Raw genomic sequence first — 276,114 nt, 5'->3', positions numbered from 1 at the left:
AATTTGAGATAAAATGTCATCAAAATCTTTCAAAAGACGACTTATCTTTATATATAGGGGGCGATAAAAATTACCAAAGGCAATAGAAAAAGATTTAAATTTTATTTTTAGATATATTCAAGTTCTTCAGTTATTAGGAAATCAAATGTAATTAAGTTTACATCTAAATGATCATGGGCTGATGACATGGGCACCTATCCCGCCTCCTCTATCATCTCTGTTTTTTACATAAAAATTATGGCCTGGCATTTAAACAATTTTGAAAACATATACATCCTGACTATTAGAACGAACTACTTTAACAAAAGCCCAGTTTGATAATTCATACATCATCCTGTTTTAGAAGGGGCTTTTTAGCGCAATATAACGAAAAATCATCTATTTATTAAAATTGCGTCATAATTCTTCTGATGCGTTTTTAAAAAAGTCTCTTCTATTTTAAATATTGGTAAGCCGTAAGTACGATAATTAGTTCAGTTAGACGATCAATTTTTGAAGGGTTTGTGCCAACCAACATTGGGTTATAAGCAATAATTCGTCAAGAATTCATTAAACAGGCTATTAAATAAAACAAGGAACAGTTTAAAATAAATTCACCATTTATTACTTAAAAACCTAACTTAAACCCTACATGACAAAATAAAAGAATATCACAGCCTTTTAGCACACACAATATTAATCAATACTTGGTATACTTAAAAAAATCGACTAGATCGAACAAATTAAAAAAGAAAATAAACAACAAAACTCGCGAATGTAAAGAAACTTACCTATATACTCAACAAAATTACATAATAAACAATAAAGTCACTTTAAAAATCAAAACCTTATGGCAATATAGGTATACATAAGTACACATGTCATGCACACATTTATTTGTTTATTATTATTGTTATTATATTGTAAAAAAACCTATATGTACAAATCTGACGCCTCACAACATTTAAATATTAAAAATAATTCGGCGCCAGCACACTGTAAAAATCCGGAAACCAATTTCCGGATTCCTGTACAAGATCCCTCATAAAACTAAGGGAAATAAAAATCACCGTACTAACAGTACCATAACAAAAAAACAAACAAAGCATCCCTTAAGACTCGTTCTCGGATAGTCAAAGGGACGCGGTAGCGGTAAAGTTCTGCCTCCTCCTAATCACCCTGGATTTGTACAAATCCGACTTATGGCACACCACCACGGTACCGCCTTGTTTGGTATCCGGTTGAGATTTCGGATTCACGTTTCCTATAAGGGTGCCGATCATTTTCGAAACGGAAAATTTCCGTGTTTTTTGAGTGGTTTGACGGCATTCGCTCAGGACCATATCGAAGGCTTGGTAGATGGCCGGAGAGTTGTCTGCTACGGATACTTCGTAGAAGGTGCAATTGTTTTGGATGCCAACGGTACGACCTTCGCTTTCCTCGACCTGGAATAAAACAACCGATCGGTTAGAGAAGGTTTTGTGGTTTTATAATGGGAAAGTAAATAAAAGTACTTCATATGCAATAAGGTTATGCTTCTCTTTTTGTCTGAATGCACTGTCTAAAGTTTTACAACCTAAATTTATTATGTATGAAGACCAAAAGTTGTAATTGCCAAAGGAATTACTGTATTGGGGTCAAAATCTCTATTTATATGTATACAATAAATTAAAAGTCATTGTATACATACAAATAATAAGTGCACATTTAAACGAATTTTTGAGGCAAAATGAACTCAAGCCATAAAAGTCCTATTCATTTATCCATGTATGCCTTTTAGGCAGCTTAAGCTGTTTTTTATTATATTTTAGGTTGAAAGTACCTTAAAGGCTTCCTCAAAAAATATAAATGGAAGAGACAAAGATAACGACAAACGCAAAATACTTGAAAACTCAGATCAAAAAATTTAATTTTTTTATGTAAAGTTCCTTGTTTGCCTTCATTCAAAAAAAAAACAACTATAAAGTATATAATTATAATCACGTTAAGGCTAATTTAAATTATTAGTTAAAATAGGATTAACCATCCAAATATATAAGCCTATAAAACTAGCCATATTTACAACCCCCATATCCAGTTCAACGACCCTATTTCCATTTAATTTTCATATTGAAATTCTCCAATTGCTTCTGTATTCATTATCATTAACACGAAATTATGTGAATGTCAATATTGTACTTAATATATAATAATCGCACATAAAAAACATTAATGTAAAAGTCAGCCTCCACTTTAACTTTTAATATAAAATCTGTATAAATTCTAATTTTGTTTACGAATTGTAGGCTTAAATTAGCTTGACACAAGATATTCCTGGATTTATGGATTTTCTTTATAAATTGCTTAAATTTCTTACTTTTGTTTTTCTGTTCTTGGGAGATCTGAATAAAATATTTTAGGAATATTTCATTATTATTTTTTTATCTTTAAGCATATTTTATTTACATAATTTTAAATATTTAGACATTAAATAGAAAAATAGATTTGTGCAGTACAGGCTCTTTTAATAGAAATTATAATTTTCATTTTTTAATATCAGAATTTTTGCGTTTTATTTGAGACTTTGTTAGTGACAAAGAGGGTTTGTTGGTGAAGCGTTTGGGTCATAGAATTCGAATGAAAAAGCATATGAAGGTGGAGAACAATATTTCTTTACTAACTAAGACTACAAAAAACATATGTTGTTGAAATTTGATATTATGCAGTTTAGGAATAAAAATGACTTAGCTAATGCATAATTTAACAAGGCATGGATGTCACTTTTATAGACAAATGGCATGAAAAGGGACGATTATATTCAACTTATATAAAACCAAAACCTAAACTAAAAAGTGAATTTTTTAATAAAAAATTAAAATGTATGTAAAAAAAATGCAAAAAACGTAAAGTAAGTAAGGTAAGTAAAAATAAGGAAATTTTAATTTTAATAAGTTGTTAAAAAAATTGAAAATTAATTTTTTTATTGTAGATTTTATGATAGTAGCTATAAATGCCAGGCGAATCTGGAAATACTCCAATAAAATCTATATTAAAGCTCTTAAAGTTTAGTTTTTAAATACAGATTTAATTACTCCAGATATATTTTACGTGTTGTTGTAATTTATTGTTGTATTTAATTTATTTTCTCTTTTTTCATTTTAAATAATTAAAAAAAAAATAATTTTTATAGCATAGGGGCTTTTTATGAGAATTATAATTTTAATTTTTTTTTAGTATCAGATTTTTTGCATTTAATTTGAAACACTTTTGAGATTTTGTTAGTGACACGAGGCCATTGATTTTTAAAATTCCAATAAATAAGCATAAATGTGCAAGAGTTATTTTTTTACTAAAAAGCTAAAGAGTATGTAAAAGACTTCAGAAAACACACGTAGTTAATATTGGGTAATATGTAGTTTAGGACTAAGAATATAATTTATTTCGTGCATAACCTTATAAGGCATGATTATCATTTTTATAGAAAGTTGTAACTGGCCTGCTTAGCCTAAAGAAATTACATAGGAAGAAGGTGTAAATATTACCAGAATCATTCACAAGACATTCCTGAAATAAGTCATTTATGCATTTTTATTGTAAATTGCTCAAATTTCTTGCGAATTTGTCTAAGAGTTTATTGGAGAAGTCTTTGGGTTTTAGAATTCGAATGAAAAAGCATATGAAGGTGGAAAACAATATTTCTTTACTAACTAAGACTACAAAAAACATATGTTGTTGAAATTTGATATTATGCAGTTTAGGAATAAAAATGACTTAGCTAATGCATAATTTAACAAGGCATGGATGTCACTTTTATAGACAAATGGCATGAAAAGGGACGATTATATTCAACTTATATAAAACCAAAACCTATACTAAAAAGTGAATTTTTTAATAAAAAATTAAAATGTATGTAAAAAATTGCAAAAAACGTCAATTAAGTATTTGTTAAAAAAATTGAAAACTATTTTTTTTTTGTAGATTTTATGATTGTCGCTATAAATGCCAGGCGAATCTGGAAATACTCCAATAAAATCTGAATATTGGAAATACTCCAATAAAATCTACAGTAAAGCTTAAAGTATTTTTTTTAAATACAGCATTAATTACTTCAAATATATTTTACGTGTTTTTTATTTTAAATAATTAAAAAAATAATTTTTATAGCATAGGGGCTTTTTATAAGAATTATAATTTTAATTTTTTTTAGTATCAGATTTTTTGCATATAATTTGAAACACTTTTGAGATTTTGTTAGTGACACGACACGAGACCATTAATTTTTAAAATTCCAATTAATTAGCATAAATCTGCAATAATAATTTTTTACTAAAAAGCTAAAGTTATCTTGTCAAAATGCATATTTTATTAAAAATCTCAAAATAAGGGTCTATTAGGGTTTATTCAAGCAATATTTAAGTGGGACATATTTATTTACTTCTCTTCCGAAAATTCCCTAGATACCCTAAATATGCCGTCTAGGAACATCTTTGCCTTATTAGGGACGCTCTTCCTATACATATATTAAATTAATTGCAAACACGCATTATACTCGGATTTATTGGAAACTCCTTTCATCCAGGTGTGTTTATGCTTAAACTCTATAAAAAAAACCTAAAAATAACCGCTAAGGAACCAACTTGGTATGTTAACCTTCGTCATCGGAATGCCAAATTTTATGGCCGTTCTAACACTGACCCACAATCATTTATAATTACGCAGTGTATACGTGATGTATGCGATGTGGATTCATTACCCTCAACAAATAAACTTATCAGGCTTAGTAAGCGGATGAACAAAAACACCGGTGACTGAAAAACTGATTTTAGTTCATTTCCTTCCTGAGAATTTTATAATTTAATTTTACCTCATCGTCTGGAAAAGAAAACGCTCCCTAATCCAGAGTTTCTTTCATCTCGGAGTGCAATGTTTAGGGAATAAAGCAGCCGCTGAACCGAACCTTTTTGTAAACGTTAAAATGCTTCTTTATACATCCGAGACGAAGAAAAACTGCATATAAACGGTATTCTTTCGCTGGTTCGGATTTATGGCTTTTGGCCTCCGTTTACAAAACAATTGTGACGGAGTCGCCGATTGAAATATGAACAACGATCGTCTAAAATGTTTGTAATAAATGGGCAAATATTTAATGGAACTGACGTGTCAGTTGGTTTTTATTATAGCATTTATGTTTCATATCCCAGGGGTATTTTTCTTAATCTTTAAGTCAACGAAAGGCCTTTTAGTTCTAATAATACACTCGAGGTGGACCAGGAACTTAGAATGTTTGAAATTGCCTGAAAAGTGTGTACAAAAAAGTGAGTTATTAACAAAAATAGTCAGGAGTGACCATTCAACTTACTGGAAGAATTTAAAAAGTTATTTTTTAACAGAATAAAATGCATCAAAAAAATTGACAGTCATAATTAACGCCTTATAAAAAAAAAATGCTTTACAGCCTAGAAGGAACAAAAAGTAAGTTGTACTGTTTAAAGTATATAAAAAAAACTAAAATTTAATTTAATAAAATATAGACAAAAAATATGTGTATAAGTAAATATAAAACAAAAACATAGCTTTTATTACCTAAATTAACTTTATTACATACATTTTGTTAAAAAAAAAAGACGAATTGAAGAAAAATAACAATTAAGCATTCTGAGCCAAAAAACATTTATTTTGGTGCAAGTTTTCACTTGAATGATAATTTTATTGCATTCATAGTTTTTTAAATAAAATATACAGTGTGTCCGATTTCCAATATTTTACCCACGTGGTGTACATCCAATTTTATTAATAAAAACTCATGTAAAAGTTGTCTTATTTTATAAGTTAACTTACAGGCTTTTAAAACTAATTTTACTAAGAAATTACTTGAAATAATAAACGCAAAACTTTGATTTTGATGAAAAATGCGGTAAAATTGTGTGCATTTTTTCAGTAACTAAGATTTAACTTGAAAATTAAGGGTAAGAAAATTTAAAAAAATTCACTGTATGTAGTGGAGTCAACATATCTTTTGTTTCTTCTAGTTTGTACGCAATAAGTTACGCTAACCAATAAACATCAAATTATTATCGCCACTCATGCTAATATTTGAAAAATTAGTTTCAGTGAACTTGTAAAAATTCGAGAAATAAAATTTTGATACGATTCCCATTCAGAGGATTGAAAAGTGCGACAGCCATCAATCAAATTGGATGTACAAGTGGTAAAAGTATCGGAAATCGAACCCCTGTATAGTCAAAAAATTAATTTTAAAGGAATTGACTAAAAATTTAATTTTCGTGATATTCTTTCTTAATTATAATTAATATTTTTACTATTTTTTAAAATTTAATATACTTTTTGAAAGAAACTGCATAAAAATAAAAAAATTATTTTTATTTGTTAAAATTTTTTGTTCATTTTGAATTGGTCAATTAATTTTTTTTTCTATAAATTAATTTATTTAATACATATTTTCAAATTTAAAAGCATTTATTTGCCAATAACTTAGATACAATAATATAAAATTAATAGATGTTTTCTTGACGAAAAGAAAATCTTCTTGATTATAAAAAGCTGCTCCTTATGGTATATATGCGAAGCTCCTCTGTGAATATTGTTAAGTAAATATATTTTTATTTACTTACATTATTAAATAGAAAAAAAAATTGTATAAAAATTACCTAAATAGAGAATAGAGGTTTATAAAAGTAAAAACTGCTCTAGCCAATTATATATTAAAAACTATACAAAACGAACATTCAAAAATATCCCTACTATGTTTGCTGTTCAAATAATTACGAAAATCATAAAACGGTTTCAATTAATAAAAAAAAGATGTTTCTCATATTTTCAGGCACTTAACTATAGTGCATAGCTCTCCACTTCTGCAGTCATATTAATTTGATAATTTTTTTTTCAGAAGTATGTACTTAATGGCTGCTCAAAAAAGCCATAAAAACTTTTAAACCTCCACACTTATATTTCAAAGCCGGTGTAACACCTAAAAAAGTTCACATACCATCAATTTGTCAGAATCCAGATATTTTTCCCATAAAAAAACCCCATTACATCAAAAAAGCGGTTTTCGCTCCTCTCGTATATCATCCTCGCAAATATTCGTATAAGCGTTGTTAAATGGGCGCATAAAATTTCACTTAATCTGATCTCGTGGTCGCATAACACCATTTCTTTTTTGGCAACGCACTGTAGATTTTGTTGTTTTAAAATTAAAATCGGGCGAAATAATAAAACGGACTCGCCCGCGAATAGATAAAACGCCTTTAAAATTATTCTTTCGGCCTAAATTTAGATGTGAGAGCATCACTATACGGTTTTTGCGGGCAGCACGACTGTTTTTGGGCGAAAATTTCTGGAATTCTGGATATTCAATTAAAAAAAAAGATTACTTGCTTTAAAAAAGAATCTGGAAATTTCCTTTTAATTTCGAATAAACCTCTTCTGGAGCAAGACAATAATTAATCCCAGATGATCTCCCTCTAAAAAGGATTTATTGGACGCAAACAATAAGTTAAACTCACATTTTATAGGTCGAGACCCGCTTTTTGTCATCATTTTCGAATTAAATTTCAATTTAATTTCTGGCTTTTGGATACGATTCGTGGCTTTTAAGTTAATTGTTTTGGATCCCTTTTAAGCTCTCGCATCTCGCTTAGGTAACGAATCTATTTCCGTTTTCATTTCCACTTTGTCTTTACCAGATAACCTTTTAATGCATCCAGCATAGAAAAGGGGAGAAGGCGTAAGGGTTTTAAAAATACAAAAAATAAAATGAGAAAAGAATTGGAAAGCGAGAGAAGGAAGGAGCGAATAAGCAAAAATTGGGCAACGCACTTGAGTGGAACAAAATGGAATTCAATCACACCATACCATAATTTATTAATTAGGACAAAAGGAATAAGAAACTGAAGACGAAAAAAATTAGGAGCATGAAAAGACAACTCTTTAGATGCAACAATCATATGAAGGAAATCTTTTGCGTGAGGTTTTGGAAAACTAATTAGATCGATTTCCCTGAAACTCCTGAAGGCCTATAGGAAGACCTGATCCTAAAAGAAGCTTTTTGAGATTAAACCTGCAGAAGTAGGTTTTTCGTATGATTGTGTGTTTGCGAGTATTCTTCTTCCCAAGCAACACATCATATATTATTATCATTAAATTGATATTTATTGCACGATTTTTTAGTAAATTTTGCTATATTTATCAGATGTATGTATATGGTCAAGCTAAATTTATAAAACTGTAGAGTATATATATATCATATACTATTCTGTCTATAAAAGGGAGAATATTTCGGCATTTAAAAAAATTTCGATTACTACACCTCAAATATTTGATGAAGTGACCGCGATATCACATACATATATGCCACTATATAGCATACGATATACTTTTCATACACGTGTATTTTTTATAATGTAATAATGAAATCTCACCCACAGGGAGATTTAAAAAAAAAGTAGGAAATCCACTATGGTGCATGAAACATAATAATTGTACCAAAGAAGCTATAAAAATAAAAGAAACTCAAGAATACAGATTTGCTCAAAACTAAATAAGGACTTAAAAATTGTTTCTTAGCAAAATGCAGTGGTGTACGTTTTTTTTGTTATTAAAAAATATTTACGATAAAGCCCTTATGGACTCCACTGATTAAAATTCGTTTTTTTTTGTACATCAAAAACTGCTCGCTAATGCATAAAACACATCTGCAAAATTTAAAAAATTAGGAGTTTTTTTAAATTTTGTAGCTTAAAAAAATAGTTTTATTACCCTGTAGATTCGAAAGTAAGACGCTTAGAACATTTAAAAAATAAGGAAAATCACCTTGTAAAGTTTGTCGGTAGAGTTCCTGCACACCTGGTAAAATATTCCACAATTTAAGCTTAAAAAGATACCTTTGTTTAAAATTTTATAAAAACAATTATGTAACGATTAAAATAAAACGTTTGTACTGGTTTTCTATAAATAAATATTTAAAGTTTTGTTGATGATAAGTATATTTGTTTAGAAGCTCATTCCGTTAAGCACATTCTGTAAACGTCTTTAAATCGTATACAATATACCATCCTTAAATATTTAACTTTTGTGAAATAATAATTATTAACCTTGTTAAACGTGAATAACATAATATTAAATTCCTCAATGTATATCAGGCAGACCTTTTAATCCAATATTTATAGTTGTTTAACTAAAAATAAACGCTTATTTAACTTTCGGGTGTTTTTTAGGTTAAGTTTATGTTATCTTAGGTTGGTCCTAGATACTTCAAACTTCATATTTTCGTCATTAAGTCATATCGTAAATTAGTACGAGAACATCCAGCATATAAACCGTAGAAGGTATAAGGGTTTAGGAATCGATATGTACAAAAAACAGAATAAGAAAAGAATTGAAAGGAAAGAGAAGAAAGAAGAGAAATAGTATTAACCAAAATACAATTGGGCATCGCACTTGAGTGAAGAAAAATGGATTTCAATCAAACCTGACCACAATGTATTAATTAGAACTAAAGAAGTAAGAAACAGAAGAAGAGGGAAATAAAGAGAGATGAATATTACTAAAGTGAAGACAATAAAGAGGGTTTGAGCTATCAATAGAATGTAAGACGAGGAAGACAAAAACCAAGTTTGCTTGAAAATTATTATGAAGAATTTTTAATAAAATTTGACCAATACCATAAAAATTAAGCTCGTGACGTGAAGTAAAAAATACTCTGAACACTGCAGAAGTGGGTTTTTCGCTTGAGTTTCTGGAAAACTGACCGAACCAATTTTTTTGAAATGATGACAATCTTGAAGATAAGACAATGTCTTAAAATTCAAAACCCTATTTAAAATTGTTTTTTATTTGCAAGGAATGTGTACAAATGAAGTGAAGACAAATCCCTACATTGTATTGCCAAATTGTCTCCATAAAACCATTTAATAATTTGAACTCTTTTAAGTATAAATAGCCATAATAAGTTGAGAAAAAATGCAGCATGTCCGGACAATCTTCAATGCCCCAACCTGTATATACTTTAGTAATGTTATTATCGTTACAATTTACTAATGTTGCTCGCTGGTCTACTTTAGTATATTTTATGCAATATTTAATTAAACTTGAATGACTCTAATTTTTTGATTAAAAAGAAAAGAAAATTTATAATGAAGGTCACATTGAATGAGCGAAATTTTATAATAATTAAAGTAAAATAAAATAATTTATTTTAAACAAAAGAAAACATAAATGATAAATGTATATAATTTTTATATTATAATGATATAAAGACGATCCTGGAGGGAATAAAGTAAACTAATAATAAATAGGGTTATAACTAAGGATGAATTTTCAATAGAATGAATTGAAATTAACGTATTATACGTGATTGGGCAATATTCCTTGTATATTTTATTTAAATTCAGTTGTAGAGTCTTGATCTACATTACTCTGTCTTCTTATTAAAATACAGGGGCTTCCTCAAACGCATTTATTGAAAAACCTCGTATTATTAGTTTAATAAAACTTTAAACGAGAATTGTCTGATAACACACTCTTTTTGTTTGCAAATATTCTTCTTAAGTTCTTATTATCTCACGTAGCCCTTCATATCTTTATTAAAAGTGAGATTGAAAATAGACTAGAACAGTAAAAAAAAGGAAAGCACAAGTGCCACGCCCATTTTTTTTTATAGTGATAAGGCTTCAATATAAAAAAATTGGGCGTGGCACTCTGCTTTTAGGAAATGATTCTGACTAAACCGAAAGAGAAGAAGAAGAATATTTGAGAGCTTTCAATAAAATTAGCTATTCTAGCTAATACTAATTCATTGTGTCTAGTTAATTTTAGAGTAAAAAAAAATAAAGAATTATGAGGGAAAAAGTGAAAGAAATAAATGAAGAGCAAAAGAGAAAAGACAAAGATAATAATTTCTGAAGTGGAAGTAAAACACGACGAAGAGATACAAATAACCCAAAAACCAGTAATAAAATAGTATGAAAAAGCTTTAATAATAAAATTTGACCAATAGCATAAAAATTAACCCCGTGACGTGAAGCAAAAAATATTTTGAACCCCGTAGAAGTCGGTTTTTTACACTCCCTCTCTCCTTCTAATGTAGAAAGAGAGTTTTGTCACAAAGAAGTCAGAAATCCGAGCACAAATTCATTCATTTCTCTCGTTGAACCAGAATGGACAACTTGTTAGATGCAACAACCATTTGAAGGAAATATTCTGCGTGAGTTTGTGAAAAACTGACTGGACCGATTTCTTTGAAATTCATAAGCGTGAAAAGGCTGTAGAAATAGCTGATCCTAAAGGAGCCGTTTTGAAATCAGTCCTGCAGAAGTGGGCTTCTGGCATGATTAAGTGCTTAAAATGCAAACTCTTTTTGATTGTAAATGTTCTTCTTATCTTCCAGTCTCAAGTACTTCAAATTTTATTTATTTGTAAGTGAGATTAGAAATAGACTTGAAGAGTGAAAAAAAAAAAAAAAATTAAAGGAAGAAAAGAAAAAAAATAACAAGAAAAAGCAAGTTTGATTAAATCGAAAGAAGAAAAAAAAGGAGAAAATTGAAGAGGAAGATGAATATAGTAAAAAAGACGACTACAAAGGATACACATATTTAATTTTTTTATTAAAATTGATCCTATAGCATAAATATATTCAAGGCAAAAGGAGATTGAGGTAAAGAATAAACTAGTGATAAGTTTCATAGCATAAAATTAGGCTTCACATCAATTAAAAATCCATGAAGGCAACATAGACAAGAGAGAAAATAATGCGTATAAATAGAGAGTAAGAGAAGAAAGACAAAGAACAAATGGTCTAAAACCGGGAAAAAAATAGTCCTAGCCAAAAATAAAAACATTGGAGGTAACACTGATCTTTTTGGCAATAACTTTACTAATTAGTACTGAAGCAAGAAAAGAGAGAGAGAAGGAGATAAAAAAGCCTTGCAAACCTTGAGAAAGCCTAAAATATGGCTTGAAAGTTTAAGCGTTGACAATAAAAAAGTAAAAGGTAACAAAAATTATTTTCTTAATTAAAGTTTATTCAACAACCCCAATAACAGTTTGCATGCTAGTGAACTCGTAGGCTACTTACTTTATATATTTCATTTCTATAAAATACTCTGAACCCTGTAGAAGTTTTTTGCGTGTCACTTACTTCAAATGAAAAGTTACGTAAAAGACATACATCCAAAAGTGGAGTTGTATCCGTAAGACCTGACCCTGAAGGAGGCTTTTTAAGAACATTCTTGCAGAAGTCGGTTTTTTGCATGATAAATAAATGTTCAAAATTTCAAAGTGCAAACATTAGACATGGCACTGATTTTTTAAGAGTTTTAAATTACTAAATGAACTTAAGGAGAGAAATAAGAAGACGCAAAAAACAAAGGCAAATAATAACTTGTTAAGAATTTAATTGAATAAAGTAGCCCACTATTTTTTTAATTAATTTAATTTTAGAGTAAAAAAAAATAACGAAGGAAAAAATAAAAAAAAATATTAAAGAGTAAAAAAATTTGACATCACGTTCAAACCGAGAAAGTGATACGAATAAATTATTTATATAACAGGTAAGAGAAGAAAAACAAAGAACAAATACGTCGGTTTCAAAAATAAAAACATTCGAGGTGGAATTAATTTTTTTTGCAATAAGTCTCACTAATGTTAGTAACTATGATTGAATAAAAGGAAAAGAAAAAGAGGAATAGTAGAAAAGCCTCTTAAACGCCTAAAAAAAATTATTTGACCATCAACTGTAGAAAAAGTGGAAATTAAAAGAACAAAAACAACAAATTTGCTTAAATCGAGCTTATTCAATAAATCCAATAAGAATTAGGGTGTTACTGAGCTCTAAGGTACTTACTCTACATATTTCTTAAAACAAAAATTTGCATAACCTTTTTACATACGATTCACACCAAACAATCAACTTCAATTGGGCAATTAAACAGAAAAATAAAAACGAACTTACTTGTCTCAGGTGCTCGAGATCAGCCTTATTTCCAAGCAGTACCGTTGGTATCTGTGGTCTCAACTCCAAAACCCTCTGTAGCATATCCGTAGCTTGTTCGAAACTCGTTCTGCAAGTGATATCGTAGGCCACAATGGCGGCATCTGCCCAATAAATCGCTTCTTCTGGAAATGCTTGCAGGTCACAACTGCATACGTCAACGATCTCTACTTCTAGGGAGGTATTGTTTATCGTCAAGGTTTGTCTGTATAGGAGATCTGTAATAAGGAGAAAATTTGTTGAATATTGGAGATCAGAGTTTTAAATGATACATTTTTTAAAATCATAATATTGTACTAAAGTAATTTTTATTAAAGAAAAACATCCTAAAGGATGGGGTTGTTTTTTGTGTTTTCCGCTGACAGATCCTGTAGTTACTCATTGACTTAATGCTCCGATGGTGCATTTCCAATAACAAAGCATTACTTTATTTTCAGCTGTAAGAGAATGATATTTCCAGACGGTATTTACGGTAAGGCGTTCAGTGCCAAAAATGCGCTTCACACGATTTCATATGCCAAAATTTGATTTATAAAAATAAATCGAATCCTACTTGCTACTAAATACCTTTTTGGCTCGCTTGAATCTTGAAAATATCTTTATTCATCCGATAAAAAATCGAATATTTTGAAATTCGTGTGTTTATAGGTTCTCCCCAGAAAAGAAATCATCGGAATTTCGAATATTATTAATGAGTTGGCGCAAATATTTATACGATTTGCCAAATTACTTTTTAATATAAGAAATTTCCTGTTTAATTGTTCTGGACTCGTATGATACGATATTTTACAAATTAAGATCGATTAGTAAATAAATCAAGTTATTTTAGTTCTATGTTTATTGTGTGATTATAATTTTGTTTATTTCAGATAAGGAATTTAATGGAACGAAGCAATAAAAGCCTATAGTTAAATTCAATAAAACACTTTCCACACTAGTGATGTAATATATTACTAAAAATCGACACCCGAATATATTTTCGTCCGTATAATAAAAATAATCCGGTCAGTAAATCCATTTAAACTTTCGGTTTTCCACGGTGATTTATTAGGAATGTATTCTTTGAAATCGAAGCATTCCCTCCCGAAAATGTTTACGCAGACCCGTTCTAAATGTTTCGAGCGAAAAATTGCATTGTGTAATACGGAAGAACACGGAAAAAATATTGTTATTACGACTCCTTCGCTTTTATTTATATATCAAAAGGCGATAAATTGTTGCGAATTTTTAAGGAGCAGGTGCGTTGTTTATCCACGTTGTGACAGCGACGGATTTTATGGCGCCCCGTTAATTTTTTCACTTTGAAAATCGTCCTGGTAATAAAATTAATATAGACCATGTGGGAAGGTATTACCAATACTTTGAAAAGAAATAGTCTAAAAAGCAAAGGGTGGTAGATAAAAAATCAAGTTGATGATGAGCTTTGTCAGTTTATATGAAAGTCATTAAATTTTTAGCACAGTGAAAGAATTTGTGACTCAAAATAATTTAATAGATTAGGAGTAATCTGCGAGAAACCATACATGTTTACCATACGGATATAAGATTTACTAGCACGTTGCCAAACTTTCTCAATTTTATTGGTTTCCAGATGAGTGGTCTGTAAGTGAGTATGCCCCGGTAATTTTATAAATATTGAACTTTTTAATGGGAATATTTTCAATATTAGATCAATACCGGGCAACGAAAAATATTTAGCCCAGATTTCTGTTTTTGAAAACAGACTTAGAGTTATTTATTGACTTTGGAAAATTATAGTTCATATAGCGGAAAGAATTCGTATTTTTTACGAGCCTTTGATTATTTTATTTAAACTTCGCATTATACTTATATGGATAAAAATGTGCATCGTGTTTTAAAAGCTTATGCTTTACTTTATGCTCTAAGCATTACGTTCTGGAAAAAGTTTGCCACACATGTGTGAGTTGAAATTATAGCTAATGATTATGAAATAAATAATTTTTTTTTTAAGACAGTATTTCGTAGACAGTTTTATGTTGTTCCATGGATTTATATTTAATAATGTTTTTATGTGATAACAAAGTGTCCTTCGTATTCTAAAAGATTATGCTTTATAATACAGTAAAACCTTAGACGAATTTTTGCGGTTGAAGCAAAACAAATTAAATTAATTTGATTTTAGGTAGAAATAACTTAATCAAATTTAAAAGGTTTAGGTCTGGTTTTCGAGAGGATCATTTAATTTGTTTTTAGGTATGGAGCGTATTTAAAATCAATTTATAATTTTTTATGCAGTATTAATTCTCATTATAAATATATGGCAAGAAATTATCTTTAAATTATTCCCTTTTTAACAAATTTTCGAAAAAAGTATATAAAAAGTTGTATATTCAGATTTAAAAAAAATAATTTCATATAATCCATTATGGACCATTAAAAAATTGTTCCTATTTAATACGTATTTTAGGTACTTATGCATTTTTATTTATAGCAATTTTTAATTTCCTTTTCAAATGAAATACTTATTATCTTAAGTAAAATTACTACAAAAAATATTTTTTAAATTAAATTTATAAATTTTTTTATTATTTTAGATGTCTGGTTAGAAACTTTATATTAAAATATTAATGACAAGAAGCATTAAGCTCTATAAAATTAGACACGTATTTCTAAATAAATTATTTAGTTTTCTACGACAAAAACAGTAGAATTAATTTAATTAAATAGAAAATTTAAATTTTTTATTGAAAGATTTTTAAATTTTATTAAACACATACAATTGGATAAAAAGTGTACAACAAATAACGCTAGTAATATAAAAAAAATAATTTAAATTATTTTAAATTATTTCGCTAATAAATAGGTTGGAAACACTTGAGAATTAAATAATAAAAATAAAAAATATCCTTAAATAAGAACCCTGTTTTGAGCCTTTGAGAAGCGAATAGTTAGTAATACGCGAATTTACGTTAATTTTAATAATTAATTACAGGCTTATGTTACAAACAATAGGATACCACATATCTATAAAACAAAAAATTCACTTAATTTTTATATCCGTTTTAAATAATTTTTAGTTGATCGAAAGAAAGTAAAAATCTAAGAAAAAAAATAAAATTAAAAGAAAATGTAAATAAAAAACAAAAGTCCAAATCTAATTCTTAAAAAAAGTTGAATTTAAAAAACAATTTAATTTTATGGCAAAATTTGTGCTCCAAAAAGAAATAGAAAAATCTTAATTAAATTGTATAAGATTTTTTGAATTTTTGGCTTTTTCTTGGATATCCCTTACGGTTTTTCGAATATATTTTTATATTGTATCTTTTATTTATATTTAATATTATACTTATATAATAAGAAAGTTTCCCTCGTGCTCTAAAGGATTATGCTTCACTGCACTGTAAAACCTTAGACAATTTTTTTTTGGTTAAACGAATATAAATTACAATTATTTGCTTCTAAGTTTCCGTTTAAAAGGAATTAATTTATTAAATTTAGGTGTCGTTTATAAGGTCTTTTAAATTTGTATTTTTTTAACCCATTGATTATTTTATTTGAATTTCGCTTTATACTTATCTATGAAAATAATGTGCATCGTGTTCTAAAAGATTATGCTTTACTTGAGGCTCTAAATAAAATTAAATAAAGAAAAAATTAAATTAATTTGCTTTAAGGTGTCCCTTTTAAAGGAAATAATTTACAAAAATTAAAAGAGAGAGAGAGAGAGTAAATTGTGAGATATGAAGCGCATTTAAACAAAAATAATAAAAATTGTTTATTTACCACTAATCGTCACTATAAATGTATTAGGAGGGTATATCTCTATATTGTTCTTTCTTAACAAATTTTTGAAAAAAATGGAGAAAAGCGATATATATCAAATAAAAATAAATAATAATAATAGAAAACTAAAAATTTTCAAGCACCAAAATATTTTTTCATTAAAGTGGTTATAATATTAATTTTTGGTGGATATTTACATTTATATTAATTTGTCATTTCTTTGTCAAATTAAATACTTATTATTGATTTAAAAAAAAATAATAGAATTATTAGAACACGTAAATTGTTAATTAAATTTAATGTGTTTTTAGGTCTCTGATTTAAAATTTTATATTTAAATATTAACAAGAAGCATTGAGCTTTATAAAATTAAACACATTTTCCTAAATAAATAATTTAGACTTCTGCGATAAAAACAGTAAAAATAATTTAATTTATTAAGAAATCGATTATACTGTTGTATAATATTTTGGTAATAAATAATTACTTAAAGTAAAAATATACATAAAAAAGAACCCTGTTTTCAGCCTTTGACAAACTAGGGATAAAACGCTAATTTATATTGATTACATTAATTAAGTACAGACTTAGATACAAATAGGGTAAATATTAAAATTCAAAAAACAAAGACGTACTGCATATTTATAAAATAAAAAAAATTACAATATTTTTCAGTAGATCGAGAGGAGGAAATAATCAAAGAAAAAAATTGTATGTAATATAAACAGAGACCAAACTGCATCAATAGTACCCAAATATAGAATTTTTTGAATATCTCTATCGGATTTTTTTTTAAATTTTTCAATCCTCATTTTAATTAATATCAAATTGCTCAGCTTTGCCCTAATTAAAAATTTAATTAACCAAGATATTTTAACAAGCTCTAAAGTCATTAACAATAAGACACATTTAAAAACAAATAAACTGTGATTTTTTTATTAAAAACAATATATAAGATTACACCACACTACATTAACCCAGGCTACTAAAACCGGATAATAATAGCACGGGCGCGAATCGAAAACAAACAATGTTGCACTTAAAAGTAACTAATAAATGCATCCATATATCCCGGGTGCGAAATTTATCAGCCGCATTTTGACAAAGAAATATTAATGCTCCAGATTCGGGTATTTTTAGCATTTAAACGAAAACTAACCGGCGCTGACTCGCTAAATAACTGACCCAGTTGCTTTGTACTATCGATTGGGGAATTTTCTCTTAATTTACCTGTATTTACCTGTGTGCTGGATTCTTCTCGATTATTTATTAACAATTCTGGCGCAACCACGTTATTGGGTTGTAAATCTTTACAGAAAGGAATTTGGCAACAATTAGTGTTGCTTCCTTAAAACAGTTTGCGGATTATATTTAGATCGGGATGGTTGTTTTTAAAGAAGCCCACTTCATATTGAGGTCAATAAATTTTTTATTAGTATTTACAATTTCTTCATTAAAATCCCTTTTTGATTTTTTTTTATATTAATTCATTGTTTTAGATTTAATATTATCCTTATATGGCAAGAAAGTGTTCCAAAGAATTATGCCTCAACAAAATCTCTCTGCCTGTAGTCTTTGGTACACTAAAATCTATATTTTCTTTTTTATTGTAGTAGGATCTTTATAGTAGGGTTTGAATAAATGAAATTTTTGTTATTAATAATATAAATAACAAACTTTTTGCTAAAGGAACAAAATATCAATAGGAGAAAATTGCAGTTGTTTTTTTGTGACCCAAAAATCTTTTATGGTTCTTGCTAAATGAGTTGGATCTGATCTTTGATCATTACATACATTTTTTGTGAATAAAAAGTATAATGTTAATAGACAAAAGGTTTTTACATTTTATTGCCCTGATGATGACCTAATATAGGCCGAAACATCGGCAGTATTATAATCAAGAACCTGAGTTTTGTTCGAAAAAATAAAGAAGAAAGAAATATATCGAAAAAATATTAAAAATTGAAAGATTAATTAGAACAGGTAAGAAAGGTTCTTCTTTTAATATATATGATTCAAATGTTTAAATACATGAATATATAACTTTAGACCTTCTTAAATTAAATATTTAATTAAAAAATATGTCGTACAATTAAAAACGTATTTTTTTATTTTTTTTAATTAGAATTACCTAATTGTTTAAAAATATGAAAACTTTCAAGAATTCAGAAATTTAAAATTTCCAATTATTTTAATTATAAAAATTATTTTATTATAAACAAAGCTGAAGTTCGTTAACATTTCTTAAATATTTAGTAAGAGGATAGAATTAAATGGTTGAATAATGTTAAACTTTAACAAAGAAATTATTAAAAATTATTGCTACTTAAATAACTATTAAACTAAAAACAAAAACCTTTAGAATGATAAAGTTATTTAAAAATTATGAAATATAAGAATCTGATGTACCCAATATATAAAAAATACTCTAAGCATTTTATTAATATTGTTTTTTTTTAATCAAATATTTAGATAAAAAGATAATTAAATCGGAAAAAAATTATAAAAATTCAAGAAACTGATTAACTCATTGTACTAAAAAATAATTCCAATTAATTTTTTTTCGTTTTTTTTTAATTAAAAAAAATATTTTAATTAAAACTAATTAAATTTTAAAATAAGAATATGGGTATGCAATAAAGTTTTACGCTGATTTTTAATTAAAAATAAAATGGTTTAGTAAAAGAAAGATTTTCAAGAGATTTTTATAAAAAAAATTACAAAAATTATTAGTAAAAAATTAGCTGTTAAACTTAAAGTTTTTTAAATAATATATTTATTTAAGAAATTCATAAAATACATAAAAAAAGTAATTAAATAATTAAATAGAGGAAAATTTTATGAAAATTAAAATAATATAAAAAGCTGATAGACCCGTTGTATAAAAATTTATCGAAATATTTTATTACGTTTAAAAAAAGTTTAATTTTCTTAAAATCATATATTTATATATAAAATTCAATAAATAAAATAAAAATTTATATTAAAAAATTGATTGAAGTGAAAAATTCCAATTAAAAATTTTTTAATTATAAAAATTAATTTATACCAGAATAATTAAATTTTAAAATCTTTAATAGTTTCTCTAAATATCTGAAATTAGACTTAAAATTTTTAATAAGAATTTAAAACAGAACAACACTTATTAAGAACTAAGTAATTTGTGAACAAGAATTATTGCTAAATAATAAACCGATAAATTTATGAAAATTTTTAGAAATGCAATATTTACTTAAAAGATTTTCATTAAATATCGCATCTTAAGAAAAATTTTAATTTTTTTTTAAATATGAAAAAATATATAAAAAAAATAAAATAAAAACATGGATAATTTCACATGAAAAATTAAGTGTTTTCGATAAAAAAAACAAATTTTCTTAAGTTTTGATTTTAATAAACTTTTTATTAATTTTTAGCATACAAAGAATCAGAATATTCCCATTTGAATATCAACATTTTTGTAAACAAAATGCAATATTTTATTAGAAGATTTTGATTAAAAATTGAATTTAATTTTTTTTTTTTTTTAATATGGCAAAATATATAAAAAAGCAAAATTAAAACATGGATAATTTTACGTGAAAAATTAAGTGTTTTTGATAAAAAAAAAACAAATTTTCTTAAGTTATTATTTTATTAAACTTTTTAATAATTTTTAGTATAATAAGGATCAGAATATCCCCATTTGGAAAATATCTCATCAATAAAAAATAAGAGACACTTTAAGTCACATTTTTGTCTTAAGATTTCTCATAAGTACCCCAGGACTAGCATTTTCAGGATATAGGTCTTCCTTTATCATTTCTCTCTGTTAGGAAATTTAACTTCAAAGAGTCTATAAAAACAATTTATGCGAACCAAATGATATATGTAATTTCGAACATCCTATCGTCACTCTACATTTAATTCATTTATTATAGCCCAATGTTTTCAATTTACTGCAAGCAATACATTTAAGATTTCATAATCCCCTCCCCGAAAAGCAATAATATAAATCCCGAAAACATGACAAGCCAATTTGTAAAAGGCCGCCACAAATTCCAATAATCGTGGGAAAATAGTTTCCTTGTCCGTTCAAAAATAAATCGGTGAAATATTAGGTTTTATAACAAAATTATAACGTTATAAATAAAATAATTTGGCGATTAATACCGCAAACAAAATGCGGCGCCCGCGGTTTCGCAATCGCGCAACGAAATTAAATTTTAATTGAACAGAAGAGTTTTGAAACTTTCCGTTGGAACCTTGAGGTCTCGCATATTTTGCATCCAGCACTATACCGATGACTCTTGGATATTATTTAAATCGCTAATGTGACAAATTTCCTGGATTTTTTACGAGAAATTAAATGCCGGTAAGTTAACGAGGCGCGTATAATTCTCGTTAAAAGTTAAATAATGAGGTGCGGTCGCCGTTCGGGTTTTTTCTCGAAAAATACCTTCAGAATTTTTCGAAAATTTTAATGGTTTGTTTTGTTATATGAATCATTTCGATAATATTTTCCCTGTCAGCTTAACATTCGTTTTGTTGGTTATAAGAAAATACTATCGGGATGCCAAGTTTGTGAACTATAATCATGAAATTATGGTGGGCCATAGTACTTTTAAAGAAACTGGTTATAAGATCTGTTATCTGTTATCTAATTATATAATTATCTAAGTTCATTTACAGATAATAAGATATTTTTTATTAGAGGTTATTAGATAAGGAGGTACTGGTAAGCAATTTCAAAAAATGGTTTAAAACTTAGAAAAATTGCTTATCTACCCCTTTTCAATAATAGTAATGGCTTCACTATAAAATAATAAAATTAGCGTATTATTTACTTTTCCCAGAAAAAAATTAAGTTGTGTTCTCAAAGGCTCAAAACAGGGGTTTTATCTAATTTTCTTACTTTATTTAATTATTACCAAGTTTTTATTACCAAAATATTTTAAAATTGCTTGCAGTACGCTATTCTTGTTTGAAAATTATTATTTAACCTATTTCTGCCTTAAGTACTTAATGAAAAATAGCTACTTAATATTTTTGATAATTTTTTTGGTAAAAATAATCTCCAAATGACTGACTAAAATATATGAATTTATTAAATTAGGGGGATAATTTTTTGCTTCTTCTTTTATTAAATTATTAATAAGAATTGTTTAATTGTATTTTAAGAGGAATTTTAATTTTAATTATACTTTTTAATTTAATATATATAGATTTTCTCGAAATGCAAATGAGAAAGTAGATTTTGGATTAAAATTTTAAAAATTGTATAGTTTTTAAATTAACACTGTTTCAATCAGAATTTTTTAATAAAACGAAAAGAAAATATTGAATTTTTGAACATTAATAAATCGAATTTAAAGCTTAGAAAACCAAAAAAAAAATTATTTAGTTTTATTTTTTATGACATTTTTAATTATTTTGCAGTATCTTATGTATTGTATAAAATATGTATGTAATTGCGTCAAAAAATAATTAAAAGTCTTTAAAATAAACATAAAAAAACATTTTAAGTATCCCTAGTAGCAATATTTATTTATGGAATATTTACATATTTTCTATAATACTGTTTTCATATGTACTAAATATTATATACATATTTAATTATTGTCAAACTATAAATGCAAGTACTTTAACATTATATAATTTTATATTTAATCTTCAATTTTTTAGACACATTTTTTTAAAGTTGTTTGATACAATGCTTAAGTTGGCATAAGCACTTTATTCTATAATATCAGGTTAAATAATTTCTTGCTATTCACTTTTCAAAAAGTTGTTCTATACTTATTTACTCGCAACTTGTTATGTAACGAACATTATATTTACAGGGCGTTTTCGAATAAAATACACATTTTTTAAAAATATACATTTTTAAATTTTAGGTGATGTAAATATTTATTATATATTCAGTTTAAATATTTACTTAATCTTGAAAAAAATGGAGCGATATATATTTGTCGAATATTCGATTTTTATCTAATATTTTGTTGCTACTAGAGATTATATTTACATATATAAATCTCAAAGTGCTCAAAGGGATATTCTGGAAATATATACTTAGATAGTCCAGGAATATGCTGGAATTGACAAAATTGAGCGAAATGACTTAAGTATTCTAAAAAACTTTCTGTCCTCAAAATGAGAAATATGAAAAAAACTAATAATTTGCTTACAAGAAGAAAAAAATAACTTTATTACTTTTGAATAAATTAAAATCAGTAAAATTTACTATTTCCTCCAAATAAACTCCGAAGGGTCAAAAGCTGTTTTATTTAGCACGTATCGAAAAACCAATAAAAATATATATTTTCTAAATATCAAAAAATAAAATACGTTCCAATTTTTTTAAAGTTCAAAAACCGACCATATTCCATGACATTGTTAAAATAGTACAGGCACATACATACAAACAAATTTAGCCTTCGCATTGACGTATCAACTAGCGTCATCTGCGATTTATTTTTAAGTTTTTACTGAATGGTATGAGAAAAAAGTGTGTTTTCATTGAAGAAACGCGCGATAGTGTTTACAACTTGCCCGAGACACTATATTTGGATAATCCAAGAATCCAACTTAGTCATTTTCATTAATTCATGAATTGTACCCACCGGAAGTGTTAAAAATAATATTTGGCAAAAATCTAGTTATTGATGGTGACGATTTTCCTCGGGAGAAAAAAATTTTCGGCGCAAATTTAAAAACAGATGTCTACTGATAAACACATTGAAGATTTGTAAAATAATAAACTTTCGGCGTGATTTATATGTAAATATTAGGGCGTGAACATGTTATTTAATAATATCGACATAATAGTCATTTAAGTTATGCATCAAGTTAAGGAAAATAAAAATGTAGGAATTCCTATACTTCCTAAAATACATTAAATGCCTTGAAACAATTATTTTTAAAACAACTACTAAAATAATACCAAAGATTTTGTATTAACCTTTAGGATCCAATCTAGTTGCAAAGGCAATTAGGTTAAATATCTGTAATCCAATCAACCCAAAAACGTCTTGATTCACTTGAGGTTTAATGAAAAACTTAGCCTTAGCCTAAATTTCGAGTCTATCGATCTTTTATCTGGCCAAGAAAATTGGCACAGGCTTAAAAAAATCGTAAAATAGTTCAACTGTATTATACAGGATAAAGTTTTCAAACACAGAAATATTTGAACATTTCTCAGTATTCTGCTGACTCAATCACTCAAACAATTAAAATATTTACAAATTCCATTATTAGCATTGATTAAACAGACATTGTTTTCAGACGATATTGTGCACTTTGAAAATGGAAAAGTGATGCATACCGCGTGCAAAAAATTGGCAACGGTCTCACGAGTCGACGTTGCCCGGATAAAATGTCATTTTTTTCGCAGATTTCGTTTAGTTTTAGCACGAAATTAACCCGTCAAGTTTTAGCGGAAATGCACAATCGTTTCAACAGAATCAATATTTAGATAATAGGCAAGGACGCATTTAAATGTGAACGATTTACCTTAAAAGATGCGTGGGTTTGTTTATGGTTAACACCTTAGAACAACATAACAGTGTGCATTTATGTAAGGTGTTTAAAAAATAATAATTTTGAGATATTTTATATTTAAACATAAAATTTACATAGGGTAAAATATGAAAAAAATATCGAATGAATTTGAGTGAATTTCCATTTTTTGTCAAATTGAATTTTTTCTAAATGACGTCATATTGAGTGTTTTACTGTAGGTACTAGAGCACGCTTTCTTCAATACATTTACACTTAAATTTAAACACCCAATCAATTTTTTTAAACATTGTTAATGTAATAATATAAATTTAACAATTAATTTCATTTTTAATAAGCCCTCCTGTATAATATCTTGCACTAATAGATAGTCGCAATTTAATAAAAGGATTGACGCTCTCTAGGACTTTTTATATCCTGCATACTCTAAAAATTTCATTCTTACTTTAAGGATGCATAACTTAAATGGACACGATTGTTATTATAATTTTATACATAATATTTCAGTTTTAGTACATTGATTCCAGAAAAAAAACTTGGATCATTTGAATAGGCATTCTCGAAATTCTGCCTATACATTCCCAGAACAACTATCAGTGACATATTTCACTAGAGTTTACAGTATATATTAGAATAATGTATAATGAATACCTTAATTTATAATAAATAATTTTAACGATGCTCACACTCTAGTCATATATTTTTAATATTTTTTTTTCGAATTAATTGTTGGCTACATTATTTTATTTAAACATTGATTGAAGGCATCCAAAATATCCAATGATCTGTTAGGATTTTATCGTAAATTTCTAAATAAAAAAAGAACATAATTGTAATAAATTTTGAAGCAAAAATCTGCAAGAGTATGTATTAAAAAACGTACTTACGATACATCTTCTTAAAATATTTTTTTTACTATAATTTCAAGTAAAATATGAATGTAATCTTAGAAACCATTATTCTGAGGGTTGTTTTGAAAATATATAGGCAGAACATTCCAAGAATGTCTATTAAAATAATTCAGTTTTTTCCTGGAATTTCTGGACTAAAATTGATATAACATGTGTAAAATTAAAATGACAATCGTGTCCACTTAAGTTATGCATCGAAAGTAACAACAATTTTTTTTGAATAAACTGGGTGAATATAAATAAAAAGTTGAAGAGCGTCGGATTTATTATTTAATTGCGTATATTTACTATTGCAATATATTTTACAGTAAGTTATAAGTTTCAGTAAAATAGAAATGTGAATGAAATGTATTTATTTAATAAGTCTTTTGGCTACAGATAAAATCCAAAAATAGTATCCTGATATAACAATAGTAATTTAAACTTATTAGAAATTAACCAATAAGCAATAACAATTTTTAAGTAATATCTTACTAAATACTTAATTAAATTTAATTTAAATTTAAGTAATTGCTGGTAACAGTATCACAAAACAATTATCTATGACATATTACTAGTCATAATTAATTTTTAATTTGTAACAAATTTGTCCCAAAGAAATCCAGGCTAAGATTATTACAATGCAAATTAACAGCTTTTACCATTCTTAATAAAGGGGAGTTCTGGTGATAATTTGTTGTACAGTACAAAAGTCTACGTGCAAGTACATTAAACATAATTTTAAAGATAATATTTGGAGCAATTGAGAAGTTGTTAATATTCTTAAATAATGCTAAAATGTCTGACATAGTACGTCTTTTTTTCAAGTTCTAAAATATTAAAATAAAATCTAATGTGTAGTCGTGGCCAGTAGAAAACGAGTTTTATAACATGAAAACCTTTAAAATTGATTTTGGATTTTCTCAATTCTCTGGTATCCAGGATTCCGTATTACTGATGCAAATTGTAGCTTACTTAACAGATAGAAATAATAAAGTGTTATGATTCATGATTCATGTCAAGTGTCATTACCTTGAGGGTTATTATGGAAATATTTAAGCAGAACATTCGGAGAATATTTATTTAAATGATTTAGGTTTTTTCCTGAAATTCCTGGGCTACAACTAATATATTCGTAAAATAAGAATCGTGTCCATTTAAGTTATGCATTCTAAAAGTAAGAACAAAATTTTTAGAATCAACGGGATAAATTCAAAAAAAAAATCTAGGAGCATCGATTTTATTATTGAATTATCCATATCTATTACTACAAAATATTATACAACGTGGCTTATTAGTACTTGGTGGTAAAATAACACAATTTATAGCTATAAAAGAGCTGGAAGTCTGATTTTGGATTATTACCTATTTTTGACGCATCCTATTAACAAAAACTCACTAGGATTGCCGTGTCTTATACTAATTCGCCGTATGAATTTTTTATGCAATCCAAATCTGGGTGCAATCAAAATTATAAGTGGACTCCATAGTCATTTTATTTTTCTATGTATTATATAACTAACTGAAATCTTCAATTTCTCCAACTGCCTGTAAGAAATATATATTTTTTCCATATAGTTAAAATTAAAATTTTATTTCTCATTATACTTAATTTTCTATACTTGATTTTTTCCTTCACTAACTAAAATATATTAAAAAAATATAAAAAATAATTAATATTTCCATCCAGGGAGTTAAAAGTGAAATTTAAGTTTAATTTTGGGTTTTTATAATCTTGAGTTTCTATTTATTATAAAAATGTTGTAAGAAAATAGTAAGAAATATTACATTTCTCCTTCTAGGCAGCAGAAAAGGATATGTAGAACTTTTTTAAAATCGATTTTCTGGTCAACTAACTGAAATTCTTAATTTCTTCGACTGTCTGTAAAAAATATATAACTTAAATATTTAATAATGAAATTTTTGATTACTACATCACGTAAAGATAACATAGTAGGAAAAGATACGTAATTAGGGTAGCGTTTTTAAGAAAATAACCTGCCTGTTTTATATTTAATTTTTTACTTAATTTATTTGACTATAAACTGTAAGGTGTCACTTTTAGCCCTGAAGAGGACCTAAATAAAGGTCCAAACGTCGGCATTTCTTCTGAAATAAAAAATCAGATTTATTTAAAGTCCTAAACCTGCGACACTTTCTCTCCATTTCACACTAAGAACGTTAAACTTTATTAATGGCATAACAAACTTATTTTGAATTTCTTCTTTAACTATTTATAAGATTTTTATTAATTACAGGCAACTAAAAAGGATATTTAAAAAAAAAATATCAAGAAAATACTGAAAAATTGCTGTGCCCTAATTTCCATTTGAGTATACATACAGTGAATAATATTGAATCTTAAACATGCATAACTTAAATGGACATTTTAGTTTAATATTTGATAATTAGTTTTAAGTTATTCTGGAGCATTTTGGAGATTCTAAGCACATAATGGCACAATCAATCAGCAAAACCAATTAAAGAAATTTGTTTACTTATTAACAAACCTATGTACATACTAAATAATCTAGTACTTCTACGATCGGTTATATAATTTAGCAGGTTTCAAACGTAAGCGAAGAGCTTTTATGTGCTTGATGCACCTTTCGTTATGACTTTTCTGGCCTGGTAAACTTGATTAGATTTACATCGAAAAACGAAAGACAATTACTTTAAAATTTCTTCTTTAACTTCCTGTAAGAAATATTTCATTATTTTTTATCTTAATTTTAGAATATTTTTGAGGTATATGGAAAAAACGTAAATCTGTGATATCACCGATATTGTAGGAAGATATTGCTAGAATATTTGTATTAACTCTTAACAGTACATTTAATAGGAGAATTAAACCGTTATAAATTTTTTTAAAACTTTTTTTTTTAGTTTTAGGGGTATATATTTTTATTATTTTTCTAATTGATAATTATTAATTTCACATAAAAAAATCCCTATTTTTATATAAATTATCGTGTAGAATTGACGTATTAACAAACTTGGCAAGCTTTATAGACACTACTATTTTCCATTTTTTTCAAAACATCTCAAAAGCCAGAAAATTTTGAAATTTACAATTTTTCTTAAACATTTGTTATTTTTAAAATGGAAACATGAAATTAATTGAACTGTATTAATGTAATTTAAAAAAAAGTTTTCAAGTATATTAAGTATCATTAAAAAAAAACCTGTAAGAAAATTTACCTTCCCATTGTGGATAAATAATAAATAAATAAACAAGGGGATTACCCTATATTATCACGCCATAATAGTATGCACAAAAAACTACCCAATTAATAAACACCACTTCAGATTCACATTTTATCTATTTCAAAAACACCTAAAAAATATTTACCATTATTGGCACGCGTTATCCTATTTACAAAGGAATCATACGAATCTTTATAACCTGATAATACTTGTTGATTCCAGTGAAACTGATTATCTTAACCCACAAAAAAGAACCTAATTAACGCCAAAAACCCTCATTACCGTAATGATTTTTTTTGCAAATCATTTCAGTTGAACATAATGAATAATAAACGTGCCGCAAACTCACCATTAGTCATTTAGAACATTTTGAAAATATGACGGCCTTGGCATCAAAAGTTATTATTTTCTAAATGTTGCTAAAAAAGAAAAACAGGCACGGGTATCGGTTTTTATTGTTTTTCGCTGCATTTTAACATGGCAAATTAATTTCGTCTAATAATAAAATATTATTTAAGGATCGGCGATTATTTTCGGAATATTAGAAAAATGTTGGGGTCGAGATTATTGCGAAAGACATCGTGAATGACATTGAGGCGAATTAGGGAGCTGTTTAAATTTATGATGGCGCCAGTCAAAGATTTTTCATTTTGAAGGATATTGCATAATATTTAAAAAAAAAAATTATATAACAAAGTTATCAATAGATTCAGCGAGAGGTAAATTATTATAGACTTTAAAGAGAGAGTATGTTAGATTTCTTCAAGGTGTCAATCAGTAATTGAAAAAGTATTTAAAAAAATACTAAAAAACTGATCTTCGATTGATTATGCATACACTGGAGTGATATTGAATATGAATTTAATTTAAGGCATGCATAACTTAAATGGACACGATTATTTTAATGTTGTATTTAATACTATTTTAATTTGAAGCTATTCTGGGACATTTTTGGGATTGTTACCTTATGAAGGGCGAAAGGCCACAAACAATCAGCAAAACAAGTTAAAAATCTGCTTAGAAAATAAAATTGTTTAAATAAAAACGCAGAAGTGGTTTGTTGTGAAAACGTTTTCAGTTAAATAGATTTGTTTAAAATAATCTTTAATGACCAAATATAGTCCTAAAACCATTTTAATTCATCATTCTTTATAACTCAAAATAGAGTTCTGCTGTTATGACTTCCTGGCTTATAAACGCTTGCCCACACAAGACACTTATACAATAAATTTACTCTCAGGAAAACTATTGCAGCAAACAAATTTTGCAACTTTCCCAACACATTTTCAAACTCTTTACGATCGGGTTATATAATTTAATGAGTTTGAAACGGCGTGAAGTGGAGGAGAGCTTTGATGTGCTCGTTGCACACTTCGTTATGATTTTCCGACGAAAACATCACATTCTCGATCCGAAAATTTTCTTTTCGTTCTCTCGGGTCGATTTATTAGTTTAGGCCCAGCCGAATGTGTCGTAATACGTAATAAGTTATGTCAACTTTGATTTTCCACGCGTTATGTCACGGATCATTCGCCGCACGACCTTCGCGTTCTAAATGAAAAACACCGGCGCACTTTTTTTGTTTTCGAAGGTCCACGTCGGTGTTAATTAATTTATATAAAATTGCGAAATGATGTAAGAACTTTTCAATGTTTGTATGTTTAAAGTTTAAATAAATATTTACCCGTGTTGCTTCTGTACTCTCCAATATATCTTCTGGTGAGGTAACGGACCGTCAGTGCTGCAAAAGAAAACGGTGATTAAGTAAACGTTATTTTATCATTTGATTGAGAAACAGCGTGAATTGTGAGGTATTTAAGAGTAGTTAGCCTAGTTTTTCAGGAATAAGCGTAAAAAGCAGTAAGCATAAAATGTAAGCGCCCGAAAGTCGATTTTACACCAGGTTATGTAGTAAATATATCTTTTAATATGAATAAAATATTTAATTTTCATTTTTTTTTTGCAATATTCTTTTAAATTTTTGTTACAACTATTTATTATTTATTAAATTCGTTCTCTCTTATAAAATTTATTTCCTTCTTGACTTGAACTAAGCTGGTTTAAATGTTCAGAAAAAAATTATTTATTCCATGCAGTTAAACTCTAGAAGAGTTCAACTCTCTGGATTAGAAATATCACTTTAATTGGTACATTTTGTGCTAAAAAGTGCCATTTTCAAGATTTTTTTTAATGCGAAACGTTTATAAAAGTACTCGAGTCGTATGTACCATTTTAAATGAAATGATAGTTTCTATTTAAATATGAAATTAAAAATCAGGTACGTACTTGTGAAATTATCAAAAAGCCTATTTTGTACAAAAAAAATGACCTCTGTAATTAAAAAGATTAAAATAAATTAAATTAAAATTAAAATATTATTTTGCTTTCATTTGCACCTTCTAGGTGTCAATGTTCTTGTATATCGTAAATAAATAACAATTTGGCATCCGTGTCAAGGCAACTTTATTGATCCCAAAAATGCTCAAATTTATTCAAATTTAATCTTTAGAAAAAAATTAATTGAATTTTGGCATGACAATAAAAAAGTACTCAAGGATGATTTGTTCAAAGTTTTTCCTTAAAGCTTTCAACTAAATACCATATCCATATCAACCGGTTGTCATGTAGCTTCGAGTAAGGCTTTTAATTAGACCCAGTTTATTAAATTTTGCATTCGTGATATTAATTAACAAAACATGTTTCATTCAGCAACTACAACAAACAATTTTACCTTGGGTTGTTTTAAGAACAACTTGGGTCAAATAACTGGTAAAATTACATTAAGGAGCTTAATTTATGAAGCCTTTGGTAGTAGCAGACCATTCCATTTAACCCTTTAATACATAGAGAACATTTTGTTATTGAACAACTACTACATGGCTCTGGAATAAGTAAGATTTGTGATATTGGCTGTATCATAAAGCACGCCTTTTGAAAATCATCATAGACATCCCATTGAGGAAAAATCTGATGTAGAAGTGGCAGGATTGCATAATGGTAGAGGTTGAATAGAATTTGAAATAGAGTTATCTGAATGTTTCTTTGATATCAAGAGGTTCTTCAGTCGCTTAAATAAATGAGGTAGATTATGGTAATGAGTTAGTCATGATGCTCAAATTACGAGACAGTTTTACCAATAATTTTTTATAGATTAAAACTCAGTTTTTATCTTCTTATCTTATTTTTCTCCCGAAGATGCTAACATCGTTAGCGAAACACGTGTCGAGAGCAAAAATAAAGAGTTTTGGTTAGTAGTAAAACTGTCTCGTAATTTATGGTAATGAGGTTTTCTTAGCATTTCTTCCTAAAGCGACCAATTCCAATGTTCAATTATAAAGAAATACTTGTCTAATACTTTCCATTATGTGTCAACCGCTCTGTACAATCCTGCATACTGAAAACTAGAATATGTTAGGTTCATTTCCCCAGGTCTCCTGGACTAACACACTCTATCCAAAATGTTCAACCCATCCAGACACCGTCTCTTTTATGTCTCTATTTATTTCCAACTCATAAACCATGTAATATTCAGAATCCAGACCGTTTTCCAGTGTCCAATTAATATCAGCCTTCTCCCCTCGAGACAACAGACCGTCTTAATTATGCACGAGTTGTGTAAATAAAAATCGTCGTTTTTTCGAAATTTATTCTGGCATAAATTTTTAAAACTCGAGGTTGTTCGCAGCGACCTCAGCCCCAAAACGGAGAGTTTGAAAAATTGGAACGCGTGTCTCACACGAACACCACAACGGCCCAGAAAAAGATTTTCAAACGTGATTCGCGTATTATAGACACCGACCGGCGGTCTGATGGATAAATCCTGGATTAGTCGGACGACGCTATGGAAACCTACATACCAATTAGCTATTTTTGGTCACTGTGCATTTGTTTCATTTACTTTGACGAAAAATTGGGGATTTTGGAACAAAGAATCATTTTGGGTCATTTTATATTTATCTTATGTCACAAATCGGCAGTTTATAAGATCTAGAGTTTCAATAGATTTTAGTACGTCATCTGAATTATTTTATAAGTTTTCTTTATCTCTAGCTCATTTTATTTCCCTGTAGAAATATTTAAATAAAATAATTAACAAGTTGATGCTGATGATGTGAAGACTGAATTAAATGAATGAGTACTAAAACAACCAAAGAAACATAATGAGAAAATGAACATTTCAAGGAGAAATGTTATAAAGATTCCAATATGATGACATGGATGAACTCTTAAATTAAAGTGCAGATAATATTTATGTAAGGAAAATTTACATTGAAAGAGATCGGAGTTATCAGAAAAGCAAGAATTGTAAAGTGTTTAGTGACCAATTGTCCTTAAATTCTTGATAGAACTTAAAAAAGGAAAAAAGTAAGAAACTTTGGTAGCAAAAGGGAAATGAGGAGAACTATTAGATATGACTACAAAAGTAATAATGAGCAAGAGAAGAAGAAAATGTTAAAGAAATAAGCGATTAATGTGAATATGAAGTAAAATTTATTGTAAATGAAATCACTAAGAATAAAGAAGAAAAAGGGAAACAAGAAGTGAAATAATGCAGAAAACGATAAAAAGGTAATTCTTTTAAATGTGACAGTCTCTTTTATCAATATATGCTAATAAAAAGTAAGAAGAATGATAGTAGAGGAATAATGAAAGAGATTATAATAGCAGCTATGTACTAGTAATTTTTGTTTTAATAATTATTGACTAAAAAGAAAAAAATAGTAAACGCCTTAATACAGTGAATTTAAAAAAAAGAATATAAGATATTTTTAAGAAGGACCCTGTGTTGATCTGAAGAATAAGTATAGACAAATTCAAAACCCCAACTGCCTGGAATAGACAAATTCTTATTATGTTTTCAGGAAGTTGAAAGAAAAATACAAAAGAAAAATGTTTTCTATTTTACTCCTTAATTGTTCATCTAACCATCGTAAACTATACATTTACGGATTGTAAAATAACCATATTATACAGGAAAAATAAAATTAAAAAAATAATAATATAACAATCTAATATATTCTTGGGTTAAAATTAAACAGCAGCTATAATTGGAATAAATTAGTCCAGGAGCTTTACAAAAAAAATCTAACATACCCTAATAATTAAAGACTAATATAGGGTAACTTTCTGGAAAAGAAATATTACTTTAATTAACTTGCAAGAGTGACTGTGTACACGTTGATAAATAATAACAATAATAAAATGCGAGAAAATGTAAGAATTTCTACACGTTATACAAATCGCTTCTCGCATTTTATTATTGTCATATTACTTTATTTATTCCAGGCAATTGAGAATAAAGACTGAAAACATTTTTCTTTTTAATTTTGCTTCAACTTCTTGAAAACAGAGTTAGAATTTGCCTATTCCAGGCAGTTGAGGACTAAAACAGGGTAACTTTCTAAAAAAAAATATTACTTTATTTATGCCAAGCAATTGAGGAATAAGACTTTTTTCTTTTGGATTTTGGTTCAACTTCTTGAAAACAGAGTTAAAATTTGTCTATTCGAGGCAGTTGAGGACTAAAAGGGGGTAAATTTCTAGAAAAGAAATATTACTTTATTTATGCCAGGCAATTGAGGAATAAGACTTTTTTCTTTTGGATTTTGGTTCAACTTCTTGAAAACAGAGTTAAAATTTGTCTATTCGAGGCAGTTGAGGACTAAAAGGGGGTAAATTTATAGAAAAGAAATATTACTTTATTTATGCCAGGCAATTGAGTAATAAGGCTGAAAATTTTTTTCTTTTAGATTTTGCTTCAACTTCTTCAAAAAAAAATTTGAATTTGTCTATTCCAGGCAGTTGCGGACTAAAAGGGGGTAAATTTCTAGAAAAGAAATATTACTTTATTTATTCTAGGCAATTGAGGAATAAAACTGAAAATATTTTTCTTTTGGATTTTGGTTCAACTTCTTACAGAGTTAGAATTTGTCTATTCCAGGCAGTTGAGGACTAAAAGGAGGTAAATTTCCAGAAAATAAATATTACTTAATTTATTCCAGGCAATTGAGGAATAAAACTGAAAAACATTTTCTTTTAGATTTTGCTTTAACTTCTTGAAAACAGAATTAGAATTTGTTTATTCCAGGCAGTTGAGGACTAAAACAGGGTAACTTTCTAAAAAAGAAATATTACTTTATTTATTCCAGGCAATTGAGGAATAAAACTGAAAACATTTTTTCTTTTGAATTTTGCTTCAACTTCTTGAAAACAGAATTAGAATTTTTCTATTCCAGGCAGTTAAGGACTAAAAGAGGGTAAATTTCTAGAAAAGAAATATTACTGTATTTATGCCAGGCAATTGAGGAATAAGACTTAAAACATTTATCTTTTGAGTTTTGCTACAACTTCTTAAAAACAGAATTAGAATTTGTCTATTCCAGGCAGTTAAGGACTAAAAGGAAGTAAATTTCCAGAAAAGAAATATTACTGTATTTATTTCAAGTAATTGAGGAATAAAACTGAAAACATTTTTCTTTTAGATTTTGCTTCAACTTCTTGAAAATAGAATTAGAATTTGTCTATTCCAGGCAGTTAAGGACTAAAAGGGGGTAAATTTCTAGAAAAGAAATATTACTTTATTTATTCCAGGCAATTGAGGAATAAAACTGAAAACATTTTTCTTCTAGACTTTGGTTCAACTTCTTGAAAACAAAATTAGAATTTGTCTATTCCAGGCAGTTGAGGACTAAAAGGAGGTAAATTTCTAGAAAAAAAATATTATTGTATTTATTCCAAGTAATTGAGGAATAAAACTGAAAACATTTTTCTTTTAGATTTTGCTTCAACTTCTTGAAAATAGAATTAGAATTTGTCTATTCCAGGCAGTTAAGGACTAAAAGGGGGTAAATTTCTAGAAAAGAAATATTACTGTATTTATTCCAAGTAATTGAGGAATAAAACTAAAAACATTTTTCTTTTAGATTTTGCTTCAACTTCTTGAAAACAGAATTCGAATTTGTCTATTCCAGGCAGTTGAGGACTAAAAGGAGGTAAATTTCCAGAAAAGAAATATTACTGTATTTATTCCAGGCAATTGAGGAATAAGGCTGAAAACATTTTTCTTTTGGATTTTGGTTCAACTTCTTACATAGTTAGAATTTGTCTATTCCAGGCAGTTAAGGACTAAAAGGGAGTAAATTTCTAGAAAAGAAATATTACTTTATTTATGCCAGGCAATTGAGTAATAAGGCTGAAAATTTTTTTTTTGAATTTTGCTACAACTTCTTGAAAACAGAATTAGAATTTGTCTATTCCAGGCAGTTGAGGACTAAAAGGGGGTAAATTTCTAGAAAAGAAATATTACTGTATTTATTCCAAGCAATTGAGGAATAAAACTGAAAACATTTTTCTTTTAGTTTTTGCTTCAACTTCTTGAAAACAGAATTAGAATTTATCTGTTCCAGGCAGTTAAGGACTAAAAGGGGGTGAATTTCTAGAAAAGAAATATTACTTTATTTATTCCAGGCAATTGAGGAATAAAACTGAAAAACATTTTCTTTTAGATTTTGCTTTAACTTCTTGAAAAAAGAATTAGAATTTGTCTATTCCAGGCAGTTGAGGACTAAAACAGGGTAACTTTCTAGAAAATAAATATTACTTTATTTATTCCAGGCAATTGAGGAATAAAACTGAAAACATTTTTCTTTTAGTTTTTGCTTCAACCTCTTGAAAACAGAATTAGAATTTGTCTATTCCAGGTAGTTGAGGACTAAAACAGGGTAACTTTCTAGAAAAGAAATATTACTTTATTTATTCCAGGCAATTGAGGATAAAGACTGAAAACATTTTTCTTTTGGATTTTGGTTTAACTTCTTGAAAACAGAATTCGAATTTGTCTATTCCAGCCAGTTGAGGACTAAAAGGAGGTAAATTTCCAGAAAAGAAATATTACTTTGTTTATTCTAGGCTATTGAGGAATAAGACTGGAATATTTTTTTCTTTTAGATTTTGCTTCAACTTCTTAAAACAGAATTAGAATTTGTTTATTCCAGACAGTTGAAAACTAAAACTGGGTAACTTCCTGGAAAAGAAAGAAAAACTTTATTTATAGGAGAAATAAAATTAAATCTTAGCTTTGAATATAAAGAAAGTTTCATAATGATCGATCCACATATAGATATAGTCCAAGAGCTTTTGATAGTTTTTTAACATAACCTAGTATTTAAAATGTACAAATATTTTGATTAAGTCAGACTTACAACGACAATTCCGAACCAGTCCAGGAGATTTATAAAAAAATTATAAAATTCATTACATCTTCAATTGCAATATACAGTCCAAGGGCTCTACAAAAAAAAATATACATAACCAATTTTTGTTTCATAATTGAATATGTAAAGCTTAATTATAGACCTTTAAAATAAAAATTCTTTTTCCATTAATTGGTATAATAAGAGTACTGACTTTTTTATTAAATAATTTTAAAAAATCATATTAAATAGTTTAATAAAAAATTAAAATTATTTATAACCCTTCATTTAATTTCTTGGAAAAAAATTGGAATAATGGATGGATGGGCTTTCTTAATAACGCCCTCTAGTCAGTGCTACGTAAAGTCAAAAATTAGTTCGTTGGAAGTTTTACCAAACCTTTCTTCCCTAAACCAGACCGACTTTTCGATTATATTTCAAGCCTGACTTATCGACACTTTTAGCAGTAAAGTTTCCCCACAACTTCCTGCCAGTAATTAGGGATTTCAAAAAAAGGTATCAGCAGTTTTCTTCTACAACTCTTGGGCTTAAAAATACTATCCTTATACTCTTTTTGCACGTTCATACCTAATCAAAGTCAATTGAACGTTCAACTTTACTCATAAAATTTCATTGAAAAAAAATTTTAATGTGCACTTTAACCCAGATCAACCATAAAAAATAACAAATTTGACAGATTATTTGGGTCACGAGCACTTTTTTATGTTTTATTTACGTAAAAGACAATAAACTTCGGTATTAAAATAACACTACTCGAGAAAAAAAAACATGCATAGCGCATTGTTTTTAAAGCTTAGAAAAACACACTTTTAAAGGCCATCTTTTGATGTTTTTTATTCTACAAAATTTATGAAGGAAATATTCGTGTGAGGACCAGCTCGCTTACCTGACTTGCCCACATTAGACTTTCCTATTACGGCTATCCGGACTTTCGGAGCGTTGTTCTTCTCTTCCGTTTTCATTTTCTGCAATAAAAAATAATTTTAGTTACTACCCTTTTAATGCGATTACTTAATAATAAATGAGTACAGCAATATAAGAAACTTTATTGCGGAAATGTTTCTTATAAAACCGCTTTTTGATCATACCGTTCGAGGGGGACTTTATTATAATTTATTATAATGGCAATACGGAAGAAGTGTCACTAAATTCACATTTTTTCCAGAAATATATATTTATTGCTTGCACGTGGAATTTTTTTATAACATCCCGTTATATGACGCGGGTTTTTATATTGAAGATGTTAGATTTCTGAAGCGGCTGTAAGAATCTTTTTTCGAGAACTTATTGCTTTTAAAGTTCACTTTATTAGGATCTAAAGATTCGGCTCGAAGGACCAAGTAATAGATACTGTGTTTTATATTGCGAATATAACATAACTGATAAATTTAACTTTAAGGTCCTAACAATAGGAAAAACTTGATGAATATTTAATATATAAAACTTCATTAATACTAGACGAAGATGACATGAACTAAAGTAGAATTAAATTTAATGGTGTAATTTAATATGATCTGATAAATCAATAATTTAAAAGAGTAACAATAAGGCATCCATTTAAGTTATGCATAATAATGCAAATATTTCTTGTCAGTCTTGACTTCGACAGACATTATATTGAAATAATTTTAATAGTTGAGTACTATAGCCATTTAAGTTATGCATAACAATTTATATATTTCTTAATTTCTTGTCATGAGTTTTATTATTAAGCCAAATATTCTGGACAGTAAGTCATATTACTCAGTTTTAAAATTAAACCTAAAAGAAGTAGCAGATGAAAAAAAAATCCAATGAATATGGGTATTTAAAAATTAAAATCCTGACTCGATGTTTAATATATTTTTTAATAATATTACAAAAACATGACATAAAGAAGAGCTCGTTTCAGTTCAAAATGACTTGGATCCAAGCCTAGTTACAAACATCAAATTTATATTTCCATGTGCTACATCTCAGATAAATCCCCAGCGGTAATCCCGCATCCGGAACCCGGAAATTCAAATCTCGTTGCTTGCATCCCAATTTATATTATTATCATTATTATTATTATTATTATTAAATGAATTACCGTGAACTTTTCGAAAACAAAAAAAATTACGAGGAAACGTTCCACAGATGCTTTTTGTCAGAGGTGAGTTATTGAACTTTCACTTATTTATTTTCGGATTTCCATTAACATTTTTTTTTTAATTTAAATTATTCGGTTTCCTATTTTTACTGATTTAAAATAAATTGAACACGAAAAGAAAATTTATGTCTGGTTCATGTTTGTCTAAGCTCGATATTATATTAACTTTTGACAAAACGCGTGATATAGGAGGCGCCTTTTCAACGGGATCCAGTTCATAATTTAGGAACGGCATGGGATTATTTTTAAAAAATGTCCTGTCATCTTTTTCGGTTGACATCAATTTATTTGAATTCTTTTTGTATTATCGTACAGGATAGAATTAGAAAAAAATAACTTTTAAATTGCTTGAGAGTGTCATTTTTTAATAGAACTCTACAAAAACCTCTATAAAAAATCGTTAATGTATTTCTCAAAAATAATAATCATAAAACAATTTAAAGAGTGAAAAGTCAATATTTTTCATCGAAATCCTATTGGGCATACCCATAAACAAAACAAAGATAAGAACATGAAGTCACGGTCCCATCATATCCATATAATTTTTTTTAAAAGCTACACGTGTTTCGCTTTTATCGGAGCACCATCAGGCCTAAAAAATACATTAAGATATTTTTCACAAAAAGAACGCTTATAAAACTCATTACCTAGACCTACACAGATCACATTACAACTAACAACAAAAGAAAAGCTAGGTTAAGTTAACAATTCTCACCATAGATAAAAATATATGCTTAAAAAAATAAAAAGTAAAAAGCTTTAGTTATTTCCATTCTTTCTAAGTCCAGTTTCTTGCCTTTTGAGCACTCATGCAAAATATCCGCTCCCTGAGTTAAAGAAAAACCATGTGCGGAGGCCAATAAATGATTCGCAAACGCCGATTTAGTTTCGATCATGTCAGTATCCCTATACCTGTCCACCAAACTTGTATGTTCCTTTATTCTGGTGGAAATTATTCTCCCCGATTGCCCTATGTAAATGGCATTACAGTCATTACATCTTAATGAATATACCCCTGATTTTGAAAAGAAATCTGCCTTATCTATTGTACTAACTAGCTGACTTTTTAAACTGTTTGTAGTTTTAAAAGCAATTGTAAGATTTGTAGACTTACCAAAAAATGACATTGATCTAAAAAGATGACTATTTTCATTATTAAGATGGATTAAGTTGTAAGTAAGTTTGTATTTATTATAGAATTTAGAATAAAGGCGATTAATTATATCAAGTGGAAAACCATTATTAAAAGCAATATGCTTAATTATATTTAGTTCGTCAAGGAAAGCTTCTCTAGAAAGGGGGATGTTGAAAAGTCGATAGAAAAGGGAATTAAATAAGGCAAATTTGTAGGAATAAGGGGAGTATTGGATGACATTGTCCGTAGTGGTGGGTTTGCGGTACATTTCAAATTCAAGTTTGTTGGTATTTTTTGAAATAAGAACATCAAGAAAAGGTAACTTTCCATCTCTTTCTTCTTCAATGGTAAACGAGATATTTGCGTGAAGAGAGTTTATAGAAATGAGGAAAACCGCCAATTCCAGATCATTTCCATTCAATACCACAAAAATATCATCCACATATTTCCTATATACAGTGCGAAAAGCACCAAACTTCCCATTGACAATCCTTTTCTCCAAATGGTGCATAAAAATCTCACTGAGAAGAGGACCCATTGCTAGTCCAGTAACTTGTCTAAAAAACCTGTTATTGAAAACGAAAAATTCTGATCAAGTACTAGCTTGAGGAGTGTTAAAAGATCATCAGTAAAGCTTTTAATGTTCACTGCATTAATTAGAAATTAATTAAATTTTTTTTTAATTTAAATTTGAAAAACTTTTTTTTATCACATTAACATTGCATACATATTAAATGACTGAATTTTCCTTTTTTTTACATCCAGTGAATCGAACCGATTTTATCCTAATAGTAGATCCATTATATTAATCTATGGCGAACGTTGACGAATATATAATATATATAACAAGTCATTAAAATTGGATTAACTCTTTGGTCCCTCTCTGGAAAACTCAGTAAAATCTCTGGATTATTTCAAGTAAAAAATTTGTATTAAGATTTTTATTAAAGTTTGATTAACCAGAAACCTCTAACATGTTTTTAGCATCTTCATAGCATGAACTGAAATTTAATGGCATAATTTTATATAATTCAATGCTATCTCCAATTAAATAACAATAAGGGTATTATGTCCATTTAAGTTATGCATAATAATTAAAATAGCTTTTGTCAATCGTGATTTAGGCAGAAATTATTTTGAAATTATTTACTTTCTATAAAATAAGAAAATAAAAAATGGTTAGGGTACCATATTTATTTAAGTTATGCCACATAGCTTGATGTTTTATGATGTGGAATAGTAAAAGCGTGATGAAAGAATAATTTCCTTAAATATGAGCGCTCATCTCAGTTAATTATTTTGTTAAATTTTACATATAATATTTTCATTCAGATAAGGAGTAACATAATTTATATACTGTATATTAAAAAAAACGCATACAAAGGTACGATTAAAGAGTCGCCATAAACAAGTTCTCTATATTCTAGCAGTGACAGTGCAAAGAAGTTGCAATGCATTTATAAATGTAGCTAGCATGAACAAATAATAAGAATAATTTGAAAAATTAACTGTTCCATTAATATTTATTTTGAAATTTATAATGCAGTTTTGCATTGAAAATTACAGCTTTTAGCAAATGAAACAATTTTCTGTAAGTTGAAGTGAATTTTATTATGTAATCATATGTATGTGCGTCTTTTAAAGGAAGTATGAATTTGTGAATCGTCAGCAAATTGTTGTAGCTTGTATGCACAGGTATGAATTAGTCGAGGCTTACGTATTCACGGAAAACTGAAAAATTAGATTTTTGGGTTTTGCAAAACTCCTTTTTTTTCTAAAAAAGTGAAATAGGTATTAATTGTGATATTTGATCAGGCTTTGAAATAATAGTTTTGGTTTTTTAATTTTTTTTTGCTGTTTACATATTACTCCATGTTTATTATTTTTATGCCATTCAGTTTCTTAATTTACTTTGCATTGAAATTAGCTTAACAATTAAATTTCGTCTAATAATTACACTTTTAACTAATTTTTTTCTTTAGAGTAACCCTGTTCCAACGTCTGTACCTTTTACACTCTGTACATAAAATTTAAAAAAAAATAGGAAGCGTAATTTTTTTTATCGATTGAATAATATATTAAATTTTTGTTTTTTTTTTTTTAATTTTCTGAAATTACTGTTTAATTTTTTTTAATTTAAAAATTAGTATTTGTCTATTTGATTTCTTAATTTTTTCTCTAAAACTCCATTTGGTGTGATTTCTTTTTTAGCCTTTAGTCTATAAATATTTAATATTTTTATGCCTTTTATATTTTAGTTTATTGTATTTTATAGAAATATAATAATAATATCTGTGATATGATCACTTTTAATGATTTATTATTTTACTATGTGCTTTTGATTATCTTACTGTTAGATTTGTGCATATTTAAATATTTGCTTAAAATCTTAATTTTTTTATAAATTTTAAATCAATTATTTTGATATATGTGTATATTTTTAATTAGGCCTATATCATAAAACTACATTTTGATAGTGTTCTTTTTACTACCCAGCGTAAAACCCAAGAACTTGCAATGCATTAACTGAAAAAAACTTACAAAAAACTCAATAATTTTTTTTTAATTTAAATTTGTGGTAAAAATTATTAAAGTTATCTAAAATTGGTGAGCTCATATTTATTATTTTAATGCTATTGAAATGTTATTTTGTTTATCCTGTTTTTTTTTAATTAAATTTTGTAAATGGTCATTGGAATTAGTTAAACAATTAAACTTTTAAAAACGTCTTATAATAATTTGTTTTCTTTAAACTAACTCTGTACGTCTATACTCTGTACATGAAATTTTGTTGCTTTTGGCATGAATACGTTTAACTTTTCTTTCTATTTTACTTTTTACCAAATTACCATTTTTTCTTTTATTTTTAATTATTATCTTACTATTAGAAAACATAGAGTCATAAAATCTCAATTTTCTTCAAATTTTAAATAAATTACTTTGACTTATATACAGTGCTTTCATTTCAAAACGATCCACCCTTAATAACTTAAAAAAAAACACGTCAAATTAGATATACAGGGGGACGTTTAATTATGCATTTACTGAAGTTCTGTCAATCACCTCTTCACCTCCAGCTAACCTCACTTTAATATGTCAAATGGGAACCCCTATCGTGTGATACATCATAGTAAGGAGCGTAAAATTCTCTATTTAACGGTATCAAAAAAAATGAAATCGGTGAATGTGTAAGCAAATAGTTAGCGAAAATGTCTAGAAATAATGAATTTTCATTTACGCCAAACTTTGGTATGTCCAATAGCTACCCCATGGTGTGATACATTATTTTAAAGGGCATTCATTATGCTATCAATGGTTGTCAAAAAAAAAAAAAATTGATTGACCAAGAAGCAATTAAAGTGTAAATTGGTAGGGTAGGAAAACAAATTTAATTAGTTTAACAAATTTATTTTATTAAATGTTCGAAATGCGCGCCGTTATTAGCAAGACAATAAAAAAGCCTATTTTCAAACTCCTTACGAACATTAGCAAGGGTCTGCCCGCTAATTTCTGTGCATTCTTGAAATATTCTATTTTTTAAATTCTCAATACTCTCAGGTGAGGTTTTATAAACTTTGCTTTTTAAGTAGCCCCAAAGGAAAAAGTCTAGTGGGGTTAGATTTGGAGACCGCGCAGGCCATTCGATTGCACCACGTCTGCCAATCCACTTTTCTCCAAAATTTTCATCAAGCCACTCTCGAACTACTTGTTGATCTACTTGATTTTCCATAGATTGGATGATGGAAGGGTATATTGCATTTTCTAAAAAATTTAAATAAATTTCGCCAGTCAAATTTTCTTTCAAAAAAAATGGCCCTATTATTACATTCCCATAAATTCCTGCCCAAACATTAATTTTTTGGGGATATTGGGTATGGCCTTCCTGAAAAACATGCGAATATTCATTATCCCAGTATCTACAGTTATGTCTGTTTACCAGGCCATTTAAAAAAAAGGTCGATTCGTCACTGAAGCAAATGTTCTTCAATAAATGGGGATCGTCGTCAATTCGCTGGCACATCACTTCACAAAATTGAATTCTCCTATCAAAATCATCTTCTCCGAGTTCATGAAGAATATGAATTTTATAAGGAAGGAACTTATTTTTTCTTAAAACTTTATGTACGGAATCAGTGGAAATATTTGTTAGTTTTGCGGCCTTTGGTATAACCAAAGTTGGATCCATAGCAAATTGTCCTAGTACTTCAACTTGGCATGTTTCATCGACAGCTCTATTTTCATATTTTTTTTTATTGCAAATCGATCCCGTCTCTTCAAATTTTCGTATAAATTCTAATACGTATTTATGGCTCACGTTTTTATCTTGATACCTTTCATTAAACGCTGTCGCGGTTCTGCGAGCACACCGATCTTAAGCTCCATAAGGCTAGCGTATACACCATTTTATTAACTCACTGTTTTAACTAAAATTGAAAAATTGCACGCGTCAAACTGACAGTTTTAACAACAATAAATCGCCTGCTTTTTAAACGCCTTAAGAATGTAAGGTATTGCAGTATTCTTTTGTACCCACTAGGTAGGTTTCGCAAAAAATATAAGTGAAATAAATACACATACAAAGTTATAAGACTGCAAAGATTTTTGTAAAAAATTTGAAGACACTCTTTTTTCTCGCAAATAACGGTACACATTCTTTACTTAAAAAAATAAATAATTTGCTTCAACTAAAAGTGAGGTTAGCTGGAGGTGAGGAGGTGATTGACAGAACTTCAGTAAATGCATAATTAAACGTCCCCCTGTATATCTAATTTGACGTGTTTTTTTTTTTAAGAAAGTTATTAAGGGTGGATCGTTTTGAAATGAAAGCACTGTATATCTTTTTAATCGGGTCTACGTCCAAGATCAATTTTTAAATACCAATTAATTTTTTTTTTGGAATAACGCTGTTCTAATCGTTTGCAGTCGAATTAAATATGTCAAAATCGAATGTCTCCAACCAAATAAATGTACTGAATAGCAATTAGTGTTTTTTGAACATAAAGGATAGTATAATAATTCTAGTAGAGACTGAACCCTGTGAACTTAATATTGAGGGATATAAGCTAGAACGATGGATGACAAATAATAATAGAAACGAATGAGCAATGGCTTTAGTAAGAAATGACTTTCAGTACAGGCAAAAACGTGCAATGTATTGAAAATTCTGTTGGGTTTTTGTCCCTGGACGTGTCCTTGTCTGGTTCTATATCATGCTCCACAAAAACAAGATGCTGCCTTTATTCAGTTTTTTGAAGACAATCTGGACCATATGAGTGATTTTAATGGTACTAATATTTACTAGACGAATTTTTTTTATATAAAATATTTTACAATTGGTGTTCAAATACATACAAAGAGAAGATTGTTATTTATAATAATAAAGCCCCTATTAATTAAATCAATATTTACAAGCAATAATCGCCTTTTTACGCCATTATTGCAAACCACCGTATACTAAACAACACCGAAAACCTTGAGTAAGGCCCTTATAACCGCAATTTCGATTCGATATCACGAACTGGATAAAGTTTGCGACCTGCCCTAAGATCGGCATAATTAGAAATCATTTTTAACCCGAATAAAAAACCGTGTTTTCCACAAATTTAATTAAAATTCTGGCAAACAGCGAGGGAGAGAGCTTTTTCTGTCTGTTGTTTGCTTCGTTGGCGTCGCGATTATGATTTTTTTTTCAAATTCTATTTTTACCGGTCGGGTTCTATTAATGTTTTTTCTTTATAAAATTAAAGTAAGAAAAAAATGTCACATATTTGTCACCTGTTAGGCAAACCTATAGAGAGCGTTCCGTTTTAAAATAGCATTGTCACGTTATTTAACTGGTTGTTGTTAAAATTCAAAAGCTGTTTGATGTAGAGCGTTTTTGCGGGTTTTCGCTTTTTTTTCAAAAGTCTGCAAAAGGGGAATTAATTGGCACGAGTCAGGCACGTGAATAACCGCGTCAAGCAGCTTTCGAACCACCACTTTTACGTCTATTTATACATCGATAAGATAACTGCAAATTAGAATGTACAATACCTGGATATACTGGTTTCGGTTCATTGAAACTTCCTAGAAAAAATGACACTATTGTGTGAGTTGTTCCAACAAAGTGTTTTCTTTTACATTTCGAGTTCCGAACAAAATTTCACATTTAGATATTTTTAGATTCTCACATTCATTACCTTCCATAAGATCTTTCAATTTTTCAATATTTTTTTTATGAAAAATTTGATTTCTTGAACTTTTTTCTCCCTTTAATTATACTTTGGTTTAGTCCAAAGTATTTGATTATTAATTTTTCCTCCTCCTAACCCTCACCATTTCAATAATTCTTATCAAGTATATTGTTAAATGATTGTTATTTTTTAAATAAATAATCTTGATAATATTCTTTAATTGAGTTTCCAAATTAGCAAAATTGGTTTGATCAATTGTCCCTAATAATGAAAAAGAATTAATGAACAGTGAATTACCCTAGTATAGAGAACCCTATGAAATTCCATTTCAAACATTTAAAAGCTCCGAATACTCCAAATCGTTGCGATCTATCCTCAATTTCAGAAAAATGATTCGAAAACATAAAGTTGATGATGGCTTCGCCCCTAGACGAAACGTCGGATTTGAGATTTTATTAAACTAGTCAATGAAGACAACAAAATGGCTGATAAACTATCGCTGCGCCATCCCATTGATAGAATCCTTAACTAAAATGACAAGTTAATTTTCAAACATGGCCGCCATACAGTATCACTAACTGTCAAAATTTACGTTTCTCAACGGTAGTTTTTAAGTGCTAAGGCGAGTTTCTTATGGTATCTACCTACGTTGTTATATTCTGTATACTTTAAATTACTATGATTGAAGTAAGTGAGTTTGTTTATTATTATTAATCAGTGACATTTAGTGGAAATATGTGCGCATCAACTGTCATGGCGCATAAATAAAAGCCGTCCTAATTTATTTAACATAAATTAATTTATAAAGACTTGTTTTTTTTTACTTTAATATTTGTTAATAAAATAGATAGTTTCACTCTTTCTATATCACGGAATATATTATATAGATAACTCATGTTTTTTATAACATCGCAGCGCCATTACGGTGGTAAAGTTGCTAACTAAACCACTATCCAACATGGCCGCCACAACGCAAAAATACTGCTTTTTAATTACATTTTTCATGTACTTTAACTACGATATTTCTCTATATGATAACATTCCGTAAAGTTTTAATTTATAGTAATTTTTCTTTATAATTCAGTTAAGCTTAATAGAAGTATTGACAAAGGATGGCTCTCTTTATATTGTTGTTTTCCAATATGGCTGCCATAATGTGCTAATAAACGTCACTACCACATATTTTCAACTATAGTTTTCATTAACTAAGATTTGTTCACCACTACATTAAAGCATATCGTTAATATTAACTAAAATATGGGCAAAATGTTACTATGTTTATATTGCTCTTTTATTTAAAGTTCGCAGCGCAGAATGATTAACTAGAATATTTTTCAACATGGCCGCCATGGTGTGCCAATAAACGTCAAAAATGCACGTTTATAAATGACGATTTTTGGTTATTGAACTAGTTACTTATGATATTATTAAGTCTCACAGAAATATTTGTAAAATATATTGAAATTGTCATGGCAAACTGAGAAAAGTAAAACCACCACAATTATTTTGGTCTATAATAACGTCATTTTATTCAGAGAAATAGCAATCGTCTATAAGTATTGTAGCGCCGAGGTGGCCAGAATCTAAACTAAATTGACAACGGTATTTTACAATATGGCCGCCATGGTGTGTCAGTAAACGTCAAAAAAAGGTGCTTTTTAATTACATTTTTCATGTAGTTAAAATAGTTTTCTTATAAATTTCTCTATATTATTACCTTCTGTAAAGTTTCAGTTTTAATTTATAGAAATTATTCTTAATAAATCAATTAAGCGTAATAGAATTATTGGCAAATGATTATTCTCTTTATATGAGCCATCATGGAGCGGAGTGATTAACTAGAATGATTTTCCAATATAGCGGCCATGACGACGTCACAATCACAAATTTGCAACTATAATAGTTTTGAGATACTAGAACTTGTTTACTACTGCATTAAAGCATACCTTCTTAAAATCTGTGGAGCTTAAACTTTAATTTATATTAATTTTTCATAATTAATTTAATTCAATTGAGACAACGAACTTGAACAATATGGCCGCCATGATGTGTCAGTAAACGTCAAAAACACTAATTTTTATTGATCGCTTTTAGGTATTAAAATTTATTGTCTACAGTAGTAGTGCATATTATCTTAATTTGCAGAGTGTAATGTTTCATTTAAGGTAATTCTGTTCATAAATCGTTAACCACTTCCATGAAATCAAATAAATTTCTTTTTATATTTTTTAAAGCCGTAATAATAATTCGTTGCATCGCAATATGGCCGCCACGGTTTTTAAGTAAATGTCAAAAAAACCGTTTTTTAAAGGTGGTTTTAATATATTTAGATAAATTAACCACATTATTAATACACAATGTTGTATTCTGTAAAGCTTTAACTTTGTATTCAAGTTATTTTTTTTATGAATTAGTTAAGCCTTATAGAACTATATACAAATTATTACTGCAGTATCAATAGCCAGTTGGTAATTAAATAGTTAATGAATTCGTATGATAAATTTAATGCCATTGACGAGGAGTATAGTTTGTATGCCTCTGATTTAAATAAATATTCTGTATTTAAAAAGACTTTTATTTATATTATATATATTTGGTTTGTGATAGTTATATCGAGAGAAAATCAAAAAATAGGGTAATTGAATTACCAAAACAAAACCGGCTCCATTATATAAAGCTCTCTAGCTTTAATATGATTTTTTTAATGAATGCTTATGTTACTCCATTATAAAGCTAGGCAGAGAAAATGTTGTAACATATATGAAAGCGTTGTACTATGATACAAACGGAGAAATAAAAGTAAAGCAAGCTTACGCGATAATTGGATACCATTGTAAAGTAACCTAATCTTACAGCAGTCCTCTACCTATCAAAGAAAAAAATTAAAACACCTTTAAGTTTTGAAATCAGCAATATCTCAAGAGAGTCATTTGCTTTAGGATAACTTGCTGTGAAGAAAAATAGACATACCGACAAAAACAGCGAGGGTATAAAAAAAATCAAAATATCAAAAACCGTTGAACTTGCATTAAAAAGTGAACGAACCGTAAAGGAATGAATAACAATTTATATCGAGTCAAGACTTACCTCCATGACCACGAAAGGCATCACCATCACCTTCGTCACCCACTTCCACCGTTTCGAAACCATTAATAAGCAGCAGAGGTAGCAGAAGAAAGAGAGAGAGAGAGCGGGAAAAAAAGACGGGTGAGAAATTCAGGTGTTAATGAATGAACCGCGTTACAGAACAAAAACAAACACTCGAGCCTGAAGTTTACAAAAGTTTCTAAGAAATCCGCGATTTTCCAAGACGGACTGCGTCGCCTCGCGGCCACATATCCAGATTTCGGCGCCTCTAGATCCAGGTTAAAAATAAACCAGCGCGATGGTGTCGTCGGAATGTGGATGCCATTTGGATGTTATAAGCTGACTGGCTACGAGAATATAATTACATTTTTAAAATGGTGATTGATATGGCGTATTAGGTGCTTAATCGAACTTTTTTTTTTAGGATCAGGATCTGGAAACGTGCAATTATCTGATTCAGATTTAAATTTATTGAATTATCCGAAGATCTTAATATAAGCATTGACAAGCTGAAATGATTTTTGAGATTTAGAAAAATTATTTGTTAGTGTGATAGTGATTTTAAAGGGTTGAATCAATTAAATCATTGTTGTGATCAAAGGCACTGGCCTCCTGGCGATTGATATGATTATACTGAGTCATGAATTAAGAATCGATGAAGTACTCATTATAATAATAATAATAATGTCATTTATTATGCAACGATATGAAAGAGTACAAACCATTCGATGGAAGGTAATCATTTACAACGCGTTTTCTGTTACCTAATAGATAACAACAAAAAAACAATTATGAATATATGTTCAGGAGATTTTAAAATTAAAGTCCATAATAATAAAACTATAGTGAGGACAGCATAATTTGTTGTAGAATCTCTGAGTAAAGGTTTTTAAACTCATCAATGGAGTGGTCTGTATTGTTGCATGTTTCGGATAAAAAGGATAATATAATTTTCTGCATTCTCTGGAGCTTTGTTTTGGAGACCCTCCATTTCAAAGTCTAGGTTTGTTCATCTAAATTTCATTCTATTCATTTCAAGTATTGGTAGTCGCTCTAGTTTTCATCATCAAGGACTTGCCAGTTTGTGATTCCAGTTAGTACGTTTTCCAAAGATAATGTGAGGTATACACAAATATCACCCCTTTGCCAGATTAGTTTTGTTTCCTTATTAATACCCACCATATAGGTTAATGAGGAGTACTTGATTTCGAACAAATGCGAAGTTTCGAAAATTCAAAAGAGATATCAGTGGAATGAGAACTTTTACACTGTTGAGTGATCGAGACAGATTATGTTCAATAATCAATAAATCCTCAGGCCTAAATGCAAAGAGAAGTTGAGTGTCGTCAGCATAAAGATGAATGGAGCCAGAGCGAACCTGTGATGGCAGATCTGACGTATAAATAATAAAAAAGAAGTGGACCAAGAATGGAACTCCGTGGAACTCTATGAAGAAGCAAACTACAACCCATCCCTTTCTAAGCCTGAGATATGCCAAAAACTACCTGTAGACACTAGCAGAGAACCCTAAATAATGCAGCCTAATCAACAGCATCTCATGAGTGATGAGATCAATTGCCTTGCTGTAGTCTAGCAATACAAGACTGGAGATGTCACTGGTAACCTTGCTAAGTGCTATGACAAGCTCTGAAACCGGACTAATTGTAGGCAATATTTGTCTAGGTGCAACAAAGTCATTGATTATGCCTGATACAAACAAATCTAGCATTTTTCCAAGGATTGGTAAAATGCTTATGAGCTCATCGGATGAGTTAATTATTGCTGCTTTGAAAAGAGGTTACACCAATGCATTTTTTAAAATGGTTGGGATATTCTCCTGTTTGTGTTACATCCTTTAGATGATAATACTTAAGATCTAGGCAATAATTATTATCTGCCTGAGTAAGTGAGCTTTTTTTGGTATTAAATAGATAGAGGTGTGAATGAAAGACAGTGATGTAAACCAAGCCATGGAATACGTTTTCTATTAAAAACATTTTTGTGAAATTAATGGTTTTTGAGAAAATGGAAAATTTGGGATCCCTATACTCTTAATGCTTGATAACTTTTTTTGCTATTAAACTTAGAGATGTGATTCAAAGACTGCGATGTAAACCAAGCCTCCTCAAGTGAATATCCGCGCCAAGAGATGTGGATCAATCAGGTCAATTTGGGATAAAAATGGTGTTACCTTTACATTATCTTACTCAGTATACGAGATCTAATTGTTTCTAAAGGAGTAATCTGGTCAAAGAGCTGAGTCAGCTTGGGATTAAGATTATCAATGCTCTCGCCAATAAATCCCTGTCCTAATCTGAGTTGAAGTCTACGCAATTTAGAGAAGAATCAAACAGCACCTTATTGAGGTTACAAAAAACTTTAAGCAAAAAGAGTTTAGGTTGTTCAAGTATAACATTTAAATTTAAATAAGCGTAAACAAGTCTCTGGTTAGCAATACCATATACATCCATGGAACTCGATCAAATCAACTCCAAACTACGATCCACACATATGGCGTTAATCAAGCTTACTGAGTCCCGAGTTACTCGAGTTGGTCTGTAAAATCGAAGTGTAAAATGCATCTCTTCACTACAAATAGCCAATAAACTCACCCATTAAAATAACAATGTCATACCTAGGACACAGTGCTGATAGGAATGTATCAATGATACCCAGCTGCTTGTAACTAGAAGAAGAAGGCCTTTGGTTTGAAATTGATTAAATAAATATGATAATTCCAAAGAGTCATCATCGTAGAATCAATCATCAATAGGATCAAAAAGATTTTTCTCTCATGATGTTAATCCTTTTACTTGCTTGGACTTGAAAATATGAAAATCAAAGTGAATCAAGTAATCAACATTTTTAATATCTTCTTGAAATAGACAAAATCATTATTTCCAACATTATTCTATCTTCTCTAAGCCCTTTTTGGTATAAAATTGATAAGATAAGATTAAGATTCACCTTTCAAAAAACCGGGCTTAGGATTAAAATACTTCTTGTTATTCAGACAATAAAATTAAAATAATGATTCATAAAATTAAATTTATCACCTTCTTGATGCATCATCATATTGTTCTCTATTGATCGATGATTAACTAATTAAAATTATGATTTAGAGAAGCACTTATGAGCAGAGTGATTTAAAATGCATATTGGGTTGGAATCATTAAATTCTAAAATCAAAATTAATTAGGGTAATTCCAAAGGGAAATTTTTCCAGAATCAACAACATTATAAACCTTTGCAGAATCAAATTGAGATTTTGATTCATAAAATTAAATTTATCACTTTGTCCATGAATCATAAATAACAAATTTATTGATGATTAACTAATTAATATTATAGTGATATTTTAGTGAATCATCCGAGTGATTTAAAATGGTTTTCGGCTTAGAACTATTAAAATGCAAAATCAATATTATGATTTAAAAAATGAATTATAGTAAATCCGAAGGGCCATCTTTCCAGAATCAATAACACCAATGGAATCCTTTATTTTTTAGAATGAAATTTATCACTTTCTCGATGAACTAATTTGGTTACTACCGATCGATGATTAACTGATTAATATTTTGGCATATGAGCCGATGATTTTAATTAAATTTATTTTAGAAAGTCTAAATCAATATTATGATTTAATGCATGAGTCAAAATTTTTTTGACATTTCTCGACAGAAAACGGTTTTATTCATCCAGTTTAAAATAAAACTTCTAAGTCTACAATACTGGTTAATGTCTTTAATACACACAATATTCACAATAAAAACATTTAATGACTAGTAATATTGAGATTTTTCAAAAAAGTAGATTTAGAGTTTTTATTTTAAGCTGGATTAAAAATGTATATCTTAGAGAACCATGGATGACTTTCTTGAGAAAGTGGGTTTATTCTAAATAATACCCGATTTCCAAAATATTTCATTCCACATATGTAGGCGCACTTTAACCTTTAAAACAGTTGCTATTTTTGGATATTTTAAATTAGCAATATATCTGAGTTTATACCAGTGAAAAATTGCAAAATTTCAAGATCAACCTCCACGAAAAATTAGCAAATATTACCTGCTAATAAAAATCTAAATTTAGATTCAATTTATAGCATGAATTTATTTTAAATATTTAATTAATTATAATTATATAATAATTTTTTTTTTATTAATAAAAGTCTATTAGGTTGGTTTGATGCGATTTACTTCTCAGATTGGGTCCTTGAAAAATGGAAAATGGGGGGCTGGTTCAAAGAATTGCAGGGTTTCAAAGGACAGATTCCCTTTCTTACTAAATGACTTGTCAAAGGCTATTGAGCCTAATGCTGGAAAAAACATACAATCTGGGTTTAGAAAGTGTGGACTTTTTCCACTAGAAAGGGATCAAGTCTTGGGACGCCTTCCGCAGCGAAATCTTCATGAGACAAATGATCAGAATCAGAACATTGAAGGACTTAATAACTCTTTGGTAAACCTTCTAAGAACAATGAGATATGGCGATGGTCAAAATGTGAAGAATCGACGTCGTAAAATTCAAGTCCCTGCTGGCAAGTGCAGATTTTGAAAGCACGTTGGATAAAGACGATCAAGAGGATAAAGATTTAGAAAGACGTATGGAAACCGTAGATGAAGATTCAGATTATGGCTAATGGCTCTTTGGAGTTCTGATTATTACTGAAAATAAATATTCCTTATGATTTATTACTGTCAGATTCATTTTAATAAGTAATGAAATTATAAAAAAATAATTATTTTTTTTAGATTCACATGACAACAGACAATTATAAACAATTAACAATAACTGATATAATTATATTATATTATAATGCAATCACATGTATATCATAGTTATAACTGAAATGAACCAAATTAATAATTTTAAGCATTAAAAGGTAAAAAATTTACTCACTTGGAATTAAATCGTTAATTTCCACTAAGTAAGTAAGTCCAATACTTATTAGAGCTATAAAATATCTTTAAATAATTAAATGAAAACAGTTAAATGAAAGTAGATATTCAGACTGAGTTTATCTTATAACTAGCAGTGAAAGGACTATAAAAAAAGTGGGTCAAAAATAACATTGAATTTTCAAATAGTCCAAGCATGAAATGCATCCGTTATGGACAGCTCTGTCAAAACACGGAATTTTTCTTTGCTTAATTACATATTTCCCCACAAGATGAGCCTGAACATTTGTTAAAGATGACAAGCAAGAATACACTAATTTATCATTTATCCGGTTGAAATTTAGAAGTTTGAGATGAGACGCATTCTTTGGATGTTTCGCAACTGAGAAGAGCTGCTATGTAAACATCGGATAAGTTCCGCATACTAAATGCTAAAACTTTATTAAACAAAACTATATAATATATAAAAAAGTCAGGAATAAATAAATTGAATTAGAAAATAGGAATATGAAAAAAGTAGTAGGCAGATCTGCCTGGAATATATGACTAATAACTCAAAGGCAATAATAACGTTAACGACTCGAGGTTTCAATTGCCTGGAATATTTTAAATTTATTCTTTTGATTTTTCTAAATGATTTTTTAAACACCTTGAAAAGACCCTGCAACATCTAAACTGCCTGGAATAAATTCAATGTAACTCTTTCAACAGCCTGGAATAAAATAATTACAATTTTTGAAATGTTGCAACTGCCTGGAATACATAAAAAATGACTCAAAGGCTATGATGAAGTAAACGACTTAAGGTTTCAATTTGCCTGGAATAAATACTAAATTGTATGAAAATTAAATTAAAGTAGTTTAATTGAAGCTTTAATTGCCTGGATAAAATCCTGCAAAATTTAAACTGACGGAATAATTCAAAAAGTATTTATTTCAACTACCTGGAATAAATTCAAAGTAACTCTTTTAAGAGCCTGAATAAAATAATTACAATTTTTGAAATGTTGCAACTGCCTGGAATACATGAAAAATGGCTCAAAGGCTATGATGAAGTAGACGATTTAAGGTTTCAATTGCCTGGAATAATTAAATTTATTTTTCCAATATTTCCGAATAATTTTTTTCACTCTTCAAGTGCCTGGAATAAATAAAAAATTGAAGGAAAATTAAAGTGGTTTACCTGGAAAAAATCCTGCAGAATCTAAATCCTGGAATAAATTAAAAGTTATTATTTCAACTACCTGAAATAAAATAATTAAAATTTTTTAAACATTGCAACTGCCTGGCTATTGAAATATGACTCAAAGGCAATAATAAAGTGAACGACTCGAGGTTTCAATAGCCTGGAATATTTTAAATTTCTTCTTTTAATTTTTCTAAATGATTCTTCAAATGCCTGGAAAAAACCTTGCAACATCTCGAATACACGAATAAAGTGATTTAATTGCCTAAAAAAACCAAAATTATATTAATTTAAGTCTTGGTGTGTGGAAGTGTCTGGAAAAGTTTAAAAAGATGCCTGCAATTTCTTAACTATCTGGAATAAATTTTAAACAATTCCTTCAACTCTTTGGAATAAATTACAAACGAATCTTCCAATAGTTCAACTATCTGGAATGAATGAAAAAATTAGATTTCCTTCTTAAGTTTCTTTCAGACAGTTTTTTTATTTAATGAAATTCTTTTGTAATTTATTCCAAGCAATTAAGGTAATTTATGACTTTTTGAAAGAAGAGTTTAACTACATTATTCTTATTTAAAATAAAACTGTTCCTAGATTCGATAGAATTTTTTATTAAATTCCTCAAATATCCTCACTAAATCCAAGAGAGCAATAATTTCGATTTTACTGAACAAAGACAAAATACGCTCCAAATTGAAATTAAGGAAACGACGCAGTGACTCACTCACGTTGCGTGAAAAAGTTTGGGCAAAAAACTTATTTTCAGCAACGAAAATGACCGTAAAATCGGCATTTTAGACAATCATCCGAGCGTATAAAAAATAGCGTTTTAACTTAAAATTTGATTCAATGATAATTAATATTCCCGATAATTACATTCCATTTCCCATCATTTCAAAAAGTCATTCAGAAAAGTCCAGTTTACCTTAAAGCAGATTCTAATAAAACTTGAAAAAATGTTTTTTTCTAAGCAGTTAGATGCTACTAACGTCGCATACTAAAATATGGGATGCTCTGGTACCCAATCGTAATATGGACAGGACAGACAATCGAAAAACATGTCAGATGGGAGATTTCGTATATAGTTTAAAAGAATTTGTGGTTAAAACTTAATAATTAAAACTTAAATTCTTAATTATATCTGCTGTTTGTTGAATATCTTAAATAACTTTATAAAACCCAATTTCACCAACTTCTCTAACAGCATACGAAGGTTAACCTAATTGAATGCCTTAAAAAAGTCACGATAGATGACACTTTCGGAATGTCTTATTAGTAGATAATTAAAATTGAAACAGTAAATTAACAGTGTTTTGACCAGTGGAAGAAGACTGATTTTTAAAACAAAATATATTTCCCAGACTATGGCTTGATCTCCTGTCATTAATAAATTTCTAAAAGGATTTGGGATCTTCCTGCGACATTGTGTCAAAACTCCTGATATAGTGGACATCCAAAAGCCCTACACATTCTACTGGCAGATCTGAGAACGTGTTATAATTCATAACTATTTTATAAAATATATTGATTTTCAAATTCAAGACAATACAAGCCAGAAAGTTGTTAATTTCTCTATAGTTGGCATTTCTAAAATCATAGTATATCAAGTTGTCGCTCCTTGTTCCCTCAGCACAAGAGGAAGAGGAAGAAAAAGAAGAAGAAGCAATGGAAGTAATTTTTTGCTTACGAGTAATTTTGGTAAAATCGGAGTAGGTGATATGTTTTGTTTTATTAATTCTTTGGTAGTAGATGCTTAATTTAAAGTGAAATTTTTTTTCTAGGCAGTTAGGATCCTTTAGTTCTGTAAACTAAAATACGCTTTTTTTAGCCTTTTCAAGTAAATGTAATCATTCTTACTTTTTTTCCAGATAGTCGAAGTTATTATTATTCAGGTAAAGAGCAGCTAAATAAGTTTATTTTCATGTTTTAATTAGTCTATCACTAATTTATATTGCATCATGAAAAATAACTGCCTGGAACAAATTTCACTTGTCTTCTATGCCTTTCCAGACCTGTGTGGTAACATTTAACTCTGGCATTTGAAAAAAATGATACTGCTGACACCCACATCATGTAGCACGTCATAGAAAATTAAAAACTCTATATTTCTCTTCCAGAAAAATTCCCGAAACCCGTCTTGACTGTCTGATTTTAGCACCTAAAGCTCAAATTCATTACTAATTAATAGCCTTAATTTTTAAGTGTATGCATCTTGTTAGTCGTCGAGTGAATTTTTCAAAATACACGGCTCACCGCCGAGGAATGCGAACCACTTTAATCCCGAATGTATTTTTGGCTCCATGGGGAGCCCTAAGAATTTCTTCAGGAGGATTTAGACTCTGCCAAGAAAATACATTTTAATCGAGCCTAAAAATACCCTTTATTTAAACATTTAACACAATAAACCTTTCTGATTAAAAAAAGCGATTGATTGATTCAATCGTTTACACGTGTCAGGTCATTTATTGTTGTTGTGCGTTTCCTGTTTTAGGTTTTTCATTGCATAAAAGTGAAAATTCCAAATAGGTTTATGGCTTTTTTCCCTCTGTAATGCTTGGAGTTTAGTCTGAAAGTGATTTGCATATTAAGACATGGGTCAAAATCCTAAACGTAATTATTAATAGGCGTTTGAGGTGAGATAGACGTGCATTTTGTTAATATACCTATTATGCCTCAAAAGCCATAATAATTTTGTTATTTTGGGGCGACGATATCGGTTTAAATTAATTTATTATAGTGGTTAGTTCGATTAGCTCTTATTCCTAATTAGACGTGCATGTGTTTTTTTTTCAAGTACGAAAAAGTGCCATTAGCTGTTCTAAAATACAAAATTACAACTTTGATTTAAGACGAAAAAAAGAAAATAACAAAAAATAAAAGATATAATAACAAGAAAATCAAAAATAGACTTCTAATTAAACCGTTGATAACAAGACATATGTAATCTCAAATATTAATGTTTATTTATACTCATTCCAAATTTTTTCAGGCATTTAAAGTTACTTTTGAGTGATTCTAGAATAAACATAACTAAGTAATTTTGTAGTGTTCTAGGACCCATTTGTTCAAAAGTTACCTCAGTTCTTTAAGATTTTAATATCTTGGAAAAAAAACAAGAAGTTAGGGTCTAAAGTTAATGGAAATTATCTAAAATATATAATTTTATGTCTAAATTCAATAACTTTTTCTTTAATTTTTAGACCCAGATTTAAGTCACTTTTTGACCCATTTCGATTAAGTCGTTTTACATTTTTTATATGTCTATAGAAAATTGTATATTTTGTAATTTTACCTTTATACTGGCCTTAGATCAGGGAATCTGGGAGGCCATCTATTCACTTCCAATTAAAAACACTTCGTATTTTTTCATAATTCCTAAAATTCAATATTAAATTTTGCACAATTAAAATCAATTTAAATTTAATTAGATACATTTTTTTAATCAGTAGTTCCATTTTGATGTTGTACCGCCAAAAATATGTTTTGCCTTAGAGTCGATCTTATGTAAGACAAAAATCAAGATCGAATAAATCTGAATTATTCCTTGGAAATAAATTTGTACCTTCAATTTATGCATAACTTAATAAGGTACGATTCGCAATTTATTAAGGCGTTTACTTAAAAAGAGCTTTAAAGACCCTAAGAGAGTTTAATTTTTTTCCTAAAGCCACCATCATCAATTTCTCCTCAGTAAATATATATTTTTCTTTTAGTTATTTATCCTAAAAAAAAACCGTTTTTAAAATCCGACCCTTCTCAAATTACTCCCTAAGGATAATCGGTTTTTCATTATTAATACCGTATTTTACCCTCCAGTTTCTTTGAAACAAATCGAGTTTGATAATGAACAAAAATAATCATTTGCCAGTTCGTCTTTTACCTTACAACATGCTTTAATTCTTCTATTTAGAAAGCGTTCGCAGAAAAATGTAAAGTTCAAGTTCAACGACAACCGAGGCAGTTAAGGTCAAAGCTGGATTATTTTTAAAGCATTAATGACGTTTTTAAAAAATTGTTTTTTTTTCTATGCACGTTTAAGAATAAATGCGTGAGGTTTATATGAAAGATGCTGTAGGAATCTGTCAATCATGTTAAAGTAATTTAGGAGGAAACAGGTTATTTTTGAACGTGTATTTTTGGGGCCTAAGGAAAAAATCATGTAATTTTTTATTCAAACATGTTTGTTTTATGCATGTTTTAAGATTTAGTCAATTTAACACAAGTTATAGGAATATTTTGGCACCCGGATATGTGCAAAGCTCTCAGTGCATTCTGGTAATATCTTGGAAAGATTTAAATTTAGATATAATTATTTGGTTTCTTCCAGACAGTTGCATTTTTATTTAAAATAAAGGAAAATATTGAGTTTCTAAAAATATGCTGTCTAGAACTTCAACTGCCTGGGAGAGAGTTGTAATTTTAGTAGTTTGTTTTTTCCAAGTACTTAAAATTATTTTTTATCCCTTTTGGTCACTATTATACTCATTTCAATTGTTTTCAGCAATTTGAAATGATGTTCCAGTTATTCCAGATAATTTACCTTCGCATTCCATCGGAAGCATATGAATAAATATAAAGTTAGTTTTTATTATTGGTATTTTTTGCGTTGCAGTAAGAAAATCATAATTTTCGTACCAATATTTTATTTTTTTTTGCTTAAAACTAATACAGTCATAAGCAGAATTAAAAAAAACAAAATTCATAGATTGTTCCTAATACTGCTAAAGTCATTTGGACTTTTGATGAATTATGACAGAAAAGCTACCTCCAATTTTGCATTTTAATTAAATTTCATGTAAAATTGCTACTTTGGTATAAATATACTTAATAAAAACCTTGAAAATGCGCTTTGTTCATCTTACTCTTGATCATTTTTACATATTTTATTCTAACGTATTCAATAAAATTTTCTCTATATAACTTACCTCAATGTTTCTGAAAAATCGCCTTCAATAACCAAAATCAAGTTAAAAATTCAAGAACTCGTTAGTCCAACAAGAAAGCTTCCACAATCAAGTAAATAAAACGAGCGCGAGCGAAAAATCACTTTTCGAATAAATGGACAAAATAAACTCGCGAGTCTCAAAGTTCTCGTGTGAAATGCGGCTGGAGGTGCGGCGCGAAAACAATCCCGAGATCCAGATGCGGTCGAATATATAACATCGAGTCGCTATGGAAACGACGCCGGCGACGCCGCACATCTGGATTACGATAAACGAAAACGGAATTTAACAAAAATAAGAAAAAAAAAATACGACGCCGGTGGAGGCTTGTGTCAAGGATATGTCATCCCTGGTTAATTTCTATGGAAAAGGCACTGCGGTTGAATTATTATTTTTTGAATGGAAGGGTAGTAGTTTTATCTAATCTTATTTAGGCATATTTGGAAAGGTCCAAGCGAATTAAAGAGGTATGGCCAAATTTTGGACGCATCATATAAAAAGTACTAATAATGTCCTATTTAGTTATGCATTAAAGTGCACTGAATCTGAATGAAATATAAGAATTAATTTTAAGGAAATGCATTTGAATTTAAATGTTTTTCAAACCAGCTAGCGATTATATTAAAGTTTTCTCAGCAGTTTGTTTTAGGCCTTGCCATGCTTGATGTAAGTAGAATAATGACTTCATAATTATATATTTAAGAATTTTTTCAACAATTTTCGAATTACTTATACGATTATTGAAGCAGGTTTAAAGTTCCATACTTATATATTGATATGACAGTCCCTATCTTTGGGATATTATGATTGAGACATGAATTATAAATCAGTAACGCTAGAATTCTTTTTTAAAAACAGCTTATTTATTAAAATATAGACATCCTAAAATACATATAAGCTAAAAGTGATCTAAAATGAACAACGTTATGGCTTTGCGGTGACGCTCAGTGTTAACTTTTAGAGTTGTTGACTTATAATTAGCGCAGTCGGTAGCATTTGTCAAAAATCAACATATCGCATATTATAGTAAGTAATTTTTTTTGCTTTTATAATTTACTGGAGAGTAATTCGAGTAAATATTGGAGTATTTCCAAGGACCACAAATTAGTACTGAACTAATTCAATTATATACGAATTAAGTGACTCATTAGTGTGTAATTATAAAGTAAGTGTTTAATTATAGTGTTGTCAATCTGTAATTATCCTACCGACTGCACCAATTATAAACAATTAAGGTGTAAATGTAAATTAAGTGAGAGTTTTGTGTTATTTATTTGCATATCACTATTTACCATGTCTCTCCTTTTTAGACTTGGTCCTGACTTCTTCTTCTGATCTGTCTAATAAATTTTAAATTTTTGCAACCTTGATATTCAACCATAACTTCTTGGTTATTTGGCTATTGGATATATTGCTTAATAATCTTTTAATTTATATCCCTTAGTAGTTTCATATTAACCCAAGATTATTTACCAGTGCTTTTTCTTGTTTTCTTCACTTGATGAGTATTTCTGTCTATAAATAAGTTCATTTACATCATTGGTGTTTACTATATGTAACCAATTTCCTTATTTTAGTTCTTTTATTAGCTGATGATTGCTTATAAACTTTATAATTTTGTACTAGGTATGTGTTATAATTTTGTTTTGATGTTGTAAAAAGCCTACAATGGGAAAATGTCAAATTAAATTCAAATTGCGAATTTATGATTATATATTAGTAGTTTCAATTTAATTATAAATTAATCACGATAATCGGATTCCTTTATTTATTTAAATATAAAATTCGTAAAATGCATATAAACTTAAAGTGATATGAAAAGAACAGTCTTAAATTCTAGTGTTATCGATTTATAATTGGTGCAGTTGGTAGGATTATCAAAGATCAAATATACTTTTAAAATTTATTGACAATTGGTTGTATTCAAGTGAATATTGGACTACTCGCAAAGACCAAGTTAAGAGTGTACTAATTCAATTAAATGCATCGTGAATTAACTGTATAGTGAAACCCAAGAAATTTGTACTGGACTTTGAAGTTGAACGAAATTGCCACTCGCAATCTTTCCTTCTCATATAATAGCATTTAGAATCCTAATGTAAGTAAATGCAACCTTCAACTTCATATAAAACTAATAAAAATGTCCCAAACTGAAGGTTCAGTTGTTTAAATTAACCCTTCAATTTGCTCTGGCCGTGCTTCTCAAAACTTGGAAGTGTTAAATTGTAGTGTCATTGACTTATAATTATCCTACTGACTGCACCAATTTCCACCAACCTGCACCAGGTGTGTTCTTGCTAATTTTAAATGTTTGACCAGAATTTTGTGTTTAACTTAATCTTCCTGACAAAGATCGTGGGCTAAAAATATATTAGTACCTTTCATTTTAAAAAAGTTCTTAAATATTAGTTATATACAGGGTGTCCCATTAGTGCGATAACGGACGATAGCTCCTTATACAGTAATAAAAAAAAAATTATACAAAGTTACTTTACTGTCTAAGGTGCATAACATAAAAATATTTTTGGATATACAGGGTGATTCATAAATGTGATATGATACACAACTTTTTTAATTTTAATAGAACACCCTATATTTTATTGCATTTTTGGATTGCTTTAAAAATTCTGCATACCTTTTATCAAGCATCGTCTATACCAAAACTTACCCGTTTGTGAGATATGTAATATTTTATCAAAAAATCGCCGTTTGCACGTTTCCACAAAAACAAAAATAATTCACTCATTTGAGATGCTACAAGCCAAATCTTTTGTAGGTTGTTAGTGCATACTTACACTTAATTTATGGTTCTATGAGAATTTGATAATATTCTACAGGGTGTTCGCAATACTCTATCCAAAACCAAAAAATGTAAACAACCATATCTTTTTTTTTTCAAATGGAATGACCCATATTTTTTTATCTTAAAATGTTCACAATGTGATAAGCTTTCTTTTTTGTTAAGCATGTCCTATATCTATATGTAATAGTTATCGAGTTTTTTACACTTTTTCCTAATTTCGCCCTTAAAATCCACAATAGTCGCGTTTTAATTTAAAAGAAGTTTACTTAGTTGGCCATAGAAATAACAATTGCACAAAAATCAAGCAATTACTTTGACAGAAGATTAAGTGTTGTTAGTTTATCACTAAAGCGAAACATTTTTGCATTAAAAATGAATTTTTCAAAAGAGGATATGGTGAAAATGATTTACTGTTTGGGTGCAAGTGAGAAAAATTGTTTACTGGCAAGCACAGTTGGATAATTCAAAAATCCACTGTTAACAGAATCACATGTTTTTATATAGGTACCTACAGATTATGCAAGAATTATCTGATAAAGATTTTGCTAAACGTTTAAAGACGTTTGAAAAAAACAATTTATTAATATGTTGATGTTATGCACCTTAGACAGTAAAGTAACTTTGTATAAAAAAAATTTTTTTTGTATCACTGTTTAAGGAGCTATCGTCCGTTATCGCACTAATGGGACACCCTGTATATTCTATTTACAAAGATAGGTAATTTTTTTTTGCATTTTTTATTTGTCGATTTATCGATTTTTTTTTTAAATTCAGCCCTTTTCTTCAACAGTTGCTTATCAACCCAAGGTTTTTACAGGCGTTTTTTCTTATTTTGCCTCCTTTGATGAGTATTGTCTATATAAAGTTTCAGTCTATCAACAAACTGCATAGTAACTGTATCTAGATTATTACTGTTCGCTAAAATGAGGCTTTGCTTTAATTCTCAAAAGCTCTAGTATTATTGATTCATAATTGGCGCAGCCGGTAGGATTGTCAATTGATTTTTGTTGAGAGTAATTCGAGTGAATATTGGACTACTCGCAAAAAATGCAAGTTAAGAATGCATAAATTTAACTATGTAGTGTCACAAACCCAGGATATTGGTACTACGTTGACCAGTTTTGCGAGAAGAATTTGACCTTGGCGTTGAAGGAAATTGCCACTTGAAGTCTTTCCTTCTTTTATAATGGCCTTTTAGAATCCTCATGTATAAATGCAACCATTGTTTTTTAAATGTCCGATGATGGCCAATTAAGTGACTCATTAAGCAATATATTAATTGACCGTTCAAAGGTTAAAAAAGTTAAATTGTAGTGTTATCGATTTATAATTATCCTACCGACTGCGCCAATAATAACCGATTAAGGTGTGAACCTAAATTAAGTAAGAGTTTTTGGCACTACTCTTTTTAAGCTTCATGACATTTCCTGCACTACACTCGAAACTGGACTTGTTTTAGAAGGGGTACTAACTTCTTCTTCTGATCTGTCTGATAACGGTTTTGAGGATTTGGATAGATCTGATGACAATGTTTAGTAATTTGAATTGCTGCGTATTGTTCAATTTAAGGCAGTTGAGGGGAGATTAATTACTTTATTAATTTTATTATATACTAATACATCGTGAATTTAACTGGATAGTGCCCCAAACCCAGGAGATCGAGCAGTTTCGCGAGGAGTTGGACGAAATTGCCACCTGAAGTATTTCCTTCTCATATAATTTAATGCACCTATTTATTTATAAATGTCCGATTTTAACGAATTAAGTGATTCATTAAGCACTTGAGTATTTTTGTCATTATCAATAAACTGCATTATAACTTCATTTACAGCTTTACTGTTTGTTAAAACGAACCGCATTGTGGCCTTGCTCTGACTCTCAAAAGGTAAAAGTGTTAAATTCTTGTGTTTTGATTTATAAATGGCGCAGTCAGTAGGATTGTCAAAGATCTATATTGGTTCTTTGGTTTTTATAATTTATTGGCAAAATTAATTCGAGTGAATATTAAAACTGGTTCTAATTCAGCTAAATGTATCGTGAATTTTACTGGATAGGGTAATAAGTCTAGGATGTTGGTACTTTTGGGAGAGTTGGATGAAGTCACCACCTGCATCTTTCCTTCTCATATGATGTCATTTAGAATCATAATTTCATCATTACAACTTCAATACAATCATTGTTCGATGGTGACGATTTCAATGATTCATTAAATAATTTATTAATTGAAGGAAATGATTGGAAGAAGTTAAGGAGCAACTAATTGTATGTGATTAAGTATAAGAGTGTACTAATTCAGCTAAGCATATCGTGAATTTAACTAGATAGTGTCACAAACCCAAAAAGTTGGTACTTGATTTACCAGTTTTGCGAGAGAAGTTGGACCTTGGAGTTGGACGAAACTGCCATCTAAAGTATTTTCTTCTTATAATATCGCATTTAGAATCATCATGTGCGATGTTGGTGAATTTAGTGACTCATTAAGTAATTTATTAATTGAACCTTAAACTTGCTCTAACATCACTTTTCAAAAGTTGAAAATGTTAAATTCAAGTATTATCGATTAATAATTATCCTACCGACTGCACCACTTATAACCAATTAAGGTGTAAACGTAAATTAATAATTAATAGTTCTTTGGCATTACTATTTACGATGTCTCTCTTGTTTAAACTTGATAAAATTGTCTGCACTGGGTTTCTTTCAGATGTTAGTACTTCTGTTAGTACCCCATTTGACCGTGATCTGTCTGATAAAATGGTCTTGAGTTTTGGGAATTTGGATCAATCAGATGACAATCTTTGGTAGTTTAAATTGCAGCGTCTCTTTCGATGTGAAGCAGTTGAGAGTGATTAACCTTATGTCCTTAACTATAATTTTAGTATTCTTCAATTATTTAGCTGTAAAGCCTTCACGATCGTAGCTAATACATTTTATGTTCGTGCTAAAAGTTGCACAAGAATTTTGTGTTTAGCGTAATCTTAAATATCGTGGGCTAGAAATATATTAGCACTTTATGAAATAATTTAACAAATTAGTAATAGGGATTTGTTTGAGTTTGTACTGGAAATTGTTACTTATACTAGAATATGTTCAAGTAACGAACAAACAAAATACATATATATTTCAATTTTTTTAATCTAAATATAAAAAAACAAGGTTTATATCCCTATATGAAAACGGCATTTATCCCTTATTAAGTTATGCCTGCTTCACTGGGAAATCACAACATAATGGGGGCACTGGGTTGATTTTTTTTGAACTTTAGACCTGCCGTCTAATCTTGTTTACGTATATTCGGAAAGCAAAAAGTAAATTTAACGCGTGGGTATAATCAGCCTGAACAAATCTGAGGGTGTTATTTTACAGTTTAGCCCTTTATGATTTTTTTTGCTATGGAAACTTGAATGAATGACGTCAGCTTGTATATACTTAGTCTTAAAAAAGTTAGTTTTGTAGCCTATTTTTAAATATTTTATGGTTACTGGGAATATTGTTTTATAAGGCATTAAGTTAATGAGTCAACGCGATTTTTATCATGTGAGTATAGTGCTTCTTAATTTTATAAAATTATGAATATTTACTCCTTATAATCATAAAATTCCACTATTTATAACGAATAATAAACAGTTTTTCTAGATATTAATATCGATATTTCACAGCATCCCTGTTGCTATCCCACTGAAACTAGATACTAATTATGCAAATATAGTCCTAAAATGTCATCAGTTCACACATAATTACATTATCATGATATCAGCACATGATGAGATTATGGCTTTAGGTGTTTATTGTATAGAATTTAGTCTAATTATGTCGATAGTCCAATAATTGCTTTAAAATTGTTTTAAAAGGAAATATCAAATAAAAGGGATAAAAGCAGAAAATATAAGACTTTTGATATTGTTGCACTTCTAAAGATGAAAAATTTATTTATTTACAAGCACAATAAACTAAGGAAAAGACTAAACAAAAAATTAAAATACAGAGGTATAAGTAAGTTAACCAATTTGCATACCAAACAAAAAGAAAAAAAAACGATACAGAAAAATAGTTCATTGCTTTGATTATTTCTATACAAAAGTAATTATAATTTAAAAATTACATTTTGTATTCAAATTGCAGACCGCCTTTCTCAATGCAGATATGACACCGCTTATTTACGCTTTTGCAGGTTTTATCAAAGAATTCTGGGTTGTTGCGAAGTGCATCAAATTCCTCTTGAATTCTCATTTCAAGTGTTCAATGTCACGTAATGGGGTGACGAACACTTTGTTTTCGAGTCCTCCCCACAGAGAAAAATCACATGGCGTTAGGTGGGGTGACCGCGCTGGACACTCAATTCTTCCTCTTTTTCCTATCCACATACCAATCTCGGCATTCAGGCAGGTATTCGCGAACTTCAAGTCCGAAGTGCGGCGGAGCGCCGTCTTGTTGAAAATAGCGAAATACGGTGACCCACAAGTAAACTAACAACAAGTAGTGACAAGTACCATACTCCCCACCTCTAATCGCACAAATTCAGTAAGGCAAGCACCGTTGCCAGTGTTGCCAGGTCTGGTGAAATTTCACCAGATCTGGTGATTTTATGATGAACCTGGTGATTGGTGAAACACTTTTTGTAAAATGGCAATTTCTGGCGATTTTAAAAATTTCATCAACTTTGAAACCTGTCCAAAAAGCAAATAGATTCAACCACAAAAAAGCCTGGCACAAGTTCCTCTGCCGGTTCCATCTACTTCCGCTTTGGACTCATCTGATTCTAATTTATTAGACACCAATGATGCAGAAGAGACTCCACAGAAAAAAAAAATGCTATGCTCACAAATATAATTCAACTTGGGAGCAATATAATGATTTAAGGCATTGGATTTAGAAAAGTACTCTAGGTAACACTTATTTTAAATGAAAAGTTTGTAACAAGGATTTTATTGGCGGCATTGGGACAGTAAAAAAACACAACGCCTCAAAAAAAACATGAAACAACCTTCTTAGTTTAAAAAACCAGTCCAATTTGCATAAGAACTTGTTTTTTCAAACTAATGAAAAAATTGTTAAACAAAATGAAATAAGAATAGCGGGCTTTATTACAGAACACAATATTCATATGAATGTAGCGGATCATTTGTCTGAGTTGGTTAAAAGTATATGTAATTCTGGAATTCTTCCCAAGTATCAAGACTATCATGTAGCAGAACCAAGTATACTGCAATAATTAATAATGTAATAGGGAAAATTAACCTTTGAAACTTTAGTAGACACACTGAAAAAAGAAAAATTTTCGTTGTTTGTTGATGAATCTACTGATAATTCCGCGGTAAAAAAAAATAGCAATGGTGGTACGCTTTAATAGTAAAGATTTGAAAATTAAAGATGAATTTTTTGCGTTAATTCCCGTGACCGATGCAGGTGCCGAAGGTTTATATATTACTATTATATATTTTTTTAATAATCACGTAATACCGTACAAAACAAATATGGTTGGTTTTGCTGCAGACGGTGCTAATACCATGATGGGGCAAAAAAATTCTCCATTCCAGACATTCCCCATTTATTCATTATGAAATGTATTTGCCATTCATTAGCACTATGAGTTTCTTATGCATGTGAGAAGTTACCCAATGCATTAGAAAAGTTTGTTAGAAATACTTACTCTTATTTTCAGCATAGTTTTAAAGAGAGTTCTTGTGCAATATGAAGCATTAAAGCTTTACTTTAGAAATGAAGTATTTGAGGCATCATCCCTTGGTGCTACAAAAATTAATGATATGCTAAACGATCCCACCACTAAATTATACTTACAGTTTGGCAATTTTTAATGATTTAAACTTAGAGTTTCAATCAAAAAATCCTTAAATTAATTTTTTATACTCAAAAATTAGTGCTGCCTATAAAATGTTACTGAGCTATTATATAAGACCCGAATATTTAAAAAACACTGATATAATACAAATCCAATATCGGAATCCTGCATACTATCTCCCTCTCGAAAAAGTGTATATGAGACCCAAAATAGCAGTAGAATTTCAGCAAAATATATTAACGGAGCAACAAAAAAAATCTTTCAGATTAAAGTGTTTAGAGTTTATTACTAAGTTGTACACAGACATTAAACCATGCATTTTCTTTGTTTAAATCTAGTAATACAGCTTTAAAAATAAAGTTTTAAAATTTCTGGTGATTTTTTTTAAATCTGGTGATTTTTCATTTTTTTTCTGGTGAATTTAATTTTTTTGACCTGGCAACACTGACCGTTGCCGCGTTCGCACTATTTTTTAAAAGCGCAGTATAGCGTTAACTGACTTATGCCGACCCCTGTATTGAAGAAATTTTCTTAAAAAAGTTCTTTTTTCCCAAAATAATTAATTAAATAAATAACTAAAAAAAGTTTAATTCGTGGATAAAAGACACAGCCAAAATAGACTTCTTCATTAAAAAAAAACAAGAAATACTAACGCTAAACGTAAAATTGGACTTTAAATAAGAAGACAAAATCAAAACCTAGTACTAGAGTTATTCATATAAAATAGAGCTTTAGTTATTTTTAATCTACTCATTGATATTATAACGATAATGGAAATGCCGAGAATGATATTCTAGCTGATTCTATTCCGGAATCATGGTCAGTTGAGTACATAAGCAGCCGTGTCGGGGGGGTCTGTTGACAGTTCAGTCGCGCAGTTCAGTTCGAAATATTGGCGCGAGATTTGAATCGGACATAAATAGTAGTAAATAAATGCGTGATTAGTAATGTAAATAAATTAGTTGACTATTTTTGTGCAATCGAGTATTTAATTCAAACTTAACGAATGCTAAAAACGCTACAGTATCTGAAAGAAATTTTATTCTATTTATAAAATCAAAGCTCCTGTATTTAGTATCATTTACGATAAAACACATAAACATAACTGCCTGATTCTTTATCAAAATTGATACCAGTTAATGTCATTACTACTCTACAGGTCCATAATGTGCTTGGATCATCAAATAAGTTTCTTTCTATTGAGGTCTCACATAAGTTGTATTCATATTTTATTTGACTTATAATTTCAAGTCTAAGGAGCCGATATTCAACACAGTCAATTCCTTTCTACTTATTTGACGATAAGGATCATTTTTCTTTTTAATTGTGTGCTTTAAACCAGAAGAAAACTAGTTAAGAAATTTAGCGGATACATTGGATTCAATTTTAGTTAAATATAGATTTGCTCATAAAATATATCAAAACCCATACAAAAGTTGTTGCACGTTTTAAACGTAAGGTTTAAGGTGAGTAACAACTGAAGGACCAAAAGATCTTGAAACCTTGCAATTTTCCATATGAGTCAGAGAAAGATCTAAAAATCTGCTTATAAAATTAGATATGTTATTTACTTGGCTTAGCTTATATATTAAGAAATTGGTGCAAAATTACAATTATTAAATTACTGCAAATTAAAGTCCATATTTAAATTGTTTAATAGTAGGATATCTTCAAATAGAACATCTGAGTTTGGCTTAAAATAGACAAATAGACAGGAATATTTTTAAAATTTGCTTAAAATGTCAGACGGGCACTATCTCAGTCGGCATTTATAAGTAAAAAAAATGAAAATTCAACGAAAGTTATTTTAAAACATATTTAATTTCAATAATTGTCTGATAATAATTCCTCAGTAAATTAATTAAGTGAATCGCAGAATAAATCCTGGACTGCCTTGAATAAAATCCAAATTTTTTTATTTTTATTTTGCAAATACAAATTTTGATCGTTTCAAAATAGGTTCAATTTTTTTTGCAAAAATTTTATAATATCTCAAAAACAGTTGGATTTAAACGTCGGATATCATATTCAAGAAATAACGAACTTCAAAATTTTAATGTTATTATAATTATAATTTTTCCACAGTCAAGCTACTCTGTACGATCTCTCTAAACAGAAATTAAAAAACACTAATTTGTAGAATTTTTGTTTCTTGAATTGATCAAAACTCCATTATAATTAGGCAAGATTATCTAGAAATTAATTAATGAGAATTCTTATTAAATTTATAATTTCTTATAAAATTAATTTAAGCAATTTTCGTCAAATTTTAAGCGTCGAATTAAAATAGAAAGCTATGTGAAACCCTTGTTTTGTCTCACTTTAATTATGCAGATATAGTTTATGGCCCGTGCCTCAGACAATGTGACAAGTTTCGAATACAAAAAATCCAAAATATGTGTTGCCGTTTAATATTTAATATTGGAAAAGATGATAGCATATCTTATAAAATTAATAAAACTAAATGGTTAAATATGACAAATCGAAGGCTATTACATCTTGGAATCTTTTTTCATGAACTTATAAATAAACGCAAATATATTTCAACGTGCGTCATAGAAAAAATCAAGACCAAAGACAGTGTACACTCTAAAAATACTAGAAATAAAAGTAAAAGTAAAACAAGAATAAAAGTTCGTAATTCCTAAACATAAAACAGCTTTTTTTTCAAAAAACTTCTTTGTATACTTCTGTTCATCTTTATAATTCTTTGCTCGATTATATGAAAGTATTTACAACAAAAAAATTTAAATCTGTGTTAAAGTCTATAATAATGGGTAAGCAAGTACAGGACTATAATTTGACCCACCGCTAGTCTGTCGCCTGCTGCCCGGAGCGTAAAATTTTCTCAGTAAAGTGACTATTTCTTTTTGATGTTATTGTTTATTTTTTTTTTTGTTGGGTATATTACAGAAAAATTTTCAGGTTTCTTTATATTTCCTTTTTTGTAAATTTTTTTTCTTTAATTACTGTTAACTATAAGTTAAGACTACATTATTTAAAGTGCGTTTCAAGTGCATAATTATTTGGCACATGTGTGTTATTTAGCATTTAATGAAATCTGTTAGAGGGTTGAGTTTGAATACCCTTGGCTAGACTTCGCTAACTGATTAGGTTAAAAAACATATTATAATACAAATATTATGTAATGAATTCTTGCAAATAAAAGTCGTTTATTATTATTATTATTATTATTATTATTATTATATTAAGTAAATGATAATTACTACAATTATTATTTATACTATCTGGATCTGGACATGTAAATCAATTTAAAATTAATTTCTAAAAACTCCAATTAATGGTAAGTAAATTTTCTCTTTAACTAATTAAAACTGAATTAGCAAGTTTTTTGCAAATAATCATCTCTTAATAAACTGGACTAGTTTAAGTAATTGAATTTACATGAACTCAATTACTCCAATTTGAAACCAATAATTTTTAGTTAATCGATACTTTGTAAGAGCTTAACTTCAATTTGGCGAGTAAAGTTAGGAAGATATTCTTAAGACATTAAGTAACTAGTTTGTGCTACATCTAGAAAATTTTCGACTTGTTCACATTGACTAAAGAAAAATTTAATTATTTCCTAAATAATTAGTTTGCAAGTGCAATAATATTTTTAATAGGATCGGAGTGCAATTAAACATAGTGCACGCAGGTGAGACGAAATGCTTTTAAACTAAACGATCCCTTAATAAGCCCTAAAATACGGAAACAAAGTGAACAATCGAAAGTTCGAGGGTTCGCTAGCTTCATATAGAGTCGCTGTAGCTTTCAGTCAGCGACCCCCGTAAATGTGATTAGCGGCGAAATTAAGAAAACAGTTTCCGGATTTATACCTCGTTAACCGCTCCACGTGGCCTTTAATGGCTGAAATTGCTCAGTCTGGTGGAGTGAATTGCCGAAATGAATAGAGGACAATTTGCCCCGAAAATAGAGGAGAGACTTTTGAGTCGGAACGTCTGGAATATATCAAATCAAAATAGTCAAAGAAAAAAAAAATGTGGGAGGGACTTTGGTTTTTGTGTACACGAGTTTACTTGAAATTATTTATTGGCTGAATTGCTTGTTTTATTTTTGAGTATCCTAGGTATTAAAATGTTGGGGATGCCGTTATGGTGAAACCGTGACAGGAGCAATTAGGTGCACAAATTGCAGATTTAGCATTTTTAAGTGCTTTTTTAGCTGGTTGTACGATAATTTCAAAGATTTTTTAGTATAAACAACAATAATAACTGTATTACTACCAAATGATTTTTTCTAAGTATTCATGTATGAAAAAAATGAGCCTCTTTGCTATGGAAATGGAAAAATGGAGAAACAGTTTTAATTAAAAATATCAATTTTCCTAAAACCCTAGTAGAAAATTATTTTTTTTATTTTTAAAATAGATACTCTATTATAAGCTGAATCAAAGAGCTCTTTAGCAATTTTCCCTAAAAACAAACATTAAACGAGACATTCGGGGTTCTCCCTTTTGGAATAGTTTTTCGGATTAAATTTCAAAAATCAAAAATAATTTTATTCAAAAAAAGTCAAAATCAGAGAGGATTTTGGTACTTATAAAAGTTTTTTAGAATATTACAAAGCATCCATGTATGGAGAAAAATCGGTCTTATTTGCTATAGAAATGTAGAAAATAGACGAAAAGATTAAATTAAAAATATCAATGTTCCTGAAGCCCTAATGAAAATTTTAAATTTTTTATTTTTGAAATATATACTCCATTACAAGCCTAATTGAAGAGCTCTTTAGAAATTTCTCCGAAAAATGAACATTAGGTGTGTTATTCAAGGTTTTCCCTTTCGGAATAATTTTTTTTAGATACAATTTTTAAAAATCAAAAATAACCTTATTTAAAAATATCAATTTTCCTGAGCCTTACTAGAAAATTATTTTTTTTTTATTTTTGAAATGCATACTCCATTCTAAGCGGAATCAAAGACCTCTTTGGCAACTCTTCCTAAAAGTGAATATTAAGTGAGTTATACAAGGATTTCTCTTTTGGAACCATAGGAAAAAGAAAATAGTGCAAAACTGAGTATTAAAATTTTCCTATAGCAAGATTCACAATTTTTATTTTTAAAATAGATAGAAACTCCATTTCAAACCAATTCTAAGAGGTTTTTATCAATTTTTCCAAAAAACTAACATTAAGCGAGTTATTCAAGATTTTCCTTTGGGTAAAATTTTAAAAAAATTAAAATATTAAGTTAAGAGGATTTTGAATCCTATAAAAGTTTTTTAGTATATCACAAAGAATCCACTTGTGAAGAAAAATCAGTCATATTTGCCACGGAAATTACGAAAATACAAGAAAAATTAAAATTAAAAACATCAATTTTCTTGGATCCCTAATCAAAAATTCGTTGTTTTTATTTTTCAAATGGATACTTCATTTCAGGCCTAATCGAAGAGCTTTTTAACAATGTGTTCGAAAAACGAACATTAAACGAGTTATTCAAGGTACCTCCTTTTCGAACAATTTTTTTTGATCAAATTTTTCAAAAATAATCTTATTTAAAAAAAGTCAAAATCTGAGAGGGTTTTGGTTTTAATAAAAGTTCTTTAGAATATGATAAAGCATCCATGTCGGAAGAAAACTCGATCTTATTTACCATAGAATTGGGGAAAATAGAGTAAAACTTTAAATTAAAAATATCAATTTTCCTAAACTTAATTTTTTTTTATTTTTGAAATAGATACTTGATTATAAGCCAAACCAAAGAGCTTTTTAGCAGTTTTTCCTAAAAACCTACATTAAGCGAGTTATTCAAGGGTTTCCCTTAAAAATAATTTTTTTTTGATCAAATTGTTAAAATTCAAAAATATATTTTTTTAAAAGTCAAAATTTGAAAGTATTTTGATTATAATAAAAGTTCTTTAGAAGTCAATGCATTCGTTAGTGAATGAAGGTCGATCTTGTTCACCATAAAAATTGAGAAAATAGAGACAAATTTTTTAAATAAAAATATCAATTTTAACTCTTAATGAAAAATTCAAAATTGTTATTTTTGGAATAGATACTTCATTACAAGCCTAACTGAAAAACTTTTAAGCATTTTTTTCGAAAAGTTTTCCCTTATGTATACTTCTGGTTTAACCAAAAGTATTATTACCCTTAACGTATGTCTTGCAATATACTATACAATATATTATAATCGATTGACTTAAATCAAGGATTACGACCGACCTTTGGACGAAAATTCCCCCAAGAAAAAGTCCAAATAAACATTCATAAACGAAACCTTCGTATTAATTTATATTCGAAAAATGAAAATTTCCAGGATATTGAATAATTTCAACCGACCGGAAAGATTTATAAGTTTCACCTCAAAAATCGGAATTTTTTCTGGATAACCGAAAATCCAAGGTGACAGAGAGATTATGGGAATTATAAAAACAAACAGGATACGAAATCCCGTAAAATAAATACAATTTTTGTTATAAACTTCTATAATTAAAGTCTCGTAGCGAAATTTAGACTTGGATTACGAGTAAAGTAAATAAGGACACGTGAAGACAACATAGGAATTATTCGCAAGGCCTAAATTTAGTTTTGCACAAATAGAAATTTATTATTCGCACATTAGGTGATCACCAACTTCATTTTAAAATAGGTAAACGACTTTCTTACTTTAACTTGCAAATATCATTCGTTTATTGCAAAATTCTGAAGATGTTTAGAATAAAAGTCGAAACCTTCTTATTTGTCTACCCTATTTTTCCATTAAATCTCTTTTACTAAGCCATCAGCATCAAAATGTTTAACTGCTTCCTAAATGCATAAACTTTTGAAGTTTTTACACCTCCACCGCAACCTTCCGAATAAAACGCCGTTTATTTTTACAGGGAACATAAAAACGCATCCTTCGCATTATGTTCATTGACTTGAAATGCAATAATTACCGTCATTTTATTGCAAACTGCTAAACTGGGGGTCTTAAAATAAACGTGAGTTTAATTTGCTTGTTATATAGAAAATATATAAGGTTAATTAAATAGGAAGGGATTGAAGGTCTCTAGGTCTTTTTTTGTTGCCATTTGTTTACTCAACGGAAAGACTTTTTTTAATTTCAAATAATTTTTTTCTTTAGAATAACCCTATTTTAATTTTTAGCACTTCATTTACTTAGAATATACAAAAAATAAAAGGATTACATTAAAAAGTTTAATTTTTTTATTCCGACTTTCGAAATTAAACAGGTGGATCTGAAAATAAGATTTTTTTTAAACTACCTGTTCTAATTTTGGAACACTTTATCCGATTACTTTCTAAATGTAAAAAACATTATATTTAATCCAATTTTATTTTTCCATATTTCGTGGTTGAATACATATAGGACTTAAATAGAAAAAGTAATGTGTCTAAGTTTTCTTCCAGTTTTTAAACATTTTTCATTTAGCTTTTATAGATATACGTTTTTTGGAATCTTAATTTTGTTTTCTAATTTTTAGGTCAGGACATACGTCTAGGACCTAAGAGTTATTTTTTAATTATTTTTTTCGAAAATTTCTAATATATATTTCTAACCTTTTTTCTGTTTCTAAAAATCATTGGAATAAGATTAATTATTTTATTTGAATAAATCTGTTCTAATTTTTCCAAACTTTGATGTCGAAGCGGCGATAATACTAATAATAATAATAATACTACTAGTTCTAGGAAAAGAATAAAGTTTCAAAATAGTTTATAAACTCAAGCCAAAAAAATCGAGAACTGCTAACGTGCATAACAAATTGTTTCCTACATAAGTTGATTATAACTTGCACAAACTCATTTCCTATTTCCATACAAAATTTGGCCTTATCCTCGACATAAGCAGACGGAATTGTACATTGGCTTATGTAATTTCCTCCATATAACAGAACGCCTACACAAAATACGTCTGCAAACGGAAACACTGCGGGAAATGCAAGGTAAGGTCGTCAAAGCATATTCGTTTAAATTATTTTTCACCTTATATCAGCTCTCTTTAAATGTCAACATATGGGAAAAATCCCGAGCTTATTTAATAGAAATATTTACAGAAAAAAAACAACAGCCTACACCAAATCCTCTTCGTAATTTTTGTGTCCCATTGAGCCCTTCAAGGTCTCGAATTTTCCGGATCTCAACAAGGACAACAAAATGAGGATACGAACGTTAATAGGGCTGTTATAAGGTCAGATTTCCACTTTGGAATTAACACATATGTTTCTGTTATGTGCAATAGTATATTGCTGCATGGGGAGGAAAATGCACATCTTAAGAGTTAACGAAAGTTAAACTTTTATGTTAAAAAAAAACTCTTATTTTACTAGACTGGCTCGAAACCGCAATCTTTAATTGTTTGTTACCCTTTAAACGGCGACAACCCGATCCATATTCATGAAGCAAACAAAACAGCCGCGACTTCGTTTTAATTTTTTGTTTTATTTTACTAATTACCTGATTTTTTTCGGTTAGGGTATTGACTCTAGTTGCCAGATTAAAGATCGTTAAACTCTATGGGTTCGTTAACGGGGCTTTTAAGCGTTTTTGTTATAACGGTTCATTTACTCGCGATAAGAAAAGTTCAAGGTAGGAATATATAAGTTCATTTCACAAATGTATTGCTTGATATTAGATGTGATAATACTCTTTGAAACCTCACTCACATTCAATTTCATGGATATAGTACTGCATTTATCGTCATGGTTAAAGTTTTTTAGTCATTGCTTTTGTACTGCAGGTGCATATAATTTTCTAAATCTCACATGGTCTAATGATAAGTTGCTATGTGTCTGGTCACACAGCATCTGCTTGGAGCATTATTGAGGCATTTCCGCTACTTAACCTTTTTCAAAATAATCATATTTCTAAAGCAAGCGTGTATTCTTGGACCTGATATTCAATGATCCAGAGGATGATTCAATCACTGCAGCCATGGACAGAAAGTCATCATCCAGCTTTGCTGATAAACTTACAAAGTAACTCAAAAACAAAGATTTAAGCTTTAATCTTAAGAAGTGTAATTATGAGGGGACTACGAAGTACCTGCCTTGCACAGCTGTTAAATTCTATTGATAGATTAAGCCATATTAAAATAAACCATTGACTTATATGTTTCTATGGTAAAAATTACATATAATTTTGAATTTCCCTCTTGGAATGGATTTTGAAGACAATCAAAACTTCTGTATTTTAAGACAATATAGAATACTACAATACATTACTACATTCGATGCAAATTTATGATCCGGCAAATTTTCGAATTTACATTACCGACCAATTTCAATTATCCCCAATTTCCAAAAATATTTGAATCTCCAGTAACAGATTACCTAACCTTAGGCTTTATTATTATGATCAATACCAAGCAATACGAGTTCTTAAAAGGCAAATATATTATAACTAATCTTTTCCTTTGGAGAGTGGGCAAGGGGCATATGGTTGATTCGATATACACCGATTTCTCCAAGGCATGCGATAAGGTTGGTACCTTGATGGTTTCAAATATTTGAGAGGACAGACTAGATTTTAATAATATCTTTACTGTAAACAAAGCCTAAAGGAAGAAAAAACTAACGTTAAGTTCCTGAAAAAAAAAACTAAAATTTCATGTATTGCTTGGAATAAGAACAAAATGAAAGAAGAACTGAGCTCAATTGCCTAGAAGAAACTCAATATTTCATTGACCTATTGGAATAAGCACAAAATGGAAAATAAACACTAAAAGAAGAAACACCGACCTCAACTTCCTGGAAAAAGACTAAAATTTCGTCTATTCCTTGGAATAAGAACAAAATGAAAGAAAAACTGAGCTCAATTGCCTAGAAGAAGCTCAATATTTCATTGACCTTTTGGAATAAGCACAAAATGGAAAATAAACACTAAAAGAAGAAACACCGACCTCAACTTCCTGGAAAAAGACTAAAATTTCGTCTATTCCTTGGAATAAGAACAAAATGAAAGAAAAACTGAGCTCAATTGCCTAGAAGAAGCTCAATATTTCATTGACCTTTTGAAATAAGCACAAAATGGAAAATAAACACTAAAAAAAGAAACACTGACCTCAACTTCCTGGAAAAAGACTAAAATTTCATCTACTCAAGAACGAAAAATTCAATAAAATGGTTTCTCTAAAAAAATAAAATTATTCGATATAGAAGACCTTATTTAGATATTTTTTTTCTTTTCTTCATTCAATTCTTATAAACAATTATTTTTCTGATTATATGAAATAAAGAGGCATTGTACATGTATTTATTTTAAAAATATTAAACTTTAAAAAAACATAAAAAAAAATTTTCTCTGCACTTTGTTTCCTTTTAAGTGCTTTCAAACAAAAGAAAGGATTAAACACGTATTTTGTAATAAGCACCCGGACTATTATTTTACCACTTTTTTTATGGCGTCGCCGCTACTGTCCAGGGATATTCGACGTATAGTACGTGATTTTATGTTTAAATTTTCAGTGTTAAAGCGTAATTTTTGTGAAATATCCCTGCTCAGTTTAAATATCAACGCAGCAGGATTATGCAGTTTGTCTGTAGACGAATAGTCATTTTAAAATTTGCTATGAATTTCTTTGATTTTCTTCTTGTAAATAATAGGAAAAATTTAGGTATAGAAACTAATTTGTATCATGCAAAATGTTCTGGCCCAATATACCAAGATTCTGCAGATTTTCTCTCTCAAAACACGTTTTTATATTTTCTTTAAATAAAAATAATGCAGATTCTTCCTACTTAAATAAGAAAGACAGAAAGATACAAATAAATTTTTGTTTAAACAATGTTTAATACTAAAAAGTATTTATGCCCAAATAAAATATTAAATAATAATCCACGATTATGCAGATTATCTGTTACTGTTTTAATAATAATAATAATAATAATAATGTTTCTTTATTTAGCATCATGCTACAAAAAATTACAAAGAAAGAAAATTTTTAGAATATAACTAAAAATAAAAAGGAAAATTTAAATGGCATATAGTAAACTAACAAATAGGTATTATAGGTATAAGTATAAATTATACCAACAAATGACAACAGATAATTTAAAAAATATATATATAAAACTTAAAACTATCATAAATTTGAAACAATAAAATTTAAGACCTTAACTAAAATAAAAATATGTAAATATAAAAAATTTAAAACCTAATCTAGAGCCTAAAAAATTTAAAATTTAAAAATATAAAACCTTAAACTATATTAAAAGAGTAAAGATAAAATAATAAAACACAAAGCAATACAACCAAAATAAAACATTTATACCTTATACCTATACAATATAATATAATTTAATTTCTTGGGATGGAATATATATATCTTTTTAATGTTTTTCTAAATGTGACTAGGCTTTCACTGTTCTTTAAATGTATTGGCAATTCGTTAAAATATTTGAGGCCTTTATGGAGAATGTTACTAAGTTGAATGTTTACTAAGAGCACATATAAGAACATTTGTAATTTTTGTAAATAAAATTAAAAATTGCATACTATCTCTCCCTTAAAAAATTCCCTTTTTAACGCAGATGATTGCATTGGAATTTTTAGTGTACTTTCTTGTAAAAAATATGAAAAATGTAAGTATAGGAATCAATATGTATCATGCAAAATATCCTCGCCCAAATAAAGTATTATAATAAGTTGGGCTATTAATATCCTTATTTTCTTATTAATTCATAACATATTTAACCATTTGTGAAAATGGTTTCATGCAAAATGTGCCGGCCCAATATACCACGATTATGCAGATTTTCTCTATGAAAATACAGAGCCATATGTTATTCTAGGCTCTCCAAGTTGCTCAGATCCCTTGAATAAGACCATCAATTTATTTAGAATTGTCCGATCTAACAGAGACGGATGTAGATTGACTCAGATCAATCTCTGTATAAATTATTAGAACTAAAGAATAATATATAAAAATATAAATTATAGTTGATTTTCTGTAGCCTGATTGAATAAATTATTTTTTTCTTTTAAGGCAATTATTTTATGCAATAAAAACGTTTTTCATCAACACTACCCTTACACCCCCAACCAACCCAAACAACCTACCAGTAAAAAATTCTTCAGCAAAATCCATGTTTTTCGACATGATACACGTCATGGACCAGGGAAGTTGTTATTTTATGTTATATAATATATTTGTTTCATATTATAAATTTTAATGTAATTTTGAGTGAAATTTTAATCGATAGCTAATCTCCTTAAAATAAGCCTATATCAACATTTTGACACCCTGTTTATTAAAAAAAAACTAGTAGTCCAAGGTCTTTCTTGAAAAAATAACATAAAAATCCATTCACAAAAAGTCAAGATAATAGAATTCTTAGTCCAGGAGTACCTATAAGGAACAAAATAATTTTTCTTTTATTTCTAAGCAACACATCATATATTATTTTCGTTAAATATATATTTATTCAACGATTTTTTAATTGAAACTGTAGAATATAAGTAGATCATATACTATTCTGTGCACACAAGGGAGAAAATTTCGGCATTTAAAACAACTGACAAGGGATTTACATAACTAGTAATAAAATATCATGCACAAGATTTGTTTCGAGTATAGGTTTAATATTTTTTTTAAATAATAATAATGCAGATTGTCCCTGTCTAAATAGGAAAGAGAGAAAGGTACAAATAAATTATTGTTTAAACAATATTGAATGCTGAAAAGTATTTATGCCCAAATAAAATATTAAATAATACTCCACGACTATGCAGATTATCTGTAACGGCTTTTTTCAAGGTGCAAAATCCTATTTTGTACTTAGTACCGAGTTTTGCTTATCATAATTTTTGATAATTTTTATGATAAATGTAAAAACGTTTCATGCAGAATTTCCCTTCCCATACAAAATATACACTACGATTGTGCGGATTATCTGTTTTTGTTTTATTAAGAGCACAGGGAACTTTTCTAATTTTTGTAAATAAAATTAAAAATTGCATACTACCTCCCCCTTCAAATATTCCCTTTTTTACGCAGATGACCGCATTATGTCAATATGTATCATGCAAAATATTCTTATTTCCTTATTAATTCATAATATATTCAAGCATCATTTAACGTTGAAATGGTTTCGTGCAAAATGTGCCGGCCCAATATACCACACGACTCGACTGTGCGGATTTTCTCTCTCAATACCCCTATTTCCGACTGTTTTAAATCTGGTTTTTAATATAAAAAAAAATAATTCAGATTGTACCTGCCTAAATAAGAAAGAGAAACCGGTATATTATTATTGTTTAAACAATATTTCATACTGAAAAGTATTTATGCTCAAATAAAATATAAAATTTCTTGATTGTCTCTGATGGCTTTTTCCAAGGTATAGAATCCTTTTTTCTACTTAAAACCGGGTTTTATTTATCATAAATTTTGATAATTTATTCGGTAAATGTAAAAACGTTTCATGCAGAATTTCCTTTTCTAAAGTCCGATTGTGCGGACCATCTGTAACTGCTAACAAACTTTTTCAATTTTTGTTTATAAAATTGAAAATTGCATACTACCTTTTAAAAATTACCTATTCTACGCAAGTCACCGCATAGGGATTTCTAGTGTGCACTTCAACAAAATTCCGGAAACTATCCCTGCATATGCAAATGTTCCCTATTGAATCTAAAAAAATTAAAAATTTCTTTCTCTTACGTTCTTGGAAATTCCTTGTCAATGACATGAATAACCTAATTGTCTCCAAAGCTTTTTGTTCATATAACTCGGGTTTTTATACAATTTTGTAAGCATAAATTTCATAAGCATAATGTTCACGTTACTGTGTCACGTTGTCCCCGTTTTCATTACCCGGCAAGAATAATGTTAATTCACTTTATGTAATGAATGCAACGAAATTTTCCAGGGGAAAACCATCCTGGATCTGCATCTAAATTTTCAAGGTCAACGGCCTTTTGTACCAATTTTCTTATGAAAAAATCCGCATTGGGTCTGAATCACATCAAAAGCGAATCTTTATAGGAAAACGTGTATAAGATGCATCCTTTTAGCGGTGATATTTTAGGAGATTGTTTGGGTAAAATGTTACGTTTCATTTAGGTTATTTAATATACATTTAGGAATTAAATATACAGAGGAAAATGGTTTTTTGATGATAATTGGGGAAAAAAAAGGTGTAAAATTTTGTGCGTATAAAAACTTTTCCAAAAGATTGAAATAAAGCTTAAAATCGCTAAACACACGTGCTAATAGAGTTTTTGGGATGAGTTTTTTTAATTTCGGGAAAATCTAGAGAAATGTGTAAAATAGTTTAAAAACAAACTTTTCAGTATAAGAAAGGACATTGGGACCAAAGCTGCTGATGTTGACTAAATTTATCATAATTAAAATTTAACTATACGTACATAAAAAAGTCATATTTTTGCCCTTTTCAAATTAAACGCAAAATAATTTTTTTTTTTTTAAATAAGATGTAAAATATTGATCGGTTGGTCACAGGATTACTCTCAAGAAGGCGTTGGTGTGTGTATGTAAAAATTGTGTTTTTAATTTAAAATTTGACATCCGTAAAATCAATTTGATATCCATAAAAATATTATAAAAACAAATATGATTGAAAACCTAGCAAATTGTAACCTAATTCAAAGCTGTTTATTTGCTTATATATAGTTTATAATATTTTGTTTTTATTCTCAATATCTAGTTAAGAAGTTTGTTATATTGGATATTTTATGATTTTTCTCTTTAAAGAATAATAGCTGTCTGTTGTAAAATGGAGCATATAGGCCTTTTTTTTTAATGAATTTTATTTTAATTTATATTCGTGTTTTAATTAAAATTTCAGCAAATGATTTTTTTCAATTCATTTAAGATTATAATATACAGTTTTTGAATAAAATAATCTTTTAGACCACATTTTTCTTCTTTCAGAATATTTCTAAGATATTACAGATATATACAGGGTGTCCCGGTTCATGTGAAAAATCTCTCGGATCCAGGTAGAACATCGAAAAATAATACCGAACGTTCCTATAAAAAAAATTCCTACAGGCCTTCTTTACGAAGATACAGCCTCCTAAAGGACGCTGCTGGAAATTGGTTTTTCAGAAATTACTTCTAAACTACCCGGTAGAGTTTAATAAAATATTTAGGTGATGAACACTATTAGGTACCTCTTAAAATTATATCCTTAAAATACACTAACCTTGTTTAAGTTACCAGGGGCGGATTAGGTTGTACACTTTAATGCGTATATTTTTAACATCCTGTATGTTAAAGTCTAAAAAAAATAAATTTGGTTACCCTGAACCCTAGGCTAAAAAAAAGGTACTCTTGTTCATTATCGATAAAATGAACCAGCCTGTAAGAATTTTTTTTATAGGAACGTTCAGTATAATTTTTCGATGTTCTACCTGAATCCGAGAGATTTCCCACATGAACCGGGATACCCTGTATATAATAATTACAGTTACATTGGCATATCATTGTATTATGACTCAAATACAACAGCAGACCTAATAGCAATAGGAAAAAAATTAAATACAATTTAATATTATCGGTAGAAACTTATTTTGATCGTATTTCTGTTTATAATTATATCAAAGAAAAAACTTACAATAGAATAAAATAAAATTTGCTAAGAATTAAAACATCAACATAGCCCAACTTTAAAATCGTAAATTTTATCGATTTTCGTATTATAAATATTTTGCTTCTATGTTTAATTCGAAACTGTTTTTTTCTTTTAGAAATAAATTTATCAAGCTAAAAAAAAAATTAGATATATTATTAAAATGTATATAAAGTAACAATTCCAGTTACAACAAATATATATATACACATTTGGATTTTCAGTTAAATTTTAAACTTTTTATTAATTTTGACAAAGATTTTTAAAATAGTAAATCTTGTGAATATACATATTTTTTCAATTAATTGAGTAACTAAATAACAGTAAAGAGGTTTTAGGAAGTGATAGATTTTTTTTCTTATAAAAGTATTTTGTTAGATTTCAATTATTTTAAATAAAATTTAAAGAAAAAGTTAATTTTTAGGCAACTTATTTCGCATTATCAATATTGTTTTTTTTTTAATAAAATTATAATTATACAAATAAATTATAATTTACCAATTATGTTAAATTATACGAGATAATTTGAAAAACAAGCTCTCTTTTTCCTAACTTTCTTTTACAATTTATAAGTAATAAAAAAATTATTTTTTTTATAGATGTATATAAAATTTGATAAGAAGATCATAAATATTGAATAAAACAGTTATAATACATTTTTTTTAAATGTGATTTTAATTTAGAAATTCTAAATGAATTTAACAAACGCCTTTAAAAATTGTTTTTTAATTAATAGAAAAACTAATAAAAAAAGAATTTAAAAGCAGTTTTTCAGAAATATTTATTTAAAATTTGAATAAAAATTAATTGAGCAAAAAATAAATAAAATTTAAAGCAAATAAAAAAAAAACAAATTTTATAGTGAGATAGGCAGGCAGGTTTTTTTTACAGAAATTCAAGAAAGATTTTAAATATTTCCTTGTCATGTTCAGTTTCATTTAAACGTTTGGATTTTAATATTGCTTAACAATATTTGTTTCTTAAAGTGCAAAAATTAAAAACCTTTTGTTTAAAGTCTTAAATACAGAATATTTTAATTAATAATTACTTTTTTGGTTTATAATTCTTAATTTGAAAAAAAAAATTGATAAATCAGTAACTCAGACTTAATTGTTGTGGTTTACGTAGATAGCATTTTTTTACTAAATAACCATTGTAATTGAAAATAAGAAACAACACCTTAAAAGTTTAAATACTTGTTGACTTTAAAATAAAAAAACGAAAATAAAGTATGGAAAAAAGGACATTCCACGTGCATACAACTAATTGAAAGCCATTTGATCTGGCACGTGCCTAAATCGCATCAACAAAACTGTGATGAATATGGTTCAAAAAAGACACGAGTCTATAGGGAAACTAGATATGGTCACGAGTGAACTTTGTGCCGGTTTTTACAATAAATTTGCCATGCTGACGTGGATAATTTCGCTTTTGAGGGGGCTTATATCGGAGATTTTGGTCTCATTAAAGCGGCGTATTTAGGCGGGCATGTGGCCAATCCAAATGAGAATGTTTGTTTGAGCAAACACGACTAATAATATGTAATAAATTATATAAGTGTAACATAAATGAATGATATCATGATAATTAATTGTTTTTTAAAGTCTATAAGGCTAGGATAAAGTATCAGAAGATATAACATGGAATTTTTGGTTAAAAAGATTAACATTCACGATTTTGGGTCGTTCTAAATTGGTGTTCCATCCAACTTTTATCTCCAAAAAATTATAAATTGACACATGTTAAAATTGTATTTTTATTACCTGATTTAATCAATAAAGTGCACCCTTAAACCTACGTATTTCATGCCTGAAATAAAATAGAAAATATTCCCAAGTATCTGAAAGAGATGAGAATATCTTCAAGATTCCAAGACATGAAAAACGTTTTAATAACCAAGGAGAAATATTAGAAAGAAAAATTAAGAATTTGCGTCAAATCCCTGAAATAAAAAATACCTAAGACATACTTATCTGTAAGAAAAAAAATGTGATTTTAAATTCCTACCACAAGATGGAAGATGACTAGAATATTTTTCCAAAAAAATTCGTGCTTGTCAAAATTCTGGAAAAAAATTATTGAAATACCTGAAATAAATAAAAAATTACTCCATTTAGGAAAAATATTAAAAAAAGACGACGGATTAATTCCAAACACTCGGAATAAAATGGACAATGGCTACAACTATCTGAAATAAAATAAAAAATAACTCCAAGTGTCTGGAATAGAGGAGAAATATATTTCAAATTTTAAAAACGATGCAAATAGCTGAAAAAATTGACCGGTATTTCAAATTCTCGAAATATGTGTAAATTATATTTTGAAAAATACTTGAATTACTTGAGAGACACCAAAATTGATTTCAAATACATGGAATAAAATTAAAATTACCCTACATATGAAAAATATTAAAAAAAAAAAAGAATTAATTGCAAACACCTGGATTAAAATGGACAATGGCTTCAAGTGCCTGGAATAAAATATAAAATAGCTCCAAGTAATTGGAATAGATGATAAATGTATTTCAAATTCTAAAACCATGAAAATCATTTTAATAACCAAGAAGATAGACCTGAAAGAAAAATTTTAAATTGATTTCAATGCCTGAAATAAAATAAAAAAAGAATGTAAAAAATATACTTTATGTAACTGTAAGAATTAAAATATGATATGAAATTCCTGAAATCGATGCAAATAACTCGAAAATTTGACCGGTATTTCAGATTCTGAAAAGATATTTAAAAAAATATTTGAAATACTTGAGAGACACCGAAATTGATTTTAAATACGTGAAATAAAAAAAAAACTCTACATATGAAAAATATATATATAAAAAAAATTACAAAGTATTAATTGCAAACACCTGATATAAAATGAAAAATGGCTTCAAATGCCTGGAATACAATAGAAAATAGCTTCAAATGCCTGGAATAAAATGGAAAATAACTTCAAATGTCTAATATAGATGAGAGAGATCTTTAAAATTCCAAAAACACAAAAAGCGTTTTATCAACCAGGAAGATAAACCTAAGAAAAATTCAAAATTGATATCATCAATGCCTAAAATAAAATAAAAAATTTCTAATATATGCAACAAATTTATTTTAAATATCTGTAAGAATTAAACTGTGACTTTAAATTCCTATAATACGATGAAGAAAAATTATAGAAAAATGACTGGAATATAAAAAAAATTCTAAGTATTTCATTTTCCGGAAAGTTGTATAAACTATATTTTAAAAGATATTTGTATTATCTGGAAGTCATAAAAATTGAATTCAAATACCTGGAATAATAAACAATTACTCTATAAACAAGAAATAGATTAAAAAAAATAAAAAGATTTAATTGCAAACATCAGAAATAAAATAGAAATTAGCTGGAAATGCCAGAAATAAAATAAAAAATATCTGGAAGTATTCCTGAAATACGATGAAAAATTACAGGAATATTTAAAAAAATCACTTCATTTACGAAAACTATACAAAAAATAAAAAGAATAAATTCTAAACATTGGAAATAAAATGAAAGATAACTTCTAAGGGCCTAAATAAATAAAAAATGTGTTTCAAATTCCAAGAATACGAAAAGCGTTTTAACAACCAACAAGATAGACCTGGAAGAAAATTGAAAAATTGATGAAAATGCCTGAAATGAAATAAAATATTTCGAGAAGTATGTAAAAAATATACCTTAAATATCTGTAAGAATTAAACTATGATTTCAAATTCCTAAAATGTGATGGAAAATGATAATAATATTTAAAAAAAATTCAGGTATTTCGAATGTCAAGAAGATGTATAAGCAATATATCAAAAAGTATTTGAAATGCCTGAAGGATACCAAAATTGACTTCAAATACTTGGAATAAAGAAAAAAATGACTTCTTTCATGAAAAATAGATTTAAAAATGGCTGCAAATGCTTGGAATGGCTTCAAATGTCTGGAATGAAAAAGAAAATAACTGCAAGGGTCTTGAATAGATGACGAATGCTTTTAAAGACATGAAAATCATTTTAATAACCAAAAAGATAGACCTGGAAGAAGTAAAATTTCAAATTGATTATAATACCTGAAATATCTAAAAATATGTAAAAAATATACTTTAAATGCCTGTAAGGATTAATCTGAAATACGACGAAAAGTGACTGGAGTTTTTTTTAAAATTTCCTGTATTTGAAATTCTGGGAAAATGTATAACAATATTTTTAAATAAATTTGAAATACTTGAAAGACATCGAAATTGATTTGAATACCTGAAATATTTTAAAAAATATTCCATTTATGAAAAAATAACTAATTTTAAACTCCGCTTGCAAAATGACCATAAATCCCTTGAATAAAATGAAAAATATACTTTTAATATATGTAAGAAGAATTCTGTAATTAAAATATTATTAAAATCGTATATTAAAAATTTACAATTTTATAAAGGCATGGGTATTATCTGTCAAAATCATCGTCGAAAGATAATTCGATTTTTCATACTTTTATATTTATTTTCAGATATATAAACTTAACTCAGTTCCAAGTGCCATAGAGTAATTTAATTGAAAATAAGTCTATAAGAAAATTCTTTTGAAAAAATTAAAACTTTTGTAAAATGACTTGAGAAGCATAATTTGAGTGGATTTTAGAAACTGGTTTCAACTTTGAATGCCTGGAACCTATAAGAAATTATAAATAAAATATACAATAAAAGTGACAAATTTCTAGAAGAATTAAGAAATTGCTTAAAAAGCTGGCTTTAAAAATCAAGAAGAAACTTTAAATGCCTGAAATTAAAATTAAAATTAATCTAAAACCCTTGAACAAAAATTACTTTGAACACCTGAAATAAATAAACCATTAGTTAAAGTACTTTAAAGAAGTGGTTACAAAATGTAAAATGACTTTAAAACAAATACCTGAAATAACAATTACTTTAAATAATGCCTTTAAGCAAAGGCTTTGCCTGAAAAATATTAAAAATTATATAACTTTAAAAAACTAAAAGTATTTAGGAACTACTATAAGAACTGAGAAATAACTGTTTGGAATAACTTAATAAACAACTTCGTATACCTGAAATAAAATTAAAAATTGCTCTAAAAGTCTGAAATAATAATGACTATAAACAGGTGGCAAGATTAAATCAACACTTCATTTGCCTTAATTGCTTATTGGCTTCAAATACCTTAACACTACTTTAGAGTCTGAAGTAAAGGTTTTTTTATAGCATTTAAAATAGCCTTGACTACCTGGAAGATATGAGAAATTGTATAACACTAAAATAAGCTACGAGTGTTACGACCCTAAATAAATTTAAAATTTGATTTTAAAGTCTAGAACAAAAAGACGTGGGAAAAATTAATCAGAATTTCAATTGCCTTTAAGGAATTATTTTTAAAGTCTGGAAGAAACTTAAATGCCTTTAATAAGGTTGATATAATTACCTAAATATTTTATTACTATAATATGTAACATAATTATTTTTTTCATAAAAATATAAATCTTACTGGGCTAATTCGCCTTTTATCTCTGGAATGATAATTAAAAGCTTCATAAAGGAATTTCATCATTGATTCATTTATACTACAAGATTTACCTACGAGTATTATAAGCAATTCTTTTCATACAGATTCATATTTTTACCTTATTTGGTTGCATCTCATCGAAAACCAAACAAAAATCAAACTTCCTAGAACTAACCGAACGTAACTCAATTAAATACCCACTTATGAATCAAAACTATTTATATTTAATACATTTTCAATAACGCGTGTATCATTATGTAGTTATTTCGAGTCGTAACTCTCGGTGCCAAAAATTTAATTTTCGGAACAATAAATAAATAAGCCGGTGGGATTTTTTTAATAAAAACCTCATCGGGACCTTGAAGGTGGATTAAATTTGGTTTATTTTATGGCATTCACTTTTCGGATGCACCCAAAAATATTCTCTGTAAATAATCGTCATAATGTGGTATATAGACAATTCATTTTTTTTTAAGCTGTACTGGTATTATTTATACAGGGTGTCAGTAAAAAGATCCACAAGATCCTCCACGTGTGTTTCGAAATTAGCCGATTTAAATAAACTTATCTTGTTATGCATATCACGCGTATTGATGCGTATTTATATTTTTATGTGAATTATGTATTGTTTTTTTTTTAATTTTACTAGCTTTTAGCAAATTATAATTTTTATTATATTCACCTATTTTTTTAATTAAATTATAAATTGCCTATACTAATTTACCGAAATTTGGTACATTGCAATAGGTTTTTAAGGCAAAAGAACTTATGTCACAATTATGAATAATAGCAGTCCAATCTGGTTGTTTTAATTTAATTAATTAATTTTATTTAATAATTTTCTTAATTTATTATAGGTATTAAATTTTATAAAAGTGCATGAACAAAAATAAATAGGAACATCGTAGCAATTGCGTAAAATATCCACCATTTACATGAATATAAAGAATTACACGTCGAAGGAAATTAAAACACTCTTTGGAGTCCTTAGTCAACACTTTTAATTTAATGGGATAAAACTGTTGTAAAATATATTTTTTTGTAAATTATACATTATGAAAAATATAATTAAATTAAGGAGTTTCCGTTCTATAAAAAGTCTATTTTTTTTAAATTTGATAGAATTGATTTTCAACAATTTTTTATACCACAGCAATGCACTACAGAACTTTTAATTTTATAGTAGGAAAAAATTCAAAGTGAACTCTGTACCATTATAAATGAAGGTTCTAAAGAAAGAAAAAAATTAATATTTATTTATTTGGGACTACAGTATCCACTACTGTATTTGACGTATTAACAAGATAAATTCATAATTTTATCAAGAGGACTCCTTATAATTGCTACAAAATTCAATCTACTATAAACAAATGTATAATAGACAGAAATGATTTCAATGAATGAAACATTTAATTTAGCATTTTTCAAACATCTATATTATCTGGAACTAAGGAATTAACATCTTTATCAAATAAAAATTTATTGTCAACGATTATACCGAGGTCTCTCACTTATATTTAATTATAATTTTTATTTGTTGTAAAAGAAATACAATAGCATTTATATGCATTTGTTAGAAGCCTATTAAATTAATTGAATAGGCTGATCAATGATATTTTAGGTACTCAGTATAAACAAGTTATTATTGGATAAAAATTAATGTTGTTCCTAGTAACTAGATTAAAAATATATTTTCTATAACAATAATATATTTTCAATATATTCTATAACTACATCTGAGAAATGAGCATTTAAGAGTAATTGATTATATTAATATTTGTAATGAATATAGGAGACCTTTGTTTTATACCAAAAAAAGGAGAAACTCCTTCTTAGGATCTAATTCAGGAATAATCACCCAAATCTGTTTAATATCCAATAACATTTAGTAACACCTACTACCAAGAGAACATGAATTTAAAATTTGTGAATTATTTAGCTCCTTATTTTTTTAATGAAATACCCAATGACATTAGATCTATACACTAGATAAAAATAGTTAATAAAAAGAGAAGAATCTTTATAACAAATATTTTAAATAAGCCTCACACCTAATTTTTTTTTTGGTTTGTTGTATAGGTTTGGATGAAGTAGGTTCATACCGGTCGGGTTTCAACTTGTTTCTTTTTTTTAACTTAATGTAAAATTGCAAAAATAGCTAAAAAATCACATAGTGTTGATAATGAATACAAATGTCTTGATACATGGTCTATGGATATGGATATAACTCAAATATTTCTATAGAAATATACGATATATTGTTCATACAATTTAACCAATTCTGGTTAATGTGACAAATTCTGGAAACCCTGTAAAAATAATTTTCTAAACATTTATTGGAAATTCATAATTTATTCATAGTTTAAAAATATTCAACTTTTTTTTTGGACAAAATGGAAAAATATTTCTTAATATTATCCTTCAAGAAAAACAGTAAGAGAAGGTTCAAACATCATCTAAATTAAAATATCATTTCAAATAGAGCTGTTAAAGTAACCTATTATTAATCATTTTCCTGTTCAATTATACCTAAAATACCGAACTTTCTTTCTTCGTCATTATTTCTATTTTTCCAAACGAATAAAGCAAAACTTCCCGATACTAATTGGGTTACGATAGTGCGTTTTCAGTTTATAGAATGATTTTGTTACGAAACAAGAATCGCTTTAGAAACGGGAACAATGAGCACCTTTTAGAGAGTATATACCTATTTCCGTGAAAGAACCCGCACAAAATCAGTCTTTATTTGTCAACAATTTGCTCAACTAGTTGTATAAGTAAAAGGCACAATTGCAGTTTAAGCTAAAACGTGGGTTTTTCGTAGTGTTTATTATCCCCGCACCAATGGCTACATCGGCTATTAATAGAGCGTATTGTGCTTTATTTAGCTTTTTTTTAAACTTTTTTTATTCAGCGAAATATATATTTTTTTAAATAAAGTTACTCAATGTGCTGCTATCTTATTCTTTCCCAAATATACACAAAGAATTTTTTATCATAAATTTTATATAAATTATTTATTAATTTTTAAGGGTTTTTAAACTAAAAAATATTTATAACTAAGTTTAGAATGTACCAAATAAAAATTCTTTCTTTAGATTTAATGAATCATTTTCCAAGGGTCCCTTGAACTTGGAAATCTGATTAATTTCTTCGTGCAAAACCTAAACAACATTACGGAAATTTATTGGAAAAATGCATGCGTTTCGCGTATTTTAAATAAACAGAAAAATGTCGTGGGGGCTTATAAAGGAGGCCTTTTTAATGACCGCCTTCTTTATGGGAAAAACAAAAATGCTTTATTTATATCGGATCGGCTGCGAGGCGCCACGCCAGATTTTTATTATCGCTTAAATCGGATAAAATTTACTTGTGATTGGATTAATAAGGAGGTTACAGTGGCGTGGAAATCCCAAAGAAAACCTCAAAGAAATTTTTAATAAGCAAGATAATGTACTGATAGTACAATGAAGCCTTCCTGACGTACCTAGAAAGTCTTTTTCTATAATAGATCCTCAGTCTCAGTACAGTCTTTTGATCTGGAAACATATTTTCCTACATTCTTTCCAATTTCTGGCCTCCTACCTGGATTATGCCTTCCTCCATAAGCCTTACTGATGTTCATTCTCAGTCCCATTTTTAGAAACTCTTCCTTCAACTCATTTATTATATTCTCAAGTTCAGTAGGATCTTTTACCATTATGATTATGTCATCTGCATAACATAAGTAATCATTCACATTAATGTCAGGTTCTAACTAATCCAGTTTCCTAAACACATCTTCCAAAGCCAGTGTGAGTAGTTCAAGTAATATAGTGTTGCCTTGTCTAACTATTCCGCTTTCATATTTAAGTAGTATGTTGCTGTTGCTTCCTTAGTGGTCTCTTGTATTTTTTTGTGAGTATCTACTATCGATCCTGCAATTTCGTAGTACTCTTTATACGCCAGATTCAAAAAAGAGCACTTCTCAATCAAGAGTTTAATAGTAAGCGAGTCATGCGTAGTCGAGTAATCCTTTAAAAAACCTGCCTGTTCTGTTGACTAATTTTAATATGTGCTATTATAGTAGAGTTATATGTGCTATGGAGACCCTTCCTTTAGAAAGGTACATAATAGTATATAAGACGTTTTAAATATATACATAATACAAGGGTTTTTAATAAAAGGATTATTAAATTAGATACTCTACTTTTTTTAATTGAGTTATTCTTTTACTTAAAAATTATTTTTACAAATTGACGTAATTGATTTAATTTACAATTTAATTATTAGTTCCAATTATTTGTTTTACTTACAGTATCTTTAAAAAAAGTTAAAATATTTGTAAATAAGATCCTAAAATAATTTTTTTAATAAATAAATAAAAAAATTTGACGTGTTTTTTTATTAAAATTTCTGAAGTTCAGAAATACAAAAATTAGTCAAAATATTTATAATTAAATTTCTAAATTAAAATTAGTATTTATTACCAGCCTTATTTAAATTAACAGTTCCAGCATTATTTTTAGATTTTTCAATTTTTTTTTATTATTATACAATATTAATTTTTATTAGTTTTTTTTTGTAATTAAGTTTTATAAGAATATTAATTTTTAATTGACTTTCAATTTTATAAATTTAATATAACAAAAAAAAAGTTTATTATTTGTTACCAATTTGTTTATTATTTATATATATATATAGATATCTTAATTAAGTTCCTAATTTCAAATTGTTTTTGTTTATTAACAACTTTATTTAAACTATAGTTCCTGGATTATTATTCGATTTTTTTAACTAATAAAAAAAATTATTTTTATATAATTTTGTTTAATAAAATTTATAAAAATATATATTTAAATTTTTTGACCACAAACCAAATATATTAAAATATTTATAACTAAGTTCCTATTTTAAGATAATTTTTTTTAACAACTTTATTTAAATTAACAATTCCAGGTTTATTTTTTGATTTTACAAGATTTTTTAAATTAATAAAAAATATGATTTTTTATGTATTTTTTTTTTTAATATAATTTATAAATATATATATATCTATTAATTTATTGACTATGAAATTCATTAATGAAAATATTTATAATTAAGATCTTAACCTAATAATAATTTTAACAACTTTATTTAAATTAACAATTCTAGAATTATTTTTCTATTTTTTATGTTTTTTTAATAAAAAACTCATTTTTTCATGTTCCTCACTTTAAATTGTTTTTGTTTATTAATAACATTATTTAAACTAATAATTCCAGGATTATTTTTTGATTTTTTTAATTAATAAAAAAATTTATTTATATATAATTTTGCTTATTAAAATATATAAAAATAAATATTTAAATTTATTTACAACGAACTTGGTTGTCAACAACTTTATTTAAATTTTCAACCCCAGGACTTCTTTTAGGTTTTTCTAGATTTGTTTAATAAATAAAATAGTTAATTGTTACATATTTTTTTTAATTCTATAAAAATGGTTGTTAAGTTAAAAATATAAAGAAATTAAAATACTTATAATAGTTTCTAAATTAAAATTATCTTTTTTTTGTACTTCATTTAAATTAACAATTTCAAGATTAGTTTTCGATATTTCATGTCTTTGTACTAAAAAAATATTTACATTTACAGTTTTTTTAGTAATGTTTATAAAAAATATATTTTAATTTATTGACAATAAACTTTGTTGTGTTTTTTATATTAATTTACAAAAATATAGAAAAATAATTAAAATATTATAATTACATTCCTAAATTAAAATATATTTTTTTGAACAATTTTATTTATATTAACAGTTCCAGGATGATTTTACAATTTTTTATTTTTTTATTTATTTAAGTTTTTTTATTAAAATTTATAAAAATATAAATTTTAATTTATTTCCAATGAGTTTCGTTATCTTATTTATAAAACTTCTTTAGAAATTTAAAAATACAAAAGAAAATCAAAACATTTAGAAAAAAGTCTCTAAATTGAAATAAATTTTTTTCAATTCGAAATTTTTTTTCGATTTTTGATGATATATTTAATAAATAAAAAAAAATTATTTTTATATATTTTCTTAGATTAAAATTTATAAAAATATCTATTTTAAATTGTTCACAATAAACTTGGTTATCTTTTTTATATTAAACTTGTGAAAATCAGATATACAAAAAATCAAATTGTTTATAATAAAGATCCTAAATAATATTTTTTGTTAACAACTATATTTAAATTAATTTTCAAAATGTTTTTTTTTTTGACAATAATTTTGATTGTCTTATTTATATTAAATTTACGTCACTTAAAATTACAAAAAAATTAAAAAAAATATGATTATAATCTTAGATTAAAATGAATTTTGATCAACGACTTTTCAAAATTCTATTTTTCAAAATTTTACTATTTAAATTTCTTTCACTTTAATTTATCAATTTGTTTTACTTTTCTCCGATAATTTAAACTAGATTATCCAAATTAGTCTTGTTAAAATCACTAAAAAGCCTCAGATTAAAAAAAATTAATGATGAATAGTATATTTCAAAAAACCTCTTCTTAATACAGACCTAATAAATATTTTTAAATATTATTTATAAAAACTGTCAAAATAAGCAACTTTTATATATTTTGACTCTTTTCTAAATTTTTATACTCGAAATGGCAATTATCACCTATTTCCAGGTAAACTACATCCCTGTAAGGCAGTACGACAAATATTGTTATTTTCGCCATATTTACTTTCTCGCTGATAACCGATTTAACAAAAATTTCGAAAATTGGGACGATTCATGCCGAAACAAAATTACTTTCACCTCCCGATGTCGTTGACCTCCCATAAACTTCCTTGAGAACCCAAATTAAATAATGACAAAAGTGAATTTATCAAGCATTAATTATAAATAAATAGTAACGCGATAAGGGTTCGCTTTGTTTAATTTTCGGTTTGGGGTTAGAATTACCCCTGGGAAAATTCCGCTTTCCTTTATTTTCCTACCTTATGGCCTGGCAACGTGAAAATTCCGCGGAAAACGATCACCGGGAATTTATTCATAATCGATAGGTTTTTATTAATTAATAACTCTGGGGGGTGATAAAGTTCGTTTTTATAGGTAATAAACTGAATCTGGATGGAAAATTTTTGGGATTTACGTACTTTGTTGCTTATGTACCGGCAGGATTTATTAAGAAATATATTTTTAAAAAACTATAAAATTTTATTTTAAATAAATATTCGCGAGAGTTTAACAAAGTTGTTATAAAACTTAAGATAAATGTAGTATGTGTTGTTTTTTAGATTATTATGTTTATTAATACTTTGATGTGATGAGATTTTATTATTTGATTTATTTAGTAAAAGAGGTTCTAATCAAAGTTAACAAAAATATGAATTTCAGTAGTTTATAACATTTTTTGACGTGGAAGAGGTCATTCTTATCACATTAATCAAAGTGCAAATTTCACTTTTAAGTACTTTCTTCGAAAACCTTGATAAAATTAACAACACTAAAAATCTTCTTGAATTCTGATTTTTTTTCTTAAAATTTATGTTTATATAAAAAAATAATTATTATTCGAGAAGATTTTGAAAATTAAAACATTAAATTTCAAAATTAAATCATTTTGAAAATTTTTATGTAAGTTGTTACATAAAAGATATATATATTTAAAATAAATTATAGAATGCTACGTGCTGATATTAGAAGCATCGAACCTACAGTCCAATTTAAAAAAGCTGTTTACCACTGGTTGCAGATTAAATGTTTCTATAATTTTACTTTTAGATAATAATTGTAACTTACGTTAGATATTTAGAATATTTATTTTGAATTTTGTTATTTTGCTTATATAGGGCTATGAATTCTAGATAAGCAAAATTAATGAATCATATGGGAGTTAGATCCTCCTTTGCATGACGTTGCTTTGTCGTCCTGTATACGATGGCAAATAAAGGATATTATAAGTATTTTTTTATATTTATTTACTTCTTATAATAAATATTTTAGTTCTTTTGACTTTAAAAATGTATATTTTCTAGTTTTTTTTAATAAATTTATTTCGATCCAAATACTTATTAATTATTTTATAAAAATTTTGAAATTATGTTTTTTTTTCTAATCTAAAATTCTTGTTAGCATCACAACAGAGTTCTTCATTCATATTTAAGATAAAATTCACATTAATAATTTCACTTTTTTAATTAAAAAATATTGGTTTGATTATTTTTTTAATATATAATAATATGCATTTAATAAGCATATAGAAAATCTTGATTTTTTCTGCTGCTCATTAAATTTCTTTAAAAAATCTGCAATTAGATAAACTCTAAATTTGGTTTTTTAAGTGATACATGTATGTATATGTACAGTATGAGTCCGGTAACTTGGAATAATTTTACTAGTTCATTTTTTTTTTCTCAAAAAAACCTTGAGAGTTGGGGAATTTAATTATCTGGATACTATATTTTCAGACAGATAGATTAGTGGAAGAGAATCTTTTGAATGGCCACCAAGATCTCCCGATCTAACTCCTTTAGATTTTTTCAAGCCTGCTTTTTCGAAGATTTTTGAAAGGCTTTTCTATGACAGATTATGAGTTTTCTTGAAAATAAGTCTACAGAAATGGCCCTTTTCGAAGCTCTCATCTACATAAATAAAAGTCTAGACTCGGGTCTGGAAACCTTTGGAATTTTCTACGACTTAAGCAAAGCGTTCGATGTAATTAATGGAGAAATACTAAAACAAAAGCTGGAAGCCTACGGCATTTATGGACCACCTTTAGACTGGCTAATTTCTTATATTTCTGACAATACGTTCAAATCACTAACAAACTAAATGAAATCGAAAACCATCCTTTTAAGTCCTCAACACTTGATGTTAAATCTGGAGTTCCCCAGGAGGAAATTCTGTCTCTCTCTCTGTTATTCTTTCTAATAACATAAATAACCGGGATTCGCATATTTGTCAATTTGCAGATGACACCTCAATCATAGTCCGCAACCAGACATACGCCGATGCAGTTGCAAGCTGCAATGAGGTTTCTATGAACTTCTCAAACTGGTGCAAGCAAAATGGTTTACTATTAAACGCCGAGAAGTCAGTTGTTATGCACTTTAAAAATAACCGTTCAACTATTAAAAACCCTCAAAGTGCCCTCGTAAAAACTGATAGCCAATCAATAAAAAATAAAAAAACTTATAGTATAGTAAGCACGGATGTTGTTCGACTCTTTATTCATGCCCACGTTCAAAGTCGACTTTCTTATGGTATCATCAACTGGGGGGCTTCTTCTGAGCTGGAGCGTTTACTTGTCCTACAAAAATGCATGTTCAGAACGCTAGATGGAGCTGGGTTTTTAGACCATGCTGCACCTTTGTTTAAAAAACACCGTATAATGACAGTATATTCGTTATACTTCTATAAACTTTTGGTTTTTGCTAAAATATACAGCCATTACTTTACAAGGAACGCAGACTTTAATATGGGTATGCCTACAAGATATCACCAAGATCTCAACATTTTGCACCATAATACGGCTCTATTTGAAAAGAGTGCGATTTTCATAGCGCAATTGACAGTATAAACCAGTTCAAATTAAAAATAAAGCAACTCCTTTTAGATCCTTTATACTGTCATAATGACTATTACTGGTTGAACCTAAAAAAATGGAAAATCTGTGCAAGTTTAGTCCCTAGTCTATAGTGTTTTAGCCTTTAAGTCTTCTTTTGCAAGTTCGTTTTAATAAGTATTGTTCGTATATGTATGTCTCTATTTAACTTTTAATTATTAATGACTTTAGTGTATACATTTAGGTAAGGCTTGAAATTGACGGATGCTATGTTCATTGTTAAACCTTTGTAATGAAGAATTTCAAATAATTAAAATCTTGAGGGGTTGAAAATCAAAATAAGGCATGAGTGTAGATTATTGATACAAAAATTATAAGAAACTTCAAAATGAATTTTAAATATGTTTAAGGCATTGCTAAATAATAAATGGCCTACATTTTGAACACTTTTGAGTAAATTATTTTTTTTTCCAGGAAACAAGGTGTTTCAATTATATTGGATATGGTATAAAAAACCTGAAATTCTGTAGTTTTGTATACGCCAATATGCTCTTTAGAAATAAACAATAAAATTTATTGTTAAAAAAAATCATCGATAACATTATAATATATGTTTTAATTTTGGGACACACTGTATATTAATTTCTATATAAATCGTTAAAAATGTTCAAAACGATTTACGTAGGTTTAGGATAATATTAAATAGTCAATAGACTACATTTGAAATATTTCTTTAAAAAAAATTGAGTAAAACAAATTTAATAATTTATATTAATTAAAAAAAAATATTTTAATTATCTTAAAAACGATTAATCACATAAACTTAAAATTTTGCAAATATGTTTAATTTAATACGCTCTTTAAAAATACGCATTAAAAAATTATAGTTGCTATTTAAAAAAATCGTCCATGACGTAAAATCTTTTTTTTTTGAGATATAACTTCGTTTACAACAAAAAAAAACTAAAGATACTAATCGAGGATTTTAATAAAGAAGATTTTAGTTTAGAAAAAAAATATAACCTACTGAAGTTACAAACTCACACTGTATATATACCTTTGTATTCTGAAAATGTTGTAAACATTGATGAAAATAATATAAAAAAAATAATTACATTATTAAATATCATCAATATTATTTATTTTTTAGAACCTAAACAAGGATATTGAACTTTATATGTCACCTTTAATTTATTTAACGTATTTTTTTCCGACAGTCATTAATTAATTAATTAAAAGAAGGAAATCAATCAAAATCTGGGTAAACTTCCACCCTGTCGTATCGAGGAAAGTCGGCAACACTTTTTTGCGGAAAATTCCCGGATTCGTCGAGTGGAAAATTAAGCGACGTTAAAAGCTCAATAAATCGCCATCGACAGGGCGGCGACTTCAAGTACCCCCCTTTTTAAGTATATTACGCTAGTTTTGCCTTTGATCGAACGATTATGAAATAAATTAGCAGACGGTTCACTTCTAATTCCAATTATTTTCTGTTATAGAATCGTCTCCGGCGAAACGTAATACCTTCTCGATTTATTTGTGTATATTTGCCCTTAAAAAGGGATTTTGCACCTATAGAGCACGTAACAGACGAGAAAAGGGGGACGCAGAGAATGGCGTAGTTCGGTTTCTATAAAACGTGTGCATTATGTGTTGTTTAATTATATAAGTTGGAGACATATTTTTATAATGATATTTGTTTACTGGGTTCAGCTACCCTATGCGTGTTTTATTGACCTAACAAAGGCGTGTGATAGAGTTCATTGTCTGATGTTTATAAAAATCAGAGACCTTGAAAGGAGGAACGAATCAAAACCATCGGCATTCATATAAAACTAAAAATCCAAGATATTTAGATTTTCGTAGAGCCTTTGACAGTATCATGAATTTTTCAACGCATTAAAAAAATACTTAATAACTCGACAACTGTTGTATTTATAAGAAAACTTGAACTTTTTGATAAAGAAACTCATTTGCCCTCATATGAAACTATAATCCATAAGATATTTACATGAGTTTTTAAGATATTTAAATGGTTGTAAAGCCTTTGAAAGTATTATGATTTTTTAAAAAACGACATAATGTTAAAGTAACTTTTTATAATTTTAAATTTCTTTTACTGTGAAACTATTATATTTTTGAAATTTTCTATAGATACATTTTTTATTTGGAATTAAAAATTTCATCTAATTAACCAATTTTATTAAATTAAGGGAACTACAACGTTTCTTTATTGAACTCATTCTTTGCTTCTCATACTACATAACTCGAAACGTGTTATATTTACACGGAAACTTGTAAACGTCTTTTTGGTAAAGAAACTCATTATCTTTCATATAAAACTAATATTAAGAAAATTCTTACACGAGCTTTCAAGATATTTGAATTTGTATAAAGCCTTTGAGAGTACCAATTTTTTTTTTAATCCATTAAAAAACTAGCTAATAACCTAATAACTGTTGTTTTTACAAGGAAACTTGTAACGACTTTTTCGATAGAGAAACTCATCAGTTTTCACACAAAACTAAAATTAATACAATCACGATATGAATTTTTTAAATATTTGAATTCGTGTAAAGCCTTTGACAGTATCAATTTTTCTTTCAACTGTTATGATAACTGTTATTTTTATATGAAAATTTGTAAGGATCATTTTAATAAAGAAACCCATCAGCTTTCATATTAAACTAAACTCAATAAAATCCTTATATCAGTTTGTAAAGCCTTTGATAGTATTATGACTCTTTACTCCGATACTCTTGACTTTCTGAAATTTCTCTGTGAATACATTTCTTACGAGTTAATTTTCTAGAAAATCGCTGGAAAATTAAGGAAATCGCACGGAAATTTCCATAAATTCAATTCTATATGATTAAAAATGAATATACTCGTCAATATTTAGTCACTCAACTCCTTATAATGTCTAACTGTGTGGACATCATTTACCCGATTTAAAAATTTTAGAGACCATTAAAATTTAATAACTTATTGAAAAAAAAAATTTTTGGAATATCACATCAGAGCTATGAAATAGTGAGGTACTAAAGATACTACAATTTGAATAGGGAAAAACTGTGATTGGTTATATCACTCTTTTTTGTAAGACCAGCATTAGAAATTTCATTGATATCATTTTGATATTAGACTGAGGGGAAAAAAGAAGCAAATAGATTCACCATTTTACAATTCTTTACTTCTAGGATCACTTTCAATATTATTAATGTAGTTTAGACTTTACCTTTATTCCTCAGAACAACAAAGTGCTGTTAGAAATTTAGATTGCTAATTCTACGTTATTATTTCTGCATATAAAGCCTTTTTCACTAAAAAACCACTTAGGAAAGGTGGATACCTATTAATGGGTACAAACATGTCTTCTTCTTCCAATGCATATCCACTAATGGATGTTTGCAATAACATTTTCCATTGCTTCTCTGTTCCTTGCGATGTATATCAGCGACTGCACATCAGGTATCCTTGTGATATCCTATCTGTGATTCTGTTACTCAATAACTCAAAAACTATTAAATATACAAGGAAACTTGTAGGGATCTTTTTGGTTAAAAAAATCATCAGTTTTCATATAAAAGCTTTGCATGAGGTTCCAAGATATATGGACTTTTGTAATGCCTTTTATTTTATTGTGATTTTTTGCAATCCATTGAAAAACTACATAATGACAAAGTAACTTTTTAAGACTGTTAAATTTCCTTACTCAGAAACTATTGACTTTTTAAAATTTTCTGTAGATATATTCATTTTATTTGGAATTAAAAACCTCAACTGATGAACTAATTTTCATAAAAATCGATGAATAATTAAGGAAACTACAACAATTCATTTAACATCTTCTGTGATTCATATACAAGGTGTTTCATAATTAATTAAACAAACTTGGAAGGGTTTGCGCCATAAACCCAATTAGATTTTGAGATACAGGGTGATAGAATTTTTAGAAAAAATCTTATTTTTAACATTAACAACAGCAAAAATGTACTTTCTGGTACCAAATTCCCCATTAAAAGCAAGTAATTTTTTCCTTATAATAAATACCGTAAATATTATCAAAGGGTTGAAACTAAAAATTTATATTTTAGCAAGAAATTAATTTTCAACAATAGATTTTATTTTTTATAAAAAAAAATTACTCGAAATTAAATGAGGAGTTGAAAAATATTTTTTATTTGAAGAAAAAACAGTGCCGTACCATTTTTTTCTAAAGAGTTCACTAGACGCCCCTGGTAAAATCAAAAATTAAATTATGTATAAAAAAATACTACTAGATGCATAAAAACTACCTACTAATTTTCAGAAAAATATCTACAAGGATGTCAAATTAATTTAAAAAAAAATTAGATTTTTCTTAAAATTTTATGTAAAATTTAAAGTAATATTTTATGTTTTTTATCTTTTGATAGTAATTTCTAAATCGATTTTTAAAAAAAAAGTAACTTATTTAAACTGTATATCAAAATCTAATGATTTTCGAAATTTTAGCACAAACTTGCTTATTTTGAGGCCCTCTACAACCCCACCAAGTTTGTCCCACTAATTATGAAACACCCTGTATAACTCGAAAACTGTTGTATTTACAAGAAAATTTCTAAGGATCTTTTTGGTGTAGAAACTTATTGACTTTCACGTGAAGTTAAAATAATTACAATCCTTATATGAGCTTCTAAGATATTTAGATTTTTGTGAAGCCTTTGATAGTATCATGATTTTTTTAATACATTGAAACACTATTTAATAACTAGAAAACTGTTGTATTTGTGAGGAAACTTGTAGGGACCCCTTTTTGTAAGGAAATTTATTGGCTTTCATACGAAACTAAACTCAATAAAATCCTAACATGAGTTTTCAATATATTTAAATTTTTGAAAAGCATTTGACAGTATCATGATTTTTTCAATGCATTGAAAAGCTTCTTAATAACTCGAAAACTGTTGTACTTACAGGGAAACTTTTAAGGACCTTTTCGGTAAAGAAACTTATCAGCTTTTATACAAAATTAAACTCAGTACAATCCTTACAATCCTTTAACAGCATCATGAATATATTAAATATATCCAATGAACAATTTTCTTTATATTTGAAAAAAATATTGCAGGATATTCTTAAATGAGTTGATAATGCTTCCCTAAATGCACTTTACGCACTTTTTTAATTTTTTAGTTTAAACTTACATTGAAGAGTTACTAAAAAATTATTTCTGATCATAACAAACAACAATTTTTAATAATTCTACTTTCTATACATACATTTAAATACTTTGGTTCTAACACAAACATAACCTGGAAATAAATTAATCTTAATTTTAAAAACAAGATTAAAATCTTTTGTTTAACAGAAAAAAATATTTTAAAACATTTAACATATTTTGTATTGGCGTATATCTATCACGATTCTCATAGCTCTGTTTTGAAACTCTTGAATTTTGTTCAGCAAATTGTATAATAAATTCCAACAGAATTTTGTGTGATGCAGTACCTTATTACTAAGGGTTGCATGAAACCTAAACAAAAGAAACTGTTTTTTTGACCTATTAAAAAAATCGGTTATTTTGACTCGAAGGCATCAAATGAATCCCCATTTGTAAAATTATCACAAAAACCGACGGGAAGTAACCGAAATCTGGATCGTAAACTTCCCGCAAATTTATGTCTACCGCCTCGCAAAATTTAAGGAATTTTTAATCACTCGCGAGACCGATGTTTATGGGTTTTTATTATTTCACACGAAAAAAAATATTTTTTTGAACTTAATGGAGACACGCGTGTCAAAAAAAAAAATTTGAAAAAAAAACCCTCTCCTCCAACTAGATAAGATAAAAACCGATATCGGCTTATTTATATTTTTCTAATTATAACTTTTTTATCCCCGGCATGAGGGAGAAATCTCGTTTCCAGATTGTTTTTTTCATCCAGTTACTGGAAATCGTCCGCGTTATTCAAAATTAGCACGTTTCTAATACTCGCGTCTCGATGAGAAAGGCAATAAAGGAGTTTAAAAAAAAATTGGGGAACGTGATAATTTAAACGTGAATTTTTTTTCCATAATAACTCATTAGGAATGCGTCGGGAACCATTAAAAATGCACGTTTCCTTTTGATGGATTCACGTGAATTATTACAATTAGTAGGCTTGATTAGCATCCAGACTTTTTTTTTCAGTTTGACGAAAATTCCACCATATTAGCACAAAAATGCCATAACGCTCAGATTTAGTAAAATTAATATTATTTAAATTTTAAATGTTAGCTGACAGAAATCGATTTTGACTTTTTTCCTTCTCTTCAACCCTATCACACGCCCTTGTTAGATCAATGAAAGACGCATAGGGCAGCTAAACTTACAATAAATTGTTATAAATTAACCTTAAGACGGCAATAAACTAAAAAGGTTCTTACAAGTTTCCTTGTAAATACAACAGGTTTCGAGTTATTGAGCAGTTTTTCAATAAATTGAAGAAAATTATGGTACTGTTGAAGGTTTTACAAAAAATTAAATATTTGATTTTTTATTCCAAATAAAAAATATTTACAAAATTTACAGAGCTTTCAGAAACTCAATAGTTATAGAATGAAGGAAATTTAAAGGCTTAAAAAGCTACTTTGACATTAGGCTTTACAAAAATCTTAATATCTTGAAAATGCATTTAAGGAATTTTTTTATTTTAGTTTTATATAAGAGCTGATGAGTTTCTTTACTAAAAAGGTTTTTACAAGTTTCCTTATAAATACGACAGTTTTCGAGTTATTAAGTAGTTTTTCAATAAATTTAAAAAATCCTGATACTGCCAAAGGTTTCACAATAATCTAAATATCTTAGAAACGCATATAAGGATTTTATTAATTTTAGTTTCGCATGAAAGCTGATGAGTTTCTTTACCAAAAAGATTATTATAAGTTTTCTTCTAGATACAACAGTTTCTGAATTATTAAGTAGTTTTTCAATCTATTGCAAAATCGCACAAAAATAGAATTTTCTCTGTTTTCAGTATTTTTCTGCCAGCAGCAAAAATTGATGATGAATTAAGCTTAAGCACATTCGGGTTATAACACTTTCAAATACGAACTAAATTGTTTTTAATGTACATACAACTAAAAAATTATCCAAAATAGATTTCTTCTTCTCATTCTGTAGCATTTCTTGCATTCTTATATATTTTTTACAGAAAAATTAAAAAAACCTTATAGTGGATCTTGGTCAAAAAAGTTTTACTATATTTCGGATCGTATCATCAGGATATTCACATTAAAATATTAATTTAAAATAATCAGATTACCAAGGAAACTGTTTATCGTGTATAAATAAATTATGCACAGAATTGTCAAATATTGTTGTGCCTTGCTAATTTCTTCGCTTATTCTTTACGTGACCTTTTAAAAAACCGATGATAGTGAATCAGAGTCATTTTCACTAATTCTTCAATATTCGTATTATTTTCGAGTAAAATATAAAAAAAGTGTGTTAAGTGCTTTTAGGCCAGTATCATCAATTCGCACAAGAATATCTTGCAATGTTTTTTTTTTAAATTCAAAAGAAATTATTTATTGTTACACAGTTCTGATTCTGTAGTATTTCTTCAATTTTTGCATGAATCTTATTTGAAAAGTTTTTTTTCTAGAATGGTTGAGAATTCGAAAAATCTGATTTTTTTATTTAAAAAAATCTACTTGCAATTGCAGCACAAATTATTAATTAGCAGGTTTATAAAACTCAACAGTGATATATATAATGAAAAAACAGCACTGAAAAAATCAGTAATATTTCTCCGTCAAAAATTCAATATAATTTCTCGCATTTTTTTCACTTAATTCACTTAATACGTTTATTTACTGGGACAGTAGAATTGTGTATCATTAGTTGATATTTTGTACTCTTGACATTAAATATTAAAAAGCTGAGTTATGCCCAGCAAGTTTCTGGTGGATCAAGGATGAGACGACAAATATATTTTATTTTTCCAAGTAATCCATCATATATAAGTTATGCACAAAACTAAAAAGCAGACTACGACTCGTTTTGTCGTCCCTTTATCAGGTATTGTTACTGAACGATATTATGGAACAGCTGTCCTTAACAAATTTACGAAGCCCTTATAGGAATCTTGACGAAGAAGTCAATACCACACATCTGTTTCTGATAGATATTACTTCATACTTGTCCTATTTAACAAACATTTGCGAGGATCATGCTTGGAGTTTAATCAATTTTCGTATAATAAAATGATAAAGGAAAATGGGTGCTTTTTTAGGTTTTCTTTTATTATAGGTGCCTTTCCCCTAGTTTTTCTCTTAATGTCATTTCCAGACCCTAAAGCAAAAGAGTGTGAAAGTAGCCTCCTTTTTTTTGCTTGAATTTACAATTTTACAACAGGGTGTTAACCTAGGATTTTTTATCGGTTTTTGAGTTAAATCCCAAATTAACTGCTACTTGCGGCAACTTAATATATATTATAGTAAGGTCATATAACGTGACTATCTGTGAAAAGATCATCCATACATCTAGCGCAGAATACGCGTTAATTAGAAAAACGAATGTTTTGTTTTGGTTTACAATATTTGGACACCTGAGCAATTTCTGAATTGCCTTGTGAGGTATTACTTGGTTACTTTGGATACCTGTATGCCAATATTTGGGTTGTTTTATATTCTCTAAAAATAGAGCCTTAATAGACATTAAAAGTTTTATCAATGTTCCGTTTCATGATTCATACATTTGAATATTCCTCCTTTTTAATATTAATGTTTACTTTTTATAATTTAAAAAAAAACATTGAAATTTTTGAATTCTTATTTTACGAAGGTCGCATAAATATATATATATATATTCTTTATTAAAAATTTATTTTTTTAATATTTAAAACTGTAGAATTACCATTTTAATTGACCAACTTTAGACCTTTTAGCTAATCAATTTTAGTTTTTATTTTGATTGTTAACTAATAATAGGTTCATATATTAATATAGATATTTGAATTTTATAATTGTTGTAGACCCCTGAAGAAGGCTCAATAAAGACCAAAACGTTGGCATAAAGAAGAATTTAAAAAGCCTTTTCCTCAATTTTTCGACACCATAACCCTCCATATTCCTTAATGCTGAAATTCCATACAATAAAACTCAAATTAGGCTTTGCAAAAGAATATTGTATATTGAGATTTGGAATGTGCAAATTATAAATATTTTTTTCCTTAAATACAGCAGTTTAAATATTAATAATAATCCTATAGCATATAACATTACAATGCTGTTTTGAATACTTGATTACACTTTTTCAATCATACAATAAAATAAAAAGTCACTATAATAATATATAAATAAAGCGTATAAAATATCACAACCTAAATAAAGAACATTGAAGACTACATTAACACCCATTTGAGCCCTAATTAATACTGTATAATAATGGATCGAGGCCCTATATGTCATAAAGCCCATTGGTACAAAATGCATGCAACTAGCTACACTTAAACCCAAATTTATTAAGCTAATAAATAGTTAAGTGTATTTTTAAGTCAAAAAGCATCCTAACGGTAAAACTTGACTTCAGTTTCAACGCAATCCTTAAGGAGTTCATCGAATTCCGATAAATCCTCTCCAACGGTGGAAATAACTTGATCCAACTCCTTGACGCAGTTCGACTCCATTTCATGTAGTAAATCTTGCACTCCCTTGTTGGATTCCGATTTTTTATAGAGGATGTAAAGGGTGTGGGGATTCTCTTTATCGGGGCAAATGGTATGTTTTGAAATGGCAACGTTTTTGGTGAAAATGAATGGTTTAAACACCGATCTCGAGGGATCTGGGGTGGCGGTAAACCAATGGACGCTGGGTCTTGTAGAGGTTAAAGTTGAAACCTGAAAGTTATAGTTTGAGGCTTTATGGTGTTTTTTAAAGTAAAAGTATTAATTTGCTTTGGTGCAAGCCGGACTGCAAGAGGGCATTTTGTTTAATGCATTTGCCAAACCAGCATTACATACGTATTTATTTTTTGTTTGTTCCAGGCATTTGATATTATTTCTTTATGTTTTCCCGGGTTTGAAATTAGGTTTTTACGTTTTCCAGGCTTTTGAAGTCATTGTCTATGTCATCAAGACATTTAACGTGACCTTCCAGAAATATGCAATATTTATTGATGTTTTCCAGGATTTAGGACTAATCTTTCATTTTCCATTTAATTCTCTGCGCAAGCTTTCTTTAAAATTAAGAATTACAATAAAAATAAAAAGAATAAGAAAAGTGATTTATTTTGCCCAAGCAGTTGAAACTGATGGCTTTTAGGCAGTTTTGGCTTATGACTTAATAATTTTGCTTTCCTAAGTTTGTTTCCTTGTATTTATGTGCCTGGGCTTGTCTACTAATTTATTTCTCCCAGGCAGTTGAGGCAAATAAGTGCAAGAACCCAAATTTCATGGAAAATTAAGAATTACATTTAAAAGAAGAATAGGAAGAAGAACAATGATTTATTTGGTCCAGGCAGTTGAAACTTTTTGTTTTAGGGAGTTTTGGCTTGTGAGTAAATAATTTTGTGTTATTAAGGTGATTTCCCTATATTTGTACCCTTGAAAGTGTGCCCTGATTTATGCCTTTATAACAGACCTACGTCCACTCCTCATTATTATAATTTAGACCATTGGAAAACAGGTGACATATTAAACGATAAAAATGCCTGCTTAGGGTAACTTATTAAGTAAAAATTTGAAAAAAATCACCAAAAATTGCCTCTAAGATTCTCACTTCCCAAATCCAGATAAGAACTGAAAGTGTCGTCAATTTAACTTAAAAGAATCAATGAAATGACACCAAGGAACGGCCAGAAAAAGAAAAAAATGACTCCTAATGCCTGGAATAAAGAAAAATAGTTTAAGAGCCTGGAAGGCCTGAAATATTACTTCAGATCCCTGGACAACACGAAAAAATACTCCAAATGCCTGGTATAGAAAAGGAAGTTAGCCCAAGATCCTGGAAGACTTGAAATTTGCAAGGGCCAAAAAATAACGTTAAAATTCTGAAATTGAGGACGAATTCTTGGAATAAAACTACAAAACTGATCCCAAGAGCCTGGAAGATGTGAAAAATTATTTCAAGACTCCGGGAGATATGAAGGAATTACTTCAAAAGCCTGATAAAATGAAAAATTGTTTTTAAAATCCTGAAAAGAAAAAAGAATACCGGACTTTAACGGAAAATTACCCTGAAAATTATGGGCAAAATATGAGACAGAAATTTCCCAAAAGATTTAATACGACATTGAAAATTGCTCTAAAAACCTGAAAGAAATGAGACTTCGAGAGCCTGGAAATATTGGTCTAAGTCCCTGGAACACTTAAGGAATAACCGCGCAGGACTGGATGACATAAAAATTGAGCTAAAAGGCCTGAAAACATGAGAAATAACCCCAAAACCTACCTGAAAGATACAGAAAAATAATGCGAAAAAATTGTTTTGAATTTCTGTTTGTTGATTTTTTGGGTCAAGGTCCTACCCTTGACCCAAAGTTGAAGAACCTTTTAATCGGGAAAAAAAAGAAGAACGCTGTTAAGAGGAATAAAAAGCGAAATGATATAATTCGTCCAGGCAGTTGAAACTGTTTCCTCGTATTTATGTGCCTGTGCTTGTCTACTAATTTACTTCGTCCAAGCAATTGAGGCAAACAAGTGTAATAACCCAAATCCCTTTCAAAAATTAATAATCAAATCAAAAAGAAGATAATGAAGAAGAGAATTGATTAAAATTTGTCCAGGCAGTTAAGACTTTTTATTTTAGGGAGTTTTGACTTGAACGAGTCAATAATTTTGTGTTTTTAGGTTTGTGTCCTTGTATTTATGTGCCTGGACTTGTGTTTTCATTTATTTCGTCCATGTATTTTTGATGCGGAGGTGAAAATAATTTTTTACACATATTCAAAGGTTTTGATGCCATTTTCCAAATTTTCCAGAAATTAAAAATGACTTTATACGTTGTTCAGGTTTTTCAAGTATATTCTATATCAACCAGGCATTTGACGTAATTCTTTCACGGAGAGGCACTATTCGTTCGTGTTTTCCAAGACTATAAGATAGTTTTTTGTGTATTCCTGGAATTATTTGTGCATATGCTAAAAGTTATTTTAATGCTTTTAGACGCATGTTTTCTTTTATTCCAGGATCTGGGAAATTTTAAATGCCTGCCTTTTTTTACTTCCTTTTATCTAGGGTCTAATCCAAAATAGCTCCAAAAGTCTGGAAAAATTATTGGAATAAGAATATTATATGGAAAACAAAATAGCTCAAGAAGCTAGAAAAAGTAAAATATAATTTCCTATATAAATAACATTACAATTTTCGTCAAATGCCTGGAACAAAACGAAAATCTATTGCAGATGCCTAAAATATATGAAACTTTATTTCCAGTCTATGGATTATATTAAATGCCTGGAATAAAATACAAAATGTAGTTAAAATACTGGAATAAAAATTACTTTTAAGACTGTAAAAAATACCTAAAAAAAAAAAACAGGGAACTGAAAGTCGTCAATTACCTGAGGCGAAAATAACCCTAAAATTAGTTAAAATCTGTGATCTTTTAAAATAAGTTGAAGTAATGTCAAATTGTGCTTAAAGGTATTGTAGTGAATGGTATAAAAATTTTGTTATTTTCATAAATTCGCCCTTTGGAATACAAAAATGTATTTTTATACAACCAGTAAATATATTATCAGATTTTAAGAAATTATTGTTTTTTTAAATAGCAAGTTTTTTATACAAAGCATTACCAAAGATAAGATAAATAATAATCCAGGTTTCTCTCTAATCTGTCAAAGCTAGAAACTATACAATCTACTGTAACATCCAATATTTCAACACAGTTCCTTAGTTAAACAAAGGACCATTAAAAATTAAGTGAAAACTTGTTAAACTAAAAACACTTTTATTTTTCATTAACTACACATAAAAATTAGCGCTTTAGTGATACCTCATAGTAATATGGAGTATTTAAGAAGTGTCTTATTTATATCTTGGATTTACTGCAATTAAATAACTGTCATATGTATTTTCAATTTTTACCTTTAAGTAAGTACTATTTAGCTATTATGTTTCGCAATTTACATGAGCATTTATATGTCTTAAAATTAATCTGTGATCCCTGTTCCCTGAAAATTCCAAATAGCATATTATGTAAAATATTGCATTTTGAACCATAAATCCTCCTCGCATTTATTTATTGCTTGCTAATAAAATATTTTAACTTTCAGAACATGTTGTATCAATAGTTAATACATTTTAATTTACCTAATGTATTTTATCTTAATATGTTTTAAAAACAAAATTAGGTACAGCAACTTCTCCAATAGAGCGTAGACAAGTTGTGTCAACATTTCCAAATGAGTTTTGATTGTTTTTTTATTGTTCTTTTTATATACTAGGTTTTACATAATTGTTATATGCTCAACTATAATAATAATTATTTCTATTTAACTGAAATGTACTTAAAAAATATTTTTAATTTATGAACAGGTAAAAGTGTTAAAAAAGAGTATTATTTTATTTTGATATACCAATAAACTTTAATTGAAATATGTGTATTATGTATTTTAAGGCTTACCTGACTTCCTGTAGTAGGAAAACCATCATCACAATCCCTACAAATTCCAGACTCTTTATCCCTAAGGATTTTAAACATGTCAGTCTCCCTAAAGCTGTTTGAAGAAGTGAACTTTCCCAGCAACTTCTGACCTGCCAGGTATCTCACTTCTGATTTCCCCTCGGCGGAAAAGGCTTGAGAAAAGTTAAATTCTCCCTAAAAAATTTCAATTTAATTTAAAACTTAACTTTGGTTTTCCTGCATACATTCCCATCCCACAGGCCCTTATTTTTAGCATATTCCTCTAAGCCCTGAGACTTTTTGTCAATTTTCGTTGTAATTGTTAAAAGATTGGAAATGTTCCGAAAACCACCTGTAAAATAGAGTTAAAAACATTTTAATGTTAAAACAGAAAAATCTAACAACCTACTAGTTATTTTTTCAGCTGCCCAATGTTTCCCACAAGTCTCCAAAACCCAAGCACATTCCGAGTCAGCAATTAAAAATGAATTATGATAAGCACAACCTCCCTCAGATTTAGAACATGGGCCTCCTTGCCCGTATTTCTCTAACAGATTTGTTATAACATTTAATGCCTCATCTGCATTAGAACTTCTTTCCAAACCAAGTCTAAAATTTTAGTCTTGATTAGTTACTATTATTTTAGCGATAAATACATCACTCACCTTACAAGATCTGTACCTAACAACCTTTTTACATTAGGGTCACTATCACCATCATTATCATTAGTTTGAATCGCTTGATTTCCTATGGTGACCCCACATTCATTCGCCCCCATTTCAGCACCCCACATCCAGTTTGGTTTACTTAGGATTACTGCTTTTGTTTTTCCTGCAGGGTCTACTTCCATGTAAGTACACTAGAATTATAGATAAATATTAATGAAATCTGCGGATTAGTATATTTATTTTTTGCAGAATAGTGATTAATGGAGATGGTTCAAGACACTTTTTTGTGCTATTTTATATATTTCTCACTGGCATCATATTTTTGCAATATACTGCAAAGATGGGACCCAACTTGTTGGCTCTGTTGAATGTAAATCTAAGTATTGTATAGTAAATATGTCACTAAACAAATTTATATCTTTGGTGTATAATATAATATAATAGTTATCAAATGTGCAAGTCTTTATTTGTGCTAGTCCATATCCACTTTTTGATAGCAACTAATATTTATAACATGTTTTACTGGTGTCTTGTGTGTAATTAAATTGTAATTTATATATTATTTTTTGCTTATTGTGTCTTTCTAAAATTTTAAACTAAACACTTTACACAAATAAAAATAAATCTGTCTGCCTAACCTGAATGGGTCCAGATGGTTCCTTAGAAGGAACATAAATAACTTCTTGTATCTCTCCCCGGGGCCCACCAGAGTTCCTACCGAAAACCACCCCATGATCCGTTAAGGGTGGTAAAACCACAAAGGTGTCACTGGGCAGAGGAGCTTCCATTCTAACTTAAATACTAATGGAATTATGTTAATATCTAGAGAACGGTTCTTCTGAATAGAAAGTAAGTAAGTGTGAATCATACAGTTTTTTTTTGTGCTATGAAAGTGGCTTAAGTAGGGCAGGCTTTACCTTTTTGTATCTGTGTCTGTGGAAGTCCTACAACCTGCTGGTGAGTGGAAGTGCTTTTAAGAGACTTTTATTCAGGATGTCAGTATATTTATTTGGGAAATGAATATGAGCAGGCTTTTTTTCCAAAAAAAAATTGAAAATTATCAAAAACACTGGAGGAACTTTGACATAACCTATTTTGACAACAATCAGCTGATTGTCAAACCAATGCGACGTAGCAACATTTTACTGAGTGGTTGTCAGGGCCAGGATGGTTTTTTTTTTAATAATTTTCACTTTAGTCTTTTCTACTTGGATATCCTAAAATAATGAAAGAACTCGATGAGGGGGGAGTATCATTTAAGAAAAACAACAGATCCACCCTTAAAGTTGGAGATTTTGGACAAAATTTAATGGAAAAAGACGAACCTTAGGAGATAAAAACTCCAAATATTTACTTTAAATTTAAATTTAGCGGGTTTATATTTGACGTATGTCAGTTAGAAACGCTTTGATTGGCTGGGATGTTTCGTCGTCATGGCAACAATTAACTACAACTTATTATTTGTCAGTTTGACGGTGTCTGGCAAAATTGTAACGATCATAAACTACATTCTTTTAATAAGAGACAAAAATTAACTCAAATAAAAGGAAATCTAATTTAAAACGAAACTCTGAGTTTTAAATATTTAATGCTAAGCGTGACAACAGTGTCCAGATATAATCAGCCAAGTTGGGTCGTGCGTAATAAGTGACTTACGAGTGGCAAGATCGAGGATTTCGTTTCGTCCACGTTATTTCGATTCTCGCTTTCCGGCATTCCCGAATTGTGGCCGCGGTGAGCGTTGTTGGCCCTTATTGACGTGAGTGACCCGATTAACAACCCCTTAAAGAAAGAAGCACGAAAAAATGGCGCTATTTAGGGTAACCAACAGACTCCAAGAATCACAGGTACGCTACTTATATAACATTCATACTTATTGACTTTTTTGCCCTCCATCAATTTTTGCTTTAAGGGCTTTTTTAAAGAAGGCCAAGAGCCCTTTTGTTAACAATGTCTGTCCTTAGGCGGAATTTTCTACAACCCTTATGCCACTATAATTTGCGTGACCTTTACGGAATTCGTTCAAGGTTCTTTTGTATTACATAAGGAGGCTTTTAAACTTGTATTAAAGGTTATTAGAGTGCAAATAATTAAATGTTTTCAGGCTTGACCTCAATAGACTTTTTCAGGTGTAGGGTAATTTTTTTTGCATATAAAAGTGCATCTAATTGAAATTGCATTGCTCCTAATAGGTTCAACAGACTGATTTTATTACCCCTTTTGTGGTCAATCACTATAAGCCTATAAGTGTTTTTTTATCAATAATTTTGCATTGTTGAACATTGAACATGTGATGTCAGAAGTACCTATTCAGCCTCAGGTCCTTTACACACCTACTTATGCAGATTATCAACCTTTCACTGACCTCCAATAATTTTTTTTTTTTTGGTCAATTCAGTTTGTAGTAGTATTGTAAGTTTAAGATTTTATAGTAAGGAATTTTGATTGGAAATAAATGGAATTTTAATTTTTTAATTTAAATATCATTATCATTAATTATTACACTAAATGGCTTGCCTAATAGGGGGCAGGTAAAGATGACAGTACTTATGTATTTGGAGTTTTTCTTGACAAAAAATCTATATTCAAGCAAATAAATAAATACAAACAATTTACAAATTTATAAATAGGACCTCATGGAACGATCATGAATATTAAAAATATACCATTTACCTAAATATAGGTGTCACCGAAACAATACATACAGCATTGGTACCAATAACTATATAATTTTAATACATTGCAAGGTATCAATACTAGTTTTTAAGATATCAAGAAAATTTATGACTTGTGTTAACATTTTTGATATGTAAAGGTAAGCAATTGAAAGTGACGCAAGTGTTAGATATAGAATTATGTAGCAATATTTGTTCTAACAAGGGTTTAGATAAATGTTATTACATTGTCGAGTATAAACACTATGAATTTCATTAGCAAGAGAAAAAGTGGTGTTGCATTCTTGTAATTTATTAATTATTTTGCTTTGTTCAATTTTTAATACTTTATTTATAACATTATTTACAAAGACTAAGTATTAGTCCTATAATGTAAATTAAATACACAGTTCTAGAGGAGTATTTGTATTTTATTAAAATTTGTTGCACAGTATATGTATACTCGAGATTGTGATCAAATACCTCATAACTGCTCTGTGATAGGTATAATGTTGCTTTTTATGTATTCAATATGTGGTTTCTAGTTTAAATGTTGCTTTAAGATGAGCCCCAGATATTTAACAGTGGCCCGATTATTGTAATTCATAATTGTCTACTCTGGTTTTATTTTCTTTTCTAAATATCAAATATTTGCATTTATCCACATTAATTACTTTGTGGCAACCATATATAGTACAGATTGAGACCCTCATTTACAATACAACCAAGTATGGTAGAGTTATTTCCAACCTATATAGCAACACTGTGTCATCAGCAAAAGTAAAATATCGACACTTTAAACCTGCCATTTATAGACTTACACAAATAATTTTATTTCTAGTAGTAAAAAATTACAATCTTATAACAATTCTTAAGATACAGTAAACATAAAGAGGCAGTCTTATATCCTACATAAAATTATACTATAAACTGTTATTTAAATATTCTAATAACAAGTCTTCATCATTCTTAACATTAAAAAATAACTAAGTTAGAAAAAACATATTATTCCAAAATTTAACAAAAAAAATCTTTTAAACATTCAGAGGAGAACAGAGTACCTGGAAGAAGATGCATATTACCTAGAATCCTTGAAGGGACTCCTCAGGAAGAGCAGAATGCCTGGAAGAGTAGATGGTTTCTTCTAATACATATCCAGCAACAGTTGAATTCCTGGATAAATAGATCTACTTTTTCAGGCTTGCTGATTTGTTGGGCTTTTCCCGAGGGAAGCACAGAACAGTAAAAGAAGAGCAAACATATATGGTTCCTGAGGGATTCAAAAGGCATTAAGCATTTTTGGTGGAAAACAGAGTGCCTGGAAGAAGATATATATTACTTAGAATCGTTTAAGGGACTAAGGGAACTTTGATTATATCCCAGAAAGAAATTAAAGAAAAACTTGCATAAAATATATACCGAAAAATTTCAACTTGTGAGCATACAAATAATTCACAAGATTGAGAGATTTTATTACTATTAATACATATTACATACAACAGTGAATATAGTACTATATTGGTGTTTTCTTTGATATAGTAAAAGGTCTTAGTGTTCTTAGAATAAAATAGGGCTTCAAAGGTTAGAAGACAATACAATATGGGAAGAACTCGGCAAAGCTCCACTCTTATTGTGCAAAATTGACCTAGAAGTCTTATCTGTTGTAATATATGGCCAATCAAATAAGACTTTTTCAAAGTCCCTACTTATATAGTTATTTCACCTCAAATATGACCTATGTTATTCTGGAATGGGGACGTTCTGGCCAATGTTATCTTTAGTGGCTTACAGAGGAATTGCGTTGGAATTCTGGGATACAGGGATGATTACTGTAAGATTTTTGTTCAGCTGTTCCCTGTCTTTTCATACTATGGAACCAACTATTATGGCATAACATTTTTCAGCCCTCTTCTCCCAAGTGTTAGGAATCTCAGCTACAGAAAGAATTAAAAATCTTATGAATTAAACGTTTTATAACTTTGAAGAATTTGTAAATAGTAATATTTACAAATTCTTCTGACCATGAAGCCATTCTCGCTAGGATTCCATGCAACACTGTATTTCCTTCATCTCATTATATAGGAAGAATTTTCAGCAGAGCAAATTTCAACGCTTTTTCTTCTACTACAGCTTTGGTTGATTGGAATGCAGTTGAAATGGCTCCTGACCCGTTTACTTTGTTATTTCATGTGCTATGTGACAAGATCAATCAGTGTTTTCCTAAAAAGAGGCTTAAAATGAAAAATAGAAAACCATGGGTCACAGCAGGCCTCAGAACTTCAGCTAAAAACCTCCGTTTTTTGGCTTTTACGTTGTGCAAGTTTACAACTAATGCAAACATTATTCTTTATCATCGGAAATATCGTAGTCTATACAGAAAGACGATAAAAACAGCAAAGGTAAAATATTATAGTGACCGCTTGAATATGTCCTCAAATAGGCAGAGAGAATGACTTCAGGCATTCTCACAAGAAAGTTTCAGAACCAGAAGTAAGACCAAATAGTTTAAATGATTATTACTGTAATATTGCTCAAGGATGTGAATACTAATATTGACCCTTTGCATTATATTCAACAAGTGTCAGTTTAAAATTCTTTTATCCTGTTAGCCTTACTGACGTTAGAGATGCAATTAAAAGCTTAAAAAACCATAAATCAGCTGGAGCTGATGGGATATCATCAAAATTACTATACTCCTTTTGCCTGATTCAGCATTGAATGCCTTAGCTTCTGCCATAAACAATTCCTTTCATAATGGCATCTTTCCAGCATGTTTGAAGGAGGCAGTGGTTATCCCTCTTTATAAGAGTTTTTAGGATGCTTGTACACAAGGTTTTGTTGTCTTACGTAATATAGCACATTTTCTTTCTTTCTTTCTTTCTAATAAGGATATCATCCTTGAACATCTTTTATCTATCTTGTTTATAATGTTCCTTTAAAATAAAGGATTGTATTTTATTAGTGTAGTGTCCAATTTTATTTATGATTTTAAGCTTTCTTGACTTACTTTTCACTTGTAAAAATGCTCTGCATATTTCTTACCAATAAACATTTGAACTTGATGCACTTTTAATGGACTTTTCTACCATTTAATCTACACTATTTTTGTATACCATGTATTAGGCGAGGACATATCTACATGATATCTGGCTTTGAAAAGCATTTTTAATATGTTACTCTAAATGTAATAATTTTGAAATATTTATTTGTATTTAAAAGTTAGAGGAGAATCCCTTAATCCTAGTTTCTTTAAGCTAAAGGCAGTGATCCATAGAGTAAATAAGTATTTAGAGGATATCCACATACTTTTAAGCAAAAAAGAATGGTATTTATATTATAATCTCTTAATATCTTTACAATTACTGGTTACAATTTCTGGTTTTATAGCATAGGTAATAAAAACGCATATATTGCATAACACTACTGCATTCTATTGGTATTTTATTTAATCTAAAACGCTTTTGAAATGATTTTTTGCATTTCTTTTCAAGGCGGCATGCTCAGACCAAGATTCATTTGTACTATGAATTACAGTTACAACTGATTGTATAATGAATAATTATTTGTGGTCAGAATTGCTATTCTATTTTAGTTCCTGGAAATATTTATTGTTATTTTTGTTTTTCCCCCAATATGAGTCACAAAACCTGTGACTTTATCTATATCTTATTTGTCATTTTTTTAATCCTAATTAATAATAAAGTTAACAGAGTTCATATTTATCTCTGAATGTGGTTCCCTGTTCAAAGTTCATTTAAAAGCGAGACTCTTTCTGTTATATAATTTGTTTTGCACACCACTTTGTATATAATAATATTGTTAAAACGTAGGAAATAGGATGCCTATCCCTATCGCTGTTTCATCTTTATGAAACAAATTCAATTTATTCACAGAAGATGTCCGAATAGTTTAGGTTAAACGTAGTTATTTTTCAGATAATGCGGAGACCACTAATGGGTATTTTTAGAAACTTATACATTATATAAATGGGATTCTATTTTTATATTGTTCCGTCTTGATAAAAATTTTTTAAAATATCAATTTTATAAGAGGTATTTTAATAATTAAATTGTTACAATTATATTCCAGAAAATTGTACCCCAAATATCAACAATCATCAGACAGCTCACCGACTCTTCAACAGATCTCAAGGCAGTCTTGGCCGCCAAAATACCAAAAGAACAAGAAAGGGTTAAGAATTTCCGTAAAAACTATGGAAGTGCCAAAGTTGGAGAGGTCACAGTTGACATGGTAAGCATATTATATGGCCTATTGTAACATTTATTCTAATAATGACGTCAAGTGAATGTAATACTGTGAATTATCAGGACATGTGATTATTATTTACTTTACCTGATAACGTGATAACTGATACTCAATGAGTGTTTTAAACTTTTCCTTTGAGGTCATATTACAAAAAAAATGCTTTCAATGATTAAAAATTATTGCAAGAAACATCAACGAGCATATGACACCATTTATCGATATTAGCAGTCACGCCACTATCATTTTGTTATAAAAAACGTGAGGATGATTAATTTCGGTAATTTGCGACCTAATTATTTATTTTAAATGGATTAGAATTATCTGAAAAAAAAAAGAAATTTATGCTTATATTTTTGTATTTACTTGTTTACTATGTGAAAACTTGGTAATTTATCAAGCTATTAAATGACTATTGGATACATTCCAAGTATAAATTTTATTCTTGGAAGATTAGATTAACCTTTAAAGTTCCTCTTCTTTTAAAACCAAATTTAGTGATTTCATGTTGATATAGTTCGAAAAAATTTAGTGTCAATATTTTCATAGGCAAATATATACAGTTATTTTATTTTTGTATAAAGTGGTTAATGGTTATCTAAACGCTCCGCCTATTTTATCACTTTTTAGTTTTAACATTCCTTAAGTAACCTTAGATTTAATAAAATGTTTTAATTCCTTTTAAAAAGACAAATCGCTCGAACTTCTCTGTTATGTAGGATAGCAAAAATCTGCAGTAAATATTATAAGAATTTGGATTTTTGTTTTTTTTTCTAATTAAGTTGGGTTACTTGAGTTGGTTCTAAATATAATCTTGAACTATCTGAAACAATTCAGAATGCTAGAAAGCTTTACAAATTTAAATTAAATGAGCATAAAAGGATCAACCTGAGCTGCCATTAAGGCTATCGCGGCCGCAAAGGTAAGCTCCATGCTTGTACTAGAGTGCATAAAAGTCCTGAAAAAACTGGTACAGGTTGGCTGACTAGCGTCTGCCGCCTGGAAATCACTGTGCCTCTGCAGTCAGATGTGTGGTGCTACGTTGCCGCTATTCATATTAAAATACCGGCTGCATATGTTGCGCGCCGGCAGTTCTGAGAGATATTTTTTAAGGTGGTAGTTGGTTACAAATAAAATAGCTTTGTGTTAAATGGAGGATTCTTTTATTAATTATTTTTTTAAAGGTTATATCGCTACGTACAGGGTACAGTAATAGGACATTATGTACCTATTTAAGTACCTATACCTAATTTATATGGATTTTTCAGTTTTGGTTATTAATGTTAAATAGTTGTTCTTCCTTATATACTAAAATGGGTGACGTTTAACATTAGTGTAATCGGAATTACATTACAAAATTAATTAATATGATTAGAATAACCTAATTTAAGTCAATTCCAAAAAGAAAAAATGAGGAATTTTAATTTTTTATTATAATATTAATGATTTCAATCTGGAACTATTTTTCGACGCGTAGTAATAATGTCAGTGTGTTGGGATTTTCTATTGATTATAGTGACATTAGTGACAAGCGAAGCGCAAAAATGTTTTGTTTATTCTAACGGGTTTGAATGAGCAAAATTCGAAAGGGCGCGCCTGGGTTGGAGTGAGACTTGATTTTAGAGTTGGATCTCAAAACGGATATCGACCGTGGGTTGGAGCCTCCCATCGGTTGGGTTAGTGTCTTTTGAGCCGCGTACCGGGAATATTAACTTTATTTATTACTTTTTTTCGTTTTTACGCAAAAAACTTAATTTTTCCGCATTTTTTTCCTTTAAAAAATAAAAATACTATACAATGGCCTCCTCTTTAAATTTTCTTCAAAAAACGTTTACTTTTGATTGCACTAATATTAAATAGACCCCTAAAATGAGTTAAAAATTGATAAAGGTACCTACTACGATTTCAATGAACTCATAATGTAATAAAATTACATGCCATTATTTTATTCAACCATTCATGAGATAAATGTGTTGAAAATTGTGCTTGCTATGAGTAGGAAACTGGGCAGGATTCTAAAAATGGTAAAAACATATTGCACTTTTCTGAATGTAACCATTAACCTTTGAATTGCTAATTTTTAGGATTCATAAACATTTTGATATTTTATTCAATAAATACCTAGGTATTTTTTTATATGCGTAAAAAACGTAAGATAAGAAAATGCGATTTGTTTATTGTTGATCTGCAAATAGATAATAGATTTAGCTGCATATTACAGACTGAAGAGCATTCACGCATTAAAATAGTAATAATATAGGATTTGGAATTTTTAAAATATCGCTTTTGAGAAATATGTTTAAATTAGCAATTATTTCAAAAATATTTCAAATTAGAAAGAAAATAATTTTCTAATGATCTAAACACCATCAGTAGAAGGAATAAAGGCACCAATCCAAAATAAAACCATAGTATAGGTAACTAAATTTTATTATTAAAAAACAAAGAAAAAGATAAACTTATTTATGTAGCGAAGAGTTACCAGAAGTAGGACCCAATAAGGAAATGAAACCAGTTTCTTACAAAAAAATGCCGACGTTTCGACCTTATCCTTATATTTAGAACATCTTCAAATGTGGCTGGAAATAACACAATACATGCATATTGTAAATGGATATACATGTAAACCAATCACTTAGCTAATGATATTTGTTTATATCAAAATAAACAAGTAAATACAAAATTGCTAAACATTGAGCCTGCGAGACTGCGAACGATCACATGCATGCATAACGGCTCACCCAGAATGCGTTTTAATCATAAAATATGATATCTTTGATGAAAACGGCAACATTGACTATGCTCTGCCGCGAGAGTGAGCGCCGGCGGCACAAGGAACGGTGGTTCCGCAGACGCTAGTGGTTGGCTGCAGGGTCCAGCTCGTCTGGGCGTCTGAGCGTTGCGGTCGCGTCAATTAAGGGTCTGCTGGACAAGTGGACCCACCGAAGATGGACACAAGACCTTAAAGAGCAACGGTCACAATTTGATTGACAAGGGGTTATGCGGGCACGATTGCCAAGTTGACTGCAATTAAGGCAGAACTGCGGTATTTTCTCTGGTTTAAAAAATAAGGCTTTTTTTATTCTTAACCGCATGAAGCATTTAATTGGTAGATCTATAAAATATATGACATTAACACGAGTTTTTATGTTCGCATAATTTTAATAGAATTATTAAATGTTTTTAAATTTCTCTTGTAGGTAGGTATGTATACCTACCCTTTATACATATATTATATATAGGATGTATAATATTTGTATAAAGTGGTTAAAGTATATAACTTTATCAATATCAATATACTTAAGGATGTATGCTAAATGGTATGGTCATTAAAAAGAGTCCATCAAGATTTATACCTTCAGTTATTGAATATAAAATGATTAAAATTTTATATAGTAAACACTCACAACAAGAACAGCGTTATTATAGTGATCGCATAATATACAGAATGTAATATACGAAGCTTTTATTTACAATAATATTACGTCTAAATTGAAAAGTTCTTTCCTTAGTGGATGGCTATTTGTTAAGTTGATTTTGCTTTGTAAATTTTTGGTTGGTGCTATAAAGGTTATACCTCCATCAACTCCGATTTTAGAGAGTAAGATTTTTTTTATGAGCATTACATAACATTTTCTTAGTGATTCATGTTTACCTGTTGCTTCACCTCCACCAAAACCGATCCCAAATTCTGGATGAAATAAAACTATTTTTTTGGACTAATATTTATTAATAAATGAGAGCAATATAATTAAGTATCGTGTAAAGAGGAGAATAAATGTGTTTCACAAATTATCTGATCTGAAATTTTTGAACCATACCTAAGCAATGCAGTGACAGTACATAAGGCGATGCGTTAAAAAAAAGTCTATATATTGCTAACCTTTTTGCATCATCATTCTCCCTTTGAGAATTTCCGATAAAACTTAAATTAATAATTCCTATATTTAAAAATAAAAGGGAAAAAACTGATCTAAACAATCTCCATTGTCCCCGCCATTTTAAAAATAATTGAGCTATCATATTCAGTTCAAACATGTTTAAATTTCAATAATCTACTTTCCAAAACCCAAGTTTTGGAGCATTACATGGTCAATACATCCTATTTCATCAGGTGTACCCCAAAAGTCATTACTGGGACCTCTTTTATTTATCCTATACTCAAATGTTTTTTGCCTCGAAATAAATAATGATGATAGATAGATGATAGATGTATCTAATTTGCCGATGACACACCTTATTATAACTCACGTAAGAGCATGCTTAAACCGAGAACCTTGAGTCAAGCATTTTAGCAGGGAGCTGGTTTAACTCAATCTCTAAATTTAAATAAAATTGTAAATATTGAATTCACATTAGGCACATGGAAACTGAATTCTTGGGTATAATACTGGACAAAGAACTGTTTTATGTTTATATTTCAAAACCTTATAATGTATAGTATCTTAGCATATGGAAACACCACAGAGGCATTAACTGCTTTAAAACAACAACATCCTCACTTTAAGAACCTAAAAATACTGCAATATACATCCAACAGGCCCGTATGTATGCTAGAGAGAGCTTAATGGCCTTGACACATCAATTCACTCTTATGATATAAGACATAGAAGTCAATTAATTATACTGAAACGTCTTTAACCCATGGTCTTATCTATCAAGTGGTTTAATTGTCTTGGCAGAAAAGGTGAAGGCCTTACCATCTAACAAGTTTAAATTTGCAATTAAAAATCTATTAAGTCCCTATGAGACTCAAGAGTTCTTAGAGACTGACAATGGAGGTTTTTCGATTTTATACTTATCATTCAACAACAGCCTAACCACTGATTTTAGGCAAGTTTGCTTAAGTATAAGGATTTTACTGTCTTAAACCAAAAGTTCTCTGGAGTAGCGTTGTGCCTTGAGCATAATTATTTTTATTTCAGGCACTTGTAGTCATTTTAGTATTTTTTTCCTTTTTAATCCAATTTATCCATATTTTAACAAATTTCTTAAATTTTGACTCCGTAGAATTTTATTCAATGTTTGAGGGACTAAATAAAGCAAGAAAAGACTAAAAAAGAATAATAGTTTTTCACTCTCTCAGGCATTCCAGTTTTTTCCTTTGAACATTTGGATGCACTAAAAAATTACCTCTTAAATATTTTGAAAAAAAAAAAACAATGTCCGGCATTCTCAATTACGCCTTTGATTCGATATTTTATTTACCTTAGTAGTGATTTTAAGGGTTTTATAGAGTAAAAAAAATGTTTTCACCTTGTTATATTGCTCTGAAAAATATATATCAATAGGAGTTTTAATTAGATCCATTTAAGTTATGCATTGAAATGTAATAAAATATCAGAGCTCTATGTTGGAATATTTTTCTATAAAAACCTAAAAGACATTAAGTTATTTATCTGAACAAAATTTAAAAAGGAAATTTGTCTAAGAGGTTGTCAAGACGAATATCACTGCTTTGAATTTATCTGATCACAAATATTTTTGTTAATTGATAATTAAAATTCATTTGTTACTCTGCATATTAAAAACTGATCACAGATAGTAATTGCAAGCAGTTGAGGTCATTTCTTCTTGTTTCCAAGCATTGAACGAAAGACCAATCATTGTCAGTGACTTAAATTATTGGAGAATTATTTTATTACAGGAATTTGAGAAAATTATTTACTATAAGAATAATAAAACAACTACAACTGCCTAGAGTAAGTTATAGAATTTTCTCTTCCAGGCAGTTGAGGTGATTTCTTCCTCTTTTCAGGCATTCAAGGAAAAGCAAATGATAGTCACAGCCTTAAATTAATAAAAAATGATCCTTTTTCAGAAAAAAAAAGGCATCTCCTTAATATTTTACCTGGCAGAAGTTAAAAATGACCTCAAATAGCTGCATTTGTTTTCTTATTATTTTAGGCACTTGTAGTCATTTTAGTAAATTTTGTCAGAAAAAGTGAAAATTTATCTCAACTGCCTGGAAGAAATTACTTTTTATGCTTGGAAAAAGATTATGTTCCATTCAAGTAGTGACAACCAATTTTCTTGAATAGCTAGATACAGGAAAAAATTCCAATAATATCCCGACATTCCCAATCACTCCTTGTGAAAATAAGAGACTGTACAGACAGACAATAATAACTGTTTAAGAAATTTTAAAAATATGAGGTACATTCTCTTTAACTATTAGTTCTTGCCTGGTATAGTTAAACGTTTAAAAAGTGGATTTTATTTTTTTTAAAGGTTTTTAATTGTGGAATATTATAGGTTTTATACCGAGTTTCATAGTGTAGATTTTGCAAGTTGAATGTTTTTAAGATTATGTGTGTGTATTTTTTTTTAAATCTAGTAATGTTACTTTTGATTTTTTTTAGGTAACTATTTGTTGTTCTATCATTAAGAATGCTTAACTCTTTACCGCATCATGTGCCATATATAACCCAAACTACAAAAATATATAAATATTGTCTAAAATTAAGTTATATTCCTTTACTGCATACTGTATCATATTTGGAACGTACCCCCTTACACAGCAAAATGTACACCTCGATAGTATTGTTCAATTATACGAAAGTTATTTCGCGTCAGAGACTGCTGCGCTGATTGATACGTTTTATGTTTCTTAAAATTATAATATTATCGAAAAAAAATTATTGGCATTACGGGTGAAGTATAAGCTGTCTTATACGGTAAGTTATTTTTCATTTGATGGTAATTTAGGACGTTATGTTTACGATTTTGTGCTTGTGGAACAATATGCAATTATGTTTACATTGGTTGCTTTTATTTTCAGTTATGGACACAAAAATTTTTTATGGTACTCTACAACATGTAGCTAATATAGACTCCGATGATCCAGATTTATCTGGCGACGAAGATGAAAGTTGTGTAAATTAAAAAATACAAACCAACCAAAATCATCCAGATTCAGAATCCGACTATTCATCTGATGACGATATGCCCCTATCAGAAATTCGAAAACGAATATCGAAGAATATTGAATGGCACGAAGGTAATCTATTGAAAAACGATAACGAAATTCAATTTAGAGGTTATCAGGATCTTCCTGATTCGATTCGTACGCTTGCAACTCCAGTAGAATACTTCAAATTCCTTTTCCCAAAAGAGCTCATAAGTTACATTACAGAGGAAAGTAATTTGTATAATATCCAGTGTCAACCACACAAGTCTGTCCATACAAAAAGATTGAACAGTTTGAACAGTTCATCGAAATCTGCATTTTGACTTCTCTAATATGGAATGGTTCATTAGGCCATCCTGCTGTTTCTGAGGTTATGTGATGCAATAGGTTCGAGACGATAAAACGCTTTATTCATTTCAATGACAATAGTCAAATGATCCAAAGAGGTCAACCAGGTCACGATAAGTTATTCAAAATTAGACCTTTTCTTACCCAAATAAGAGAAAGACTAGTATTGGTACCACGTGAGGAACACCTTGCTATAGACGAGCAAATCATTCCTACCAAAGCTAGAAGTCAATTTAAGCAATATAACCCTAAGAAACCTCACAAGTGGGGTTATAAGAACTTCGTTCTTAGCGGAATTTCCGGGTTAAGCTACGATTTCAACCTTTTTTCAAAGCAACCAAGTTCCTAACGGGCGCCCCCAATTTAGGAATGAATTTAGTAATGTTGTAATAAGGTTATCCGAGAATGTTCCAAGAATAACAGCTATAAACTATTTTTTGACAATTGGTTTACTAGCATACCTTTGATGATTTACTTACCTAAATATCCCTTATTGCCTTTAGAGACAGTGAGAGCCAATCGTATACCATGTACATTACCATCTGAAAAAGATATGAAGAAAACTGGTTGTGGCACAATAAAAGAAAAATATCTCGCATAGATAATGTGGATATTGCAACAGTGTCATGGTATGATAATAAAGTCGTGACCACCCTTTCTACCTATGTTGGTCCTGAACCTCGTGGTGAGAAAAAAAGATTTTTCAAAAAAGAAAACACTCATAAAATGATTGAATGCCCTAGAAGTATTTTTATTTACAATAATTATATGGGAGGCGTCGACCTTCTGGATGCCATGTTGGGATTTTATAGGATTAAAATTCGATCAAAGAAATGGTATTTACGCATATTTTTTCACATGTTAGATTTGTGTTGCGTAAATGCTTGGTTATTGTGGAGAAGCAGCAATAAAGAATTTGACCTACCCCTTAAGGACTTCAAGCTGGCCATCGCTGATTTTTTATGCAATGCTAATAAAGAATATAAAAGAAAAGTAGGAAGACCTTCAGCAGATGTTCAGACATTATATGCTATAAAAAAGGAGCGTGGACCTACCAAAGAAATTCCTCTACAAGAGGTGCGTCTTGATGGTATTGACCATTTACCAGAATGGAGTGAACAACAAAGATCAAGATGCAAGTTTCCATTGTGTGAATATAAATCTTTTGTGTCTTGTACGGAATGTAAAGATTTCTTGTGCTTTAATAAAGACCGAAATTGTTTTTTGAGGTTCCACACTGAATAAATGATAATGTTGTTGCATAATGTTCCATATATGTCACTTTCCATTTTTTTTATAAATAAATACAGCAAATATTAAACAAAAATTTTTTTGGTATTTTTTACATAAATAAAGCGTATTCCTCCGTCCCTGGGAATTTTTTCGAAGAAAACAAAAAATTCATGCAGTAAAGGGTTAAGCTAAATTGTATGATTTAGCTCAACTATATTGTACAATTATTGTAATTTTTTGCAGAATAAAGTTCATTCATTTGTTAAATGCTTTTCTATATATATTGCGACCTGAAGTGAAACAACTGCACATGTTTATTTGAATTTAGATTAGTGTTAGTTATGTGGATACCAATTTTGGTTTTTTACCCATTGTATCCCCTATCAGTATAATCACCAATAAATAAAATATGAACATCAATATCCAAACAATTAATGTTATAACAAGCCTACATTAGGGACTACTAAGAAACATGTTATTATGTGTACTGTACTATAATAACAATTCTTTGAACCATGTGTAGCTGATTATTAAATAAATCAATAAATTTTAGATGTACGGTGGTATGAGAGGAATCAAGGGTCTGGTGTGGGAGCCCTCAGTGCTGGACGCTGACGAGGGAATCCGTTTCAGGCAACTTTCCATCCCAGAGTGCCAAAAGGTCCTGCCGAAAGCCCCTGGGGGCACCGAGCCTCTGCCTGAAGGTCTCTTTTGGCTGTTGATTACCGGAGATGTGCCCACAGAGGCCCAGGTGAGTTAACATGAATTTTATATTAATTTTTTTTTTAAATATCTATGGGACAAAATGTTGATTTACCGAGGTTCAATGCAATTTTATAGAGGTGCACTTAAACTAAATGCATTAATGATAACACACTTAACATTTTACACAGACACTTTATTCAGGATGAAAAATGAAGCATAAAATATTCATTAGGTTTTGTAAAGTCAATAGATTTACACCAGGCATATAGAAACGCTTTTCAAGCTTTGTGTCTCTTTAAATTTTATGGCTAATACTAATGAATGAAAGTTGGACAGTCGTGAGCATCTTTTTGGCCCCATTCAATTTAAAAAATGTAAATTATTAATTAATTTAGTCCATAGAGTACAACATGCAGTTAAAAGTTCTATGTAATATCCTACTAGTCAAGAAAATAATTTCCTATTTTTAAATAAATATTTGCACAATTTCAATTACTTGTTTATAGTATATGAAGACCTGTTTTTCAATTTTAGGCCCTTCAAGCTAAATTACAGACTCGTTATTATGGGTGGTTCAATGCAAACCACTTTATAATATCAAAATAAAATTGAAAGCTTGAAATTTTAAAAAAAAATCAATAAATTATCAAACAAAATCTTGATTACTCCCCAATTCCTTCAATCTATAATAGGGTTTGAGTAATTTTGCAGAAATCCTTGTTTCAAGGATAAAAACAAGAATTAAGGAATTTCTAAAGCATTTTTTTCCACATTTTAAGGTCATGTAATATTCAGTTACATTTAGTGCATATATAATCATAAGATCTCATCCAGATCCTTCACTTTAGGCTTTTTTAAAGTCGAATCATTAAATTAATTGAGTGGAATTAATCCCCTCACAAAAAGAAATGTTTCCCAAGATTCATGTAAAAATGTCAATATTATTGGCTTAAAGTCCTATTTTAGAATTTTTTTTCACATATTTAATATTTCATTCATGAAAAGTGAGTGGTATGGTCACAAGTGTAATGATCATCAACTCATGTAATATAATTCCACAAAAACTGACAAGACTTTGACCCACATTTGTTTTTGTTAAAATCTGCTCTAGACTTTGATTTTACGTTATTAAAATGCTAACAACAAAACAAACCAAATATTATATTTTTATTACGTATATAATGTTGCACTTGAAACAGTGGATTCTATTCCCGATATGTAATACTTGGGTTTATTTACAACGACTTCGACGAATCGCAAATAAAATGTGATAAGATAATTGGTTTTGTAGTTGCATACAAGCTGGCAAATTTCGTTTATATTGATCGTTTTTAAGGGGTTTAAGCCGAATAACATTGTATGTTTAAAATGTATAAATTGGAATGGGGGCCAGGCATTGGATTTTAGAGTTGCCATTTATTTCAGAAATCAACAGGAAATATAAGAAAATTTTGGTATGTCGATATGACAGTTAAAAGGACAAAATTAGATTAATTTAAAAAATCAATATTTCTAAAAAAATTGTCTATTAAGTCCATATTGAATTTAAGTTTGAGAACTAACCAGTCTAGAAATGATTCATGTTAATTAATCAATCTAGAAGTGGCCACAGAAATTAAAAAATCAAAATGGTAGTTTAGTAAATTTAATACACTTTACCATCAGACGTTTTAGTAAGAATATTGATATTCTTATTTGTTTTCTAAAAACATACTTCTAAATTTTGTGGATATAATTAGTACTGATTGAGACTTTTCAAATTGATTCCTGAATATCAATTCTTTTATAATGAGGCTAAGTATAATAAAAATTTCTTATATTTTCTATAATAAATCTGCCTTTTTCTAGTGTAACTTTCGTTAGGATATGCTTTGACTTGGCGATGTATCTTTTGGTGTGCATATAAACCTCCATCTATTTCAACATCATTTTTCACTCAGAACCTACAAATTATTGAAAATTAATTTAGTGGTCCTTAATGATCCAAATTATGTTACAATGTTAAATTCCTTGTGATACGAATCTTGCATACATTCGATTACTCGGCGTACATTCATGTCTTGACCATATTTTTGTGCTACTAAAAGAAATACTCATCTGAATTTTAAATCATTCATTTTAGAAGAAGACATTATGGCTCATAGTCCAGTCTTTTCTGGATTTCTCTATGGCTATTTCTGACAGTAAAATCACACAGAAAAATAAAAATTTGACTGTTCTTTGATTATGAATGAAACAGATGTTTTCTTAAATCCTACAATTATTTTATAATGTCGGATTGTACAAAAACTTTATGTTCATTTAGTCATGAAAAAATTAAAAAGTGGGATTTTTAGATTTGGCTAAGGCCATCGATACAGTCCATTCATCTGTTAAGGGGTTTTTAAATAAGAGCAATTTAGTTGCAGTTTATAAATTACTTTATTATTTTAGTTGTGGGAGACTCGAATAATGCTTTATATAAGTTAAATATATTTAAAAAATACATTCTTAAAATTATATGTTAAGAAGGTAGATTGTACCCACCAGAACTCCTTTTCAATTTAATATATATAGAAACATAAGGTCCATGTATGTGTTTCCAATTTGTAATTACGTACATGAACATCCAACTACTTTCTACACTACTAAGACACAATGACAACATGATAAACGGATTCAGCTTCCCCTTAGTAATAATAATTTGAATTTAAAATACAATAATTATATTGGTCCAAAAGCATTTAATATATGCCCTATAAAAAAGTATTATTATAGGTAATTTTCGAAATGACTACCATTATTCTCTAAACACTTATAAAATCGTTTTCTGGTGGATATATTCGTCGCTCATCTAATTTTGTTTTCATTTAGATCTTCAAAACAGGTAATAACTCGATGACGTAGCTCTTCTTTACTGTTTACTGGTATTGCGTACACCCTTTCCTCTATATTACCTCTACAAATAAAAATCATGTGGCGTCAGATCTGGCGATCTCGCCGGCCAATTCCATGGTCCCGTACACCTAAACCATCTATCATCAAACATTCAATCTTGCAATGGCATGTTTTACGAAAAATTACTAACATTTCTAAAAATTTGACTGAATTTAGTGGTTCATCATAAAGCAAAAATTTTATTCAATTATCTTTTAAAAGGCAAAATACATTGAAACCTCTCTGGAACATTTTGCTTCCTCGAGCCAAATTATGTTTCTTAAAAATTCTACTATTCTGTGATAGTCTTGTGATTTCAAAGCCTGATGTATTATAATTTCATTTTATAATTGGCTAATATTTTTTAAATTGAATAATAAGACAAACCTAAACCATCCTTAGCACTTTTAATTGAAGCTTGTGGATATGCAGTAAAATATGTCAATACATTCATATTATTATCTTCTTCATTGGTAACTCGCTTTCTTTTATTTAATTCAGGTTTTAATTTAGAGCCATAATTAACAAAAATTATTTTGTAACCTTACAAACTTTCTCCGATTCATTGATGGTAGATCTGGATACATTTCGTTAAATTTTCTACATGTTCTTGCTATTATTTAATCAAGTTGTCTATGGAAAATCATCAAAACCTCAGTTGACTTTTCGCCATTTTAGTAAATGAAAGATATTAATTTAATTTTCGACGACCCTGTATAATGGCGATTAAAACATGGCTATGGGAAGTAGTTAATCAAGATGGTCTCTTAAATTGATGGTTAAAATTTGAGCTTATAGCTGAGAAATAAATAGTTAGTTGATTTTTGAGGAAAAACGGACAAAAATTTTTTTTTGTCGAAAACCGCTAGAGATAGGTATAGGGAAGTATGATTAAGATAGTCTTAAAATGAAGCAGGGAATCACAATATCTAGAGTGTTCCATTCAAAAAATCAAACATGTTGCCATTTTTGTATATAAGTGAACATATTTTAGACCGATAGAGCATTGTCTGTTACCAAAGTTTCGGAAAGATGCTACGTTCCATTTTCCATATACGGCTAACGTACCATCGGTCATCAATCACCCTGCATAGTTTACTATTAAAAATATTATATAGGTACTGTTAAATACCATATACCAGATGTTCAAAAGATCTAAGGTTAATGAGATTCTATCTAATGTTTAAGTTATTTGTAAGAAATTATTAGTAAATTTTGATATATAAATAAATTTACAAAATATACAATTTAGAGATAGTATTTCAAATTAATTTTCATTTTATTTCAATAATTTAAAAGGGCTATTAAGGGATTTAAGGTCTGGAACTTCAACTAAAACAAAATACATGGTGTGTCCCCTATGAAATGGTCAAAAATTCTAGAGTATATACAGTAAGTAACTAAGTAATTTGTGTAGTCCAGGGACGAATTTGCAGCACATGCACGTTAAATTTTTTATAAAAAAACAGGTTTTACTGTTTTAAAAAAAAAAAAAACAAATTCTGAATATTTTGTTTATTTCTAACAAAACACAGCCCTTGCATTTTTGAGGTCACAGGACACACCGTTTTGGTCCAAAAAAATCAAATCCATACCAGAGTTCTTTATTTTATTATATTTCCCGGAAATTTTAAGCAGTTTTCATAGTAATCTCCATAAAATAAATAATAATAATAATGACAAAGTGTGTACATGTTTTTGTTATGTTTAGTGTCGTATTTTTACGGTATGGGAGTCACTTTTTTTAAAAGATCAGATCGGAAGCCAATTTTTGCAGAAGATCGAGATACCATACTCAATTACAAATAATGTTGTCAGACAGAATATTAAGCATCAGAGAGTACCCCAGCACGATGGCTGTCCAGCGCATTTCGGTCGTACTGTAAGGGGCTTTCTTAGATCAGAACTACACTGAAAAATATAGGGGGAAATATACCAAATAAATTTATTATTAATCACCAATTGTATTCTGTAGAAGCCCAAACTTTAGTAATTTTTTAAAGAATATTGAACTTTACTTTGTAAAGCATACAAAATACAAAATATCATTTGTAAAATTTATTTTGCATGTAATTTTTACAATATACAAAGTAATATTTTAGTTTACACGGTAAAAATACGTAAACAAAACGGGAAAATACATATATTTTGTAAAATTACATAATTCGCTACGTAAATTAACAGACGCCATACCTATACTCAGCTAATTCGGCGTTTGCCGTTTGTTTAGTCACACCTCGCACCAAAATTATTAAGGGAGCGTGAGCTCAGGCTCCTATGGGATAAAGTATTGCGTATTAGTGCATTGGTTAAGTAAATTTTGTAAATCTTGTTTGAGTTTTTGTGATAATACAGGTAAGTAAATATTATAATCATGTTTTTATGTAGTATTTGCTCGATTAAATTCATTAATATTCAAAAGTATAATAATCATTTGTATATACACCGAAATCTTAATGGATTATTCCAAAATAAGGAAATTTCCTAATAATATTCCTATAATCAGGGAAACTAAAGAAGAATGGCCATTACTATTTTCATCACCATCTCTCTTTTGGCATTTCAAGAATTAACAGGTGCTGATATTCACCTACTCAATGGAATAAATGAGAAGGCTGACAAAATCACAAAATGCCTTAAACTCCCCAAAGACGCTGATTTAGAAGAAAATGTATCAACAGAACAGCAACTAATTAAAAATTTAATACAGCACTTCAAGGAAGATATTGAATTTTTGATATCTCAAACAGTGGCAAGTGACATTTTTTATAAATAAAAAAAAACTAAAAACTACATGACTCCAACCTTAATTACAACTGTAATATTATTTTTTATTTTAAATATATTTTTTTTATTCCAGGTCCAAATAAATTTAAACGACAACGATGTTTATCCCGACAGTTTGCCACTAACGCCTATAATTCTAAAGCAAGGTAAATAATTTATGCCTTTGAAGTATCAAACAATAACATATACTTATCTTATTATTTTAGAAAACAAAAATTGCTTTTATGTTTTGGCTGAACGTCAAATAATACAGGCAGATGGCTATACCACTTTTCTGGAGGCCCTAAAAGTTCTTCTTGCGTTGTACGTTGTACTACCTTGGTTTACCCGAAATAACTAGAAACTACCCTCCAAATTGGAATTTCTTCGAAGATATTTTCTAAAACTTCACCCCGATTAGAGAAGTAAAGCCAGGCACGTATCTAATAGCCTAAAGAAGGTTTTTTTGTCTAATCAAATCAATAAAAAATAAAAAAACATAATAAGTACCTATAATATATAATATATCTTTGTTATATTATTATGCTTGTTATATTATCTATATGCTTGTTATGTTATGTTATATTATCTTTATTATATTGTTATATATTACTATATATATTTTTTATGTAGAAAAACATTTTTTTTGTTAACATGTTACATGCCATGTAATGTTATTTATTTTGTTTACGTATAGGTACCTACGACAATAATTTGATGGAAGAAGAAGGTACATATTTCCTATATTTTAGTTAGACAGTGTGATTTTAAAGTCGATTTTTTGTTCTTTTAACAAAAGATTAAGATTAAAGAAAGTTGATTCCTTTTACCGCATTTTTCAAATATTTAACTTAATGGTGCTGGGTATTAAAATGTACAATTAAAAAGTAATCATTTTGTAGAATTAAAATTATTACTCGCAATGGAAAATCACCTTACTTGCCTGTTAAAAGGAAAACATCATAGGGCCCATATATAGTGTATATAGAATGTTAAATTATTATTTTTTTAATATATACTTAATTATATAAAATTTAAAGATTTTGTTGTTTAATTACATACGTACATATATGAAATTTATCCATTTTATTTTATTATATTTTTTAAGTAATATTGAATTACCAAATTTAACAATCATATCCTGTTTGAGTTATATAACATAAGCAGGATCAGATTGGTAAATTATGTAACTCTATATTACTTAAAAGTATAATAATTTAAATTCAGTATAAATCATTCAATTATAGATTTTAAAATTTTATTCATTTAAATATTAAATAATACAATATATATTTTGTAATTCTTACTAATAAAATTGGTAACATCGTTATTTTCTTTAAATTATTATTGATTTTTACAGTATTTGAACGGAAAATTTACAAATTTTAATTGGTAAATTTGCATTACATATTGCTAATGATTATTACATAAAATATTCTGTATTTTCATATTTACAATTGTTTTGTAATTATACGGAATAAAGATTAGTCACAAAATTACCTAAACTAAATACTGAATTTTACGAATCCTTTTTATCAGTGTACAACAGGTGGATTGGTAGAGGTGGTCCAGTCTCTTGGCCAGCAAGGTCGGCTGATCTGACACCTCTAGACTTTTTTGTCTGGGCCGCCATGGAACAGCTTATCTACACAAAACCTGTAACCAACAGAGAAGAACTAGTTGCTAGAGTTGTGGTAGCTGCAAACTTTCTGAGAAACGATCCAGGGGTCTTTGCTCGCGTAAATCTTGGGTCAACAGGTGCAGAAAATGTGTTGAAATGCATGGGGTACACTTTGAAAATTTGGTTTAAATTGTTTTTTATTGTTTATTGCTTAAATTGTTCTTTTTAAGTTGTTTTTTATTTATATTGTTTAGTTAAATTATCAATTTTTTATTGTAATGGTATTAAAATTTTGGTTGCGACAAAAAAAAAGTTTTGAAGGATCCTATTGGATGGATTTTATTTTTTTGCACGAAAACGGTGCGTAGGAGCGCGATAATGCAAGGGATTTTTTAAAATTAAAAATGAACAAAATATTTCGGCAAAAAATTTTTTTTTTCAAAAAAACTGTGGCCTATCTTTTATTTTATAAAAAAAAAAACATAAATGTACTGCAACTCCGTCCCTGGACAGGTCAAATCTCCCGCAATTCCTCAAAAAGTTGCCTCACCACCTATCATTTAAAACCTAAAAGTTTCATTCATTATAAGTGTTTTTAATACAAAGGAAAAAAATCGACTTTTTTTTTAAATTTCAACACCCTGCATTTCGGAAACGGCGCTCTTCCGACCATCGGTGTCCTATCTCAAATTACTTCTTTATGGCTCCTTTATATACTCTAGCATTTTTGACCATTTAAAAACACCCTGTATATGGACTTTTTGATTGAATGTTACATTTTTTACTTCAAAATTTAGGACCAAAGGAAACAAGTTAGCTGCTGTAACTCCAAATTAATTTTAGGACTTTTTTTTACATTTGTCTCTGTATATCGGAATCAAATGAAAAATGTCGTCTTAATAAAAAATAATCAAGGCAATTCAAAACATTCACCAATACCATTTATCCCCTTAGGCCAAAGCGGTGTCAAAAGAATGGGCGGAACGTGCCGAACTTCCACCGCACGTCGTCACCCTCCTCAACAACCTCCCGTCCAACGTTCATCCGATGGCTCAACTATCGGCCGCCATCACAGTCTTAAACAGCGAAAGTAAATTCGCCAAAGCTTACTCCTCCGGAGTGCACAAGTCGAAATACTGGGAGTACACCTACGAGGACGCGATGGACCTTTTGGCACGTTTACCGGTCGTCGCCGCAACCGTCTACAGAAACACTTACCGCGACGGTTCCGGTATCGGTGCCATCGACACCTCCAAGGATTGGGCCTACAATTTCACCCAAATGTTGGGCTATGACAATCCCGAGTTTATCGAACTGATGAGGTTGTACTTGACGATTCACAGCGATCACGAGGGCGGAAACGTATCGGCCCACACCACCCATTTGGTCGCGTCCGCTTTGAGCGACCCCTACTTGTCTTATGCGGCGGGTCTTAACGGATTGGCGGGGCCGTTGCACGGTTTGGCCAATCAGGAGGTGCTCGTTTGGCTTCAGAAGTTACGGCAACAAGTCGGTGACAAATACACCGAGGAGGGTTTGAAGGACTTCATTTGGAAGACTTTGAAGTCTGGACAGGTGGTGCCCGGTTATGGACACGCGGTGTTGAGAAAGACCGATCCGAGGTACATGTGCCAGAGGGAGTTTGCCCTTAAACATTTACCTGAAGATCCACTTTTTAAGGTGAGTTGATGGGTTGTGGTTTTTTTTTTTTTGAGTGAGATGGTAAATGGTTTTTCTTTTGCAGCTCGTGTCTGATGTGTACAAGGTGGTGCCTCCGATCTTGTTGGAGCTCGGCAAGGTCAAGAACCCCTGGCCCAATGTAGATGCTCACTCTGGAGTACTTTTGCAGGTAATTTGTAATAATTTTTTCAATTTGCGTTTTTGCATTTGTTACATCTACAATGTAAGAAATATCCCCATATCCGGTCAAGAGTATCCCCATATCCCCGTGTAACAGCATTGTAATACTGCAGTCCTAGTGAAAAAGACCGTACCTAATATTTTTATCAAAATTTAGATTTTCATATTTTTGAATTTTAGTATGGAAAAAAAACCATCAAAAATAGTAATTTTAATAGTTCTTAATTATATTAAAACTTTCAAAATGATTTTGTGTCTTTCTATTTCATCGTTTAAAGTAATATGATAACCACTGAATTTCCATAATATGGTCTTTATCGCTAGTAAACTGGATTATTAATATACATACTCCAACCGCATGTTCATTTACGGTTTTTCACATACCTGTCATGTTTTTAGAATAACATGAAAAATACACAAGTTATACAGGAAATTTAGTACAGAAAAAAAGGACCTAAGGTTATTTAAAAATATTTATTTACCCATGCAACCTCACTGCCATAAAGCATTCAAAAATACACAGTAACTTTATTTTCAAGTCTAAAATTTCAATCGTCCTTTTTTGGGAGATTGATCTTTTTCATTAACACGTTCACTGCCAATGACTCAACATATGAGTCACGGCGGTACCCCTCCTATGGCCAGTGGCTCAACTGTTGAGTCATGTGCATGACTTTAGTATATGAGTTTAGTATTGTTTCGGCTTCCGCAGGGGATACGTCTCGTTTCACCGGTCGCAAGTGTACTTATAAACACGTGTTTTTTCGAAATCGGTTTTTGTTGGTGATAAGTAGTTTTCCTGACATGGATGAAGAAAATCCAGGTCCTTCTCGGCCTAAACGGAGGCATACAGATTTCAAAATGATGAGACCCCTGACATTATCTGAACAAGAAGAACTTTTGTATTTATCAGAAAGTGAGGAGGACCCGTTCGTCGACAGTGGCAGTGAATACGAGCCTACTGATCATGAGAGTTCAAGCGACGAAGACGAATTGCCCGATGTTGCCGCTTTAGAGGATGCAAGCCTTACCGACATTGAGAATAATGAGACGATTAGTGTTCAAAACAGTAACAGTGATATTCCGACCTGGACTGATGTGCCTAATCAAAATGACTTTTTATTTTCGGGTGTGCCTGGACTTAGAGTAAATTTAACCTCGGACAACCCCATTGATTTTTTTCAATTGTTTATCACAGACGATTTTCTGGAACATATTGCTACCGAAACTAACAACTATGCCGAACAACTCTTTTTAAGTAAAGAAACAAAAGAGAAATCAAGAATCACTGAATGGAAGCCGTTGACAGTGCCAACACTGAAAACTTTTTTGGGTCTGTGGCTTCACATGGGCAATATTCAGCTAAACCGTTTGCAGGACTACTGGAAGACTGATGAATTGTATAATCTGTCTTGTTTCAGAAATAACATGAGTCGAAATCGATTTCTAGTCATTCTAAGATGTTTACATTTTTCTAAAAATGCCGAAAGAGGTGACCCAGATTATGGTGACCGTTTGTGCAGGATAAGATGGCTTCAAAATTTCTTCAATGACAGAATTGACAAGATCTATTACCCAAACAAGGAGCTATCACTAGATGAGTCCATGGTGCTATGGAGAGGAAGACTGGTTTTTCGCCAGTATATTAAAAATAAAAAGCACAAGTTTGGGGTGAAACTGTATATTTTGTCAGAACCTGATGGGCTTGTGTTAAAAGCTAGGATATATACTGGAGACGAAAAAGATATGAAGGGAGAATTAGGGCATGCAGCAAACGTTGTTTTAAGTTTGACAAAGAATTATCTTGATAAGGGCCATTCCTTATACATGGATAATTACTATCTCGATTGCACTATGTAAAGAGCTAATTTTAAAAAAAACCTATGCTACTGGAACCTTAAGGCTGAACAGGAAAGGAAATCCTCCCGAAGTGAGTTCTAAAAAACTTAAAAAAGGTGAATCTATTACAAAGTACTCTAAAGGCATTGCAGTGGGTAAATGGCGTGACAAAAGGGAGGTTTTATTTATATCTACAGAGTTTAGTGGGGAACTGATCAAGCAACCAAATAGACGAAACGAGGAAAAAGAAAAGCCAAATGCTATCATTAATTATAATAAAAACATGTCAGGAATCGACAGGCAAGATCAGATGCTTGCTTATTATGCCAGCGAAAGAAAAACCATCAGATGGTATAAGAAGCTTGCTATTCATCTGATATCAATGATGCTGCTTAATAGTTATCACCTTTATAACAAATATTCTACTCAGCAAAAGTTAAGCTACTATGATTATAGGCATAATATTATAAAGAATTTGTTGTCTGAAGCCAAAGAAAAACCACCTGAGCCTCCTAAAGTCAAACAAAACCAGCCTAGTCATTTGCCTGAAAAATGTGAAATGGATAATAAAGGTCGTCAAATGAGAAAGAGATGCAGGGTTTGTTATACACAGAAAATGCGCAAGAACACGCCATTTTTCTGCCCGGTTTGTCCAGATAAGCCAGGTCTTTGCCTCGGAAATTGCTTTCGAATCTACCACGATGAAAAATAGGTCTTTTTTTTATTTGTTCTTTAAAAAATGTTAATTTTGTTATTATTTTTTGTGATTTACTCCTAAGAAAAATTAATATTTATGTTTTTTTTCGCTACGTTATGTGTTTGCAAAGTTTTAGTGATAAGAATTACACGTGCAATACATAATATAAAATATACCTGTTAAAAGTTCTTTGTTTTTTATTTTAATTCTGACTTTAAAATTTGACTCAAATGTTGAGTCACCGGCATATTCTAGGAGAAATATACCTCAGGGGCCGGTGACTCAGCTATTGAGTCAAAGTAGATTTAGGCCCAAAAAGCAAAAAAAAACACAATATTAATCATACAAAGTATTAAAAATCCTATTTTCGAACTACTTTTTGCAAATAGTCCCGACGGCTTCTGAACAAGGGCACAAAATACTTATAGGCAGTCAACGTGTTAAACTGTAAAATCCCGAACATTTTCGTATTGCAATCCCTAATATACGGTTTAGCCAGAGAAATAATTCCACGAAATATAGCAATACGGGGGGATACACATTTCTAATATTAGATTGAGCAATAAATCTAATAATTTATGTACAAATTTTAAAGGACTTTTTATTAATTTTTTTAGTATTATGGTCTGAAAGAAATGAACTACTACACCGTCCTGTTCGGCGTGTCGAGAGCCCTGGGTGTTATGTCCGCACTGGTGTGGGATCGTGCCCACGGACTCCAAATCGAAAGACCCAAATCGATGTCCACCGACGGTCTCATGAAGGCACTTAAGGCGGCTTAATAATGTACCTTATTTAATGTTTTTTTTTTGTTAACTCTTACTAGGTTGCAAAACCAGTAAGAGTAATTAATAAGTGACTTTTTTGTTTTAACACTCGCAGTTTATGCGCTTATTTCGTGATCATCAGGTGATTTTATTTTAATTTTCATTAGTAAAAGAATCGTTATATTATTTTAATCGATTTTCAAGCAAAAAAAAATTATTCGTGTCATTACTGTTAGTTTTTATTTATTATTTGTAACTTTTGTTTATCGCGGCTCATTCTGTACAGGATTTGTAAATTATTATTAATGTTATAATTTCGAAACTCAATTTGTAAGTAGATCAATAATAAGACAATACATGTTTTACAAGTTTTAATTGTTGAGATACCTCAATTTTATTTTTATTACTTAACTCTTTTCCTCGAAAAATATCTTTAGCACCTTTATTTCTCATTTTTCGTTTGGCACGATGACATTTGTGAGTTTTCTCGCAATTTTTTTATTCATCATTTTATTAAAACATTTTTATTGTTTAATCCTATTTTAATATCTTCGTCACCGGATTCAACGATATAGAGCTCACTATGTTCTTCCTGTGATACAATATTTAGTAAACGATACATTTCCAGATCAGTGAATTGGAAGAAGGGGTCCAATAGAAGAATCGCCCCCAAGATCACCAGATCTAACAGCGCTCAATTTTTTCTCCGGGGTCACTTAAAAACTGTTTAAAACGCAATGATCTTCAGTAAGAGGTCTTCGAAGTTGGGGAGCATGTATCCCAAGGAGACACTCACCTCATAACTTAGATATGGTAGTTTTTTACATTCGCATTAAAAGTTTTTAAATTGATACCTACCCTGTATATTTGACACTTATTAGTTTATGTAATTTTGTTTTTATCAATGTCATTGTGTAAACCTATTTTGCTCTTGTTTAGTTCTCGCTGTTCATACTGTTAGGATAAATAAGTAATCGAGTGAAGTCATTTACAAAAATATATTAATCAACCAACATACAAAAATTTAACAACAGATAAAATTCTCTGCCTTGAGAAGGACATTAGTCAACTTTAAATAGAGCTTTATTTATGTATGTATGGTCCTTATTTATGGTCCTAGTCCACAGTGCTGCCAGGTGAACAAAAATTAATTTTTCCAATTTTAGACAAAAAAGTTCACAGGCCTTTCCCAACTCTATGTTAACAGTTATTATCAAAAATTCTATTAGTTTCTTAGAATATAGACTTAAGGAGTCTGTAGAGGGCCGATTTCTTAAATTAGATAACTATCAGAAAAAATAATAATATCTGGTGAAATTTCCTCAGCCCTGCCAACACTGCTAAGACCAACTATACTGGAACTGTCCATATTAACAAGGAACCCTATGTCTAAACAACATTAAACTCTAAATCACAATGTCTGAACCTTAAATATACTTCAAATCGACCACCAAAGCCAAATGATCCGAAGGATAAACCTCATTGGGCAGCCCCACGTACTGTTCCAACTCCTCTTCCGTAGGCACATGAATGACCCTAGATACAGTCAATTTTAATTTCTCAATAAAAATATAGTCCAAACAGCCCTTGTACTCTTCGGTATAGTTGGTGTATTTGGGGGTGCCACAGGCGCTCGTAAACAAAAACTTATGGAAAATTGTGGCGTCACCGTGGGGAGAAACTGCAATTAAATTAAATAATCAATATTTAGTAGTATACTGGTTATTTGATACAAAAAACATCAAAATTTACGCAACAGATTGCGTCAAGAAGCCAAAATCTGGAAAATGTATGTCCCCCTTTTTCTAGATTAAACAATAAATTTAAAAGTACTTAACAACTTAGTGCCTCAAATTTAATACGTACTGGTTAAGCAATCAGAGTGCTTCGGATCGATGGTTCCCCGTATCATGAATCCATAAAGAGACTTTGAAAAATCACTGTTAAAGTCACCACCTAAAATCACTATTACTTCCTTGCCTCTGTACTCCTGAAAAATGTATTCCAAATTTAGTGGCAAAACTAAATAGCCTCTCCAATCACCTTTTCAATTTTAAATTTCAAATTAAGCAAATGCATCGTGGCCATAAAAGCCTGTAACAGCCTTATGTGGTCCATGTCCGGATGATAGTACAAATGTGTGTTTCCCACTATTAAAAGTTTCCCACTGTGTGTGTCCTCTAAAACGACCGTTTGTACCGAAGTGTTTTGCTTGAGAAAATCCTGTTTGACGGTGCTATTTAGCTCCAGCAGTTCCAGAACTTTCTGAAACTGTTTTCGATCAACTGTGGATTTTAGCACCAAATGTTTATGCTCCAGAAGCCTTAAAAAGAGTGGTTTGTTGTTTAAAAATGGTAATGACATTAAGGGTTCTTTAAGGTACCTAAATCGCTTCGATTTGAAGGCACATACTAGACCCTCGGGGATACAATTGCCTTTTCTGTTAAAATATGACCGGTAACCTAAGTCTTTTAATTGGGTGTGGTAATATGATTCGTAATGGGGTTCGTCTGCTTCTTGGAGGCATATAATATCGGCGTTATAACCTAAAAACAATAAAGAAATAAGCTTTTATGTATCCAGCTGATTGTTCCCGTTAATTGCATGAAATAACCGAAAAATTACTGATGAAAAAACACAAATTTAGATACCGCCTCCATTACCTTATCATGCTTATGTAGTAGACTGTAATTCTGTAAAATATGTGATTAATATGCAGATAGTTTATTTGTCTTGGCAGAAGATTATAACTTGCCTCAGGCTAGCTGGGGTAATGATGATCTTGATCTGTTTATTATGAACATAATGACTCAGTAAATATTATTGCCAACTATTTTAGTTTCATAATTTTTTTTTTCACAAAAAGCAGCTTTACCGACAATGAAATTCCTTTGGGATCTGGTATTTACCAATTTAAGTTCTATTGATGTGAAACCTGCAATAGAAACTATTTTCGAAGATAGCCTTCAACAAATAACTATAGCTTCGACCTTTATTTTGAGATAATGAATTATGAGGAATATTTTTATTGATTAAAAAGTGGTGATTTTTTTGCATTACTAATCATTTGGAAATGGATTGGGAGGCAATAAAACAATTAATGAAATAGTGACTTTATTTTATGACATAATGTACCCATTAACAGAATAATGTTTGGTCTTTCAATTTTCAAGAATTGGGATAATTTCTTTGCTATTCCTGATAGAGACTTGATTCAAAACCTCATATGTAAGCAATTTCATTGCCTGGCTTTTTTATTAGAATAAAAATTTCCTGATAAATTAACGGTTTTTGAGAAAAGTGAAAATTTGTGATTTTTGGTATTTGCTCAAAAATTGGGATAATAGCATTGCAATTCCCGGTAGGGACTTAATTAAAAAACATAAATGTAAGCAATGGCATTGTTTAATTTTTATATAGGAACGAAATTTTCTCAGAAATTAATGATTATTGAGAAAAAAGGGAAATTTGTGTTTTTCGCCAAATTCTTGCCCGAGACAATTTTTAATAATTGGGATAACTTCTTTGCTATTGTTGATAGAGACTTGATTCAAATACTGAAATGTAAGCATTTGCATTTTCTAACTTTTATATAAGAATAAAATTTTCTGAGAAATTAACGGTTTTTGAGAAAAGTGGAAATTTGTGTTTTTTGGCATTTCCTTGCCTAAGACAATTTTCATAAATTGGGATAACTTCTTCGCTATTATTGATAGAGACTTGATTCAAACACTGAAATGTAAGCATTTACATTCTCTAACTTTTATATAAGAATAAAATTTCCTGAGAAATTAACGGTTTTTGAGAAAAGTGGAAATTTGTGTTTTTTGGCATTTCCTTGCCTAAGACAATTTTCAAAAATTGGGATAACTTCTTTGCTATTATCGATAGGGACTTGATTCAAACACTGAAATGTAAGCATTTGCATTCTCTAACTTTTATATAAGAATAAAATTTCCTGAGAAATTAAGGGTTTTTAAGAAAAGCAGAAATTTGTGTTTTTTAGCATTTCCTTGCCTAAGACAGTTTTCATAAATTGGGATAACTTCTTTGCTATTATTGATAGAGACTTGATTCAAACACTGAAATGTAAGCATTTGCATTCTCTAACTTTTATATAAGAATAAAATTTCCTGAGAAATTAACGGTTTTTAAGAAAAGTGGAAATTTGTGTTTTTTGGCATTTCCTTGTCTAAGACAATTTTCATAAATTGGGATAACTTCTTTGCTATTGTTGATAGATACTTGATTCAAACACTGAAATGTAAGCATTTGCATTTTATAACTTTTATATAAAAATAAAATTTCCTGAGAAATTAACGGTTTTTAAGAAAAGTGGAAATTTGTGTTTTTTGGCATTTCCTTGCCTAAGACAATTTTCATAAATTGGGATAACTTCTTCGCTATTATTGATAGAGACTTGATTCAAATACTGAAATGTAAGCATTTGCATTTTCTAACTTTTATATAAGAATAAAATTTTCTGAGAAATTAACGGTTTTTGAGAAAAATATAAATTTGTGTTTTTTGGCATTTTGTTGCCAGAGGCAATTTTCATAAATTGGGATAACTTCTTTGCTATTGTTGATAGAGACTTGATTCAAACACTGAAATGTAAGCATTTGCATTTTCTAACTTTTATATAAAAATAAAATTTCCTGAGAAATTAACGGTTTTTAAGAAAAGTGGAAATTTGTGTTTTTTGGCATTTCCTTGCCTAAGACAATTTTCATAAATTGGGATAACTTCTTCGCTATTATTGATAGAGACTTGATTCAAATACTGAAATGTAAGCATTTGCATTTTCTAACTTTTATATAAGAATAAAATTTTCTGAGAAATTAACGGTTTTTGAGAAAAATAGAAATTTGTGTTTTTTGGCATTTTGTTGCCAGAGGCAAGTTTCAAAAATTGGGATAACTTCTTTGCTATTGTTGATAGAGACTTGATTCAAACACTGAAATGTAAGCATTTGCATTCTCTAACTTTTATATAAGAATAAAATTTCCTGAGAAATTAAGGGTTTTTAAGAAAAGTGAACATTTGCGATTTTTGACATTTGCTTGCCTGAGACAATTTTCAAAAATTGGGATAACTTCTTTGCTATTATTGATAGAGACTTGATTTAAACACTGAAATGTAAGCATTTGCATTCTCTAACTTTTCTATAAGAATAAAATTTCCTGAGAAATTAACGGTTTTTGAGAAAAGTGGAAATTTGTGTTTTTTGGCATTTCCTTGCCTAAGACAATTTTCATAAATTGGGATAACTTCTTTGCTATTATTGATAGAGACTTGATTCAAATACTGAAATGTAAGCATTTGCATTTTCTAACTTTTATATAAGAATAAAATTTCCTGAGAAATTAACGGTTTTTGAGAAAAGTGGAAATTTGTGTTTTTTGGCATTTCCTTGCCTAAGACAATTTTCATAAATTGGGATAACTTCTTTGCTATTATTGATAGAGACTTGATTTAAACACTGAAATGTAAGCATTTGCATTATCTAACTTTTATATAAGAATAAAATTTCCTGAGAAATTAAGGGTTTTTAAGAAAAGTGAACATTTGCGATTTTTGACATTTGCTTGCCTGAGACAATTTTCAAAAATTGGGATAACTTCTTCGCTATTATTGATAGAGACTTGATTCAAATACTGAAATGTAAGCATTTGCATTTTCTAACTTTTATATAAGAATAAAATTTTCTGAGAAATTAACGGTTTTTGAGAAAAATAGAAATTTGTGTTTTTTGGCATTTTGTTGCCAGAGGCAAGTTTCAAAAATTGGGATAACTTCTTTGCTATTGTTGATAGAGACTTGATTCAAACACTGAAATGTAAGCATTTGCATTATCTAACTTTTATATAAGAATAAAATTTCCTGAGAAATTAAGGGTTTTTAAGAAAAGTGAACATTTGCGATTTTTGACATTTGCTTGCCTGAGACAATTTTCAAAAATTGGGATAACTTCTTTGCTATTATTGATAGGGACTTGATTCAAACACTGAAATGTAAGCATTTGCATTCTCTAGTTTTTATATAAGAATAAAATTTCCTGAGAAATTAAGGGTTTTTAAGAAAAGCGGAAATTTGTGTTTTTTAGCATTTCCTTGCCTAAGACAATTTTCATAAATTGGGATAACTTCTTTGCTATTATTGATAGAGACTTGATTCAAACACTGAAATGTAAGCATTTGCATTCTCTAACTTTTATATAAGAATAAAATTTCCTGAGAAATTAACGGTTTTTAAGAAAAGTGGAAATTTGTGTTTTTTGGCATTTCCTTGCCTAAGACAATTTTCATAAATTGGGATAACTTCTTCGCTATTATTGATAGAGACTTGATTCAAATACTGAAATGTAAGCATTTGCATTTTCTAACTTTTATATAAGAATAAAATTTTCTGAGAAATTAACGGTTTTTGAGAAAAATATAAATTTGTGTTTTTTGGCATTTTGTTGCCAGAGGCAAGTTTCAAAAATTGGGATAACTTCTTTGCTATTGTTGATAGAGACTTGATTCAAATACTGAAATGTAAGCATTTGCATTTTTTAACTTTTATATAAGAATAAAATTTTATGAGAAATTAACGGTTTTTGAGAAAAATAGAAATTTGTGTTTTTTGGCATTTTGTTGCCAGAGGCAAGTTTCAAAAATTGGGATAAGTTCTTTGCTATTGTTGATAGAGACTTGATTCAAACACTGAAATGTAAGCATTTGCATTCTCTAACTTTTATATAAGAATAAAATTTCCTGAGAAATTAAGGGTTTTTAAGAAAAGTGAACATTTGCGATTTTTGACATTTGCTTGCCTGAGACAATTTTCAAAAATTGGGATAACTTCTTTGCTATTATTGATAGAGACTTGATTTAAACACTGAAATGTAAGCATTTGCATTCTCTAACTTTTCTATAAGAATAAAATTTCCTGAGAAATTAACGGTTTTTGAGAAAAGTGGAAATTTGTGTTTTTTGGCATTTCCTTGCCTAAGACAATTTTCATAAATTGGGATAACTTCTTTGCTATTATTGATAGAGACTTGATTCAAACACTGAAATGTAAGCATTTGCATTTTCTAACTTTTATATAAAAATAAAATTTCCTGAGAAATTAACGGTTTTTAAGAAAAGTGGAAATTTGTGTTTTTTGGCATTTCCTTGCCTAAGACAATTTTCATAAATTGGGATAACTTCTTTGCTATTATTGATAGAGACTTGATTCAAATACTGAAATGTAAGCATTTGCATTTTCTAACTTTTATATAAGAATAAAATTTCCTGAGAAATTAACGGTTTTTAAGAAAAGTGGAAATTTGTGTTTTTTGTCATTTTGTTGCCAGAGGCAAGTTTCAAAAATTGGGATAACTTCTTTGCTATTCCTTATAGCGACTTGATTTAAAAACTGAAATATAAGCAATCGCATTGTTTAACTTTTATATAAGAATAAAATTTCGTGACAAATTAACGGTCTTTAGGAAAAGTGGAAATTTGTGTTTTTTTGCCTGAAACAACTTTACTAACCCTCGCACCTGCACCAATATATCAAGAACATTATAATTTTGCCTATTATTCTTCCCCTATTTATCCTCTAAAACTAATTTATTTTCAATGCATGCTTATACAATTTATAGTTCAATAAAATAGAAATTAACAAACTCGTACCTGCAAGTTCTTTAATTATAAGTTGTTTTCGGTAATGTATTCCTTGCGCAGAACGTGGACAATACCTAAAACTCTCATTATCGATATACCGGTCGGCCAAAATATTATAAGAAACCATCCTAAACCTGAAAACCATAACATATAGCAACAATTAACCACCCTAAAAAACAGCTTACATTTGTTTACTAAGTACGTCCTTTGTCAGGTTGTGCCTTGCCTCAAAAGGACACCGAGGCAACTCTGGTAGAAATTCCACGGGATTGCTGGATTCCGCCTCAATAACAGGTCCCTTAACCTTAAATTTGCTATATGGAACACAACAGAGCTTCAAAAGGTGCCCCACATCGCTCTCCTTCACATCATACGAAAATCCTTCGCCCACTTTATGCCAGGTTTGTTTGTCTTGCGATTTGTACCATAAAAATTTCGATGCCGGCCTGTAAACTTTATAGCCTTTGAAGATTGATGGCTCCACCGGGTATTTGGCAGTGATAGTTTCAGGCAATTTGAGTCCTTTAACTAGAGGAGCATTGAGGATAATGGTGAAGGTTTGGTCCAAGATCTTTAAGGACTTTTCTTCATTCAAATTATTAAAGGATCTAATCAATATACTTTCTCTTGCAGTATTAGTACCTCTCAGGAATTCAACGGTAACTTCTTTAGGTAAATTCACTGTACAAGAATTTTCTTTATCGGCGGCAAATGATTCGACAATGTTTTGCTTAATGCTTTTTTTCATGTCTGATAAGGTGTTGGATAGTTTGGCATAACCTTTAATCTCTTTGGTTATTTGCTGGCCATTGGTGGAAGTTAAGGTTAAAGTTACTCGAATATCACAGGCTTCAGATTCATATTCTCTAATGAAGGCAATGATTGTTTGATCTGTCATTTTCTTAAATCTAATCTGCAAAAAACATAGTATTGAGTTAATATGTGGAATAACAAAGTTGAATCAAAGAGATGGGATTCACGGGATATTCCAATAGCAGTTAGTAATGTTGACTGATTTATTATTTAATTGTTTTGCCTTAATGTTTACCATGGTACTTTTAACTGTGTCTCATTTTTTCTCAGTTCAAAAGTTTAGTTTCAATTTTTAAAAGTCAGTGAAACTTTGAGTTTCTTCATTACAAAGTAGATGTATATTTACATAAATATAGTTCTCTTACTGAATAAAGTACTGGAATACAAAATATCCTATCAGGTTCCAGTTCCTAATTACAAATATAAGCTATTATTGGTTTTTTGAAAATCCCTGCAGGATTGTATTGTAGTCTCTGTTTTCAATTATTGTTCATTTAATTGTTTTTAATCCTGGTTATTTGTGTAAGAACAAGGATGTAAAATTAACATAATTTCCGTCTTTTTAGCTTGTGTTCTTTAGTGATTTTAATGAATTCTACTTTCATTATCTTAACATTATTTACATCTGATTTTATACTAGTTTTTAAGTTTACATACTCAAAAAGACCTGTTAAAAGAAATGACATAGTTTTCCATTTGTCACATTGTTATATTGTTATTATCGGTATACTGTTTTTTTTTTAATTTTCTCCTAAAACAATTGTTTGTACTAATTCTGACAGTATACGGAAATATCCTTGAATCTAGAGAATTTAGTTTCTAGTTAAGATTTCCAATGAAAATTGGTGTAATATAAAGTCATAAGAACAACCTCTTTTAGAAGGTAGTTTTAATTATAACACATGAAAGATTTTCTATATAAAAATTTCATTAAAAGGCCTGAAAATGTCAAAAATATTGATTCAACTGACTAATTTCAATCTCTAAATGCCTGGAAAAGAATAACAAATTACTCTGGATCATATTATTTTTCAATCTTCATCAACTGGATGTAATAGGCACAGATTTTGCTAAGGTCTTTGCTAAACTTTATAAAATGGTCTTTCATAAACATCTAGTAGAGTTTCTCCTTGTTCACAAATTCAGATCATCCACCTACATTGGCCCGAGAGGTTCCTCCCAGAGGAGCAACTTTGCTCCATTTTTGTTTTTGATTTTTATCAATGACATGAGTATTGACAGTTTAGATGTGATTACATTTCTAAATTTCAAGATCTTGATAGTGTATATTCGAGGTGTGACAGATTTCACTTAATTCCAATAAAGTTAAACTGCCTGGAAGAAGGTTTTAATTTTTAGAAGAAACTAATTATTAATTTTGTCCAGGCAATTGGAGTTTCCTTTTATTTTAAGAAAATTAAGGCTTTAACTGCCTGGAAGAAACTCGTTTTTTTTTCAGGTAGATTCCATTAATTCATATAAAACTTATTGTTTACCTCCCTAGTAAAAACACGCCTAGTGTATGAATCTTTATTATGGTTTCCTAGTTATGCAGTGCATATTAACAGGCTCGAATCAGTTCAACTATAATTCTACAAATATATTAGTTTTACGATGAACGGTGTATACCTTGGGAGAGGAGCAGTCAGAGGTGCATTAATCTTTGCACGTTTTGTTAGGAGTTCAGTGTTTTTATTTATTAAAATATGCAACAATTAAATTGATGCTGCAGATCTCTTATCAGCATTGAACTTTGCTATCTCCTGCATCCAGACAAGAAGACACAATATATTTTATCTTGCACCAACTTGGCCAAGAAAGAGCCCACATATACTGGTTCAATTTGATGTTTACACTTATAGTACCATCTGTCAATATTTCAGTAATAGTCTTATAATTAGGGTTTGTTTCCTTTGACAGGCCTTGACTAGACTTGCACAAAGAATACACCATTATTGTCTATGAAGGTGAAGAATAGCTAAGGCTACTCTTAACTTTCTAACATAATGACAAAGTACACTTAACAAGAACAAATTTATAAAAAAATTTTAATGACATTATACCTTCATCAATACAATTCGACCAAAAGTAAATTCTTAAAGTTTCTTTTAAAATTATAAAAACTATCACTAAAAGCACGCATAAAGGCATTAAAAAGACCGACAGCATTATATGTTTAAGATCTTTCAAAAAGGGCTGTTATGGCAAGTGAATGCATTTGATATCTTGGAATAAGCTTTTCAAATAGACATGCTGGACTATTTTTAGTAAAATAAGTATAAATACAGTAACTTTAACCATTTCAAGAAATGAATAGGCCCAGAAAAATGATCAAAATTCCTTAAATCAAAAATAAATCTACAGCAGTTATTCTGCATGCACTGGAAGCAATATTGTCCATGGATATTTGGACTTGTTTTATATAAATGGTATATTACTCACATTTTTGTATCATCAGAGAGGAACTGGAAGCCTTTATGTTCTGTGATTGCAGGTTTAAGATATGGCTTATAATGTCCTGAGTGATCAATAAATATCACATTACTCTTATCTTACCTAGTCGAAACAAAGGAAAACATAACACATAAAAATAATATGCACACGTTTTTGTTTAAACTATAATGATACTTTATAGATAAAGTCAATTATATTTAATTGCAGTAATCCATAGTTTAATCACTTAGTAAGTAATAGATAATATCAAAAATATTTTCTATTCATATCAATTTTATAAAGGGTTTTAAGATCTACTTAGTATCTTTCACACAGCATTATTAAAAACAGAATTCTTGGCAGATCCTAACAAACTTATCAAATCACATTAAAATATGCTTTATTGTCACAAAAATATAATATTCTATGAAGAAATCTAAATTTTAAGCTACCTTTAAATTGTCAAAAATGTACAAAATTAAGGAAATAATAAAAAAATAAAGACTAGCAAAATATAAGCAACCTGTTGCCTTAGAAAAAATAAAGTTGAATTTCCCCTTTTACCTGTTATGTCATATATTAAAGATGTCAATTTTTTTAAAGAGTAATTGATGATCCACAAAATGAAATGCTTTTGAGTAGTCCCAAACGGCCATGATTCTTAATTATTGAGTTTAGAGTAAAGATTCTCCAGAAAGGCAAAGATGGCATTATTGGTGCCTTTTAATTTTTGAAACTCATATGGCAAGTACTTAAAAGTCTATTATTTTTGAAAATATTTTCTATTATTTTTGATAGAGTAGATAGATAGCAAAGCTATAGGTCTAAAGTTTGATGGTTCTGTATAGGATCCTGTTTTGTGCAATGGGATAAATATTGCAGTCTTCAAAATATCTGGACAGACTCCCAAATCAAAATATCAAAATCGTTTATAGCATAAGACAACCTGATATCTTACAACACAATCTTATTTCTTTTGTAAAGTGGGCTAATATGAATGATCTCTCTTTAAATATAAATAAGTGCTACTCAATTGGATTCTCTAGACTTAAAAATAAAATGAATAATATATGCACTATTGATGACATAGTACTTAGTTCTGTTGACTCAATGAAGGATTTGGGAGTAGTCTTTGATACTCAGCTCAAATTTGGGGAACACTGTGATCTTGTGGAGGGGAAGGCCTCTCGGATGTTAGGTTTTGTTTTACAAACTTGTCGTGACATGTCTATTTCTACTTTGAAGAAACTTTATTGTTCATTAGTTAGAAGTCAGCATTTAAGTTGCAAAAATATGACTAATGCCATAAAACTTTTTAATGAAATACCCGAAACCACAAAACAACTACATTTAAATAGATTTAAGCAAGTAATGAAAAACCTGATTTTGGAGATCTGTCCATACTCATTGGATGAATTCTACAATAATCTTTAACCTAGTCTATCAAAATTTATCAAATACTATACTTTCATACCTGTATAACAAATGTTTCATACATACTTGTGAGCATTTCTGATGCGAACCAAAATTGTATTTTGTTTAATTTTTTTTTTATTTGCTATATCGTGTAAGTAAAACTCTGATAGATTAATGTCTCCCTTTGTGCACTGTATTATTGGCGTTTGACAGTCTATACCTTTTGACGATGCTAAGCTGTTGGATGTATTTGAGCAAATAAAGAAGTCATTTAGAGTATGCCTCGATCATTTGGTCTCCTTTTTATAATTGTCACAGATTGCAACTTGAAAGAGTCCAAAAGAGGTTTACCCGGTACTGTTCCTACAAGTTGAATATGCAGGATAACCTAGTTGACATGGAGGCAATATTGGGACTTCAATCATTGGAATTTAGAAGGATTCACAGTGACCTCAGCTTTATGTATAAGGTTATTCATGGGCTTATTGATTGCCCTGCTCTCATCAACAGCTTTAATTTAAAGGTCCCTGCACGCACCCTAAGGAGACATGAACTGTTTGCTTTACCAATCTGTCACTCCAACTATTCTTTACATTCTCCAATCTGTCGTAGTCTTGCCTATTTAAACTCTTACCCTGAACTTGATCCATTTGCAAGCTCACTCTCTAGATTTATTGGTCAGCTGGGTCAAATATTTTAATTTATTGTTTTCTTATTGTGTTTATTTCTTGTGTATATGTTTTAAAGACTATCTAATTATGTTCGTGAAAGTACTTTTATTATGTTAATTATACTTTTTTTTACTTTATTTAATATTGTAACCAAATCTTTTGTAAAATGGGGTTTCCCGTATATTGATTGAATAAATGAATAAATAAATGAAATCAATTTATTATTTATTTTTCCACGGATAAGACCTTCAGCCATTCATAGCTTTCTAGCAACAGTCTAGCACAGTAAAATTCATGTGGAACTTTTGAATCAATCTATGCCGATAGTTTCTTAAAACATTTTTTCCTCTTAACTTATTTACTATAGCCCAGGCTTCTTTTCTTTACTTTTTATGTTTGTTATTTTAATTATGTAAAATAACTGATTAGCTTTTTTTATTATCCGTTTATAATTTTTTATTAAGGACTTTTTTCAACAAGGAGATGTGGGCTCACATTATTGTAAATGGTACTTTTTCTATCTATGATGACTGTAACAAGAACCTGGCAACTAGAAGACTTACCTACAGCAACACAACGTAAAATCGAGACATTTAATTAAACAATCCAATTTAATACTGATAACAAATCACAATAACTGCACAAAAAAAAAATTAAAAAATCATTTTTTTGTTTATAACAATAGGAAACGTCACTGTTAACGTCAAATTTCCAACCAATCACATTACCCTTGACTACATATGGGTTGTACAAGACAAATTGTACTGTGCCCAATTGTACTAAATGTGACGTATCGATATTTTGGTCGAAATTGTAAACTTGGCCTAAGCGAGTATTTGAATGAGTAGTATTTAAAGAAATTGCAAAAATAATGGAAAATGTGAACTTTTTCGAAAAAAAGCGAGTGCAAGTGGCCCTAGAAACGTTATATGGACACACAGAAGGTATTTGTTAAGTAATATTTAGGAATTTTCAAAACTACGCCTTTGAGGTTATGTTTACTTTAATTTAGGGAGGCCTAATTTAAAGAAACTGCAAAAATAACGGGAACATCTAGCTCAAATAGCCCTAGAAGCTTTATACGAACAGCCGAAAGTATTTTTCTCTCGATATTCAGGCATTCTTAAAGGTTCGATTTTAGGGTTAGGTTTACTTGAAGTTCTGGGGTCAGATATTAAAAGGGACTCTACATTTTCTTATTTTATATCTCAATGTTATTTGTTAACTATTAAGAAATAATACTAAATCCGTTCCTTATCATTGCTATTATAATATTAACATTAACATCCTTGTTTTAAAAACACTTGAATCATTTTATGCACGATATCACAAACAACAACATACGAATGCTTTTGAAAAGACTAATATTAAAATAATATTTCTTAAAAAATTGTAAATTAAATAATGATAAAATAAAAGCAACAAAAAAAAGCTGCAGCCTAAAAAATAACCTTACACACCTTATCATGTTCAATACTCTGATCGACATTTCCGACAAACTTGCACCCCATATTTTTATTCTTACACTCGAGTTTAATTTTATCAGCAATATCTTCCAAGGCAAAACATCTGGAATCACTATAGTTCTTCTGACACTGCGGACACTTCATCACTTTCCACCTGCACTCCTTACAAATTGTGTGTCCTATTTTACAATTATAAATTGGAGCCGACATTAGACCTTTACACACCTGACACTCCAAGTTTGTCATGAATATCAGCAACTGTAAGTCTCGTTTTGACTCTTGTTCCATGCAAGGATCTTCTTGGACCTTTTCCACTATTTTTACTGTGTAATTTACCGAGTCTGATCCTACTGCTTTCACCACATTATCCACTTTAATTTTGGCAGTCATTTTATCAAATATCCTTTCGTTACCTTGATAAATTTGCGAGTATTTGTGGAATTTCAACCGACACTCTTTGTCCAGACAGTTTATACAGTGCTCAGACTCATTGAATGGCACTATGGCCTCATTGTTAATCCCTACAGAGTATTTGCCATTCAAAGATGTAAAAGTTATATCAAAATTAAATCTTTTATTAAGTGGTCCGATGCAATAGACACTAACCCAAAAATGCACATCGTCCCTATAGTTGAACATCAAAAAGGGCTGTCCATGGCTTATCAACAGCCTCATCAGACACCTGTTAGGCAGTTTAATGTTCCTGTTTTGTATATGACACTGGGTCATGCACATGTACTTCTTGTGTTTCTCGTCAAAGTGCACCATAAGTTTGTTTATAGGGTAAGACTCATCGCAACTATAACAAGGACAGCTGATAATCCTAAACCTGCAAATTTGTTCGTGGGCACTTATTTCATCCCATGGAAGTACCTTGGAGCAACCCTGGAAGGTGCATGGATAAGCAAGATATGAGGCGAGCTTTTCAAATCCAAACACTGGCGTGTTCATGTCTGTGGGGATAAAACTGCAGCGGCCACATCTGAACGTCGTCCCATCGTTCGTAGTCACCGGAGGTACGAAAAGGTACTTCTGGCAAACGCTACACTTGAAGTTTCTCGCTATTTGTTCTGGAATGTAAACGTTTTCGCATTCCATCACTGCTAGAGCGTCCTGTGGAGTAAACATGGTTGATTTCTTTTGTTTGTAAACAAATTACTGTGCTAGTGTGTTCACTTACGCTATTGTACATTTTCGCTGGACACTTTTTGAAATTTCAAACTCGACAAATCAGAAATTGTTTTCAGACAGGAACGCGTACCCTATGGACGGCCATTAAGAAAATTGTACATAGATGACTTGGGTCCTGTTGCCAAGTCTTCTAATACAACTTAGACCTGGCAAGTTTTTTAAAATTTTTTTGCAGCAAATCAAAGTTTTTTTTTAAATTATAATCCATAGTGATCCAGTACTGATACTTCAAAAACCTCGATATCTCACATAAATTGATTATAGCTATATAGTTATTGCGAGTAACGCAAATAATTCATGAGTATTCAGAGTTATTCAACATTGTGGCAACATGGCGTAGGTCTGACAATCGAGTATCGACATTCTTTTAATAATATCGACCAAGTAGTTCAAATTACTTATTAGTAGCGAGAGTTTAGGGAGCCACTGTAATTATTCCTCTCGGGATATGAAATGGTTGCTACTTTCAGCTGATTGGTTCCGTTGTTCGAACAGAGACGGACTTATGCGAATGGCGCGCAATTTGAAATTTGTTTATTTTCTTTTATAGCAATTTTGTTAAATATATTCAAATTTTTCAAATTCAAATATGCTTTATTGTTTGAACAAAATATTGTTATAAACAAAGCTTCACCTAATCCTAAAGAGACAGAGTTACAAGGTTAAAATTATATTTAAAAATGCAAGTTACAATGACGAAACAAAGTTAAACAGTTAAAATTTACATTTTTTTTTTTAATTAATAAAATCAACTATATCTAACTTTTCTTAACTAAGTACATTTAGGGATAAAAAAAAAGAAAAACATTTAAAACAACCAGGTTAGGAAAAGAGCTAGGTCTCCCTTAATTAATTAAAATCTGATTGTCGTTGAAATATTCAGCCACAGAGTAATAAGCTGGACCACTCAGAAATCTCCTCAAGAGAAACTTAAATTTGATGAGAGATTTTGTCCCTCTAATGTCCTCTGGACAAACCTGTATTGATGGGAAAAAATAAGGCATGCCACCTCCTGTATGTATAGGCAGTATAGATTGTAAGAATGCCCTCCCTGATAAAATATGGTCGGCATGTTTCCCTAGGTGATATCCCGCATATATAACGCACAGCACGTTTCTGTAGAACAAACAACATCTGTAGAAGATAGTTGCTTGCACTACCCCAAAAGCAGACACCATACCTGAGGTGGGACTCAATCAGGGAAAAGTACACGGCTCTCCCAATCCCCATGCCAAGCTCCCGACAGGCCACCCTAACAGCAAAACAACCCGCAGAAACCCTATAGAAGAGTTTATTAAAGAATTTTTTTTTTCTTTATAACGTACATTATATTATAATATAATAATATTCCTTTAACCAGTGATAGTCACTGGTAACAAGGAAATAGGCTAAAATTAAACAGTGATATTCTGTAAATCCTAAAATATTACAAACTTCAAACCCATTTTTCTTAACTTTGCCATTAGTACATCAAGGCAACTGACCATGTCAAAGGCCTTTGTCAAATCGACAAATACTGCAACTACAATTTTTTATTATCAATATCAACAGGTATTTTTTTTTTTTTTTTTTTTTTTTTTTTTAATAACTTTAATTATGACCCAAAGACAGTTTACAAACTGGCACCAGGGCCTAAAACTTAACAAAAAAAAAATAAAAAAATACAACATAATTAAGAACATAATTCTAAATAAATTTAGTACAATATTACTTGATTAATATAGAGATTATGGCTTACAGCCTTACATATTTAATATATTTATTTAGTTTACCTTAAGGTATTGTTTTAGTCTTTTACACATATTTTTGTAGCTTTTTAGATTCATAATAGTTTCTGGAATTTTATTGAAGACACTTATTGCACTATGTAATGGAGAGTCCTGACATTTTTTTGTTCGCACCAATGCATTTCTCAACATGTTTTTATTTCTTAGCTGATACTTTTGACAGTCTTTAATTTGTAATCATTTTCCCTTTAAACTAGTCTTAATATTATTTAACTGTATACATTTTATAAATTTAATTTGTTCATAGGTTCTTATTCTTATTTTTATAAATTATATCACTTGGTGTGTAATAATCTAAAGAATAAACTAATTTAACTGCTTTATTTTGCACTCGTTGTATTTTATTTAATAAATAATTTGGAACATTTCCCCAACATACTATTAGGTACCTCAAATGTGGTTCAATAAACCTGTTGTAGAGTAATTTTTTTGTTTTAATATTTAACATGTGAGAGCACCTTCTCAAAGCACCAAGCATAGGAGATATTTTGTCACTAATTTTTTGTATATGATTATTCCATGAAAGTTTATTATTTATATTTAAACCTAAATATTTGTAGTCTGTCACTTCTTTAAGTTTATTGCCGCTTACATGTACACTAATATCACATTTTGTTTTATTTTTATTACTTACAATCATGTAGACAGTTTTGGTAGCATTTATACTAAGCCTATTATAACACAGCCACTTATAGTATATATCTAAAGAGTCATTTATTTCCTTTTCAAGGGTTTTAATGTCTTTGGCTGAGAACACTAGAACTGTGTCATCAGCAAACATAAAATACTTAGCCATAAGACCAGCATATTTTAGGCTATGCACATACAATAGGTAAAGCAACGGTCCAAGCACTGACCCCTGCGCTACCCCCACATTTAAAGTTTCTGCCTCACTGTTTTGGTCGTTTACTGTTGTGTAGTGTCTCCTACCTACTGAATATGTCCTTAGTAAGCTCCCACATATGCCTCGAAATCCCATTTTACTAGTTTTACTTAGCAGCAATTCAATATCAACAGTGTCGAAGGATTTTTCAGGTCGACAAAGACAGCTATAACATATTTTTGTTGATCAATTTCATTTGATACATACTCTAATAGGTTCGAGACAGCTCCCAAGGTGTTACTCTTTGTTTGAAATCCATATTGTTGGTCATCGAATTGAAAATTCTGTTCTATAAACCTAGTCATACGTTTCTTAATTATTTTTTCTATTAGTTTGGAGAATGTACTCAGTAGCGAAATAGGCCTATAGTTGTTTAGATCCTCACATTTTCCATTCTTGTGCACTGGTATAATATTTGCTGTTTTTAAGTCTTCTGGAAAAATTCCTGTCTCTAATATTCCATTAACCATTGTCACTACTATATCTTCTATTACATGGGTTAATGTTTCTAAGTCTTAGGTGGTAACTTTGTCCAGGCCTGGAGAGCTGTTTTGTTTCAATTCAGAAATTGTATCTATTATTTCATTTTTGTCTGTAGGTTCTAAGAAAATGGTATTTATTGTTTCCTCCTCTATAAATGTTGTAGTTTGAGTTTTTTCCATTTTAAGGGCAAGTTTTTTTCCTATAGATGTGAAATGGTGATTAAACTCCTGTACAATTTGTTTTTCGTTTGTAATTTTTTGTCCATCTACCTCAATTTGCTTTATTTTAGTATTGTTGTTTTTCTTTTTCTTATAAAGTTCATTAATCACTCTCCATGTCTTTTTAGAATCTCCACTCACTGCCTTAAATCTCATCTCAGCATACTTCTGTTGCAAATTCTTTCGCATATTATTTACTGTATTTCTCATGCTCTTAAATTCTCTTTCTGTAAACTCATTTGGGATCCTCTTCCAGCGAATATATAGTTCATCCCGTATTATTAATTTTCTTATAAACTCCGGAGTAATCCAATCATTAGCAGATATAATCTTTAGTGTATATTTCTTAGAACATTGGTTTTTAGAGTTAACAATAATCTCAGCCAATTCTTGGAAGGATTGTACACCATTATTTTTTCCATGTAGTTTTTCTTGCACCATTTGAATCCACCTTTCTTCATCTAATTTATATTTAATAATTCTTTCTTTCTTGTATTTTTCCACCTTTCTATTAAGAGTTATTTTTATTATTTTATGATCAGAAACCATATGATCATCTAGTTTTATTTTGCACTGTAGGTTCTTATTTGCTATGATATGATCTAGTATTGTTTTACTTGTTTGTGTTGTTCGAGTAGCATTGTCAATAGTTAGCTTATTTTTTATTTCAAAGGCGTTGATTGATATTACATTTTTATATTCATTTACTATGTGAGAATCTATTAATAAGTTTATGTTTATATCACCTATAATTAATTAAGGATTTTTTTTACTTTCCATGATATTGTCCAGTTCACTAATAAATTTTTGTGCATTGCTGCTCGGTGGTCTGTATATACTCCATATAGTACATTTAAGTTTAGTCAAGGTTATTGACAAAAAATTGCACTCTTCCAAGTTTACAAAGGATGTATCTTTTACTGTATAGTCTATATTGTTTTTTAAATAAATACTTGTGCCCCCTCCTCGGGTATTCCTACAATTGTGTACGGAAGAATAGTTTTCAATATTATAAAATTGTATCTCATTTTGAAAGATCCATGTTTCTGTTAAAACCAATATGTGAATGTTTATATAGGTTTGTTGCTTTAAAATTTCCTTTATATCGTCCATTTTGTTTCTTAAGCTACGTATATTTATATACAATATATTTAAGCTATTATTTTGTAGTTCTTTAAACATAAGAGTATTAAATGTTTATTGTTTGTTTTAATCTTCAAGATCTTACTATTTTAAGTCTTCAAGACGTTTAATTCTTACCGGTGGATCAGTCTCATTGTATCTCAGGTATATTTTTCCATTTACACAGTATGAACTCTTGAGATTATGATTTTTCTGTATTCTCGTGCCTTTTTAAGCAATGTCTGGTTATAGTGAGTTAAGTCCTCATTAAAGTATATGTTGTTTCTACCATCCAGTCCACATTCATTTGTTTTTATGCCCTTTTTTTCCCTGACAAACCACCTTTTTTCCCACTCTGTAAGTATCTAATATATCCTGATCAGCCCCAACGTTCATACTTTTCACTACCTTCCTCATAGTGGTGACATCATTTCTTTACAAGGTCCTTATAAAATTTAAGTTATTACTATGTTCACTAAATCCGTATGGAGATTCATCGATTTTTATCTATTTGTGCATAAATAATAATATTCTCATTTTTATTACCTTGATAAAGCTTATTACAATTGGTCTATAATTTTGCATTGATGTTTTAGGACCTGATTTATATAATTCGCTTGCTCCGCCAATTCTTAGTTTATCTGGAAAAATCCCATCTGATAGACTCAGATTGATTAAATGTGTTAAAATATCTACAAGCTCTATTCCTAATTGCTGGATGTTTAGATATTGAATTGAAAATGTTGAAAAATTTGGCAACGTCGATTATTAATGGTAAAAATCTGTATTAAAATTTTTTTTCAGTATTGCGATGTTGTCGCTTTTATTTAAAAAAATCCGTGACACTTATATTTTTCAAAAAGGATTTACACTCTGTATTAAAATTTTACGTACAAAAACTGAAATTAAAAATTTAAAATAACGAAGACGCTGATTTTACCATAGAACTGGCAGCATCGTTAATGGAAATATTTTTCCAAAATAGGCAATTGTCAGAATATTATTCGTGAGTATTCAGATATTTATTCGGCATTATGGCAACATTGAATTTTCCTTATCATCTGATTGGTTGTCATATTTGGACAGACCCGGACTAATGTAAGTGGAGCGTAATTTAAATCGGTAAATTTCTTGTACAGCAATAGTTAAGTATTTTTAAGATCATTTAATAGGATGTAAGAATCCTTAAAGAGATTTCAAAAACCTTTTAGATTTTCTCTATTGCAACACACGTGTGCCAGAAATTCCACATTCGGAACTAACCAAAGGATCCTGGTCGTTCAAATTTTTTAAGGAATACGTCTCCAAAAATAGTCCAGTTCTTATAAAAGGAGGTGCCAACGAGTTACCTGCTATAAAAAAGTGGAATTCCGATTATTTTAGGTACAAAACACCATTGCTTATACATATAAAACGTTGGCATTTTTTAGGGAAAAGTACCCAGATAAACTAGTAACAGTAACTTTAACTCCTAATGGTTACGCCGACGGTATCGCTCGGCACCAAAACGAGGACAATTTCTTTCTACCCGAGGAGGTTCAAATGCCTTTTAGCGATTTTTTAACTATATTAGACGAAAAAAGGTACAAAGCTTCTTACAAACCCATACAGCTCACACAAAGAACAATTTTAGGCCGAATTACGTGAGCTACATTCAACAACAGAACTCAAATTTAACTGAGCATTATCCCGAATTACTTTTAGATGTAAACAGTGAGTTCCAGTGGGCATCCGTTGCCTTCGGTAACAAACCTGATGCAATAAATTTCTGGATGGGAGACCAAAGAGCTGTTACAAGCAGTACGTATCAATAAATTAAAAGACTAACGTATCCCTAATAACACATAGTACACACAGTAACATTTTGTTGAAATATTTGTTAAATATTAACCTTAGTGAAAAACATTGCCTCTAGGTACAAGAAACGTTCTTATATGGGTAATATTAGGTAAGAGTAGCTCTTTTTTTTGCTAAGAATATTTACAAAAAAAAGTTCCAACCAAAATTGCCCTTACTATGCAAATCCCTAACCCAGAATCAAGTTTTTACCCTCAAATCCATCTCAATATTTTAATTGGTTCCTAAGGAACATCCAAAAACGCAACATATATATGCTCCCTAAACAATTTACGCTATTAGGGATTGAATAAAAAAAAACAGATCTAATTCCTCAAAAACCCATTTTAGTGCACAAAGACCCCTACGAAAACATCTATTGCGTCATAGATGGCTTCAAGGATTTTATCCTAATACCACCATGTGACCTCCCGTATGTCCCATATAAGAAATATCCAGTAAAACAGTATCAAAACGTCACCCCGTACGGCTTTGAAGTGACTGATAGGGATCAGAACGAGATTTCTTGGATAGCGGCGGATCCTTTAAACGATGATTTGGTGGAGACGTATCCAGACTTTTACACCACAGCTAGAAGGTTCCAAGTTAGAGTGGAAAAAGGGGATATCTTATATTTGCCCAGTTTGTGGTTCCACCATGTGAGGCAAAGTCATAAATGTATCGCCGTTAATTATTGGTATGATATCGACTATGGTGATCCGAAGTATTGTTATTATAAGATGTTGGCCGCGCTGTGCGGTAAAGAAGCATATTGTTGATTATGTTTAGGTTAAAATTATTTTTATGTACCGTCAAACGGGGTTAAGTGAATCCTAGTGGGTAAAATGAATTAATCGGGTATTTCCGCAAAAAAGTCGATCCCGTCGCAGACCTGCCCCATATAGTGACATTATTGCATCGAGATGACCTCGTTAGTATGTCTTTGTATGTGGTAGGGTGTGTTTCGCTGCTCAAAAAAATACACGTGAGTACCATAACGACATGTTCCGGTTAAACGATTTTTTTGTATTTTACAAAACTTTGGAAACGATTGGTTGCGGAAGTGATCAATATTAATATTTATTTACTTGAATGTAATTAATGTGTTTATTAGACATTAATAAACAAATTTGTGCTTAATTTTTGGTAAATTTTTTAGAACTTTTTTTTTAAATAATTTTTTATATAAGAAATATTTTTTTATTAGTTTTGGTCTTTTTAGCATGCCGAGAATTTACAAAAAAAAATTGGGGCCGCAGGGAAAATGTAACTACGATCAAGAATATGTTCGTCGAGCAGTGGCAGCGGTTAGACGAGGTGATATGTCCATGAGACAAGCATCTGAAAGATTTGGTGTACCTTTCAGTACCATTCAAAGAAGATATCATGGCAAACATTCTTTAAAATATGGTCGACAGCCTGTACTAAGTGGTGAGCAAGAGCTAAGACTAAAGAAGACAATCAAAATTTGCGCCGACTGGGGATTCCCATTAAAAAGTACAGATGTTAGAGCAATTGTGCAACAATATCTAAATAGACTAGGAGTAAGGGATTCCAGATTTAAAGAAAATATGCCAGGGATGGACTGGTTCAAAAGTTTTATGAGCAGAAATAAAGACCTTACCGTTAAGTTGGCTGAAAATACAAAACGCGTTAGAGGTGCATTAACCCGCGAGGTTATTCAAAAATATTTTGAAAACTTGCAGATCACGTTGAAAGACGTCCCTGCTCAAAATATTATCAATTACGACGAGACCAATTTTGTGGATGATCCCGGGTCGGCTAAAGTAATTACAAAAAGAGGTGCAAAGCATGCCCATAGGTTAATAGACTCCTCAAAGACCAGCACAACTGTGATGTTTGCAATAGCCGCTGATGGAACATTACTGCCTCCATATACGGTATACAAGGCAAAACATTCCTATGATGGTTGGACAGAGGGAGGAATTGAAGGAGCAAGATATAACAGAAGCATGAGTGGATGGCTTGACTCTGATATATTTGAGGACTGGTTTAAGACAATTGTCATGCCTTATTTTCGAAAGCTTGCTGAGCGTAAAGTTTTAATAGGCGATAACTTAAATTGCCACATTACCACTAATGTCGTACAGCAATGTGAGAATAATGAAATTGATTTTGTCTTACTCCCTCCCAATTCAACTCATTTGCTTCAACCGCTCGATGTCGCGTATTTTAGGCCTTTAAAAGCTGCATGGAGATCCACCTTGGAACAATGGAAACTAAAACACCGTGGAGTCATTCCTAAAACGGAGTTTCCAAGGCTGCTGAGACAGAGTGTGGAAAAGGTTGGCATAAAGTCGAAAGAAAATTCCATTGCTGGTTTTAAGGCATGTGGAATTTTTCCGCTCGATCCCAACAAAGTTTTAAATAAAATTCCACGAAATTTACACATCGATGAAAATGGTGAGAATAATGATCAGGCCTGGAGTAACACAATAATCAGTCACCTAAAAAATTTAAAAACTACCCCGAATCAATCAACAAAGAGAGGAAAAAAAATTATTATCGAGGCTGGCAAAAGTGTGTCAAGTCAAAGTTTATTATCAACGATAATAGATAAAACACCCACAAAAAAATCATCAAAAAAAAACATGAAAAAACACGAAAGAAGAGCCCTGGAAATATCGGATGATGAGTTAGATCGAGAGTTAGATAAAGAATTTTCCCTAAGTGATTTCGAAAATATTGTTGAAAACTTTGACGAGTTTGATCCAAATCCGTCGACATCGAATGATGATACTTACATGATCGACACAGACTTATCCATGGAGCCAAGGATTGGGGAGTTTATTATTGCAAAGTTTCCATTCGAGAAACGAGATCGATTGTTTGTTGGCAAAATCGAGAATTGTTCAAAGAAAAAAGAATTTACCATAAATGCCATGAGAAAAAAGGGAAACTCGGAAAAGGGGTATTTTGTTTATCCAGAAATACAGGACCTTTGCTTAATAAGCCAAGATCAAATTATTAGAAAACTGCGTCAAAAGTCTTTCAAGAGGGGTAAATTTGTTTTTAACTTAGACAACGACGAATTTAAAAAGTTGAAGTAATTTCTTTTTTGTTAATTTTCCTATGTTTTGTATGTAGACTTAAGTTTTTTTTACCAAGAGTGCCATTTTTGTTTAAAGAAAAGTTCCTAAGTTTGTTGTTTTTATAAAGCCTTAATATTCTGTGATAGAATGTGTTATAGAATAAGACTTTGTTACTTAATCTTACTTTTGTTACCTTTAGAATAAAGAATTTGTTTTTTTTTAAGTGTTTTTTTCCGTTTAAATCTTCTTTTTTTATTTTTTGTTGATTCATTTTACCCACATTATGTTTAAAGTGAATTTTACAGCACTTCTAATACATGATTCACTTTACCCCAAACCGGAGGGTAAAGTGAATCAGACTTTATCAAAAAAAATGGAGGACTTCCCATGCTTAAATGCTTACAAGTTTTAACAAAATCTTTTAAGACGTTTACCAGAATCTACAATATTTTTTACATATTTTTTAATTTAATACTTTGGCAGAAAAACGAAAAAAACCACTTATTTTGATTCACTTAACCCCATTTGACGGTATTTATTTATTTCGTAATATAACATGTTTATAAATGATATAACAGTATATTATTGAGTTTAAAATGACTTTGCAGATCGGATACTGGCACTTTTGTTACTGGTTCGGGTATCAAAGAGTTTGAATTTATATTAAGGACGTGCATCGAAATTCGAGTGAATTGAGTAAGTTTATTGCGTTATAGGCCTTATGTCTAATATTCACCAGAGTGTATGGAATGATTTGCGCATTATATATTAAAATTGCAATTATCCAAAAATTGTATATGGGTCATTCTCATTTAACTTTGATATTTGATGTCTTCAAGACTTTTTTCTTTAGGTTTTGTTTGTTAGTGTCGATTAGATGTTTTAAAATAAAAACTAAACACGGATTAATCACATGTTTAGGAAATAATATATCTTGATTTTATCAATGTAATTTTATTTCATTTTAAAGTCACAAAATGTCAAGGTTCGTCACGGTCTCTTTCTTAGTTGCTTTCATACTATCATGATTTTTCGTTAAGGAATTGTTTTTTACTTAGGCTTTACTTAGATAACTAAAAAATATTGATTTAATTTTTAACTTTTCGCCTATAGGAAACACGTCTTTGCTTTTCGTATTTATTAAATTCTCTCAAAGTATTGTCTCTAAAAAATATGCCAGGTTCGTCACTACTATTAAGAAAGCGTAAAATTCTTATATGGACCAATTTACTATTTCCAGTTAACCACCTGCTTGCTAAATAAAACCATAGTGTCGCTACGCAGTGTAAAGAAAGTGTTTTTTTAGTTAAATACTGTGTTTAAAAAAGTGTTTTCTTGTGACTTTAAGGTGAGTATGTTTATTGCTTGTCAGTTACGTCACGCAAATAACTTTAAATTTCTTTATATTTTCTTAAAACTAATTATTGTATTTTGTTAACCAAAGCAAACTAAAAGTTAGGTTATGTTTACAATAAAATACCGGTCGCCGGTCATAGTCAAATAGTCTTATTTTTAATAAAATGTCAGGTTCGTAACGCAGCTGACAAGTTCGTGACGAACCTGACGTTAAAAGTAGTAAAGTAGACATTATTTTCAGCAATGCCGTTAACACCGGCCGAACGTGCAAGGCGTTATAGAGAAAAACTGAAAGAAAACCCCGAAAAAAGACAAGAATATTTGGAAAAAAGCCGAAAGAGGGCAAAGAAGTCCAAAAAGTCTATAGAAGAACTTTCCGATAGGGAGCAGCGTTACCAAAAAAAAAAATGGAGATTGTACCAACAGAAAAGTCGGCAGATAAAAAAACATGAACGTGAACAGGACCAATTTCTTCAGCAAAATACTCCACCGGGAAGTCCGATACCCCTGCCCGATCATATTCCTATGGAAGATGTTGGAATAGTAAATGAACCTCCAAGAAATCAATCTTACTTAGAGGCTAACAGGTCTTCCGGAAGAAAGAGACTTCGCAAGGACAGAACTGCTGCATACAGGAAAATCAAGCGTTTGGAAAAGGACTTGGAAAAAACAAAGCAGTCTTTACGGAGGTATAAGAAACGTTGCCAGCGATACCAGAAAAAGAATGTTGTGGCAGGGAGTCGGAAAAGTGAAACAGCTAGTCCTTACAGTAAAGCCATCCAAGATACCAAAGGATATAATGTTCCTGAAACTGTAAAAAAAACTCTAGTTTTTCATAATGCACTAGTTGCACAAATAAAAGACAATTACTCAAAAACAAACAACGAAAAAGAAAAGCAAATTATTTCTAGAGCCACTAGTAGAACCATTGTCAAAAAATATAAATTTTTAACAAGAACTAAAAAGGTACTCCAATGTCATTCTTCAACTACAATGTCAAAAAGAAAAGGAAGATGTCGACTTACTTTACATCCACTTCAAAAAAAAATACGAGACTTTTTTAATAGAGATGACATAACTACGTTAACACCGGGAAAAAAACAAACAGTAACACGAGGCAAGATCAAATATCAGAAAAGATTGCTAAAGGAAACCCTTAAAAATTTTTATGAAAAGTTTTGCAAAGAGTTTCCTTGTAGTAAAATTAGTTTTGCGACATTTTGCAGGCATAGACCTTGTTGGGTTGTGAAACCAAAACTTTCCGATAGAGATTCTTGCTTGTGCAAAAAACATTCCAATATACAGCATAAACTGGATACTTTAGTAAAAGAAAAAATATGCACAGAACGCAACATCGAAAACGTATGTAAGCTGGTTACGTGTGATGTAAAATCAAAAGATTGCATGAAAAATATCTGCCCAAAATGCCAAGATCAGGCCGCTATAATCCTCGCGGATATTAAAGATCCAAATAAATTAGTTAATTGGAACTTTTGGAAACTTGAAAAAGAGGAAAGGAGCAAATCAGGCAAAACATTTTTTGTTAATAAAACAAAGCTTATCCGTGAATCTGGAATGCTAAAGAACCTATGCACAAATTTTAATGCAGAACTAAAAACAATGTTCTGTTGGCATGTCTTTAAAAAAAATCATCAAGCCAGTCAAAGGCAAAAATGTATTTCTGAACTAACTTATGAAGAGGCTGCTGTACATATAGATTTTTCTGAAAATTACTCATGCAAAATGAGTTCAGAAATACAGGCAATGCATTTCGGTTCCTCACACAACCAGGCCAGTCTCCATACCGTTGTAGTTTACTATGACAATAAACCTCCTGAAAGTATATGTACCATTTCTTCCTGTACTCGGCATGACCCTCCTGCTATTTGGGCCCACTTACGTCCTGTTTTAGAAGAACTAAAACAAAATGGTGTGCAAACTGTTAACTTCTTTAGTGATGGCCCAACATCACAATACCGCAACAAGGACAATTTTTTTTATTTGAATACATATTTTAGAGATTATGGATTTTCAAATGCTTCATGGAACTTTTCAGAGGCTTCGCATGGTAAGGGTGCTCCGGATGGTGTTGGGGCTGCAGTCAAAAGAGTAGCTGATGGACTTGTCTGTAAAGGGAATGACATTCCAGATGCAGAAGCGTTATTTAGGATTCTTCAAGGAAAAGTAAATGTGAAACTTTATTGGATCGATTTAGAAGATGTCATTAACTTTGATTCCAAAAAAGAAATAAATAATCGTTACAAAATGACTAAAGGCATTATGAAAGTAGGTCAAATTATTTTGAAAGATTCTGAGTCCGATTTATATGGACGCGAATTATCGTGTTTTTGCAAGAAATTGCCTACAACATGTGATTGTCATTCATTGCAACGGATGTATTATCAAGACTGTGAAACTGTAGATTCAGACGATAACCCAGAAGATACCACTCCTCAACAACAGCTTCAACAACAACAATTTTTACCTGTGACCTTTGAAAATGTAAAAATTGATCAATGGCTGCTTGTTAAATATAACAATGTGATATATCCGGGCGTTGTTACTGATACAAATAACGATGAATCCTGTGAAGTTAAAGTTCTGCATTCTGTAGGAGTCAATAAATACATTTGGCCAATCAAGGAAGACAAGATCTGGTATAAATTTGAAGATATAGTGGGTTCTATTGAAGCACCTACTAATGCAACTAAACGAATTTTACAGTTTAAAACGCCGTTTTGGCTTGAAAATGGGGAAGGCATCAACTAATTTAACCTAAGTATTTTATTATTTGTTATGAGTTACTTAAAATTTAGAGTTTATTTTGTTATGTTTGGTTAAATTTAGAATTTACATTTTTGGTTAAACGTTTTTGTAATTGGAGCCATTTAATAAAAAAAAAACAATTATTATTTAAATGTGTTTGTTTTCTGTCAATTTTTAGCATCATTGTCAGGTTTGTTACATCAGTGTCAGGTTCGTCACTATTTAGAAAAACACATAAAATATGGTATTGCTTTTTATAGAAAAATAGAAACTAAAAAAAAATAAATTACCCATCGGCTTCTTGCAATAATTAATGTTTTAAAAAGAATTCTTAACCTGGGTCTAAGGCTAATTTTCTGACTTTTAAGAAGTAGTGACGAACCTGACAAAGTTCAGTAAGCAGAATCACTCAAAAATGGGTAAAATAAAAAAAAATTTGCACTGCTTTTGCCAAATTGTGTTATAAAACATGATTAGAAAATGATTTGTTTGTTTTTTTGCATAATATTAAATATTTTGTAATGAACGATTTTCACTATTGGTTTGACGACTTTAAATGATAATGACCCTTATATGATACTTCCGTCCATTTTTCACACAAAGCTATTTCAGGTCAATTATTTTTCGAAAGATGTTTAATAATATATGTTATATCAGTGGTCGAATAGGACAACCTAAGTTATCTCTACAATGCAATAGATCTTCAAAACATCAACAAGTCGCACAGATATTAGATTACTTCTAGAACAAAGGACTATTGTTCTATATCATAAACATCTTTAATTACTTCAATCATAGAAGAACTAGTAAACAGTAAATAAGGCGTAGTTTCCCACGAAACCCAAGAAGCTTGTTGACGATAATTCCATTTATTTATCCACAACGCCACCAGGACTCTACGTGACCTAAAATGCAGCATCAGCACCACAGAAACTATTTAAGCTTGACCATGTCTCCATTATTATTATTATTATTGTTGTTGTATTGTAGTAATAATCATATCTTTTGTTTAACTCTTAATTGTTTTAAAATCCAAAAGTTATAATTGTATTCTTTTATTATTTTATAATGTAATTAAAGTTTTTTTTAAAAAAGTAAATTCAGTGATTGTGATTTAACATATATATATTTTAACAAACTGATATACTTAAATATTTATAGTGTAACTGACAGCCTCATGATCAGAGACCCTTGGATCCAAAACTCAACAGGATACATTGTCATAAATTTTAATTGTGTTTCTCGAATCAGTCTCTAAGTTATTTGACATTATTGTTATGTCAGAGTCGTATAATGTGTATTCTCTGAATGGTTTTCACATATACCTGGCAGCTCGGTGTTTTTTAATGAAAGTTTATTAAATCGGTATGATAGATGTATTGTTTACAACAAGAGTCCTTTATTGATTGCAAAATAACCTCTCAGAGTGACCTAAAAATCATTAACAATACACTCAAAAAAAAGTGTCTTGATGTTTGAAAAAGATGTTTTGCCTTGTCAACAAGAAATTAGTTGGAGAGCCTAGAGAGATTTTTTCCATACTTTTAACTTGGACTCCAGCTCTATTCATGTGTTTGTTGGTGATATGAATATTGACCTCAGTCAGGAGATCTTGTCTTGACCATTGTTTTGTAAACTGTCAAAATATCCTGTTTGGGAACATAAAATCTGTTATCCTTAAGAATGACCTTTCCGATCATTACCCCTAGTCAACATTCCACTCAGGAAATTTAGGACCAAGGATAATCAAATTAGAAAAAGAGATCATTACAGTCAAGTCAAAATAGACTTTATTTACTAAGTTTACAAATTTGTGCTAAAAGCTTCCTAATCATAGAATTTACAATACTAGTAGTTATTTGGTTAAACTTAAAACAGGATACAGAATCCATTTTGATTGTACATAGGGAGAATATTTTATATCATAAAAGAAAAACTAAAAAGAAAAGAAAAGGCAAGAACTAACATAAAACAAGAATTAAAAAAAATCTGATCAACAGATACATAATTAATTTTAAATATTAAAATGAGTCGTTAAAATACTCTTCAATGCTGTAGTAAGCTTTTGTTAAGATTAATTTCTTTAGTGCCCTCCTAAACTTTTTAAGGTCTGTAACAGTCCTAATCGAAAAAGGAACATGATTAAATATTTTACGACTAATAAATATATAAGAGAGTTTCTCGTAAGTGAACAATTATCTTGAATTTTTTTCAGAAAGGATGGTAATGGTGGACTGGGGTGATGTATTGAGAGAAAATGACGTTCAAATTGCTACTAATATTTTTCTAAACAAGCTCAATGTCATCATATCTGATCTGAATCAACTAGTGTCAAAAGAATAAAAAATCAAAATAAGAGACTGAAACCTTGGATCACTGGTGGTCTTCTGGTATCAATTAGAACTAGAGATCGCTTGAAAAAATGTACATGCAATCAAAACAGTATGTTACTTGTAAACAAATATGATAACTATCGAAAGGTTTAAGTAAATTAATAAAAAATGAAGAAGAGTGAAGAAAATGTGGAATGACAGACAAAAAGGAAATGACTAATGAGTTTAACAAGTATTTTTGTAAAATAGGAAAAAGGATAGCTGAGGAAATTGTTCTGAATGGTCAGGGGGAGGGTAGCATGGAGAAGAGGGAAAATTGTTCATTTTTCTTGACTCCAGTTTCAAACAGACACATTATAAAGGTGGTTTTAGACTTAAAAAGTGGAGTGAAGTGTGTTGAGGATAGTGTTTCCTCTGATATAATAAAAAAATATAATGATGTCTTAGTTGGCCCTATGAAACACATAATTAATCTTATATTTATTAGTTCCGGAATCTTTCCTGATATTTTAAAGGGTACAATACCTACCACTATATAAACAGCATAGTCTAAATAATCTCTAACTACCGACCAATAGTTCTTACAAGTTCTTTCAGCAAAATTATTGAAAAATAAGTTAGACATTTTTTTAGAAAAGAATAATTTACTTCAAAAGAACTAAGTTGCTTTTAGAGAAAACCTAGGTACTAAAAATGCTCTTGTGAAGACCTCCGAAAGAATTATGAAATGCTTAGATGAAGGAAAAAAAGTAATAGCTATATATTTGGATTTACGAAAGGCTTTCAATACTGTTGCACACAAAATTCTTCTAAATCGGCTAGACTGTATTGGAATTAGAGGTATTACTAATGAATTAATTAAATTTTACTTAAGTAACAGGAAATAGAGTACCTATACAAATCTTGGTGTGCCACAGGGAACAGTCGTTTTTCCTTTTCTGTTTGATGTTTATATAAATGGCATTATGAAGCTTCTAGGAGAGAATGATATATTTTGTTTCGCTGATGACACTGCTATTATTATAAATAGAGACGATAGGAATAGTGTAAAAAAACAGACAGAGACCGCAACTCATAAGATTAAAAAATGGTTAGATCTCATAGTCTCTCTTTAAACATTGATAAAACAAAATGTATGGCTTTATCTCTTTCCTCTTGTGCTCTGCCTGATTATCAGGAGCTTAAAATACTAAAAAAACCCAATGCAATTGTGACATTACTTGTAACTGCTCCAAATTCATTGCCAGAGCATCATCACTAAAATACCTAGAAGAACCGTAGGGGTTATATCAACTATGTTACTAAATAAATTAGAAAACAAATTTATAAATTTTATGAACTTAGCAAAATCTTACCCTTTAAAAAACACTAAAGATAATTTATTATGCTCTTGTCGAATCAGTTTTAAATTATGCTATTGATGTTTGGGGTAATGCTGGTTCATCAATACTTTCAACGTTGTAGAATGTAGCATAGAAATGAGTTTAAAAAATTATTCTTTTTAAAAATAGGAGGCATCAACAGGCTTAGTGACACATCAGACTTGAGACTCAAAGAAAGTAATGTCCTCAATCTGGAACAATTGTAGGATTAAATCAGTTAAAGAAGATTTAGCGCATGGATTAAATACTAGATATGTGGGACATGGAAATGTTGCTTTGCAGAACCCCAAACATGAAAGAAAGAAAGAAAATGTGCTATATTAAGTAAGAATAATCTTGTGTACAAGCATCCTACAAGCTAAAAAAACAAAACAAAAATACAATTTCAAAAATTGACAAAACAATGAACAAAATTAACAACAGAAGACAAAATTTGTTGAACATACTTGAATTAAAGATAACTAAATAAAACAATCAATTACTAAATAAAGATAAACTTGTTGACAAAACTAGAGAAGAAAATTATTATGTAAACTAATGAGTTTTTGGCAAGACGTAGGAATAGGTAGGGGGAACATCATTTACACGACGAGTCAAATGGCCAGTGTCAGAGGGTAGTTTGGGAATTTTGTGAATAAGAGCAGCTGTTTCTAAGATAGAGAGTGAAAAAAGAGTTAGGATTTTTTCAGAAATGAAGAGGGGTTTGCAAGAATCTCTTAACTTAGCAGAACACAGGTATCTAACTGCTTTTTTTTGAATAACAAAGACAATGTTAAGTAGCCCCTTATTGGTTAAAACCCAAAAAGGCAAGCCATACCGAATATGAGATTCAATAAGTGAAAAGTACACTGAATGTGCAACCACCCCTCTCAGCTCTTGTTTTGCCATTTTTACTGCAAAACATCAAGAAGATAATTTCCCAGCTAAATGTAAAATATGATCTTCAAACCGAAGGCGACCATCAATGGTAATTCCTAGGAACTTGCAGCACTGTTTATTCTGCAAGAGGGAATTTTCGTCAAACATGAGACCCTGAACATCGCACTTAAACCCCATAATAGACGTCTTTCTTACATTAAACACGAGCCTGTTGGAAGCACACCATCCTGATAAAATCTGAAGGTCCTCAAGGATACAAGTCTTAATATAAACAGAATTTTTATGGCTCCATAGTATGGTGGTATCATCAGCAAATTAAACCACCTTGCCCTGCAGTTTCAATGAACTCAAGTCATCCACATACAGAAAAATAACAGTGGTCCCAACACTGAACCCTGGGGAACGCCGCATTTTAGGGATCTAGAAGCAGACAAACGCCCAGACACTGAAACCTTCTGAGTACGATTTGATAGATAGGACTCAAGCCATCGCAATGCTACGCCCCTAAAACCATATTTATCGAGCTTAGATAACAGTATTCCATGATCCACACAGTCAAGTCCAGAATTCAAGGACACATAGACGCTCTCCAAAAAGCTAAAAACAGCATCATGAGTCCCTTTACCGGCTTGAAATCCAAACTGATTTGCAGACAAAATGCCATTATGATGTAAAAAGGACAAAATTCTGCTTTTTGCAAGTTTTTCATGCGCGATAATGCCAGAATCATATTTATTGTGTTGGCCCTAAAGTATTCAATGACCTGCCTGACAACTTTAAGGTTCAGAGTTACTCTAAAGACAAGTCTAAAATTACTGAGGGGATCTTAAACAGTAATTATAGAATCTCTTACCTGATTTAAGATATGTGAGGAAATTATATGTGAAGATCATTCTGGTATAATTTTTTTTGTCACCATTATTGAAGTGTGACTGTCTATTTGTGACAATGTGTACAGTATATTTGTGGATTAAGTATTACAACCTCTTATTGTAAATTTTCAATCTTGATATAGGTGCACACACAATATATTAAATATATTTGTGCACAAAATAGTTAGCAGATTGGAAAATTATATTGGTTGTGGACCTAATTTAATGTATATTTGGGTGAATTTTGTTTTTCTTACTGGGTATTTTTATGCTCCTGTTGACTTCAAGTAATGGGTAGAGAAATATGATATATTATATAAAAACTGTGTATTATTTATTTTCTGCTAATAAATTATTATTATTATTATAAGTTAAATGTATCTTCATAACATTATTAAAATGTTTTTGCCCATATTAGGATTAATAATTACTCTATATAGTTTTATAAAAAAAAAGTTTATTTTTAATTGTTTAAGTGGGTATCCCCTAATAAAACAAATTTATAATAAAGCATAGCTAACATATATCTTATTGCCTATAAAAAAAGTAAATATATAAAAATTCTTTATTAATTATTTGAAACTATTATTGCACTACTTAAAAATTAATTAACATCTACAGCAAGTTTATAAAATGGCAAAGCTTTAATGGCAAGTACAAATTATTCATAAAACAACTATGATCAGATCTAAAAGCTAGATTTTAAACCTCCCTCTTAAAATATAAAAGTGGTCAAACTCTTGGAAGTTTAGTGTTACAGTTGCCATGTAGCACCATAACAGGATGCTCGCATTGAAAATAATAATCGAAAATCTCCCTGTAACCGTGATCTTTCCACCAAGTACACAATTGCCTGTTAAACCCACAATGTATTGTTTGAATTAAATGAGGAAACTCGTAACCTAACATAGTATAAAAATCTTGATCCCCTAGGTGGCCCCTAAACCTATACTTCTCAGTCATATTGATTATGTTCAGTTTTGAAATGACTTTTGGAAATTCTTTTGAGGTCCTTAACTTCACAAAGTTGATCATCACCACTCCACTGTTGTACCCCTGAAAGCCTTGCGGGTGTGTTTTATACGGGGAGATGGGCCTCTGATGATAAAAGTCCCCAAAGGTCGTTTTGTGTTTTAGTTTGTACATGTGCAGTATGTGTCGGTATACTGGTGAGAGTTCTGGGGCTAGGCCAAATAAGGCTGTAGGCTTAAAGCTAAAAATGATTCATTTTTATGAAGAGTTTTTATTAGTCATGATTTTACCTACCTATTGAATTGTTCAAATAATAAGGCGACATCTTTCTTAAAGAATAAATCACAGTCAAGTAAAATAGCTCTTTTTTGGGACAAAGGAGCTACCCTATACAATCCTAAAGATATATAAAACAAGGCATCACTGTAGTATGTACCTAAAAAGCAATATACTTATAACCAAATAAATGCAACTATTTAAAGTAATCATTACCAGGCTTCGAACTGAAAAATGGGGTCATAACACGAACAATATCCTGTATTTTTGCAGCAGCATTTTGAACATCATAAAATGTGTATACCAAGCTCTTGTTTGATCTATACACAACCTCTGATAGTTTATTCTGTGCTATTCCCTTTGACTTTTCATCAACCAAGATATGAAAGCGCAATGGCACAGAGGTTACATTCAGTAAATTATGCACCAAATTCCCAAACTTGTAAGTCAAAGAAGATTTATTGTTTACCTTTGTAAATATTAGCCAAATATTGAAGTCGTTATTTATAATATTTCGCGGCGTTGTAACTGGTGAAGAATGTATAAAGCTAAGGTTTTGTGCTTCTTGTACTATACTAGTAGCTACAGTGGAGGGAACTTTAAGGCTTAATGTTACAAAGGCAAAATAAAGCACCACAATTAACAATATTGCTAGAAATAGTTGTAACAGTATCAGGTTCTTGGGTCCTTTCATTTTGAGACATTTTCTTGATTATTTAGGGCGGCTTTTCTTTATTGGGAAAAGGTACTGCATTATGATAAAATAAAGTTCGTCGAACCCTGTTTTTTGTTTTGTTTACGTTGGTGACAGTTAGGTATGACGTTGACAGATTTATACGCATTAATCAGGACATACGTCTAGGGATCCGTGATTTTGCACGACCTATCGAAAGGTCTTGCTTGGATCGCCAGTGTTGCCAGGTATTACTAACTGTCACGCGCCAGTTTTGACACTAAAATGCGCCACCAAAGCGCCACCTTTTGACAGGACGCAAAAACTATTAAAAAATTAGCGGGAGTTTCAAATATTGGACAAATGTGGATTTCCTTTTATTCACAGTTTCCTATACCGGGTGATGCATCTCATTACGCACCATAGGAATTACAATGCAAAAATAAAGAAATAGAAATTCCTGCTTCCCTAATTGTTTTAGCTAAAAAGCCTATAGGACCTTTTTTGTAGCAAATTAATTTTGCTATAAGAAGGAATTTTTATAAAACAAGATATTTGAATCGTGGAGGCAAAATCGTCGAAAATATTCTTTCCCTTCCCATCACCTGTTTGCTAATTAAGAAACAAACATTACCTTTTTTGAAACTTCAAAAATCTGTCATATTATGTAATAACAACAATATTTATTTGCAATAAACTACTGTACAAAGTTTAAACTAATAATTACACTATTTCATAACTATTTTATAAATAAAGCACTTATTTTCCGTGTACTAGTTCCAGAATAACAAAGTTTTATCATCTCTACTTTTTCCTGTATAGAATAAATCATTTTAGAAATTTGATACTGTAGTAAGTTTCAAAAAAGGTAATGTTTGTTTCTTAATTAGCAAACAGGTGATGGAAAGAGAAAAGGGAAAGAACATTTTCGACAATTTTGCCTCCACGATTCAAATATCTTGTTTTATAAAAATACTTTCTTATAACAAAATTAATTTGCTACAAAAAAGGTCCTATAAACTTTTTAGCTAAAGCAATTAGGGAAGCAGGACTTTCTATTTCTTTATTTTTGCATTGTAATTCCTATGGTGCGTAATGAGATGCAGCACCCGCTATAGATATACATATTTATTATTTTATTAAATATAAAAGTAATTACCTAATTTTAATTTGTTTTTTTTTTTGTAATCAGAAACAAATGTGTTTAAATACTAATATACTTTAATTTAAAAAAATATAGGAATAAAATAAATGGGAATTCTACAAAATAACTTTTTTCATAAAAATAATGACAACAAAAATATTACATATTTCTAAATTAAATATTCTAAAATATTTAACAAAAAAAAACATCCTATATATGAAGCAAAATCAATCAATATCGATCAATTTCAATTCAAAACACAAACCACAAACAATAATGTTGCCGCTATGTCAACTGTCAACATGACAACTGTCACGGTTTGACGAGCAAAGTTGTCATAAGCATCTGTAGTGCTAAAGTCCAGTTTACGCTCACGCTCATGCAAAGGCGAATGGCAGACGATCCCTTTTGGTAGTTGGATTTGTTTATGAAATTAATAGTATTAAGAACCAACCAAAACCAATGCTTCTTTTGACTAGTTTACAATCAAGGTGCACGATACAAAATACAAAAGCGCCACTTTAGGCGCCCGGCGCATGTACCAAAATTTTACACGCCATATGAAATTTAAAAGCGCCACGCCTGGCAACCCTGCTGATCGCACCTTTACATTTTCCAAGCGGTGACAGTTATGTTTTTCGAAAAGTCATCCATAGGGGGCACTCACTTTGCTTAAGGTCACTGAATCTTAGGCTTGAGTAAGATCAAGATTTGTCTCATCCTTTATTTACTAATGAAGTTTCACACCTTCAAGTTAAATAAAACACCAAAAATCTGAATCCACCTTTTTTCTTATTTCTTAACTAAGATAACATCAAAATTTAAAATGGGTCAACAAACGATAAGAGATGAAATGAAATAATTACACTGATATTCAGGCTTTATCTCCATTTTCATCCAAAAACACATCAATCTCACACTGCTCAATTCAAATAAATTTTACATGATGACAACAAGAATGCCACAATCATACATCATTTTCTTCATCTACTAGTGGCAGTGTAGAATTGTAATGTTCACCCAACCTGTACAAATGCCTATGATATGTTAAAATAAGTTCTGGTCCTTTAAAGGTTTCCCCTTGAACTGTTGGAGGGCCATTTGCTTGTATCACTTTTATAGGGCATCCTATAATGTTTGACAAGGCTTTTAGTTCCAGTTGACCCCCCCATAGTTTCGTTTTTTCCACTTCCTTACAGTAGCTCTCAAACCCTTCTTCACTCATCTCAGAATCATCATCTTCATTGTACATAAATGGTAGAAAATCATCCTTATGTTCCCTCATGTAATTAGCGGTTTTTTTCCTTAGTTCAGTGACACTATAGCTAGGCCTACCACTGACTGTTAGTTGATGTTTAACTGCCAAATACAAACAGTTACCATCGGCAGGGATGTTATGAATTTGAAGATCAATTTCTTTTAAAGAATTTTTGATTGATGTCATTTCAACAAACCGGGGGCCCTCTCTGTTTTTTTCAGCTTGCTCCTGAATGCGTTTCTCCCTCTCCTTCGCCTCGCTTTCTTTTTTATTGCGCCGCTTTTGGGCCCTGGACATTTTCGGAGCTGTTTTATCTATCTGCACTTCATCATCTTCTGGCTCTTCTGCGGTAGGTTCTATACAGTTATCAGCTTCGATTTCTTTAAAGCCGTTTAGCTCTTCATTGTGTCTATTGTCAAGTTCCTTTTCTAGCCGCGAAATTTCTTCGGTAATCTCCTTTTTCTTCTGTTTGTCTCCTTTGGGGATACTTTTTTTCATACCCTGGATTTTGTTTTGTAGTTCTTTTTTTTCTTGCCGTTGTCGTTTTAGGAGATCTTCTTTGTCGAGCAGGACCGGTTCTCCACTGGGATTTTCCATTTTTTTATTCACGATTTAATGAAATTTAGTGAAAATTTGGAAAAAAAAGATATGGAATACAGAAAATTTTGTAGGTTAGGTATTTGTTGACAACGTTGACATTTGAACTAGTTTGACAATTCTAGTAGGAACGTGGAGTGATCGATATTTGAGAAAAGAGCAAAAAATTATAATTATTCATAAATTAATTTAATTAATTATTTCATGATTAAAAGTTTGTAATTGTCAAATATTTGACTAAACGTACATATATTTATTGCCTATTACCGTAACACAATGTTGCCAGAATGCTACTCGGTAGTGTCATTTATGGATGTCACTGTCATGACCCTTTCATAACCTCAAAAAGGCTCATGCTTGTTTTAACCCAAATCGTTTAAAAGTTTTTGTCAATTCCACAACAGCCCCAAAATGTCGTGGATATTCGGTTACGGGAGGAACAAGGATCAGGCTCCCGATTTGTCCCAAATGGGACTCGGAGTACCCGGTGGTGCCGGAGGTACCGGTGATTCCGGTGGGGACGTACCCAAAGACTCGAACCTCACCAGGGCAGAAAGGAGGCAAATGGAGGCCTACAGGTTCGATTCGACCGCTTTGGAACGTGCTGCACAAGCTGCTAAGGAATTGGAGAAGTCTAGTAAGTTTAAAAATGGCAAATCTTTAAGTCCAATAGGTTATGTAACTGTGGGGTAAAGGATGCGTTTTTTGCCCTTGAACCCAATATAATATATCATGTGTGAAGATAAATACATTTCATAGACTATCAAAAAATTTACATAAGCACATTTTTTTATTTTAGAGATTTATTATTAACTGCACTTTACATGATAATAAATAAGTAGGTACTTTAGTATATTGTAATTATCTAACATTTATTATTATTATTACTTAAATTCTCCTAAACTGCACATCAATTGACATGGGCTATTTCCCACAGAACATGCCAAAGAAGCCCTAGAACTCTCAAAACTGCAAGAATCCACCAGACAAGTAGAACAACAAGCAAAAATCAAAGAATATGAAGCGCACATTGCACAAATGCAAATCGAAGGCAAAAGGGCTGAGGCAGAAGAAAAAAGAAAGCTACTGCAGGAGGAAACGAGACAGCACCAAGCCAGGGCCCAATACCAAGACCAACTGGCCAGAAAGAGATACGATGACCAGCTGGCTCAGCAGCAAAGGATGAACGATGAAAGTTTAAGGAGGCAAGAGGAATCTGTGGCTAAACAAGAGGCCATGAGGAAGGCCACTATAGAACATGAAATGGACTTGAGACATAAGAATGAGATGAAGAGGGTGGAGGCTGAACTTAGGGCCAAAGCAAAAGTTGATAGGGAGAATCGGGATCTTACATTGGAGCAAATAAGATTGAAGGCGCAAGAAAATCGAGTTACGGTGTTGGAAAGTATCAAGTAAGTGAATATGGTTGTTTTGAGGGAGTGGTTTTACACTGTAATGATTGAAGCAGTGTGAACCTATCCAATGTTTAAATTGTGTCTTAAATTAAGTTTTTCATCAAATTCCTTACAATTATTCAGGTTTTAATATAGGATATTGGGGTCAAAAAGTAGGTCAAATCAAATAAAAAAATGCTTTATTAATAAAACTTCATAGTTTCAACACTGAAAATAATTAATCTATGAAAAGAGAGTATTATTGAAAAAAAAAACAATTAAGAAGAAAGTTCATATACAAGCCCAACAGAATAATATGCAGATATAGAGCTTATTATTATTAAAATGGTATGGTGTAAATAAAAGAGATATACATAATTAAAATGAGGTAAATCAAAATTAAAATAAAATAAGTTGTGTAGTTAAAATTAGGTACATTTAAAGTGTGTCAATAAAATTAAACAGGTTAATAATTGTATAATTAATCATGTGGAACTTCGAGTTTCTTCTTTCTTCTCACTTTTTCAGTTAGTCTGAAGTCCCTATCACAAGACAGGAACATATGTCCTGTTTGTTGGGAATTTGTGCAGAATTTCATCAAAAACTCCTTTGGCAACAAGAGTAATATAGACTGCTAAGATTCCTTGATTTTTATTTTGACCTCCGCAGTTGTCAGACCATCCAACCAATGACTTTTTGGAAGTCTTTAGTTGATTTGTCAGAAAGTCAAAAATACAAGAACCTATTTCATTGCAACCACGTTTTCCAGTAGTTTCATCCCAAAGGTAAAAGAATCCCATTCCCTTATCTTCATGGTGTATACCAAAGTTCACAGAAGCTAATTGGCGACTGTAATACATCTGTGTGTGTGTTAATGAAGGTATATAGAACTGTTTTTGTAAATCAAAAGAAATGATACAAGGAGACTCTTTCAATTTTGCAATCATTGCTCATCATTTTTTGTGCAGCTTCTGCTTTCTTATGATGTAATTTTTGTTTCAATTCCACTTCCTTTTTTTGTACGGGGTTGGCAGCTTTTCTCAAATCCACTTTATATAGGTCGCACTTGGGACAGGTATCGACCCTTGGAGGGCCAAAGGAAGGATTGAACTGATGTTTGAAGATGTTATTAAACCATTGCCTCGATACAGGTAATGCAGTATTATTTTCGGTATATTTTAAAAGAAAAGCTGCATAAAGTTTCCGGATGCTAAGATCTTCAGACAAATAATTTTTGGAACTTTTCTCTCTTCCATAATGACTTTCTCATGTTGGGATTGAGGATATAAACTCAATGATTTTTGATTTCCATGAATCTCTTCTGCTACGTTTTCCTTCTCGTTTTTCACGCAATATAATGTTGTCACTGCATTTAGCAACCTTTTGACAGATAAGTTTCACTCTTTTTACTCCAATCGAAAAAGTATCACAAAATGTCTTTCTACAAACCTCCAACTTAGAGTTTCCAGGAAGAAGTAAATAATATCTATAGGTACGTTGCCTCCTGCTAGCTTCCCTGGTCTCATAAGTGCCATGTCTTCTGCGCTTTATGTTATCACATTCTATTAAATGCATCAAAAAATTCTGTTGTTCAGGATATTGCCCATGGTCCCAGAACTTTTGAAAAACTTGCTTTCTTGCCTCGAGCGTCAACGCCTTGCAAGCAAAGTTGCACTTACAGGATACCTGGAAATTAAGATAAGATGAGACACAATAAGCTAAAATATTGAAAATTGGCATACCTCAGAAGCATCCTTTTTCCATGGAACGAAGGATTCTTTCTTTTTGAAAGGTTGTCCACTGTTTCTTTTAACTTGGCTATCTTTTCGAACGTCACCGGTTTTGCTCCTTTTTTTCCTTTGAATGTCTATTGGTATGTTATCCATGCTTGTACATGGAGCACTTTCAATATTTTCACTTATTATTTGCAATTTCTCAGTCATTTTTAGACACACAAAATAATAGCAGCGACGAAAAAGCAATTGTTTACAATCTAAAACAAAAAGTAAGGTTAAAATGAACATGTGCATGATGTGCAATATTAAGGGCACTTGGGCCTGTTTGTAAAAGATTCTTAATAATATCAAGATGGCAGCACAGAAACATAAATTATTTAGTGCAAGTTTCTAGTGGCGCATAGACCCCAAAACTTCATTAAAACGCATTTTGAGAAAAATGGCACTTGGACCCTTTTGCATATTTCACTCTTTAAATAATAACATATTCGAACGTTAGTTTGCGTGTTCACTCATCTTTTATATAATAATAATAATAAGCCTTTATTTCCAACAGGCAACTTGCCCAATAACAGGAAACAGTTGCAAAACAATGAAAAATATAGTTAAAAAAAAAACACACAAAAACAAACCTAAAAGAATGAAAAGAAAAGAAAAAGAGTAAAGTCACATTCTCAAAAGTTATCCAAAGAGTTAGAACAAATAACTATTAATATGATATAAAAACCCAATTATAAAAGTTTAACAAGATAATCACATATTCAACAAAATTAAATTAAATTAAAATAACTGCAATATACCTACTAACTATAACTTAAACACATGGGTCTTAATCCCAAGAGTAATGATCCACCAAGATATCGACAATCACATGAACCGGAGAGAAATTTATTTCGCACATGTGACAGATCCAATTAAATATAGCGCATATTGTATATAGTGGCGATTTCAACAGGATGTTAGTATGAGGCCTTGGCAGAAAGAATGTTAGGGGATGTCTAGCATTAAGCCTAGGCACCATGAAACGTACACCGGAAAGAAGTACAGGACTATCAATGAATCCATTCAGTAACCCATGCAGGAATTTTACAGAGAAGATCATTCTTCTGAGTTGTAATGGATGTAGATTGAAGCGTTCCAATAGTTGCCGATGATCAAACCCTCTTACCGGATATATGCCATCCTGCCTGAAGGCCAAAAACTTAGCAAATCTACGCTGAACAGATTCAAGGAGACCAACATGATTCTGATAGAGCGGGTTCCATATAATGCAGCCAAACTCCAGTTTTGATCTCACAAAGCAACAGAAAAGCAGTTTTAATGTAGACTCCAAAGTAAAACTCTGAGAACTTCTAATTATGAACCCAAGCCTTCTCAGGGCTGACTTGACTATGTTATTGAAGTGTGGAACGAATGTAAATTCAGAGTCAAAGGTTATACCAAGATCAGTAATTTGCTCTAATCTACTCAAAATAGTATCATTAATAAAGTAATTAAAATATAAGCTCGTCATAAAAAACTTGGTTCTTCGGCTTTAGATAAGGTACCATATTCTTAATTTCTTTGATTTTTGCAGCAGGCCATGCTTTTTTAGGATTTGAATCAGAAAATTTTACAGCTAGGTCTTTAAAATACTCTATGGTAGTATGTGCCTTAAAAATATTAACTTTGCGGTATGGTGCTAAATCAGAGTAGTTAGTTTTTACTTCAACAGAACCCTCTTGTAACAGATTTGCATCTATTTTAATCATTACAACCTGCGATATTTCAAGATTATCCGTTTGTAGAGTCTCTTTTGCCAATGACATCCAGGCAAAGAAATTTCCCGTGTGCTTGACTGTAAAGAGATTGTTTTGTCTGGCACTCGTAATTATTTTGATTAAATATTGATGTTCTCCCAAAATTATTACTTAGCTATTGTGCTTTTATATCTTTTATGTATCAGTGGCACTGTTTCAAGTATCAGCAAAGATTGTAATGTCAAGTTGGTGTTTGTAATAAAGAGCGGTTTGTAATAAAGTCATGTATACCGCAACTCCCTCAGTTTGGCTTTAGTGATGTATCAAATTGTTGTTTTCTGCAAAATAAATACTATTTGCATCAGCTGTTTAGCACAAGAGCCCCAAAAACATATTCCATAACATAATCCCATTTAGATTTTATTAATGCAAAGTAAGCCTGTCTTGATATTATGTTTTTATCTAATTCTGATTAAATAATTCTTCATGCATAGCTTTTTATGTGATATTCAAATTTGCATCTATCATCAATATGTAACCCCAAAAATTTGCTTACAGGTGTTCCTAATTGTTGTCCATTTAAACTGAACACAGATTACACTTAAAAAGACATAATGTTGCTCTTTGAAATGTTATGCCACAATTTATTTGCATCACACCATTTTTTAATTCAAATTATGCCTTTGTTAATATTCTGGCTTAATTACAGCAATTAATTTAAAACTTCTAGTTATGTCTAGTTTGAAAATGTCATTTACATACAAAAGGAACAAAATCGGTCCCAAAACTCTGGGTTTTAATTCTTACCCCATGACACTATTTTGCATATTTTTCTTCCTATCAGGACTGCTGGAACTGTAATAGGAGCAGGGGCACAAGCAATGTTAACCGACTGGAATAAAGTACTGACAGCCGCCGGGGGGCTCACTTTACTAGCCCTCGGCGTATATTCCGCCAAAGGAGCCACCACCGTCACTGCCAGATATATCGAGTCTCGATTAGGTACTCCTCGACCACTGCCGTATATAAGCCCTTCTATTTACCAATGATTTAACTTAGGAAAACCATCGCTGGTGCGAGAAACTTCCAGATTCTCCTTGCTAGAAGCCGCCAAGCATCCCATCGAAACGTTAAAAAGGCTTAAAAACAAAGAGGGGGATGTTCTTCAGGGTGTCGTTCTGGCCCCAAAGATCGAAGAGAGGCTAAGGGACATCGCTATAGCGACTAAAAACACTAAACAAAACAGGGGAATGTACCGGAATATTTTGATGCACGGCCCTCCCGGTACCGGTAAAACCATGTTTACAAAGGTAAATAATTTTACAAATATAATATTTATAGGGAAGTAGTGAGTAGCTTTATTGGGGTAACGACCCTAGGAGACAATGAATCATTTAAATGTAAAGTCTTTGTTATTTTTGTTATAGCCTGATAAGACAAGCTCAATACTTGGTACCAATTAACTAAGATTTATGGTAAATTTAGACCCTTTTATATGCCTCCCTCCTTTTTCCTATAGATTAATAATGAACAAATTGCTTAATTAAAGTAGTATGTAGAGATTTTTCAAATTTAGAAATTGGCCAAACATTCGGGGATGGATTACGCGATTTTAACGGGCGGTGACATCGCCCCCATGGGTAAAGACGGCGTGACCGCGATCCATAAAGTGTTCGATTGGGCCACGACCACTAGGAAGGGGCTGTTGCTGTTCATCGATGAAGCCGACGCATTTTTAAGGAAAAGATCCTCCGAAAACATTTCTGAAGATCTTAGGGCAACTTTGAACGCCTTTTTGTACAGAACTGGTAAGTTTTACTTAAGATTCTGTTCTTTGGGTACATTATTTACATTCAAAAAGTATAATGTAGTAGTAGTATATTTATAATGTTTTTTACGCATATAATATTCTATAACTCATTTTCAGTTAGCACTGATGATGGCTCATACGCCGAAAGCGCTCTGCTAAGTTTTTAAATACATCTAGTACCCTATTCTTCTTTTATTTTATTGTTCATATCCTCTCCAAATATACCTTAGGTGGATCCATCTTCGCTATGGTATTTAGATGAATTTGCCCTATTATGTCGTAGATTTATATTGTGTCGTCCCTTTTATTTAACATCACTTTTTTCACCGTCACTTGTGCAGGTGTTTGTGAACCTACTCGGCCCACTCTTTCACCGAGATCATCAATACGTCACCCTAATATTACAAGGTTGTAGGTGACAATTATGATAATTTAGGAAAAATCGATTTAAAAAAATGGACTTACCTAAAACGCAAACGATTAAGTACTTTTTTTTTTTATTAAACAAAAAAATTAAATGGACAGTAAAAATAAATTATTTTGATATAAAATTCCAAAAAAAACAACATTTTCTTCAAAAAATTATTTATTAAAAAAAAATCATAGGATTCCGTTATATTAAAAATAAATTTTCGTTTTTCCAGATGTAACATAGAATTTTGTAACACAAAACTAGTATTTAATTTAACATACACAGCAAAGTATATAACTTTTATTTACGGCTAAAAATACTTTAAACCAAATAAAACAATAACAATTTTTTACCTATTAAAATTTGTTTGCAGCTGAACAGAAGATGGATGAGAAGATTTTTTAATCTCAAATTTGCTGTTTACTTTAAATTGCATTGCAGAATTGCATGCTTTATACGAGCTAGTAGAGCAGCCAGGATTGTTTCTATAACAAAACATAAATCTACATTATTGCGTTTTCCTTGACTATACAGAAAATTTAAAGAGGTTAAACGTTGATTGAAGAGGCGAGAAGATATGCATATTTACGGGCAAAAACGTGACCCAAAAAGCGCGCGGCGGGTAGATGGCGCCACGCTTAAACGCGCGCGGAAATCTTTTTGCCGTTTCTCATTATTGTTTAGCGGAGCTCGCCAGCATCGTCTAAGGGAGTTTTTATTTTGTATTATTATTATTTTGAATTATGTCAAATTCAAGCAAAATTAACGAGTGTGCTTATCGGGGATGTACTAATACTAGGAAGAGAAAAAGCAATTCTCTTAATTTTTTTAAAATTTCCGATCTTAAAGCCAGTGACACTTAATGAGTGGATACAAAACACCGGGAACGCTGAAATATTTATTATGGACGAAAGCATGTTAAAAAACAGAGTTGTTTGTGAGAAACATTTTGAAAATAAATACATTGTGTATAACGCTGGCAAAAAGAAAACTTTATTAAAAAATGCAGTTCCCGCTTCATGGAAAGGTAAGATAAACATTTAAATAGGTCTTAAGGTTATAATTGATTTATTTTTTTTTATTGTTGCCATCACACATAGTCTATATTTGTCACCTGTCAAAAAACCTGCTATTAAAAACTATTGTAAATGTGCAGGTTTTCTCTTTCAATTTACTATAAATCTCCAAGCTGTTATTTTTAAGGAATAAGTTATTATTCTCTCTACCTTCAGTATGCACTATTCAGTCGTGGTTAAAAGTATTTAACCTAAAGACTGGACTTGAAAACACGTTAACAAAAAAACTTTTTACGAAAGTAAAATCTATGGAAAACTCAGAACGAGTGTGTGCAGTTCTTTTTGATAAGATTGCATTAAAACCTAAATTAGACTACAATAAGGCACATGATTATATTGAGGGTTTTGAAGATATGGCATTTCTTGGTCGTCATGATTCTATTGAAAATATAGCTCTAGTTTTTTACGCAAGAGGTATTTTTGGAAACTGGAAGATTCCCTTGTATTATTTTACCTCTCAAGGTCCGGTTAAGGCCGATATTAACAGAAATAATAAAATATGTTATAAACAATTGAAAAAAACTAGGGCTTATTCCAGTGACATTAACATGTGACCAGGGAACAAATAATCGAAAAGCTTTTAAAAATTTAGTTGCTTCAGAAGAAAGACCCTTAATAGAGATTGAAAACCTAAAAATATTTACCATTTTTGATGTTTCCCATTTACTAAAATCTTTAAGAAATAATTTTATAAATACGAAATTAAAATTTATAGTTGATGGGCATTCGGTATCTTGGTTTGATATTTTAAAATATATGAAATGGACAAAAAAAGCAAAACTACAAGAACATTACCAAAGTTAACCGACACTCACTTAAAACCAAATACTTTTCAAAAAATGAGAGTGAAATATGCTGCCCAAATCTTTTCAAACTCAGTTGCCGCTGCTGTTAAGTCAGCTGGTCAATTACAGGCGTTAAAAGCACAACTGCTCATAATACATCCGATTTCATAAAAAAACGTTAATTTAATTTTTATTCTCTTTATAGCAATATATTGTCAGATTCCAATCCAAATAAAAAACCTTTATCTATAACTAATTCAATGTCATTGAAAAACCTTCAATTTGGTCTTGAATATTTCAAGATAATTTAAGTACCTGAAGGTGGAAATAGAAGAAATAACATATATTGTATTAGCGAATTTATTTGGACTCTTACATCTATTCTAGGGCTTTGGGAATATTTATTATCTTAATTTAAATACAAATATCTTTTTACAAGTCATCTCAATCAAGATCCTTTGGAAAATGTATTCTCAATTGCTAGAAATAGATGTGGATATAATCCAACTCCCTCTGTTCAACAATTTAGAGTGTCTTTACAGTACATAATAAATATAAGGCTACTAAATTCATTAGAAACGGGAAATTGCAAAGATCTACAAGAATTTTTAAATGTCGATGAGTCAAAGCCAAATCTTGATAAGTCATGTGAAAAAGAAATCCTTATAGATATGGAGAAAAACCCTGTTTCTTCTTACTATATTAAAGAACTTGGTGCCACAAATAATGCCCAAGGAAGCAATCATACTGAGACAAATAATACTATTTGTAATAAGATTACTTTAGAAACTTGTTCCAATGTATACGTTGCTGGTTATTTTGCATATACTATTTTAGAGAGGTTTAAGTGTGAAAATAACTGTGAAGATTTTTTACTTCAAAATGACATCGAAATTAATGACGAAAAATAAATATTTTTATTAAATAAAGATTATGCAAACTTAAATTATATTTCAAGTTTAAAAATTCCATCGGATAATTTTTAAATTTTAAGTCAACGTTTAACATTTTGTTAAATGAAATAGATATACAGTCCATTAATTTATGCCCGCAACATATTGAAGTTTTCATAAAACTATTTATTAAGACAATGTTATATAAGCAATTAAAATGGGAAACTGAAAAATACTAGCAAACGAGAGAAAAACAAACTTCTAAGAAGCCGCACAGAAAAATACGTATTCTATCTAATCAATGACTGAAAATTAAATCTTGCCTCTTCAGTCAATGTTTAAACAAATAAAATAAAATATATTGATAAAGATTGTTTAAATAACCTTTATATGTAAATAATAATAATAATAATAATAATAATAATGTTTATTTCGAAAAAATAATAATACAAAGTAACCAAGAATACAATTCGAAACACAATTAACTACTAAGTTGGTGCGTGTTCCCATTCAAAATACTTATATAGATATATCAAGCTCAGACAAAATAAAATCTAATATTATTTGAACAGTATAGTGATTACAAGCTAGCAACAATTAACATTAACCAAACAATTGCTCAATATTAATATGAATGATCCAAGTTTTTATTATATACTTGATCCTGGCATAAGGTTTATCTCTTAAATCAAGAGGCATCATATTGTAAATTTTTGGAGCTGTATAAATTAACGATCTTTTAGTAAAAGTAAAATTTATTCTAGGAAAGGATAGAGGATTGCTACTTTGAAACCTGGTTGCCAAAGGCAATACTGGTCTACTTTTAGCTATTTTATTATTACAAAGAAGTCTTGTAACTGAATTTACCTAAATGTGATGCAGATATATGCAAAATACTTTTACTACCATTTATTTATGATTATTTCGTTCTATTTTCTGCTAAAAATTTATACTCGTATGTTATGAACAATGTAATTATATGGCGATTATTCATAATGCCCAATGCCCGGGCAATTTAAGAAATATGCTCCTATTTATGAAACCAGAATATTAACCCAAAAATAATCCAAACCTACCATTTTCGTTGGTTGGATATATGGATATATAGTATTGGTAATTGTTAAAACATAAAATTTATCTTGAATAAACATTTAATTTTAATAACGTTTTGGTCTTTTTCATATTCTTGATCTTTATAAAATCTACAATAGACATTTTTAGATTTAAAAAATACATCTAAAACTTTTCAACTAAAGACTTACCCTATAAAACAAAAGTCAATCTAAAGGTGTATAACATATATATGTTTTCAAGGTTAATTTTTTTTCAAGTTATTTTTTTGATTTATAAGCTGTAGGCCCAAAAGCTTAAAACACTTTACTATATGTATATTTTTACACCTTGTATAAAAAATAACAGCCTCCGGTTCTGCCGAAATGAAGGCCAACTCTATAATATACTGTACTATTAAAAAAAGCAAAATTATGTTACTTATATTACTTATTAGATTTTATACTTAAAAATTTAAAAAAAAAACAAAATATGAAACTAAACCTTTCAATATTTTCTCCCAAATTTATACTATGGAATAATGCGAATATGTCCTCAAACAGAAATAGCGCAATGCGAAAACTCCCATTTCTCTGCGATATTATGTCTCGTCATTTTTAATACCGAGCCTGCCAAGCGAGTTTCATCATTCCTACGTATAGGGGCGTCACCTTTTAGCTTCTAAATTGCTAGATAAAGCAAAGAACGGCTGGCTGCCGCGGTCACGAAATTTTATACAGTATTTGCGCATCTTTTCCCTTTTCAATCAACGGGTTAAAGTAATATACATAATATAACATAACAATAAGTTAAGAACCAAAAAGTAATATGATAACTTATATACCTAGTTAAATGGCTTTCTAAGTCTGACTCTTCACATTCGCTTTCACTGCTACTGGATCGGGTTGAAATGTTAATATAACGACCACGAACTTTAATTCTAAAATCAATATTATAAGTATTAAAAATATATTATAATATATTAAAAAAAAAGTGAAAAAGTAGATTAAAAATTAAAAAACCTAAGCTTACATAGCTAAAATAAAAATTTTAAAAATCTTACCTGCATTCTTTTTTCTTTTTTGATTTTTCAGGTAATATATATATTCCTTGTCTTGGTCAGAATCATAACCGTAACTATCACTAATATCAGTCTCATTTAATGCCATATTTTTAAATAAACTTCTCAACAAACACTTGCTCTGCTCCGATAAACGTTTTAAAATGAATTATAAACAAAGCAACATAACCCAACATTTGCAGGGTTCTATGTTAGTATATAAAACCCTGTAATATTTATTATTTTATTAAACATTTATATTCTAAGGTTCTATGTTTAACTTACAACTATGATATATCCATTTGTCATAATTTTAGGTATACACCTTTGGTTTTCCTTATATTACCAGAGTTCTATGTGAGCTTTAAATTTATTTCCAAAATTATAGTGTAGGACCACATGGAACTTTGTGATATTACAAACCAAATTCTCCTAGAAATATTACATACAACCTTGTAATATTAGGGTGACGAATAGTTGGATAACTTTTTAATAAATAAACTTATCAATAAAAGAATTGGTTAAATTGGGACAAGACTCATACCAAGAATTGTAAATGCTCACTTTGCTTGACAATTTAATAAGCCATTATTAATTCAGCGCTATTTTTTTTACGTAGCGTTATAACAAAACCCTTTCAGGTGAACAGAGCAACAAATTCATGCTCGTCCTGGCCTCTAACACCCCGGAACAGTTCGATTGGGCCGTAAACGATCGTCTCGACGAAATGGTGGAATTCCAATTGCCCGGGTTGGCGGAGAGGGAACGACTGATCCGATTGTACTTCCAAAAGTTCGTTTTGGAACCGGCCACGGAGGGCACAAGGTAACTAGGAGTAACTAAAAAGTTAACCGGGGATTGACCGAAGGATTTTAGGCGTTTGAAGGTGGATAACTTCGACTATGGCGCCCTTTGTTCGAAGATGGCTGAAATGACTGACGGCATGTCGGGTAGGGAAATCGCCAAGTTGGGGGTGGCGTGGCAGGCGGCCGCTTACGCCTCCGAAGACGGCGTGCTCACCGAGAAAATGGTTTTGGATATTGTGCAAGATCACGTGAGGCAACACAGACAAAAGGTAAACTCATTTTTTATTCCGTTAATATTCTTGCTATTAGACGAAACTGGCCTCTTAAATATTAAATAGTAATGAAATAAACTCTAAGTCACAGGTCTCAAATTTAATTAAGTTAAAGTCGTGTTTCGCTCATACGAGGCATCATCAGATCCACTTGTGTATTCACTAATAAAAAGAACGAAAAAAAGCAGAGAACACTACATGATACAAGTCAAGGGTAGAAATTAAGTTAAAATGGGTAAAATCGGCCGGAGACGGGTTACTAAGTACTTGTACTAGTTACTATACAAGTAACAAGTTACTAATACAAGTTACTAGTTACTACTAGTAAAAACCAAATATAATTTTAATATGTAGTAACTAGTCTCCGTCCGATTTTACCAATTTTAACTTAATTTGACCCTTGACTTGTATCAAGTAGTGTTGTTCTCTGCTTCTTTTTTCGTTCTTTTTATTAGTGAATATACAAGTGGATCTGATGATGCCTAGTATGGGCGAAACACGTGTAATCCTCTGACTTCAATTTAGTAAATTTGAGACCTGTGACTTTATTTCATTACTATTTAATGTAAGCCGGTCTCTTTGAGAAAAGATGGACTATTTTTTGGAACTCTTAAAAATTGTAAATTCTATTAAAGCATATGCAGTCGGTGATTATGGAATTTCTATGCTTTATATTAAACAATTTTCCATTTTGAACATTAATTAATATTTGTCTCTTAGGAAACGTATACCAATACGTATGCAAATATTATACCCTTACCTGTAAAAGTTAAGGATCTGAGACCAATTATTATTTTAGCCGCATTTTCAGAAATATCAGAAAAACACCCACCTAATTAACCATTATTTTTTTAAATCAATGCTCGTAATTCCTGATTGACAGTATGGTTTACCAAAAAAATGTCAGTGCGACCCTATCTCTTGTACAATTTGTCAATGGTGTTGCAACTAATCTGAATAAAAAGGATGTTAGTTCCGTTTTATTCAGATTAGTTGCGTTGGACTTTTATAGATGTTAGTAAGACTTTTGATTCCATTAGCAATAAAATGGCTTTAGCCAAACCAACATATTTTGGATTATTTAAGGTTGCAATTAGTTTCAATCTATTGGTGCAAGATTATCCCTGGGATTCATATTGGGCCACTTCTTTTCTCTGTATAAGTAACATATATGCACAGTATCCGTACACAAGTGACTTTTAATGATGAAATTAAGATGATTAATCAGTATGCATAAATCATAACTTTATTATTCTTTTTGGTAACAATAAAAATCAACCAACAAGATTGAAAAAAGTTTATGTGCATATTCTTTTTAATGCTAATGTAAGCAGAAAGGGACTTTTTGAAAATATCAAAATGGTTTGAGGCAAACGAATTATCAAATCATCATTCCAGAGACAAGCACCATGAAATATTTAGGTATTCATATTGATCAGCATCTAAAATGGAATACACACAATAACTAAAGTTATTTTTGAAAAAAATCGGTTATTTTCAACTCAGTTACTTTATGAAAAAACAAAAGTAATGGACGTGCGACAGTTATAATCGTTTACTCTTTTAATGAACGTAAAAAAGAATAAAATTAAAATAAGTCTTCTAGCGCATCTCTATACCATCAGAAAAAAGAAAAATAAACGTGCCAAAATTCCAAAAAGCAAAAAAGCTATTGGTCAATGACATTTTAAATATATTGCACCAAAAATCTTTAATATACTACCTAAAATCGTACAAGGTAACTTCAAACATAAGTCTTTTAAAAATGAGCTTAAAAATTGGATACGAAAAACAAAAAGATCAATATTCCATGATTTGTTGAATAACTCTTCAAATTTCCATCGGAGTTATTAAAGTTTTAAATAAAATTTTAAGCCTATTTATTATATTAGTGTTACTAGTAAAAAGTCAAAAGGATGACAAAAACTTGACAAAAAACATTTAAATGTGACTACAATATTGAAAAGTGTCCTATTTGAGTACCCGGTAGTTTATTGCCTTTTTATGTTGATTTACTATTATATATTATTATTCAGAATGATCAAAAGATCCTATAGAAAAATTGAGTGGCATCCTTATAATTTATTTAAAAAATATAAAAACCAATTTTCGGATATTGATGATTTTAAATTAACTTGGCATAGTAGAAAAACACTAGAAATTTTTATGATTTATTTTAGGAATACATAAAATAAATGTTCCCTTAAGACCTTCAACCCACTCACCCTTTTGAAAAATATCTTTTAAATTTATGCATACCATAATAATTCTAATGCATTCATTAAAAACTTTCCACCGTTTCTTTTAACTTATATGATATTTTGGTTACGTTTGACATTGCAAGTCTTTTTACTAGTATCCCAGTACAATTTTAGAACTTTTATCTTATTGTGTAAAAACTACTTATTTCCTATATAATAATGGCTATGGGTTGTCCTTTTTCTCAAATTTTAAGTAATATACAGGGTATCCCGGTTCCCTTATTAACATCCTTTACGGACGACCAGCACTATCATGAAATAAGTCGCTCTTATTGGTTGAATTTGACCTCGTGGGTAACGGCATCACTTCTATCGCTTGCTAAAGCTAGGGCCAGTACAATAAAAAGACTATGGCCATTTATGAAGGCAAATGTATGTGATTTGTTCAGATCAATAAATGAATCTTGCAAAAGTATTTCAAAAATATTTTGACATAATATGTCTATTATTTATAACAAATAATAGATAATGTTTTAGACTATTTTTTGGGTTTAAGCCCTGTGTACAGGGTATTTAATTAAGTAATAAATAATAAAGCTAAAGGTCTCCAAACTCTGTTTTTTTTTTCAAAAATCAAACATTTTGGACGAAAAACTGCTAAAAAAATATTTTATTTTCATTAATAAGTCGAGTTACATACAAAAATACAATAAATGATTATTTTAAAAGAAGTTTGACAAAACACTCTACAGGGTAAACCCAGTTGTCTATATCGCTCATGGTTTTTAAATTGCTCCGAATTTGAACCTTGTTTACGTCTTTGCACAATATAACGTTCTTATATTCCCCTGGCAAAGAACTATCACCAATTGTTTGTACATAGTTATTAATTTTTATTCTAGAATATTATTTCATAAATCCTAAACTTAAAACCAAAACGAAACAATAAACAAATTCAAATATTTATCAGCTGTCAACTGCCGGTTGATGTAATCAAACAACGAACAAAAATAGCATAACATCTAAAATATTCAACCAATAAGAGCGCATTATTTCAAAATAGTGCTGGTCGTCTGTAAAGGATGTTAATATGCTCCCGGTTCATATGGCAAATCTCTCGGATTCAGGTAGCACATCGAAAAATAATACCGAACGTTCCTATAAAAAAATTCCTACGAACACTATTAGGGACCTCTTAAAATTCATTTACCTCGTTTACTTCGTTAACACCTTAAAATAACACTTCGTTAATACCTTTACCTCGTTAACATCCTTAAAATACATTTACCTCGTTTACTTTACCTAGGTTGTACACTTTAATGCGTATATTTTTAACACTCTATATGTTAAAGTCTAAAAAAAGTAAATTTGGATACCTTGAACCCTAGGCTAAAAAAAAGGTACTCTTGTTCATTATCGATAAAATAAACCGTTTTGGAGAAAAAAAATAATAAACGAGCCAATGTATTTTTTTTTTTAATTTTTTTAAATGAGATAAGTACGCCAGTTATTCAAAGACCAGAAAATTTCGATGTAAGTCATTTAATTTTAAAAAAAATACATGTTCCTAAAAATACAGTGGTGTCCTAAAAAATACTTTTACAAAATAATAAAAAAAAAAATCTATGATGAGTGTATATTTTTAAATTAGAAAAAACAACTTACAAAAAAATGCCAAAAACCAAATATGTAAACGTTAAATTCTTCAATAGGAGCAATAAACAATTAATTATGAAAAACTTCATAAGTAAAGTCTGCCCAACCAATCTGTAGCTAAGCGGTATCGGTGCGGGGAACGTGGTTGTAGACTAGACCCGCCTCATTTCATTCATGAAATGGCCAGTGACGTGCGAAACTTTATAAACCGATTACACAGATTTGAATGTATTAAATATTAAAAAATATGGTTTGGTTTTAATTTTAAAATAGGTATTTGTAGGTAAGATATTAATTTGGAAATTAAGGTCTTCTAAAATATTTTATTTGTAAATATGTAATAAAAAAATGACAGACAAGATTAGGGAAGTTTGAGATAAAAGTAAAGTAAAGAAAACACAAAATTTGTAATACACCTACTTAGTTTATTCACTTAAAATAAGAGTGCCGTACTCGATGCCTGGATATCGCGAGGAAAAGAGCACGGCAGATAATCCGAATTATGCTGTTTAAACATTGAATTTACTCCATAATATGTATAATTTAAACTATTATTTAAATAAGTATAATCAATTTGTACCTGTTGAAGAATATATTGCTAACCACTCCAGTAACAGTCTCACTCTGCCAGCATTTTTTAAACATTAGGTCATTGTCTATCCAAGTTTCATCTAAATAGACAATATTGCGACCTTCGGCTCGGTGTTTTTTTATTTCTCTTAGGTATTTATACCTTAAAGATGTTATTTTTGGAAAATTTTTTTCTTCTGGCAATTTTTGCAACAGCTTTCTGCTAGTAGGCACAACTTTAAACCCAAATAAATTCGATTTATTCGGTGTTTAACTATTTGAAAATGAAAGTTGTCGTCTTGTTCCACCTTCGTCATTCGCGGTCTTTTTTTTTGCCGGGACTAGAAAGCATTTTGTTGGGGTCCGTCCGCATTCTTTCTTCATCTTCTTTGTGAATTTTTTTCACCATTGAAATGCTTACGCCAGTATATTGAGATACTCTTTCAAGTTTGCGCTTTACTGGTAGATTAACGAAGTTATTAGTAGCTTCTTCATTGCAAACCCTAAGAATTTGTACAAGAAGTATATAATCCTGATATTCGATATTCAAAATACAAAAATTCGACATTTTATATTCAAAATAACCAACATTAACTTTAAATCTTTTTTGTTTGTAAAACAATCGAGCTTGGTTTTATTTCATTGAATATGATTTTTATTTATTACAACATTAGGTACATAATTTTTGAAATTAGTGTCGCATAAATTATGATTTTATTTTAATGTTTTTTTTTTCATAACTGTGCTTAGGCTTTATAATTCTCTTATTATCATTTTACTTACCTATAAACATTCGCAGTGACTTCCCTTGCCTGGCTATGAATAAAGTTATTCATTTTAACGTAAATAACACAAAAACTGTATCAATTATGAACTTTAACAACAAAGAAACAAATCACACAAAACAACAACAAAACAGCAACAACAATAATAGCAAATAAACTAAACTATGCTACACTACTCAAAAGTAATAGGTCAGAAATTAAGTAGGTACCTAAAAATACAGCAATAAAAACAGTTTAATAGCTCAAAAGTATTAACATACGCCGCCGCCACTGAATCCGCAAGAAATCCATATTATTCCGAAAATTACACAAAACCTGGTAGGATGCGATCCAATAAGATAGAGAAAGACAGAGAGCTGCATAAAAATAATAAATTAATGGCCGCGATGTCATCAACCAATCACCTGTCCCCAAACAGCGAGATGCTTCCGCGAAAGCACGACGTTGCCGGCTTTGTAAGTTTTATTAGGAATTTCGGATAAATGTTAGTCAATATTGGATTTTATAATATGCAAAACATTAGCAAATAGAACTAAAAAATATGGCTTAAACTGCATTACATTATTTATTATCTTTTTTATGATTAAATAGCTTAATTTTACCATTATATTTACTTTTTATTCAATACTATTTCATTTTTGCAGTAAGACGTGACAACGCTTTAAAATTTCGCCCGCATTCTTTTCGTAGACACAGATCCGATGGTCAAACTGTAGGTTAGACGTGGGCTCCGTGAACTCTAACACATTCGCGGGCGATCTCATATTTTTGAAAATGAACCGGGACACCCTGTATTGATGGAAAATTTCAAATCTAAAGTACATTTAATAAAAAACCTGAAATATGTCTAAATCCAGAAGGGCCTTTTGTGCTAAAGTCCTTTTATTTAAGTGTGTTTTATTCAAAAATGCTTTTTCATCCCTAATTATTATTTATAGGTCGAGTGGCAATCGGAACAAGAAAAACGCGAATCAAAGAGCATTTACCACTCGGAAAAAGAAGATTCTTACATCCCAGTAGCTCCGAAGGCGATCGAGTACAAAGAGCCTCTAGCGATAGAATACCCAGAGAAAAAGGAGCAGGAGGACACCACCAAAGTTTCGGACAGTAAAAAAACGAAAAAAAAATTGTAATTTCGTTTAGAAATATATAAGGTGGACTAAATGGTGTTTTCTCGGTCCAAGAGGTTGTTGTTGTATGGAAACCGGAGTGGACTGTTTTCGGTGTGTGGTCTCAACCAAGAGACTTAGAGTTGCATTTGTATGTTTTTGTTTGAATGAACTCTCGTTTTAATGTTTCGTAGTATGAAATACACTTCTACGAAGATTTGCAAACTATTTATAGAATAAACCAGAATAAATTGTGATAATATATGGACGCGAGCCAAGGAAGATGTTGATTTTATTCCGGAAAGCGTTCGATTCTTTTTAAGTACCTTTTTTTGTTAGTACGGTTTTACTCAAAATGGTGTAAATCTTTAAGAGTTTTTAAAATACATTCGTTTAAAATGTTATTTGGCGTTTTATTGACCTTTAAAAAGGGAGATTTTTTTTTAGGTATTTTAATTGCGATCTGCTTTTTGTGTCGTTTGACTTTATTTAACTTTGTGATGAATAACAATATACAGGATGTCCGGAAGAAAAGTGCAATCGTTTAAGGAATGATCGCTGACCCAATTCTAATACTTATACAGGGTGGTCCAGCTTAAACGTCTTTAATTTTAATAAGTGATAGAGAATTTAAAAAGAAATAGAATTTTATTAAGAAAATTTTTCTCAGAAATTTTTAATAACAAAGATATACGGTGTTTTGTTATCTCAATTTCTTCTACTGTGATATTGCTAGTAACCTTGCAGCCAATCTCTCACAAAAAATAGATCCCAGGAGCTATCTCAGCAATGTGGTAGTAGCCGAATCTTTCTTTTTTGCCCCCACAAGTGTAGAAGAGCTTAAACAGTTAATGGTTAATATTAAGAATAAAGCCGGCCGTACACCTAAATTACTTAGTTAATTATTCTTTCGACATTATTTCGTTCAACATTTCGTACATTTGCTACAAATGCGGTACAAGCACGCACATCAGGGCTTACTTCTGTTCCGCATTTGTAGCCATATCGTCGTCTTCTGATGACGATGATTTTATGATATGGCAATTATTAGGTCAAAACCGAAGGAAACGTCGTTACTGGGTTCATCTCTATAATAATGGTTGTTCCAAAAAAGGAAATTTTTAAGTATTAAAGCAGTTATTAAATCATGATGATGAATTTCAAGCTTACTATAGAATGTTACGTGCAAAGTGTGGTCATATAAGATTTCTCTACTTCCTGAATAAATAAAATGGTTTGTGTAATATCGTCCTTCATTTTTATTTCAAAACGTGACAGGACACGCCGCAACAAATATCGAACAGGTTGATTATCCGGGGAGTAAACACAAATGCGGTGTGGCTTCAAATGCATCTTAGGTGTGTGGATCCAAATTAAATAACACGCGCGCGTTAAATACTGTCAGATACATTTGTGGAAAAGCATTTGTGGCGCAACATTTGTATCGTAGATGTGCGGCCTGCTTAAGAGTACATCAGGTTGGGATGGACTTTCTCTTAAAATATTTTCTGCTTTACCTCTTGTTGCTTTGCAAGTCTTGGCCGAGTCAATTAACTTTTCATTTATGTCTAGAGTTTTACCAGAGTGCTTAAAAAGAGCAATGATTATTCCTCTTTACAAGGGTGGCGATCGCGACTCTCCTTCTAACTATAGACCTATAGCGTTATTGCCTACTTTAGCCAAGATAGTGGAACGGCTCGTTAAGGTGAGGATGGTTTCATTTTTAAATAGGTTTGGCCTATTGAGTCTTCAGCAGTTGGGCTTTCGTGAGTCTGTGAGCACAAATGATGCTATCTTTAGCTTTCTAGAGCACCTGTACAATCGACTGAATGTTGGTGAAGTTGCAGCAGCGGTATTCTGTGACTTGGCCAAGGCATTTGACTGCGTGAGTCACAGAGTGCTGCTGATGAAACTGGAGCTCTATGGTTTCAGAGGAACTGCCCTTGAGTGGTTTCGTTCCTACTTATTAAATCGTGTCCAGGCTGTCAAATTTAATGGTGGTATCTCTAAGGAACTTAAGATAAATGTGGGTGTTCCGCAAGGATCAGTACTTGGCCCTTTTTTGGCCCACTCTATATGTAGCCGGTGGGTTGGCCTCCTTTTTCCGGACACCCTGTAGAAAAAAGATTAATTCAAATCCTTTTTGAGCCTTTTTCATTTCTTTAACATTCGACTTTTTAAGTAATTTTCACAAAAAAACTTTAGTTTGTAGAGGTTTATAACCACTATAAATCAATTTACTTATTGATTGTTAATATCTGGACAAAAAAATATTGAAATTCCTTGAGAATTTCAGGAGATACGGCCATTATATCGATTAAATAACAGCGGGCGCGGACTATAAATAGCTTGCTGGCAAACGACATATGCTGCGTTCTAGATTTTGGTTGCTGGCTATCGTTGCTGTGTTATTAGTCAGCAAATAAATTGAACTTTTAAAGAGTACATTTTTACCTATAACAAAGTAAAATACATTAAAAAATATGTAGTTGCTTAAGAAAATTATATTTAATGAAAAATTGGAAAGTTGATTTGACATCATTGTCTGAGAGATGGTGAGCTCAAACAACCTCGCCTATGGTTTGCAGCTAGGCTTATTCTAGGCATTCAATGTTCTAAGGTTCTATTCCTCTTGAGCTGCAATTCTTACCTCCTGAAGGGTCAAAGTTAGGTGTTCCCTATTATGGATCCTTATTGTGAACATAATTCCATACATGTTCGATCGGATTCATATCAGGAGAGTTGGCTAGCCACTCTAATCTCGTAATATTTCCATATTCTAAATCCTCTTGTACCCTTCTGGTGCGATGGGGCCTGACATTGTCATCCATAAATATGAAATTGGTCAACGTTTCCAGTTTCTTCGTAAGTATAAATTTACGATACGAACTACCGAAATTCTAAGAACGATAGAAATTGCGTGATGACAAATATTCTTGGTGCAAAGCCACTATTCTTGGTCTATCAAACAACGAAATTACATTTTCCGGCATTTTCAGACAAAATATACATAGAATGTGAATAAAATGTCTCTGGTCGAGAATACACACTTTCTTAGATACCATTTTTTGTTCTTTGGAACGCAAAAACAACATAATGGTATCTTTTTTGACGATGTGTATTAGACGACAAAGTATTAGGGATGACTTATCACAAACAAAGATAGTTCTGATGGAAAAATCAACTCAAATATAAAAAGACTCCGCAATATCTCAACGCAACAAACTCAAATTAGTAAACTCCTTGATTTTTCCTATATATGCCTTGAAAAAATTAAAAATGGCGAATCAAGAAATATTAGATACTTTGAATTGTGGCCCTATAGAAGAATGTTGGAAATATCATATGTACAATATCATACTGTCAGTTCTTAAATTCAAAATCACCACAAGGCTATCAACCAGAATAAAAACTGCCCATACTATAATACTTTTTCTCATTTATGTGAACGATCTGCCACAACTGCAGGTAACTGGCAAATTTACATTGTTTGCCGATGATACCACCATCCTCTGGCACGACTCTGATGTTTCTCAAATGGAGGCCAATATACGTGCAGATTTGTTAAAAATAAAAGACTGATGTGATGAAAATTTTTTGACATTTATGTTTCCAAAACAAATATCCTTAATTTTAAATGTAATACAAATGATATATGTTTAAATAATGAAGCCATTACCATGCCACCGTTTAGTAAGTTTTTGGGTCTTTCCATAGACAAGTTCCTTAAATTTGAAGATCATATTGTGAATGTATGTAGAAAAGTCTGATCAGGCTGCTACGCCCTAAGGGTTATTGCCACCAGTCTTAATTTCTCCATCGCCAGATCTGCATACTTCGCGATTATCGAGTTGCACCTTCGATATGGAATTTGCTTTTGGGGTTCATGTTTAAATTCACTTTTTAGTTCAGTGATTGTACTCCAGAAAAGGGCCATATCTATGTGGGGCCAAGCCTCGTGACTCATGTCGCCCGCTTTTTGTAAGTCATAATATTTTAACCCTGTGTTGTATTTTTATTTTAGAAACAGTTTGCTTAGTTTTTAGAAAATATAAACAGGAACTTCACTTAGGAAGCCACTATAATACGCGACAAAATTATTTGTTGAGGCTACCCATTCCTCATTTTCAACTTGTCCATAGCTCTATCATATATGGAGGTAGAAAGCTGTTTAATAAACTAGAAATAAGACAACTTAAGACTGAAAAAATCCTACGTAAAGGACGAAAATATTTCTTGCTAGTAAAGCGTACTATAGTTTAGGTGATTTTTTAATGATTAGCATTTAAGTATTTTCAAAGTTTAATATAATTTTATTTTATTTTAAATTAGTTTCTCGTTTTTATTCCTTTAATGTACAGTTTATTGGCTTTGTCTACAACTTCTATATTTATAATGACAATAAAGCATTTTTGAGTTTGAGAGTTTGAGTTTATTTATCATAACTTTTAAACTACCAGTTCAATTTTAATTAAATTTCGCATTCAGGTTATTGTAGTGAATTGCGAATTACCGGTGAAGCCAATTTTTAAAAAAATTGCCAATGGCGTAATATACGGTGGGACTTGTCCTATAAGAAGTCAACTGTTAGATTCTCCATTTAATTTGGAAAAAAAAGTTACTCTTGCAAAATTATGATTTAAGGCACTGTTTTTAAAATATCTTAATTTAATTGTTCAGAAATACCTGCTAAAATGTTGCAAAAATTTATAAAAAAAAGGAATAGAGTATTAAATTTTTGTCTGGAATTATGGGGCTTTATAGATTGATCGCTGGTAAGATGCAACTTGTGCGTTTTACCCAAACATACCCAATTTTTTTTTTTGTAAAACAAAGACAATTAAAAAGTTAACGGCTGCAGCAATTCCATAGCGTAGTAAAAGAATGATACAGTGCTTTAGAAGCTTCAGATCCAAGTTTTTATGCAACAACCCTAACAGTAGCCAGTTTCTGTCTCAATGCTAAAAAGCTCAGCCTCGAATGCTTTAGTACCACTTACCGTATCAATTCAGCACTACGGCCTGAAATTTTCGAAGCCTTTCAAATGATGCTACCTACAATGAAACTTTAAAGAATATTAATATTATACAGAAATATCTTTTAAAAGTTATTTTATTTAAATCCAGACTGTTTCCCTCCAACCCTTTTATTTAAACAATCTGGAATATTTACTCTTACCCAACCTTATATTAAGATTCTCAATTTGTAGTAATCTTTTTAAAAATTTTATTAGTCAGAATGTTAATACTAGAGCAAATACACATTAACATCTAATAATATCCATCCCCCATTTTAGTGTAACTAATGATGTATAACATATGTAGCTCCCAAATTATTAAATATGTGCTGGAACAATTTAAAAACAAAGAATATACTGTAAAAAAAATTGTACTCATGGATTTATTTAAGATAACATACATTCCAGCGTGCCATTAACTTCCATTAGATTATAACTAGCTAGTATTTAGTCAGTTTAATATTTCTGTATTTGATAATATTATTTAAGCAGGTATATGTTACTATTATTAGTCTTAGGTCGAAGTTCATTATGAACTAATTATTGATCAGCTGAATGTACATACACACAGCCACGATATGTTCATTGTATGCATATTATATCATTATCTTATAATAATTCGATGGTGTGTTTCCATATGTAGCTATCTACAAAATGCTTTATATTTAGGAAACACAAAATAAAGTTTAATAGGCTGTATCAAATCAAATCTATAAAAAAACACATTTTAATAAAACTCATCTTTTTATTTATATATTTTTTATTTGAATAAAATAAAAAAAAATTCTTATAATGACCCAGATTTTCGAAAAACATAAATAATAACTAATTTAAACAGGAAAAATGCAGATAGCTATATTTGGCACATAATACTTTCTCAAAGTTGTAGTGATGCGAAAAGCTATAAGCTTAAAGAACTAATTCTAAACATAATAATGAAAGATTAAAATAATTATTAATAACATTATTGTAAGAAAAAGTCCTCGCCCTCAGGGTCATTTACATCTGGAACCACCGTTTCATCCTCATCAATGGTTTCGTCACTACTTAGCAAACTTGTAAAAAAGAGCCGGCAGTCATCTGGGACACTTCCCGAATTGCAAATTTCTTTTAAATGTTTCAGCTTTAATGCTGAAATTTTCCTCTTTTCCTCGTGTAAGGGTTTGAGACATTTTTCCATGGAAGCAACTGTCACTCGTCTTCCTCTGTGTGGAAGAATAATTATATTGCGAAAATCTTCATCAAAATCAAGTTTTAATTTTCATTGTAAAAGGGAATGCCTTTTCATACCTAATCCACTTAATATGATGCCAATTAACCACATTCCCATCTTGATCCTTGTTTCCGTTGATCATAATTAGCTTTGCCAGGGTTTTCCAGTCAACAAAAGCTATGCCTTTTTTTCGAAAAATTTCGTACTTTGCGTGCATTGAATCGCATTCCATTTGGCTGTGTCCTGAAATCAGGAATTTTTGATCAATAACCTCTATCGGTAAAACTTGTACGGCAACAAATTGATTTTTATTTTGGCCTCCACATGTGTCACTAAAGAGCCTTACATTTTGAAAGGATGTAGAAAGACTTTTGAGGTGGTGGAATAAACAAGATGCTATTTCGCATGGGCCACGTGAACCTTCTACTTCAGACCACATGTAGCATTTTCCAGAATTATCTCTACAGTTAAAAATAGTGAAATTATATGTGGCTAACTTCATCTTGTAAAAAATAATGGGGTTAGTGTTGTTGCAATTCAAAGTTGGCGGAATGTATTTCTTTAGGATTTTCCTTTGCTGCATCCTTATTCAAATTTTTTCCTGTCTGGCTCTTTCTTTATTTTTAATGTGATCTTCATAGTTTTGCAGCAAATTTACTTTAATTTCCGTGTTAGCAGATTCATACGCTGTACATGTTGGACATTGATCCTTTCGAGGCTTATGGAATGATAGATTAAAATGAGAATTAAAAATATGGCGATAGAATGACTCCTTTAAATATATTTTCACAGTTCCAAAAGTAGCTACGTGATTTTAAACATATTTGGACCTCATAAAATAATTTACAAATAAAATAAAGACACTTTTCAAATTGTCAATTTTGGCGCCAAATTTAAATTTATCGATATAGCCTCTTTTGGAACTATTAGAAATCCTTATTTTCAACAAGGCTATGTAAATAGCTCAAAAATACAATTTTTGAAGATCGCCACATTTGGAACCAAACCATCGAATTGTAAATTAGTATATAATTAAGTAAATTAAAAAATACTAAATTAAACTCGTGAAAAGTAAAAAAAAAATAATGCAACAAATTTGGTTTTATTTTTATTAAGCGTTAATTTATTTTCTTGGAGTCATTTATTTATTATCACCAGATCTTTCTCTCCTTTGAACTTTAACAACGGCCAGTTAGATGCTGTGTAAAACACAAAAAAAAATCAAAAATTTTTAGATACTAGATAATATTGAAATTGTAAAAATATAATTATTTACACTTTTTTATTCCATCGTTATTTTTAAAAAGTTTGGAAATGTACCAATTGTTATAGAAAAGTTTATTAAATATGTTAAAATTGCAGGCATGCCCTGGGGCTTGGAAATTTCAGCCTCGAATGGCTTATTAGCCCTTGCCATTCTGCCATTCAATTCAGCTTCACGTTCTTTCTACGGTCTGAAATTTTTGAAGCTCTTAATCATTATTAAAAATTATTACAGTTATTTACTTCCAGTTCTTCATTCTGTATATTTTACCTCATCAAACTTAGATGCCAATAATTTTGTTTATTGATATTAGAAGATTAGAATTATACTATTGCTTGACGAGTCTTTGACCAGATATTAGCAATACTAATATATGCTTGCCATGCTTTGTCCATAAAATTTATATTTTTGAATGATAAAGTAGACTTAAGGGTAAGAACTTTTAATACAGGGAAAACTGTGATGGTATACGTGTTCCCTATATAATAAATAATGCAGTTTATAGATATGCTTAACGATTAATAAATTGTTTTATTAGAGATATTCACACACAAACATTTAAAAGTACATAATTCTTAAAAACACTCTTATAAACTTATTTAAAGATAGCAACGGTACACAGAGTTCTATTCCAAAGAATTCCATAATTATCTTTCCAGTTCTAAGCGTAACACATAATAAAGCATCAAAAAGGATTAAAGTTTATAGGCCTGCCTCATCATTAGGTCAAAGTAGCAGTCATTGTCAATAGAGGCACTAATTCCCGCATAATAGTTGAAAAATTCTTCTTTGGTGACCTATAATCGAGCTTATTATAAAAAAATGACTTATCTGGATAATTTTAGCACCTTTCCATCTCTGGTGGCATCCTGCTCAAAATTACCCAAAAACTTCTTCATAATAGTGTCCTCGTCTTGCTCTCCAGAAATGTATAATGGATGAGACTTGACATTGTAAACGTTCTTCAAGTCTTCAATAGTTATTTCACCGTCTCCAGTTTTGTCCATTTTATTAAACGCTTCTTGGATGACTTTATTTCTGGATTCTGATAGTGGCGGCTAAAACGTTACAGTTTATATAAATTTACCTCACCTAAATAAATTAAACTTACCCTTATATGAACTAAAAACTCGTTTAAATTAACACTACCGCTCCCATCAGTGTCGAATTTGGTAAACATCTCATTGATCTCCTCGTCAGTGACTTCCAGACCGATTTCTCGCAACCCCAGTGTGAATTCTTCCTTATTTAGGTTCTTGTTGCCATCTTCGTCCATTCTGCGAAACATTCGTCCTATAAAGGGTTAATATGGTCAAAAGCTTTTCACAAGTCAAATAAAACCTTACCAAGTCCTAATATCCCGTGGGCACCTCTGGACAAACAAAGCAAACGTAAACGTTGCACTGGATCTCCGGAGTTTCCAACCGCTTGAAGCTCCCTTAAGCTTTTTGAAGCCATTTCGGTTTCTTGGCGTGAAGTTGCACTTTGTGGTCTTGGCATTCTAATAAATTGAAAAACAGGATCACTTAATTGATTTATACGTGATGGGTATACGTCAGTGTTTATTGTTGCCTTACCACTTTGTAAATAACGACTAAAAAGGGCTTGCCTTAAAACCTATAATCAACGTTTGGGATCGCCTAAGTACTATTGTTTAAATCTAATAATAAATTAAAATTCGCCTCGTTTTAGATAAGTTAACACGGTAATAACCGACAGATGACTAAGACTGGTGAAATTTTCGTTTTGTGGTTATTCAAGGTAAACGACGATGATCTAGATGTTCTGCTTATATGGCGAAAGTTTGAATTAAATTGAGGTTGCATGTGTTTTTTTTATTAATAAATGGTCAGTGGTGTCATTGTATTTTGAGAAGAGATTGGTAAAATATTAAAGGAGTTTTTTTAACGAATTTTATTTTGGGAGCATGTTACTGAAAATTTCAGACCGTACATAGGTCGTGGTGCTGAATTGAATGGTAGAACGGCAAATGGTACTCAAAGTGGCCTAGAGACCTTATAAATAATTACGATTTAAAAGAGTCTGGACTCTATAGGAAATCACTTAAGTTCCTGGAAGAAGTGATCAACTGCCTTTAAGAGAATGCTTCAATTACTAAGAAGGAATTTAAAATCGTTTAAAGTAACTCAAAATAAATTTAAATTCCTAGAAGATTTTAACTGCCTTAAAGGAATGAGTTGCCATATCTTAAAACAACATTAATTGGCCTCAAATGTCTGAAATAAATTTGACAATTTATCTTAAAGTTTAGATTATAAAGCAAAAGCCTACTTTTAATTCCTTGAAGGATTTAATCATTCAACTTTCTCGAAGGAACTACTTTAAACTCCAGGTTTGTTTCCACGATTTAACATAAATTAGATAATAAAAACCCAGAATCTATGTCTGACTTCAATTGCCATTCCGCGTGGAATTCGACAACAGGTTCCTGACTTCGGTTTTCCTGAACTATTTTGCAAATTCTGTTTTACATTTAAATGAACGGCGAAAAAACTCCCGAATTGTAATTCACACAACCTATGCATAATCAAAGTAATTTAATTACTTAATGTAAACATTTTCAGGATTTTTTTATTGGGATATTTTAATCCGGAAATTAAAATTCGGGAGCTTAAACTTATCATTAAAAATTTCAGTCGGTAGAAAGGGCGAGGTGCTGAATTGAACGGCAGAATGGTAAGTTGAGCTCAAAGGTTTATAAAGTGGCATGGAGATTTCATATACAAATTAGAAAAAAATACTTCAAAAATCTGCACTATATAGAAATTATTTTCCTGGAAGAATTAAGTTAAGAACTGTGTTTAAGATATTGCTTCAATTACTAAGAAAATATTTAAAATGATCTTAAATTTCTGGAAGAAAATCTTAACTGCCTTAATGCCTGAAAACAACATGAATTGACCACAAATGCCTAAAATAAATTTGAATTTTTTTTTTAAGTCTGTATCATGAAGCATTAAATTCCTGTAAGGATTTAACCATTATTTAAATGTTCTTGAAGCAACAACTTCAAATTCCGGGATAAATATAAATTTCCCGAGTTTTTTGCACGACTTAACACAAATTAGATACTAAAGGTCCAGAATTGATGTCGGGAATAAATTGCCATTCTGCCATGGAATTCGGCACCAACTGTTTACCTTATCTATTGAACATTTAGTTCTACGTTTAAATTGACGACAAAAACTGAATTTAAGGCAATGCTTTAATTACTCAGCAGGAATTTGAAATGGCTTAGAATGCTTTGACGTAACTTAAAATTACTTTAAATTCCCGGAAGAAGATCTTAACTGCCTTAAAGGTTAAATATAAGTATCCAAAGTTTTTTCCACGATTTTAACAAATTAGATGCCAAAAGCTCAAAATCGATGTCAGACTTCAATTGCCATTGTATTCTATGTTTAAATTCACGACGGAAAACATTCAAATTATAAATCACCCAACCCTATACATCATCAAAGGAATTTAATTGCTTAATATTTTCAGGAATTTTTCATTAGGCACTTTTTAATCAGGAAATTCAATTTCGGGAGTTTTTCGTCGCGAATTTTGCATTTGTCATTGAAAATCAGTCGGTAGAACGAGCGAGGTGCTGAATTGAATAGCAGAATGGCAAGTGGTACTCAAAGTTTTCTAAAGTGGCCTAGAGACTTCACAAAAAATACTTCAAAAATCTGGACTATATAGGAATGATTTTAAGTTCCTGGAAGAATTAAGCTAAAATTTCAACTGTGTTTAAGATATTGCTTCAATTACTAAAAAGGAATTTAAAATGGCTTTGAATGTATTGATATTTGACGTAACTGAAAATCATTAAACGAATGAGTTGCAGTGAAAGAAACTGGAAAAAATGCCTCGTGGATCATATGATTTTAGATTTGACATCAAAAATGAAATACTAATTGTTAAATGGAATAACAATAAGTGGATTTCAATGGCCACTAATTTTGATCACGTAGAGCCAGTAGCCTCAGTTCCACGCTGGAATAGGAAGGAAAAAGCTCGCATGCCAGTTTCCCAACCTAGACTGATATACAACTACAATAAATACATGGGAGGAGTGGATCACCATGACTGGCTTTTGGAGAAACATAGCATCGCCATCCGAGGCAAAAAGTGGTACTGGTATTTATTCACAAGGATGATAGATATGGCGGTAATAAATTCGTTGCAGCTTTACCGAAGAATCAATGGGAAGAAATCAATAAATTTAAAAGATTTTAGGCGCGAGATTGCAATAACCTACCTCAAGCTTGGTCATGGACGAAGTATTATGAAAGGTAGACCCCTGAGCTTACCATCAACCAAGGGGCATTTTTTGGAAAAGAGAACCAATCAAAGAAGATGCCAATACACTTCTTGTAAAAGTCGCCCACTTACTTACTGTAAAAAATGTAACATTACGCTTTGCACCACTTGTTTTGTAAAATATCACCGCAAGAATTAGATATTGTACAATTTTATAGTAATAAAAAACATATTTTTTTATAAAAAAAAATCAATTATTTGCCCAGCGAAAAAAATTTCTTTAATTTTTTTTTGGCTAAAAATTATCCAAAATAACATGGCAAGACTATTTTTTTAACGATTTTCAAAAAAAAAAAAATAATTTGGGCGTTAATGGGTTAAAGTAACGACTTCACATTCCAAGAAAAGATAAATTTCCAGAGTTTTTTTCCACAATTTAATACAAATTATAGATGCTAAAAGTCCAGAATCGATGTCGGACTTCAATTGCCATGCTGCCATGGAATACGACAACAACGCTTTTCCTGATTTATTCCTATTTTGTTCTACATTTAAATTGACCACGAAAAAACTCTCGAATTATAACTCGCCCAAACCATGCATTATCAAAATAATTTAATTAATTATTATAAATATTTTCAGGAAATTTTCGTTCGGGAATTTTTAATCAGGGAACTAAAATTTGAGAGTTGTCTTGTCGCGAATTTTGAATCGGGATTTAAGCTCTTGTCGAATTCTCGAAAATTTCAGACCTTAGATGTGGTGCTGAATTGGATGGCAGAATGGCAAGTGGCGCTCAAATTAGCTTAATTGCTTCATACGTTAACTTTTGACATGCGAGTATCTTTTAGTCATGACTATGTCAGAATAGACCAATCTGGTCAAGAAGGAAACGACCGGTATACAGGGTGTCTGTGATACCACCCTTATATAAATTAAATTAGGTCGGTTTCTTAAAATTAATGTTGACTTTTTTACAAGGATTTAGAATGAGCCTCGTATAGATTCTTAGGCACGCTATTTTAGACCCTTGTACAATAATTAATTATGTTTAAAATATTTTCAGAGTTCATGAAAAACTAAAGATTCGAACCATATTATATATTAAAAAAAAAAATGAAATATTGTGATGCTCTAGTACATACCTTGCAATAAAATTAATACACTAAAAAAGAACTTTCGCCCCTTTAAACGACAATGTTCGACTGAACAATACGACCGACTATATAATAATTGAACTAAGTTCAAACCTTTTATTTATCGACCGGAAATATACACGACGCGACAAAAACCGCGATAAATATTTAAAAACTCCTCGGGGTGGTTTTATTTATTATTTTTTTTAATTTCCCAAGAGGACCGAAAATAATCATTTAATTAACATAAATGATTATTTTAATTTAATTAAGCCTAATATACGTACAATATAAGCGATGCAAATGGAATTAGGCACGACTGTATAATATGTTCATATGTAGGAAGTGTTTTTTATTAATGGTGCGGAAAATAGATAATGTGGTATCGAAAGTTTTATATGCTATGACGAATTGTGTTGCTAAGCGATCGATTTTTCGATAGGATATAAACAAACAATAATTACATACAGCGTGTGTCAAAGAAAGAAGGACATATAACAACAGTAATGAGAATCTTGCATTTAAAATGTGACAATCATTGTGTTGAAGTTAATGGTGGGTATTTTGAACATTCTTTTTGTTGAAGCACCTTTTTAATATCCCGATATTTATATAATGGTTATTCTTAAACTTAAAGATCCTCTATATCTCAGTATTAAATTGAGACGAGTTGGCCTTAATTGCATTGACTTGGGGAATCGACTGTTGTTCCCTCATTACTATTGAGTCATCCTGTATAGAATATGGGGTTATAATATGGATTTTTTGCTAGAAACGTTTCCCCCAGATCACAGGAATACATATTTAACCAGGATTGCAATTGAACCTTACTGAAAGATTTAAAGCCTTTTTAATTTAATATCCTAGAATACTCGTATGTAGGCTATAAAAAGTAAAACTACCCACAATATTTTCTGTTTCCTTTTTGTTGTGCCAATATCCCGGTATCTACCACAAACATCTAAAAAAAACGTTTAGAGATGTCAATTATATTGTCCGATATTTCATTGTCGTTTGATTTGTTAGTAACAGAGCTGCATTTGCAATATTTAAAGAAATATTCTTATACGGGTTTCTGAATATTCTTATTACAACCATACATCTTTAATTCTTTTGTTAAAGTTCAATTTTAGTTTCTTATACGTCCATCATCTTTTCAACTTCATATAAGACAATTTCTTATCGAAATCCACTTTTGAAGTAGGTAATATTTGCATTTATTCCAGGCATTTAAAATAATTTATAATTTTTTTAGTATTTGAACTTATTTATTTTGAGTTGTGGCTGAAGTTTCTGAATCAATCATTCAGTCATGTCTATAGTAGATTTCAAATACTTCATACCATAATTTTTGATTTTTTTATTATTTTATATATTCCCAAGACATGACTTTACCTATAAGCAGATTAACTAGGCAATTTGTAGAGCAAAACATACAAATCCTATGTATAGGATGAAAATTCAAATTTACTAACGGTCAAAATTGTATTTGAATAAAGATTATTTTAAGGTCAAGCTTGGGGATGAAACATTGATCTTGGGGATACCTTTACCTGTATCTCCCCTAAATTAATTAATATTTGATAACCCTTATTGGGTATGGCGAAGGTCAAATAAAGGAGCAACAACTTCGAACAGAATTTTATCGACATTACCATAATGAAAATTGTCTACTGACCCAAATTGTCTTTTGATGTCCGGTTCTAATGGGAATTAAACACGAACAACGTGTGTGGTGTGTTTATGTAAAAACAAACGTGGCTTTAATAATCATTTATTTGCCTATAATAAGTATTAAATAAAATGGTGAAATGGGCCAGGCAAGCATTTTATTAGGCATCACCTGTAATGTAATTCTAAATGCTAAATATCTCTAATTATCCATAGCATCCTTGATCCAATTGTGACATCTTATTGACATAATATAAACAACAATTAATGGTTTTAATGTCATTTGTCAAATTACGGGAGTTTTAGCAAGAGTAAATTATACACATCAATTTAACTTACATAATTAGCTATAAATAATGAATTTTGTAAATTATGTACTTTAAAAGAAAAAATGAAAATATACCATGCCGCATAAATGCTAAATCTCTCTAATTATCCGCCATCTTTGTTTCTATGACAACAGGGTATTGACATATAACTAAAAGCTTTAACGTCAACTGTCAAAATGTTTATGAACAAGTAATCATAGAGAGGCTTAGCAACATTGAAATTTTTTTTTAATTAATTTATGCAGTAAATAATACTTTAAATAAATGCAAAGTTTCGGTAATTGCGCTAGATAATAAAGTAGTGGCAATTTTAATCCTTGAATTATAAAAAAAGCTAATGTGGTAATAATGTCAATTCGATAAATAGCAAAACCGCGGTACGATATGCTGTTTATAAACCTTACTCTTGCAGCACGAAAATTGACAGGAATGGCAACTGACAGGAAAAACTGATACGTCAGAATATTCTTTATTGAATATCTGTTTATTCATTAAATATATTGCTGCAATTTAAGGAAAAATTACCGTGTCAATAAACATATAAAGTAAGTAATTGGTGAATGCGCAAGGATTCCATATGAGTCCCACAAATTAAATTTCTGATTAAATTTAATAACCTAAAATAGACATAGTGCTGATTTAAATTATGCTTAAAACTGGAAAATTTGTTTTTATTTAAACAAATTAAAACAATAACTTATAATGTACAATATATGTAAAAATGTACAATTCTATTTTCATGTACTCAGCACTTTGACAATGTATCATATATCAATATGGTGAAGGAGTCAGGAAATTCTATTCTGACCATGATCCCTTTTAAAAATAAAAAAGTCACATAAAGCTTTATTGTTTAAACACCGATGTTGTTAACAAAGCTGTTATAAAAAATAACACTACCCATTCATATAATCCAGAGAAAAAGATTGTTTCTAATTGTCCGTACAGTATAACAATGAGATGCCAACCTAGAACAGAGTTGTTCAATGTGAATTTCAAACTTTAATTTACTGTCAATAATGAAACCCTTAGATTTCTGAAGTTGCTGTTACACCATCTTTCAATATCAACCAAATGCTCCTTCACCATTCACCTAAGGATATTTGTATCTTTTCGATACCAAATATCAGTAGTATCATCAGCAAAAGATATGCATTATCTATGCTTTACTGTCTGATTGTAAGTGATTCATATAAATTAAGAATAGTAGCGGACCAACACCAAAGCCACCTACACCTAATGTGACATTTAACTTCTCTGATTCAGAACCAGCAAAACGAATCCCTTGACACCTGACAGACAAAAATTACTTTGACCATTTCAAAATCGGGCCTCACATTTCTAATTTTTGCAGCGGTATTTTATGTGGCACACAGGCGAAGGCCTTTGAGAGATCGCAAAACACCGCTGCGGCTGCATCCCCATTGTTGAGGCCCAGATAAAGCTTCTTCAATAAATGAAGAACAGCATCACTATTCTTGGCACGTATGGAAACCAAATTGAGCCTTTTTACAGCAGCTTTTCTACAATTTTTACGGGTGAAGAAAGTAGAGATATATTGGTCTGACATTAGTAGGAGTATACTCTTCTTACTTAAAAAAGAGCCGGAAAATCACCATCAAAGTTAAAGAGGCATTAATGTATTCAGCCAATGATGATGGAGGCAAATTTGCTAGAATTAAAAACCGTCCCAACCTGAAGAACCTTTAGTTTTAACTTCTCCTAAGATTTCCATGATTTCTTCACCTGTAATAATAAGGAAATAAATATAAAAAAACCATAAAATAACATTTAAAATAATTCCTTTATCACAAAAATATCGCCAATGCAACGTCATCTATTTACAATGATACAAAGTCTCCTCCCTAAAACAATTCTCGCATTTCAACTCGATGACGCCTTCCCGCCACTCGCAGTTACACTTTTCCACCACTTGGCGCGTGCTAGTCACGTGTCCGTTGCCGCAACACAAGGTGGCGCAGTCGTCGATGTTCTGACATCTGCGCCCCCTGGTGGGCAACCACCACGTCCTGTGGGAATCACAGAAATTCGGCGAGGAGTCCAGGAAGATCAGCTGTTTTCGTTTTTTGATTACGCTGATGTCGTGGGCGTTGTTGTCCGGCTCTACTTGGATCGCTGTGTGGTAGAGTTGTTTTAGGTTTTCCGCTACTTTGTCGAAGGGAACCATTACTTTCCAGCAGGTTTTGTGGGTGCAGGCACCTGAAGAGAGAGACGACAAAAGGCATGAAGGTGATGGATAAGGTAGTTTTTCAGATAGGCGAAGCTTATTTGTTAAGTCACTGCCACAGCATAAAGAAACTTTCTTTATGCTGTGTCACTGCGGTGCGATATGCTCTCTACAAATGTTGCTCTCTAGCAGCGTTGAAAATTGACAGAAATGACTATTGACATTGTTGAAATGATAAGTGGATAGTAATTCTTAAAATATTCCAAGAATAATTTAATAAAATTAAATTTTGTTATTAGGATTATATTAAGTTTAAATGATAGTTAAAAGGACAACTTGTAAACGTTTGGTGACTGGCTGATACCTCTTAAATCTCATACTTAAACAAAGATGTGCTTTAAAAAATTTAAAACGTTATATAAGAATATTCGGAACATTTTAATATTTAAACTCACACATCCCAGAAAGTGTTTTTCTAAGTACGTTTTGGTCCTTCGAGTCAGGCAAAATTTCTAGTGTTCTTGAGTAATTGGCATAACTTGTTGGTCCTTTGAGTCGGAAAATCATAAAATTTTTACTGTTTTTCTTTAGATTTTTAGTAGTCGAAATCAATTAATGGGATAAAACGAACTATAGAATGTTTTCCGTGGTACATTATGGTCCTTCGAGCTAGGAAAACTCTCACATTTCTTCTATTTCTCTTTAGATCTCAAGCACTTAATGTAAGTTTTGTTTGATATATTTTGGTCCTTCGAACTCTAAAAATTATTGAATTTTTATTTGGCATTGAGGCAGTTGAAATTAACTTTAAGCAAACCGTGTAGCATTTTGAATAGGTGCTACATTTTTAAGAGTTTAAAAACATAGAGCTAAACAGTTTTATCTGAGAAGCTCTGAACTCTTCAGAATATTTACACGGTGTTATTTTAGATACTAAGTAAGGAATACTCTATAAGGATTATTCCCTGAAGATTTGAATTATTGAAAACATTAAATCTTAATTTATGCCATTGTAAAAATTATGCACATTATTCAAAAAATATTTCTTTACATAATACTCCTTTTTTCTTAAGCCGATTTAGTAACGTATGGAATATTTCTGATTATTAAGCAAAACATGCAGACAGCATACTGCATCGTTGCTTAATATTTAAAATATATAGAGTTATGTAGCTTAGCTATATTTCTGATTTTCAGACAAAATATGCAGACAGCATACTGAACCGTTGCTAAATATTTAAGAGTTCAAAAGCATGGAGTTAAGTAATTTTATCTGGACTAAAATGTATTTTTTTAAAGCACCGACAAGTTTGTTAATTATTTAACAATACCGCAGTATGATATGCTGTATGTAATAATTTCTTTTTGACATTAACGTTGATAATTGACAGAAATGACAGTTAACGTTGTTGACATATTTCAATGGCTTTGACAATTAACCTGAATCATCTTAGGCTGGACTTTCATGCATCTGATTGTCTGACTATAGAACAATACGGAAGCATTCTTAATGGGAAGCTCTAATACCCTAAAGAATATTTAAATGGTGCTATTTTGAATACTAATTAAAGAATATGCTGACAACGACATACAACAACGTTGAAAGTTGACACAAATGATAGCTGGCGTTGTTGACAATTAACCTGAACCATCTTAGGCCGAACTTCCATGCATCTAAAGAAGCATTCTTATTAGTTAAAATATTGGTACAACATTTTTATTAGCTCTAATACTCTAAAGAATATTTACATGGTGTTACTTTAAATACTAATTGCGGAATATTCTGTGGACATTATACCTTGAATATTTGTTATATTATATACAAATTAATATATACTGCTTAATTAAATTTTTTGTGCGCCTTGCTCGTTCTGTAAGTTGACGAAAAACATGAATATTATTCTGTAAATTATAGGGTAGCTATTTGACAAGATTGACAAATGACAGTTACACAAAGCCGACTGAACCGCGACGTTGCTAAATTTTGTAACGCTGAGTTCTACAGATTCAACTTTAGGAAAGTTATTTCAGAGTAGATACGTAATTCGTTCATAAAACTTTCCCTCTATCAGCTTCGACAATTGACAAAAATGGCTATTAATGTTGTTGACAAATAGTTATATTGACTGTTTGGTCGGTATTAGAACCTTATACAAATCATTTTTGTTGATCAAATTATTAACCTTTTATCGGTTTAAATCTTGATTTATATTAGAAATAATATAATATGCTACCCTTTCATAGACGTTCAATTTCATCAGCGTTGACAACAGACATTGACAATTGTCCTAAGATTTCCTTAGTGCAAATGTCCATGCATCCGTATGACCGATATTATAGCGTAAAATTCCAAGTCTGATGTCTACACGTTTTGCCCAATAAGAAGTGGGAAATAGTCTCACTAAGTCGGCTTGACATTGTTTTTAATTGCCTCAAACCTAAACAAAAATTTAAATATTTTTCAATCAAAATGTGCAAAGAAAAATACACTTAAAACACACACATAAAACTTAAAACCAAATAATGCCAGTGATCGATTTCAAGTGCCTTAAATCTAAACAAAACATTATTAATTTTCTTAGTTCGAAGGACCAAAAGGTGTCAAACAAAACACATATTAGGTGTCCGAAATCCAACCAGAAATAGACAAAATGTAAGAATTTTCCTGGCTCGAAGGACCGAAATGTATCAAGGAAAACATTCTATGTTCTATATTAATGACTCTGAGAGTTAAAACATCTAAGACTGGTGCTATTCTCAATACTACTGTAAAAATATTCTATGAAGAAGATGACAATGAATTGAAGATTTGAATTATTCCAAGGATATTTCTTCAAAAAGGCTTGATCAAATTTCTTGTCATACAGTTTGCTCCTTCTGTAGGTCAACTTAAGAAATAAATATTATTCTAACAATATTAGAAATTATACGGCAGTCACTTGACAATAAATACCACGGTGCAGATAGCATAAGTCCACCTGCTTTCCTTCTCATCATCATTGAGAAATGACAATTATATAAGCGCCACTGAACCGCGACGTTACTAAATGCTGTAAGGCTGAGTTCTTTAAATTTAACTCTATTAAAGTTATTTTACTTTAGATACGTAATTCGTTCATGGAACTTTCTCTTTATCAGCTTTGACAGTTGACAGAAATGGCTATTGACGTTGTTGACGAATAAAATCGTATTGACAAGTGTTTGACGTCGTTGACAATTGATACTTTTAAGAAACAGTAATGACACTGACAATTGTCTTAAAATTTCCTAAAGGTAAATGTTCACGCACCCGATGGCAGATATTATTTACGCTATAAATCATTCTCATTGGTTGTTTAGTGCTTACGAAAACTTGGAATATTCTTTGTTAAGTATATTCATAAAATATGTTATTAACCTGATACTCCATGACACTTGCATTCCAACTTAGTCTTATTCTTGACGACCCTCAACCCAACTCTGCTGTTGTACTTCATCACCCTGTCGGGCTTATCACCTGATTTCTTCAATTGCAAAAATTTTTCCACGAACACCGAGGCCTGTTTCGTGTTAACCGAGCAACCTGGAAAATTATAATGATGAAAAATTACTGAAGAATGTCAATATTCACCTCCCCATTCCCACTCGGCCGAGCTGTCACTTTTAGGATGCTCTCCGCATTTACAGTTCGTCATGCTCCCTTCTTGACATGCTCTGGCAACCGCGTATGCCAGAGCTGACGTTGCCAGACTGTACATAAAAGCGGTTTCTCTATAAGTTTTTTTGAAGAATTTTTTCATGTTGCTAGTGGAGCAGTTCCAGTGTTCGAACCTGCAGTAAAGGATAGTGAGTTTAGGTTATTACTAGTGATGATAGTCAAGACTTACTCAAATTGCCTTTGACAAGAGCTCAAAGTTAAATGTCTGGTTTCTAGTAAGATTTCCGATAAGCCCTTCCTCCTTTGGCACATTTGTCTTTGGTGTTTGAGCCCTTTGAGCCATCTACAAAGGTTACGACCGTCGTGTAGGTCTGGGTCGAAAAAACTCGCGTTAGTTGTGTATAGTAGGGCTAGCAAAGATTTCCTTCTTGTAGGCATTTTATTGGTTTTTGATAAACTGGAAAAAATGAGTCGATAGAATACCACACCTTAAACGGTGCACTTATATACTAGGATCAAGTTTTTTTCTGAATATGAAGGTTTTTAAACAACGGAAGTGAAAATATAGTAAAACTAATGTTTGATCTTTTATTTTTAGACATTGCGGTCATTAAATTGGCGTGACTCAGTGAATAAACCAACGTAGCCTAAAACAATACTTAAACAAGTGGGTATTTTAGGTAGTATGTGGTCAATCAGAAGCAATGAGTATTATATTTTGACATATGACAATTGGGACTGTCAATTATTGTGTTTCCATCTTGTATTTTTTCACATTTGAGTTGAGCTGCCAATAGGAGAAAAATGATTTTCTAATGCTCATGTTTTCCACTTGATTATGCAGGACCAATTGGTCAAAAAATTGCTGCCATGTTAAGTAGAGGTTTAAGAGCGATTTTTTTAAATTTAGGAATGAATTTTTTTTTAATTTCGATTGTCCTTTTGTATTTCTAAGAGATGGCTTCAAAAATGCTTTGAAAAGTCGTATTTAGTTTTTTTTCGTCATTCGATTATTTTTTTTTAATTTACATTTTTATTATTTCCTTAAAATTATATTTTTTAGAGGCACTATATTTTTTTGTAAAAATACTTTAGCTAAAAAAAATAAAGGAATTTAATTAATTCATTAAAAAAATGGAAAAATGACTCAAAATCGATGAAAACAAAAGAGACAAAAAAATTAAATGCCCAGAAGAAACGCATTACTAAACAAAACAAATGCAGATCAAATGCCCATAGAAGCAAAAAATTCATTCAAGAATGACAACTACTTGGAAGAACATTTTCAAGAATAAGAAAATGATTTAAAGCAATAAATTAATTTTTCAATTGCCTGGAAGTTTTTGAAGTAATTTAGTTTAACAGAGTAGATCAACAGGCCTGAAAAAAAAACAAATAATTTTCTCAATTATTTTAAAATATATATTTAAAAAATAATTTAGCTGCTTAAGTAAACCACAAACTTTTTCTATTGTCTGAAAAAATTAGGAAAAGTCTTAAATAGGCTCATAAAAAAAGCAAAGTTATATGATATTGACAATTGTTAAGAAAAATTTCTTCAAGACTGGTTAGGAAATTGAAAGAATGACGCGAAGAACCTGGAAAAACAAAACTTCTCATTTTGGCTTAATTATACTTAAAGAACAGCCGGGAAAATTGACATTTTGCACCTGAAAATTACAATAATTTCTAATTTCAGCTACCAAGGACAACAATAATATTCCACTGCTTAGAATAAACATAGAAAATGGTTTTGACTGCCTGGAATAAGTATAAAATGGCTTAGAACACTTCAAATCAAATAATAGACCATTTGGTTTTATGGCAGGAAGGTCCACTAAGCTAAATGTCCTCAATTTAATTGATATTGTTTCAAGTGTTTTTTAAAGAGGGAAGTCAGGTATATGCACTCTATCTGCACTGATTCCTCAAAAGCTTTTGATTGTGTAAATCATGCTTTTTTGTTAAATACAGTATCTCAGTTTGGCTTTACTGGATTCTTATAGAACTTACTTAAAAAAAAAGATAATTTTAGCTTGGGTTTGATCGTATGAAGAATTAACCTCTAAAATTGCAAAAAAATCTTTTTTTATTTCTTATAACATTATTTATTATAAAGTGCTCAATTTAAAGTTTCCATATTGTAGTAAAACTTGTCCAAGTAATCAAAACAAAAACTTTCACTATCTTAAAGATCGAGTAGCTGAGCGCCATTTTGGAAATAAAAAACTATAATTGTTATGTTAAAAAACTTATAATTAAATTAATAATTTGTTATTAATCCATATTTGTTTAATTTTTTTAAATTCTGGTTTCTATAGGCTTAATTATCGTGGTTCTATTACTTCCTCCTTTCTTATAATTAATTTTTTTCGCCTTCTTTCTAAACACATAAGACATAACTTCATCACTTCATTAAATTTGTATTAATTTCTTTAATAATGCACTCTATAACTAACTAATTTTTTTTTTATTAATATTTTTTCCCGATATATTTTCTATTTTTTGATAAGGTATAATATATATTTAACTCTCTAGCTATTTTCTAGTTCTTCTTGAAAGTAATGTCAAATTTTTATTTAATTAAATACTATTTGCAGATGACACCAAGCTGCATTGAGAATTTCAAATTGTTTCTTATGTTATGTTTGTGTTAGTTGTAAAAATTTAAATAGAGTTAAATGAATAAAAAAACTGATAAAAAATAAATAAAATATAAAAAGAAAAATGGGGATGATAAAAATAATAAAAATCTTACATTAAATTGAGGGCAAACACCAATTAAAGTAAATGGAATATAAACAGTCTAAAAATAGTGATTTTTTTTTAAATTTAATTAAATAAAAATAAGATGTGTTTATTAAACAAAAACTCATTAAATCGTTAAGATTTAGTTTATTAAAAAAATAAATATATTATCAGAAATTCAAATATTTTTATGGAAATAAACGTGACAATTTTTTTTTCTTTTAAATTTCTCAATTCACAATTTGACAATATATACCTTGACGCTCAATTTTCTTTTTCTTTTATGTTTATTAAACAAAAATTAACTAAATAGTTAAACTTTATAAAAAAGCAAATTTTCTATAAAATCGTAATTAATCCAACATTTTTAATGGCAGTAAACGTGAAAAACTTAATTCGCAATATTGGCATCCCTTAAGTAACTCTTGACTCTCAGGTCGTTTTTTCCCTTTTTTAAGTTTCTACATAAAGTTCAAAAAAGAAAAGTGAAACTCACCCGGTTTCCCCTAAAGTGGCACTCCCGTAAATAAAACTGGCAAGACACAAAACGGCTAGGAACGGCAGTACCTGACGAAATATTTTCATTTTCGTTCTACATATCGACGGAAAAGTACGTTATCGGTACCGCACCGATAAAATGGTGGACATTTTACGAGAACTCGATTTTCGATCCAACCAATACCTTTTGTCTAAACGATCTTGCACGTATGTATGTATGTATATATGCGGGTAGATTTACGAGGGACATTCGATAAGTAAGTACCTTCTTTTCTTCTGGTTCATATTAGCTTAAGGTTTGTGTGTCAATAGCTACCAAATACATTAAGATTTTTGGTATTACTGTCAGCAAACAGGTCGATGTTATACTTGTATGAAGAAGTTACACTCCATTTTTTTTCTAAATGGGGAGCATTCAGTATACACAATCAATATAAAATGCCTTATTGTTCAGCATTCGTATATTTTATAATTTATTAACTGCCTACAAAAAGAACATTTTGTAATGACCTTTGAAGTACCTAAGAACTCTTTTCGTACCTTTTCTATTAGATTTATGTTGGTTTCTGCTTGTAATGATTATGCAACAGAAACATATTCAAGATGAGCTCTTACAAGAGCATTATACAATTTTATGATACTATTAATGCTCGTAAAGAAGTTCATATAACAAAGCTAAGTATGTTCAAAATGAATAGTAAATTTAAGATAACAATCACCTAAGGACCTTTTAAGGTCCAGATTTTCGGACAAGTTCTTTATGAGCAATATGATGGGAGGTATTAAAGTAGTTTACTTTTTTTCGTAACGGTTATCACATAACACTTTAATTTTATCAAACCAATATCAAATAAATATCTTAAAATCATCAACAAACATGAGACATGATGAGTAAGTCAGTACCTTAATTGAAGAGGACCTAGTAGGGGGGTACTGCCTTGAGATACCCCATATGTTACAAATATTTCAAGGGATAACGATTATTCTACCTTCGCTGCCGAATCTGCAAAGTAAGACGTCATAAACTGAGTTACGTGCTTAGAGAATCCAAGAATTTCTAACTTTTGAAGTAATAGTTTGTGACTCTTACTTTATCAAACGCCTTCGTACAATCACTCATGATTGTATCAAGCTACTGTTCGTCATTTATTGGTATTGCTTCTGATTGTGAAATTGTAGTTGTCGATCTATCTGGTAAAAGACCATGCTGCTATCGGGCAAATTCTGATTGAAATTGGCATGAAATATTGATTCAAGAATTTTAGTTAAGGAATTTAAGATATTGACTTGACTTTTATCACTTGTCTTAAAATTAAGAGTAATATTAGATCTTTAAACTTTTTGGCTTCTTCTTCATACGTTAGGACTAGTATGATCTAATGCTGATGTCTAGGAGTCAACGGCTATTGGGTTTTTAGCCTTTTTCAATTGTTAGCTATTCTCTATACAAGCTCTTCGTCTCGCTTTAGCCCATCTTACAACATCCGGGACCTTATTGATATCTCTCCTCCATGTGTGTGTTATGGATCTTAGCATGCGTTTAGTTATTGTATTTTCTTACAGACGTCTTATAGATTCTAACTTTGCTTTCTATGTTCTAGTGTTTGTTTTTGCAGATGATCTAGATGAATTGTAGATACTCCGATCTTCCATTTCATTGGAAATTGATCTTTTTTTGACTTTCTCTCAATTTCTTCTGTAAAACATTTTATTTCTTTATTACTTGAACTTATTTTTCTGTTATTTGTTTCATCACATATAACAGTCATGAAAAGAACAGACAAATAATGTCATCAACTGTCTGGAATAAAAAAAATTATTTCACGAGGATCAGTTGCCTGGAATAAAATCAATATTTTTTACAGACAATTTTAACATCAAATAATCGACGATTAAATAGCCTTTCGTTGCTAATTATGCAAAGTTAATTAAATAAAATACAAATTTCATGCATAACTTAAATGCATCTGACTCTCATTTCTTATATTTTGACTTAATAAATTATTACATTTAATATGCTAATTTAGTATTCGATTAATTGTTTTTAGTTGAATATAGGGCCAAATAAAACTCCAAGCCTTTTTCTTTATGTCGACGTTTCGGCCTATATTAGGCCTTTTCCAGGGCTGCAGTTAAAAGTTACGGCCCTGTGTTGTAAACTACCAATTATGAAACATTGATACAACTTTAAGATATCTATAAAGGGTATATTTTTTGAGAACATACAAACAACCCAAACATTAGTATCTAAGTTAACCCAGAAACATGTTACATTACAAAGTGCAACAGCAATATGCAGGATTTTCTGGGATTTATTTTTAAATTATGGTTTGAGCATAATTATTCAATTTATTTAATTCGGCAATTTATCTAAGCCACTATTCAGTTCAGCTATTGTATAGTGTCATAATTAGGGTTTTCACAAAATTTTAAAATTATTAGTTTTTATAAAACTTTTTGATAAGTGAATTAAATATTTTTGAATTTGAATTAAAAAACCTTTCAATATTAAAAAAAAAAATACATTCACAGTCTAAAAACAACAAATTCATCAATCTACTAGAGGAATCAAAATTAGGACTTCTAAAAACAAAACTGAACTTTTGACACAAAAAAAAATCTTCCTTAGTTTCCCCCGTATATACATGCAAATAAAATATAAACCGACACATATAACAAAAGGAAAAAAGATAACAAAATACATAAAAGCAATAAGGTTCAGATCAGGAGCGTTGGTGGGAGTAACCAATCGGGTCACCGTGAACCTGCCATTATTTGATAAGAACAAACAACCAGACGTATCGATTTTATTGGTTAAACCCCATCGTACTTATCATCGTTTTCGTTGGTGACGAATCAGTGGCGGAAGTATACATTAAACATATCAAACCTTGAGGCAAAACGATAAATTATCTCTCGCACGTCCTAGAATCTATTTATTATTCTCGGTGCGCCATTTCTGATCGGTTTGCCGCCCAAGTAGATCGGTAATTCCATGCCGTAACTGTATGGCACGATCTAAAACAATTGCCGCATTGTAAACGGCCGCAATTACATTATAAAAAGGCCAATCAGTGCCCTTTTGCTTCGCGGTCGGTACTTTACTAATGGAGATAGTACTGCTATTTTGATGGTTGTTACCAGTGGCGCAACAAACGCTATGAAAAGAACTTTTTCTATTTCTAGATTAATATCGTTTACCGCTGATATAAGTACCTTTCTTGTCAATCTTTTAATAGTGTATACAGTTCATAGAGTACAAGTTCTCCATATTTTATAATGTGTACCAAAGCGGAGTTGAGACTTTTGCTTTTCTTATTATTTTGCAATGATTTAAGAGATTATCTAAATCATAGAATTTATTACTTTGAAGATGACATCTCACTAACAATCTTCCACTTATCTGAGAATGAATTAACACAGATCGCAAATATTGACTCCTAAAATCTACCCGATATTGATCGCAATCTTACGTAATACCTGGTTCGAACAATCATTCAAAATCATATTAAGGTATTAACGTTGATTCCAGGCTGAGCTGATCCCAGCATATTGATTATTTGACCAATAAGTTACCCCTATCGTGTTCAGCTGAGGTAAATTTAAACGCAACTTTTCTTTACGTACATGCACCTAAGGAAAAAATTATTTCTGTAGTCTGAAGAAGGCCCAATATACGCCGAAACGTTGACATAAAGAAAAATGTAAAAGGCTTGCAGTTTAATTTGGCACTAAATCCAAGAAACTAAAAACAATTCATCGATTACTAAAATAACACATTAAATGTAATCATTTATTAAGTTCAAATGTAAGAAATGAAAGCCATATGCATTTAAGTTATGCATTTATTTTATTTAATTAGCTTTGCATAATTAGCAACGAGAGGATATTTAATCGTCGACTATTTGATGTTAAAGTGAATGATTTTTTTTATACCAGGCAGTTGATCACTACGATACTTCAATTGTCTGGAAAAAATGTTGATTTTATTAGCTTTAAGTGATCGGACATTTTTTTTTCCAGGTAGTTATTTTATTATTTATATTATTTGTCTGTTCTTTTCATGACTGTTGTATGTGGTAAAACAAGTAGATAGGAAAGATCGCAATTTTGCGTAATACCTGGTTTAAACTTCAAAATCTTCAAAATTTATACCAGGCTGAGTTGGTCCCAGCATATCGATTATTTGACCAATAAGTTAGCCTTATCGTGTTCAGTTGAGGTAAATTTAAACGTAATTCTTCTTTATGTGCATACACATGTTATGAGTCGACTATCTTATGGTATTATACTATGGGAATTATCCTCTGAGATTAATAGACTACTCCTATCACAAAAAACGTATATTAAGTATAATTGATAAGTGCAGAACTCATGACGCTCCCTTATTTGCAAAGTTACTGATGTTCATTAGAAATCATGAAAACTATTTTAAGAGTAATACTTATTTCAACAAAGGAATTCCGACTCGTTCTAAATCGGACCTCAGCATACCAGTACCATATTTGAGAACTCACCACTGATCCGGGCAATTGAAATATACAAATCACTCCAACTTACGAGTATAATAACTCTTATATAATAATTCATGTAAATTATATCTTATTTAATAACTATTTCCTGACCCTTTTAAATTCGCCCCACAATTTTCAAGCAGTACAAGTCTTGTTACCCTCATTTGCCGTTATTTCTCTGAATCTTGCGCTGGTAAATTTAATCACCTTTAAAATAAGCCAACTTTTATGCATGCGGAGGACATAAAAATAATAAAAAAATGAGTTTCAGTGAACTCGTAAAATATCAATTCGAAAAATTAAATTTTGATATGGCTTCCATTCACAGGGGTGAAGAGTGCGACCTCCATTTGTATAGTTTTTGGTCGATAAAATTGAACGTAAAACAAGTATCGGAAATTGAACAGCTAACACATTGGATACTTTACGGTTTTAAGAAATAAATGAAATTATATTATATTAAGCCAATAATACTATGAGATATAATAGATTTATACTTAACTGTCTATATTAACTTCACATTTGGATGCTAAAACCGGACAGCGCCCCTTTTTAAGATATTTGATTAACAGAACATTTAAAATTTAAAAATGCCACAAGGGCGTGCGTCTGTATTATTTTATGTCGTAAAAGGTTGTTTGTTTTAAATGTTCACGAGAGCCCTTAAATCGTTTGGGACAACTTTGAACGATTTTAAAAATGAACAAAATATTTCAATCGCATGAAATAAAACACACAACTTGAAGAATATCACTCTGAATTGCTTAGAAAAAATTAAAAATTAATGGTAAATTGAGGAAAAACTAAATCGCTTGAATGAATTTAAAAGCTTCAAATATTTGTAAAATTATTTTAGACAAAAAAAAAACAAAATTCTTCAAATTCCTTAGAAAAATAATGAATTACTTAAAATACAATAGGACAAATAGGACGACCCTGAACTGAGAGTCATGTATTTAAAAAAAATGAGCAAAATATTTCAATCGCATGAAATAAAGAACGCACAGCTTGATAAATAAAGAATATCGCTCTGAACTGCCTAGAAAAAATAAAAAAATAATGGAAAATTGAGGAAAAAACTAAATCGCTTGAATGAATTTAAAAACTTCAAAAATTTAAAAAACTATTTTAAACAAAAAAAAAAACAAAATTCTTCAAATTCCTTAGAAAAATAATGAATTACTTAAAATACAATAGGACAAATAAGACGACTCTGAACTGAAAATCATGTAATTATCTAGAAGAAACTACTTAGAAGAAATGGAAAAATACTTTAAAATATTTATGGGTTCAAGCCTAATATTATTTTAAAAAATTGATAAAAATAACTTGAACATGTTAAAAAAAAAACAACAATAAAACACTTGCTGAAAAAAAAACTGTAACTGTAAAAGAACTATATAAAAGAAATAATAAAATGACTTTAACTGCTAAATGAAAAAAACCAAAGGACTACTGCAAAAAAAATGAATGCCTGAAAGAAACAAAATTCGTGAAATTCCTGATTGAAATAATAAATGACTATAACTTTAAAGTGATAAATAATATCAAAAATTACTTGAACTGCTTAAAGACAGAAATAAAACACTCCCAAATTACCTGGAAAAAAATAGAAAATAATTCCTTTAAAAAAAAATATTTTAAAAAACGTAAAAATAACTCAATATTCTGAAAAAAAAGGAAAACACTTAAAAAATTACTGAAAAAATTAGAAAAATTATTTAATTCACCAAAGGGACTGATTGTCTGAAAGAAACAAAAATTTACCACAAGAGAATGAATGAAAACTAAAAAGAAAATAGAACTGCCCAAAAGAAACAGAATTCGCCATATTAATTCTGAAAGAAATAATAAATTTCACAAAATACTAGAATAAACATGAGGACTCTAAAGTCTAGAAGATACTTCCTGTAAGAAATAATAAATAACTGTATGAAATAAACTTAAACACTTGCAAAATTGTTGAAAAAATGACAAAATAAATCTGACTTTTTAAAAATAGTATAAATAACTTTAAAAAATAAGACTCTGATAACTAGCTTGAAAGCACTTTGAAAAAATGAGTCATTAATTAAAATGAACAAAAAAATCAAATTAAATATCTAACAATCCTTTTCAATAATTTCTCCTATAGAATTTTCTAAATTTATTTTTTATTTATTAAAATACTGACATAATACTGCGTGAAAAAAAGATCGGTAGACAAATTCGGAAGGTCAATTTTAGTAATAAATCGGCCTTAGACATTTTCAACTTAGTAGCATTAATAGCCGATTAGTCTAACGTTTGTCATTAAGACAAGAATTAATAAAGTGCCCCGCCTTCGGATTATTATGGCTTTTGAAGGATTTGACAGTTAAAGGTGGTAACAAATATTGACCCCTCTGCTACTTTTAAGAAATATAATTTAGCCGATTGAAATTTAGCACCGCATAATCTGCCCTTTGTATTTAAACAAAATATAAATAAGTAAGCAATTAAGGATCATGGTATTATCGAGATACATAAGGCGCATTAAACTTCCTTTAAGATATAAAACTGTTAACTTCCTAAGTAGCTTAAGTACCTAAGCGACAATGTATTTTAAGGGATTGTTTTTGATGGGGCAGCTTTAGTAGAATTAATATTACTGTAGGATCTACCCAAAAGTCTCACTGTTTAAAAGTTATTATGTTATAAGATAATACATTTTTGTAAAATGGCATTTTTAAAAATTATTCAGGATAAGCTCTGGAATAAATGATGACATTATATTAAAAATTAAGGAATAAAGTATCTTGATACTTCCACGCATTTTAATTTAGATTTGAGATGCTGAATCTTATTTTTGAATTAGTTCAGCTAGCAGTTTTTGTTTCATTTAAAAAAATATTTTATTTTTTAAATATATTCTTTTAGTGGTTTTTAAACAGTTTACTATTTTAAATATTTTTTTGATATAATTTTTTATGTGTTCCAAGATATTCAATGATGTATTTTTGTTTTTTTTCTGGGCACATATTGATATTTTTGAAACAACGCTTCGACTGTCTAAAACAAACAAAAAGTTTGTTGTTGAAGACATTTTTTATTTTTGTTTCAGACACTTATTGAATTTTTTTATTTTAACGTCTCTTACGAATTTAGTCTCCATAATTTTCACTGTTTTTAGGCTATTAAAATTATTTTTTTATAATCCTGTTTAAATCTTATCTTATTTCTTTTAGGCAATAAATTCCTTTTTTTTAATCAACTTTTAATTTCTTTTTACAGTTTTTAGTTTATTCCAGGCATTTGAAGTTTTTTTAAATTATTTTTGAACTGTTTATTTTTATTTGTGCCAAGAGATTATAGAAATTTACATTTAGAGAAAAAAAATTAAAATTTTTTATTCCTTCCACGAATTTAGAATTTAATTTTGAATTTCTCTTTAAATATGGTTTATTATTTATTTCTTGCTGCTTTGAGCGAATTAATTTTTTAAATCTATTTATAATTTTTTACCGATTTTTTAAAAACAGTTTTTAGTTTGATTGTTCCCAGATATTGTAGAAATTTTTGTTTTTTCAAAAATGTATAAACAAATTAATTCTTCCATGAATTTGGAGTTTTCATAATTTTCAGTGGTTTCAAATAAGGTTAAATTTTATATTTTTTTTTAAATTTTTTCTTGTCTTTTTCAGAAAATATTTCCTTTTAAATCTATTTTTAATTCAACTACTTATTCCACGATATTTAAAAAATTGCTTTGCTTTTTTTCGGACATTAATATAAAATTTTTTTTTTTCAATTTTTCATTACTTCTACAAATTTAAATTTTAGTTTTCAGTTTCTGTTTCAATACTGTCTTATTTCTTTCAGGCAAATAATTATAAATATTTTTTTATTTTTTCGAATTTAAAAATTAGTATGTCTCTTTAATCAGTAAAAGTCTTTTATGTGATTGATATATTTGTTTTAGAAATGTTTGGCTATTTTTGTACTTTCCTATTTTTTCCAGGTACAGTTGAAATCATTTTTACTAATTTTGAAAAATGGCTCGAAACAAAGAATTTTTTGAAATAAAACTTCCTAAATAGCTTAAGTACCTAAGCGACAATGTATTTTAAGGGATTGTTTTCGATGGGGCAGCTTTAGTAGAATTAATATTACTGTAGGATCTACCCAAAAGTCTCACTGTTTAAAAGTTATTATGTTATAAGATAGTACATTTTTGTAAAATGGCATTTTTAAAAATTATTCAGGATAAGCTCTGGAATAAATGATGACATTATATTAAAAATTAAGGAATAAAGTATCTTGATACTTCCACGTAGTTTAATTTAGATTTGAGATGCTGAATCTTATTTTTGAATTATTTCAGCTATTTTTAAGGCTGTTTGAGTTTTTGTTTCATTTAAAAAAATATTTCATTTTTAAATCTATTCTTTTAGTGGTTTTTAAGCAGTTTTTTTTTTATATAATTTTTTATGTTTTTCAAGATGTTCAATGATGTATTTTTGTTTTTTTTCTGGGCACATATTGATATTTTTGAAAAAAACGCGTCGACTGTCTAAAACAAACAAAAAGTTTGTTGTTGAAGACATTTTTTGTTTTTGTTTCAGACACTTATTGAATTTTTTAATTTTAACGTCTTTGACGAATTTAGTCTCCATAATTTTCAGTTTTTAGGCTATTAAAATTATTTTTTTATAATCCTGTTTAAATCTTGTCTTATTTCTTTTAGGCAATAAATTCCTTTTTTTTAATCAACTTTTAATTTCTTTTTACAGTTTAGTTTATTCCAGGCATTTGAAGTTTTTTTTATTATTTTTGAACTGTTTTTTTTTATTTGTGGCAAGAGATTATAGAAATTTACATTTAGAGAAAAAAATTAAATTTTTCATTCCTTCCACGAATTTAGAATTTAATTTTGAATTTCTCTTTAAATATGGTTTATTATTTATTTCTTGTTGCTTTGAGGGAATTAATTTTTTAAATCTATTTATAATTTTTTACCGATTTTTTTAAAACAGTTTTTAGTTTAATTGTTCCTAAATGTTGTAGAAATTTTTGTTTTTTCAAAAATGTATAAACAAATTAATTCTTCCATGAATTTGGAGTTTTCATAATTTTCAGTGGTTTCAAATAAGGTTAAATTTTATATTTTTTTTTAAATTTTTTCTTGTCTTTTTCAGAAAATATTTTCTTTTAAATCAATTTTTAATTCAACTACTTATTCCACGATATTAAAAAAATTGCTTTGCTTTTTTTCGGACATTAATATAAATTTTTTTTTTTCAATTTTTCATTACTTCTACAAATTTAAATTTTAGTTTTCAGTTTCTGTTTGAATATTGTCTTATTTCTTTCAGGCAAATAATTATAAATATTTTTTTATTTTTTCGAATTTAAAAATTAGTATGTCTCTTTAATCAGTAAAAGTCTTTTATGTGATTGATATATTTGTGTTAGAAATGTTTGGCTATTTTTGTACTTTCCTATTTTTTCCAGGTACAGTTGAATTCATTTTTACTATTTTTGAAAAATGGCTCGAAACAAAGAATTTTTTGAAATAAAACTTCCTAAATAGCTTAAGTACCTAAGCGACAATGTATTTTAAGGGATTGTTTTCGATGGGGCAGCTTTAGTAGAATTAATATTACTGTAGGATCTACCCAAAAGTCTCACTGTTTAAAAGTTATTATGTTATAAGATAATACATTTTTGTAAAATGGCATTTTTAAAAATGATTCAGGATAAGCTCTGGAATAAATGATGACATTATATTAAAAATTAAGGAATAAAGTATCTTGATACTTCCACGCATTTTAATTTAGATTTGAGATGCTGAATCTTATTTTTGAATTATTTCAGCTATTTTTGTCTATTTTTAAGGCTGTTTGAGTTTTTGTTTCATTTAAAAAAATATTTTATTTTTTAAATATATTCTTTTAGTGGTTTTTAAACAGTTTACTATTTTAAATATTTTTTTGATATAATTTTTTATGTGTTCCAAGATGTTCAATGATGTATTTTTGTTTTTTTTCTGGGCACATATTGATATTTTTGAAAAAACGCTTCGACTGTCTAAAACAAACAAAAAGTTTGTTGTTGAAGACATTTTTTGTTTTTGTTTCAGACACTTTTTTTATTTTAACGTCTTTCGCGAATTTAGTCTCCATAATTTTCACTATTTTTAGGCTATTAAAATTATTTTTTTATAATCCTGTTTAAATCTTGTCTTATTTCTTTTAGGCAATAAATTCCTTTTTTTTAATCAACTTTTAATTTCTTTTTACAGTTTTTAGTTTATTCCAGGCATTTGAAGATTTTTTTATTGTTTTTGAACTGTTTTTTTTAATTTGTGCCAAGAGATTATAGAAATTTACATTTAGAGAAAAAAATTAAAATTTTTCATTCCTTCCACGAATTTAGAATTTAATTTTGAATTTCTCTTTAAATATGGTTTATTATTTATTTCTTGTTGCTTTGAGGGAATTAATTTTTTAAATCTATTTATAATTTTTTGCCGATTTTTTTAAAACAGTTTTAAGTTTAATTGTTCCTAAATGTTGTAGAAATTTTTGTTTTTTCAAAAATGTATAAACAAATTAATTCTTCCATGAATTTGGAGTTTTCATAATTTTCAGTGGTTTCAAATAAGGTTAAATTTTATATTTTTTTTTAAATTTTTTCTTGTCTTTTTCAGAAAATATTTCCTTTTAAATCTATTTTTAATTCAACTACTTATTCCACGATATTTAAAAAATTGCTTTGCTTTTTTTCGGACATTAATATAAAATTTTTTTTTTTCAATTTTTCATTACTTCTACAAATTTAAATTTTAGTTTTCAGTTTCTGTTTCAATACTGTCTTATTTCTTTCAGGCAAATAATTATAAATATTTTTTTATTTTTTCGAATTTAAAAATTAGTATGTCTCTTTAATCAGTAAAAGTCTTTTATGTGATTGATATATTTGTTTTAGAAATGTTTGGCTATTTTTGTACTTTCCTATTTTTTCCAGGTACAGTTGAAATCATTTTTACTAATTTTGAAAAATGGCTCGAAACAAAGAATTTTTTGAAATAAAACTTCCTAAATAGCTTAAGTACCTAAGCGACAATGTATTTTAAGGGATTGTTTTCGATGGGGCAGCTTTAGTAGAATTAATATTACTGTAGGATCTACCCAAAAGTCTCACTGTTTAAAAGTTATTATGTTATAAGATAGTACATTTTTGTAAAATGGCATTTTTAAAAATTATTCAGGATAAGCTCTGGAATAAATGATGACATTATATTAAAAATTAAGGAATAAAGTATCTTGATACTTCCACGTAGTTTAATTTAGATTTGAGATGCTGAATCTTATTTTTGAATTATTTCAGCTATTTTTAAGGCTGTTTGAGTTTTTGTTTCATTTAAAAAAATATTTCATTTTTAAATCTATTCTTTTAGTGGTTTTTAAGCAGTTTTTTTTTTATATAATTTTTTATGTTTTTCAAGATGTTCAATGATGTATTTTTGTTTTTTTTCTGGGCACATATTGATATTTTTGAAAAAAACGCGTCGACTGTCTAAAACAAACAAAAAGTTTGTTGTTGAAGACATTTTTTGTTTTTGTTTCAGACACTTATTGAATTTTTTAATTTTAACGTCTTTGACGAATTTAGTCTCCATAATTTTCAGTTTTTAGGCTATTAAAATTATTTTTTTATAATCCTGTTTAAATCTTGTCTTATTTCTTTTAGGCAATAAATTCCTTTTTTTTAATCAACTTTTAATTTCTTTTTACAGTTTAGTTTATTCCAGGCATTTGAAGTTTTTTTTATTATTTTTGAACTGTTTTTTTTTATTTGTGGCAAGAGATTATAGAAATTTACATTTAGAGAAAAAAATTAAATTTTTCATTCCTTCCACGAATTTAGAATTTAATTTTGAATTTCTCTTTAAATATGGTTTATTATTTATTTCTTGTTGCTTTGAGGGAATTAATTTTTTAAATCTATTTATAATTTTTTACCGATTTTTTTAAAACAGTTTTTAGTTTAATTGTTCCTAAATGTTGTAGAAATTTTTGTTTTTTCAAAAATGTATAAACAAATTAATTCTTCCATGAATTTGGAGTTTTCATAATTTTCAGTGGTTTCAAATAAGGTTAAATTTTATATTTTTTTTTAAATTTTTTCTTGTCTTTTTCAGAAAATATTTTCTTTTAAATCAATTTTTAATTCAACTACTTATTCCACGATATTAAAAAAATTGCTTTGCTTTTTTTCGGACATTAATATAAATTTTTTTTTTTCAATTTTTCATTACTTCTACAAATTTAAATTTTAGTTTTCAGTTTCTGTTTGAATATTGTCTTATTTCTTTCAGGCAAATAATTATAAATATTTTTTTATTTTTTCGAATTTAAAAATTAGTATGTCTCTTTAATCAGTAAAAGTCTTTTATGTGATTGATATATTTGTGTTAGAAATGTTTGGCTATTTTTGTACTTTCCTATTTTTTCCAGGTACAGTTGAATTCATTTTTACTATTTTTGAAAAATGGCTCGAAACAAAGAATTTTTTGAAATAAAACTTCCTAAATAGCTTAAGTACCTAAGCGACAATGTATTTTAAGGGATTGTTTTCGATGGGGCAGCTTTAGTAGAATTAATATTACTGTAGGATCTACCCAAAAGTCTCACTGTTTAAAAGTTATTATGTTATAAGATAATACATTTTTGTAAAATGGCATTTTTAAAAATGATTCAGGATAAGCTCTGGAATAAATGATGACATTATATTAAAAATTAAGGAATAAAGTATCTTGATACTTCCACGCATTTTAATTTAGATTTGAGATGCTGAATCTTATTTTTGAATTATTTCAGCTATTTTTGTCTATTTTTAAGGCTGTTTGAGTTTTTGTTTCATTTAAAAAAATATTTTATTTTTTAAATATATTCTTTTAGTGGTTTTTAAACAGTTTACTATTTTAAATATTTTTTTGATATAATTTTTTATGTGTTCCAAGATGTTCAATGATGTATTTTTGTTTTTTTTCTGGGCACATATTGATATTTTTGAAAAAACGCTTCGACTGTCTAAAACAAACAAAAAGTTTGTTGTTGAAGACATTTTTTGTTTTTGTTTCAGACACTTTTTTTATTTTAACGTCTTTCGCGAATTTAGTCTCCATAATTTTCACTATTTTTAGGCTATTAAAATTATTTTTTTATAATCCTGTTTAAATCTTGTCTTATTTCTTTTAGGCAATAAATTCCTTTTTTTTAATCAACTTTTAATTTCTTTTTACAGTTTTTAGTTTATTCCAGGCATTTGAAGATTTTTTTATTGTTTTTGAACTGTTTTTTTTAATTTGTGCCAAGAGATTATAGAAATTTACATTTAGAGAAAAAAATTAAAATTTTTCATTCCTTCCACGAATTTAGAATTTAATTTTGAATTTCTCTTTAAATATGGTTTATTATTTATTTCTTGTTGCTTTGAGGGAATTAATTTTTTAAATCTATTTATAATTTTTTGCCGATTTTTTTAAAACAGTTTTAAGTTTAATTGTTCCTAAATGTTGTAGAAATTTTTGTTTTTTCAAAAATGTATAAACAAATTAATTCTTCCATGAATTTGGAGTTTTCATAATTTTCAGTGGTTTCAAATAAGGTTAAATTTTATATTTTTTTAAAAATTTTTTCTTGTCTTTTTCAGAAAATATTTCCTTTTAAATCTATTTTTAATTCAACTACTTATTCCACGATATCAAAAAATTGCTTTGCTTTTTTTCGGACATTAATATAAATTTTTTTTTTCAATTTTTCATTACTTCTACAAATTTAAATTTTAGTTTTCAGTTTCTGTTTCAATACTGTCTTATTTCTTTCAGGCAAATAATTAATCAGTAAAAGTCTTTTATGTGATTGATATATTTGTTTTAGAAATGTTTGGCTATTTTTGTACTTTTTTATTTTTTCCAGGTACAGTTGAATTCATTTTTACTATTTTTGAAAAATGGCTCGAAACAAAGAATTTTTTGAAATAAAAAAAAATTACTTTAATAGCCTTAAAACAACCCATATATTTAAAAATAGGCAACAAATGTCTTAAACAGCTCTCTTTGGAGTCTCAAAGAATTTTTTATTAAAGTCACTTTACCAATTCGAAAACAAAGAAAAACCAGTTAGAAATTTGCCAAAAAATTATGAAATTTTACATAAAAAAATACACAAAATATTTTAAATAATTGCCCAAAAAAGCAGCCCGAAAAAACCCTAATAAAACTTAAAATACAAAAGAAATGACAAAATTACATAAAAAAGAAAACAAATTTTCCTTCAGCTTTCTGGAACAAAAAACGTTGAAAAGGGATAAAAATGATCAATAGAACAAATATTTCTATCCACTGCTTGGAATTCAAAAATTTCTTTCAAATTTTAAGAAAAATTATTACACCTGATTTCAATTAACTGAAAGATAAAAAAAATATTTAAATAAGGCTGCAAAAATGTATGATTAATTGGGCTTAATTGAGTTTAATAAGCTACCCAATGACATTAAAAGTTGTGATAATTTGAACCAGTTCAAGCGGCACCTGAGAAGATTTGTTTTAAATAAATGTTGAAATATTGTGAAATTTATTTTATTCTTGTCTTCGACAGTTTTGTTGTAATCTTTTGTAGCCGTTCTATATGTAAAATTTTAACTTTCATTTTAAGCTCACAATTTTATCTTTACTTACTTATTTTTTACTTTACTTTACATATTTATAATCTAGGTCAGTTTTTATCACTCTTTAATGTTTTGTTTTTCGTGCTTCTCAATGTTTTTGTATTTTTTTCTCCTTGCAACCTTATGCATTTTGTAGTTTGTACATTTTGTATACTTTTTTTGATACCACTTTTTTATATGTAGCCATTATGCTAAATAAACGATATTATTATTATTATTAATTATTTCCAATATCTTAAAAAAAAGCAAAATAGTTGAAGGAAGAAAAAATTAATCTGAGATAAATACTTGACAAAAATTAGAAAAACAATACTCAAGAGCTTCCACAAAAACCAAAATATCCTTAATTGCTTGAAAAACACTAATATACACTTCCACAAAAAAATATCTCCTTCAAGATCCTTATCTCAACTAATTTAAAAAAAAAAGTTCAAAAATCTCTCTATTTGTCGAGCCAACAAATCCAAAAATACCAGTGTCAATTCCCAAGAAATCATTTTCCACCTCTGGGGTCCCTCGTATCAAAAATGACGATCAGCAAATACCTACCTATGTTTATTTTTCGAATAGTTCTGGCAACCCTTTTCCTTAAAAACCCCCCCTATAATCTTATCGTAATCTCGTGTTGACATAACAGTAGTGAAATAGATTTGACTTAGTACTCCCAAATTGTCTTCGGACCGATTTTACAGGGCCTATAAAACCGCCCTTCATTTTGGTGGTCCGACTAAAAGAAGGTAACCCCCGGTTCCTATTTTAACACCTACAAATTATTACGGATATTGTTTACTTTTGTGTGGGGGAGAAGTAACATGCTAATAAATTATATGGTATGGAACCATCATAAATTTTATACGATTTACATTTAATATATTTGTTAACATAAAACATTCCTGAGATATTTTGGAGAGGAGAATTTAATTGTTTAGTATAATTTATGTTGTGTAAAAATTAAGTAACTGGCTTAGTAAATGCCTCGGATTATAAGGTACTACAGCTTAAGTCAAAGCAGCATCTAAAGTTTTATTGTAAAAAGTTCACAAAAGTGAGCTTTATAGCAGTCTCTTAAAGAAGAAAAGCAGAAAAATTTTAAAGTTAAAGAACAGAAAATAAATCAATTAAAAGCACGAAAAAAGGAGTTGAACAAATTTAATGGTAAACCGACAAAAGGACTAGATTGTATGGCAACAAAAAAGGATATTAGGCAAAATATTGATTTTTTTTGAAGCAAGTAAACAAAGGTGGGGTTGCATCAACTCGAAAGTCAAAAATACACAGTAGAAGTTCCACCCTTAAAGAAACCCACATAGCTTAAAATAATTAATATAAACAAAGAATAGCAGTATGGGTGACTCTTGATCATCAAGTGGAATAACACATACGTTGGTGAATACTTTCATATTAAATAACTGAAAAGAGCTGCATCAAAAAATATAAATCTGATACTTGAAGATCCGAATAATCACCATATTTTGCTAAGTCAAGAAGAGAAGAACTGGGGTGGTCCAGGAGTCAAGTTTTTAATCATATAAGCGTATTACAGTGTTCCAATTGCTAATCTTTTAAATAATTTTAAATAGATAAAGTTTATTCAAAGTGTTCCGGAAACCAGTGGTACAAAGTTTGCAGATCATAGCAAAAGCATATGCTAACTGTGTAAAAACAAAGAATTATGAGGCATTAAATCAAGATTGCCCTTGTTTAGTGATATTAAAAAAAATGGTTATTTACTAGATTCCATATAAAAACACTATAGTAATATCCATATAAACATTGCTATTACAAATAGGAATAAGATCGATGTTCCAAGATTTGCTGAATTGAATTTAAGATCTATAGGGTGTTTCAGGACTATAGGATCAAACTTCTAGGGGTTGTTCAGTGCAACAGTAGAATCAATGTCCGGAAATGTGTCACTACGCCACTACGGCCCTAAGACGCGTTTAAATTTACAAAAAATATTAATTACCTAAATAGGATCTGATGCATTTAATTTTAGCTTTTGTATATGATACCATCAGAACAATTCAGCACCAATAAGAATACTAGATGATCTTCAAAATATTTCTTTTCGACTTCTGGGCAAACGTGCCGCAAGAATACCTCCATAACCTGTTTAGAAGCCTTCGAAGACGAATGGGAGCTTTAATTAGAGCCAGAGGCGGTAACACACGCTATTAGAAATTCATTGGCTTAAATAAAGTTAATTTTTTTTTGTATACATGTTTTGTACATTTTTTTTATTTTTGTATGTTTTGGTAAATCAAAATGTTTGTCCTCTGTAGATTTAACTGATTTAAAATGAATATTGCAAAAGTCGTATTATTTGGTGATTTAATTATCAATATCAATAAAATTTAAAAAAAAAAGGCAAAAAAATTAAAATATTTAAGAAATAATGAGTGATGCGATAATTTTTGTGGGGTGTGTATATAGAAAATTTTTATTGAAAAAAAACTACAAAAATAAATAACTATTTCATCAATAACTAGATTCTTTTACTGGTTACATCTTGCTAATCCCTAAAAATCACTGATGAAATAAGTTTCTTGGACTATTTTACTTCGATGACTTTTTTTTCTGACGATTCTACTTTAGGATCCACTACAGATATAAATAGTTAACCTGCCAAAAAACAAATTTCAATAATAGATTAGGCAATGGTAAATGCGCTTTAAAAATCACTGCAAAGATAAATAGCTTATCTTATAATATTAAAAATGTATATAAAAAGTTATATTATTTTACAGTCAAGAGTGTATGATATGTGGGTATTTACCCACAGAGGTGTTTCGTTTTCGTTTTTAATGAAAAAAGAAAAAAGGACGATGATGGGCATCACTGGTATATTTACTGGGGTATTGTTACAGCGCGTGTGGTCCATGCCCGACGTTGCCACGTTGATCTATATGATATGCAAGTTATTGTATGCAACAAACTAGTAAAATTACAATATACAGGGTGACAATTTCAAGAGTAGCCATGGCTTATAATTTTTAAACCGTAAAAGATATAAAAAAATGCTTAAAACCGTTTCTATAGTAACAAGGGGGAACCAAAATGATGAATTTTTTAGGGATATACTATCATCCCCCTAACCCCCAGAGCTACCCCCTTAAAAATTTTAAATTGGAAGGGTAGTCGAGTGATACCTTGTTTGAAAGGTCTATTAATTCCCTATATTATGCGACCCTACTTATAATAATCAATGCATTTATTTTAGAGTTATGCCAATTTTAATATTTTATTAAAGGTTATTTAAGTGTTTTTTAATTTCTTATAAAATTAACATATTTTGAAAATGTCATAAAATATTTAACATTTAAACATTAGTACAAATGGTTAAGAACTAGTAAAACACTCTGCAATATTGCGTTTATTCTATTTTTAAAACAATAAAAATCTGCATTGAACTTTAATTATTTTATTAAATGCTCAAAGTGGCTTCCATTATTTTGCAAGCAAAAATACAATCTGTTTTCAAACTCTTGACGAACATTTCTAAAAACTTCAGTTGTTAATAATCGGCACTCTTGTGTATTTCTTTGTTTTAGCTCCTCAATGGTGGCAGGCTGCGTTTTGAAAACGACCGATTTTAGGTGACCCCAAAGAAAAAAATCGAGAGGGGTGAGATCTGGCGATCTTGGCGGCCACTCAATAGGTCCTCTTCTACCAATCCATTGGTCTGGATAATGATTATCTAGCCACTCTCTAACAGGCAATACATAATGGGGTGGGGCCCCATCTTGTTGATGCAATAAATTTTCATCAAGAACAAGATCTCCATTTTCATCCCTTTGGTTTTCCATTTCCATTACTAAAGGCTCAACAGTTGTTTCTAACATTTCAGCATAAATTTCTCCATTTAGATTATCATCAATAAACAATGGCCTAATTATATTATTCCCTAGAATTCCGGCCCACACATTTATTTTTTGGGGATATTGGGTGTGGCGTTCCCTAAAAATATGAGGATTTTCATCACTGTCGCAGTTTTGCTTATTAACGTTACCGTTTAAATAAAAAGTGCACTCGTCACTGAAACAAATGTTTTTTATAAAACGTGGCTCATTTATTATTTTTTGGGTCATTAATTCACAAAATTCGATCCGCCTGTCTGGATCATCATCACCAAGTTCTTGAACAATCTGTATCTTGTAAGGATGGAATTTATTAATTTTTAATATCTTTCGTACTGATTCACGAGACACTCCTGTGGCAGCTGCTGCTTGACGAGTCGACATACCAGGATCCATAGCAAAATGCCCAAGAACCTCAATCTGAGTTGCTTCATCCAGTATTCTTGGCTGATTTTTCTTTATATCACCTACAAACCCAGTTTCTTCAAATTTTCTTACCAATTTCTGGATGTAATAATGCCCAACCTGCTTATCTGGGTGCCTCTCATTAAATATTGTGGCACTTCTACGAAAACAGCGATTTTGAGAACCATAAATAAATATCATTTCAACTCTTTCGGCGATCGTATAAACCATTGTAAAAATAAAACTAGAGCAGTGAGAGAACTTTAAATCACAAAAAGAACCACGATATTACTAACCAAACCAAAAATTGAACATTTTAAGGCAAAATTTAAATAAACAAAAAACAACAAATATTTCGAGAATGGCAGGCATCGAAAATTTTCCTTTTTTTTTACATCGCCAAATAACATTCCGACAATTCAATAATTTCAGTATAAGTGTACTATTTATTGGAGTTTTGTTTTGGCTTTTAACAATTCATTTTAGTATTAGAATAAATATTTTTATTCTCATAGTAACATGAATTGACTAACATTTAAAAGGACATACATATCTCGGAAATGGTTGCATTGATTTTAATGAGTAAGACGGCAAAATATAGGGAATTAATAGACCTTTCAAACAAGGTATCACTCGACTACCCTTCCAATTTAAAATTTTTAAAGGGGTGGCTCTGGGGGTTAGGGGGACTATAGTATATCCCTAAAAAATTTATTATTTTGGTTCCCCCTTGTTACTATAGAAACGGTTTTAAGCACTTTTTTATATCTTTTAAGGTTTAAAAATTATAAGCCATGGCTACTCTCTAAAATTGTCACCCTGTATGTAATTTAGGTTAAATTTGCGTCCTAAAATACACTTTTACGCTTTTTTATTTTGGCGCTGTTTGTAGATATTTGTGATATCATGTGAACCAGATTTTTTTTTGTCAAAGGTAAATAAGCAAAAAAATAATAAATTTCTATTTGAAAATGTTAAATTTCCAAAATTTCTGCTACGGTTTCTTAAAAAAATTGACGTTTTCTCCCACTGTTTCACAGGCACGAAAAAAACTTGCTTTTTTAGGAAAACAATTATTGAATTATACCACAGATTGTGGAGAATCTATTATAGAAACTTGATTATAAGTTGTAAAGGAGGTCGATAGCTTTGAGAATACAATCGATGATAATGACAATATTACAGATTCTGTTCATACAAATAATGAAGCTTAAAAAATTAATAATGCGAATGTTCGATGCACAGAAAAGAATTAATGTCCCAAAAAAATTTCGACCACGAAGAAAAGAAAACAGGATGACTTAAGGTTTAATGAAGTCTTTACCATATTTGGTGAAGATGAACTCAAGAGACTAGCAGAAAATAACCCCCAGGGAATTAAAATTGCAATTAAATTACCGGGAAGGGTGACTTTTTATTTATTTTTATTATTGCCTGGAAAAAACTTAAAATAATTTAAATTATCTGTAAAAGACCCTTTTTTGGGCAGCTAAAATAATCTTTTATCTCTTCAAGGGACTTGATGACAAAAAAAATCTTCTCGGAATATTAATTCCAACTACCTGGAAAAAACATTCTCAAATTGCCAGGAAATTGTTTAAATTTCATTCTCTCTCTAGTTGGCTGAACTGTCGTACTCTCATGGTTGTCATTTAAGTTGTAGTTTGGGCAATCATCCCTGTCTGAGACTTTTTGACTAGACCATTTTTTATTCAGAGAAATAAAATTGGATGAAGTCCAATCGCTCGAGTTTTCCAGATCCTATTGCAGACCTTCCACAATAGGGAAAATATGGTTGATCCGACAACGTGGCCGCGACAATAATGATACAGATGTAGCTGCAAGGCATCTCCCGGCTAATTTTGACACCCGTATCGGCCCAGGTCTGTCATTAGCTCTCCGAACGTAGCTAATTTCGCATTATACTGTGCTATTAGTCCTCTGAAGTTGCCTGCCTTACCTGACCGACCGATTTTTGCACCTTCGGCGCTCTTCAAGGTGGCTCTACACGGCTGCGAGAACCCGGAGTACCACCTCCGACGACGACGAGGATCACGATGATGAATTTTGACTAATGTCTATATTAAGCCGCGACCAAGGGAACCATTAAAAGGAGCAGATATTTGAATAATTTTAAAATTAAGAAAAAAATTCATTAATTAGGAGAGACGGTCTTAAAAATGAATCAGAAGTTTTTATCATGAATGTTTCAGGGTTATGGGTTATCGGGAAATCTATCGGAGGAACAGAAGAAGAAGTAAAAATTTATTAATTACACTTGGAATGTCTACAGCATAAACCCAGAGATAAAGTGGAAACAGGACATACTTTATAAGAAATGTAGAAAATAAATTAGCAATCTTCACGAAAGAGAAAAATACAGGGTGTTCCATTTAAAAAAATTGAGTTATTGTATATTTTATTTGAGTAAATTGGTAAATTTATATTAGACACTCTGTATGAAAAAACTTCAAACCTTTACTGAAAGATAAAGTTGATACCGTAAACTAACTGCATTACAAATTTGGTTTATCTAGATTGAACACAGCGGTTGTTATAAAAATTTTAATAAACACTAAAAATATCGTAAAAATACGAATAGTGTGGCAACGCCGTAATTAAATATAAGAAATGAGCTATCAGTGTAAAGATCTTGTTGTCCTCAAAAGCATAACGCCATTAGATACAGGGTGTTCCATTTGAAACTTGAGTTTTTTAAATTTAAATGTTAACCCTCTTATCTTTTGTACCAAGTGTTCAATATGATAGTTCCACCTTAAGTGACTATCTAAAGTTATTGGTTATCAGGTTTAATATTTGAAATGCTCTGTGTAAAATATGTTTATATTTTTATTATTATGTAATATTGTTATTATACTATAGTCTGGTAAATGTTGAGTAGGCATATATTTACTTTTATCATAGTTCACTGTCAATAAATTACTGGTGAACCAGCAAAATATATTTTTAACATCTCTCTGTACCTTTGATTTTACAGCGTCTCAAGAATTTGCTTCATAGAGAACAACAGTATTATCAGCAACGATTAATCCTTCTAAGGCTAAATTTAACAGGTCATAGACATATAGAGAAAACAATAAGGGCCTCAATACAGTCCCTTGATTGATCCCACAAGTGATTTCTTTCACACCACCAAAAGTTTCGTTTATTTTTACGTTTAATTTATAAAAATATTAAGATCAAGAACTCGAGACTAGTTTTGGGTAAAACAGTTAATGTTCAATGACACCCAAAACTGTAACATAATCGCTTAAAAATAAAATTTCTGATATGATATTGTCATTTGAGAGTATTTGTACAGGCCAACGCATTATTCATAGTGCGAATTTAATAACATTTGGGGGGAAATTATATTTTGTATAAAGAGTTTGGTTTTGATTTAATGTAGCAGTAAGCAGTTAAAGTTCAACAATTTATCGTAAAAAGCTATACTATAGGTTGTGGAGAATTTATTATAGAAACTTGATTACAGGTTGTAAACGAGGTCGATATCTTAGAGAATAAAATCGATAATAATGATGACGATATTTCAGATTTTGTTCATACAAATTAAAAATTAATAATCGATGAAAAGAAAACAGGATGACTTAAGGTTTAATGAAGTCTTTAACGTATTTGGTAAAGATGTTGCTTTTACATTGCGTAATTTGCCTACCACCTATGCTCAAGCAACTATGTAACACATGACAAGCCTAAAATCGCGAAGCAAAATTGTGAAAGTAAAATTATCCAGCAGATTTGCATTATTCCAGCTATGGATTGTACTGTTATGGATAATCTAGCACTTATTTTAATTTTAATCTACACAATTTCAAATCCTTCTATTTGAGCAAAATTGTTAACGCTGAAAGTTTCTTTTCATCTGGAACCAATTAATCTAAAAACTATTTTAAAACAATTGGTAAAAAATTACATATAAATTTAAATAATAATTCTTTCAAAGCAATAAAAAATTAATAATAAACAATATTTAAAGAGAAATTAAAAAGTAAATTCTAGATTCGTAGAAAGAATGAAAAACTCTTTAAACAAGTAAAAATAATAGTTCAAAAATATAAACTTCAAATGCCTGGAATAAACTAAAAACTGTAAAAACAAAATCGATAAAAGAAATTAAAAATTAATTTAAGAAAATATTTCCTGAAAAAAACAGGACAAGATTTAAACAGGATTAAAAAAAATAATTTCAATAGCCAAAAAACAGACAGAGAGACATTAAAATAAAAAAAATCATAAATGTCTGAAACAAAAATAAAAAATGTCATCAACAACAAACATTTTTCAAAAATAGAAAAATGTGCCTAGAAAAAACAAAAATATATACAAGCAATAAACTCTAAACTCATAGAAGAAATGTAAATTAAAAAAAAATATGAATGACAGAAAAACAGATACAAGAACTTCTTGTTTGAGAAAATTGTTTATATGATAAGGTTATGCGACCAAATTCCAGATTTTTTAGACAATATAATATTTACAGATGAAACTACATTTTTATTAAGCAAGAAAGATAGCAAACAAAATTATCGTTACTAGTCTTAAGAGAACCTACAACGGAATATTGAAAAAAAAACCCAGTATTGGCAAAAAGTCAACGTATGGATGGGAATGATTAACAATAGGGTCTTAGAACCATATTTCTTTCACAAGTCAATATGGTTTCAAAAGGTCGGTGCTCCTGCACACTTTGGAAGAGGGGTACGACACAGTACCTTAAGTCTTTCCCAACAAGTGGATAGGGAGAGAAGGGCTGTGGATTGGCCGGCTAGATCTCTCGATCTTAAACCATTAGATTATTTTCTATTGGCCTACATTAAGAATAAAACATATAAAAAAAACATTGAAAGAGCGCATAAGAAATATAGCAATAAATATTTGGCCAATGACAGTTCGAGCGACTCTATACAACATTTTTATGATAGGCTAGAGTTATTAATCTAGAATTTGAAGTAAAATTGAAAAATTAAAAAAAAACATTGCGAGGTTATAATTTTGTTTTGAGCTATCCTGTATGATATATTCTTGTATTAAAGAAGTAAAAATCGATTTGGACCTATCGCTTTTATAAAAAATATAAGGGGTTATCGAGAAAATTGCAGTGTTGCATTTTTTCAAGACATCCTGTATAAATAATTGGAAAAATTAAGCATTAACACTAATAACACTCTTTTATTAAAATTAATTTGATTGATTATTTTTTGCATGCATCCCTTGCGCATAGAAATTCCAGTTTTCGGGATCGGGATCCCGTTTTGAAATACCGGGATAAAAATCCAAATCCCGGGATCCCGGGACCGATCCTAATTATATTTTGAATAAAATATTTAACAGTAATAACAGTATCTCGAGCAAATAAAAATGCAGTTAACTGAAAACAAATTATTTAAAAATTCAAAACTAAAAACATTTTCAGTACATTTGTACATTACGTATTACATATTACATACCTAGGTACCTACTACCTAACTAAAAAGCCTAAAAACAAACTTGAGACAGAAACACATCCTTCAAAAAAAAATACAGCAATCCCGGTATTTTCGGGATTAAAAATGTCCCGGAGTCCCGGGATTTCGGGATCCCGGTCTGGGAACTCTACTTGCGCATTCCTTAATAATATTTTCCATATAAATACTTCCTTAAACAAATGTCTACTCTACGAAAATTGAATTTTGAATGCATAAATTCCAATATATTTGACATTTGATTTTGCTTTTTAGTGCTTCCAGGTGTTTAAAGTTTTTCTATTGTTTTAGGGACTTTTTTACTTTTATCTTACTCTTAAAGTAATTTTTTATGTCTATGGCATAAATGATTGAAATTTTAATAGCTAAACTTTAATTTAAAATTTTCATTTTTTAAAAAAAATGTAAAAACATATTTTAACCGATTTTTTCCTTAATTCTGTACGCTTCCGAGAACGTGTCCCAATTAAGAACCAAATTTATTTTTTATCCCAAAAGAACAAAATTATGTCGTAAAAATACCGAAAGCGTATTTTGAAATGACTTCCACTGACGCTGCCCATAACTGGGGTGGTCCATGAGAAATAATTACTGTTATCTCCTAATTTAGGAGCGACCTTTTTCGTTACCTCTTATCGGTTTTCTGTTAATTATGTTGATAAAACAATGACACCTTGTTTTAAAATAACCTTAGATAAGATAACGTTGAAATAAATTAGTTCGGTAGGAAACGATTAAGCTGGCAGGCGTGTCCACGGTCCTCAAACAAAAGAAGAAAACATAATTTAAGCCAAAAATATATTAAAAAAAAAAAAAACCAGCACCACTGAAACTGGGCGCGAAGAATAAAAGAAGAACATAAAATATGACAGGGCACTATTAACGACCGCATTATTATATATTTCTCGGCTTCATGTTAAGGCTGAAGCATTTTCTTCAAACACCTTCGATGATAATTATTTACCAAAAGGTGCCCGGGACCCTTTTTTTCTTCTTCTTCTTTTGTCGTTCGGCCATGGTCGCATTCCCGATTCGTCACGACGATCTGTGTGGCGGACGATAATTTGATTATGGCCGCACTGTATAAAACAATTCCACTGACACCGGCTATATTATGAAAAGGGTGTTCCTTTTACAGTGTCGTAGATCTTTATATATTTATTTAATTATTATAAATTTAATGGAGACGATAAAGTATAGTATATCAAGCTATAAAAGCATATCTTCAGACAGATAGAGATATTAAGGAAAATTGTTTTCATATTGTTCAATTTTGTTATAGTTTTAACTGTTCACTAGATGTCGTGCAATGTACCATTCAAGTATTGTTTGTTATTGTTAAGAATTTGTGTATGTGTTAAGTAACTCAGTAAGTATTTTACAATTTTATAATTTTGTCTGTATGTATTTTTTATGTCATCTGTCACGGAAAAAAAATGTTCGTATATGTTTTTGAACTGTTTGTAATATATTTGAGATGGCAAGAGCACTTGCCGAAATGCATCACTCCTGAAATTAGAGGATTATCATTTTATTTATTTTATTTTGTTACATGCCATGTAATGTTATTTATTTTGTTTACGTATAAGTACCTACGACAATAATTTGATGGAAGAAGAAGGTACATATTTCCTATATTTTGTTTTATTATTATTAGAATAATAGGTTTTTGTTAGACAGTGTGATGTTAAAGTCGATTTTTTGTTCTTTTAACAAAAGATTAAGATCAAAAAAAGTTTATTCCATTTACCGCATTTTTCAAATATTTAACTTAATGGTGCTGAGTATTAAAATGTACAATTAAAAAGTAATCATTTTGTAAAATTAAAATTATTATTCGCAATGGAAAATCACCTTACTCGCCTGTTAAAAGGAAAAAATCAACTAAAGATTGCCTTTTTGTTAGTTGTTTATACCATTTCAAATTATATATATATATTTTTATACCCTTATTTAACTATATAGGGCCCATATATAGTTAAATAAAAGAAGTAAAGCGCGCGTTTTCTGTTCATACCCTTAGAAGTTTTAGCTGATGTCTTAAAATCTTAACACTCTACATTTAAAATTAAATCTATAGTAAGAACGCTATTCTGGTTAAGTGTTAATGTACCTTATATGTACCAGAATGTTAAATTATTATTTTTTTAATATATACCTTATTATATAAAATTTAAAGATTTTGTTGTTTAATTTCATACGTACATATATGAAATTTATCCATTTTATTTTATTATATTTTTTTAGTAATATTGAATTACCAAATTTAACAATCATATCCTGTTTGAGTTATATAATATAAGCAGGATCTGATTGGTAAATTATGTAACTCTATATTACTTAAAAGTATAATAATTTTAATTCAGTATAAATCATTCAATTATAGATTTTAAAATTTTATTCGATTAAATATTAAATAATACAATATATATTTTGTAATTTTTACCAATAAAAAAATTAATTTCAAAGTATTTCAATGGACAATTTACTTGCCTAATAACTAATTATCCATAACATATTTTAAAATTTTAATAATTGTATTAATAAATAGTACAATATATATTTTGTAATTCTTACTAATAAAATTGGTAACATCGTTTTTTTCTTTAAATTATTATTGATTTTTACAGTATTTGAACGGAACATTTACAAATTTTAATTGGTAAATTTACATTACATATTACTAATGATTATTACTTAAAATAATCTGTATTTTCATATTCACAATTGTTTTGTAATTATATGGAATAAGGATTGGTCACAAAATTACCTAAACTAAATACTGAATTTTACGAATCCTTTTTATCAGTGTAGTGACAAAAGTTGCTAGCCGAATTTTAAAACTTAATTTACTTCGCTGTACAGAATGTTTTATAAAAATGGGTTTTACACTAAAACAGAATCCACGATTTCAGAACTTATGACCCTGAAGGTAAAACTGAAGAAGGAGACTAACTACAACATAAAATCTCATATAAGATCTTAAAGCAGAAGACTGTAATAAACTTTAAAACATATACAGGGTGACTCAAAAGTAAGACTCTTTTAGAGCTTTATACGTAAAAAACGTACTCTTAGTTCAATTCGATAGAGCGTGCCATTTACGGGAAAATCGACTTTGAAAATGTTCTGATTGCGTATGTTTAATACATAATAAAATTACTGGATACGCATTTAAAACGAAGTTGGCGATTGTTTTTGGCATTTAAATGACTGATAAATGTCATTGTAGAATACAATTTACTTTGTCAAAGTAAAATTAGTTTTATAGAGTGTTTTACAAATTACTATTTATTATTAATAAGAAGGGCATTGACTTTGTTGATTTTGGTACTTTGTGTTTCTAAGTTTAAAAAGCAAATATGGATTTTACGTATCAAGAACAAGCTGATATTCACATTATGTTTGGAAGAGCATTTGGTAGTTGTGTTGAAGCAAGACGATTGTATCATGAGGCATTTCCTAATCGACGAGTGCCACACCGTATGGTTTTCGCAAGAGTAGATCGTAATTTAAGGGAAACAGGTAAATTAAAAAATGTGAGTAATATCGCATAATATCTACTTAAATTTTGCTTAAGGAACATTTTAAAGACAGGAAGTTGTTGGGCGACCAAGAAACGCCAGAACCCTAGCATTAGAAGAACGCGTGCTAGATCGTATTGAAGAAGATCCATCTTTGAGCACTCGCATCATCGCAAATCAAGAAGGGTCCTCTCAGTCAACCGTATGGAGAATTTTGCACGATATGTTACTCTACTCTTATCATATTCAACGGGTTCAGGCTTTGGAAGAGCGAGATTTCCTTCCTCGTGTACACTTCTGTAATTGGCTAGAAGAAAACCGCGTTGGTTTTGAAAATTTTGAGAAGAAAATTTTATTTACTGACGGCTTCTCAAGAAACGGAATTTTCAATTTCCACAATAACGTCCACCTATGGACGGATGAGAATCCCCATGCTACGGTACAGAAGGCACATCAGGAGCAGTTTAGTTTAAATGGGTGGGCGGGAATAATCGATGGGCATTTAAAAGGACCTGTATTAATGCCGCAACGACTTAATGGACAAATTTACACAATTTTTTTACAGAATGAATTACCACAAATATTAGAAAATCTACCACTTCAATTACGAGCACAAATGTGGTTTATGCACGATGGTGATCAATACCGCTGGATAGGTCGTGGGGGTCCAGTGCCATGACCACCACGGTCTCCTGACCTAAACCCCCTTGATTTTTATTTATGGGGACACCTAAAACAACTAGTTTATTCCCGCCCTATACCCAATATTCATGTTCTCAGGCAAAGAATAGAGGAAGGATTTCAGACAATTAAAAACAATCCAAGAATTCTACCACGTGTGCACCATAATCTAATAAAAAGATTAAGAGCTTGCCGTGACGCGAATGGTAATAATTTTGAACACCTTCTATAAATTGTTAAATAAAATGTGAGTAAAAAGTGTCTTTTTTGTCGATCGTAATGCGAATTAATTTTCATCAATAAACATACGCAATCAGAACATTTTCATAGTTGCTTTTCTCGTAAATGGTACACTCTATCGAATTGAACTAAAAGTACCTTTTTTTACGTATAAGACTCTAAAATTTTATAATTTTCAAACAAAATCACAATAACCTAAAGAGTAAAAGAAAAAGGGATGTTTTTACCCTTACCAACCCCCGCATGTGACGCACCTGAATAAAATTTAAAAAATTTGAATTTAGAATCTTATTCACAACGAAATGTTTATGAAGTACACCAATTTTCAAAATTTAATTCTAAAGGGTTTTAAAGTTATAGAGAAAAAATTGCCTTCAAGGGGTCCTATTCAAAGGGGCGTAGCTCTCTTAGGAAGCAATTTCGGCCTTACTTTTCTGCCAATGCCGCTTACTTTTGAATCACCCTGTATAGCCTTTCTAAGAAAGATGCAATTATTGCTGATCTTCACAAACGGATTTAGTCACAGTAATCAGACATTGTTAGATTAAATGCTGCTTGTCTGAGACAACGATGCACGACGATTAATTTAGAAGGGAAAGCAGTTCGACAGTGAAGTTTTCTTAAAATATGAGACAATTTTATAATGCTAATCTCCAAGAATTGAGCAGAAATATCGTGTCTACCATCGGGCTACTTGAATTCGCATGCAATTTTCATTTGAATAAAATATAGATTATACGCATACATCATCAGAGTGTGTCTCTCTATAATAAAGGTCCTAAAAAAACGTTACCTTAGCTATATCCATGCCGTGTTCTTCTAATGTTAGTTTATATATGGGTTTATATGTTGCAATAAATAAAGGTAATTTAAATGATAAATGTAAGCAAAAACGAATTGTCTTATTGGATGATCAATCTTTTTAAGTTAAAAAAATATATCATCTATCGTGTAACACATTTAATGTACACACCATTATTAAGTCGTCACAATCATAATATGAAATAACTTATCCTTTAATGACTGTTTGATTGTAAGCGCAGTTCCAAACTAGCTATCCCTAATTTAAAGATCTTTGCTCTCAATTCCATTTATAAATATAATTGGATGTTAATAAGCGCATCTATAAGTTTAATTGTAGATTAAGTTATCATACTTTTAATTAACAAATTTCCTCCTGGCCAAATAATATATATTGACTTTCATAATGTAAATTTCTTTAATAATTTAACAGAAATATTACAAATTGCTTTAAAATATTAAAGAAATTTTTTAGTTCATAGCATTATAGATGTATGTTCAAAGGTTGTCAATCTAGGTTCCGTTAATGATGTGTTTCGACCAAGTTCGTTTGATAGATTTCTGGATATTAAATCTAAGCTTGCTTTTTAATAAAAGCTTATACCATATAACTTTATCTAAGCAATTTTTAATTTTCAGTATGCGCTATATAAGTAACATTTCCAAGTAAATTGATTCTTACTAAAAACTTGTTGCGGCCTATTAATCCGTGGTTATGTGTTGATTTCGAAATTCTCAAGCAGGCAATTTGCACGCGAAAAAATGGCAAAGTGGACCTGTTTTAAAAAACGAAATAAACCATTCTTCCAATAAAGCAAAAGGGGCAAAAATAGTGCCTTTTTTTGTCCAAACACCTTAGATTTCAATATCCTCAATTCCTTCTACTGTAATATTGTTAGTACACTTTCAGCAAATATCTCGCAAGAAATAGACTCCGGTAGCTATCTAAACAATGCGGTAGTAGCGGAATCTCTAGCTGAGCTGAGCTTAAAAGCTTATTTAACACCATAATTCACAAAAGTTTGTCAGGTTCAAATAGACTTTCAATAAAAATATTCTTGGCCTTAACATTCCTTACCGTGCACGTTTTGGCTGAGGCAACTAATTCTTCATTTGTATCTAAAGTTTTCCCGGCTTGTTTAAATAGAGCAGCAAGTCATCTCTTTAAAAAGAGTCAACTGTGCTGCTAATTTTAGACCCATAGCATTACTGCCTACTTTGACCAAGATTCTGGAATGGCTTGTTAAGGTGAGAAATCTCAGCAATATCCTGTGACTTGTCAAAGGCATTTGAGTCACAGAATGCTGCTGGCGAAATTAGAGCTTTATGATTTTAGGAAGACTATTGAGTGTATTCCTTCTTATCTTTCAAGTTTAATGGTGATATCTCCGAGATCACAATTAAATGATCAATGCTTGGTTTTCTGTTTGTTATTATTTATGTAAACGATTATACAATTAAAGATATTATATGGTGAATTTAGGTTGTTTGCAGATGATACCACCATCCTCTAGCATAAATTAGATGTTGCCTAAATGAACATTTAATACTTCTAAAATCAATATCCTTAATTTTAAATGAAATACATCAATGGTATGCATCACCATTTCATCCTTCTGTAAGTTTTTGGGTCTTTCAATAGACAGACTTTCTCAATTTAAGACTCATATTGCAAATGTATGTAAGGAAGTTTAATCTGGTGGTTATGCCCTTCGAGTTATTGCCGCCAATCTAAATGTTTCCATTGCTCCCTTTGTTTCTGTTTAGCCGAAAATAGAATTAGGTAATCAGTATAACCCGACAAAATTACATCACTTTGAACTTATACATGACGCTACTGTATAAGAAGGTAAAACGTTATTTAATAATCTTTTACTAGAAATAAGAAAAGTACGTATTGTATCGTTACACGATTTACGGCTGATTCTCTGTCATTCCAGAATGACCCAAGTAGACATCACGACATTTCTAGAGACGCGTGGAATCATAGTCAGTCGAGTATATAAGGAACCGCGTCACTGCTGGTTGAGTGCAGTTCGGAATATTGGCGCGATATTTAAATCGGGCATAAATAGTACTAATTAAGTTTAAGTATCTGTAAGTGATCATGTTTAGTAGGGTAAGTGTGTAAATAAATCAGTTGATCCAGTGGATCGAACGTTTTAATAAATATGTAACGAATGAATGAAAATTTGTCGTTAGTAAAGCTTACTGTAGTTTAAGGGATTTTTTTTAATGATTACCACTTTGATTGTGTTTGAATGATTACCAGTCTTTTTAATGTTTTATATTGTAATCTAGTTTTGTTGTAATCTATTGTAATGTTTTGTAACTTTTATTATGTTTTGGTCTTGTCTACAACTTTTATGTTTATATTGACAATAAAGCATTTTTTGAGTTTTAGTTTTAAAAGATCAAAAGAAAAATACCCGAAGAAACAAAACAACTGACTTTGACTGACACTTGACGAGGGGAAACACTCTGTAAATGCTACTTAGACCAAAGAACGAAAGTTGTACAAATAGAAATTTAATTTAAGGAAAAAACTGAATAAAGCTTCAGGGTTCTATAATTGCTTCTGGTACTAGAATTGCTTCAATATTTTTCATATTCTACAAAAAATCACCTAATAATTGAAAACTAGATCTAACTAGCAAAATTAAGTTGTTGGACTCAAAACAAAGCTTTGACCGAGATTTCATGAATATACAAAGAATCATAAATTTAAGACACGTTAAAAAAACCAAACGGATTTCGTTAAGTTAAAAAGGGGAGGCAAGAATAAACAATATAATTGAAAAACGTGTAAAAATAGTACGTAAGCGTATGTAGTCAAATTTTACGAATCAAATGTATAAATTGAAAAAAAAAATGCTTAAAGCATTTATTTATTTAATGGAATGATTAAATGTCGCTTAAAATATTACTTTATGACTTTTTTCACATAAAATTTTGAGACTTAAACATGCATGCTGTGTGACAATACAAGCAGCACCGCCGCACGGACTATTCGCGGCAAATCAAAGATTCTAATAGATGTCTGAACTGGACTTTAACCCTAAATCGCAATATTGTAGAATATTGTTACAATATTAATGGTACTTCTCCTTAGAAATTTACAAATGAAAGCGATTTGGGTATTGTGGTTGACTGCAGTCTGGTCTTTACGGCAAAAAATTTAAGTAATGAGAAAATCACTTGAGGACTTGAATGTGTAGATCGAAAAAAAGATATAGATGAAAAGCTAATTACAAACAATACAGATAACTAAAAAGTCATCGAAGATTTTGATTCTGAGCTGCACGACTCGTTAATGCCAAATCCGAAACTAAATACAGCCGAAAAAGCAATACAACTTGAAGAAAGAGCTGAAGTCACTATTCATGGAAGACCGAATAACACCAGAATTGTAAACAATGAGTGGAGCCCTATTACTTGAAGCTATTCAATCAAAGCATCAAATATGGCAAAATTCTATTTAAAAAAAAAGCGATACCACTGCCATACAGAACTATAGAGCAATCAGTCTGAAAACAATTCGGTGAAAGTATTGTAAATTAGGGTTAACAATTCCTTTACAATATTCAAGGTATAAATGCTTCTAATTGAATTATTTAATATGATAAAAAAGGCACCCTTACCCATCGTAATGCCTTACTTCCAAGAAGTCACTTATTGCTCACAAAAAAAGAGACATCATTTTCCGGTAATAAAAACTTTACAAGTTCGTACTTTTCCGTTGTAGGGTCTTCGTAAACCTGAATGCCTAATAATGGATGTAGTACCGAGACTTTACGATGGGTACGGGTGCCCCTTTTTATGACATAAAACCATTTAAAAAAATAGCCAGTTTATGGCATAATTTGGAAGTTCCAAGACGGTCTGAATAATCAAACACCCGAATCGAAGGCAATCATTATCAAATTTTCCACTTCACAACATCGGGGCTATTGAGTGATGTCTACAATGAGCATCGATTAAGAGGACCCTCCATTGACTGCGATCATACAAAACATACACACAAACAAGTTTAATGGGAGCCCGTCAGCTCACGTGAATGGGGCGCTTCTTCAAAAACGGTTCTCACAAAGACGAGGAGAAGAAGAAGAAGCAGAAGATGAAGAGAGCGGCGTTTTACTGGTGTATCCTTTTTCCTGAAAGCCCTCTGATAGCCGTATCATGCCATCTTAATTCTTTTACTAATCCTCGCTTCTTTGGGTGAAGTGAAAACGATTTTGATTTTTGATATGTGTTTTTTTTTGGTTTAGAACAGGGACGTACTACGGAGTCCAAAGTCTTAATAAGTTAAAGTATGTATTTTTTTGAGAGTTATATCCATTTATGTTATGCATTATGATTGAAATTATGGAATAAAAAGGGGATTTTGATAGCAATAAAGAGATGAAATTAATGGGGTACAAGTAAATAAGTTTCCAGGTTACAAACTTATAATTGTTTGGCAAAAATGTGGTTTTTGGCAATTGATAGAATTTTTTCTTTGTGAAACTGCCTAATGTGATATTTCATAAAAGTTATCTGGGAAAAATTCCATGAATTAATCTGGAAAAAATTAAAATATTTTAGGTTTAATATTAAAGATATTCCAGGCTGATAAATTGATAAATTCTAAAGTTTTTGGTATTTCTTCAAAAATGGCTCAAATTTTGTTTTTTTTATTTATTTTTTTATTAACTAAATACATAAGTATTAGACTGAAAGCCCTGGAAAGCTTATTTTTATTTTTTATTGAATAATCATACCTTAAACATTTGATGCTAAATTTCAAAAATCACTTTATCCGGTCATGTTTAATAATTTTTTAAGTAACTCAAATAATGAAAGTAAATCTCAAAGACCTGGAACATGAAAATATTTTAATTTATTTTGGAAAATTGCAAAAAACTGATTCTTTAATAGTCTGAAAAAAAATATTTTTTTTTGAATGGTAAAAATGTAAACAATAACTTAACGTTAAAAATTTCTCCAAAAAAAGGCATTTTTAATTATTTTCCTGTATACAACTCAAAACCGTTAAACAAATGGAAAACAATTTTTTACTTTTACTTTGATAATCACATAAAAAAACATAAATATTTCACATTATATTATTTATCAACTTAATTTAAAAGAATAAAATATTGTTATTAACTTATGTTTAGCAATTATACCTTTAAAACTTTATTAGGCTTTGACCTTTAGTCTTTGACACTTTTTTAATTTCAGATACATGTATTATACTTAAATATTTAATTTAGTTGGAATATAAAAATAAGTTAAAGTGTGTATTTTTTGAGAATCATCTCCATTTATGTTATGCATTAGAAGTTACAATCTTATATTTTTTTGGTGAAAAATATGGTTTTTAGCAATTGATAGAATTCTTTTTTTTTGTAAAACTGCTTGATGTGAAATTTCATAAAAGTTACCTCACAGGGAAACATTCCATGAATTAATCTGGAAAAAATAAAAAAATTTTAGGTTTAATATCAAAGATATTTTTTATATAAAAATTATAATTTTCGAGGCTTTTAAAGTTGATTACTTTTGGGCTTTTTGGTGTTTCGTCAAAAATGCCTCCAAGGTTTTTTTATTTATTTTGTTATTAATTAAATACAAAAGTATTAAACTGAAACCAGCTTATTTTAATTTTATACTAGAATTTTGGATAATGATACCTTAAACATTTAATGCTAAACTTCAAAAATGACTTTATTCGGTCATTTTTAAAAATTTATTAAAGTAACTCGAATAACGAAATTAAATCTTAAAGACCTGGAACATAAAAATATTTTAATTTATTTGGGAAAATTGCAAAAACTAATACTTCAATAGTATGGAAATAAAAAAAAACTATTTTAGAATTCTATATAATTTTAAAAATATAAACAATAAATTAACGTCAAAAAGGGCATTTTTAATTATTTTTCTATATATAATTAAAACCATTAACGCAAATCTGAAAAACCATTTTTTACTTTTACTTGTTTAATATTAATATTAACCTATTTTTAGCAATTATATCTTTAAAACATTATTAGGCTTCGATCCTCAGTCTTTGACACTTTTTTAATTTCAGATACATTTATTATACTTAAATATTTAATTTAGTTGGAATATTTTTGTTCAAATTTAGCAGTTTCTTATTTCTATTTTCTTATTATTTATAATAAAAGTTTTGGTTTTAAATTAGGAGAGATGCCTTAAAGAGAGTTTTAAAATTTAATTTACTTGTCCATAAGGACTAGATTTAATTTATTCTCTTTATAAAGTGTCAAATGTAAAAGAATAAAATAAAAAATATTTATATCTTAAATATCTCCAAATTAAAATGTTTCTAAGTATTTTGTTTTGTTTTATTTTATTTTATTATTCCATTTTAAATTTTCAAAAATTTTAATATTTTAAAATCATCAATTTATTTTAAGCTAAAATTAAATATTTATTTATCATTAATGGAAGAAATAAAAAACGAAATAAAACATTTTAAAAATTTGTTACAAACGACCTAAACTGCCTGAAAGAAAATAAAGGTGTGTTTAGAAAAATCAAGCCTTGGATAAAATCAGAAATGACCTTACGTACCTGAAAAAACAAAATGGATTTGAGCTACCTAGAATAGAACAAAAACATTAGCTGCCTGTAAAACAAATTACATACATGTAACCTTCGTCTTTTTAGTAAATTTTGTGTTTTGTAAAAAGCTTCGTTAAGTTGCTTATTATAAAATTATGACCAGCATTTTTGTATCGAATCTTGAAACAAATATATGTTGGCTACAATTGCAGGTAATCATGACAGTATGAACCTTAAGTATTATAAGACATTAGATAGGACAGAGTATTCTCAGAATTTCGTATCTAAAAGTCTCGGTTTTTAGGTTTATGAAGACCCTACAACGAAAACTAACGTAAACTTTTCTTCTTAGATATTTTTTTTTATTTTAAAGGAAAACCAAAAGAGTCACACGCACACCTGACAAAGTCACTCATCTACCTGCCGTCATCGCCTTTTCCGTTCCAGCATCGCCCATCGTTCGGCGATCCGAAGAGCAAACAGCCACTCCAAAAGTCGATATGCCGTTCAAATATGTGTTTTACGGATTGTCCGTGTTTTATTCTATTTGTTCAATGTCACTTGGGACTGTAAAATAAGTAAACATTCTTTAAATCACAGGGGAATGAAAACTTTTCCCTTTTTTTCGTGAATAAACAGGCAAATATTGGTTGCACGAGGTATTTCTTAGGGCTTAAGTGTTAAATATTGTTAGGGGGACAAAGAACCTGTTTCTCGCCCTTTGTCCTAATATTAAATAAAACGTAAATATTTGTATTATTATTAAATTCTGAGTAGTTGAAATAACAAGAATAAATCTCAATTGCCTGGAAGAAATATATTTTATTAGCTAGTTCTGTTCAGGTAGCTCAATTCCTATTATATTGTCTTTCTAAAACTTCTAAATCTAATTAAGTTAGCAAAAATTATAATAATAAGGATTGTATCCATTTAAGTTATATACATTTGTACATAAATATTTTCTAGGTCAATCGTAACGTATTTCCTTAATTTCAACTACGAATAATGTTTTTTTATGCAAAATTGTAAAGTAAATTCCTAAGCTTATATTTATTTATTGTTTGACTCCTATTTCTATTATAGCTATTCCATATATAGGGAGAATAATTGTACAATGATTATGAGGGGGATTTGCATAGATTGATAATGCTACTCTTACTCGATTTTTTGCATTTCATTTTCTTTTACCTTTTATTGCATCAGCTTTAACAAAAATTTATTTACCTTTGCTTTATGAAACTGAATCAAATAACAAGAAAAACTCTTATTTCACACCTATTTCACATTTAAGGATCTAGTAGGATTCCTAGTTATACTATTTGCCTTGACCCTACAAGTCTTATTCTTTATAGGAGACCCTGTTAATTTTGTGCCAGTACATCCCCTAGTGACATCATTTCATAATGAACCTGAATGATACTCTTTATTTGTTTACTCAAGTCTGCGAAGAATTCCTAATGAATTAAGAGATGTTAGTTCTTTTAATTGCTATTTTATATATTTCCTTATAGAATCAATTTTACCGAATAAATAGAATTATATTTTGATTATTAATTTCAATTGCAATTTTACTAACCTGAATAGGGGCTCGACCTGTAGAAGATCCTTATATTTTAACAGTAAATTTTAAAATTACTAAATTTTTAAATATTTATTAATGACCTTTAACGGAACGGATTGAATCCATTTAAGTTATGCATCGAAATTTGTTAATATTAACTTTTTTGGTCGGTCCTGACATATTTTCTTAATTTTACCTAGAAATGTCTTTTACGCAAAGCTTTAGGCTAAAATTACTGCAAAACCTAAAAATATGTTCATTTGTTCATTTTCTGATCCCCATTTCTCACCCCCTTCTTCTAATAATAACGAAACGTAAATATCAGAATGATTGATAATTTATAGATAATTGAAGTAACAAGAGTGAATCTCAATTGCCTGGAAGAAATAAATGTTATTAGCTAAATGATCTTATAGATATTTCGTGTCACGGAGTTCAATTCTTATTATATTGCATTTATAAAAAAACTAAAAGTGCTTCAAATTTCTAAATATAATTCTATGCTAAGTTAACAAAAATTATAATAATAAGGAATGTAACCATTTACGTTAAACATCAACATTTGCAAATATTCATTTTCACGATAAATAATGTTTTTTACGCAAAATTCTAAAGTAAATTATTACGAGGTATATATTTATTTATTGAATATTTTAGTAATTTAAAAATAATAATGTCAAGAGAAATGAGAATAATTTCGGTCTTACACAGAGATCATAGATAATTCCCGGGCAGTGGACATAGAGGAATAGAAAAAAGAAACCTCAACTGCCTGGACAAAATTTTAGTTTTCACTAGAGTTCAATTTTTTCGGTCAATATTCAAGCAAAAAGTGTTTAAAACCCGTTTTCTGTCCTTTGTTCTAATAACAAATGAAATGTAAATATCATTTATCTCCTCTCTTCTGTACTCAATTTGTAATAAATTCAACGAATTATTAATAATTTTTAGACAATTCAAATATGAAAAATGACTCTCAACTGCCTGAAAGAAACAGTAAATGCTAAATGATATTTTTCGCAGTTTGGCTGAAGAACGGGTAGTATACATTTAAGTTATGCATCAAAGTTTGTAAATATTGGTTTTCTAGGTATATCGTGCTGTTTTTTATAATATTAATTACAGTTAATGTTATTTAAACAAAATTTCAAAGGAGAATTACTATAAAACCTATATTTATTTATTAATAAAACGAAATATTTTGTAGGTGTCTTGGGCAATTGTTAGAGCTATTTGTTTCTAGCCAACGTTTCGAATTATATTTATTTCATTTTCAGGGCTCGTCGTAGTCTCGAAGTCGTAGGTCTCTCTGATCAAATTAAAAAAGTTATATTACAGGGATAAACACGTGATATGATGTTCGATACGATAAAATATATAAAGTGGAACAAACCGGAAGACATGTCTGACTACTGGCGGTACGTGCGACTGTCTACAGGTTTATTCCACTTTAAATATTTTATTGTATTTTAATATATTTTAATTCTAATACCTCCTCTACGTAAGCACCCTTTAACTATGTTATCTACGTTTTTATCACTATGATATGTACTTTTTTAATTTGACCAGAGAAAACTACGTCTTCGAGCCCTGAAGATAAATTAAATATAATACAAAACGTTGGCTAGAAACAAATAGTTTCTTTAAAAATTGACCAAACAATCCATAAAATACTGCTTCCAATACACAATATCTGGTCAGAAATTTGTACGAATATTTATTTATTAGTTATTGATATTCTAATACAAAAATAATTTCTAAAAAGTTGAAATTAAACGCAGAATCTCATGCTTAAACATGATTGTTGCTAGAGCCTTTTTGATTGCAAAAATAAATAGAAGATGAAACTGAACTGTCTGGAAAAAATTTTAATTCTCACGAGTTCCATTTTTTCATTTTTGGTGAAAAATTAAGCAAATGCTAGTTGTATGATGTATTTCAAGAGACAAAGAATCCGTTTCTAATATTTAGTAATAAAGATGCCGAATTATTAATAATTCCTAGGCAGTTCAAATAAAAAAAGTGACTCTCAACTGCCTGGAAGACATAATGAATGCTAAAGGATCTTTGGGGTTGTTCGGTTCTGGGAGGGATTATTGTAAGGTAAAATGCAAAGCCTAAAAATATTTATTTATATTATTTCGTTTCCTGATGAATAATTAAGCAAATACTAGTCGCACAAAGTATTTGTTAGAGTATAAATAACCCGTTCCTCGCCCTTTGTTCTAATAATAAACGGCGCGTAAATATCATTTATCTCATCTGTTCTACAACCATTAACTAATAAACACGTCGGATCATTAATAAAGAAAAAAAGCGAGCATCTAATTTCTATTGTGTAACTGCCACGGAACGTTGTACCACTCGGTAGACAGATGATTCTTCACGCAGCGCCCCGATCGACGTCTTGTATCTTCATCGATCAGCATGATAAAACTCGACTTTGTTAAGGAATTAATCAAAAATTGATGAAGAGCTGAGATGATACATGATCAGTGGCGTAGAATTTTAATGGTTATTTTTGGTTATAGGCCGTGTAATAAATAGGTTTTTACATTGTTTTATACAATTGTTCTCACTAAACTAATTACTCTTGTAATGTACTTTAATAATTTTCTATAAATAATGTTTTAATGCAATTTTGCGAAAAGATTAAATCACGGTTCAAATGTTTTGGAAAATCGACGTGCTAGGTCAAATTAACCAAAAATTTAATAATAAAAGTTTTTCAGAGATAGTACTCATATACATTATGCATTATATTAAAAAAAATACATAAATACATAATTTATTATATATATATATTGTTATTAGTTATTTAATTGTCAAGAAGTTCTAATCATAAGAAATAACTTCAACTGTCTGGAAAAATTTAACTTTTTTGTTAGGTCTTTGATCCTCCAAAAATTATGTTTTTTCAAACCCTACAGATATTAATTTCTTGATGCTTTTTCAGGCAGATAAGCTCATTATAAGCAATTCCAATTGCCTAGAAGAAGAATAATCTTTATTAAAATTGAAGTATTTTTCACAATTGCATAGCCTTCACAGACAATTTCCACGTAGTTGAAATAAATTATACAATTTAAATTATAATAATACTTATTTTAAACTGCATGGAATAAAGAAGAAATATGTATAGAAATAAATGATTTTTTTTTTCTCCATGAGATCTCCTCAGGACCCTAAAATATTACATTTACTTAAGATATTAAAAATTGGTTTCTTAGATATTCTTTAGAAAGAATTATTCGTAAATAACAAGACAAGACGATATTAGTGCAGCAAAATAGAATTTCATTTTTATTTTTTATAGCTCCTATGCTATATTTTGTCATTGTAATACAATTTTAATCAAGTTAATAAAAAAATATGCTAAATTTAAATTAAAAAAAAAAATTTTTTATTGTAACGTGTTATTTTTAATTCTTTTTAGACTAAAAGCTAAGTAAAGAACAATGATAACTAAACTAATAAAAAATGTAAAATAAGAAATAAACTCGCTTACCTTCTTGCAAATTGTAGTGCATAACTAAAATGGATACGACAATTAAAATTTCAAAACCGCAAATAAAAACAATTCAATGGAAACTATTTATATAATATATGTTGTACTCTATAGAGTACCTACTATTTATAAAACACCAAAAAGAAGCCAACAAATCGGAATTTTTGTTTATTTGTAGATGTTGTAGAATTGAAATAAAATAGTTTCTTTAGAAATCACGGAAACATGTTTAATATTTCTCTTTTATACACAATATTCTATTTGAAACAACGGTATATTTTTAACTTGCCTCGTATTTTTAAAGAAATCAAACTGTCGCAGTAATTTTTGTGTCCCTAGATTACTTTTGCAAAACCAATCTTTAGGCCAAAAAGGAAATGTTCGAAACAACCATTTCCTTATATTATGCATTGAACTATATCATGCCATCGTCATATGTTCTTGCCAATTGTAATGCATAACAAAAATGGATACGATAATAAAAACTTTATTCAAAACCCTTATTAAAAATATTCAAACGCTATTAATTAATTTTTTTGAAACGTAAAAGAACAAACCTTGTTAATAGACACAGGAAGACATTTTTCAGGAAAACAAGAATCACAGTGAAATCTTAGGGCAGCTGCAAGAAGTCGTACCTTTTAAAGCGGTTCAAGAGGGCGTTAAGTACTGTTTTTATATATTGTTAAGTGTCTCCTACCTACATCAGAATGATGTGTGTATATCCGCTTACTTAGTAACATCTGTCTTTTTTGCATACGTCAGAAAAAAAAACTTCTAAAGATTTAAAATTTTACAGTTAAATCCGTACAACCTTAAAAGTAGCACTGATCCTAAAAGCCTGTAAAATGGATTTCTATTCTTTGTACCTTGGCAGTAAAACTGTATATCGGTACTATTTAAAAAAGCAAGTCGACCAAACTTAAAACGATTTACCCTATTTAGCAAACACCGAAAATATCAATTATGCCGCCTAAATTGTTCCCACTTGATTCCCCGTTTCGGGCCTACGGTAGATAAACTGGCAAATTTGTTTCTGTAATCTCGCAAACAGATCTTTTAGGGCGGATTAGGGCTATTGTGTCGAGAAATTTCCGCTTTCTTTAACTCAATTAGTGTTGATCGCTCTTTTGTGTTACATCTCGAAATCGGAGAAATAAGACTTTTGGATACCCATACATGGATATACAATAACTTCATTGAAATATTTGAGTTTTAGAAATACTGTAAGGGTTTTTAACAGTTTTAAACGTATTAGGGCAAGATTGGTTTAAAATGTAAATATGTTTATTTTTTTAAGGTTTTAGGCTCCTAACTTAAATTTGAAAGTTTTTTTCTACTATTTTATATACAAAAAAGTTTTTATTAATTCCCTTTGTGTTTTAATATTTGACAAATTTTGTTATTTTCAACCTATATTCACTATCTATGTTTAACCTCTCAAACTATTGAATTATCTTTCCAAAAATGAGAAGCAAGATACCAAATAAAAAGATTCATATTAAATGTAATTACAAAAATGTTTTTTCTTTTTCTTTTAATCAAAAACATGGAATATTCATGACAGATTCACAAACGCAAGGGTAATAGGAAAATATCCCAAAATTGTCGAGAAAAATTAATAACGTCATTGCTTATTAAATATACTTACTTTTTATAATAAATAAAAATATTACATTTGTCAAGGATTCTTCTTTAATAATATTTAATAAATTAACGATTTTTTTTATATATTGCATTTTTGCAAAATATTAAAATAAATTTTGAACAATAAATAAAAAAATAAAACTATAAATTTAAGTTAAAGTTCAATGTGATTAAAAAATTCTCAAGTATTCTCATTTGACTTTTAAAAGAATAAAATATATTTGTTTAAAGCTAATTCAAAATTATATAATTTTTCTTTTCATTTTCCATTAATCTTTTTGAATCTTACTTTATAATCATTTTTACAGAATTAAATTATATTTTTTTTATTAATTTAAAAAAATAATAAAGATTTGATAATTAACTAGAATTGAGAATAAAAATTCTTTATTAGCATATAGTTTTGTGATAAATTGTTAAAGTAACCAATATTTTTGTATTAGAAGATGTAAAGGTTTTTACCAGTTTTAGGAATATTAGAGCAAGGTTGGTTTAAACTGTGAAATATTTTAATTTTTCTAAAGTTTGCACATAATTTAATTTTCCTATGATAGCCTTAACTTAAGTCTGAACTTGTTTTCACCTTCTGTGTTTTCTCTAAAGTGAATTATGGTGATATAGCATTAAAAAAATAATAATACTTATTGTTTTTACAAATATTAGACAAAATACTACATAAAAAGATTTTTATTAAATATGTAAAAGATATTTATTAAATCCTTATAAAGTCATATCAAGTGTGAAGGTTAAAGAAAAACCGTTCAAAATTGTCCAGAAAAATTGTTATTATGTCTTTGTTTATTAAATCGAGTTCCTTTTTAAATTCGGTTTATTATATTTGATGTGTTGAATTTAAAATTTAGTTAATTAATAATCTAGGAGAAAAGGTCATTAATTTTATACAATTTCATGCATAACTTAAATGCATGTGATTTTATAATTAAACTATTTGTTAAATAAAAAAGTAAATCTTGAACATTAAAGAATAAAATGATAAACTTTCAAGTATTCTGAAAAAATTCTCAAGTATTTGTATTTGAATTCTAAAATGATTCACATATATTTTTTTTAACTCTAATTAAATATTTTAAAATCATTTTTATAGAATTAAATTAATAATTTTTTGTATTAATCTTAGAAAGAAGAATTCAAAATGAACAAAATACAGACTATAACAGCATATACATATGTGATAAATAATTGAAAACCTAATAATTTCTATGCTGATAAAATGAAGTTTAGATTAAATAAAATGTAAGTAACAGTATGTTTGTCTTTAATAGATGCCCAAATATCAATTCAAGCTAATCTTATGCATAACCTAAGAGTATTTGATTCTTAGAAGAAATGAATAATTATTGAACTAGATTAAAATTGATAATGTCTTATTAGGTGATATATTTTTGTAATAAATTTAAAACAATGAAATAAATGTTTGATCATAAAGTTATCAATAAAAAAATCAACTAATTCCAAAAGTTTTCCCCTTTAATTTTTATAAATTTGTAAATAAATATAAACGAACTATCAGAAGTTCTAAAATACCTTTTTAAAATGAACTGCATAATTTAAATGGATAGCATGCTCCTTTTCAAATAAATAAATTTTAAACTTTTCTGATTTGATGTAGAAGTATAATTTTGCTTTGTTTCTTTTAAATCATATCCATTTAAGTTATGCATAAAAGTAACAAACATTCATAAAATATACCTAAAAATCAAAATAAAAACCTCAAATTGTTTTGATTATTATTGTGATATAATATTTGTAGTTATTCGGTACTGCCTTCTTAAGACCTATAATTAGTGTGTTTTTGGTTTTCTTGCTGTAAATGCCAGTTATGATTAAAACCTTGAAAAACCCATAACTCACTAATTATTTGCCTAATCTAAGGACCAGAAATGAGTCAAATAAGATAATATATAAAAAGTTCTTTCCTTCCTTGCAACTGATGGGCTTTATTTTATGATTGTCGAAGGTCGATTTGTATGAAAAAAAATTATAATTATAACCGTGACGATTTCCGAACTCGTCATCGACGACCACCCCACGCGGCGACAAAAATCATAAACACTCATTGCGTTACCAAAATCGTCACCTTCTTTTCATTTTTATATATATTCGCTCCTTACACCTGGGGTACCAGAGCGAATCGAGCGTATCGTAAAAGTGCTTCTCTGTTTTGTTAAATTTTTATTTATGTATTCGTCCGCTTCTCGCTTCCATGGTGGCTCAAATTCTCTGATTGTTTCCAGGAAGAGTAGTTACTTTTGGTTTTTCGAAGGCATTCAACCGATCAGACTAGCGCTTATTAATGGATAAGAGTTTCGGCCATTGTTTGTCACACACGTACCCTCGAAATAAATATTTTGCTGTACGCCACTGGACCATTAATCCTCCCTTTTACCTTTAAGGGTGGTCATCATCAAGAAATGTTGTCACCTTTTGTACCGTTTATGTTTAGGGACGTTTACACTAAACACGTTCACAATGGCCCAAAAGGAAGTACACCGATTTGTGGCCATTCGGTAAGCTACACTCTTTTGTTCGTGCGACGTCAGTTAGAAAAATGAGTATCTTTCTCAATATCTCCTTATTACCCACCAGGGATAATATATGAGAATCTGTGGGTGTCCTATTTTTGGTCATATTTTTTCGGATTGTCATCGACGTACCTACCTAGTGGGTGAGCGCAACTGGGTCCCTTCGGACACAATAAAACTCACTAAACTGTTGAAAATAACAGCTTTAATTATAATTAATGGTTTACTTAGTTGTACATAAATTCGTTAATGTTCTGTCAGATATATTTGTGTAATAATATTGTTATTATATTTTTTAAACAATTATCAATTACGGGCATCATATCCATTTAAGTTATGCCTAAAAGTAACAAAAAATAATTTTCATGCCTTCAGGACAAATATTTAGTTTAATGATGTTTTAATTTAAATTTTGGAAATACAAGTTTTTATGATAAAATGAGTTTTTTATAAAATCTATGCTCAAAAAATATATGTTTAATTAAAATACATTAAATGTATTCATAAATATGTTGCAACTATCACAACGAAATTTTTGCTTTGTTTATTTGCACTTGCATGCATCGCATTCCATTTTTGAGGTTAGGTTCACAAAATATTTAAATTTTTAACTTTTTAGCCAAATTTTTTTATATAACACACATTTTTTTAGTTAAAGAAGTAGTCCATTCTTGCAGCGGAGTTAATAGATCAATGGTTAACTAAAGATACTTCGGTCATCCTCCACTAGTGATGTAGTAGATGAATCCTACATGTTTCGGACATAGAACATGTCCATCATCAGAGATACTATAAAAAAACCATGGAAACTTATAAGATATAGATTCAAATTGTTAAATTACAAAATTATTAAAGTTTGTAATTTAAAGTTAATTTTACTTAAGTAATTTTAATACGTTTTGTAATTAACCAATTTTTTTTATTTGTTTTATATACAAGATTAATGTACTTGATAGATTTAACAACAATTATTAAGTTAGTTAAGTTTAGGTTGCCTTAAATTTTCAACTGTTGAGTATCTGAGCATTTACCAGTTTAATAATTGCATTGACTATATTTATTAAATAAATATCAAATTATCAATTTTCCAATACCAATATCTACTTTTTTAATATTGTTTATTATCCAGTATCAATTTGCTCATTAATTATAGAGAAGGAAGTACTTAGGTAAAGGTGATATTAAATCAAGATAAAATTATCAAAAGTTATTTAAATTCTACATAAATTTTGTATAAATCTGAATATTAGTAATTTCTTTATAAGGAAATTAAAAAAAAAATATAATTAATCAAATTTAATTAGGAAAAGTTTCTAGATTTAAAAAAATTACAGGTGCGCCTGTATTAATGAAAATAATACTTTTTTCATTTGAAACTGCGTTTTTTAATAACTGGATAGACCCTTAACTTTTCAAAGTTTTTTTTATAAATTCACCCTGTTTTAATAATCTTACAAAGCTAACACTCTTATATTAAACGAAATATGCTATAGATTATTACAGATTTGAACTCTACGTTAAATTTAAAAAAAATTGAGTCACTTATATTTTAGCCAAGACGTTTTTCCGATACAAACAGTTGAATTTTCAACCGTTTATATCTCAAAAACGATTTGACTAAAGTATATCTTGTAATCATCAAATTTAATGAAATTGTACATAAAATTTAAAAAAATTTAGATTTTTATATGTAAAATAACTAAGTTAGCATTGTGTAATGTCATTGACATTACACAATTGTCATTGTCAAGTCTACACATGCCAAAACTAAAAAAAATATTAAGAAATGCTTTTAACCAATTTGTATACAAAACGCCTGGTTTATAAAATGGAATACGTGGCGTATATTCCTCTCGCTCGCGCTCATGATAGGATTTGCTTAGAGTTGCCTTAGTCCAAGCATTTTTAATAAAAAATCTCGCTTTTAATGTCGCTTCAATTAAAATAACAATAATTAATATTTAAATCATTTTACATGAAAAAAATTGAAAAGTTATATTTAAACTTACCTATGCATAACCAGAAGCTACATATCAATAAAGTTGATTTTTCTACAAACGCGAAAAGGTTGATTTTAGTACAATATCAGAGTATATTAAAGGAAAAAAGTAAGGTAAATCCAGTACAATTTTTAATTGCAAATGTAAGCCAAAAGTTGCATGAAAAAATGTACTAAGAACATTTTGGTTTCAGTACAATTTTAAGAAGCAAGCTCAAGATAAAATTATTAAAAATTGTTATGCAATTTTTAATAAAATATGTATAGTTTAATTAAATTTCCCTAAGAATTTGTAAATATATTTAAATTTCCCTTTAAAGTGTGCATTATAAGATGGTTTTATTGAATATATAATATGTATAACAAAGTCGGATAAAAATACTTCATCAATATATTTTTATGCTTAAATAGAACCAATTTTTGAGAGTAAATTCAAGTAAGCAAAAATTTTACTAAAATCAATTTGAGCGTAGCCACCAATCAATAAAAATTTCGCTATCACAGCTTTTGCTTTTCCCTTGAATAAAATTTTAGAAATTACACTCGAATGAATAATATTATTGGCGACTACTCACCGCTCTAATAAACTCTTTAAAAATGATAAATATTTGGTTAGCAGCAATTTGCAAATGGAATTTCGGGACACGTAGGTAGACGTAAAATAACAACCTCCTTTCAATTTAAATTTTTTAGCGTTAAACATTATCTTTAACGATCAGACCTCTTCATCCATTACCAGAAAACTTATTAACCATCGACCAATGCTAATTCAATAATGATAGCTTCCATTGTTATTCTAAGTTAAGAAAAGGACCTTATCGCGGTTTTAAATCAACAAAACGTCCGTTAATAATTGCCTTATTTTTTGAGTAGGTCCTTTTGTTGCATCTCTTAAAATAATAGAAGGCAGTCATCGTCGGACGTAAGGTGTTACGTTTTAATTGTCTGTTATTATTTTAGGTAGTGGCATTCTTAAACTTAGAAATACGTTTCTCACGCTTTTCTAACTGGAGGGGTAATTATTTTAGGGTTTCTCGCATAAGTGCACGATCGTAAATTACGTAACATATGTTTTGAAATTACACATAGATTTCCTACTTTCCAATCAATCAATCAATCAATCACGACAAATGTCACCTCAATTACCGAGTAATTCGAGAAACGGTCGCCTTTTGATGTGAAACCCCGATGAAAATTAGATAATTATCAGAAATTGCAACTTTAATAATTCGATGATTTGTGCATGTGCCTAATTCGATTTGCGTGCCATTCTTTAACGGTGAAACTGACATATTGGATAATAACTGGTTATTATTGATTTCAGTTTTAAGGTCAACAGTAATAATATTAATAATGTTGTCTTTGTTTGGAATTATGCTATAAACGAAAAACGATGCACTAATAATGAATAAGAAGATGGTTTTCACTTTGCAGTAAATAGGACAATGCATGCACATGATTTTTTAAAAAAGATCTGCTTGGATCGTCAGTTTAGCAAAGCCTATGATCTATTTGTATTAAATAAGTAACTTATTAGTTAATCTAGATTTCCTAGGTGAAAATCTGAAAAATAGTTAATTTTATCAACATTCTGAAGTGTCTGGAAAATTGTCAGAAACCAAAAATTAATGCAACTATTTCGTACTGAAAATGAAAATGTTGATGAAAGGATCTACATAAACCAAGCACTTGCACGACAATTTCTTAATATTTTTTTCCGCAATAGATGCATTGAATGGAGAGGAATAATTGAATATTGCCAGCAAGGTTACCTTACCTTGATCTATTAGATTTTTACCTTGGATTTACCTTGAGGGTAAAGTCTAGACTCTATAGAGAAATATTGAAGAACTGAAACGTTTAAATTCTCACATTTAAGTGCGTGTTCAGGCATCTTATTTTCTGAGGATTAAAAAATCTACACATTTTTGCATAATTAGCTTATCTTATCCTTAACTGAGAACAAACACCTCAGTATCTTCAGAGTCCTCGATTTATTATTTATTTTTTTTTGTAAAGTTTACTTAGCGTTTTAGTAATCGTGTAAAGCAAATTTTAGTAAAACTAAAACAATGTCGGTAAATATTGTAAAACCCTACCAAATCGTCAAACTATTTGCGACCGGTGACGTGTCTTTTAATTGGTATAAAATAAATTTTCAGACTATTTTGGGTGTGTTATTTAAACACCCGTAAGGCATTAAGCCATCACGTTTAGTGGTACTTGTCCTTATTTTATTTCGATTCGAGTGTTTGTTTTTCCTTTTCGTTTTATGTTGACAGCTCTGATGGATACACGCATAACCACTTAGGAAATGGTCAATAGATTTGTCGATTCTCTTTTTTTTTCTAAACGTTTAATTTTAATGTCACTTTTCCCACCACTTTTTCCAATCTCATTAATTGATTTTTATGAAGGCTAAACTGTTTCGTACCTGAGGTCTGGAGGCACCTTTAGTTTTCAAGTTCATTCAAGTTTTTGGTATTTCACTTTGGATTTGTTACGGTATAAAATTGAGATATTAAACTCGAGGGCCTACTATAGGCTAGAGGCCATAAAATCTATTTTTTTTATACTTTTCCAGAAGCTACATATAAAGAGAAACTATAATATATTTGTTAAAGATATTAACATAAATTCTTACTCTTATTATTGCTCTTTCCTGATTTATTGAAATGATTTGTAAACTCATTCTTTAGGCATCATTTAAAATAAAGTGTCTATTATTAATTAAAAAAAATTCCTGGCAACTACATACCATAAATTGCTTTACCATTCAAACATTATTACTACTATATTAATACTCGCTTTGGTACTACATGTTTTCTATGATTTTAATTAAGAACTTTTTGTACTCCTCCGGTAAATTACATTCGGCGGCCATCTTTGATCATCAGAGTTGTCACGTGATCGTTTGTTTATTATTGTATATAGGATCGCGTGACACGTGTCAACCGAACGGGAGGCGTGGCCTTATTATATTTATTACAAGGGTTATTCGAAAAATATACTATAGTGAGTAAGGGCAAGTGCAATAAATTTTGTTTTTTTTCGAAAAAGTAAATAAGTTTGTTTATGTAGT

The 276,114-nt window shown here is 29.7% G+C and overlaps 10 protein-coding genes and 1 long non-coding RNA gene across 16 annotated transcripts; 3 read left to right on the top strand and 8 right to left on the bottom strand.

Moving 5' to 3' along the window:
- Window positions 1–581: 581 nt before the first annotated feature.
- LOC126743832 (ras-related and estrogen-regulated growth inhibitor-like protein) lies at window positions 582–60,241 on the bottom strand. 2 transcript variants are annotated; one of them, XM_050451064.1, is made up of 5 exons: window positions 60,056–60,241; window positions 37,405–37,483; window positions 29,990–30,046; window positions 12,929–13,185; window positions 582–1,424 (listed from the first exon to the last, which is right to left on the bottom strand). In XM_050451064.1, the coding sequence occupies exons 2-5, from the start codon at window positions 37,478–37,480 to the stop codon at window positions 1,113–1,115; spliced, it is 702 nt and encodes a 233-aa protein (XP_050307021.1). In that variant the 5' UTR covers window positions 37,481–37,483; window positions 60,056–60,241; the 3' UTR covers window positions 582–1,112. The 2 variants fall into 2 exon arrangements, with proteins under 2 accessions (XP_050307021.1, XP_050307020.1); XM_050451063.1 differs by lacking the exon at window positions 60,056–60,241 and adding an exon at window positions 49,045–49,366.
- A 48,189-nt stretch (window positions 60,242–108,430) lies between these two features.
- LOC126743830 (secernin-3) lies at window positions 108,431–114,631 on the bottom strand. 2 transcript variants are annotated; one of them, XM_050451059.1, is made up of 7 exons: window positions 114,475–114,631; window positions 114,196–114,358; window positions 113,555–113,748; window positions 113,299–113,498; window positions 113,135–113,241; window positions 112,890–113,084; window positions 108,431–109,162 (listed from the first exon to the last, which is right to left on the bottom strand). In XM_050451059.1, the coding sequence occupies exons 2-7, from the start codon at window positions 114,343–114,345 to the stop codon at window positions 108,833–108,835; spliced, it is 1,176 nt and encodes a 391-aa protein (XP_050307016.1). In that variant the 5' UTR covers window positions 114,346–114,358; window positions 114,475–114,631; the 3' UTR covers window positions 108,431–108,832. The 2 variants fall into 2 exon arrangements, with proteins under 2 accessions (XP_050307016.1, XP_050307017.1); XM_050451060.1 differs by having other exon boundaries at window positions 114,196–114,395; window positions 114,475–114,621.
- Window positions 114,632–115,114: 483 nt separating this feature from the next.
- Window positions 115,115–142,511, top strand: LOC126743829 (probable citrate synthase 2, mitochondrial). The gene is made up of 6 exons (XM_050451058.1): window positions 115,115–115,404; window positions 120,301–120,462; window positions 129,519–129,716; window positions 137,928–138,653; window positions 138,718–138,822; window positions 141,987–142,511. Exons 1-6 carry the CDS (start codon window positions 115,363–115,365, stop codon window positions 142,149–142,151), a joined length of 1,398 nt encoding a protein of 465 aa, XP_050307015.1. The 5' UTR covers window positions 115,115–115,362; the 3' UTR covers window positions 142,152–142,511.
- Window positions 142,512–143,120: 609 nt separating this feature from the next.
- Window positions 143,121–157,903, bottom strand: LOC126743826 (2',5'-phosphodiesterase 12-like). Its single transcript, XM_050451053.1, has 8 exons — window positions 157,774–157,903; window positions 156,588–157,706; window positions 149,980–150,707; window positions 149,804–149,928; window positions 144,520–144,682; window positions 144,180–144,459; window positions 144,003–144,126; window positions 143,121–143,817 (listed from the first exon to the last, which is right to left on the bottom strand). The coding sequence occupies exons 1-8, from the start codon at window positions 157,783–157,785 to the stop codon at window positions 143,564–143,566; spliced, it is 2,805 nt and encodes a 934-aa protein (XP_050307010.1). The 5' UTR covers window positions 157,786–157,903; the 3' UTR covers window positions 143,121–143,563.
- Window positions 155,883–167,905, top strand: LOC126743831 (bifunctional peptidase and (3S)-lysyl hydroxylase Jmjd7). Of its 2 annotated transcripts, XM_050451062.1 has the most exons (6): window positions 155,883–156,071; window positions 163,489–163,660; window positions 163,708–163,860; window positions 163,911–164,077; window positions 164,465–164,810; window positions 167,775–167,905. In XM_050451062.1, coding segments are annotated over exons 1-6 (912 nt in total). In that variant the 5' UTR covers window positions 155,883–155,998; the 3' UTR covers window positions 167,776–167,905. The 2 variants fall into 2 exon arrangements, with proteins under 2 accessions (XP_050307019.1, XP_050307018.1); XM_050451061.1 differs by lacking the exon at window positions 167,775–167,905 and having other exon boundaries at window positions 164,465–164,936.
- Window positions 167,906–177,191: 9,286 nt separating this feature from the next.
- LOC126743709 (xyloside xylosyltransferase 1-like) lies at window positions 177,192–178,829 on the bottom strand. Its single transcript, XM_050450923.1, has 3 exons — window positions 178,219–178,829; window positions 178,021–178,162; window positions 177,192–177,967 (listed from the first exon to the last, which is right to left on the bottom strand). Exons 1-3 carry the CDS (start codon window positions 178,694–178,696, stop codon window positions 177,487–177,489), a joined length of 1,101 nt encoding a protein of 366 aa, XP_050306880.1. The 5' UTR covers window positions 178,697–178,829; the 3' UTR covers window positions 177,192–177,486.
- Window positions 178,830–180,592: 1,763 nt separating this feature from the next.
- On the bottom strand, window positions 180,593–181,774 carry LOC126743769 (deubiquitinase OTUD6B). Its single transcript, XM_050450987.1, has one exon. The coding sequence runs from the start codon at window positions 181,672–181,674 to the stop codon at window positions 180,787–180,789; it is 888 nt and encodes a 295-aa protein (XP_050306944.1). The 5' UTR covers window positions 181,675–181,774; the 3' UTR covers window positions 180,593–180,786.
- A 224-nt stretch (window positions 181,775–181,998) lies between these two features.
- On the top strand, window positions 181,999–201,432 carry LOC126743768 (ATPase family AAA domain-containing protein 3A homolog). Its single transcript, XM_050450986.1, has 8 exons — window positions 181,999–182,311; window positions 182,612–183,086; window positions 187,388–187,545; window positions 187,603–187,853; window positions 188,120–188,351; window positions 194,271–194,454; window positions 194,506–194,704; window positions 200,858–201,432. Exons 1-8 carry the CDS (start codon window positions 182,086–182,088, stop codon window positions 201,050–201,052), a joined length of 1,920 nt encoding a protein of 639 aa, XP_050306943.1. The 5' UTR covers window positions 181,999–182,085; the 3' UTR covers window positions 201,053–201,432.
- LOC126743770 (uncharacterized) lies at window positions 189,079–194,000 on the bottom strand. Its single transcript, XR_007662982.1, has 3 exons — window positions 193,633–194,000; window positions 193,414–193,509; window positions 189,079–189,250 (listed from the first exon to the last, which is right to left on the bottom strand). It is a non-coding gene; the product is annotated as an uncharacterized LOC126743770 (long non-coding RNA).
- A 7,596-nt stretch (window positions 201,433–209,028) lies between the features above and the next one.
- Window positions 209,029–214,235, bottom strand: LOC126744070 (calcyphosin-like protein). Of its 3 annotated transcripts, none has more exons than XM_050451420.1 (5): window positions 214,215–214,235; window positions 209,869–210,023; window positions 209,634–209,815; window positions 209,371–209,580; window positions 209,029–209,319 (listed from the first exon to the last, which is right to left on the bottom strand). In XM_050451420.1, exons 2-5 carry the CDS (start codon window positions 210,020–210,022, stop codon window positions 209,218–209,220), a joined length of 648 nt encoding a protein of 215 aa, XP_050307377.1. In that variant the 5' UTR covers window position 210,023; window positions 214,215–214,235; the 3' UTR covers window positions 209,029–209,217. The 3 variants fall into 3 exon arrangements, with proteins under 3 accessions (XP_050307377.1, XP_050307376.1, XP_050307375.1); XM_050451419.1 differs by lacking the exon at window positions 214,215–214,235 and adding an exon at window positions 213,937–214,154; XM_050451418.1 differs by lacking the exon at window positions 214,215–214,235 and adding an exon at window positions 210,100–210,263.
- A 3,477-nt stretch (window positions 214,236–217,712) lies between these two features.
- On the bottom strand, window positions 217,713–225,170 carry LOC126743835 (protein Wnt-9a). Its single transcript, XM_050451066.1, has 5 exons — window positions 224,997–225,170; window positions 221,982–222,209; window positions 221,726–221,925; window positions 221,513–221,677; window positions 217,713–218,147 (listed from the first exon to the last, which is right to left on the bottom strand). The coding sequence occupies exons 1-5, from the start codon at window positions 225,083–225,085 to the stop codon at window positions 217,765–217,767; spliced, it is 1,065 nt and encodes a 354-aa protein (XP_050307023.1). The 5' UTR covers window positions 225,086–225,170; the 3' UTR covers window positions 217,713–217,764.
- Window positions 225,171–276,114: the final 50,944 nt, after the last annotated feature.

Source organism: Anthonomus grandis, chromosome 13 (genome assembly GCF_022605725.1).
Source record: "Anthonomus grandis grandis chromosome 13, icAntGran1.3, whole genome shotgun sequence".
Classification (NCBI taxonomy): Eukaryota; Metazoa; Arthropoda; class Insecta; order Coleoptera; family Curculionidae; genus Anthonomus; species Anthonomus grandis.
The sequence above is the reverse complement of the archived record's forward strand: the minus strand, read 5'-3'. Positions and strand labels throughout refer to the sequence as shown.

Excerpts from the sequence above, each read along its gene's own strand:
- LOC126743832 (XM_050451063.1), bottom strand. The coding sequence starts at position 49,107 with ATGGTTTCGAAACGGTGGAAGTGGGTGACGAAGGTGATGGTGATGCCT. Across the intron at positions 37,484-49,044 it reads TGCCTTTCGTGGTCATGGAG|AAAATGAAAACGGAAGAGAA; the intron begins GTAAGTCTTGAC and ends TTTTTATTGCAG. Across the intron at positions 1,425-12,928 it reads ATCTCGAGCACCTGAGACAA|GTCGAGGAAAGCGAAGGTCG; the intron begins GTAAGTTCGTTT and ends GTTTTATTCCAG.
- LOC126743830 (XM_050451059.1), bottom strand. The coding sequence starts at position 114,345 with ATGGAAGCTCCTCTGCCCAGTGACACCTTTGTGGTTTTACCACCCTTA. Across the intron at positions 113,242-113,298 it reads GGCAGCTGAAAAAATAACTA|GTGGTTTTCGGAACATTTCC; the intron begins GTAGGTTGTTAG and ends TCTATTTTACAG. Across the intron at positions 109,163-112,889 it reads TTCCTACTACAGGAAGTCAG|GTTTCAACTTTAACCTCTAC; the intron begins GTAAGCCTTAAA and ends TATAACTTTCAG.
- LOC126743829 (XM_050451058.1), top strand. The coding sequence starts at position 115,363 with ATGGCGCTATTTAGGGTAACCAACAGACTCCAAGAATCACAG. Across the intron at positions 120,463-129,518 it reads GAGAGGTCACAGTTGACATG|ATGTACGGTGGTATGAGAGG; the intron begins GTAAGCATATTA and ends AATAAATTTTAG. Across the intron at positions 138,654-138,717 it reads CTGAAGATCCACTTTTTAAG|CTCGTGTCTGATGTGTACAA; the intron begins GTGAGTTGATGG and ends TTTCTTTTGCAG.
- LOC126743831 (XM_050451061.1), top strand. The coding sequence starts at position 155,999 with ATGGAAAATGTGAACTTTTTCGAAAAAAAGCGAGTGCAAGTGGCCCTA. Across the intron at positions 163,661-163,707 it reads TGGAATTCCGATTATTTTAG|GGAAAAGTACCCAGATAAAC; the intron begins GTACAAAACACC and ends GGCATTTTTTAG. Across the intron at positions 163,861-163,910 it reads ACTATATTAGACGAAAAAAG|GCCGAATTACGTGAGCTACA; the intron begins GTACAAAGCTTC and ends GAACAATTTTAG.
- LOC126743826 (XM_050451053.1), bottom strand. Across the intron at positions 150,708-156,587 it reads AGAGTATTGAACATGATAAG|ATTAGATTTAAGAAAATGAC; the intron begins GTGTGTAAGGTT and ends TGTTTTTTGCAG. Across the intron at positions 144,683-149,803 it reads TATAATTAAAGAACTTGCAG|GTTATAACGCCGATATTATA; the intron begins GTACGAGTTTGT and ends TATTGTTTTTAG.
- LOC126743709 (XM_050450923.1), bottom strand. The coding sequence starts at position 178,696 with ATGAAAGGACCCAAGAACCTGATACTGTTACAACTATTTCTAGCAATA. Across the intron at positions 178,163-178,218 it reads ATTTTTCAGTTCGAAGCCTG|GTACATACTACAGTGATGCC; the intron begins GTAATGATTACT and ends ATTGCTTTTTAG. Across the intron at positions 177,968-178,020 it reads TTATTTGAACAATTCAATAG|CTTTAAGCCTACAGCCTTAT; the intron begins GTAGGTAAAATC and ends AATCATTTTTAG.
- LOC126743769 (XM_050450987.1), bottom strand. The coding sequence starts at position 181,674 with ATGGAAAATCCCAGTGGAGAACCGGTCCTGCTCGACAAAGAAGATCTC.
- LOC126743768 (XM_050450986.1), top strand. The coding sequence starts at position 182,086 with ATGTCGTGGATATTCGGTTACGGGAGGAACAAGGATCAGGCTCCCGAT. Across the intron at positions 183,087-187,387 it reads ACGGTGTTGGAAAGTATCAA|GACTGCTGGAACTGTAATAG; the intron begins GTAAGTGAATAT and ends TCTTCCTATCAG. Across the intron at positions 194,705-200,857 it reads TGAGGCAACACAGACAAAAG|GTCGAGTGGCAATCGGAACA; the intron begins GTAAACTCATTT and ends TATTATTTATAG.
- LOC126744070 (XM_050451420.1), bottom strand. The coding sequence starts at position 210,022 with ATGCCAAGACCACAAAGTGCAACTTCACGCCAAGAAACCGAAATGGCT. Across the intron at positions 209,816-209,868 it reads CCACGGGATATTAGGACTTG|GACGAATGTTTCGCAGAATG; the intron begins GTAAGGTTTTAT and ends AACCCTTTATAG. Across the intron at positions 209,581-209,633 it reads AGTTTTTAGTTCATATAAGG|CCGCCACTATCAGAATCCAG; the intron begins GTAAGTTTAATT and ends GTAACGTTTTAG.
- LOC126743835 (XM_050451066.1), bottom strand. The coding sequence starts at position 225,085 with ATGAAAATATTTCGTCAGGTACTGCCGTTCCTAGCCGTTTTGTGTCTT. Across the intron at positions 221,678-221,725 it reads GGCCGAGTGGGAATGGGGAG|GTTGCTCGGTTAACACGAAA; the intron begins GTGAATATTGAC and ends ATAATTTTCCAG. Across the intron at positions 218,148-221,512 it reads CAAGTGTCATGGAGTATCAG|GTGCCTGCACCCACAAAACC; the intron begins GTTAATAACATA and ends CTCTCTCTTCAG.